Source organism: Pristiophorus japonicus, chromosome 1, assembly GCF_044704955.1.
Source record: "Pristiophorus japonicus isolate sPriJap1 chromosome 1, sPriJap1.hap1, whole genome shotgun sequence".
Lineage (NCBI taxonomy): Eukaryota > Metazoa > Chordata > Chondrichthyes > Pristiophoridae > Pristiophorus > Pristiophorus japonicus.
Window position 1 is genome coordinate 28,214,820 of NC_091977.1, and position 288,358 is coordinate 28,503,177.

Here is a 288,358-nt window from a genome sequence, read left to right on the forward strand (position 1 = left end):
TTGTGCAGGTTTTCATGTTAGCCGCTGCTGGCAGGACTGCACTGACAGGTTTGACCTGTCGCTATTCTGGCAAGGTGGTTAGGTATTATGGAAAGGGACAAATCCACTTGTGCTTAAAAATTCTTATCTTCTTACACTGTGTCAGAGTAATCTCCTGGAGGGGCCCAGTAACTGAAGAATTAATAGGCGCTGTCATTTTAACAGCCACAAATAGAATGATGGCAGTCACTGAGCATCACGTTTAGTCTGAGGCTGCCCCTCTCTGTAATTACCTCTGTGCTGGGCCTAAACCTGTTTGTGCAATGGCCCTGCAGGTAATCCGGTCAGGCAATTTGAGCCCTGTGTCAACCTGCCTGTTGCTAAGAGCTGTTAAAACCCTTTCTATCGCCTCCTGCCTGCCAGCTAGTCTTGTTCGTCCTCTGCAATCATTGCTGCAACTGATGGACCGGTGAAGGTTATTTGGCTCTTTTTGCAAAATGACTGTTCGTCTGCTGGTTCTGATCGCTTCACCATCGGCGGCTGTGCCTTCAGCTGCCTGGGCCCCAAGCTCTGGAATTCCCTCCCCAAACCTCTCTGCCTCTCTACCTCTCTCTCCTCCTTTAAATGCTCCTCAAAATCTTCCTCTGTGACCAAGCTTTTGGACGCCTGCCCTAATATCTCCTTATGTGGCTTAATGTCAAAATTTGTTTGGTAATGTTGCTGTGAAGCATTTTGTGACGTTTTACTACGTTAAAGGCGCTATATAAATGCAAGTTGTTGGTGTTGCATGTTTTTAACAGCTGGACTGACGCTACGTGAATTGATAAATTCACCGATATTTGTGATATCTAAATATCTGTTTACTTATGTTTTGGTAACTATATTTGGTAGCATAGAAGTACAATTTGTCAATGACCACATTTTACACCTTTATAAAAACAAGGCGATGTATTGTTTTATATGCAAAACAACGCAAGAAGCAGCTGTGAGGAGAGGCCAAAGAGATGACGGTTTCTGAGAGCTCGCGTCTCGGAACAGGACTGAGAAATGCTGATGCTGAGCCATAAAGCGAACGCAGGGAAGAATCTGAAAAATAAAAATTGCAATCTGATATCGCAACCCTCCAACGCGACACTACACCACACAATGTGGTAAAATCTGGTCACAGCAACCCACTGCCCTTCTGGTCAACTGGCCGCTGAATGTTCACAAGAAATGGCTGAAGATGGGGCGAGGACCCAGCAGCCGCAGATATCCATCCATCGGCAACAACTTCCGGGACGGCCTTGGAGGGGACTGCCCACCTCATCGATGCAAGCGGGCACAGGGCCAGGGGCGGGGACTGCCCAGGTCGGGAGTTCCTGCCCTTTAGGCCCTCAGTCAGGACTACTCGGGGTCCAGAATCGGGTGGAGGGGAGAACAGCTTATTTCATGAGGAGAAATTTCTTCCCTCAGAGGGTTGTTAATCTGTGGAATTCGTTGCCTCCGAGAGCTGTGGAAGCTGGGACACTGAATAAATTCAAGACAGAAATTGACGGTTTCTTAAACGATAAGGGGATAAGGGGTTATGGGGAGCAGGCGGGGAACTGGAGCCGAGTCCATGATCAGATCAGCCATGATCTTATTGAATGGCGGAGCAGGCCCGAGGGGCCGTATGGCCTACTCCTGCTCCTATTTCTTATGCTTTCACCTGCTTTCAGCGATCCACACCGCGCAACTTTGTGGCGGTGAGGAGACCACTGGCGGGGGAGCTGCGCGTTGCATGTGTGGCCCAAACCGTCACAGGCTTGCTCTTGGATGCCCTTCCCGTTAGCTAAGCTCAAACGCCGCGCTGTTAGTGCCTGCTGCGAACTTCATTCGTGGCTTAGCAGCGGCGCTATCAGTCAGCGCTGCGCACTCTAGCTCGGTGACATCATGTGTCATGTATGTATGCTTGAGGTTGCTAGCCACCAGGTGGCACCACTGTCGGAGGTCATTGGGCTGTACGCACGTGTGTGCAGCCCAGGTATAAAAGGCAAGTCATCTTGTAATGTAATCACTTTGGGCCCTAATAAAGCAGAGCCAGGTTTGTACCTGGGTTAGTTTACAGTATTCAGTCTATCGAGTTATTACAGACCGAACATCAGGAGTGTGCAACGCCACATTAGCGCCGCGATCCCGAACTTCACTCCTTTTACCTGCCGTAGTGCCTGGCGCCTTCACCGACAGGGCGAGCAGGCGTTCCATGGAAGGTCCCGGGGCGATATTATAAAGCAGGAGCAGGTGGGTGTTCAGTGTAAAATTCTTCAACATTGCTGTGATCCTGTGGGGTCCGACACACTGCCGCGGATGTTTCTAATGCTCCCTTTGACCTTTTCTCATTTTTCGGGTGGTCCAGCTGACCTCCCCTTTAGGTGCTAGGATACCCTTCCTAGTGCCAGGCCTTCATTATCCCTGCAGCAGTACCGCCCCCGTAGCACGCTAAGAGTTACGTGGAACGCTTCCCTTAGCACGCTACTTCCCTCTTGGGGCACTAATAGTGAATATCCCGGTTAGAGACGGTAAACATTGCCCGGCGCTAAAATTAGTGTTACCACCTCAAACTGGGCTATAACGAATTTTTAGCCCTTGGACTCTAAGAAATTAAGGGATATGGAGATCGGACTGGGAAGTGGAGTTGAGGTAGAAATTCAGCCATGATCTTATTGAATGGCGGAGCAGGCTCGAGGGGCCATGTGGCCTACTCCTGGTTCCTATTTCTGGTGTTCTTATGTTAGAGCAGGAGTAAGCAGAAGCACCTGATGGTGGCGATGGAGGACCAGGAACCTGCTGGCTGGAGCATCAGCTTGCGTCCTACTCCAGTTACAGAAACCTGAGATTCAGAGCTCACAGGGCTGCCCTATAATAGATGGTAGCTACCGAACACAAATATTATCCGCAACCATTTGGGGCCTGTATAAAACACTCTGCACCATCTAATGGCATCTGCAGATTCCACATCATCACCACAGGTGGTCCTTCGAACGAGGATGACTTGCTCCCACATGATTTCACAGATGTTTCAATGAAGGACCCGATGTTCCAGTCCTGAACTCCAACTGAGGGGGTGGAAGATGCCTGTGCGTGGATTTTTTTAACGGGTGGTGACCGTTGCACATCAGCCACTACATGGGCTTGACAGAGCTAGGCCTTGCAGATCAGCCATGATCTTATTGAATGGCGGAGCAGGCTCGAGGGGCTAGATGGCCTACTCCTGTTCCTAATTCTTACAAACTTATGTTTATCCAGTGACAAGGGTTAACCAGAATGACTGGAGACCAGCTCTGCTGCACAGACCTAGAGCGCGCACATATATTGCAGTGTGGGCTGGCCCGTGCTGCCCCTGGGCCCTCGGCTCCTCTGGGCTCCGTACCCACAATCTCTTCAGTGTGCGCATCGTAGAGATGTAGTGAGGTGGAAGACCACGTACGTTCAAAGCTTAGAAGAAACAAAAGGGTAAAGTTGAAAGGTGCCTTGATCACAGCAGAATCAATAAAATTAGAGGACTTCCATATGCTGGAAGATTTAATCTCTATTTACTATTCTTTTGTACAAAAAGTATACCTGCTGCTGCCTGTCAATGTAGAATACATGCTACAGAGTACATGACACTTGTCGTATTGTAGGAATTAGTAATGACTTTCACACCTCCCACATTGGGTGTTACAGCGGGGTTCATAGACCTGAATCCACCTTAGCAGAAACACACTTATACATCTCTCTCACCTCAGTGACAGATTCCTCCAGGTCTGCAGCCGGCGGGAGGGGAGTACCGCTGACGGCATAAGTGACCTCCCGCCCGTCGAGTTGGCAGGGGGAAGGACCATTGCGTGGAGGCAGGGCTGATCCCCAGACAGTAAGTAAGACCACCTGCAAAAAAAGGTTTGTGAACATCTTTTAATTTTTTTTTCCCAGCGATTTATCTGTATGCGGTACATGAAGGTGTTGCAGTGTTCCAGTTTTTATTTTTAGGTCTCCCCCCCCCCACCTCCCCACCCTCCCTGGGCCCGACTCAATTCTCGGCGGCACTTTGGCGAGGATTGCATTTGCCGCCGAGATTGAGAGCTCCCGCCCGCCGCCGGCCAGATTGAAGGCAGAAGCCGTTATTCTGCTGCCGGGCGGTACTGCCACCACTTTTACAGGAATCTTCCCGGCAAAGTACCGCCCGGTCTCTCGGCGGCCATCGGCGGTCCTTTGGCCACCCACCTGTCCCACCCACCCTTTCCCTCAACGACTATCTGTCCCACCTATGACAGGGACTGTGACTCTCGAATTGGACTGTTCAGCCACCTAAGGACTCATTTTAAGAGTGGAGGCAAGTCTTCCTCAATTCCGAGGGACTGCCTATGATGATGATGATTTGGGCGGCACTTGGGCTGGTCTTAGCTATGAACAACTTCGGGTCCCATAGAGATTTACGGCACAGAAGGAGGCTATTTGGCCAATATTGCCAACCAGAATAGGTTGAAAGCCTCTGCTTCACGTGAGCTTAACTATATTGGAAGATTAGGGTAGATTTTCTAATTCTATTTCAAGTATGAAGCAGTATAACAAATTGGAAAATCTAGGCCCCTCTGTATACTGGGTTCCTTTGTATACTAGGTTCCTGTGTATACTGGGCTCCTGTGTATACTGGGTTCCTGTGTATACCAGGTTTCTGTGTATACTTGGATCCTGTGTATACAGGTTCCTGTATATACTGGGTCCCTGTGTATATGGGGTCCTTGTGTATACCAGGTCCCTGTGTATACTGGGTCCCTGTGTATACCAGGTTCCTGTGAATACCGGGTTCTTGTGTATACTGGATTGTTGTGTATACTGGGTGCCTATTTATACTAGGTGCCTGTGTATACTAGGTGCCTGTGTATACTGGGTCCCTGTGTATACTAGGTGCCTGTGTATACTGGGTCCATGTATACTGGGTCCCTGTGTATACAGTGCCCCTGTGTCTACTAGGTCCCTGTATATACTGGGTCTCTGTGTATACTGGGTTCCTGTATATACAGGGTCCCTGTGTACACTAGGTGCCTGTGTATACTGGGTCCCTGTGTACACTGGGTGCTTGTGTATACTAGGTCCCTGTCTATACTGGGTCCCTGTGTATACTGGGTTCCTGTGTATATAGGGTCCCTGTGTATACTAGGTGCCTGTGTATACTGGGTCCCTGTGTATACTGGGTGCTTGTGTATATTAGGTCCCTGTCTATACTGGGTCCCTGTATACATTACTGCACATGTCTGTTTGTCTAATAAAATGACACAGCCTGGCAATAATATTCCTGTGAACAATTTTATTACATGAACGAGTAAAGATTTTGGCACATCGACACAGTAGGGACCCTTGTATGGCATAAAGGAAAGAGGTAATTATGGAGTAAACGACTTGTGCCATTACTTTTGTCACATCATATGTTCCTGGGACTTTTGCTTTGCTCTACCATTACCCTCACTGAATGCAGGGAGAAATTCATTATTGTAACCCCACCCCTCATTAAAAACAATGGCGATCGCAAGTTTCCTGGATCAACAGCGCTAAAAATTTGTGGTGCTGGTAGGCTGTGATTTATTGTTCTTAATAGGTTCCGATTCATGATCATTCTCGTGGAACAGAAGCAAATAATTACATCAATTTAATTTAAATAACAATTTTCTATCAGTTGCATTGTAATTTGCATTGAACAGCAATAACATACTGTTTAAAATGAGGTCAGAAAGAATCACTTTATCTCTCATACATATTTTGACTTTACGTGGAGTACCATAAATTGCTTTTTTATTCAATTCAAATTTTTCCAATTTGCCTGTCCTTGGCTGCAGTAGCAAGGAATCGGTGCAGGAAAGTTTGCAAACAGACACTTCTTGCCAATAGGCAAATTAGGTCAAGGTTAGGAGGCGAGCTTTGGCTAATACTTCTCAAAGTGAACTCCCTTGGTCGTTGTGATTTTCATTACTGCTCCGTTCAAGCTGTCATCTTCAACCAGTTGTACAAATCCCTCAGCTATGACTGATGGTCTGTAATACAGAATATGAAAATCAATGGTACGAAGAATAACTTAAAAAAAACTATTCAGTTAGAGAAATGGTGGTGAACCTGTGGAATTCTCTACCACAGAAAGTTGTTGAGGCCAATTCACTAAATATATTCAAAAAGGAGTTAGATGAAGTCCTTACTACTAGGGGAATCAAGGGGTATGGTGAGAAAGCAGGAATGGGGTACTGAAGTTGCATGTTCAGCCATGAACTCATTGAATGGCGGTGCAGGCTAGAAGGGCCGAATGGCCTACTCCTGCACCTATTTTCTATGTTTCTATGTTTCTATAATAAAGCCTTTGACAAGGTAGGTTGCCATAATTCTAAACAGCGATGGGACTAATATATACCGAGTGTTGACAAGGTGAATAGAGATACCATTGATTAGATCTTGATTTAACGGGAATGGTATCATAGTGGTTATGTTCCTGGCTAGTAATCCAGATTTCTCGGCTACTGATCTGGTGACGTGAGTTCAAATCCCACCATGGCAGCTGGGGAATTTAAATTCAGTTACCAAAAAATCTGGAATAAAAAGCTAGTATCAATAACGATGACCATGAAATTATGGTGACCATATTGTTGTTAAAAACCCATCTGGGTCACTAATGTCCTTGAGGGAAGGAAATCTGCCGCCCTTACCCGGTCTGGCCTATATGTGACTCCAGACCCACAGCAATGTGGTTGCCTCTGAACTGCTCCTCTGAAATGGCTGAGCAAGCCCCTCGGTTGTATTCAAGAAGTCAGCTCACCATCACCTTCTCGAGGCCATCATCATCATCGGCAGTCCCTCGGGATCGAGGATGACTTGCTTCCACTCTTAGCATGAGTTCTTAGGTGGCTTAACAGTCCAATACAAGAACCACAGTCTCTGTCACAGGTGGGACAGACAATGGTTGAGGGAAAGGGTGGGTGGGCGGGGAGCCTGGTTTGCCGCACGTTCCTTCCGCTGCCTGCGCTTGATTTCTGCATGCTCTCGGCGATGATACTCGAGATGCTCAGCGCCCACCCGAATGCACTGCCTCCACTTAGGACGTTCTATGGCCAGGGACTCCCAGGTGTCAATGGGGATGTCGCACTTTATCAGGGAGGCTTTGAGGGTGTCCTTGTAACGTTTCCTCTGCCCATCTTTGGCTTGTTTGCCGTAGACGAGTTCCGAGTAGAGTGCTTGCTTTGGGAGTCTCGTGTCTGACATGCCAACAATGTGGCCTGCCCAGCGGAGCTGATCAAATGTGGTCAGTGCTTCAATGCTGAGAATGTTGGCCTGGACGAGGACGCTAATGTTGGTGCGTCTGTCCTCCCAGAGGATTTGCAGGATCTTGCGGAGACATCGCTGGTGGTATTTCTTCAGCGACTTGGGGTGTCTACTGTACATGGTCCACGTCTCTGAGCCATACATGAGGGCGGGTATTACTAGACCATGTCTCTGTAGACCATGAGCTTGGGCAATTGGGATGGGCAATAAATGCTGGCCTTGCCGGCGACGCCCACATCCCAGGAACGAAGAAGAAAAATATCTAATGTGCCAGATCTTTGTTTTAACCTTAGTTTTATTAACACTCCCAGTGTCACAGATCAAAGACCCTGTGAAGGTGTGATTGGACTGCCAGCGTCCGCAGGAGGTAACTTGACCTAGCTGTTCTCATGGACCATGCCAATCTTTAGACTTATGACACTCAATTGGCTGAAAATAAAACACCAGTAAGGACTCGTTATCGACCACTCAGAGGCTCCACTTCCAGAATGACAGAGGACATGAGAGAGAAAAGATAGACATTTCTGAGGCAGCAAAGAAAAATAAAAACAAGGACCGAGAAAATGGGGGAGCAGAGAGAAAACTGAGCAAAAAGTGTTTAAAATGTACCATTTTTACTTGCATTTATAGCTGTTTACTTCAGCTCTATATGGCAACAATTACAGCTAAAAGCTATCCCTGACAGCTTTATTGCTGTTTATCAATGTGTAAGCTGAAAAGTTAAAGAGAAATTGGCTGGCTGGGGCCATGGTGGATTCCTCAGATTTGTTGGATCTGTTGAGTCAAAAACTAAGACTAACAACCATGAAATAGGTTAACAGAAGACACTTGGGCCCGTGTGATCTCCTGGACTGGTTCCGATTGCCCGAGGGGGTCGGAGAGGAATTTTCCAGAGGATTTTTTACTCATATTGGCCCTGGGAATCTTCTCTAGTTTTTTTTTGTCTCTCAAGAGATGACATGGCTGAGGAGGGTGGGTAGAACGTATCTGGTCAGGATGATCCGGGCATCAAGAGTGTGCGGCAATCTTGATGGACCAGCTGATCTTTTCCTGCTCCTCATTTTTATACGTAAGACAAAGGGCTAGAAAGTTAGTTGAAGGGCTCCTTAGGCGCTAATATCGCCCAGGCGCTAAATTTGCCAGCGGAAGATTTTTAAGCGCCGGGCCCAGAAAAATTCAGTTTCAGCATCCTGAGAGTGGAGCGGAGCACTCAGGGAAACGTTCCACACTTCTCTCGGGGCGCTAGGCTGGGTGAGCAACTGAATATCCCGTGCTGAAGAGCCGGCTTCGTAGCGCCCTAAGAGAGGCTTCCCTGCAACAAAAAAAACACGCGCCCAAAATTCACAAAAAACATTCCCTATACATTACTCACCCCAAATAAAGTTAAATCGCAACACAAAAAATCTCCAAAAATCAATCACACTTACCTGATGTAGTCATGCCTTTCCTTTGTGCTCCGCGACAGCTCTGCACGCCAGGCTTTCTCTGGCGGGGTCACTAGGGGGCGCTAAGGGTGGCAAGGGCGCTACCAGGGGCGTTGCGCACTGGCGGGTCGCTCCCGGGCGGTACTCCTCAGTGCTGCCGGTAACTGCACACTGAAGCTGCCGAGCAGCAATACAGTCGACGCTTGCTGGCGCTAACCCTGTATCTCCCCTCGCGGGGGCGGGGGGCGGGTGGGGGCACCACCCAACCGAATTTTTCGCCCAAAGTCCTTGAAATGACACAGTTCAGATATAGGGCCGAGATAGAGGGGATAGAAAGGACCTATTTCTCTTAGCAGAGGGGTCAACAACCAGGGGCATAAATTCAAAGTAAGTGGTGGAAGGTTTAAAGGGGATTTGAGGGGAAATTTATTCACGCAGAGGGTTGTGGGGGTCTGGAACTCACTGCCTGAAAGGGTGGTCGAGGCAGAAACCCTCACCACATTTAAAAAGTACTTGGATGTGCAACTGCAGTGCCGTAACCTACAGGGTCACGGACCTCGAGCTGGAAAGTGGGATTAGGCCGCAAAGCCTCTTGTTGGCTGGTGTGGGTGTAAACTTCTATGATTCTGTGATTCTATGATTAGTGTATGAATGTGTCAGGGCAGTCATCTGAAATTCCATAGGTACAGTAGTGTAGTGGTTGTGTTACTGGACTGGTAATACCTCTAGAGCTGGCAGATTCTCTTTCTTGAAGGACATTTGTGAAGCAGTTTGATTCTTGCAGCAACCCAGCAGCTTCCATAGTCAATATTGTGGTGCCAGCCCACAAATGACCAGATTTATTGGATCCATAAAGTGGTAGTGTAGTGGTTATGTGACTAGACTAGTAATCCAGTAGAACGCGAGTTTAATTCCAAGCACGAAAATTTGAGAATTTGTTTAAAAAAAATCTAATAATAAAAAGCTGGTATCAACAAAAGTGACAGTGAATCTATTGGGTTGTGTTAAAAACCCAACTGGTTCACTAAGGTGGCTCAGTGGGCAGCACACTCACCTCTGAGTCAGAAGGTTGTGGGTTCAAGTCCCACTCCAGGGATTTAAGCATATAAATCTAGGCTGACACTCCAGTGCAGTTGGAGGTGCTGTCTTTTGGATGAGACGTAAAATCAAGGCCCCGTCTGCTCTCTCAGGTAGATGTAAAAGATCCCATGGCACTATTTCGAAGAAGAGCAGCGGAGTTATCCCCGGTGCCCTGGCCAATATAACAAATAGTTACTCCGAATATTTATCCCTCAATCAACATAACAAAAAAGTAGATCATCTGGTCATTATCGCATTGCTGTTTGTGGGAGTTTTCTACGTACAAGTTGGCTGTCGCGTTTCCCACATTACAACAGTGACTACACTCCAAATCATCATCATAGGCAGTCCCTCGAAATCAAGGAAGACTTGCTTCCACTCTAAAAGTGAGTTCTCAGGTGACTGAACAGTCTAATACGGGAATTACCGTCTCTGTCACAGGTGGGACAGACAGTGGTTGAAGTAAAAAGTACTTAATTGGCTGTAAAGAGCTTTGAGACGTCCGGTAGTCATGAAAGATGCTATACAAATGCAAGTCTTTATTTCTTTAATGTGCTTTAGGGAAGGAGACCCGCCGTCCTTACCCGGTCTGGCCTACACGTGACTCCAGTCCCAAACCAACGTGGTTGACTCTTAATTGCATTCTGAAATAGCTTGGCTTGCTATCAAGTAATTAGTAGTATTAGGCAGTCTCTTGTATCGCGGATGACTTGCTTCCACACCAAAAAGGGATGAGTTCACAGGTGTTTCAATGAGGGACCTGACATTCTAGGTCTCGAACTACATATTGAAGGGTGGAAGATGCCTGTGCATGGATTTTTTTAATGTGGGGTGGCCGTTGCACACCAGCCACCCCACAGGCTTGACAAAGCTAGGTCTTGATCCAGTGGCAAAGGTTAACCAAGACTGGAGACCAGCTCTGCTGCACGGACCTAGTGCGCACACATTCTCCTACTCCATAGATCGCAGTGTGGACTGGCTCGTGCTGCCTCTGCGTCCTCACCTCTCCTGGGCCCCGAACCCTCGCCTCTCCTGGGCCCCGATCACGATGCTCCTGGGCCCCGATCTCTCACCACTCCTCCGCCCCGGTCAAAAATGGAGTAGTCAGTAACAGGACATCAATTAGTCTCCTCTTATGCTCGCAGCCTGGATGTTCACAGAGCCGCAGCAGATTCACTGCCTCGTTTTATTTCTTCCTCTGAGCCCCTCAACTTAATCTGCTAGCGTAATGTTGGCTAGTGGTGATTGATTGCCCCAGGAACCAACAGGAAGAGAGCTCAGAGGCCGGTGGGCCCAGGGATCAGCGTGTTCTGCAACCAATCACGGTGCTTGAGGATTGGATCCTGAATTGGCCTGTCAGGTATTAGAAAGGGAGGATTTGCCGATGGGAAACTCAAACTAAACATCACGTCAAGATCTGACGGAGTCACTCGATTCCTCAGGGTCTGAATATCATCGGCCTTTGAATGTAGATGGAGAAATCAAGTTATACTCAGTTGTACAAGGGCAAATCATGGATGGGCAATAAATGCCGGCCTTGCCACCATTGGCTACGTCTCAAGAATTAATATCTCCCCCCGCCCTCCCCCTCATCTGCGATCTAACAGAGGTATTAACCTGTCTGTGCATTAATATGCGAAGGCTCGAATTATAAACTGACAAAAAATAATACTAAAATGGTTACATGGCAACAGGCATTCTAAAGTGGGTTATTCCGTGACTGAACCTGGCATTTGATACAATCAGCGTCCTTCCTAAAATACAAGAAACCACACACCGAAAAGGCAAGGCAGTCATCCAGATTAAGTGCAGTCGGTTCCTATTAAGTACATGGTGTGCCATCACAACTGGATATGGTAGCCTAGTGTTTGTGGTATTGGATGAGCAACCGAGAGGTTGTGAGTTCTGTCATGTACCTGAATTGGTTACTGGTTGTACTTTTACAAGGTGTAGAGGGCACTGCAGCGGGAGACTTGTAGGTTACCTGTACAGGTGTGCCAGGCCTAGTATAAAAGGCAGGCCACCAGGTGTGATCCTCACTCTGGAGTTACATTAAATGGACTAAGGTCACTACAGTTCAAATACAACACATTGTCTCGTGGAGTCATTATCAGAGCATCTGAAGACATAACAAATTCAAATTCCCACCATGGCAAGTTAGGAAGCTGGTTTCAATAGGTTTGATCATTTGTTGGCTCATTCTATGAAATGATTGCAAAATTTGACAGATTCTTGTAAAAACCGAGGAACTAGCTGTAACCTTCTGCCCCACATTATGCGGTTGATTCTTATAAGCCTCAAGGCAACTAGGAATGGCAAATTGCAAGTGTTACTCATACCACAAGAATGAATAAGCGCGTTATATAATTGACCATATTTTTAGTTTGATATTTTTTTTATCAACAAACAGGATGTTCAATTTAATATTGCAGAACATTGTGAAGTGCTGCAGTTCAAAGAACATTAGAAATTGGAGCAAGAGTAGGCTATACAGCCCTTCAAGCCTGCTAGGATGAGTGACTTCATCCAAATATTAACCTTTTCCCTCTTTTATGAATTCCAACTGTTTTCCAAGACCTGAGCCCATAACCCATAACCAGGACTAAATTAATTGGCATTTGTGTATTTGGAAAAGTATTTGGGCTGATAGATGACAGTCAGCACAGATTTGTCTGACTGCAGCTTCCCTGGAGCTGGCAGAGCAGCACTGACCGCTATTTTAACTCTCTTCCCCCACCACTGTTTAAGTTTAAGTTTAAACTTCAGTCCCGCCCTTACAGAGAGTAGTGGTGAATGGCAGTTTTTCAGACTGGAGGAAGGTGTAGTGTGGTGTTCCCCAGGGGCCGGTATTAGGACCACTGCTCTTCTTGATATATATTAATGATCTGGACTTGAGTGTGCAGGGCATCATTTCTAAGTTTGCAGATGACAAGGAACTCAAGAAATGCAGTAAACAATAAGAAGGATAGTAACAGAATTTGGGAGGGCACAGGCAGGCTGGTGAAATGGACAGACACATGACAGATGAAATTTAACACAGAGGAATGTGAAGTAATATATTTTGGTCTGAAGAATGAGGAGAATTCAATGGTACAATTTTAAAGGGGATGCAGGAGAGCTGGGGGTGTATGTACACATGCAGCGAAGGTTCACCAGACTGATTCCCGGGATGGCAGGACTGACACATGAGGAGAGACTGGATCGACTAGGCCTGTATTCGCTGGCGTTTAGAAGGATGAGAGGGGATCTCATAGAAACATATAAAATTCTGACGGGACTGGACAGGTTAGATGCAGGAAGAATGTTCTCGATGTTGGGGAAGTCCAGAACCAGGGGACACAGTCTTAGGATAAGAGGTAGGCCATTTAGGACTGAGATGAGGAGGAACTTCTTCAGTCAGAGAGTTGTTAACCTGTGAAATTCCCTACCGCAGAGAGTTGTTGATGCCAGTTCATTGGCTATATTCAAGAGGGAGTTAGATATGGCCCTTACGGCTAAGGGGATCAAGGGGTATGGAGAGAAGGCAGGAAAGGGGTACTGAGGTGAATGATCAGCCATGATCTTATTGAATGGCGGTGCAGGCTCGAAGGGCCGAATGGCCGACTCCTGCACCTATTTTCTATGTTTCTATGTTTGAAGGTGGTAGGACAAGTTGAGAAATCTGTTAAAAAAGAAAACAGGATCCTGGGCTTTATAGTTAGAGGTATAGGGTACACAAACAAGGAAGTTATGCTAAACCTTTATAAATCACTGGTTAGGACCCAGCTGAAATATTGTGGCCATTTCAGGACACCAGACTTTAGGAAGGAGGTCTTGGCCTTAGAGAGGGTGCAGAAGAGATTGACTAGAATGGTACGAGGGCTGAGAAACTTCAGTTATGTGGAACGACTGGAGTAGTTGGGATTGTTCCCCTTAGGGGTTTCCAGCGGCAGAATGGTGGGTAACCAGAGGCCACAGATTTAAGGTCATTGGCAAAATAAACCAGAGGCGACTTAAGGAAACATTGTTTTGCGCAGTGAGTTGCTGTGATCTGGGACACGTTGCATGAAAGGGTGGTGGACGCAGATTCAATAGTAACAATCAAAAGAGTATTGGATAAATATTTGAATGGGAAAAAATGTACAGGGTTATGGGGAAAGAGCAGGAAAGCGGGTCTAATTGGATAGCTCTACCAAAGAGCTGGCACAGGCACGGTGGGCCGAATGGCCTCTTTCTGTGCTGCATCACTCTATGGGCCCAAATTTGGCCCTCCAGTTAAAACGCCGCACTTACCTGAGGTATGCCAACTTTCTGCTCTCAAAACGGCGGCGATAATGTAGCTCTGTATTCTCCCTGCTCCGTGGACCATCCTAGGCCTTGGTGTGGCAAGCACAGTGGGGGGGCGGAGCTAGGGCCGCGCTGCTGAAACAGAGCTAGCAGGGGAGGGCGGAGCTAGGGCCCAGCGTCTGTAACAGTGCCGGCAGCGTTGCGCATGCGTGTTGGAGCGTTCATGCATGCACAGTAGCTCCTCCCATGATTGTGATGATGCGTGCCTGCAGCGTGTGACCCAACGCGTCCCGCCCCTAGCTCAGGCCGAGTGGCCTGCCGCTACCTTCCCGCGCTGAGGGCTACAAGAAACAGGTTGGTGCGGGGAGACTTCTGATCGGGGGGGGGTGGAAGAGTTTTGATCGGGGGGGGGGGAAGGAGGAGAGTTTTGATCCGGGGTCGGGGGGAAAGAAGAGAGTTTTGATGGGAGGGGGTGGGAGGGTGTGATAACTGTGTAGCCAGTAATGTTAATGAGCTACTCAAGGCTTTCCTTAACCCTGTTGATGAAAATACTTTCCTACGAGCAGGAGGTTCTTCCAATCTTTATTTGGATATATTGAAAAAATTATGTAAATATGTTTTGTCTCTTTACACTGTTATTTTTGTAGTTTAAGCTTCCATGAATGCTTCTGTTGTATAGTAAATTAACTTTGCGAAGTTTGTCAGTCCTGTATAGCAGTTTGATCCTATTCATATTCTTTAGTCAAGTCATTAAGTACCTACCTGCGCTGATTTCTTAACTCTCCGCAAGGGTTTTCTGTGCAGCCACAAGTGGCCACATACACTGGCCTAAGTTAGTTCGGAGTAACTATTAGCTATGCAAACTGGCTTAAATGGCCAAAACAGGCATAGGTGACTGGTAACGCCCCCTTTTGAAGAAAAACTGAACTAAAAAATATCCTAACTAACTCACTTACACTGGCTCAAATTAAATGTGCAGAATGAGGATTTTTAAGATACTCCAGAAAAATCAAGTTGCTCCAAAAAAAACGGAACAACTCCTGGGCAAATTTGGGCCCATACGATTCTACGTTTGTAATTGCACAGCTTTACGCACACAGACTTCTGTTTTGCCAAAGTGATCTAGCAACGCGGTCGGTCCGAATGAAGTACTGAACTGGTGAAATTCTTCATCTTCATCTTGACCCCCTTTGGTACAGAACTGTAACTCAAGCCAGATCAAAGACACAATCTGGAGTATGGAGTGTGGGGGTACTTGACAAGCAAACGTGCACCTCATCATGGGCTCCCAGACCCAGGAGCTGCGAAATGCTGGAGATAAAGCATCAGTTTTTAACCCCACTGCTCTTTGATCCCAGTGACTTAGAGAAATTATGAAGATATATTATAATAAGAACATAAGAAATAGGAGCAGGAGTAGGCCATACGGCCCCTCGAGCCTGCTCCGCCATTTAATATGATGATGGCTGATCCGATTATGGACTCAGTTCCACGTCCCTGCCCGCTCCCCATAACCCGTTATCCCCTTATCGTTTAAAAAACTGTCTATTTCTGTCTTCAATTTATTCAATGTCCCAGCTTCCACAGCTCTCTGAGGGAGCGACTTCCACAGATTTACAATGCTCTGAGAGAAGAAATTTCTTCTCATTTCAGTTTTAAATGGGCGGCCCCTTATCCGAAGATTATGCCCCCTAGTTCTAGTCTCCCCTATCAGTGGAAACATCCTCTCTGCATCCACCTTGTCAAGCCCCCTCATAATCTTCTGAGAGGTGATAATAGAGCACCACAGTAACAGGATTATATTATAACTTACTCCAGCACTCCAAAGGCATACATCAAATTCTTGACTGTGTCCTTGAACTGATAGAATTTTCCAAGATTTTCTTCATGGTTTACAGTGTCAAGAATTGCTGTATTGACAAAGCTCGGGCACAATGCGTTTATTCGTATCCCATAATTTCCAAGTCTAGAAGCTTCCTGGAGGAAAGAGAGGTTGTTGTTAGCTTTTTGTCAGAAATTTCTCCTCGCCTCCACTCCTCCAATGTCTCAATCGGTTAATGCAGCGAGTGTCTGATTAATCAGATCAGGAAGATTGCTGTTTCGGGGAGTGGGCCGAGCTGAAGAGCTCTTGCAGAGAGCCGGCACGGGCTCAAAGGGCAAAATGGCCTCCAACTGTGCTGTAACCACTCTATGATCCTATGGGCTAGAATTTCCCCTGGGATCGCTGCCGCCGGATTCTTAGCGGTATTCCGGCGGTTGCGTATTTTGAATTGCCGGAAATACCGCTGCTGTGCGCTCCCGCGGTTTTCCGTGGTTGAGTCTCGGTGGTGGCGATGTGTTACGGTCGTGGGCCGGAGCGGGAGGAGGCGAAGGGTCTAAAAGTCGACAATCTTGCTTGCCTTACTGAAGGCAAGCAGCACCCCTGAAAAACGCGCGATTTTTCTTCTCTGCGCATGCGCGGGCATTCTCCCGCGATTTCGGGGTCAAAGGTGACCCTGCGCATGCGCAGTGAACACAGAGTGCTGGACATTTTGAAAGTGCAGAGGTGGGTCAATCTGAGAGAGAGAGGAGCTGTTGAATAAGATCTGTGTATAGAGGGGAGTGCATGGTTGTAACTCATCTTTATTAGAGGCAGATTTTAAAAATGGAATAAAATTTAGTCAGCAAATTAGCCTGCAAATGTGGGAGAAATATTTTGAAGCAATAGAATTTTACTGATTGAGACATTAATGTGAGTGAATGGCAACAGTTGGGAACCCTGCAAAAGCAAGGGAGGGTTTCTGTAAGATTTCAGGGTAAGAATAAGTGTTTGAAAGCACTGCAAAATAAAGAAGAGGCAGGAAACAATTTGAAGGAGCCAGAAATGTAAACCTCAGTTGCAATATTTTCTGTGAGGCCTCGAGATTGCTGGGCTGACTGATCAAAAGCTCCTGTTTCTTCTTGTCCTCCTTCAATATATATTGGGAGTGAAAGATAAACTAAAAATGCAGCCGTTTCCCCACGGAGAAAACCAAAACAAAATGGAGGTGTAACGCTGGGCCCAAGTAAGGTAAATACCTAAAAAATGGGCGGTTTCGATCCTGAGCGATAACGGGTGGTCGCGGGTGGTTACAAACAACATTTGCACTGCAGGGGAATTTTGATCGATTTTTGGGTGGGAAACATGGGCGGGTGATGTGCAGCAACGCCGGCGGTAATGGTAGGCCCAAATTATCGCCAGTGCTAATCAGGAGGCGAAACGGGCAATACTGGGTGGCATTTTACATTTTTCTCCAAAACGGCGGTAACTGGGCGGTAAATGGGCGATGTGAGAGGACATTCTAGCCCAATAATTCTATGTTTCGATCCCTGTTAGCAAATCTCAAGGGTGGTGTGGTAGGGGTGTTACAATTGTCATCAACAACCTTGGGTTAAGGAGATGGGGGTGTGGGGGGGGAGGGGGTGCGCGGTGCCAGGATTCTCACTCCTGATCACTATCCAGTGATTCTTCCTGGACAGGCTTTGGAGAGGGTGCAGAGGAGATTTACTACACTGGTACCAGGGATGCTGGAGTTCAGTTATGTGCAGAGACTAGAGAAGCTGGAGTTGCTCTCCTTACAGCAGGGAAAGCTAAGGGGAGATTTAATCGAAGTGTTCAAAATTATGAGGGGTTTTGATCGAGCTAATGAGGAGAAACTGTTTCCACTGGCAGGAGGGTCAGTAACCAGAGGGCACAGGTTTAAGATCATTGGCAAAAGATCAAGGCGACAGATGAGGAGAATTCTTTTACATCACGCGTTGTTGTGATCTAGAATGCTGTCTGAAAGGGCGATGGAAGCAGCTTCAATCGTAACCTTCACAAGGGAATGGGAGAAATACTTGAAAAGCCAAACATTGCAGGATTATGGGAAAAGAGCAGGGGAGTCGGACTAATTGGATAACTCTTTCTGCTCAGTACCATTCGAGGCCAAATGGCCTCCTTCTGTGCTGTATCATTCCATAATTCTGTGACTGGGTCAGTACTTATATATCGGCTGGATCTGTGCTGGGAGATGCTCGGGCTCCACCTCTGTGACTTCACCAGAAGTGCAGGGAAACCCTGTTTCCTTCACGCGTAAATTTTAATTCCGCCTCACTTCCGTCAGCGTGACGACAGTGCAGCGCGAGCAACTTCAAGGAAATTAGCGGCCACACTTTCGAAGTCCAGAAAGCCCGGTGGGGGTCTGCACAGCAGTGCTTCTGAGGTTTCACTAACTCTGATGATGGCGCACGGTCTCCAATGATGGTTATCGCTGCAGGTCTCAGTGCAGTTCCAGTTAAGACATCATCATCATCGTAGGCAGTCCCTTGGAATCGAGGAAGACTTGCTTCCCCTCGAGTCCTTAGGTGGCTGAACAGTCCAATATGAGAACCACAGTCCCCGTCACAGGTGGGACAGATAGTCGTTGAGTATAAGGGAGGGTGGGACTGGTTTGCCGCACGCTCTTTCCGCTGCCTGTGCTTGATTTCTGCATGCTCTAGGCGATGAGACTCGAGGTGCTCAGCGCCTTCCCGGATGCACTTCCTCCACTGAGGGCAGTCTTTGGCCAGGGACTCGGTGGGGATGTTGCACTTTATCAGGGAGGCTTTGAGGGTGTCCTTGTAACGTTTCCTCTGCCCATTTGCCGTGAAGGAGTTTCGAGCAGAGCGCTTGCTTTGGGAGTCTCATGTCTGGCATGCGGATGCAGCCTGCACCAATGTTCCCGCTAAGCTCCGTGGCCGCCCAGTCATCAGCGCAGGCCGCTCACTAGCGTTTACATTGTAAATACTGCACATGCGCAGAAATTGGGATTGGGGAGGCAGGTAGCGCAGGAAGCAGTGCAGCTTACAGGGGACATTAGCCAGCACTGAACGATATTTCTGTAATGAGCTTATGAAAGAATTCTGCCCATTTGCATTGCTTATAGGCAGCAAAAGCAGCAGAGAGAAAGGTCGTGACGTGACCCCTGGAGGATTCTGCCCCTCCCTGCCCAGTCAAACTGTTTCTATTGAAATTGCTTTTGGCTCACAGCTTTACGTCATTGATCCAGTCTGTTTCAGTCGAAGATCTAACGTGAGTTAATAAATCCAACACTTCATCGCGTCCCGTATTCTGCAATCATTCATTGGATATTAACAAGCAGATCTCCCGATGGGTACGTGCGCTCGCTCATGTGACTTTGAGCGGTACCGAACACAAAGGTCCCAGGTTTAACCTTTGACCTGTGCTAAGGCAGCTGACCTCAGCAGCAGGAGTGCTGTAATCGGCCTCGGGTGCTCGTGATCGCTATTGGCCAGCTTCAGCTGGAAAATGCCCGCACGCACTTGCACGTTAGGTGCCGACAATATTGGTCTCAGCTGTAATGCTCCCCCTGCAGTCAAATGACCTCCCGACACCCACTGTCTGGGCTCCCACTTGGCTTGTTGAAGGAGGGACCATGAGGTTATCCATAGAACTGCGCACCAACCCAGGTCAGTACCATTACAGGCAGAAAAGAAATAAAGGAATATTTATACGCGCATGATTTAATTTTTTAAATATGTTGCTGGCTTTAGGGGTCATTTGAAGAACAGCACCTCATCTTTCGATTGGGCACTTTACAGCCTTCTGGACTCAACAGCGAGCTCAACAATTTCAGACTGTAACCTCTGCCCACATTCTTTTGCACAGCAGCGGCTGATGATTCTGCCATTCCCGTTTGCACCTCCTCCAGGCCCATCTTTTGTTTCTTTACTTGTTCCATTACCACCTCCTGCTGCCTTGTACTATCATACTTTTTGTCTCTTTAATCTCTCCTGCCTTCCACCCTATCACAGACCTTCCCTTTTGTCCTTTCCTCTCCTTGCTTAAAGCCCATTGGGCTGGATTTTCGGTCTTCTGCACCCACCCCACCCCCCCCGCCCCCGTTAATGCCCCGGAGGGCGGTAAGCACTTCCGGGCGGGCGACCAGCCTCCAGCGCCCTGCCGGGCCAATCAGTGGCGATTTCGAGGGGGCGCGGAGCATTACTGCCCGGAAGAGGCGAGCCGGTGTGCAATGCCCCTGGTTGCAACACCAGCTCGATATTTGGTTGGCGTCTGCTCCGTAGAGTGCCCTGGTGGGGCTGCCTGTGGAAGCAGGCGTTCCGAGCTGTAGCGGCTGCAGTGAGGTATGTAATGTCGACCTGAGCTAAATGTGATTGTTTGTTATTTAGTTATTTTTGAGAGTTATTTTGTGGTGGCGTCAGTGAGGCATTGCGAACGGTTATGTTGTTTTTCCAGATTTTTTTTTTTCTCGGGGCGCTCCGAGACCGGCTGTTTACCTCGGGATTTTCATTTGCTCAGCCGGCCGAGCGCCCTCAGAGAGGTGTGGAACGCCTCCCTCTGCGCTCCAGGGCCCAGCTGCTGAATTTTGCGGCTGGAGACGCAAACCATTTGCCGCCGCAAAATTTACCGCTTCACCCGGGTTAACGCCGCAACAGAGACGCGACCGAATTTCCACCCCATTATACCTCTAACTTTCCCCAGGTCTGACGGAAGGTCACCGACCAGAAACGTTAAATCTGTTTCTCTCTCCACAGATGCTGCCTGACCCGCTGAGTATTTCCGGCATGCTCTGTTTTTATTTATGATTTTCAACATCCGCAGTATTTTGCTTTTGGGTTGATTATAGTTAATATGCTGAGCAATGAAGTATATAAAATGGGGTATAGTTTGTCCATTAGTTGCCATTTTGTTTCAATATTATGGTTGGTTGCTAAATTCTGTACAGTGGTAGTGAATGGGAGGTGCTCAGTATATTCGGCTTTACCTAGATCATGTATGAGTTTATAGATTAAATTCACTAATCCTATGCTTCCAGTCGGGTGCCAGACTTTAAAGGTGGGCAGTCTGTAGTCAGGGCTACACAAAAACAGGTTGTCCCTTCGCGCACGTTGCCTTACATGAAGGTGACTCTGTATGCATGACACTCAAAGTCTCTTTTGTATTCTTTATACCACGGACAATCTTTCCCTTGTCTATCAATCCTTGGATGACAGAAACAAGATAATGAGATCTAGATCTTCAATGCAGGGTTTTTTTTTGAGTGATTGACCTCAAGGGAAAGGTTTGTTTGAGAAAGGAATTACCACTGTAATGGGATTTTGGGGGACATTGCAGCCAAATCCATCATCTTTTATTGGTATCTGGCAGGTGGATTGTTGCTGGTAACTTTTGCCCTACTCATTACTTTTTCCAAGGATGCTACCAGAATTGAGGGATTATAACTGTCAGGAAAGAGTGAATAGGCTTCAGTTCTGAAGGCTGAGGGGCGACTTAATAGAGGCTTTAGAGGGTAGACATAGAGAAGACGTTTCCTCTTGCGGGGAAGTCCAAAACTAGGGATCATGAATAATAAATCAAATAGGGAATTCAGGAGAAACTTCTTGACCCAGGCAATGGTTAGAATGTGGAACAGGGAGTAGTTGAGGCGAATAGCATAGATGCATTTAAGAGGAAGCTAGATATATACATAAGTGAGAAAGGAATTTGATATGCTGAGAGGGTTAAATGAAGTAGGGTGGAAGGAGGCTCGTGTCGAGCATAAACACCGGCACAGACCAGTTGGGCCGAATGGCCTGTTTCTGCGCTGTACATTCCAAGTAATTCCATGTATTTATCGCTGTTGAGGTAAATGTTGCTCCACAAGCTACTGTAGAATATGATGAGCTGCCCTGACAGTATCAGATGATCAACTGCTATTGTTTACAATACTTACAGCAAGAGATCTGGTGAAACCAAGTACCCCATGCTTTGAAGCTGTGTATACTGGAGCATGTGCTGCTGGTAAGAAACCTGAATAAATTAAACAAATCACAGGGTAAGTTAACAGGAATTTACCATCTACAGTACCTTCAGTTCCGTATAACCTGTCACAGTACTAGCAACTGCAGTTACCGTGTATATTAATTCATGATTCAATAATGGTAACGGAGAAAAGAACAGGACTGAGGATTGTTAAATCACCAGGGCCTGATGGTTTCCACATTGCCGAATTAAAAGAATGTGAGGAAATTGCAGAAGCGTAAACTATAATCTCTCCAAGAGCTCTCGTAATTCGAGAATTGTGCCATTAGATTGGAAATTTTCTATCGTCACTCCAGTTAAGAAGGGTAGGAGAAAGAAACCAGGTAACTACAGGCCTGTCAGGTTGACGTCCGGAAGGCATTCGATACGGTTCCACACAAGAGATTATTAGCAAAACACGAGAGTGCGTGGAATTGGAGGTAATCTTTTAACTTGGTTTGGAACTTGGTTCAGAAGTAGGAGTCAAAGGGCTGGAATTTTGGTTCTGCTCATTTCGGGGCGGTAATGGCGGCGGGGCGGTAAAGTTTGCGCCCGGTAACAGTTTGCGCCTCAGTCAGCAAAATTCATCAGCTGGGCCCTGAGTGTGGGGTTACACACCTCTCTTAGGGCACTAGGCCGGCTGAGCAAGCGAAAATCCCGAGGTAAACAGCCTGCCTCGGAGCGCTCTAAGAGAGGCCTGAGCGGGAAAACTCCCCCACACCAGAAACATTCCCAATAAATAACTGACGCCACCACAACATAAAGGGCAAAAAAATTCAAATAAAAAACTATCGCACTTACCTTGAGGTGGACAGTACTTATCCCACTGCAGCCGCTACAGCTCGGACCACCAGCTTTCACAGGCGGTCCCAGCATGCTGCTCGACGGAGTGTTACGGATCGGGCAGCAGCCAACAATCGCGACCAGGGGCCTTGCACACCGGCTCTCCTCTTCCGGGCGGTAATGCTCCGTGCCCTGCCGAAACCGGCACCAAAAGTCCTGGCGGGGCACTGAAAGCTGGCCACCCGCCTGGAAGTGCTTACCGCCGCCATTGCCACCCCTCTGGGGCTAACAGGAGGGAGCAGAAGACCGAAAATCCAGCCCTATAGCGTGGGAATAAAGGATAGGAAATCTGATTGGTGGATGTGACAAGTGGTGTTCCTGGGGATTTATTCTGGGGCCTGTGTTTTTTTCACCCTATTATTAAAGACTTGGATGAAAGAGTAGAGAGTTTCATATCGAAGTTTGCAGATGACACAAAGTTAGGGGGGGAAAGTAAGATGGGAGCAGAATCGTCTAATTTATTCGAATATTAGCGCTGGGTCAATTTTCTCCCAGTCACTAACAGATCTATGCTTGCATTCCTTTGAGTATAGAAAGTTAAGGGGTATTCTTATTGAGGTGTTTAAACTGATTAAAGGAGGGTAGATAGAGAGAAATTCTTTCCTCTGGATCCACAATCTTGAAATTAGAGCTAGGTTGTTCAGGGGTGATGTCAGGAAGCACCTCTTCACACAAAGGGTCGTGGAAATCTGGAGCTCTCTCCCCCCAAAAGCTGCTGAGGTTGGGGGTTCAATTGAAAATGTCAAAACTGAGAATGATAGACAAGCGTATTAAGGGTTATGGAGCCAAGGTGGGTAGATGGAGTTAAGATACAGATCAGCCATGATCTAATTCAATGGCAGAACGGGCTCGAGGGACTGAATTGTTTGAAGGAGCTGAAATAGGGTAATGTTTGAGTGGGAGTCTTCTTCAAAGCAGATTACACTCACAGCATTGACAGACCTGCTGTGTATTTCCAGAATGTTCCTTTAAAAAAAAATGATTATTAGATATCCAGCATTCAAGCTAAAGTTAATTTTCATGTTATGATTCTTGATTGGAATTGAGATTTCAGGAAGTTTTGCTTGAACTGTATACAACACTAGTTAGACCACAGCTGGAGTACTGTGTGCAGTTCTGGTCACCGCATTACAGGAAAGATGTGATTGCACTAGAGAGGGTACAGAGGAGATTTACAAGGATGTTGCCTGGACTGGAGAATGTTAGCTACGGGAGAATATTAGATAGGTTGGGGTTGTTTTCTTTGCAATAGAGGAGGCTGAGGGAAGACCTAATTGAGGTGTACAAAATTATGAGGGACCTGGATAGAGTGAATAGGAAGGACCTGCTTACATTAGCCGAGGAGTCAACAACCAAGGCGCATGGATTTAAAATAGTTGGTGGAAGGATTAGAGGGGAGATGAGGAAAACAAATTTAACCCAGAGGGTAGAGTGGGTCTGGAACTCACTGCCTGAAAGCATGATAGAGGCAGAAATCCTCATCACATTTAAAAAGTACTTGGATTTGCACTTAAAGAGCCCTGCACTACAGGGCTATGGACCTAGTGCTGGAAGGTGGGATTAGGCTGAGTACACCTTTTCGACCGGATCAGACATGATGGGCCGAATGACCTCCTTCGAGTGGTAATTTTTCTATAACTCTATGATTTGCGGCACACAATAAGTGGCTATTCGGCCCATTGTGTCTGTGCTGTCTCTTTGCTAGAGCAACACAATACTAACCCCATTGCCCTGTTCTCTTTCCATGGCCCTGCATCTTCCTCGTAGAACCACTGGCGTTTACAGCATAGAAGGAGGCCATTCAGCCAATCAATTAGTCTGAATATGACAAATGACCGAGGATGGCTGAATCAGGATGAAATGACCATGCAAGTTAAGCGAAGCTCCCATGACTACTTTGTACATGTTTAATTATTGAACAAGATGTGTCACTTCCATGAACTTGCCGGCTTGTACATAAGAACATAACATAAGAACATAAGAAATAGGAGTAGGCCATACTGCCCCTCGAGCCTGCTCTGCCATTTAATACAATCATGGATGATCCAATCATGGACTCAGGTCCAGTTCCCCGCCTGCTCCCCATAAACCCTTATTCCCTTATCGGTTAAGAAACTGTCTATTTCTGTCTTAAATTTATTCAATAATCCAGCTTCCACAGCTCTCTGAGGCAGCGAATTCCACAGATTTACAACCCTTTGAGAGAAGAAATTCCTCCTCCTCGCAGTTTTAAATGGGCGACCCCTTATTCTAAGATTATGCCCCCTAGTTCTAGTCTCCCCTATCAATGGAAACATCCTCTCTGCATCCACCTTACCAAGCCCCCTCATAATCTTATATGTTTCGATAAGATCACCTCTCAGTCTTCTGAATTCCAATGAATCGAAGCCCAACCTACTCAACCTTTCCTCATAAATAAATCCCCTCATCTCCGGAATCAACCTAGTGAAGCTTCTCTGAATTGCCTCCAAAGCAAGTATATCCTTTCTTGAATATGTAAACCAATACTGTTGCAGTATTCCAGGTGTGGCCTCAGCAATACCCTGTATAACTGTAGCAAGACTTCCCTGCTTTTATACTCCATCCCCTTTGCAAAAAAGGCCAAGATTCCATTGGCCTTCCCCACCACTCCTGAGCATGTATCCCTCCATAGCCTCACCCCTCCCTATCTCTGTAACCTCCTCCAGCCCTACAACTTTCCGAGATATCTCCAGTCCTCCAATTCTGGCCTCTTGCTCAACCCCAATTTTAATCGCTCCACCATTGGCAGCTGAACTTCAGCTGTCAAGGCCCCACCCTTTTGAATTCTCTTCTTAAACCTCTCCACCTCTCTTTTCTCCTTTAAGAAGCTCCTTAAAACCTACCTCTTTGACCAAGGTTTTGGTCATCTGCCATAATATAATGATCCTTTGAAATGCCTTGAGATGTTTTACTATGTTAAAGGCGATATATAAATGCAATTTGTTGTTGTTGCTGTTGTATCCCACAAAATTAATGAACACTGCCTGCGAACACCTCATACTGCAGCTATTTTGCCATCGGCTATTTCTAGCTGGATAAATAAATCCTAAAGGGAATGTATGAACAGAGAGACCTGGGGGGGTATGTGGCACAAATCATTGAAGGTGGCAGGGCAGGTTGAGAAAGCAGTTAAAGAAAGCATACAGGATCCTGGGCTTTACAAATAGAGGCAGGGGGCTAGAAATTTGGTTCTCGGTGACACTTGTATTTTTTTTGCCAAAATTACCGTTATCGCAACGCTATGGCTATAAGGCCGTAAATTTGTGCAGCGGTAAAAATCGGCATTGCACGAGGATTTGCGGCACACACCACGATCCTCACCAACTGTAGTCAGAGGCTGATACCGCTGCAAGTTGGGCCTAGGGAGGGCGAAAAAAAACACCAAAAAATAAATAGGAAAAAAGGAAAAAAAAACTTCACAAAACATTTACAAGACACTTATCTAGCGAATCGCTGCAAAAGAATTAAAAAATAAAGACTTTAACTTCCATTTTTGGCAGGTCTTCATACTTACCGCTGATCCAAGGGCTGCAACGCAGCTTTTTCCTCGACAATTTTTTTTCGTCCTAAATACTGGTTCGCTCAGAGCCAAATTTTTGTCGAAAGCGATATTTCGAGTCTTGCACAGCGGCGCTCCTCTCTCCAGCGGTATTTGAAAAGCGCCACCGCAAAACGTCTCCGAGTTTCCCGCCGACCAAAAAAGGTGAAATAGCATCAAAAACCCGGTCACAAAATCACCAAATTTCTAGCCCAAAGAGCACAAAAGCAAGGAAGTTACGATGAACCTTTACAAAACACTGGTTCGGCTTTATCTGGAGTATTGTGTCCAATTCTAGGCACTGCACCTTAGGAAGGATGTGAAGGCCTTCGAGAGGGTGCAGAAAAGATTTACGAGAATGATTCCAGGGATGAGGGACTTCAGTTAGGTGGATAGACTGGGGAAGCTGGGGTTGTTCTCCTTAGAGCAGAGAAGGTTGAGAGATTTGATAGACGCGTTCAAAATCATGGGGGATCTGGACAGAGTAGATGGAGAGAAACTGTTTCCATTGGCGGAAGGGCCAAGGACACGGGTTTAAGGTGATTGGCAAAAGATACAAAGGCGATGCGAGGGAAAACTTTTTTACGCAGTGCGTGGTTAGGATCTGGAATGCACTGCCTGAAAGGGTGGTGGAGGCAGACTCAATCGTGGCTTTCAAGAGGGAATTGGATAAGTACCTGAAGGAAAAATGTTTGTCGGGTTACGGGGAAAATGCAGGGGTGTGGGATTAGCTGAAGTACACTTGCAGAGAGCCAGCATGGGCTTGACAGGCCGAATGGCTTCCTTCTGTGCTGTAACCATTCTATGATTCGAAAGAATCAAGCTTGACGATAAGATCTCTCAAAATGAGTAAGCCACATTAAATGAAACACTTCTCTCACAGCCTGTAATCTTGTTCTAATTCAAATGTGCAATTAGGGCAGGCACTTGCTTGAATTAGTATTATCTGTTCATTACTGTTACGATGCTGAGAGGTGCTGTTTCAATATTTACTCTGTGTACTCGTGTGCATGATGAGAAATATATTTCCTTCAAGATGCTCTCCAAATTGAGTTATCTCTCTCACGATCTTGGTATTCACTCTACTTCTCCAGCCTTGCGATACTTAAAATTGCAACATCGCCATCCGACTCCCACCTCCGCTCCAATATCCCACTCATTAAAAACGGGAGACACCCCCTCAGCAGGGTAGGTGGAGAATTGACGTTAGGAGGGACAGCTGGCTGGAAGAACGGGGAATAACAGATGGCAAACGACCTGGGTGAAATCAGAAAGAACAAAAACAACTTGCATTTATATAGCGCCTTTGACGTAGTAAAATGGGATAACACCTTCTGTAAGGCTTCACTCCGCTTCTCCTTGCTGCTCTGCTGCCTCCTCCACCTCTGCAGGATGCTGCTGTCCAACATCTGGCTCCTTCCTAAAGTGCGGAGCCCAGAATTGGACGCAATACTCCAGTAAAGGCCAAACCAGTGCTTTGTAAAGGTTCATCATAACTTCGCTGCTTCTATGCCTCTACTTATGAATCCCGTGAGATAACAAGAGTATTATCAAACAAAATTTGACGCTCAGCCACCTTAGGCAATATTAGAGCAGGGAACCAAAACCTTGGTCAAAGAGGTAGGTTTTAAGGAGGGTCTTAAAGGAGGAGAGGTGGAGAGGTGAAGGTTTAGGGAGGAAATGCTAGAGCCTATGGCCTAGGTAACAGATAGAAAATGTATTTATAGATGACAGGTGAGAATGTCGGCAGATAGTAGTTGACTCTTGTGTTATACAGTGGCATTTTGAGGTCTATTATACATGGGTTGACTTATGGTCACCGGAATGTGGGAAGGGAGGACCTTGAGACAATCACTATCACTAGGGGGGTAGTGCTGGACAGGCTAATGGGACTCAAAGTAGACAAGTCCCCTGGTCCTGATGAAATGCATCCCAGGGTAATAAAAGAGATGGCGGAAGTTATAGCAGAGGCATTCGTTATAATCTAGCAAAATTCTCTGGACTCTGGGGAGATACCAGCGGATTGGAAAGCAGCTAATGTAACGCCTCTGTTTAAAAAAGGGGGCAGACAAAAGGCAGGTAACTATAGGCTGGTTAGTTTAACATCTGTAGCGGGGAAAATGCTTGAAACTATCATTAAGGAAGAAATAGCGGGACATCTAGATAGGAATAGTGCAATCAAGCAGACGCAGCATGGATTCATGAAGGGGAAATCGTGTTTAACTAATTTACTGGAATTCTTTGAGGATATAACGAGCATGGTGGATAGAGGATGTGGTGTATTTAGATTTCCAAAAGGCATTCGATAAGGTGCCACACAAAAGGTTACTGCAGAAGATAGAGATACGCGGAGTCAGAGGAAATGTATTAGCATGGATTGAGAATTGGCTGGCGAACAGAAAGCAGAGAGTCGGGATAAATGGGTTCTTTTCAGGTTGGAAATTGGTGGTTAGTGGTGTGTCACAGGGATCGGTGCTGGGACCACAACTGTTTACAATATACATAGATGACCTGGAAGAGGGGACAGAATGTAGTGTAACAAAATCTGCAGATGACACAAAGATTAGTGGGAAAGCGGGTTGTGTAGAGGACACAGAGAGGCTGCAAAGAGATTTAGATAGATTAAGCGAATGGGCTAAGGTTTGGCCGATGGAATACAATGTCGGAAAGTGTGAGGTCATCCACCTTGGGAAAAAAAGCAGTAAAAGGGAATATTATTTGAATGGGGAGAAATTACAACATGCTGAGGTGCAGAGGGACCTGGGTATCCTTGTGCATGAAACTCGTTTTGGAGTTTATCTGCAAAACATAAAACATTAATCCGTGCCACCCGACCTGGATGACACACCAGACATTTACAAGGCCCTTTTTTTTTTCTTTTTTGTGTTTTTTTGTGTGTTTTTCTTTTTTTTTGTTTTTTTTTTGGGCACTAAAATCAAATTTTTTCCCCAGTGCTCCCAAAAAAAGGGAAGGGGGACACTAAAAGCACCGGCAATTAAAACAAATTAAACTTTAAAACGTAAAATCAAATTAAAATTTGGTTGCCGGGCGTGATGATGCACTCCAGTCCCTCCGGTGCCCACCTCTCGCGGAAGGCCGCGAGCGTACCGGTGGACACCGCGTGCTCCATCTCCAAGGACACCCTGGACCGGATGTAAGAGCGGAAGAGAGGCAGGCAGTCAGGTTGAATGATCCCCTCGACCGCCCGCTGCCTGGACCGGCTGATAGCACCCTTGGCCGTGGCCAGGAGCAGTCCTACGAGGAGGCCCTTGGACCTACCCGCTCCCCTCCGCACAGGGTGCCCAAAGATCAGAAGAGTGGGACTGAAGTGCAGCCAGAATTTCAGGAGCAGCCCCTTTAGATAATGAAACAGGGGCTGCAACCTCGTGCACTCAATAAAAACATGGAACACGGACTCCTCCAGACCGCAGAAAATGCAGGCGGCCTGGGAGTCCGTGAACCGGCTTAAAAATTTGTTGCATGGCACTGCTCTGTGCACCACCCTCCAGGCCAAGTCCCCGATGAATAGTGGGAGGACTCCCGCATAGAGTGCCCTCCATCGGGGACCCCCGCCTCCTCCGAACGGCAAGATGATACGCCATGGCGTGTCCGGACGGCCGGCGAGGATGGCAAAGTTGAGAGTGTGCAGGAGCAGCCCGTACAGGAAACCCCTCCGCGCGGAACTGAAAGGCACGGAGGGGATTTCCCCGAGGCGGCTCAAGTTGTGAGGCGCTGGCCCCCGAGGGAGGTTCCGGGGTTTGGCGCCGATGAGGAATTCCGTCCGGACGGGGGTCAGTTCGGACGGGATCTCCCCATGTGCTTGAGCCTCCTTGATGCACCTAACAGAGTCAGGGCCCAAAGCTGTTTTTAGCGACTCGATGGCTTCGGCCGCGTGGCGGACGATGGCTGAATTTAGGCGCCGCGCCAGCGTGCCTGGCGCCATCCAGCCCGCTCCTCCGCCATCGAGCAGGTCCCTGACCCTGGTCACCTCACCAGCCACAGCCCTCTCTTCCGACCGCCACATAAAACCTCGGTCGTGGAGGTACGGATTCCCGAGCAGCGGCTCCTGCAGGACAGCCGCCACTCCAGCCGGCGGAGAGCTACGCTTGGTGGAGACTTTGTTCCAGACCCTGATGAGTTCCTTGTAAAAGACAGGCAGCTCCCGGAGGGCGGTCCTGACACCCGCCAAGTTCACAAACAGGAGCTGCGTGTCGTAATTGAGGTCGCGCTGCTGGCGGAAGAAATACGTCGCCAGAGCACACCACCTAGGAGGGGGCTCGACGTAAAGGTATCTCTGCAGGGTCTGAAGACGGAAAGTCGCGAGCTGGGCGCTGACGCACACCAACGACTGACCGCCCTCCTCAAGCGGGAGACTCAAGACCGCAGCAGAGACCCAGTGCTTCCTGTTGTTCCAGAAGAAGTCCACCAGCTTCTTCTGTATCTTGGCGACAAACGCAGGGGGAGGGGTCAAAGTGACCAGCCGGTACCACAACATTGCGGCCACCAGCTGGTTTATGACTAGCGCTCGACCCCTGTAGGACAGCACTCGGAGCAGTCCTGTCCAGCGCCCTAGGCGAGTGGCGACCTTGGCCTCCAGCTCTTGCCAGTTCGCCAGCCAGGCTTCCTCGTCGGGGCTAGATAGAGGAGATGGGTCGTGCTCCAGGCAAAAGGCCTGAGCTCCTCCGGCAGGGAGTCCACCCGCCACTGACCCACCAGGAGTCCGGAACATTTCTCCCAGTTGATCCTGGCGGAGGACGCGGCCGAGTAAATCTCCTGGCACTCACGCATCCTCCGCAGGTCAGCGGGATCCTCTACCGCGAGGAGCACGTCATCGGCGTAAGCCGAGAGGACGACCTCCACGCCCGGCCCTTGCAGAGCCAATCCCGTCAACCTCGTCCGCAGGAGGCGCAGGAAAGGCTCCACGCAGACGGCATATAACTGGCCGGACATGGGGCATCCCTGGCGCACCCCTCTCCTAAAGCGAAGGGGCGCCGTCAAGGACCCGTTAACCTTAATCAGACACTCCGCGGCGGCGTACAAAAGTCGGATCCGGGCGACGAAATGCGTCCCGAACCCGAAAGCGTGCAGAGTTCCGAGCAGATAGTCGTGATCCACCCTGTCGAACGCCTTCTCTTGGTCGAGGGATAGGAAGGCGACCGACAGACCAGCCTCCTGGGAACAATGGATGAGGTCCCGGACCAGATGGATGTTATCGTGGATTGTCCGGCCCGGGACCGTGTAGGACTGGTCGGGGTGGATCATGTGGTCCAGCACGGCACCAAGGCGAGCAGACATCGCCCTGGCGAAGATTTTGTAGTCCGTGCTGAGGAGGGAGACTGGGCGCTAGTTCTTAAGGAGGCGGAGATCGCCCTTCTTAGGCAGCAGGACGATGACTGCCCTGCGCCAAGAGAGGGGCATCTCCCCGGTCGCCAGACTTTCCCCCAGGACCCGCGCGTAGTCGCTCCCCAGGACGTCCCAGAACGCCCTGTGGAACTCCACGGTCAGCCCGTCCAGCCCCGGGGATTTTCCCCTCGAGAGCCGGTTGAGGGCACCGGTCAGCTCCGCCAGGCTTAGCGGAGCTTCCAGATTTTCGGCGCCCTCCGGGCTGACCTTCGGCAGGTCCTCCCACAAAACTCTACGCGCTTCTCGCTGGACGGATCCGGAGAGAACAGAACCCCGTAATATTCACGGACCCTGTTGTTGACGCCCTCCGGATCCGAGACGAGAGAGCCGTCGTCGGCCAGCAGCATCAAGAGCTGCTTATGGACACTCTGCCTTTTTTCCAGCGAGTAGAAGAAGGGGGAGCCGCGGTCCAGATCCCGCAGGAACCGGATCCGCGACCTCACGAACGCGCCTCGGGACCCGACGAGCTGCAGGTCCTTCAGCGCGGCCTTCTTCGCTTCGTACACCGTCCGCAGGGCCGGGTCCTCGACGACTTGACCGAGACGGGATTCCAGGTCGAGCACCTCTTTTTCTAGGCGCCCGACCCTGGCCGCCCACCTCTTGCTCGACCCCCTCGCGTACGCTTGACAGAAGACGCGGACGTGAGCCTTGCCCACGTCCCACCATAGCCTCAAGGAGGGGAAGCCCCCCTGCTTCCTTCTCCAGTCGGCCCAGAATCGACGGAACGAGTCCTGGAACCGCTCATCCTCCAGCAGCCGGTTGTTAAAGTGCCAGTACGCGGACCCCGTCCTCGCGCGGAGCGAAGCGAGCTCCGCCCACACCAGGTGGTGGTCCGAACACGGCACCGGCTGCATGGAGGCCGCCGGGACGCAGGAAACGTACGCCCGAGACACGTAAAGGCGGTCGACTCTGGACCATCCTACTCCAGGCCTCACCCAAGTAAAGGCGCTGGAGTCGGGGTGGAGATTTCGCCAGACGTCCTCCAAGTCGAAGGACCCGACCAGGTCCCTCAACTTCTCCATCGCCGTCATGCTCTGCGGGGCACCGGAGCAGTCCTTCACCTCGAGGGTGCAGTTAAAATCCCCCCCGAGGACAATGCAGTCGCCGACGTCGACGGAGCCAAGAAGAGCGGACACTTCTTCGAAGAAGCGCACTTGCTGCGGGCCGGGCTGAGGGGCGTACACATTCACGAGATGGAGCAGCACATCCCCCAGGCGAACCGTTACGTGCAGCAAGCGGCCTGGCACTGGCTACTCGACCCCCAAGATCTCCGGCTGAAAATGCGGGCCCAGCAGGATGGCCACCCCACTAGAAGTGGCGGTGAGGTGGCTCATGCGGACCTCTCCTTGCCATTCCAGGAGCCATGTGGCTTCGTCTCCCGGAACGGTGTGGGTTTCTTGCAGGAAGCACACCGCATATTTCCCCTCCAGCAGGAGCGAAAAATTGTCAAATCTATGATGTGCCCCTCTGCCGCCGTTGATGTTGAGGCTGGCTATGGTTATCTTCATGACTAAAGCATAGTGCAACCTCTACCTTAACCTATTGCGGGGGAGGGAGCGGAGTCTTTTGTTGACCTCCACTCCTTCAGCAGCCCAGCGAGGAACTTTTTGAGCCGGCGCAGCTCAAGGCCTTGCGCTCTTGATAAGGGCCCGCCCGCGGCCATGGTTTTAGCGGCGACGCGGACGGAAGCGATGAGCAGCCCCAGCTCGGACCATCTTTCCCGGGCCAGATGGGCTCGGTTGCGGCGACCCTGGCTCTCGACCAAAAAGTCCCGGAGTTCCTCTATGGGAATGAGGGGGGACTCAGCGGCGGGCACGAGGAGATCCACCGCCTCACTGGCGATGGGCTCGAGATCTTCACCCGCGTCCCCCACCGAGTCCCCGTCCTCCTCCGGCAGAGGAGTCCCCACTGGGCTCTTTTAAAAGTGGTGTTGGGTCAGGAAGCGACAGCGGAAGGGGTTCCTCCTCCGCCCCAGGAACCGGGGAACAAGGAGAGACCCGGCCATAGAAAATCCCCAGGCCCTCCAAGCGCTCCAGCTCCAAAGTAGGGGGCGAGGGTGGGTGTTCCTCCCCCTCCCCGCCGCCACCCCCCGGCCCAGCGTGTACAGATTCATTAAAAGTGCTAATACTTTGTGTTTCTGCTGAGTCGAGCAAATCCCGGGGGAAGTTGGATATTGGCTGGGCGGGCTCAGGTTCGGCCTTTTCGGCCCCGCCCGCCTCAGTCCCCGGGACGCTCGACCCGGCGGCTACGCATTCTTCCGCTGGCCCCACGCCCCCCACGACAGGCAGATCTTTCACGCCATCCCCGGGAGGCAGCGGCTGGGCAGCCTCGACTGCCTCACCCTCCCCGGGGACAGATTCCTCGTGCCTACGGCGCAGTTTGGGGGCGCCGGTGGGGGACACGGGACACGCGGCGGGCACCGACTTCTCCGCGGACGGATGTTGTTCCCCCCCGCCTCATTGGAGCAGCGCCTCCTTTTTTTCCTGGGGGGGCACGGAGACAGGGAGACACCCGTGTCTGCCGGGGCTTCCCGGTCCACTCCCCCCTTTTCCTTATCTTGCCCGCGCCTGAACCCCTCTGCGGTATTAGTCAAGGGCTCGGGCACGGGCTCAGGGCACCCCGCGCTGACGGGGTTGGGCCGAGCGCGGTGAACAGCTTGTCTGGCGCACTAAGGGGACCCGCCTCTAGGTGTTTCGCCTTCTTCTGCGCCTTCTTTCCGGCCGGACGCTCTACCTCCCCCCCGCCGGAGGCCGTGAAAACAAAGGCCCCCGACGATGCCCACGCACCCACAGCTCCCGACACGCGGACGCTACTAGGGGGAGGGGTGGCGGCGGCGCCAGCCTTGGCCGCCCTCGGTGGTTTAGCGGCTTTGGAGGCGGGGCAGTTCTTGCGAACGTGCCCCACCTCCCTGCAGGCATGGCACCGCACGCTGTCCGACGTCCAGAAGACGCGGTAGGCAGTCCCCTCGTGTACCACATTAAAATTGCCCTCTGTCGTCTCTTCCCGCGCCAGCCGGACAAAGAGCTGGCGGCGGAAGGAGAACACATGGCGCAGGCTGTTCTCCCTGAGGCCAAGCGGTATGGGGTTGATCCCCGACCTTACCTCCCCCAGTTGGTGTAGGTGAGGGAGGAGGAGCTCAGTGGGAACAAAGGGCGGGACGTTTGATAGAATGACCCTCTGCGCGGTGGCCTCGAGAGGGTCCACCGGCAGTAACGCCCCGCCCACCGTGAGCCCCTTTTCAATGGCCAGGGACACCGCCCGCTCCGACCCCAGGAAAAACACGGCCTTCCCAGACATCTTGGAGGCTGCGACAATGGCCGAGGGGCCGACTACCCCAGCCATCGCCCGCACGCACTCTTCAATGCTCATTGTGGGGTGAGTGTAGTTCTTGACCCCGTGTTTCTTAGTTATAAGTCTGAATGGTGGCAGGGCAGCAGGTGGCGCAGGAGGTGCCGTGGATGTGGATGCCGCCTGCGCATAAGTCCTAGCTGGCCCTGCCATCGGCGTAGATGGGGTCGCCATCACGGGGTCCCTTTAAGGGCTACACCCACCCCAAAGTCACAGGCCTTAATGGTCTTTAAATGGCCTCGTTTAATAGACTGAGCAGAGGAGCTCTTAACGAGGCACACCTTTTCCCTCGTTGACAATTGGGGAGGGGCCTTGCTCCCTCTGCTCAGTTGTCTTAATTGTTTTATATTTTTCCAATCAATTTGGGAGGAAAGGGCTCTCAGAGAGAGAGGGGAGAAACAGAGAGTAACAGAGAAAGAGAGAAGAGGGGAGGTGGGAAGGGGGGAAACTGCGAGGGCAGGTCTCCCCTCGCAGCTGTGGGTGGGTGCAATCCCCAGATGGCAAACAAAAATTGTCTTTGGGGTGGTCTTCGGGTGAGGGGAGAAGATGTCTTCACCTGGTGCAGCTGGAGCCACACAGGCACACACTCCCAACGATGTTAATTAGGGTGGATTAATTGTTTCTTCAGCCTGGTAGCTCCAGCTATCCCAGGCTAGGCAATGGGGGAGGGGCGCTTCAAAGGTGTGTGGGGCCTCGTTGTAAGCAAGGCCCCCACACACACTTCCACACACACACACCCCCCGCGATGTTCCGGCCCCCGACTGGTCTTCTTTCCTCCCCCCACCGATACAGCAAAATCTTTTAGGGACTGCACCAATACACCCACCTGTAGAATGGTAGAGTCTCCCTCCTTCCACACTGGATGTTGTTGTTGGTCTTTCCCCCTCTCTCCAACTCTTTGTAGAAATGGTGAAGTTGTTAAAGTTTTCTGCTTTTTCCTCCTCTCCCTCTGGGTGAAAGTTGGTGGTGAAGCCCCTTCCTTCCTTCCTTCTCTTCCTGGGCTGATTCACAGGACCAGCCAGGAGCAAAAGCAGCAGCTCCTTCTCTCACTGCTCACAGCTCCAACTGTTTAGGCCACGCCTCCACTGCTCCACAATTGGCCCAGGTGCAGCAGGTAATCAGGAAGGCGAATGGAATGTTGGCCTTCATTGCGAGAGGGATGGAGTACAAAAGCAGGGAGGTCCTGCTGCAACTATACAGGGTATTGGTGAGGCCGCACCTGGAGTACTGCGTGCAGTTTTGGTCACCTTACTTAAGGAAGGATATACTAGCTGTGGAGGGGGTACAGAGGCAATTCACTAGGCTGATTCCGGAGATGAGGGGGTTACCTTATGATGATAGATTGAGTAGACTGGGTCTTTACTCATTGGAGTTCAGAAGGATGAGGGGTGATCTTATAGAAACATTTAAAATCATGAAAGGGATAGACAAGATAGAGGCAGAGAGGTTGTTTCCACTGGTCGGGGAGACTAGAACTAGGGGACTAAAATACGGGGGAGCCAATTTAAAACCGAGTTGAGAAGGAATTTCTTCTCCCAGAGGGTTGTGAATCTGTGGAATTCTCGGCCCAAGGAAGCAGTTGAGGCTAGCTCATTGAATGTATTCAAGTCACAGATTGATAGATTTTTAACCAATTAGGGAATTAAGGGTTACGGGGAGAGGGCGGTTAAGTGGAGCTGAGTCCACGGCCAGATCAGCCATGATCTTATTGAATGGCGGAGCAGGCTCGAGGGGCTAGATGGCCTACTCCTGTTCCTAATTCTTATGTTCTTATGTTCTTATGTTCTTATATGTGAGTATATACAGTAAGTGATCCTATAATTCCATCATTTTTACCAATAGCTCTAAAGTGAAATTGGTACGCAGAACCCAGTGACTCCAGGGACTGTTTCTGATGTTATTTTGCTTTCTAAAATGTTTATCAATTTTTCAGTTCAATTTTGTATTTCAGCCCCCCTTGAGACAAAAGGCAACATTCCATTAGCCTATTTGATTACTCCTCCACAGCTCCAAACTCTCACCATTAAGAAATGCAAAAGCATTTTGACAGGGTACTTGTGGGACCTTCGGCAAAAGTCGTGAGTGATGCATGGTCTGTGCCTGGAGATCCGCAGGGTACATGCAAGCCCTCCTTCTGCAGGAATACTCCACCCATCTGCCTGCAGAAGACCCCCTTCCCAATTCCACTCAGCCACAGGGAGCCCAAGACCAACCAGTGATGAAAGAAGCTTTATCATTGTTCTATCTCTCTCATCACTGGACAAACTCCTGAACCCTTGCTTCCTGCCTGACCCAATTGGGACCCTGACTCTATCAATGAATGTTTTTGACTGTTATTCGTTGGGCATCGCTCCTATCCCTCATTGCCCTTGAGAGGATGGTGATGAGCTGCCTTCTTGAACAGGGCAGTTAAGAGTCAATCACATTGCTGTGGGATTGAAGTCAGACCAGGGAAGGACAGCAGGACAGTAGATTTCCTTCCCTAAATGGCATTAGTGAATCAGTTGGGTTTTTAATAACAATCCAGCAGTTTTTTTTATTCCAGATTTATTTAATTAAGTGAATTTAAATTCCCCAGCTGCCGTGGTGGGATTTGAACATGTCTTTGGATCATTAGTCTTGGCTTCGAGATAACTAGTCCAGTAACAAACCACTATGCTACCATACCCTCTGACAGAGCTATCCAATGTACAGAGGTATTTGCAAATACTGTGCAAATTGTACTGTAGCATGCACTCTGAATTGTGACTCAGAATGTATGCAATTCCTTTATTTTTGTCTGTTTCTTCAATTTCTTTATAAAAAAGAATCGTGCTATCAGTACCAACTCCACAGACAATGGAGCAGTCCATGCCCGCATGCAGCAAGATCTGGACAGCATTCAGACTTAGGCTGATAAGTAGCAAGTTACATTTGCGTCACATAAGTGCCAGGCGACCATTGCCAACAAGCGAGAGCCTAACCACCTCCCCCTGATATTCAACAGCATTACCATCGCCGAATCCCCCAAAATCAACATCCTGGGGAGGGGGGGCGTTCACCATTGACCAGAATCTTAACTGGACCAACAACTTAAACACTGTAGCAACAAGAGCAGGTCAGAGGCTGGGTATTCTGTGGTGAGTGTCTCGCCTCCTGACTCCCCAAAGCTTTTCCACCATCTACAAGGCACAAGTCAGGAGTGTGATGGAATACTCTCCACTTGCCTGGATGAGTGCAGCTCCAACAACATTCAAGAAGCTCGACACCAACCGGGACAAAGCAACCCGCTTGATCGATACTCCATCCACCACCTTCAACATGCACACTTGGAAATATATCGCCGTTCCTTCATCGTCACTGGGTCAAAATCATGGAACTCCCTCCCTAACAGCACTGTGGGAGTACCTTCGCCACACGGACTGCAGCGGTTCAAGAAGGCGGCTCACCACCACCTTCTCATGGGCAATTAGGGATGGGCAATAAATGCTGGCCTTGCCAGCGACGCCCACATCCCAGGAACAAATTTTTTTAAAAGCTGATTAAAAATCAGTACCGGTTTACCTCTTTCACAAAAGAAAGAATAAAGAACTTGCATTTATATAGCGCCTGTCATGACCTCAGGAGGTGCCAAAGCGCTTTGCAGCCAATGAAGTACTTTTGAAAGTGCCGTTACTGTTGTAATGCAGGGAATTGCATTAAGTAGTATGCAAGAAATACAGAGTAAGCAGTTCTTTGCTCAGTTACTTAGCTTACGGCCTCCTATCACCGTGCTCAAACAGTGCAGCCTGACTGCGTGACTCCGGTAGTCCTTCTAATAAAAACGTCAAAGTTGCTTGGGTCTTGTTAATAAACATCAGGATTTATGAAATATTTATATTCCGAGTAGCCGCACTGTGTGCCAAGATTGGATTGTTATCTATCGCGTGAGCTGGCCAGTTTTGCTCGCACCTCCATCTTTTCCCATTCCAGCAGCCTAAACAATAGTCTTGCAATAAAAAAAACACATGGAAAAATTCCCATTTTATTATTATTGGACAAGACGCGAGCTGCACAAAGACCCCTGGGACCTGTTGCCCTCCCACCTGCCTGCGACGCACACTACAGGATGTGGAAAAGCTGACTACTCCAAAAATACAGAACACGCAACTGGAAAATATCCTGACTGAACAGCCATTGCTTCAACGTGACTGAATAAGTTGGATTCCTTCATATTACATCATATTTCAGGATTTTTTACGTGTTTTTTTTCCCACAATTCATAAGAAGATAAGAAATAGGAGCAGGAATAGGTCATTCGGCCCATCGAGCCTGCTCCGCCATTCAATAAGATCATGGCTGATCTGATTCAGTTTGCTGAGCCAATGGCCTCTCATGCAAAAGAAGCAGCGTGAGTGCAACAGGAGGCGAACTTGTCCCGATTTAGGCTGCCGCTGCACTCAGTATTTCCTCAGATTAGAACGAGAGAGAGGCTGGTGCCTGTGGACCTACAAAGTGCCAGGCGAAGCTCAATTACAACGCACTCGCGGCTTCCTTTTTAATCGGCGCTCCTCACCGTCTCCGGCCGATGCGTTCTATCCGGTTTCAATAACACGAGGGCGATCCGCGCTGCACGTGACAGGGAATGCCACCGTAAGTAACTTGGAGTTATGGACGGGGCTCTCCACGGAGCTGCTGCCACTCCGCCGCCGTAACTTCACCGGGGCCGGGGTGGAAATTTACGCCGCACTCCGGGGGAATGCTCGGCCGTTTGGTTCCTGCCCCGCTCTCCGCTTTAATAACCAGAAACAAAATTGTTTGTTCCACTGGCCGAAGGCGTCGCCATTACACAACTTCACAGCTTTGCATTCCTCCAAATCTGGCCTCTTGTGTCACTTCCATCGCCTCTCCACTGGCGGCCGTCCCTTCAGCCGCCTGGGCCCGAAGTTCTGGAATTCCCTCCCTATATCTCTCCTCCTCTCCACCTCTCTCAACTCCTAAGATGCTCCTTAAAACCTCCCTCTTTGATCAAGCTTTTCGACACCTGCCCTAATATCTCTTTACGTGGCTCGGTGTCAATTTTTCTCTGATTACGCTTCTGTGAAGTGCTTTGGGATGATAAAGGGCCTATATGAATGCAAGTTGTTAATGTTAAAGCAATGAAATAGTAAGGCTTCAAAAATTTAATTGAGTTATCATAAAGAAAAGAAAAGAAAGACTGAATTTATATAGCATCGATCACTGGATGTCTCAAAGCACTTCACAGACAATTAAGGAGTGTATTTACTGTTGTAATGTAGGAAACGGCACAAACAATTTGCACACAACAAGCTCCCACAAATAGCAATATGATAATGACCAGGTAAACTGTATTATGTTTATTGAGGGATAAATATTGCTCAGGACATCGGGGCTAACTCTCCTGCTCTTCTTCAAAATAGTGCCATGGGATCTTTTACATCCACTTGAGAGAGTAAACGGGGCCTCGGTGTAATGTCACATCTGAAAGACGGCACCATCAACAGTGCAGCACTCCCTCAGCACTGCACTGGAGTGTCAGCCGAGAGTTTTTGTGCTTAAGTCTCTGGAATGGGTCTTGAACCCACAACCTTCTGACTCAAAGGCAAGAGTGCTACCCACTGAGCCACAGCTGACACTGCAACATAGCCGACAGGGACCACACAATCGTCTGGATTTTGCGGTCGGCAGTGTACATGGGGATTATGCAGCCAGCATCCGAACGGAATACGAACTGACCTGATGGGGTCCCTCCTTTGAGAACTCACTGGGAGATGCTGCGTAGTAGAGGGCAGCGCAGTGGCCCACGGATCCCAGGGGCCGCAGCGTGTGCAGAAACGTACCTGGGATTATGTGGGCCGGTGCGCCAATCTACAAACAGAAGAGGTTTCTCATTATTTATGACATCGAAGTTTATGCACATTAAATCCTGGAAGGCTCTCGTAATGAAGGTTGCTTTTTTTTAAGCTTATGAGCCACATGGATGCAAAAAACTCCCCCTCAATATAGCAACTGCTTCCTCCAAACTTTTCCTAGGCAATAAATACTTTCATGGACAAAATCTTAAAATGCTTCCTTTTCCGGCCTCGTATAGTTTTAGAATTACTTGGATTTGTCAGAGGGTATCCCCATACATAGAAACATAGAAAATAGTGCAGGAGCAGGCCATTCGGCCCTTCGAGCCTGCACCACCATTCAATATGATCATGGTTGATCATGCAACTTCAGTATCCCATTCCTGCTTTCTCTCCATACCTGCTGATCCCTTGAGCCGTAAGGGCCACATCTAACTCCTTTTTGAATATATCTAACGAACTGGCCTCAACAACTTTCTGTGGTAGAGAATTCCACAGGTTCACAATTCTCTGGATGAAAAAGTTTCTCCTCATCTCGGTCCTAGATGTCTTACCCCTTATCCTGAGACTGTGACCCCTGGTTCTGGACTTCCCCAACATCGGGAACATTCTTCCTGCATCTAACCTGACCAATCCCATCAGAATTCTGAGATCCCCTCTCATTCTTCTGTAAGCCTAGTCGATCTAGTCTTTCTTCATTTGTCAGTTCTGCCATCCCGGGAATCAGTCTGGTAAACCTTTGCTGCACTCCCTCAATAGCAAGAATGTCCTTCCTCAGATTAGGAGACCAAAACTGAACACAATACTCAAGGTGTGGTCTCACCAAGGCCCTGTACAACTGCAGCAAGACCTCCTTGCTCCTATACTCAAATTCCCTCGCTATGAAGGCCAGCATGCCATTTGGTTTCTTTACTGCCTGCTGTACCTGCATGCCTACCTTCAATGACTGATGTACCATGACACCCAGGTCTCGTTGCACCTCCCCTTTTACTAATCGGTCACCATTCAGATAATAATCTGCCTTCCTGTTTTTGGCACCAAAGTGGATAACCTCACACTTATCCACATTATACTGCATCTGCTATACATTTGCCTACTCACCTAACCTTTCCAAGTCCTCCTGCAGCCTCCTAGCACCCTCCTCGCAGCAAGCACTGCCACCCAGCTTAGTGTTGTCTGCAAACTTGGAGATATTACACTCAATTCCTTCGTCTAAATCATTAATGTATATTGTAAATAGCTGGGGTCCCAGCACTAAACCTTGCGGCAACCCCACTAGTCACTGCCTGCCATTCTGAAAAGGACCCGTTTATTCCCACTCTTTGCTTCCTGTCTGCCAACCAGTTCTCTATCCACGTCAATACATTACCCCCAATACCATGTGCTTTAATTTTGCACACTAATCTCTTGAGTGGGACCTTGTCAAAAGCCTTTTGAAAGTCCAAATACACCACATCCACTGGTTCTCCCTTATCCACTCTACTAGTTACATCCTCAAAAAACTCTAGAAGATTTGTCAAGCATGATTCCCCTTTCATAAATTCATGCTGACTTGGACCGATCCTGTCACTGCTTTCCAAATGCACTGCTATTACATCTTTAATAATTGAGATGAGGAGAAACTTCTTCACTCAGAGAGTTGTTAACCTGTGGAATTCCCTACTGCAGAGACTTGTTGATGCCAGTTGATTGGATATATTCAAGAGGGAGTTAGATATGGCCCTTACGGCTAAAGGGATCAAGAGGTCTGGAGAGAAAGCGGGAAAGGGGTACTGAGGTGAATGATCAGCCATGATCTTATTGAATGGTGGTGCAGGCTCGAAGGGCCGAATGGCTTACTCCTCCACCTATTTTCTATGTTACTATGTTTCTATGTGCAATTGTTGTAGTTCATCCATGTGATATTTAAATGTCTGCCATTGCCTAACCACTGTCAACCCTTTAAGTATCATTCTCCAGTCTATCCTACTCAATTCACGTCTCATACCGTCAAAGTTTCCTTTCTTTAAGTTCAGGACCCTAATCTCTGACTTAACTGTGCCACTCTCCATCTTAATGAAGAATTCTACCATATTATGGTCACTCTTCCCCAAGGGGCCCAGCATGACCAGATTGCTAATTAATCCTCTCTCATTACACAAGACCCAGTTTAGGATGGCCTGCTCTCTAGTTTTTCTTTGACATGCCTGCATGCCAACTTTCAATGACTGATGTACAGGTCCTGCACTTGTTTGCACCTGCTGTAAAATTTTCAGATGTAATTGCTGGGCAATCAGCAAACTCTGCACCAGCAATTGGGATTTCCAAGGCTATATGGATCATCTGTTGAATTGAAAATTGACATATAGGCCAGACCGGGTAAAGGCAGCAGATTTCCTTCCCTATTGGACATTAGTGAACCAGATGGGTTTTTACAACAATTTGGTAGTTTCAGGGTCACCATTACTGATATTGGTTTATTTATTCCAGATTTATTTAATTAACAATTTAAATTCCCCAGTTGCCGTGGTGGGATTTGAACTCATGTCTCTGGATCATTAGTTTAGGCCTTTGGATTACTAGTCCAGTAACATGACCACTATGCTATCGCACCCTCAATATATATATTTATTATATATATTCTTAGAAAAAGTTGGAGAATCACATGTGTCTGCCATTTGCTTGGGGAATCAGTGATGAAGGGCTATTGATTTAATATTAAAATCATCGCTCTGAGAACGAGGAGAGAAGTTGACAAGAAATATACTTACAGAGAGTTGTTGCGAGTGTGGAGCACTGCATGAACCCTCCCCCTTCCCGCCACTACTCTTCAGCTCTGTTTGCACGGAGCGGGCTGGCTTAATCATCATCATCATAGGCAGTCCATCGGAATCAAGGAAGACTTGCTTCCACTCTAAAAATGAGTCCTTGGGTGGCTCCAATACGAGAACCACAGTCCCTGTCACAGGTGGGACAGATAGTCGTTGACGATAAGGGAGGGTGGGACAGGTTTGCCATATGCTCCTTCCGCTGCCTGTGCTTGATTTCTGCATGCTCTCAGCAATGAGACTCGAGGTGCTCAGCGCCCTCTCGGATGCACTTCCTCCACTTTAGGGCAGTCTTTGGCCAGGATCTCCCAGGTGTCAGTGGGGATGTTGCACTTTATCAGGGATGCTTTGAAGGTGTCCTTGCAACGTTTCCTCGGCTCACCTTTGGCTCGTTTGCCGTGAAGGAGTTCCGAGTAGAGCGCTTGCTTTGGGAGTCTCGTGTCTGACATGCGAACAATGTGTCCTGCCCAGCGGAGTTGATCAAGTGTGGTCAGCGCTTCAATGCTGGGGATGTTGGCCTGGTTGAGGACGCTAACGTTGGTGCGTCTGTCCTCCCAGGTGATTTGCAGGATCTTGCGGAGACATCATTGGTAGTATTTCTCCAGCAACTTGAGGTGAGTACTGTACATGGTCCATGTCTCTGAGCCATACAGGAGGGCAGGTTTTCCTACAGCCATGTAGACCATGAGCTTGGTGGCAGATTTGAGGGCCTGGTCTTCGAACATTCTTTTCCTCAGATGGCCGAAGGCTGCACTGGCACACTGGAGGTGGTGTTGAATCTCGTCATCAATGTCTGCTCTTGTTGATAAGAGACTCCCAAGGTATGGGAAATGGTCTACGTTGTCCAGGGCCGCGCCACGGATCCTGATGACTGGAGGGCAGTGCTGTGCGGCGGGGACAGGCTGGTGGATGTTTAGTGTAAGGCCCATGCTTTCGTATGCCTCAGTGAATATGTTGACTATAACTTGGAGTTCAGCCTCTGTATGTGCGCAGACACAGGCGTCGTCCGCGTACTGTAGCTCGATGTCAGAGGTTAGAGTAGTCTTGGACCTGGCCTGGAGATTTTCGAATGTTGAGCAGCTTCCCATTGGTTCTGTAGTTTAGTTCCACTCCAGAGTGATGTGTGTTGACTTTGAGATGTAGCATTGCAGCGAGGAAGATTGAGAAGAGGGTTGGGGCGATGACCTGCTTGACACCGGTCCAGGTGTGGATTGGGTCTGTAATGGATCCATTGGTAAGGATCACGGCCTGTATGTAGTCATGGAGCTAGGTTAAAATTTGGTCTTAGAAGACTAAATGGACGAGGAATTTACCAGCCAGGCTAGCAGCAAATCGATTTCTTGGGGTACATGTTATTACAGCATTCTCTGAAATAATATAGCGCTGTGCACTATGGCTGGGAGTTTAAAAATACAAATGAAACAGCATAAAAATTGAATTAGAAAAACAATACCAGTAAGGCTAACAATAGGGCGTGCAACCACTTTTAATGGAAAACGTAAAACATGTATTTGGTTGTTTTTGCCTCTATTGTGGAGGGAAAATAGTGCATTATGTCAACTTCAGCATACTGTGCACAGTTTATATTCCAGTGTGCTGCTTAACTTCATTTAGTGTTTGGCAAAATTAGGGTACAGAAAAAAAGAAGGGAAGTTTATATAATGCATTTTCAATTATCGAGGCGCTTGGGCTAAAAATATAAATAGGAGTCACGGATCACAACAGCTGTGCAAATGTGTAGGAAAATAATCAACCCACCCTGCGGAGATCATTCTCCAGAGCTCTGATATCAATCTATTTTTGAATATATGAAAAGTCAGAGGAACATAACATTTTGGAATACAGTATACGAGTAATTTGAGACGTGACGTGGTGAGGAACCGGTGACTTGCACATCCCTAATTTTCTTTGCCCCATCGTTGTTGGCTGTGCCTTCAGCTGCCGAGGCCTTAAGATCTGAAATTCCCTCCTCTAACCCTCTCTGCCTCTCTCCCTCTCTCTCCTCCTTTAAGACACTCCTTAACATCTACCTGGTCAAGCTATTGGTCAATTATCCTAATATCTCCTAATGCGGCCTTATCAAATTTTGCCTGATAGTGCTTCTGTGTAGCACCTTGGGACGTTTTATTATGTTAAAGGTGCTCCATAAATGCAAATTGTTGTTGGCTTTGGACCTATGGTCCCCAAAACTCTCCACCATTGGGGGTTTTCCTTGTCTCAGGTCTGGGTCTTTTGTAGACAAATTGATAGAGATTGATTGCCAAGATTAGTCAACAATTCCATTATCGTATCCTGCGACTGTCAGGATGATAGAAGATGAACTAGATGGACCTTGGTCGTTTTTCACCGAGCAACTTATATGATTCCCACGTCAGAGTCTGATGCTACATACATGCGTCACTCAGATTGGTCAATTGGATGAAATGGGTTTTTCTTTGAATTTGAGATCTATAAGAGGGTGATTAGCATAACTCTCAGGGAATTCTCCAAGACTCTCTTTGTCTTCATTAGATGTAGTTTTTCTTGCTGATTAAAATATGATTATTTATGTTTTTTCTAGCCGCCTTCTGTAGTAATCTTTATGAGCAGATGTGATGGTCTACAGAGCAGTAGTGATGCCTGCCCTCCTATATGCTTCAGAGAATATGGACTATGTACAGTAGGCACCTCAAAGCACCGGAGAAGTACCACTAATGCTGCCTCCACAAAATTCATTGGCAGGATAGATGCACCAATGTCAGCATTCCCTCTCAGGCCAACATCCCCAGTATTGAGGACATTGACCACGCTCGACCAACTCCGGTGGGTGGGCCATACTGTCCGCATGCCCGATGCTAGACTCCTGAAACAGGCGTTCTATTCCGAGCTACGTCATGGCAGGCGAGTCCCAGGAGGGCAGAGAAAATGCTTCAAGGACAGCCTCAAAGCCTCCTTGAAAAAATGCAACATCCCCACCAACTCTTGGGAATCCCTGACCCAAGACCATTCAAAGTGTAGGAGGAACATCCGAGAAGGTACCGAACACTTCGAGACTCCACACCAGGAGCACGCGGAAGCCAAGCACAAAATGAGGAAGGAACACACGACAACCCACGCACCCCACCCACCCGTCCCTCCAACCAATGTCTGTCCCACCTGTGACAGAGACTATAGAGCCCGCATTGGTCTCATCAGTCACCTTCAAACTTATTTTAGTGTGGAAGCAAGTCATCCTTGACTCCGGGAGACTGCCTAAGAAGGAGATACTGTTAGCATCAACTGGGGTCATGTTGGAGGAAAAGCTGGAATATATGTTGACTGCAGATGCATACCCATCAGTCCCTGCTCACATAGTGGCTCCTAAAATAACATTTCGACTGTGGCTCGCTCTCACGTTACAAGGTATAATAATTTGGCTTCTTCCAGGAAGAACACAGAAAGAATATCTCATGGTAGAGGACTGGTTCAATTATGAAACAGTCAGTCCAGTGATTGACTGCAGTGAAAAAGGTAGGTTGGCATTGCTTCCTGCTGTCACCCAGCTCGAGAAATTTAATTACCCACGCTTCAAATGTCCAGCTCATTTGGAAGGCACAGGCCCAGAGATCGCTCCGAAGCGTTGACATGAATGTGTCATGCCCTATCTGGTTCTGTGCAGTGGTTAGAGCAGAGACTGAGAAATAAATAGACCTGCCCTATCTTAGTATCCATGTCTCATTAACTTGACATCTTCCAGGACACTTGCTGACTGTTCAGTTGACCCCAGAAATAGGAACCTTCCTGCTGCATGTGTCACTCAGATTGGTCAATTGGATGGAAAGGGGTTTTTCTTTGAATTTGAAATCTATATGAGGGTGATTAGCACAACTCTTAGGGAATTTTCCCAGGCTCTCTTCGTCTTCATTAGCTGTAGTTTATCTTGTTGATTAGAAGAAGATTATTTATGTTTTATTTTAGCCTTCTTCTCTAGTAATCTTTATGAACGATGTAGAAGGAGAGAAAAAAGAAAGAATTTGCATTTATATAGTACCTTTCACGACCTCAGGACACCATAAAACACTTTACAGCCAATGAAGTACCTTTGAAGTGTAGCCACTGTTGTAATGTAGGGGTACTTACTGCTTTAACCAAGCTTTTGGTCATCTGCTGAAATTTCTTCTTCTATGGCTCGGTATCAAATTTATCTGGTTTGCCTTTATCACTGCTGTGAAGTGCCTTGGGACGTTAAAGGCGCTATATAAATAAAAGTTGTTGTTGTTGTACCTTACGAAGTGCAAAATATATTCAGGTCAGAGAGTAAGAGGTTAAACTGTTCGGTTATACTAGCCAGTTACAGGCAGAAATTAGTGTCTTACTTAATTGCTGTCTGAGATCAAGGAAGTTGAGAGTTAAGACAACTATCTCAGATACAGCCACTTGAGCAAAAAGTGGGTTCAGGTGGAACAGAGGATTCAAGTGGAACAGATAACCTCGCCACCAAAGGGACTCATTGTCTTTACATTCCAGAATGCCTTTGACGTGTTAAAATGTCCGAAGGCACTTCATAGAAGCATTATCAAACAAGATTTGATTGACACTGACTGACATTAGTTATTACTCAAACTGCTGGCTGACTGCCTACAAATAATTCTACCCATTAATTGTTTATATACTCAAAGTTCAAATATAAATAGTGATACTTGTAGTCAATAAATGGTTGTTAGTGCATTGACTTGTTATCTGACATCTTCTTTGACAATTAGGCTGGAAAGGATTAATTAATTCACTTAGTAGCTTGTGGGGATCTAATTAAGGGTTAGTGAGGTAAATCCAAATTCAATCCGAACTGAGTGATGCAATGATGAGACAATTTTAGCTATCTTTCACTCCTAAGCTGGGTGATACACTCCATATGTTCCTTTAGTGAGGAGATAAGTGAGGGAGTTAAGGATGTGCCTGGTTGCTTGGCCCTTTTTCTTCATTCTCAGGAGGTGGCCGACTATGGTGAATCCCGCATTTATTGTCCATCCCGAGTTGTCCATTTAATAATTATAGAATGGTTACAGCACAGAAGGAGGCTATTCAGCCCGTCAAGCTCTTGCCGGCTTTCTGCAAGAGCACTTCAGCTAGTCCCACTCCCCCGCCCTTTCCCCGTAGCCCTGCAAATTTCTTTTCATTCAGGTACTTATCCATCATCATCATAGGCAGTCCCTCAAAATCGAGGAAGACTTGCTTCCATTCCAAAAGTGAGTTCTCAGGTGACTGAACAGTCCAATACGGGAATTACAGTCTCTGTCGCAGGTGGGACAGACAGTTTTTGGAGGAAAATGTGGGTGGGGAGTCTGGTTTGCCGCACGCTCCTTCCGCTGCCTGCGCTTGTTTTCTGCATGCTCTCGGCGACGAGACTCAAGGTGCTCAGCGCCCTCCCGGATGCTCTTCCTCCATTAGACTGGTCTTTGGCCAGGGACTCCCAGGTGTCAGTGGGGATGTTGCACTTTATCAAGAAGGCTTTGAGGGTGTCCTTGAAACGTTTCCTCTGCCCACCTGGGTATCACCTCCCATGTAGGAGTTCCAAGCAAGGCGCTTGCTTTGGGCATCTTGTGTCGGGCATGCGAACAATGTGGCCTGCCCAGCGGAGCTGGTCGAGTGTCGATGCTGGGGATGTTGGTCTGGTCGAGGACGCTAACGTTGGTGCGTCTACCCTCCCAGTACTTATCCAATTCCCCTTTGAAAGCCACGATTGAATTCGCCTCCACCACTCACTCAGGCAGTGCATTCCAGATCCTAAACATTCGCTGTGTAAAAATAAGACAACTGCGTGGCTTGCTCGGCCCTTAATGATGTGGAACTGGAGTTGCGTATAGGACAGGATGATAGATTTCCTTCCCTGTAAATCATTAGTGAACAATTTTGGTTTTGGAACTACAATCCGACAACATCATGGCCACTTTTACTGCCAGTTTTTTAAATTTCCATATATTTTTTAACTGAATTCAACTTCTCAAGCTGCCATGGTGGGGGGAATTTGAATTTGCAATCTTTGGATTATTCGTCCAGTAACACAACCACTACACCAAAATATTTATCAAGATACCGAAACCCAGTGTTCTGACAGTGTACTGACGCAGGTTTATAATGGACAAGTTTTGGTCAGATGCCAGAGGGGAATGTCTTTACATAGAGTGTGATCGACAGCTGGAATGGGAGTCAGGAATGAGTCTGGAACATTTGAATTAATGTAAGAAAAAGCTGGCTGCTGTAATGGAAAGACAATATTCCAGAAGGATGAGATCAAATGGAAAGAGAGATCCCTCATCATCTGAACCAACCTTTCAAGTTTTTATTTGCTTTTGCGATATACAGGACATACAGTGAAATCTGCACAAACAGACACTCCATAAAAACAAGCACTGAAAGACTTGTATTTATATTACCACTCACATCCTCTGGACGTTCCAAAGCGCTTTACAGCCAATGAAGTACTTTGTGAAGTGTAGTCACTGTTGTAATGTAGGAAACGCAGCAACCAATTTGCGCATAGCAAGCTCCCACAAACTGCAATGTGATAATGACCAGATAACCTATTATATTGATTGAGGGATAAATATTGGCCGGAACACCAGAGACAACTCCCCTGCTCTTCAAAATAGTGCCATAGTATCTTTTACATCAACTCAGCACTGCACTGGTTGTCAGCCTAGATTCTTTTGTGCTCAAGTCTTTGATTTTTTCTGCCAAAGTGCATAACCTCACATTTTCCAACATTATACACCGTCTGTCAAATTTTTGCCCACTCACTTAACCTGTCTATGTTCTTTTGCAGATTTTTTGTGTCCTCCTCACACATTGCTTTTCCTCCCATCTTTGTATCGTCAGCAAACTTGGCTACATTACGCTCGATCCCTTCTTCCAAGTCATTAATATAGATTGTAAAAAGTTGGGATCCCAGCACTGATCCCTGTGGCACCCCACTAGTTACCCGAGTATTAACCATTTATTCTGACTCTCTGTTTTCTGTTAGTTAGCCAATCCTCTATCCATGCTAAGATGTTACCCCCAATCCCGTGAACTTTTATCTCGTGTAGTAACCTTTTATGTGGCACCTTGTCAAATGCCTTCTGGAAGTCCAAATACACCACATCCACTGGTTCCCCTTTATCCACCCTGTTCGTTACATCCTCAAAGAATTCCAGTAAATTTGTCAAACATGACTTCCCCTTCATAAATCCATGCTGACTCTGCCTGACTGAATTATGTTTATCCAAATGTCCCGCTACTGCTTCTTTAATAATGGACTCCAACATTTTCCCAACCACAGATGTTCGGCTAACTGGTCTATAGTTTCCTGCTTTTTGTCAATCTCCTTTTTTAAATAGGGGTGTCACATTTGCGGTTTTCCAAGCTGCTGGGACCTCCCCAGAATCCAGAGAATGTTGGTAAATTACAACCAATGCATCCACTATCCCTGCCACAACTTCTCTTAAGACCCTAGGATGCAAACCATCAGGTCCAGGAGATTTATCCATCTTTAGTCCCGTTATCTTACTGAGTACCACCTCCTTAGTGATTGTGATTGTGTTAAGTTCCTCTCCTCCTATAGCCCCCTGACTAACCACTGTTGGGATATTGTTAGTGTCCTCTACCATAAAGACTGCTACAAAAGCGTTATATAAATACAAGTTGTTGTTGCTATTGATTTGAAGTGTTCCCGGCTTCACCCCAGGGGGATAGAGCTCTTTCTCTGCAATTATGTGTGGTGTATGTAGCACACAAATCACTGACTCCACACGGTCTGGTGTAAGTCTAACTGCTGTGACCTTCGTCCTTTATTGTTCAGCTCCAGAGTGCCTCCCAGGTGTGGTGGTTACCCTTATATAGTCCTTGTTACAGGCACTACCAGGGTTTCCCACCGCAGCGCCCTCTGTGGTGTGGCATAGTACTTACATTACATTTAAGGTACTGGGACGATACACACATCATTACATAACATTATGGATGCTGGGTAAAGAACTCACCATGCTACTGAATTTATTTACAGTACATGCAGCGACCATTTTGAAAACAAGGACCCCTGCAAGAAAAGGAGGGCTGGGGCAAGGCTCCAAGGTGTCCGTAATTTACAGCTTTCAATGCATAAAATGTAACCTTCTCTGAAATAAAGTGTTACGCTAACACTGCTGTAAAAATCGCACAGATCCAATAACTTCAGTTTGTATTGTGTAATATTATTGTGGGAACCTGCATACTATCTGTTTAAAACTCATTCCCCCTTTTTGATAGAAATTAGTTTTTTTAGTTTTCTGCATTATAAAGAGTGGCCCTGCTCAATAAAAAAAAATCCCACAACAACGATATGTTTGGAAGGGAAGCAGAAAGGGAGATTAGGAAGTAGAAAAGATTGGGACGGCTAAGAGGAAGACCGGGGCCAACCTAAAGGGGCGTCGCAGTTGTGTGGGGCGGACTGGTTGGGCTGGGTGCTCTTTACCAGTCCGCCATTGTTCATTATCCATAGGTTTATATGTAACCTTCAGGGCTGCTGATCGAGGGCCTTGTGTGGCTCTTTGTCGGCCGGCGCGGACATGATGGGCCGAAATGACCTCCTTCTGTGCTGTAAATTTTCCTATGTTTCTAAAGGAAAAAGCCAGGGCTTTTCCAAGCACATAAGAAGGAAAAAGATTGTTTCAAAAAGGGGACAACTTATACCTGAGACTGTTGCAATGCCTGAGAGGCCCAATAGGTTAAAAGTAAGAGTACATTAGTATGCTGGAGATAAATATCAAAAATATAGACAGGAGAGCTCTTGGTTGGCCGGCGCGGACATAATGGGCTGAAATGGCCTCTTCATGTGCTGTAAATTTCTTTGATTCTATGAAAAGGAAAAGGGAGAACTCCCATTTTTATAGCACTTTTCATGACCTTTCAGAACTCCCAAAGCACTTTGTACCAAACAAATATTTTCGAAGTTCAGTCAGTGTTGCTTTGTAGCGGCCAATTGATGCACAGCAAGATCCCACAAACAGCAGTCTTTGGTGCTATTGGTTGCGGGAATAATGCTTTTGAGGACAACGGGAAAACTCATTGCTCCTCTGAGGAAAAAGTGCCATGGGATATTTTACATCCACCTGAACAGGCAGATGTAAAAGATGTAAATGGTTTACATAGAATTTACAGCACATACACATGCTGGTGTTTATGTTCCACATGAGCCTTCTCCGATTCTATTTACTTCATCTCAGCCAACATAAATTTCCATTCCTTTCTCCCTCATGTGATTATCTAGCTTCCCCTGGTCCCCTGAGGTGCATCTACACTATTTGCCTCAGCCACTCCCTATGGTATCTGATCATCATCATCATAGGCAATCCCTTGAAATCGAGGAAGACTTGCTTCCACTCTAAAAGTGAGTTCTCAGGTGATGTTACAGTCGAATACAGTCTCTGTATCAGGTGGGGCAGACAGTGGTCGAAGGAAAGGGTGGATGGGGAGTCAGTTTTGCCGCACGCTCCTTACGCTGTCTGTGCTTGATTTCTGCATGCTCTCGGCGACGAGACTCGAGTTGCTCAGCGCCCTCCTGGATGCTCTTCCTCCACTTAGACTGGTCTTTGGCCAGGGACTCCCAGGTGTCAGTGGGGATGTTGCATTTTATCAAGGAGGCTTTGAGGGTGTCCTTGAAACGTTTCCTCTGCCCACCTGGGGCTCGCCTGCCGTGTAGGAGTTCCGAGTAGAGCACTTGCTTTGGGAGTTTCGTGTCTGGCATGCGGACGATGTGGCCCGCCCAACGGAGCTGGTCGAGTGTGGTCAGTGCTTCGATGCTGGGGATGTTGGCCTGAGCGAGAACACTGACGTCGGTGCGTCTATCCTCCCAGTGGATTTGCAGGATCTTGCAAAGGCAGCATTGGTGGTACTTCTCCAGCTCTTTGAGATGTCTGCTGTATATAGTCCACGACTCTGAGCCGTATAGAAGGGCGGGTATCACTACTGCCTTGTAGACCATAAGCTTTGTGCCAGATTTGAGGTCCTGGTCTTCAAACACTCTCTTCCTCAGGCAACTGAAGCTGTGCTAGCTCATCGGAAGCGGTGTTGAACCTCGTTGTCGATGTCTGCCCTTGCTGATAGTAGGCTCCCGAGGTATGGAAAATGGTTCACGTTGTCCAAGGCCGTGCCGTGGATTTTGATGACTCAGGGCAGTGCTGTGTGGTGGGGACAGGTTGGTGAGGACCTTTGTCTTGCGGATGTTTAGTGTAAGGCCCATGCTTTCATACGCCTCGATGAAGGTGTTGACGATAGCTTGGAGTTTGTCCACCGAGTGTGCGCAGATGCAAACGTCGTCCACACACTGTATTTCGATGACAGAGGATGGGACGACCTTGGATCTAGCCTGGATGTGGCTAAGGTTGAACAATTTTCCATTGGTTCTATAGTTTAGTTCCACTCCAGCGAGGAGCTTGTTGAGAGTGAGATGGAGCACTGAAGCAAGGAAAATCGAGAGAGCATTGGTGCAATGACGCAGCCCTGCTTGACCCCAGTCCAGACGTGGAATGGGTCTGTGATGGAGCCATTGGTCAGGATCACGGCTTGCATGTCATCGTGGAACAGGCGGAGGATGGTGACAAACTTTTGGGGGCAACCGAAATGGAGGGGGCTGCTCCATAGTCCCTCACGGTTGACAGTGTCAAAGTCCTTTGTGAGGTCAAAGAAGGCCATGTACAAGGGTTGGTGCTGTTCCCTGCATTTCTCTTGTAGTTGGCACACGGTGCAGATCATGTCTGTTGTACCCCTTAGTGGACGGAATCCGCATTGTGACTCGGGAGGAGCTTTTCAGCCACAGGGAGAAGATGATTGAGGAGGATTCTAGCGATGACTTTCCCAGTGGCCGACAACAGGGAGATTCCTCTGTAGTTGTCGCAATCGGATTTGTCCCCTTTTTTTGAAGATGGTCACGATTACAGCATCTCTGAGATCTTCTGGCTTGCTCTCCTCCTTCCAGATAAGAGAAATGTGGTCATGCATTTGTGCCAATAGTGCCTCTCCGTCATACTTTAGTGCCTCAGCGGGGATTCTATCCGCCCCTGATGCCTTGTTGTTCCTGAGCTGACAGATGGCCTTTTCTACCTCGTGCAGAGCTGAGGTATTGCTGAGATGGTGGCGGATAGCATGCTGCGGGATGGAGTCGAGGACACTCGTGTCGAAGGCAGAGTCTTGGTTAAGGAGATCTCCGAAGTGCTCTTTCCAGCGGGCCCTGACTACCTCAATGTCCTTAATGAGTGCCTCTCTGTTCTTGGCCAGCAGTGGAGTGGAGCCTTGGGTGCTTGGGCCGTAGGTGGTCTTGACTGCACTGAAGAATCTCCACACGTCGTGGTTGTTGGCCCACTGTTGGATCTCGAGCTTTCTGAACTCATCTTCTAGTGTTTAGGTCAAGGTTGTTTTGTTGGACCTCGGCCTTCAGCCGTCTGTAGAGCTGCTTTGCTGCTCCCGATTTGGGTTGCTGCTTTAAGTTCAGAAATGGCTTGTGCTTGCAGCTTATTAACTCTTGGATCCCCTGGTCCTTCTCGTCAAACCAGTCTTGGTGTTTCCTGGTTGAGTGACTGAGCATCTCTTCGCAGGCGCTAGTTATGGAGGTCTTGAGGGCAGATGAGGCGCCGTGGGCACTCTGCGTCTCGGGGTCATCGTAGGTTGGCAGTGAGGCACTGGCTGTACAGGGCTTTCTTAACTGGGTCTGTGAGTACCCCGGCGTTGATTTTCCTGCGGCATTGTTTCTGCTGCCGTCGCTGCTTTGGGGCTATATGGTTCTGCTGGCTATATGGGCTATTTGGGGCGCACTGGTTCTGGGATAGTGTGAGCTGTAGAGTCATGAGACATTCGTTTATCCCGCAGGGGGAGTCTCCGAGACGACTCATCAGTTCATTCTTGATGGCGAAGCCAACTCCATGGAGGTGCCATTCTTCTGGTTTGTCTTTCCAGAAGAAAGTGTACCCTCTACCTTGTTCCTTGAGCTGGCCTTCCCCTGCCCGCCGGGTCTCACTTAAGGCGGCGATGTCGACGTTGAAGTTTTCTGACACACTGCTCCTCGGACAGGTCCAGGTATGAACGTTGCCGATGGTAAAGCCATGGGGTGGGTAAGGCCTCCTGCCCCGACATCTAGGGGCATCTCCTCCTTCGGGCGCCGACATGGCCATCAGCCCTTCTCTCTTCACGAAGCCTTGCTCGAGAATGTAGAATGCGATGCTGGCAAACAAGTAATGCCCTCATTAAAGTTACAGAAATAAGTTTCTCACAAGCTCAACTGCTATGCCTATCTGCCGTTGCAAACTCGAAGGCTCATCACCGTGTTGTGTGTAAACGTTGCACTGACGGTGACCTCTGGCGACATCATACGGAAACACAGCGTCAGTTTCCACATGTACGCTGATGACACCCAGCTCTACCTCACCACCACTTCTCTCGACCCCTCCACAGTCTCTAAATTGTCAGACTGTTTGTCTGACATCCAATTCTGGATGAGCAGAAATTTTCTCCAATTGTACATTGGAAAGCCCGAAGCCATTGTTTTCAGTCCCCACCACATCCTTGTTTGAAGGGGACCTTCTATCGGTTAATGGCCCTGTCCATGTTGTATCCCAGGCCCACCCCTAAAATGAGAATAAAAGGAAGACCTAAAGAGCCCTTAGCGCAGACGGTGAAGTAAGGACCCCGGAGGGTGGATTTGATGTGGACTTTGGTCTAACACTCTTGGGTAGATCAAGAAGAGAAAGAGAGAGAGAGATATGTGAGACAAGGAGAGTTGTTCACACACGCCAGCCGTCTATCCAATCAGGGCCGGTATCAGCTACTTGTCACGGTTGTATGTTTTCGCTGTATAACTCGTTTGTTATATTCTTAAGCTTAAGCTCTGATTAAATGCGTTATACCCACCCTAATGGTTTGCACTCGATCATGTTTATTTGAAAGACCAGTGTAGGGGAGGACGAAAACCCCCTCATTTTACCCAGCAGGAAAAGAGCTGTGGGATCTGTCTGTGCTGCAATGTGAATTGAAACCGAGACGATTTGACCTTGGCAGAGCAGTGATTGGACGGGGGAGGACACCGGAGGGCCAATGGTGGGACAGAGTCAGCCCGAAGCATGGGGCTTTCAAACCAATGGGAGAGCACTTGCTCGAAAACTGTGGGACTGACTCATCGCCATTATTGGGCTATTGTCTTCCCCATGTTTACACTATGGAGGGAAATTATGCAGACCTTCAGAAAACTAGGGAACCCAAAACAACCCAAGGGCCTACACAATGGCTACAGGAGGCCAACCCAATCAACACCTACTCAAACCTTGAGTAGGTTAACATCAGTGGAAAAAACCCGCAATAATCTAAAACTGCTGCATTTTTCAAAATCACAAAACCCACCAATGGGAAGGATCGATTTCAGCAGGAGAGGCAGACTGGATAATCTGGCTATAAAAAGGGGTTTCTGACGCAGTGTGTGTGGTTCACTGCTCTCGTGATCCAACAACCAGCAAGCCTCTCGACACTGAAGGAAAACCAGTGTCCGAAGACACCGAAGATAAAAGAAACAAACCACTAGACTGCAAAAGGCACAGTAGTGAGTATAACCTCTGGTACACAGAACTCCCAACTCAGTTAGGCCAGGAAAGGTGGGAGGTTGGGCATTGTACTGCTAAACTTGTGTAAAAATTTTCGTTGTGTCCGTTTAATGGGATTTAGGGGGATTGTTTTGTTGGTGTATTGCTGTTTGTTGAGATACACCTTGTCAAATAAATTGGAAGCCTAAGTTCCTCTTGGAATCACCTTGTCTCAGTTCTATTGTATTACATCTCCTGATCGTGAGTGTTATGTCAGAACAGTGTAAGGGAAGCTAGGTGCACCTCAAAAACACACAACTGTGTGTCACAGGCTAGGGAAGAAGGGGTTAGGAGTGTTTGACACTCACAGGTGCCTCACAGGCTAGGCATAAGCTGTGGGGACGCACGAGTCTCAAAACCCCCTTCATAAGCTGTGGACACAGTCTCTCCAGGGGTGCTCTTGCAGCACTCAGGGTACCTCACAGGCCAGGCATAAACTGTGAGGGCAGAAGCTCAGAGAGAGACACCCAAGGCACAACACCCCACAGAACCCCTTACAGAACATGGTGACCACGGCAGGACATAAGCAAACAGGAGATGTTAATATAACAGATGAGGTGATAAGAGAGGAAACTAAAATGGAGGAGAGAATTTCCTCATACAAGGTGAACCTCACCAAACCTTGGGCGCAAGCCCTCACATGGGCAGAGCGCCCAGTGGATGCTGCTGCCCACTGGACAGCAGGGAAGGACCACAACCGCAGGGTGGAAAAGGCCATCTGGCTTATCTGCTTCACCCGCCAAGTCCGAAAGCTCGACCAGCGGGTGAAGGACTTGGAACAGAGTCTTCAGAAATCAGAGGAGCTCTCTGCTATCCGGGCTGCGGTTGGGGACAACCTGCTGGCCGAATTAGCTGAGGAGCAGCAAGGGAAGAGGCAGTTGGAGAAGACCTTCCAAAATAGCCGGGACTATCTTCAGTGTCAGGTCACTGAGGCCAAGGCTAGTGAAGGGTCCTTCCGTGAACAGAACTCTCGGTACACCCAGAAAATTAGGGAACTAGAGAATAAATTAAAAGACGTACAGGCAGCCTATAAAGTGGCCAGTAGCAGTGAGTTTGCAGATCATGGTCTCTGCCAGGAGAGGATTAAAACTCTCACCCACGCTCTATCCCAGGCAAAGGGGATGGTCGCCCTGATAGGACCTGGAGGGTCCACAGGGGACAAAGGAGAGTATTGGGGGGTAGAGGAGAATACAAAGGCAAGAGACGCCCGACCACCTCCTGAGGCACCGGTGATTTGTCCGGTGGGGTACCAGGAGGAGCGGGGCGCGCAGGTAGTAGCATACCCAGGGCTGGGGGCAGGACCAATGTGTCCCGTTTGGCAGCAGGGATGTGAGGTTCCCGCCGAGGGTCAATTAAGGGCTGGATCAGGCGACCAGGCACTGTCTGCTGCACTGGGTATGGTGGGACAGCCGGAGGTAGAGGGACCAGCGCAGAAAGATCCTGAACCAGGGCGGATGTGCCCGGTCAGGCAGCGCAAGTACGGTCCTCCAGAGGGAGGTGGCCAAGGTCAGGGAGCGCTGGAGAGCGACTTTATTATTCCCCAGGAGTTCAATCACTCAGGGCCATGGTGGCCAATTTGACCAAACTCACTCGCAGCGGGGACCCGTCTATCCACTTCATGGAGGTGATGCAGGCAGGGGAAATTAATGGGTGTGACGAGGAAGAGACAGCCAAGCTGCTGCTCTTCTCTCTGGACAGCAAATTGTACCAGGCCCTACCGGCAGAATGCCGGAGGGGGCAGCGCACATTTACTGAGGTCCAGAGGGTCGTCCTTGAGGCTATGGGCTTCGATGACGGCAGTCCTTTTGAACGGGTCAAAAGGACAAGGCAGCTCACAGGGGAAACTCTGCAGGCGTTTGCGGACAGGCTGTGGGTGGTATACCACGCAGCCTGTGGGGAGCTCCTCAACCGGGCAAATCTTTCCGCGGTACAGACTGGCCGCTGGCTGAGGATGCTGGTGGCAAACTGCTTGCCCTGGCTCAAGGCCAGGGCAGAACTGTGGTTCGATTCCCGGGACCCCAACCTCATCGAGGAAGCAGTGGTCAGGCAACTGGCACTGGTCCAACGGAATGGAGGAGGGAACGAGGAGAAAACCTCCAAAGGTCGGGTAAATGAAGTAAAACCCAACTCGATTCCCAAAAGGGAATGGAACCAGGAGGGTGGCCGCTCGTCTGAAAAGGAGGGAGTGTGCTACGGGTGCGGGAAAGCTGGGCATTTTAAAAGGGATTGCAGGAGCCCAGTAAAGAGATATGGGGGGAGAAGTTCTTTAGGAGCCGCCCAGAGTGGGGGAAGTGGAGCGAGCTCCTCACCATCCCTTGACCAGATAGTAGCTGCAGTGAGGACAGCACTGGAGGGGACTGGGAATGTAGCCACGGCAACAGGCAGGGAAGCACCAGCAACCCTGCCAGTACAGAGGCCGTGACTAGCCCAGACCCAGCCTGCATACCTGTGCCCACTAGAATACGACCCCTGGGGACGACCCTGGGTCAAGATGGAGGTTGAGGGTGTATTGGGTACCTACCTTTTGGACACTGGTGCTTCCAGCACGATAGTCCATTCGGAGGACCCCGCAACCTCACCTCTATCAAACGGGGTGCCGTATCAACTAGTTGGGTTCACAGGAAATGAGAAGGCTGGGTTTTTCTCAGTCCCGCTCGCAGTTCGTTTAGGAGAACTCCAAACACAATGGAAGTGCGTCCTGATGAACTGGGAGCAGGTGGGAAAAGGGATTTTGGGTGCTGATTTCATCATCGCTCGCCAGATCCTAGTAGACTTGAGGAATCACTGTCTATGGGGCACAGTGGGGACGGGAGCAGAGGGAGAAGTCATGGTTATTGATAAGAAACAGGGAAAAGGGACTCTGTGTACAATGAAGTCAAAAGGGGGTTACGACCTGGAGGTTCTGGTCGGTAACACCCCGGCCGAGTACCGGGCCTATGTGCAAGCAAATCTTGCAGCATTTGCCACCCATAAACACGATTGTGGGAGAGTCACAGGAGTGAAGGTTAGAATAAATGGGGATCCCATGTCCCGCCTGCAAAAGCAGTATGGCTTTCCCCGAGAGGCAGAAACAGACTTGGAGACAGCTTTAAGCTCGCTTGTCGAGCAGGGTGTTTTGAAACCCATAGCCACCCTTGTCAACTCCCTGCTTTGGCCGGTTAGGAAACTGGACAATTCTTGGAGGGCTACGGTGGATTACAGGGTGCTCAATAAAAACATCCCAGCTTGTGCCCCCACAGTAGCGGCAGTTGCGGATCTGATAGGGGAAATCTCTGCATCCGCAACCACGCTCACAGTGTTGGACATATCCAACGGGTTCTGGTCTATCCCTGTACGGAGGGAAGACCAGTACAAGTTTGCCTTCACCTTCCGGGAACAGCAGTATACATGGAGCTTCCATAATAGTCCAGGCATCTTTCACCAATGCATGGCGAACTGCTTAAAAGGCTTCAGCCAACCACACCAGCTGGTCCAGTATGTGGACGACCTGTTGTTGTTCACAGACAGCAGTGAGGAACACGGTCCACTGTTGGCCGAACTGCTGGTCTTACTGAAGGAAGGGGGTTTTAAAGTTAACCCCAAAAAAGCCCAGATAGGTCTAGGAGAAGTAAAATTCCTGGGCATGACGATAAGGGCAGGAGAAAGGGCCATTGATGAGGCTAGAAGAAAGGCAATGCAGGAACTCCCTGTCCCTAGGAATGTGTCGGGGGTGAGATCTTTCTTGGAAATCACTGGCTACTGTAGGGACTTCATTGAGGACTATGCAGCTACTGCCACCCCTCTGCTCAGACTCCTACATAAGGGGGTCGAGTGGGAATGGGACGAGGGCTGTGAGGCAGCATCTGTCCATCTGAAGAGAGATCTGCAGGTAACACCAGCCCGAGGGGCAATTGATGGGGGAGAGGAATTCTTCCTGGAGGTGGCAGCCAGTGGCGACAGCTTAAGTGCAGTGTTGCTCCAGGAGCGAAATGTTCAGCTGAGACCAGTGGTGTACTCCTCCAGGGTCCTCACGGAGGTAGAAAAGGGATACTCCAATTGTGAGGGGCACTTGCTTGCTACTCACTGGGTAGTAAAGAGAGCTCAGATCTTTACTGGAGTATCCCCCATTACACTCCTCACCCATCGTACCCCGACGCAGATGCTGTTGGACGGGAGGATTAAGGACGGGACAGTGAGCAGTGCTAGGATCACTCGCTGGACCCTCCTCCTCTCCCAAATGGCATTAAAGGTCAAGGGCTTCTGCGAGCCCAGGCTCGCAGCAAACTTAATCTATCCAGGGCAGCCGCATAGATGCTCTGTGGAGGGGGTATGGGACATCAACTTTGGATTTCGGGCAGGGATACACCCCACAGGCCGCGAGATCTACGTTGATGGCTCCAGTTCAGTGTCCGCGGGTACAAGACTCACAGGCTGCTGAGTTTGGGATCCCAAGGCAGGGATTGTCTTGGCTCTTAAACTCCCATGCAGCCTGAGCGCCCAGCAGGCGGAACTCTCGGCGGTGATGTATGTGGTCACACACCCCGAGGAATTCCCTACCCCATACACGATTGGCTCGGACAGCATGTTCACTTGCAATTCGTGTACAGAGTATCTGGTGATTTGGTCACGCCGGGGGTACACCTCTGCGGATGGGAAGCCCCTTGTGACCAAACCCCTGCTAGAAAAGATCGTGGCTGCAATGGGAGAAACCGGGGATGTATATATCCATAAGGTAAAGGCCCACTCCAAAACTGAGCCACGGGGGGAAGGTAACCAGCAGGCAGACCTGCTGGCAAGGGAAGGTGCTCGCACAGGTCGCCTATAGGACATACAAGGCAGGCAGGATAGCAGTAGCAAGAAGCAAGCCAGTGACACAAGGGAGCGTAGGGGCGGCTGCGGCCCCGGATCTTAAAGTAATCCAGATGCAGGATCCGATCCTGAAGGCTGCCTTGGCTGCTATCAAAAAGGGGGGAAAAGGCTGAGGGCCCAGACAGTGCTGCAGATATTGCTGTGCGGGAAAGCATGTAGTTTAAAGGGGACAAATGGGTAGTGCCGCCACAACACTGGAGGGAATTCCTTCAGCTGGCCCATGAGGGTCCAGGTGCGGGACACCCTGGGCCGGAATCTACCTGGCAACAGGTAGAAAAGGCAGGGTGGTGGCCAGGCCTCCGGGAAGATGTCCGCGACTTCTGTGCGGGCTGTCTGGTTTGTGCTGCAAACAACCCAGACCCTCAGAAAAGGGAGGTGTCCATGGGACATGTCTGGCGGGTAGAGGGACCATGGCAGTCGATCTAGATCGACTACATCGGACCCCTAGCGGCCGCCCAGGGAGGTTATAAATACTGCCTCGTCCTGGTGGATGTGTTTTCCAAGTGGGTGGAAGCCTTCCCTTGCCGAACAGCTACCGCGGTGGGGACTGCAAAAATCCTGGTGAGGGAGGTGTTCTCTCGGTGGGATCTACCTCAAATCGTGGAGTCCGACCGGGGAAGCCACTTCACCGGCCAGGTGATGCAGGCCACCCCAAAGGTGCTGGGGATAAGAGCCAAATGGCATGTCGCCGACAACCCTCAGTCCTCAGGTCCCATAGAACGCCTGAACCGGACCCTAAAGGAAAGGCTGTGTAAGGAGAAGGGAGACTCACCGAACAAGTGGTTGGCGGTCTTACCGGGCCAGTCAGTCAAAGAGCGCAGGGCTGATGACTGGCCGGATCAGGAGAACCCCAGTGCATGTGTTGGCGCCGGTTCTCACCGAAGGGCAGCTTCGAGAGGTGAACCGGGACCGCTTTGTAAGGAATCTGTTTGAACAGCTTCAACAGATTCACTGGCAGGTGGCCAACAACATGGGTAAACAGCACCGTGCCAATCGGCTGCTGCTGGAACCCCGCAGTCACCATGATTGGGAGGTGGGCGACCAGGTGATGGTGAGAAGCTTCGCCTGGGTCGGGGTATTTAAACCACTGTATATGGGACCATACAGCATAGTCGACAAGGCTAGCCCTATGGTCTATGCGGTTCGATTGCCTCGCCGGGTGAAGTGGTATCACATTAATCAGTGTAAATTGTTTGACACCAAAAAGAGGTAAAAAGCAGAGGGGACGAGCAAGGGAAGGGAATCAGGCACTGGGGGAAGAACAGGCCCCGGTGGATTTAGAGGCTCCGGAGGAGGCAGCGGGCCCCGAAGCTCTACAGCCGGAGATGGTTCACTGCTCCAGTAAGACTATCCCATCACTGGGTAGAAGTTCCCAGCCCACTAACAGAAGTAGGGAGAAAGGTTCTACCATTAGCAAGGTCCGAAGGGAAGTTGAACCTCCCATGGTGGATCAGCTGGGGCTAGCCCAAGAGGTGGAGGAGATAGCATTGCAGCCCATAACGTGGGACTCTACACCGACAGTAAGGAGGAGTGACAGAGTGTCACAGCCCAGGGCGCCGTGGTATCCTGTTTACTTAGCTCCCCGCCCCAGACCGAGAAGGCGAAAGACAACAGGAAGGGTGCTCTGTTGCACTAGCAAGGGTCTCCCACCGATTATCCGGGGCTCGGGAGGGCCTTGGAGGGTAGCACAAGACTCATTAAGGGGGACTATATGAGCCCCTCAGCGGAGGGCATCCTGGTCCCCAGGGTACGGTCAGCCGAGTGGTCAATGACGCCTGTACAGTGACAGGATGTAGCCTGGCCACCCGAGGATGGGTAGCGGTGTATATATTTTCCTTTCCTGTTTTGTTACTTTGTGTTGTGAGTATATGTGTTTAAGTAAGGCAGTGACGGTTGGGTACAGCATTTTTGTGTTTGGAACATGTGACTTGGGCCGAGCCTGGAGAGATCTCTCAAGGCAAGGCCATGTTCTTCTTGCCTTTCAGATGTCAACACCTCCCTACTGGACATTAGTGATGCTGGTATCGCTAAGGATCTGCACCGGGCACCGAGGGGACACCGAGGACTCCCTGGTTTTCGGATGCTCCGGGGGCAGAGCGCCGACAGTGACCACAGGAGAAGGGACTCCGGCGGCAGATGGCCGGGTCACCTACTCCCACGAGGGGAGATGGCTTGGGTGGTTGGGATCTAACTCCACCAAGTACTCCAACCATAAGGACTTTACCTACGGAGAGGCCTCCATCCCCTGCCCGGAGATCGCTGTGGCCACTTCCAGAGTGAGAGTGACAGAAGGCAGGAAGGTATGCCTAACTTGCCAAGGGGACATACCTATGGGACGGTGGTGGTGGCTCAGAAAGCTCAAGAGGGACATGGGAGACCGACACTCGGACTGGGAACGTCTGGATAATGATACCTACCGAACCATCATGGGGTCATCTGGCGGGGTCACGGTGTGCTGGGAGAAATGGTGGGCGTACGACCAAGGAATTTATTTGTGTATGTGGGGATCCACTCACATGTGTTCAGAGGGGGTCTCCATTGCTTTCTATAGGTGGTGGCAGGATGTCGGGGATTGGGTGGTATGGGATCGCAGCGGGGAGATGTGTGTGACCCCCAATCCCCAGGTACCAGTAAACGCCACTGAACTAGTAGTTCGGGAAAGAAAACCCCCACCTACGGCCAAGCCCGACAACAACCAGGGGGCCAGGGAATGGTTGAGTGTTGGTCCCTACTGAGAAACTACTTTATCAGCGGGTACTTTATGCGGTGGCATCAGTGGTGCTAAATCTGACAGAAGTCTGCCTACCTATGTGATGTCCCCGGAAAACCGAGCTGTTACACCAGGCTCTGCTGCGGGAGATGTTCCGGAAGTTCTACGAACTGGACTTCGGGGGTGTCAGAGTGACAGACTTGTATAAACAGTGGGATAGGGCCGAACCGGGCAGGCAGAGGCGTGGCACTTTAAATGACATTTTCACGGGGTTTAACACCGGGGCGTCCGCCATAAACATTTTGGATAACATGCAGCTGCCCTCCAGATAAATGGGTTAAAGAATCAGCTGCGCAAAATCCTGGGGGACGAGAATACCGTAGTGGGATCCGCGCTCCATGAAGAGGTGGCAAAGACAGTTCACTCAAACATAGAAACATAGAAACATAGAAAATAGGTGCAGGAGCAGGCCATTCAGCCCTTCTAGCCTGCACCGCCATTCAATGAGTTCATGGCTGAACATGAAACTTCAGTACCCACTTCCTGCTTTCTCGGTATACCCCTTGATCCCCCGAGTAGTAAGGACTTCATCTAACTCCCTTTTGAATATATTTAGTGAATTGGCCTCAACTACTTTCTGTGGTAGAGAATTCCACAGGTTCACCACTCTCTGGGTGAAGAAGTTTCTCCTCATCTCGGTCCTAAATGGCTTACCCCTTATCCTTAGACTGTGACCCCTGGTTCTGGACTTCCCCAACATTGGGAACATTCTTCCTGCATCTAACCTGTCTAAACCCGTCAGAATTTTAAACGTTTCTATGAGGTCCCTTCTCATTCTTCTGAACTCCAGTGAATACAAGCCCAGTTGATCCAGTCTTTCTTGATAGGCCAGTCCCACCATCCCGGTAATCAGTCTGGTGAATCTTCGCTGCACTCCCTCAATAGCAAGAATGTCCTTCCTCAAGTTAGGAGACCAAAACTGTACACAATACTCCAGGTGTGGCCTCACCAAGGCATTGTACAACTGTAGCAACACCTCCTTGCCCCTGCACTCAAATCCCCTCGCTATGAAGGCCAACATGCCATTTGCTTTCTTAACCGTCTGCTGTACCTGCATGCCAACCTTCAATGACTGATGTACCATGACACCCAGGTCTCATTGCACCTCCCCTTTTCCTAATCTGTCACCATTCAGATAATAGTCTGTCTCTCTGTTTTTACCACCAAAGTGGATAACCTCACATTTATCCACATTATACTTCATCTGCCATGCATTTGCCCACTCACCTAACCTATCCAAGTCACTCTGCAGCCTCATAGCATCCTCCTCGCAGCTCACACTGCCACCCAACTTAGTGTCATCCGCAAATTTGGAGATACTACATTTAATCCCCTCATCTAAATCATTAATGTACAATGTAAACAGCTGGGGCCCCAGCACAGAACCTTGCGGTACCCCACTAGTCACTGCCTGCCATTCTGGAAAGTACCCATTTACTCCTACTCTTTGCTTCCTGTCTGACAACCAGTTCTCAATCCATGTCAGCACACCACTCCCAATCTCAGGTGCTTTAACTTTGCACATTAATCTCTTGTGTGGGACCTTGTCGAAAGCCTTCTGAAAGTCCAAATATACCACATCAACTGGTTCTCCCTTGTCCACTTTACTGGAAACATCCTCAAAAAATTCCAGAAGATTTGTCAAGCATGATTTCCCTTTCACAAATCCATGCTGACTTGGACCCATCATGTCACCATTTTCCAAATGCGCTGCTATGACATCTTAATAATTGATTCCATCATTTTACCCACTACTGAGGTCAGGCTGACCGGTCTATAATTCCCTGTTTTCTCTCACCCTCCTTTTTTAAAAAGTGGGGTTACATTGGCTACCCTCCACTCGATAGGAACTGATCCAGAGTCAATGGAATGTTGGAAAATGACTGTCAATGCATCCGCTATTTCCAAGGCCACCTCCTTAAGTACTCTGGGATGCAGTCCATCAGGCCCTGGGGATTTATCGGCCTTCAATCCCATCAATTTCCCCAACACAATTTCCCGACGAATAAAGATTTCCCTCAGTTCCTCCTCCTTACTAGACCCTCTGACCCTTTTTATATCCGGAAGGTTGTTTGTGTTCTCCTTAGTGAATACTGAACCAAAGTACTTGTTCAATTGGTCTGCCATTTCTTTGTTCCCCGTTATGACTTCCCCTGATTCTGACTGCAGGGGACCTACGTTTGTCTTTACTAACTTTTTTCTCTTTACATATCTATAGAAACTTTTGCAATCCGCCTTAATGTTCCCTGCGAGCTTCTTCTCGTACTCCATTTTCCTTGCCCTAATCAAACACTTTGTCCTCCTCTGCTGAGTTCTAAATTTCTCCCAGTCCCTGGGTTCGCTGCTATTTCTGGCCAATTTGTATGCCACTTCCTTGGCTTTAATACTATCCCTGATTTCCCTAGATAGCCACGGTTGAGCCACCTTCCCTTTTTTATTTTTACGCCAGACAGGAATGTACAATTGTTGTAATTCATCCATGCGGTCTCTAAATGTCTGCCATTGTCCATCCACAGTCAACCCCTTCAGTATCATTCGCCAATCTATCCGAGCCAATTCACGCCTCATACCTTCAAAGTTAAGTTCTGGACCATGGTCTCTGAATTAACTGTTTCATTCTCCATCCTAATGCAGAATTCCACCATATTATGGTCACTCTTCTCCAAGGGGCCTCGCACAATGAGATTGCTATTTAATCCTCTCTCATTACACAACACCCAGTCTAAGATGGCTTCCCCCCTAGTTGGTTCCTCGACATGTTGGTATAGAAAACCATCCCTTATGCACTCCAGGAAATCCTCCTCCACCGTATTGCTTCCAGTTTGGCTAGCCCAATCTATGTGCATATTAAAGTCACCCATTATAACTGCTGCACCTTTATTGCATGCACCCCTAATTTCCTGTTTGATGCCCTCCCCAACATCACTACTACTGGAAGTGGCATACAAATTGGCCAGAAATAGCAGTGAACCCGGGGACTGGGAGAAATTTAGAACTCAGCAGAGGAGGACAAAGGGTTTGATTAGGGCAGGGAAAATGGAGTACGAGAAGAAGCTTGCAGGGAACATTAAGGCGGATTGCAAAAGTTTCTATAGGTATGTAAAGAGAAAAAGGTTAGTAAAGACAAACGTAGGTCCCCTGCAGTCAGAATCAGGGGAAGTCATAACTGGGCACAAAGAAATGGCAGACCAATTAAACAAGTACTTTGGTTCGGTATTCACTAAGGATATAAAACGGGTCAGAGGGTCTAGTAAGGAGGAGGAACTGAGGGAAATCTTTATTCGTCGGGAAATTGTGTTGGGGAAATTGATGGGATTGAAGGCCGATAAATCCTCAGGGCCTGATGGACTGCATCCCAGAGTACTTAAGGAGGTGGCCTTGGAAATAGTGGATGCATTGACAGTCATTTTCCAACATTCCATTGACTCTGGATCAGTTCCTATCGAGTGGAGGGTAGCCAATGTAACCCCACTTTTTAAAAAAGGAGGGAGAGAGAAAACAGGGAATTATAGACCGGTCAGCCTGACCTCAGTAGTGGGTAAAATGATGGAATCAATTATTAAGGATGTCATAGCAGTGCATTTGGAAAATGGTGACATGATAGGTCCAAGTCAGCATGGATTTGTGAAAGGGAAATCATGCTTGACAAACCTTCTGAAATTTTTTGAGGATGTTTCCAGTAAAGTGGACAAGGGAGAACCAATTGATGTGGTATATTTGGACTTTCAGAAGGCTTTCGACAAGGTCCCACACAAGAGATTAATGTGCAAAGTTAAAGCACATGGGATTGGGGGTAGTGTGCTGACGTGGATTGAGAACTGGTTGTCAGACTGGAAGCAAACAGTAGGAGTAAATGGGTACTTTTCAGAATGGCAGGCAGTGACTAGTGGGGTACCGCAAGGTTCTGTGCTGGGGCTCCAGCTGTTTACATTGTACATTAATGATTTAGACGAGGGGATTAAATGTAGTATCTCCAAATTTGCGGATGACACTAAGTTGGGTGGCAGTGTGAGCTGCGAGGAGGATGCTATGAGGCTGCAGAGTGACTTGGATAGGTTAGGTGAGTGGGCAAATGCATGGCAGATGAAGTATAATGTGGATAAATGTGAGGTTATCCACTTTGGTGGTAAAAACAGAGAGACAGATAATAGTGACAGATTAGGAAAAGGGGAGGTGCAACGAGACCTGGGTGTCATGGTACATCAGTCATTGAAGGTTGGCATGCAGTACAGCAGGCGGTTAAGAAAGCAAATGGCATGTTGGCCTTCATAGCGAGGGGATTTGAGCACAGGGGCAGGGAGGTGTTGCTACAGTTGTACAGGGCCTTGGTGAGGCCACACCTGGAGTATTGTGTACAGTTTTGGTCTCCTAACTTGAGGAAGGACATTCTTGCTATTGAGGGAGTGCAGCGAAGATTCACCAGACTGATTCCCGGGATGGCGGGACTGACCTATCAAGAAAGACTGGATCAACTGGGCTTGTATTCACTGGAGTTCAGAAGAATGAGAGGGGACCTCATAGAAACGTTTAAAATTCTGACGGGTTTAGACAGGTTAGATGCAGGAAGAATGTTCCCAATGTTGCGGAAGTCCAGAACGGGGGGTCACAGTCTAAGGATAAGGGGTAAGCCATTTAGGACCAAGATGAGGAGAAACTTCTTCACCCAGAGAGTCGTGAACCTGTGGAATTCTCTACCACAGAAAGTAGTTGAGGCCAATTCACTAAATATATTCAAAAGGGAGTTGGATGAAGTCCTTACTACTCGGGGGATCAAGGGGTATGGCGAGAAAGCAGGAAGTGGGTACTGAATTGCATGTTCAGCCATGAACTCATTGAATGACGGTGCAGGCTAGAAGGGCTGAATGGCCTACTCCTGCACCTATTTTCTATGTTTCTGTGTTTCTATGTTTGGAGGTCTGTACACAACTCCCACTAATGTTTTTTGCCCTTTGGTGTTCTGTAGCTCTACCCATATAGATTCCACATCATCCAAGCTAATGTCTTTCCTAACTATTGCATTAATCTCCTCTTTAACCAGCAATGCTACCCCACCTCCTTTTCCTTTTATTCTATCCTTCCTTAATGTTGAATAGTCCTGGATGTTGAGTTCCCAGCCCTGATCATCCTGGAGCCATGTCTCCATAATCCTAATCACATCATATTTGTTAACATCTATTTGCACAGTTAATTCATCCACCTTATTGCGGATACTCCTTGCATTAAGACACAAAGCCTTCATGCTTGTTTTTTTAACACCCTTTGTCCTTTTAGAATTTTGCTGTACAGTGGCCCTTTTTGTTCTTTGCCTTGGGTTTCTCTGCCCTTTACTTTTCCTCATCTCCTTTCTGTCTTTTGCTTTTGCCTCCTTTTTGTCTCCCTCTGTCTCCCTGCATTGGTTCCCATCCCCCTGCCATATTAGTTTAACTCCTCCCCAACAGCACTAGCAAACACTCCCCCTAGGACATTGGTTTCGGTCCTGTCCAGGTGCAGACCGTCCGGTTTGTACTGGTCCCACCTCCCCCAGAACCGGTTCCAATGCCCCAGGAATTTGAATCCCTCCCTGCTGCACCACTGCTCAAGTCACGTATTCATCTGCGCTATCCTGCGATTCCTACTCTGACTAGCACGTGGCACTGATAGCAATCCCGAGATTACTACTTTTGAGGTCCTACTTTTTAATTTATCTCCTAGCTCCTTAAATTCGTTTTGAAGGACCTCATCCCTTTTTTTACCTGTGTTGTTGGTACCAATGTGCACCACGACAACTGGCTGTTCTCCCTCCCTTTTCAGAATGTCTTGCACCCGCTCCAAGACATCCTTGACCCTTGCACCAGGGAGGCAACATACCATCCTGGAGTCTCGGTTGCGGCCGCAGAAACGCCTATCTATTCCCCTGACCATTGAATCTCCTATCACTATCGCGCTCCCACTCTTTTTCCTGCCCTCCTGTGCAGCAGAGCCAGCCACGGTGCCATGAACTTGGCTGCTGCTGCCCTCTCCTGATGAGTCATCCCCCCCAACATTACTCAAAACGGTGTATCTGTTTTGCAGGGGGATGACCACAGGGGACCCCTGCACTACCTTCCTTGCACTACTCTTCCTGCTGGTCTTCCATTCCCTATCTGGCTGTGGACCCTTCTCCTGCGGTAAGACCAACTCGCTACACGTGCTACTCACGTCATTCACAGCATCGTGGATGCTCCAGAGTGAATCCACCCTCAGCTCCAATTCCGCAACGCGAACCGTCAGGAGCTCGAGGCGGATACACTTCCCGCACACGTAGTCGTCAGGGACACCGGAAGTGTCCCTGAGTTCCCACATGGTTCAGGACGAGCATAATACCCGACCGAGCTCTCCTACCATGATTTAACCCTTAGATACACTTAAATACACTTAAATTGGCAAACCAATGTTAAAAGTTACTGACTAATATAAAAAAGAAAAAGAAAAACTACTCACCAATCACCAGCCAATTACTTACCCCCTAGGCTGTGACGTCACCTTTCTGTTTCTTTCGACTTCTTTTTTGCCTTCTACCTGTAGCTGCACCGGCTGGGCCTTTTATAGGCCTCTGCTGATCCCCGGACTCACGCCTCAGCGACCACGAACTCCCGCTGCCTCTCACGGCCTTTTATAGGCCTCTGCTGATTCCCGGACTCACGCCTCAGTGACCACGAACTCCCGCTGCCTCTCGCGGCCTCTCAATTGGAGGCACAGGCCAGGGCTGTAAACGCCTTGATTCGGGAGGATAGAAACGCCTCCAATCAAGCCGCCCAAAATGAGGTGTGCGTGCTCTATGGGACCTGGTTGCTGGGAGAGGGACGGAGTAACCTCGAGGATCTGAGACAGGGACAGGTCCCCTCCTGGATCAGCAACGAGCACTTAGCAGCACTGCACCCTTAAGATAATGTTTTGAGTCCTTGCCAACTTCGTGTAGCGTCAGAAGCCTACCCGGTACTGGTGGACTGTGGAAAGTCAAACCATACCATCATGGGTGTGGTGGTCAGGATGCCCGTGATGGGGGCATCCCCACGACCAGCACCCCTGTACTGAGTGGAGAATGTGGGAGTCATTCGTGGAGGGGTGCATGTTCGATTCCAAGAGGTCCCACCTTATGTCACAATGTGGGAGCACACTGTGACAGGTACAGACCTCTCGGGTTGTCGGAGCCGGGGAGCACAGGTAATCCTGTGCCCCCAGCACTTGAATGCTTTTGCAAGGCCACAATGCGGGTTCAGCACTGTTGGGGCAGAGCCTATCAATTGCACAATGGAGGTAATGGCCCCTAACCACACGCCTCCACAGGTAGCATATGTTGGCAGTGGGACATATTGTGTCACCACAAGTGCCCAACGGTATGAACACGGACCGGGAAGGTGGTGTCTAATACGTACAGCAGCTTTTGCTTTAAACCCAGGGCAGAGATTTAAGTGACACACACCAGAATCACACCCATCCCTGAACCTTCCACCATTCACCTCGGTACAAAACAACCTCAGTCACCTACAACAATATGTCGCCCATTTTGGCTATCCCATTGCCCCACTATCTGAGAAACATACAGCCCTCCTCCAGGCAGTGGATTTGTCTCAAAAACATTTTTACACCATGGAGCAGAAAACTGAAATTCTAGCAGGGGAGATTGCCCAGATTAAACCCCCAGCATGGTGGGATTTGGGGATACAGGGTGGGATCGCTTGCCTTAGTAATCGGCCAACTCCTGATTGTAGCATATCTGCTAGTTACACGCTGTAAGCTCAGGAGAAAAAGAAAAAGAAAACAGTTCCTCAGCCAGGAGAGCCGTTGCTAAACACTCAAGGTGTGTAAACAAAGCTTGACCGCAACACTCAGGCGGTTTTGTTATTCCCAGGGATGACTGCGTTTTCATACATGGCCCCTGGGGAGTTTGCAGGGCAGGTTTCTTTGTTTTACGGTTAAGACTGAAATGAGACTCAATGTACAATTACTGCTGTCACCTTAAGTACATATATGTATATTGCGGTCGTATATTGTAACCTGTTGGATTCTGTGTTTTGTACCGCGTTAAAAGGAATTACAATATATATCGACGGGATCAGTTTAGAGTTAAACTGGGGAAAGTTGGGCAACTTGAGAGACCTAGGGTTTTCTCACCACCCTGAACTTTGACACACTCGAGTGATGTCTGACTGTGTCAGAGGGGGGATTATGTAGGGGAGGACGAAAACCCCCTCATTTTTCCCAGAAGGAAAAGAGCTGTGGGATCTGACAGTGCTGCAATATGAATTGAAACCAAGACGATTTGACCTTGGCAGAGCAGTGATTGGACGGGGGAGGACACCGGAGGGCCAATGGTGGGACAGAGTCAGCCCGAAGCATGGGGCTTTCAAGCCAATGGGAGAGCACTTGCTCGAAAACTGTGGAACTGACTCATCGCAATTATCGGGCTATTGTCTTCCCCATGTTTACACTATGGAGGGAAATTATGCAGACCTTCAGAAAACTAGGGAACCCAAAACAAACCAAGGGCCTACACAATGGCTACAGGAGGCCAACGCAATCAACACCTACTCAAACCTTGAGTAGGTTAGGAAAACTGAGTTGGAGGGAAATTATGCAGACCTTCAGAAAACTAGGGAACCCAAAATAACCCAAGGGCCTACACAATGACTACAGGAGGCCAACGCAATCAACACCTACTCAAATCTTTGAGTAGGTTAACATCAGTGGAAAAAACCCGCAATAATCTAAAACTGCTGCATTTTTCAAAATCACAAAGCCCACCAATGGGAAGGATCGATTTCAGCAGGAGAGGCGGACTGGATAATCTGGCTATAAAAAGGGGTTTCTGACCCAGTGTGTGTGGTTCCCTGCTCTCGTGATCCAACAACCAGCAAGCCTCTCGACACTGAAGGAAAACCAGTGTCCGAAGACACCGAAGATAGAAGAAACAAACCACCAGACTGCAAAAGGCACAGTAGTGAGTATAACCTCTGGTACCCAGAGCTCCCAACTCAGTTAGGCCAGGAAAGGTGGGAGGTTGGGCATTGTACTGCTAAACTTGTGTAAAAATTTTCGTTGTGTCCGTTTAGTGGGATTTAGGGGGATTGTTTTGTTGGGGATTGTTTGTTGAGATACACCTTGTCAAATAAATTGGAAGCCTAAGTTCCTCTTGGAATCACCTTGTCTCAGTTCTATTGTATTACATCTCCTGATCGTGAGTCTTACATCAGAACAGTGTAAGGGAAGCTAGGAGCGCCTTGAAAATGCTCAACTCTGTATCACAGGCTAGGGAAGAAGGGGTTAGGAGTGTTTGACACTCACAGGTGCCTCACAGGCTAGGCATAAGCTGTGGGGACGCACGAGTCTCAAAACCCCCTTCATAAGCTGTGGACACAGTCTCTCCAGGGGTGCTCTTGCAGCACTCAGGGTACCTCACAGGCCAGGCATAAGCTGTGAGGGCAGGAGCCCAGAGAGAGACACCCAAGGCACAACAACACTCCCCAAGAACCCCTTACACCAGAGATGAGTTAATTTCAACACAAGCCCACAGAGGGACCTGAGCCTTTGACCTTGTGAATCAGAGGTGAGGGTGCAACCACTTAGCCAAGTAAAAAAAAGTTAGTAGGATTAAAAGTAGAAAAGTTACCAGGCCTAAATGCATCCCTTAATACTAACACGGCTTGACACTCGTGTGACTGTCCAGAAGTGCTCCACAATGCATCAATTATTCTTGGAGTGTTGTCTCTGTTGTTATGTCAGCAGAGATTGCGATTGTTTGCGCACTAGGTCCGTGCAGCAGAGTTGGTCTCCATTCGTCTTGGTTAATCCTTACCACTGGACCAAGACCTAGCTCTGTCAAGCCCGTGTGGTGGCTGGTGTGCAACATTAAAAAATCCACACACAGACATCTTCCACCCTTCGGGACCTGAAATATTAGGTCCTTCATTGAAACACCTGTGAACTCATTCCTTCTTGGCGTGGAAGCTGGTCATCCTTGATACGAGGGACTGCATATGATGATGATGAGGCAAAAATGCATTACGACTTACTCCTATGTGACAGATGTTGTACATACTTAAGCTACTGTTGGAATAAATGGTGGTTTCAAACTGAATTCGAGCACAGAGTGAACTATAATTCATACTCGATAAAAGATCATAGAATCTTACAGGACAGATGGAGGCTATTCGACCCATTGTGCATTGCCGGCTCTTTGAAAGAGCTATCCAATTAGTCCCACTCTCTCTGCTCTTTCCCCATAACCCTGAAGTGTTTCTCCTCTTCAAGTATTTATCCAATTCTCTTTTGACAGTTACTATTGAATCTGCTTTCACCACCCTTTCAGGCCGTGCGTTCCAGATCACAACAACTCACTGTGTAAAAAGAAATTCTCCTCATCTCACCTCTGGCTCTTCTGCCATTTATCTTAACTCTGTGTCTTCTGGTTAATGACTCTTTGGCCATTGGAAACAGTTTCTTCTTATTTACTCCACCAAAACCCTTCATGATTTCGAACACCTCCATCAAATCTTCCGTTAACCTTCTCTGCTCTAAGGAGAATAATCCCAGCTTCTCTCGTCTCTCTGTGCAACTGATAGTGTTTCAACTTCTCTTGATAGAAAATGTTAATTATATGAAAAGAAATCTGTGGAAATGTAACATTTATCAGTTCTTACCTGACATGGAAGCTATGTTCACAATACTGCCACCCTTCCCGCCATGGTCACACCTCATGTGGTCCAAAGCCAGATAACTTGCTTGTATCAATGCCACCTACATAAGAGCCCAAAAATGATTACAAAAAATATCAAGTGTAAAATTAATCAAGCAAGTTAGACACAACTATATGTTCTGCACCTATCACCCCTGTGCTTGCTGGCCTACATTGGCTCCCGCTCCACAATGCCTCAATTTCAAAATTCTCATCCTTTTCTTCAAATCCCTCCATGGCTTCGCCCCTCCCTATCTCTGTAACCTACTCCAGCCCCACAACCTTTCAAGATCTCTGCGCTCCTCCAATTCTGCCCTCTTGCGCATCTCCGATTTTAATCGCTCAATGATTGGTGGCCGTGCCTTCTGTTGCCTAGGCTCTAAGTTCTGGAATTCCCCCCGTAAACCTCTCCATGTCTCTACCTTTGTTAAGACACTCCTTAAAACCTACTTCTTTAACCAAGCTTTTAGTCATCTGTCTTGATATCTCCTTATGTGGCTCGGTGTCAAGTTTTGTTTGCTCACGCTCCTGTGAAGCGTCTTGGGATGTTTTACTACATTAAAGGTGCTAAATAAATGCCAGTTGTTGTTAGTAAAAGCTGCCCGGGCCCTTCCCTCTTCAGCGTTTACCCTAAACACTTTTACCTAATTCACTTCCGTCAAAATTCTCCTCAAAACGTACCTCTTGAATTGTGCCTTCCACTGACCCTAATCCCTGTCCCGCCATTCCTAAATGTTCCCTAAAGTACCTGGGAGATTATATTACATTAATGGCACTATATAAGGGCAAGTTTCTCGTACAGAAACCCGTAGCTGAAGAATTCCAGTCATTAGAGGGAATTTTGAATTGCACCAAAAATTCTGACAGTTGCGGTTTAGCAAAGGTGGGTGGGCCAAATGGCCTCCTTCTGTGCCGTAAATTTTGATGATTCTATGAAAGTATCTGAATCTGTATATCATCAGAGATACAGAACAGAAGAATATCCATTTTCAAATACTTTATTTAATCTAGTATAACATAATAAAAGCAACATTGACTTGTCTGTACTCCCAGATACTATGCTGGCTCACTAACACCCTCAATTACTGAAGCTTGTCCTTTTCTGCAATTGTTTACTCTGCTGAACAATATAACTTTCAAAACAAGTTAGAGAACATTTTTGATTACTTGGAAAATGAATAAAACTGGTTTAGTATCTTTATAAGAAGAAAATATTGATTCAGTTATATCAACACATCAGCTCATTGTCAAAACGTTTCAAAGCACTTCTCCAATTACTTTTGGTGTGCAATGACTTATTGCCAAATAAGCAAAATACCACAGGCATTCTGTGCCAGTAACATCTTGCAGACAGCAATGAACACAGGGACATAGGAACAGGAGTAGGTCATTCAGCCCCTCAAGCCTGTTCCACCATTCAATTAGACCATGGCTGATCTGTATCTAAATTCTATTTACCCTTACCTAACAAAAATCTATCAGTTTTGACATTTTCAATTGACTCCTAGCCTCAACAGCTTTTTTGGGGAGGAGAGTTCCAGATTTGCACTACCCATTGTGTGAAGAAGTGCTTCCTGACATCACCCCTTGAATGGCCTAGCTCTCATTTTAAGGTTATGCCTCCTTGCTCTGGAATCCCCCCATCAGAGGAATAGTTTCTCTCTCTCTACCCCATCAACTCCTTTAATCACTTTAAACATCTCAATTAAATCTCCGATACTGAAAGCAATACAAGCCTAGTCTTGTCCTCATAACTGAACCGTTTTTGTCCCCGATATCATTCTGGTGAATCTGTGCTGCCAACTCCCCCCACCGCCTCTCCCCTCCCCTCACTTCCAAGACCAATATATCCTTCCTGAGGTGCAGTGCCTAGAACTGAACGCAGTACTCTAAATGGGATCTGACTAGCGAAACAAAAACACAGGGAAGCATATGGAAGAACATGAAGAAGCTTTTGACATAGGCCTCCTCAGCTGAGGGAGAGCAATATGGAGGCAAAAAGCCAGCAAGGGTGAAGATATAAGGGGCAGCAGAAGGAAGAATGATTTGAAAAACAGGGTTATGTCCATATATTTTTTGAAAGAAACATCCTTGAATTATATGGATAGATTTGGTAAGGAAACAGCGTTTCATTGTACGATGCTTACCAGATTGACAGAAATGGTCTTTTCCCAGGAATTTTCATTGTTTATTCCAGCATTATTGCACAGTACATCTAGTCTTCCAAACTGCTGCAACGTTTTACTAAAAACATCTGGTGAAACAACGAATGATTTTTGATTTGGTTGATCAGAATTAAAGTCTGCATTTTCCATGCAGCGTTGTAGATTGGAGGGACACTTATCATATTTGGGTCAATGGAAGTTTTCAGGAAGTTATGAATTCACACGGCTTTTGCTTGCTTCGTGTGGCATTTTTAGCACGGCTTCGAATGAAGTTCCCCATTTTATGTAAGGAGAGAACGGCAGGCTACCATTCCAAGTGCGGTCTCTCCCTTTGGTTCAGAAGCAAATTATTATTTAAATGGGGAGCGATTACAAAATGCTGGGGGTCCTTTTACCTGAAACACAAAAAGTTAGTAAGCAGGTATAGCAAGTAATCAGGAAGGCAAATGGAATGTTGGCCTTTATTGCAAGGGGAATGGAGTATAAAAGCAGAGAAGTCCTGCTACAACTGTACAGGATATTGGAGAGACCCCATCTGGAGCACTACGTACAGTTTTGGTCTCATAGAAACATAGGGCTAGACTTTCCACTTTGTGGCTAAGGCCGGAAAAAATGGGCCTTGTTCCAGCGATGCTGATCGTCGACTCAAGGCCCATTTTCTTTTTGCGATTTTCCACTCGGCCTTAGCCCAGCGATGTCAAATGGGCGATGTCATTTCTCGCGATCTCCTGAGTGCCCAAAGAAAACGGAAGTGAATGAAAAAAAAAAAGCTTGCCTAGCAACGCATTACTGCGCATGTGCAGGTTGATTTTTTTTTCAGGTTGATGCTCCTTCCCGCGTTTTGAGAGGTCAAGGGTCTTCACACATGCTCAGAAGCTCTGTGTGGGTCTGGGAGAGAGCGAGAGAAAGAGAAAGATAGAGAGAGGAGAAAGGAAGCAGGTTATCTAATGCTATTGAAAATACAGATAAATTTAAAGAATGGAGGGAAGAGAAGGGCCAAACCCTTCAGCGAAGAGACAAATGAGGCCCTGGTGAATTGTGTAAGCGCGAAGTGGGAGGATCTGACATGGGGTGGACATGGGAAACCTCCAGCCCGAGCATATCGAAGGATTTGGGCAGAGATTGCCGACGTGGTCACGTCGGCATCAAATGAAGCCCGGACACCGGACCAGTGCCGGAAAAGATGGAACGGTCTACTGGCGGCTGCAAGAGTGAGTTGAAATTTAAATTAGAAATCATCCATATTTATTATTTAATGTTGTGTGGAAAATCTAATTAGAATCTGCAATGTTATATCGTAATCTTTAAGCACGACTAAGTAACTAAATTAGGATTAAATTATGATTACATTTATGCACCGCAACATAAATTTTAATGTTACAGTATGAAATATCTTCCTATGCAATGTATTGCAAACTTGAAATGTAACTTATAAATCTGTCAGTCCTAAATGTTTATTGCCAAATCCATCTGCTTATGCCGTGCAATGTTACCTTATCTGTTACAGAAGAAGATTTCCATCAACCAGCGGGAGCAACGCAGGACGGGCAGGGGCTGTGCCATGCTGCAGTTGCTCAATGCATACGAGGAGCTTGCAGTGGCCTTGGTGGGGCCAGAAAGCCGTTCGGTCACAACCCGTGGTTACAAAAATGCGGGTAATCCTATGCAATAATATTTTAATTTGATATTTAATTGACTTATACTATGAGATGTACTATTGATCTTCAAATGAGGTCATGTTAGGCCTGGTGACTGCTTGTGCATATGGGCTTATGGTAATGTTTTGAGTTCTCAATTGAGATGAATTGATTTGCATTGTTAAACGTTGTTTATAACTTCCATTTGTCTTTCAAAGATCAACAAGTACTGATGGAGTCAACGGACACATCCACTGACCAGTCGGGACACTCCCAGGAGGAAGAGCCAGAGGAGGAGCCAGTGCAGACTCCTGCTGCAGCTGTGCAAGAGCAGGAGGAGGAGGAGGAGGAGGAGGAGGAGGGAGAGGAGGAGGAGGAGGAGGAGGAAGAACAGGAGATTTATTTTTGTGGGGAACAACCTGCAGCTATTTCTTTTGAGACAGATGAGGCACCGGGACCAAGCGGTGTGCAGGTGGTGATGCTAAGGTGCGTGACATTGTACACACCGACCCCACGGCGGTCCGGTCAGCATGCTATGCACTCGCCTGCCACGGAGGACCAGACGGAGAGCTTACTTTCCCTGTGCAGGGAAATGGTCGCGATCGGTCGCGACCTTATCCAGGGGTTCGCGGGTTTCTCAGACAATTGGAGCCAGTTCTCCACAACCTGGAGCGAGTTCTGCTCGCGCTTCTCCAGCTGGTCTTCTGAGCAGTCACAGACTGCTCGGGAGACGTTGGAGACGATCAGGGAGCAGACAGCCGCAACAAATGCCCTATGGCACGCGTTGCTGGCTGGACACAGCGCTGCACCCCAAGGTGTCGTGTCCGCTCACAGCGAGACCCCAAGCACACAAGCGAGTACGGAGGGCACAGTTCCTCTTGACTCGGAAGTAGAGCCTGAGGCTTCTGCTTCCGCTCCGTTACCTCCACCACGGCAGGAAGTCTTGCCGTCCCACTCTGCACGACATCTTGGTGTCGGTCTGCGGAGACCAAAACGGGCGGGTGGGGTGCGAACACGGGGTGGGACAGGATCTGGAAGGAACATGGCCGCAGGTAGGGAGAGGGCAGTACTTCTCAATAGTTCACTTGTTTTAAAATATTCACTTGTTATTATCACTTTATCACTTTATTATTCTCTTGTTATTGTTACTGTTATTGTTATTGTTACTAAATTGTATTCAATAGTTAAATGTTCACTTGTTATCATTACTTAACTGTTCACTTTCCATTCTTTCTGAAATAGTCATTTGTTATCATGACTGAAAATGGTCACTTGTTATCATGACTGAAATGTTCACTTGTTATCCTAACTAAAATGGTCACTTGTTATCCTGACTAAAATGGTCACATGTTATCCTGACTGAAATGTTCACTTGTTATCCTAACTAAAATGGTCACTTGTTATCCTGACTAAAATGGTCACATGTTATCATGACTTAAATGGTCACTTGTTATCCTGACTAAAATGGTCACTTGTTATTATTACTTAAATGGCCACTTGTTCTTTAAAATGTTCAATTTCTTCTTCTTCTAATGTTTTGGGGATTTTGAGGGAAGGGTGGGTTGGTGCGAGGGGTGGGGGGTTGGAGGGAGGGTGTTGTTCATTAGTTCTTTAAAAAATTCATATTTCTTAATTAAAAAAAGTTTTTTCTACAACTTTTGTACCTTTTCTCTTACATACATAAGTTTTACAACGTACAGTTTTTCATGCATATTCGTTTGTTTGTTCTGTTGCCCCACGGAAATGAAACTCTTGTTTAAACGTAACTGTAATTGAACTTTAGAATATCAACAATAATAGTTCATGCGGAGCGTTCATTAATGAGCTGCTGACGCAAAAGCTTAGCGTCCGTGTAACTGCCACTGACTCCTGGTCTTCGGGAAGGCTGTGGTGGTACCGGTGCTAGATCGCCATGTTGATTAAGCTCCCCTATGTCCTCAATAAACTCTCGGTCTGTGTCACCCTGGTCATTGGGAAGCTTTCCATCCTGTGAGCATAAAGGGCCTCAGTCACCTGTGTCGAATGCAGCAGTGTGTCGCGTGCTGAGAGATATGGCTGATGTCGCCAGCTAAAGCCTGAAAAGATCCCGATGCATAAAAGGCAAGGGCAGCAGTAACCTTCACCTCAATGGACAGTGTGGTTCTGATGGTGCTGGAAGGCTGCAGATTATCCTTGAGGAGTTGACATATCTCATCCATGACCTCCTTCCGGAATCGCAGCCTCCTCAGACAAGCATTTTCAGACAAGTTCAGTGAGGATTGCTTCTCCAAGTACCTTCGTTGCCTATACGGTCTCTCCTCTGTCTTCGTCTCCATCTACACGTTACTGTGCCACCTCTTCGATTGATCCTTTCAGTAACCAGTGTGTGATCAGTTGTAATTAAAGGCAGAGACAGCATAGGCCCCATAATCACTATCAATATCAATAATTACTTTCACTGATTTTAATAATCTCTGCACTCTATACTCTCTAATCACTGTAAAAGTGCCCTTTCTGTAGTCTCTAAGCTGTATACCAGTCAGTTTGATAGGCACCAACAATATCATTAAATAACTTCACTATGTAAAAGCTATTTACTAAATAATTCCAATATATGAGATCTATTTAGCATAAATAAGTTGATAATACCTATTTATATTCCCTGTCCCAAATTTCTGAGTACAATTTGCTTCAATTTTACTCTCTAAATAACTCAGAGTTAATTCTCCACCCTTCCTCAGAAGCTAAAAATGGCATCCATAGTTTCCATTTCCCTCTCTAAGGCCCTGAAAAAGCAATTATTTTTGAGCACTCTTTTGGGCCTTGCATCGGCCCAACGAAGTGCATGCTAGATGCTGAAACTTGGGATGGGCCTTGTGTGGGCAATCATTTGGGCGATCATCTTGGCGATCAAAGTGGAAACTTGAGGGCTTATTTTTCCGGCGATGTTTTAGACCTAGTTTTCACTATTTGCTCAAAATGGGCGATAGAGGTCCGTTTTGGGTGATAGATGGGCCTTAGATGAACGATGTGAAGTGGAAAGTCTAGCCCTATATAGAAACATAGAAAATAGGTGCAGGATTAGGCCATTTGGCCCTTCGAGCCTGCACCTCCATTCAATAAGATCATGGCTGATCATTCACCTCAGTACCCTTTTCCTGCTTTCTCTCCATACCCCTTGATCCCTTTAGCCGTAAGGGCCATATCTAACTCCGTTTTGAATATATCCAATGAACTGGCATCAACAACTCTCTGCGGCAGGGAATTCCACAGGTTAACAACTCTCTGAGTGAAGACGTTTCTCCTCATCTCAGTGCTAAATGCCTTACCCCTTATCCTTAGACTGTGTCCCCTGGTTCTGGACTTCCCCAACATCGAGAACATTTTTCCTGCATCTAACCTGTCCAGTCCCGTCAGAATTTTATATGTTTCTATGAGATCCCCTCTCATTCTTCTAAACTCCAGTGAATACAGGCCCAGTCGATCCAGTCTCTCCTCATATGTCAGTCCTGCCATCCCGGGAGTCAGTCTGGTGAACCTTCGCTGCACTCCCTCAATAGCAAGAACGTCCTTCCTCAGATTAGGAGACCAAAACTGAACACAATATTCCAGGTGAGGCCTCACCAAGGCCCTGTACAACTGCAGTAAGACCTCCCTGCTCCTATACTCAAATCCCCTAGCTATGAAGGCCAACATGCCATTTGCCTTCTTCACCACCTGCTGTACCTGCATGCCAACTTTCAATAACTGATGTACCATGACACCCAGGTCTCGTTGCACCTCCCCTTTTCCTAATCTGCCGCCATTCAGATAATATTCTGCCTTTGTGTTTTTGCCCATAAAGTGGATAACTTCACATTTATCCACATTATACTGTATCTGCCATGCATTTGCCCCACAGATGCTCTACAGCGCTTCTGAGAGACTCGGCATTTTCTATTCAGGCTCCTTTCTTGCTTGTGTATTATTAATATTCTGCAGGCTCCATTGCATGACTGCTTGACCATCAGGATAACACAGTGAGGGCCAGAGCGCTCTCGTCTCCCTGTCGCCGCCCGCCCCCCCCGGTAGTCCGGGCACGCTGCCAGCATTTGCATGTGATGAGCGGGGAAGAGGTGAGCAGAAGTGGTCACAATGCGGATGTGGGGGCAGGTATCGAAGGGCGGTGTGAGGAAGCAGCTGTCGGTATCACTGCCCGATTTTCCCCAATGTTTCCATTACTATCCTGTCCAATTCGGGGCTGGATAGAGGACAATCCAGGTCTTATACTTTAGTTTTTACAGATGTTACACCTCTACAAAATAACTCACCTTGCTCTTGCTGTGATGTAGCCAGATGAGTCTGCCTGGGCCTAATTGTTAATATAAACATTGTTCAAATCTGAAAGTTCAGGTATTTTCTCCACATTACATACTCAAAAGTGAAATGAAACATTCTAGTAAGGGAGCAAATAAAGCTCATACTATATTATTACACTTCTCATCATCATCAAAGGTGGTCCTTTGAACGAGGATTACTTGCTTCCACATGGGTTCAATGACCTCCAATTGAGGGGATGGAAGATGCTGTGCGTGGATATTTTTAACGTGTGGTGACGGTTGCACATCAGCCACCACACGGGTTTGACAGAGCTAGGTCTTTATCCAGTGGCAAGGGTTAACCAGGATGACTGGAGGCCTGCTCTGCTGGTTTAGCGTTAAAGCGGATTTCCTATTTTGCATAGTTTCATCAGTACTTTGTAGGTGTCAGCTGTGGCTCAGTAGGTAGCACCCTCGCTTCTGAGTCAGAAGGTTGTAAGTTTAAATCCCACTCCAGGGACTTGAGCACCTAAATCTAAGCTGACACTCCAATGCAGTGCTGAGGGAATGCTGCATTGTCGGAACTGCTGTCTTTCAGATTTACAAGAATGTTGCTTGGACTGGAGAATTTTGACTATGAGGAAAGATTGGAGATGCTGGGTCTGTTTTCTTTGGAACAGAGGAGGCTGGGGAAGACCTGATTCAGATGTATAAAATTATGAAGGGCCTGGATATAGTGGATAGGAAAGATCTGTTTCCCTTGGCAGAGGGGTCAACAACCAGAGGGCATAGATTGCATATAATTAGGGGAAGGTTTAGAGGAGATTTTAGGGGAAATGTCTTCACCCAGAGGATAGTGGGGGTCTGGAGCTCATTGCCTGAAAGGATGCGAGAGGCAGAAACCCTCACCACATTTAAAAGATTCTTGGATGTGCACTTAAAGTGCCGTAACCTACAGGGTTACGGACCAATAGTTGGAAAGTGGGATTAGGCTGGATAGCTCTTGGTCGGCCGGTGCGGACACTATGGACTGAAATGGCCTCCTTCCATGCTGTAAATTTCTATGATCCTATGAGATGTTAAAGCGAGGGCCCGTCAGATCTGTCAGGTGGATGTAAAAAATCTCATGGCACTGGAAGAGCAGGGGAGTTATCCCCGGTGTCCTGGCCAATATTTCTCCCTCAATCAACATATCAAAAACAGATTATCTGGTCATTATCAGACTGCTGTTTGTGGGAGCTTGCTGTGTGCAAATTGTCTGCCGCGTTTCCTGCATTACAACAGTGATTGCACTCCAAAAGTACTTCATTGGCTGTAAAGCGCTTTGAGATGTCCAGTGGTCGTGAAAGACGCTATATAAATATAAGTCTTTCTTTCTTGTAAAAATTTGCAAAAGGGATTTTACGTTTTAGAAATGAAAAACAGAAGGCCTTGTATTTATATAGCGCCTTTCACAACCTGAGTACATCCCAAAGCGTTTTACAGCCAATGAAGTATTTTTGAAGTGTAGTCACTGTTATAATGTAGGAAATGCAGAAGGCAATTTGCGCACAGCAAGCTTCACCAACAACAATGTGATAATAACCGGTTAGCTGTTTTTTTTGTGATGTTGATTGAGGGATAAATATTGACCAGGACTCCCAAGATGACGTGCCTGCTCTTCTTCGAAATAGTGCTGTGGGATCTTTTACACCCTCCTTCGAGAACAGACAGGGGCCTCTGTTTTACGTCGCATCTGTAAAATGTCAACTCTGACAGTACTGCTCTGGAGTGGCAGCCTAGATTTTTGTATGAGGGTGGGATGTGATCCCACAACCTTCTCGCTCAGAGACGAGAGTGCCACCCACTGAGCCTCACCTGTTGGGAGCGCCAATCATGGATTTGTGAGTCCTTTCCCCTATGATTTTCCATCTGTTACAAATGAATGATGTGCAGAAAATGATGGGGAGTGCGTCTGCCAAATGCCGACCAGTTGTGCGTGGACTGTAAACACATTCGACTAGATGTACTTAAAATGCAACGGGTGTGCGAGCCGGTACCTGTGTAAGGCTCTGCATATCTCATTTTAAATCTTGTTAAGAAAAAATTGCACTGATTCACAGCCATTCTGGAAGACAGGCCGGTCTTTGAATCCAATTATTTTGGAGATATTGCGAGGATGTTTAACGTGAACCCTGTTATTCCGCTAGAGTTGCTTATATTTTAATTAACGTTCACTATATCAGGCTCAGCATTGTAGTGCACAGGACGAGGAATCAGTGTCAGATCGAGCTGGAAGAGGAGATGTGGAACTAGAAGGCAGGAGCTCAGAGCTGCAGAAACTGCAGAGATCTGGTGAAACATTGTATACTAACTTTGAGAGGGCAGGTTGAGAGAGCAGTTAAAAAAGTTTACGGATCGTGGGCTTCATAAATAGAAGTATAGAGTACAAAAGTGTGGATATTGTGATGAACACTGGTTCGGCCTCAACTGGAGTACTGTGTCCAATTCTGGGCACCGCACTTTAGGAAGGATGTGAAGGCCTTAGAGAGGGTGCAGAAAAGATTTACCAGAATGATTCCAGGGATGAGGGACTTCAATTACGTGGATAGACTGGAGAAGCTGAGGTTGTTCTCCTTGGAGCAGAGAAGATTGAGAGGAGATTTGATAGAGGTGTTCAACATCATGAGGGGTCTGGACAGAGTAGATCGAGAGAAACTGTTCCCATTGGTGGCAGGGCCGAGAACCAGAGGGCACAGATTTAAGATGATTGGCAAAAGAACCAAAGACGATATGGGAAAACATTTTTTTACGTAGTGAGTGGTTAAGACCTGGAATGCACTGCCTGAAAGGGTGGTGGAGGCAGTTTCAATCGCGGCTTTCAAAGGGAATTGGATACGTACCTGAAGGAAAAAATTTTGTAGGGCTATGGGGAAAGAGCACGGGAGTGGGACTGGCTGAAGCGCTCTTGCAGAGAGCTGGCACGGGTTCAACGAGCCGAATGGCCTTCTTCCAAGCTGCAGCCATTTTAACTCCAGCACAAGTTCATCAATCAAATTAAACCCGGGCTGTACATTTTGCCCGTTCATACTACGACCCATCCCCACGTTATCAGATTGAAGCCATTGCTCCTCAAAATAACCTGTTAAATAACCTGTTGCCCCATTCTGTGTCAGGCCCTGGATACCTTGGATGGGAATCGGACCGTCTCCGCTTTGCTCCCAATCCACCGCTATGCTCGTTGCAACATATTCTAATTATTTTCGCAGCCGATTGTGTGAATTTGACTACTGCAAGGATTGGGGAGCACAATGGTATGACTACGGTCCAATGTCTGCTGTTTTTATTAAATATATTCAATTCCTTCTGCAGCCTATTCTGTTAAGCATTGGAGTCTTCCATCTTCAAATGAAGCCAACATACTTATAATCCTGCCAAAACCCTCCCTAGTGACCCAGTGGCCCGAAGTTTTAAAAGCGCGAAGGCTCTCGCCTTTAAGTGAACGGAAGAGCCGTGGTGATGCGGCGCCGTGATGATGTCATCATCACGCCCCCAACTTCCGCCCCTCAGTTGCTGTCATCGGCTCGATTTTGCGCCTCAGGTGTAGTCACCGCTCCCTTTATCACCAACTTCCGGATCAAAACAAAAGAAAACAAAGAGCCCAATTTTGCGAAAGGGTCGATCTGAACCGCAGCTGCGGTAAAAAGCACCGTTTCGGGCGGGAGGCAATTTGTACCTCTTGCTGTCCTTACCCGATCTGGGCTATACCACTCCAACACCAACAAGATTGATTCTTAACCTTCCTCGGAAGTGGCCTAGAAAGCCCCTCAGTTGTATTGAATAGAGCAATTAGGGATCAGCGATAAATACCGAACTTGCCAGCGACACGCTATGAATAAAAGTGTTTTTATTAATGATAACATTGATTCTGTGTATGTATAAATGTTAAAAGTGTAGATTATACGGAAAGGTTGAGTGTTGAAACAAAATGGAAGCCCACAAGCTTCCAGCGTGGCCTGTTTGTGTATTGTCTTAATTGGAAAGCCATTAACTTGATCTAATCAAGAGATGGCTGGGCCAGTCCAGACAGCCACATGTGTGAGGAGAGCCAATAAGGAACTGCCCTGAAACCAAGACCCAATCCTGGGGCTTTCTGAGAAACAATGGACTTAAGGAATATAAAAACACAAGGCAGAGATTGCTCTGTCTCTCCTTCTCTCCTGGGCACATGGCAAGACCTCCCGCTCAAAGATCGGCCGAAACAGCAGGCCGTGTGTTCAGCCAGCCAGCCTGAGGAAAGTGACGTATACCTTTTCATAAATCATTATTGTAACATTGTACCTGTTGTAACTGTCAATCCATAGGGTAATTGACGACTGCTGTTAGATGTGCATGTGTGTGTGTGTTTTTAATAAACTGTTCCGAATTGTTTTAAATGAATCATCTCACTGTCAATTTAATGCCCGAGATTTAGAAATCTTACAACACCCACATCTTGAAAATGAATTTTTTTTAAATTAGCACTCTTTCAACAGACAGAATCGAAGTTTGGAATTTCCTTTAACGCAATCATTTCATCAGCACTTTTTTTTTAGATGATTATTTTTTATTTATGGTATAAACAAATTGCTTTATGAAGACTTATTCATGGCTTTGACTTCACTGCTTATGCGTTGCCAGGCCAACCAATGATGAGCCATAACTTGCATCCTATGGATCTTTATAATGTACAGTGTGAGCTGTGGCTCAGTGGGTAGCACTCTCTAGGTGGGAGGGGCTAGGAGTGAGCAGGTTCTGCTGATTACTGCAGGAGTTGGAGTGAGTTTGTAAAATGTTGTTGGTGGTTTTTTTTTCAAATTTTAGGGCCTTTTTGGCCCATAAACATCAGCCAAATGGCTGCTGAGGGGCCTGGAGTGCCGGGCCTCTCAGAAGACAATGCTCCCAGTGTGAATTTAATCAGCTGAGAGAATGTCTTGAGAAGGGAGAATAAAAGGCCCAAAGATTTGGGCCAGGGCCTCAGGAGGTTTCGAAAAGAAAACATAGTGGTGGTTCACTACCAGGATAAGAAGATACAAGCTTGGGGTATTATCTAGGCAGTACATGAGGACTGCGGTGAGGGAAGTTGCTTTGCTTGCCGACCAAAGCCGAATGTTGGATTCGAAGTGATGTTCAGTGGCCGAGAGGAGGTGGAAAAACTTTTATTGAGCCTGAAGGTTGGTGATTAAGTACTTGGATGTATCTTTGCTGTATTCCGAAGAGATTGTGGTTTCAATCTTAAATCTGCCAGTTTATGTTGAGGACGATGTGTTGATAAAAAAATTGGAGTTGTGGGACTCAGTAATAAAGAGGAGATACTATCCTGGAACTTGGGTAGCCGATGGAACTCGTTATGTAAAAGCGCGGTTCCCAGAGAGGGTGAAGTCATTGCCCAACAGCATGAAATTTGTGACAATTGAAGGAGTGCAGTACTTCTGGGTACTGCAGAATAACCAGGTGAAGGTTTGCTATTACTGTCTTGGACACAACCATCTAGTAAGAAGCTGTCCAGACCTGTACTGTTATAACTGTGGCAAGTTTGGACACATCGCTCGGAGCTGCAAGGCAGAGAGCTGTGCGGTTTGTCACAAAGGCCCCACCCGCTGTGAGTATGAGGCAGAAAGAATGGGAATGAGGAGATGGGAGAAGGAACAGGAGGTGTGAATGGAGTGGCCCGAGGAGCGGAGCAAGAGGCGGACACAGCCGCCGAACGGAATGAGGAAAGAGCGCAAGAAGAGGCAGAAAATTGAGGAGGAGAAAACAGGATGGAGATAATGGAAGACGCACCAAGTATGGTGGAAAAGGACAAAGTTAGTGGAGGACATCACGGGTCAGGGACAGAGTCGAGCCATAATATGGCTCGCCTTCAGGTGTCCGTGGGGATAGGATAGGTGGGTGCGGGGTAAGTGTAAGTACTCCAAAGAGAGACGGGGAGTTGTACACCTTGGGGAGCAGGAGGGGGCAAGACCAGGAGAGGGTGCAAGAGGCAGGAGCCTTAAAGGGGCAGCAGGACAGAAGTGGGGAGACAAAGATGCCAAAAGGGAGCAAGATGGGTGGAGATGCGCCATTGTCCCAGAGAGAGAAGTAACGGGGAGCAAGTGTCGGCGGTGGAGGTGAGGCTGAAGGGAGTGGCACTGTTGGAGAAAACATGATAGCAGGAGGACTCTCAAAGGGAGATTCTGTATCTGACAGGGAACAGGGATGGAAGATTACAGAAGAGCTAGAGAGTGAGAGTCAGAGGAAGGAGACAAGGAATTGGGGGGGGGGGGGGCGGTGGGTGGGGGTGCATCATGTGGAAAGGGAAAGATTAGTGAGGAGCAGAAGGAGGGAGAAGGGACAGGTCCACGGCCTAAATTTAATGTAAGGAAGAGGCTGAAACTGCAGGGGAAGTTCAAACGGGAGGTGAAAAAGAGCTGGAGGCTGCAGGAAAAAGCAACAGCTGTCCAAAAGATTGGGAAGGAGCATGGGAGGAGGGAAGAGCCAGAGATTTAATGATGCTGGGGGGATTATCAGGCACACTTCTTTTATTAGGAGCAATGATTACATTGGTGAACGGACTGAGGGGGAGGGGGGGGGGAGAAGAAATTGCAGCAGTTGTTGCAGTGTTTTAAAGACACTGACCTGTTGCATCTGCAAGAAACTTTTTGGGATGCGGATATCCTAGAAAGAGTTTGGAAGGGAGAAGTGTTTGTAAGTTGCACAAATAATAACTGTAGAGGGGTGGCTGTTTTAGTGAATTCATCCATAAAAGAGAATGATGCATTGGTGGACAAGGACACTGAGGGGAGATTTTTACAGCTAAAGGTACAAATGGATGAATTGAATTGTGATCTCTTTAATATCAATGCGCCGAATTGCAAGCAGCGTGAGTCTTTTCGGTGTTTATTCACAGAAGTGGCAGAGGCAGCAAACTTGTATAGTGGGGGAGTTTAATCTATTTTTATCTCGGATGGACATTTCAGCCCAGATGACCTTTAAGGATGATAACTCCAGAGAGATGATTGTAAAAATGATGACATTTAAATTTGAAAGACTTATGGGATCGGAACCCCATAAAAAGGGAGTTCTCCAGAAGAGATTTATTATTAAAAAAAAGTATTTTTTTAGTGACCACTCAGCTATGGTTCTTAAAATTAGGAACAGCAGAGTTAAGATCGGTCTAGGGGTGTGGATTTTAAACAATCAGTGCCTGAAAGAAATTGCTTTTAAAGAAGGGATTTTAAATACAATAAAGAATGCTCATGTAAGGGTCGAAAATCCAGTGCTAAAAAAATGGTCCCGGTAACAAGGAAACAGAGCATGGGATCATCCCATACACCCTTTTAATCGAACTTTGGCCAAGGCAAGCCTCAGGAAGAAAGGTAGGCTGGGAAGGATGTCTGTGGCCAGACACTATGTGAATTTGGGGGCCTCAGGCAGGCTGAGAAGCCAGCCAATCCCGGGAGAGTGCATCCTGGGCCGGCCAATCAGTGAATCGCGCCGGGCCAGAAGCAGGGAAATCGTCGACCAATGGGGAATACCCGGCCCATTTTGTAAAGAACAGCTTACCTGGATCTAATCAAGGAGATGGGCCTGTTACCAGCCCATTACCCATGTACATAAAGACAATAGGAAAGCCTCACACCTCAGTACATCCCGACCCTGACACAATAGCCAGCCAGATGATTAGGCACCGAGGTGCATAAGAAACAATGCTTTTCATTTAACACCTCATCCCCACCTCGACTCAAACAATGAGACATTGATTCAGTTTGGGCGCAAAAGGGGCCGGAACTGAACCAGATATAAAGGCAAGAGCACGAAGAACACACAGGCGGAGAAGGAGACGCACACAAGAAGGACACACACTCGGAAGGAGATACACTCAGACAGAGACAGAGACAGAGACCTGACGACACCTCGAAGGAAGAGAGAGGGACTCAGCCTCGCAGCAGATAAAACCTCCGAGGACGACTGGAGAAGCCCGATTTAAGGTGGGACCCACTATACCTGTCAAAAGGGAAACTGTGAGTATCACCCTGGAGTCTTTTCCCAACTCTCAGCTTAGGCTAGTTAGGTGTAAAGGAGGGGGTGGGTGATAGTGTGTGAAAGGATTTTAAACTTGTGTAAAACTTTCGATGTGTCCGTTCCTCCCATAGACCTTTTCTTAGTAGGAGGTTCAACAAGCCAGTGCGTCGACCTTGTATTTCACTTGGTCCACACTTTGGGGCTCGTACCAAATATACATGTGTGTATTAGCCTTTGTGTTGTTTTAGCAATGTAACCTTGTTTAAACGCTCACCTGGGTTTTAATAAAGTAGGACTTAACTGAATTTTCCAGGAACATTTCTTGTCCTTTGCATCTCTGAGTGTTTTATTGTGGGAAGCTCACTATCCACCTAAATTCTGAGGTCAGAACCAGATAGTGGTACAGGATGCCCCAAAAATGTCAAAGTTGTGATTTGATATATGCGGCCGCAGACATATTGGTGGTATCAAACATATCACTAAGCTGTAATTGGATATATGCAGCCGCAGACCTATTGGTGGTATCAAACATAATCACCAAGCTGTAATTGGGTATAAGCAGCCTCAGTCATATTGGAGGTATCAAACATATCACTAAGCTGTAATTGGGTATAAGCAGGAAAAAAAAAAGGTCCACTGGTGATCGCAACTCAAATCACCACAGTCTGAAGGTTGTGCCCGGACACCAGCAACAGTAGAAGGAAAAACCCCTACAACTAATGGCACCCCAGATGGGACCTCAGTGGGAAAATGAGCTGACCACCTCAGAGAAGGTGATCCTGGAACATTCCAAAATGGAGGAAAGAATGAAAGATTATGTGTTTTCTAAAGTTAATTTTTCTAAGGCTTGGGTTCAGAGCCTGACAAGGGCGCCGTGTCCGACAGACGCAGAGGCCCAGTGGACTGCGGGCCCAACCTATAGAAAGAATATAGAGAAGGCGATCTGGCTAACCTGCTTGACAAGGGTGGGTTAAAGAGCTAGACCTCCAGGTAGGGAGGTTACAGGATGAACTCAAAGAAGCAGCCAGTGGGTACTAAGGTCACAGAAGAGTTAATAGAGGAAAGGAACAGAAGGACACAGTTAGAGGAAACGTTCCGCAACCATCTACAGTACCTGCAGAGTCAGGTTACAGTGTCACGGGCTGTGGAGCAGAAACATAGGGAACAAAGTATAATCTATGCAAAGCAAGTACAGGAATTGCAGGGCCAGCGAGAGGATTTGCATGTTGCCTATAAAGTCAACACGGAAATCAGCCGTGAGAAGGCAGATCATGCGCCCTGCCAGAAACGGATCCAATCCCTCCTCCAGGCTCTGTCCCAGGTAAAGGGGACAGTGTGCCTGCTGGGGCCCAGGGGGCTACCAATGAATGGGGAGTGGAGGAGGATCCAACGGCAGAAGCCAGTCGACCGCCTCCCGAGGCGCCGGTAGTGTGTCTGGCCGGCTTCAGGGAGGAACAGAGGGTGCAGCCCAAGAAGCCCACAGGGCATGGGACCGCCAGGGAGAGTCGGTCCAGCCAAAAGGGCATGGGACCGGCCAGGGAGAGTCGGTCCAGCCAAAAGGGCATGGGACCGGCCAGGGAGAGTCGGTCCAGCCAAAAGGGCATGGGACCGGCCAGGGAGAGTCGGTCCAGCCAAAAGGGCATGGGACCGGCCAGGGAGAGTCGGTCCAGCCAAAAGGGCATGGGACCGGCCAGGGAGAGTTGGTCCAGCCAAAAGGGCATGGGACCGGCCAGGGAGAGTCGGTCCAGCCAAAAGGGCATGGGATCGGCCAGGGAGAGTCAGTCCAGCCAAAAGGGCATGGGACCGGCCAGGGAGAGTCGGTCCAGCCAAAAGGGCATGGGACCGGCCAGGGAGAGTCGGTCCAGCCAAAAGGGCATGGGACCGGCCAGGGAGAGTCGGTCCAGCCAAAAGGGCATGGGACCGGCCAGGGAGAGTCGGTCCAGCCAAAAGGGCATGGGGCCGGCCAGGTGGAGCCGACCCAGCCAAAGGGGTATGGGACACCCGTAGAAAGGGTCGAGTCTGTCAGTTTGATTACGGCTGAAGAACAAGGGGAGCCAGTAGTAACATCAGCAGCGGGACCGATGTACCCGGTTGTGCAGAGAAAGTACGGCCCCCCACAGGGTGCGCAACTCCAGGGACCACTTGACAGCCAGTTTATCATCCCGCATGGGGGATTAAAACTGAGCAAAGCCTGGCCCCATCTATGAGGAGAGGTATCATAAGCTTAGCATAAAAATAAAGGAAATAGAAAGGATCTGAAGAATTGGATTATAAGATCTTGGTGAGGATTATGGCAAATCGTACGAAGGAGGTGATGCGGCAGATAGTTTCGCCCTCTCAGTCCTATGGAATCATAGGCCGGGACATCGCTGACTCTGTGGTCACAATCCGAGATGCGATAGAACTCATGGAAGAGAGTGGGAGGGAAGCTTATGTGCTAAAGATGGACCAAGAGAAAGCCTTTGATAGAGTCTCTCATGAGTTTTTACTGATGGTTTTGGAAGTATTTGGTTTGGGGGAAAATTTAATTGAGTGGATAAGCATTTTTTATTCAAACACATTTAGCTGTGTTAAATGTAATGGTTTTTATCCAAGTATTTTACAATACAGAGAACAGTGAGACAGGGTTTTCCCCTGTCCCCATTGTTGTACAAATTGGTAGCAGAACCATTAGGTTACATGAAGCGAAAACAGTGGATAGTCAAGAGGCTATAAGGGGGGAGGAACTTAACACAATCACAATCACTAAGGAGGCTCAGTAAGATAATGGGACTAAAGGCAGATAAATCCCCTGGATCTGATGGTTTGCATCCTAGGGTCTGAAGAGAAGTAACGGCAGGGATTGTGGATGCATTGGTTGTAATTTACCAAAATTCCCTGGATTCCGGGGAGGTCCCAGCAGATTGGAAAACTGCAAATGTAATGTCTCTATTCAAAAAAGGAGGCAGACAAAAAGCAGGAAACTATAGACCAGTTAGCCTAACATCTGTGGTTGGGAAAATGTTGGAGTCCATTATTAAAAAACCAGTGACAAGACATTTGGAAAAGCAAAATTTGGTCAGGCAGAGTCAGCATGGATTTATGAAGGGGAAGTCATGTTTGACAAATTTGCTGGAATTCTTTGAGGGTGTAATGAACAGGGTGGATAAAGGGGAACCAGTGGATGTGGTGTATTTGGACTTCCAGAAGGCATTTGACAAGTTGCCACACAAAAGGTTACTGCACAAGATAAAAGTTCACAGGGTTGGGGGTAATATATTAGCATGGATAGAGGATTGGCTGACAAACAGAAAACAGTGAGTCAGGATAAATGGTTCATTCTCTGGTTGGTAATCAGTAACGAGTTGGGCGCTGCAGGGATCAGTGCTGGGACCCCAACTATTTACAATTTATAATAACGACTTGGAAGAGGGGACTGAGTGTAACGTAGTCAAGTTTGCTGATGATACAAAGATGGGAGGAAGGGCAATGTGTGAGGAGGACATAAAGAGGCTGAAGGAGGACACAGACAGGCTAAGTGAGTGGGCAAGAATTTGGCAGATGGAGTTTCATGTTGGAAAATGTGAGGTCATGCACTTTGGCAGAAAAAAAATCAAAGAGAAAGTTATTATTAAAATGGAGAAAGATTGCAAAGTGCTGCAGTACAGCAGGACCTGGGGGTACTTGTGCATGGAACACAGGGGGATGGTATGCAGGTACAGCAAGTGATCAGGAAGGCCAATGGAATTTTAGCCTTTATTGCAAAGGGGATGGAATATAAAAGCAGGGAAGTCTTGCTGCATTTATACAGTGCATTGGTGAGGCCACACCTGGAATACTGCGAGCAGTTTTGGTTTCCATATTTATGAAAGGATATACTTGCTATGGAGGCAGTTCAGAGAAGGTTCACTAGGTTGATCCCGGGGATGAGGTGGTTGACTTATGAGGAAAGGTTGAGTAGGTTGGGCCTCTACTTATTGGAATTCAGAAGAATGAGAGGTGAACTAATAGAAACATATAAGATTATGAGGGGGCTTGACAAGGTGGATGCAGAGAGGATGTGTCCACTAATGGGGGAGACTAGAACTAGAGGGCATGATTTTAGAATAAGGGGCCGCCCATTTAGAACTGAGATGAGGAGAACTTTCTTCTCTCAGAGGGTTGTGAAGCTGTGGAAACTGAGACATTAAATAAATTTAAGACAGAAATAGACAGGTTCTTAAACGATAAGGGATAAGGGGTTATGGGGAGCGGGCAGGGAAGTGGAGCTGAGTCCATGATCAGATCAGCCATGAACTTATTGAATGGTGGAGCAGGCTCGAGGGGCCTTATGGTCTACTCCTGTTCCTATTTCTTATATTCTTATGAATGAGGTGTAGTCGGGATTGCGGTTCCCAGTTCCGGGCAGGTGTCGGTAATACACCAATATACAGATGACACGACCTTAACGTTGAGAGATGGGGAGTCAGTGAGGAAAGCTATGGGAGTAGTGGAGGAGTATTGTAGAGCTTTATGAACCAGAGTAAGGAAGGAGTCGGGGGAAATGGTTGGAGGAAAGCCCTTTTAAGGTGGTGGAGATTTTAGAAGCTCTGGGGGTGCATATGGGGTGCAAGAAGGAATGGGATGAAGTGGATCGACTAAATTGGGAACCGAAGTTATGAAAGTTAAAAAGATTTTGAGAAGATGGGAAAGAAGGGGATTGAAACTGCAAGGAAGAGCGACAGTAGTGGCAGCTCTCCTGCTATCTAAACTATGATACTTATTAATGGTGGAGGATATTCCTGAGTGGGTGGAAAAGTCTATCCGAGAGGCTTTTGTAAAGTTTTTCACAGGAGGGAAACCAGCCTTTGTTGCTTACAATACCATCATTGGACAACAAAATCAAGGAGGACTCAATTTCCCAGATATTGATTTGAAGAAAAAATCCTTTAGGATTAAATGGGTGAAGAGATTTCTTCAGAAGTCAAATACAAGTTTTTGGAAGAGTTGTTTTCAGCATTTTTTTTAATGTAGTGAGATAGGAGGACAAGGAATATTTTATATGGAATACAACAATATGTTTTTGAAATTAATTATAACCTCTCCCTCGGTTTTATAAGAGGGTTGTCGACACTTGGGCCCAATTTTTAAAAAGTGTGCAGTTTATGCCCAAAGTTGCTGAGTAATTTTTAGAATAGCCCTTATTTTTGAACATGTGAATCAACATTGAAGGAGAGGTATTATTTAATCAAGCTTTTATAAAAGCTGGTATTATATATATGAAAGATGTATTATATGAGGTAATTCCAGGTTGGTTGCCGGAAGCGGTAGTGAGGGATATGGGACTCGAATTTGATGCAGGCCTCCACCCGTCCAATTGCCGCTCAAAGGATGGCCGCCGAGGTACCTGACGGTACTTTGGGCGGGGTTTTCATCAAAAAGGTCCCTCGAAGGTTGGTGGACAGCAAATTTGGGACTTATGTCGCCAATCTGGGCGGCAGCCGGTGGGAGCTCTCATTCTCGGCGGCAAAGGCGCTTGCCGCCCAAGTGGCACTGAGGATGGAGTCGGGCCCATGGAGGGTTGAAGACCTGCAAAGAAAAAGCATTAAAAAAAAACATTGGAACTTTTCAGGGGACCCCATACAGGTAAGTCCCTGGAAAGAAAAACATTAGAAAATGTTTTCTCACCTTTTTTTTTTCAGCACTTCATACTTTACCGTCGAGGACAGACCAGCTTCCTCGCAGCGGTCCACCCCCATTCTGGCGCCGACTCCCGCCTGCATGAATACGGCATCTCGGCGGGCGGGAGTCACACTTACGCCGCACGGCCGCCCGCGTTCCTGGCGGTTCTCCCCTCCCGCCCACTCCAGGCCTAATGCAAAGTGGCACTGGGCGGAACCCGAAGTGGGCGGTGAGTCCATCAAATTCAGGCCCAATGTTTGGGAGGAGGATCAGGAGGTCGAGGAATAGGCAATTAAGATCATGTCTGAGAAGATTGTGAGGGCAAAGCCACAGGATTGGATGGAAGATCTAAATACGCAAACTTCCAAAGGCGGTATAATGCGTCTCGCGTTTTCCAAGCTTTCTGCTGGAGAAAGGGGAGGAGTTGGTCCAATTCGACATCTGTAATACTCGAGATTTCTGTGGAGTACTCAGAGAATGGAGATTTAAGACACCTGCTGGTCAGACGTTTTGGCAGAATATATACCCACAACTGGATTTCAACAGGATTTGGAAGGGAGTGTGGGCGAATTTTAAATGTCCAGAGTGGATTGAACTGGATTTCAAATTGGCTCATAACCAGATTTTTACAATGATAGTCTTATGTAAGATTGGGTGAGTCGAGGTGGCAATGTGCTCAGTGTGTGGGACGCAGGATGAGACTCTGTCCCAGTTGCTGGTGTTATGTCCGTAGTTAAAGGATTTTAAGTACTATGTTCGACAGTTGTGTTAACATAAGAACATAAGAAATAGGAGCAGGAGTAGGCCATACAGCCCCTCCAGGCTGCTCCGCCATTCAATAAGATCATGGTTGATCTGATCATGGACTCAGCTTCATTTCCCCGCCCGCTCCCCATAACCCCTTATCCCCTTATCATTTAAGAAACTGTCTATTTCTGTCTTAAATTTATTCAATGTCCCGGCTTCCACAGCTCTCTGATGCAGTGAATTCCACAGATTTACAACCTTCTGAGAGAAGAAATTTCTCCTCATCTCTGTTTTAAATGGGCAGCCCCTTATTCTAAGATCATGCCCTCTGGTTCTAGTCTCCCCCATCAGTGGACACACCCTCTCTGCATCCACTTTGTCAAGCCCCCTCATAATCTTATATGTTTCGATAAGATCACCTCTCATTCCTCTGAATTCCAATGAGTAGAGGCCCAACCTACTCAACCTTTCCTCATAATTCAACCCACTCATCCCCAGAATCAACCCAGTGAACCTTCGCTGAACTGCCTCCAAAGCAAGTATATCCTTTCGTAAATATGGAAACCTAAAGTGCAGGCAGTTAAGCTTTCTTGCTGGGTGAGGACCGAAGTGCAAGAATGGGAATATCGTGGGACTCAATTTTGAGATGGAGATTGCAAGAGAGTCTGCCCAAGTCTAGTGGAGCGGTAATTAATTTAATGTTCAGTTTGGCTAGATTTGTGATTGTGCAAAGAAGGAATGGCCTATTTTTTAAGGGGAGGAGAATAAACCTAAAAGAGTATTTTAAATATCAACTATAAGGCTCTGTGGATGTTTAATTCAGAAAATAATTTAAAGATAGTATTTTATAATCAATTTGTAAAGTACAATAGATTATTAAATGTTACAAGAGACAAATTAAACTTCAGGTTTTAATGTTAATATGTGTTGGAGGAACAGCTATGCAGAGGAGCAGAATGGATTTGTGTGGTACAATGGAATGATTTCGATGTTGTAAATGTTCTTAATGTTCAATAAATATTAATTATTTTTTTAAAAGTGGGTAGCACACTTGCCTCTGAGTCAGAAGGTTGTGGGTTCAAGTCCCACTCCAGGAACTTTGAGTACATAAATCTCGGCTGACACTTCAGTACAGTGCTGAGGGAGGTGCCGTCTTTCGGATGAGAAGTTAAACTGAGGCCCCGTCTGCCCTCTCAGGTAGATGTAAAAGATCCCACGGCACTATTTCGAAGAAGAGAGGGGGAGTTATCTCCGGTGTCCCGGCCAATATTTATCCCTCAATCAACATAACAAAAACACATTATCACATTGCTGTTTCTGGGAGCTTGCTGTGCGCAAAGTGTCTGCCACGTTTCCCACATTACAACCGTGACTACACTCCAAAAAGTACTTCATTGGATATAAAGTGCTTTGAGATGTCCGGTGGTCGTGAAAGATGCTATATAAATCCAAGTCTTTCTTTTATCTTTCTTTAATTTCTATCTTGTTTCTAATTTATAATTTCTAACAGCAGCCATGGTAAAGTCTACAATATCTCATGATCTGTGAGTACCTTAATGTCTTATGAAAGAGGTGTTAAGCCTCTGTGAGTCAATTCTCTGAAAGGTGAGTAATCTCCTGCATTCTTTGAAAGGGCCCCGTAGTGTTTGTTGAGTGACAGCTGACACCCTTCTGAAAGTGTAACAGCCTCCGCTGAAATATGGCAGGATCCGTTTTATATCTGAACTCTTCACCCTGGAGTGAACTGAAACTGAGCAAATGACTCGGTCACTATTAAACTAAGGCTCAGCAAGTTGTGTATCTCACAAAAGAAAGACTTGAAGTAAATAGCGCCTTTCACAACCTCAGGGCGTCTCAAAGCGCTTTACAGCCCATTATGCACTTTTGAAGTGTAGTCACTGTTGTAATGTAGGAAACGCAGCAGCCAATTTGTACAGAGCAAGCTCCCACAAACAGCAATGAGACAATGAATCTTTGAAATAGTGCCCTTGGATCTTTTGAAAACAGCACCTCTGACAGTGCAGCATTCCCTCAGTACTTCACTGAAGCGTCAGACCAGGTTTTGGGCCCTGGAGTGGGACTTGAACCCACAACCTTCTGACTGAGAAGCAATTCTGATTCCCTGCGGAAACTGACCTCAATCTTTTTAAACTAATATAAGCAGCATGAAGAACGCACTTTGGAAACTGAAAGCTGGTGAGAATATTGACATTATTGGTCCTGCAAAAAAGATGATTCAAGCAGCATCTGAAGCTTTTTAAATCTAGGACGATTTAAAAAGCTTCATAAAGATTAAAGGTATTGGCAGGGGGTGAATCTCCACAGGTAACTTTGGCAGAACGGCCGCAGAAACCCGCAAAAACAGCGTAAATGATTCTTCCGGTCTTCTGCCAGAGTTACGGTGACCCCTCAAAGGAATTTCACCCCGAACATTTTGACAGTTGATGGAGATAGCAACAATGTCAGCTGTGGCTCAGTGGGTAGCACATCAACTTCTGAGTCAGAAGGTTGTGGGCTCAAGTCCTACTCCACAAAAACCTAGGCTGACACTCCAGTGCAGTGCTGAGGGAGTGCTGCACTGTCAGAGGTGCCGTTTTTCGGATGAGACATTAAACCAAGGCCCTGCTTACCCTCTTAAGTGAGCGTAAAAAATTCCATGGCACTATTTCAAAGAAGAACAGGGGAGTTATCCCAGGTGTCCTGCCCAATATTTATCCCTTAATCAACATAACAAAAAAAAGATTATCTGGTCATTATCACGTTGCTGTTTGTGGGAGCTTGATGTGTGTAAATTGGCTGCTGCGTTTCCCACATTACAACAGTGACTACACTTCAAAATTTACTTCATTGGCTGTAAAGCATTTTGGGATGTCCTGAGGCTGTGAAAGGTGCTATATAAATGCAAGTCTTCCTTTTTGTCTTTGATAATTTAGATCAGAAGAGATGATATTCCATACACATACAAAGTACGTTCTGAGAGTTTATACTGGAGTGACGTTAAACCCAAAGCCTAGTGATGTCAATGGAATTAATGGAAAATCATATTGACAATGTTTTCTCATTGTTTTTCACTCAAGAGAAATACCTTTAGAATTGTCTTGTGCCTTTGGTGCTTGTGAATAATGAGTCCATTAGGATTTTGAAAAAATATGGAAACAAAGTGATACCAATTACATTATAGCCAGTGGTGCAGTCGGGATAACTGAGTGGTGGATAGTCTACTGAATGAGCCTAAAGGGATTATTGTCCAGTTCCTAGAGATTATTCAATTTAAAACAGGATTTATATATCTTTTTACAGAGAAGTTGGTTTCTGAGCAAACCTTGAAAAAGAAAAACTTTTATCGTCAAAACTAGAAAAAGACAAATAAAAGTTGGTATTTTCAAATGCAAATACAAACATTAAAAAATAAGAGAAAACAAGCACCGATTATAAATTCATGTCTTGTACAGGGTTGAGACAGTGTTATGTTTTGGGGCAATTTCAACTCTTATTATTTTAATTCTTTTTCAGCTTTTGTACTTCAGCTCACCTTCTGAAGACCCAACTCTCTGAGGATGAAATTTAACGCATGGCCGTCCAGTCCATGCCTGACAAACAGGCGCCCACCCCTCGAGCAGCGCGAGTCCGGCGTGCGTGGAGAGGCCTATAAGAGGCCCAACGTCGGAGGAGGAGCGGCAGTTCGAGCAGCGTGAGTCCAGGGTGCTTGGAGAGGCCTATAAAGGCCCAACGACGGAGGAGGAGCGATAGTTCAAGCAGCGCGAGTACGGGGTGCGTGGAGAGGCCTATAAAGGCCCAACGTCGGAGGAGGAGCGGCAGTTCGAGCAGCGCGAGTCCGGGGTGTGTGGAGAGGCCTATAAAGGCCCAACGTCGGAGGAGGAGCAGCAGTTCAAGCAGCGCGAGTCCGGGGTGCATGGAGAGGCCTATAAAGGCCCAACTTGTACAACTCCAGCTGGGAGAAAAAGCAAAAAAGAAGTAGAAAGGAATCAAAAGGTGACGTCACAGCTAAAGGGGTAAGTGATTGGCTGGTGATTGGTGAGTAGCTTTTCTTTTTCTTTTTTATATCAGTAAGTAACCTGTTAACATTGTTGTCGCCAAATTAAGTGTATCTAAGGGTTAAGTCATGGGAGGAGAGCTCGGTCACGTGATATGCTCCTCCTGTACCATGTGGGAACACAGGGACACTTCCGGTGTGTGGGAAGTGCGTCCGCCTCCAGCTCCTGACGGACCGCATTGCGGATTTGGAGCTGAGGGTGGCTTCACTTTGGAGCATCCACGATGCTGAGAATGACGTGAGTAGCACGTGTAGTGAGTTGGTCTTACCGCAGGTGAAGGGTCCACAGCCAGATAGGGAATGGAAGACCAACAGGAAGAGCAGTGCAAGGAAGGTAGTGCAGGGGTCCCCTGCGGTCATCCCCCTGCAAAACAGATACACTGCTTTGAGTACTGTTGAGGGGGATGACTCATCAGGGGAGGGCAGCACAGCCAAGTTCATGGCACCGTAGCTGGCTCTGTTGCACAGGAGGGCAGGAAAAAGAGTGGGAGAGCGATAGTGATAGGGGATTCAATTGTAAGGGGAATAGATAGGCGTTTCTGCGGCCGCAACCGAGACTCCAGGATGGTATGTTGCCTCCCTGGTGCAAGGGTCAAGGATGTCTCAGAGCGGGTGCAGGATATTCTGAAAAGGGAGGGAGAACAGCCAGTTGTCATGGTGCACATTGATACCAACGACATAGGTAAAAAAAGGGATGAGGTCCTACGAGACGAATTTAAGGAGCCATGAGCTAAATTAAAAAGTAGGACCTCAAAAGTAGTAATCTCAGGATTGCTACCAGTGCCACGTGCTAGTCAGAGTTGCAATCACAGGATAGAGCAGATGAATACGTGGCTTGAGCAGTGGTGCAGCAGGAAGGGATTCAAATTCCTGGGGCATTAGAACTGGTTCTGGGGGAGGTGGGACCAGTACAAACCGGACGGTCTGCACCTGGGCAGGACCGGAACCAGTGTCCGAGGGGGAGTGTTTGTTAGTGCTGTTGGGGAGGAGTTAAACTAATATGGCAGGGGGATGGGAACCAATGCATGGAGACAGAGGGAAACAAAATAGAGACAGAAGCAAAAGACAGAAAGGGGATGAGTAAAAGTGGAGGGCAGAGAAACCCAAGGCAAAAAACAAAAAAGGCCAATGTACAGCAAAAGTTTAAAGGGTCAAAGAGTAATAAAAAGGCAAGCCTGAAAGCTCTGTGCCTCAATGCGAGGAGTATTCGGAGCCCAGGAGGGGGCTCTGAGCTAGTTAGAGTGGGTGAGAGCGCAGATGAACAGGACCCCAAGAAAGAATGCAAAAGGCAGGAGGCAACAGAGCAGAATAGCACTGGGGTAAGTGTAAACCACAAGGTGATAGGAAGGGACAATATGTATGAATACAAATGGGCTGCAGGAGGGGTCAAAACTAAAAATCATGGTTTAAAAACTAGGATTAAAACACTCTACCTAAACGCACGCAGCATTCGAAATAAAGTAAATGAGTTGACGGCACAAATTATTACAAATTGGTATGATTTGGTGGCCATTACAGAAACGTGGTTGCAGGGTGGCCAAGACTGGGAATTAAACATACAGGGGTATCTGACAATTCGGAAGGATAGACAAGAAGGGAAAGGAGGTGGGGTAGCTCTGTTAATAAAGGATGATATCAGGACAGTTGTGAGAGATGATATTGGCTCGAATGAACAAGATGTTGAATCATTGTGGGTGGAGATTAGAGATAGTAAGGGGAAAAAGTCACTGGTGGGTGTAGTTTATAGGCCCCCAAATAATAACTTCACGGTGGTGCGGACAATAATCAAGGGAATAATAGAGGCATGTGAAAAAGGAACGGCAGTAATCATGGGGGATTTTAACCTACATATCGATTGGTCAAATCAAATCGCATGGGGTAGCCTGGAGGAGGAATTCACAGAATGCATACGGGATTGTTTATTAGAACAGTATGTTACAGAACCTACAAGGGAGCAAGCTATCTTAGATCTGGTCCTGTGTAATGAGACAGGAATAATAAACGATCCCCTAGTAAAAGGTCCTCTCGGAATGAGTGATCACAGTATGGTTGAGTTTGTAATACAGATTGAGGATGAGGAAGTAGTGTCTCAAACGAGCGTACTATGCTTAAACAAAGGGGACTACAGTGGGATGAGGGCAGAGTTGGCTAAAGTAGACTGGGAACACAGACTAAACGATGGCACAATTGAGGAACAGTGGAGGACTTTTAAGGCGCTCTTTCATAGTGCTCAACAAAAATATATTCCAGTGAAAAAGAAGGGCGGTAAGAGAAAAGATAACCAGCCGTGGATAACCAAGGAAATAAAGGAGAGTAGCAAATTAAAAACCAATGCGTATAGGGTGGCCAAGGTTAGCGGGAAACGAGAAGATTGGGAACATTTTAAACGGCAGCAAAGAATGACTAAGAAAGCAATAAAGAAAGGAAAGATAGACTACGAAAGTAAACTTGCGCAAAACATAAAAACAGATAGTAAAAGCTTTTACAGATATATAAAATGGAAAAGAGTGACTAAAGTAAATGTTGGTCCCTTAGAAGATGAGAAGGGGGATTTAATAATGGGAAATGTGGAAATGGCTGAGACCTTAAACAATTATTTTGCTTCGGTCTTCGCAGTGGAAGAAACAAAAACCATGCCAAAAATTGCTGGTCACGGGAATGTGGGAAGGGAGGACCTTGAGACAATCACTATCACGAGGGGGGTAGTGCTGGACAGGCTAATGGGACTCAAGGTAGACAAGTTCCCTGGTCCTGATGAAATGCATCCCAGGGTATTAAAAGTGATGGTGGAAGTTATAGCAGATGCATTCGTTATAATCGACCAAAATTCTCTGGACTCTGGGGAGGTACCAGCAGATTGGAAAACAGCTAATATAACGCCTCTGTTTAAAAAAGGGGGCAGACAAAAGGCAGGTAACTATAAGCCGGTTAGTTTAACATCTGTAATGGGGAAAATGCTTGAAGCTATCATTAAGGAAGAAATAGCGGGACATCTAGATAGGAATAGTGCAATCAAGCAGACACAACATGGATTCATGAAGGGGAAATCATGTTTAACTAATTTACTGGAATTCTTTGAGGATATAACGAGCATGGTGGATAGAGGTGTACCGATGGATGTGGTGTATTTAGATTTCCAAAAGGCATTCGATATAGGTGCCACACAAAAGGTTACTGCAGAAGGTAAAGGTACGCAGAGTCAGAGGAAATGTATTAGCATGGATAGAGAATTGGCTAGCCAACAGAAAGCAGAGAGTCGGAATAAATGGGTCCTTTTCGGGTTGGAAATCGGTGGTTAGTGGTGTGCCACAGGGATCGGTGCTGGGACCACAACTGTTTACAATATACATAGATGACCTGGAAGAGGGGACAGAGTGTAGTGTAACGAAATTTGCAGATGACACAAAGATTAGTAGGAAAGCGGGTTGTGTAGAGGACACAGAGAGGCTGCAAAGAGATTTAGATAGGTTAAACGAATGGGCTAAGGTTTGGCAGATGGAATACAATGTCATAAAATGTGAGGTCATCCACCTTGGAAAAAAAACAGTAAAAGGGAATATTATTTGAATGGGGAGAAATTACAAAATGCTGCGGTGCAGAGGGACCTGGGGGTCCTTGTGCATGAATCCCAAAAAGTTAGTTTGCAGGTGCAGCAGGTAATCAGGAAGGCGAATGGAATGTTGGCCTTCATTGCGAGAAGGATGGAGTACAAAAGCAGGGAGGTCCTGCTGCAACTGTACAGGGCATTGGTAAGGCCGCACCTGGAGTACTGCGTGCAGTTTTGGTCACCTTACTTAAGGAAGAATATACTAGCCTTGGAGGGGGTACAGAGACGATTCACTTGGCTGATTCTGGAGATGAGGGGGTTACGTTATGATGATAGATTGAGTAGACTGGGTCTTTACTCATTGGCGTTCAGAAGGATGAGGGGTGATCTTATAGAAACATTTAAAATCATGAAAGGGATAGACAAGATCGGGGCAGAGAGGTTGTTTCCACTGGTCGGGGAGACTAGAACTAGGGGGCACAGCCTCAAAATACGGGGGAGCCAATTTAAAACCGAGTTGAGAAGGAATTTCTTCTCCCAGAGGGTTGTGAATCTGTGAAATTCTCTGCCCAAGGAAGCAGTTGAGGCTAGCTCATTAAATGTATTCAAATCACAGATAGATAGATTTTTAACCAATAAGGGAATTAAGGGTTACGGGGAGTGGGCGGGTAAGTGGAGCTGAGTCCACGGCCAGATCAGCCATGATCTTTTTGAATGGCGGAGCAGGCTTGAGGGGCTAGATGGCCTACTCCTGTTCCTAATTCTTATGTTCTTATGTTCTTATGTGATGCCTGATGCCATATTCAGGCGTACTTTGCTTTACCATTCGAATTGGGGCCCTGCGCCGGTTGTAGGACTCTGACCACTGGAGGCCACATAAGAAAGGGATACAAATCTTGTTCAAAGTTTGTAGAGCTAGAAGGAGCAAGAATTCCACTCCTTCAAACATTGCAGGAGCTGCTGGCGGCTTGGCCTCACCTTCTTGGGGGAGCCCACCTTGCCCCCTCCCTCCCCCCCACCCCCGGACCTACCTTGCCCCCCCTCTCCCCCCACCCCCAGGACCTACCTTTAGGCCAGTTCGAATCTAGTCTTGTGCATTATGCATTTGGTATAGACGCAATCACTTTATAATTTAATTTACTAAACATGTGAACCACATTTGAACTTCAAAGTGAATTGAATTAGGCAGATTCAAAGTAATTCATGACTATTCAAATGCTCCTGTTCCCATAAGAATATAATATAGACTGTGATCATTGAAGCAGTGCTCTCCTTTTTTTTGTCTGTTCGAACCATTGTAAACAGACTTTGACTGACTGCGAGGCCCTCCTGATTTCAAAAGCAGAAGATAAATGGGGATGTGTGAGCTGCAGACTAATGATATGGGTACAAAGATAGTAGAACAGATGTTTGATGATTCACTATTTGCAAAGACTATTTAATTAGAGCTGTAAAATTATGTTAAGAAGCACAGATGTTTGATTTACTATCTGTAGCCAAGTTATAATCTGTGGTGCATTATGCAAGATATGCTTGTAAAACCTGAACCAGTGCAGAGAAAATTAATAGCTCAATAAAACAAGTCTCTACTGTTGTCCGATAGTTCATCTGTGATGTTATTCCGGGTATATATCAATGATATCTGGAATAGGGGACTATCATCCCATAGCATTGGAATTTCCTAGTGGTCTCATGCCTAGGCATCTGAACATAGGAACAGGAGGAGGCCATTTAATCCCTCAAGCCTGCTCCACCATTCATTCAGATCATGGCTGATCTGTACCTCAACTCCATATCCCATAGTAATCAAAAAATCTATCGACCTCAGTCTTGAAAGCAACAACTGTCCCAGCAACCTTTTGGGGGAGAGAGTTGAAGATTTCTACGACTCTTTGTGTGAGAAAAAGTCTCCTGATTTCCCTCATAAATGCCCTGGCTCTAATTTTAAGGTGATGTCACTCTTGTTCTTGATTCCCCCACCTGAGAAAGTAGTTTCTCTGTATCTACCCCATCAAATCCTTAAAAAATTTTAAGAACATAAGAAAAAGGAGCTGGAGTAGGCCATTTGGCCCTTTGAGCCTACTCCGTCATTCAACAAGATCATGGCTGATCTTCTATCTCAACTCTACCTTCCCGCACTATCCCCATGTTCCTTTATTCCCTTCGGTTTCCAAAATTTTACCGACCTCTGTCTTGAATATATTCAATGACTGAGCATCCACAGCCCTATCGGGTAGAGAATTCTAAAGATTTACAGCCCTTTGAGTGAAGAAATTTCTCCTCATCTCAGTCCTAAATGGCCGACCCCTTATTTTGAGATTGTGACCCCGTGTTCTAGATTCCCCAGCCATCTTCTCAGCATTAACCCTGTCAAGCCCCTGAAGAACTGTATATGTTTGCATTAAAACACCGCTCATTCTTCTAAACTCTAGGGAATATAGGCCTAGTCTATTCAATCTCTCCTCATAGGGCAATCACCTCATCCCAGAAACCAGTCTCAGGAAACTTTGTGGCACTCTCTCTAAGGTAAGTATGTCTTTCCTTAGGTAAAGAGACCAGAACTGTACACAGTATTCCAGATGTGGCCTTACCAATGCCCTGTATAATTGCATTAAGATTTCTTTATTCTTATACTCTAATCCCTTTGTAACAAAAGCTAACATACCATTTGCTTTCCTAATTGTTTTCTGTGTCTGCATGTTAACTTTCTGTGATTCATGTACAAGCACACCCAGGTCTCTCTAAATGCAAACATTTCCCAGTCTCTCGTCATTCAAAATATATTCTGCTTTTTTGTTTTTACATAAGAGCATACGAAATAGGAGCAGGAGTAGGCCATACGGCCCCTTTGAGCCTGCTCTGCCATTCAATAAGATAATACCTGATCCGATCCTGGACTCAGCTCCATTTTCCTGCCCATTCCCCGTGACCCTTCACTCTCCTATCAATCAACAATCTGTCCATCTGACTCAGCCTCCACAGCTCTCTGGAGTAGAGAATTCCAAAGATTCACGGCCCTCTGAGAGAAGAAATTCCTCCTCAGCTCCATTTCAAATAGGTGACCACTTGTTCTGAAACTATGCCCCTGAGTTCTCGATTCTTCCATGAGGGGAAACATCTTCTCTGCATTAACCCTGCCAAGCCCCCTCAGAATCTTAGCGGCTGGATTTTCGGGTCCACCACACTCCGTTTTTCACCCTGCAGTGGCGGCAATGGCGGCGGTGAGGTGTTCTGGCCGGGCGGGCAGCCTCCAGCGCCCCGCAGCGATCCTCGGGTCCGGTTTAGCGGCTGCGTGGAGCACCACCGCCTGGAAGAGCTGTGCCCGGTGTGCGACACCGGCACAAGTTGGAACTTGAGTTCGACCCGTCTGCCCCGAAGCGCGCCCTGCACAGACCGCCTGGGAAATCAGGTGGTCCCAACAATCCTGACAGCGGAGAGCTAAGTAATAGACTCCTGAGGTAACTGTGATTGTTTTTTCTTTTAATTTTTTTTGTGATTTATATTGCAGTGTTTTGGGCATGTTTTTGTGGTCTTTTTATTTGGGATTTTTTCTCTCTCAGACGCACCCGGCCCGGTTCTTTAGCTCGGGAGTTTCTCATCCTAACACCCTAAGAGAGGGGTACAACATCTCCCTTAGTGCTGCGCCCCCTGACTCAGGGCCCAGCTGCTCAAACTTACTTACTGAGGCGCAAACTCTTCCCGGGCGCTAACTTTCTGTAAGGTGGGGGGCGGGGGGGGGCTTGTGTCTGTCTCTATGAGGGGGTCAGGTTCCCTTCTGACCAACTTGAGCGGTTTCGAATCGCTCCCCCTCCCTTGGGTTCTGTACTCTGGATTTATTTGGGAGGGTGTGACAAAAGTGCAGAGGACACTGGTTTGATGCAAAGAACTTCGGTTTTATTACAGTCAAAGTAATACGGGCTTATTACTCTAGTAAGAAAATACACGGCCAAACTTACAATCAATCTAATAAAGAACAAGACAAGGAAAGGTACAAGATCAAACTTATAACCACTTTTATAAAGTAACATACACTACACATTCAAATGGGGTTGCAGTAAAATTATACCTCCCACCTCCCAATACCTAATTCTAGCTAGGTTAGACTCCAGGGCAGGCAGGGACTTATGCTTACCAGTCCTTTTGATAGTTAATGGTAGATGGTGATGTTCTTCCTTCCTTCAGGAGTTCAAGACTTCGAGGCTGGAGGAGTTAGTTTTACAACTGTCGCATTGGTTTCTCTCCTTGTCTTAATGAGGTAATGGCGACCACCTCTATCCCCCATGCTCTCTTCTCTCCCCTCTCTCTCTCTCCTCTCTCTCTTGAAAACAATGGCCAGTTATACGATTTCAGTGTTCTAATCTTGCCGCCCAATCTGTTCACAATCCTTTGTATAATTTTGGCGGGCTTGGTTCTTCTTTGTAATATTTTCTCGGGCTCGTTAAAGTTGATATGTCTTGGGTGGGTTGATCTTCGAAAAACTGTTTCCTGATAGAAATATTAGTTTGGTAATTGCAATGTCCTTTTGTGCTTAGTCTTTCGCATACGAGCTGGATTGGGCCTCTTTGTGATGTATATGCTGAAAATGGTTGGTCCAGACCCATGTTGATTGGGAGCTATCTCTGGGTGATACTGTGATGGTAATGTTTCTTGTGGAGGAAGATTTCCAAATACTCATTCTTCCAGAAAGTTTAACTCAGTCCTGACACCCAGACAGTTCTAATAATCAAGTGGGCTTCCTTTATTCCCTAGGTCCGCCCACAGGCTGGAATTTGTCTTGTAAAGGTTCATAACTCTATTAAAGTTCATAGTTTCTTCCATAAGCACTTTAGAGTTCCAAACTTTTCGGTCGATAGTCCCAAATTAAATTTCCTTTCGAATGAGCCCAAACACAGGGGGGGTTCTGGTGAATTTTGCTCTCTGCATTTCCCGCCCTGTTGCCATTATCGCCCCAAAAACATCAAAGACGAAAATTCAGCCCTATATGTTTCAATAAAATCACCTCGCATTCTTCTCCAATGAGTACAGGCCCAACCTGCTCTACTTTCTTCATAAGACAACCCCTTCCTACCAAAGAGAAAGCACCTTATTCCTCTGGTGTCATTATCTTGTTCATACACTGGTTTTTGCAAAAACATGATTCAGCCGAACCAAATATCAGCTTGAATCCAAGTGCACCTCAATGATTGTAACATTTCAAGAACGGCACTATGGATCACTTTAATTAAACTAAATCGTATAGCTGTTTCTCATTTCACTCTTTGTTATGGTTTCAAAATTCTCATCCTTATTTTTAAACCCCTCTCTATCTCAGTAATATCCTTCAGTCCCGCAAACCCCTCACAACTCCCTGAGATGTCTGCGCTCCTCTAATTCTGCCCTCCTGAGCATCACTGATTATAATCGCGCAACTATTGGTGGCCGTGCCTTCTGTTGCCTTGGCCCCAAGCTCTGGAACTCTCTCCCTAAACCTCTCCGCCTCTCTACCTCTCTTTCCTCCTTCAAGACGCTCCTTAAAACCTATCTCTTTGACCAAGCTTTTGGTCACCTGCGCTAATTTCTACTTATGCAGCTCGGTATCAAATTTTTTATCTCAAAATACTCCTGTGAAGCGCCTTAAAGGTACAGTAAAGGTACCATATAAATATAAGTTGTTGTTGTTGTTTTACGACAGAACTAATGAAATTGTTTTTTTTATCCCTTCTACGAGAGAATCGTACATCTTAACATTTTCCATTTTGTTCAGAGGCATTTTGAATAAAGAGTTTATTTTCTTTGTCAAAATAATTGTTCCTGCGAATTGAGTAACAGAAGGGAAACCATTACAGCAACTGTGATTGTCCTCTGCTTCTTTCATTCCTTTCACTGTGTCAGCCCTGACTCAGTGGGTAGCACACTTGCCTTCTAAGGTTGGCGGTTCAAGCCCCACTCCAGCGACTTGAACACAAAAACTAGGTGTACACTCCCAGTGCAGTACTGACAGAGTGCTGCACCATCGGTTTAGACGCTAAACCGAGGCCCTGTCTGCCCTCTCAGGTGATCCTGTGGCACTATGAAAAAGAGCATGGGAATTCTACCTGGTATCCTGGCTAATATTTATCCCTCAACCAACAGCGCTAAAAAAACAGATTATCTGGTCAGTTATCTCATTGCTCTTTATGGGAGCTTGTTGTGCGCAGGTTGGCTGCCACGTTTGCTACATTACAATAGTGACTGCATTCCATTGGCTGTGAAGCGCTTTGGGACATCCTGAGGTCATGAAAGGCCCGATAGAAAATGCAATTTGTTTTCTTTCTTTTACCACATGGTACCACATGGAGATTTAAGCAGGGAATTCCAGAGCTTAGGGCTGAGCTCCTGGGAATAATTGTTTGCTCAAAGAAAATAAACTCTTTATCACAAAATAAATGTTCCTGCAAATTGAATAATGGAAGGGAAACCACAGCACAGCAACTGTGATTGTCCTCTGCTCCTTTCAATCCTTTCACCGTGTCAGCCCTGACTCAGTGAGTAGCACACTCGCTCAGACGGATGGGGATTCTAGAATCATAGAAATTTATGGCACGGAAGGAGGCTATTTCGGCACATCGTGCCCGCACCAGCCGGCCAAGAGTATTCAGCCTAATCCCAATTTCCAGCCTTGTAGGTTACCCAGGCCAGCTCCAAGACCACCCCAACCTCTGTCGTTGAGCTACAGTACGCAGACGACGCCTGCGTCTGCGCACATTCTGAGGCTGAACTCCAGGATATAGTCGACATATTTACTGAGGCATACGAAAGCATGGGTCTTACGCTAAACATCCGTAAGATAAATGTCCTCCACCAGCCTGTCCTCGCCGCACAGCACTGCCCCCCAGTCATCCATATCCACGGCCCTCGACAACGTGGACCATTTCCCATACCTCGGGAGCCTCTTATCAACAAAAGCAGATATTGATGAGGAGATTCAACACCGCCTCCACTGCGCCAGTGCAGCCTTGGGCCTTCTGAGGAAAAGTGTTTTCGAAGACCAGGCCCTCAAGTCTACCACCAAGCTCATGGTCTACAGGGCTGTAGTAATACCCGACCTTCTGTATGGCTCAGAGGCATGGGCCATGTACAGTAGACACCTCAAGTCGCTGGAGATATATCACCAACGATGTCTCCGCAAGATCCTACAAATCCCCTGGGAAGACAGGCGCACCAACATCAGCGTCCTCATTCAGGCTAACATCCCCAGCATTGAAGCACTGACCACACTCGATCAGCTCCGCTGGGCAGGCCACATAGTCTGCATGCCAGACACGAGCCTCCCAAAACAAGTGCTCTACTTGGAGCTCCTTCATGGCAAATGAGCCAAAGGTGGGTAGCGGAAATGTTACAAGGACACCCTCAAAGCCTCCCTGATAAAGTGTGACATCCCCACTGACACCTGGGAGTCCCTGGCCAAAGATCGCCCTAAGTGGAGGAAGTGCATCCGGGAGGGCGTTGAGCACCTCACGTCTCAACACCAAGAGAATGTAGAAATCAAGCGCAGGCAGCGGAAAGAGAGTGCGGCAAACCAGTCCCACCCATCCCTTCCCTCAACAACTATCTATCCCACCTGTGACAGAGTCTGTGGCTTTCGTATTGAACTGTTCAGCCAAAGAACTCACTTCAGGAGTGGAAGCAAGTCTTTCTCGATTCCGAGGGACTGCCTATGATGATGATGGTGTAGGTTACGGCACTTTAAGTGCACATACAAGTATCTTTTAAATGTGGTGAGTGTTTCTGCCTCTACCACCCTTTCAGGCAGTGAAATCCAGACCCCCACAACCCTCTGGGTGAAGAAATTTCCCCTCGTATCTCCTCTAAACCTTCCCCCAATTACTTTAAATCTATGCCTCCTGGTTGTTGGCCCCTCTGCCTAGGGAAACAGGTCCTTCCTATCCACTCTATCCAGGCCCCTCATAATTTTATACACCCCAATCAAGTCTCCCCTCAGCCTCCTCTGTTCCAAAAAAAACAGAATGTTTCTGAATACAAATTCAAAACTCCTTCAGTAATCGTGCCAATTGAACCTCAGGAACTTGAAATTACATGGTGGGTTAAAACGTAGGAATATTTAGCACATTTCATAAAAGTAAATAGTAATTCATGCTGAATGTTGATAATCCCTGTGTCCTGTTTTAAGACCTGCCTTCATTTAAGTACATTTATATATAAATGTTAATATTTAAGAAAAGAGGCCTAAACTGTGGCCTCACGATAGCTTGGTTTTCCCAATGAGATGGCATGGCTGGTGAAGCTCCTTTTGAAAACCAGCAAGCAGCCTCTATGTGCATCATTGGTAAAAGAGGAGAGAGAGCTGTACCGCTGGAGGGGAGTCTATTGACGCCTCATCTCCCTCATTACCACTGAAACTTTATGTGGATTTGCATGGTCGGTGCCACCACCTTCTCGAAGGCGGTTAGGGACAGGCAATAAATGCTGGACTTGCCAGCCACGCCCACATCCCGAGAACCAATTTTTAAAAAAATCCTCTCTTCACTATCTTAGCAAAGGAGTTAACTTGTTTTAATTTGGATTTATTTAATGCCCCTGATAAAATAATAGGACATTTCAGATGGTTGCGGTTGTGGTGAGGTTATGCCGGTCACGAAAGCATTTCCTTTAAGCTAACGCTGTTTCAGCTGAAGATGACTCACTTTGGTGACTCAGTCCAACAATGTACCAAAAGAAGTCACAACAGTTAGAGGGCATGAAAACATCAGCAAGTCCAAATTACAACCACATTGGGTTTTGGCAAGTAGCCCACATTCAGGATCATTACTATCTAAAATTCATAGAGCAATGTTAATCTTTTATGTGTTTTGCCTATTGCATTTGGACTATTTAATGGACAGTCACATTTGATTGCACATCACAGGGGGACCTATCAGATTCATTCTGTTTTGACCCAAACCAGTGATGGCAAGTCCCTATTTATTATTGTTTCCTGCTCAAGTTATAGTATTCCCACTTGATTCCTGAGATGAAGGGGTTGTCATATGAAAGAAGGTTGAGCAGGTTGGGCCTATACTCATTGGAGTTTAAAAGACTTTGAGGTGATCTTAATGAAATGTATAAGATTCTGAGGGTGCTTGACAGGGTAGATGCAGAGAGGATGTTTCCCCTCGTTGGGGAATCTAGAACTAGGAAGCATAGTTTCAGAATAAGGGGTCGTCCATTTAAAAGGAAATGAGGAGGAATTTTATCTCTCAGAGGGTCGTGAATCTTTGGAATTCTCTGCCTCAGAGGGCTGTGGAGGCTGGGTCATTGAATGTATTTAAAATGGAGATAGACAGATTTTTGAAAGATAAGGGAGTCAAAGGTTATGGGGAACGGGCGGAGAAGTGGAGTTGAGGCCAGGATCAGATCAGTCATGATCTTATTGAATGGTGCAGCAGGTTCGAGGGGCCAAATGGCCTACTCCTGCTGCTATTTCTTTTGTTCTTATGTTCTATTCAATGATACGGAAAGAAAAAATGCTGGCAATACTCAGTTGGTCAGATAGCATCTATGGAAAGAACAGATAACTCTACAGCCCTTCATCGGAACTGAGATGCATAAGCTTCCATCTGCAATTAATCTTCTAATCTCTTCATTGTGTTGTTAAGCTCTTCACATGCCCCTTGTTTCCCTCAGCAGGCCGGGCAGCATCTGTGGAGAGAGAAACACGGATAATGTTTCAGATTGATGACCTATTGTCGGTTGTGACACAAGGCCATCAACCTGAAACATTAACTCTGTTTCTCTCTCCACAGATGCTGCCTGACCCGCTGAGCGTTTCCAGCATTTTCTGATTTTATTTCAGATTACCAGCATCCGCAGTATTTTGCTTCTGTTCTTTGAGGGACAATGCTCTTCTCCAACGTCCTTAATTTCTTTTGTGCCTCCCCACCAGCACCCTGCCTCCCCCCTCATTGTCTGACGTAATGATCACCTCAGCCATCCAACAATCTCTCAATTTTATTTTTTAACAGGTTACAGGTCATTCCACCGATACTTTTTCTCTCGTGTTTTTTCCCGTCCTCCCTCCATTCTGATCCTGTTACTGTGCTTGATCATCCAGAGTTGGATGGTGAAAATTGCACACCTCTTTGGCGGAAAGTATTTAAATTTGTTGATTTTATGCATAGCGGTTGATTAATGAAGACAGGTTGAGTAGGTTGGACCTACACTCATTGGAGTTCAGAAGAATGAGAGGTGATCTTATCAAAACTTGTAAGATAATGAGGGGGCTCGACAAGGTGGAAGTAGAGAGGATATTTCCACTCATAGGGGAAACTAAAACTAGGGGACATAGTCTTAGAATAAGGAGCCGCCCATTTAAAACTGAGATGAGGAAAAATGTCTTCTCTCAGAGGGTTGTAAATCTGTGGAATTCTCTACCCCAGGGAGCTGTGGAGGCTGGGTCATTGAATATATTTAAGGTGGAGATAGACAGATTTTTGAGTGATAAGGGAGTAAAGGGTTATGGGGAGTGGGCGGGGAAGTGGAGCTGATTCCATGATCAGATCAGCCATGATCTTATTGAATGGCGGAGCAGTTTCGAGGGCCAAATGGCCTACTCCTGCTCCTATTTCTTATGTTCTTATGTTATAATATTTCTTGGCTGCTGAATGCACTGTGGCCTTATTCCAGTTTGTTTTAATCGCAAAAAAAAACTTCTGAGATGGATTCAGGAAGAAATTCATTGCACTTTTACTGCGATCAACCTCAAGAGCAGGAGCCAACACCCTCAAACGATCCTGTTTCTTTATCGCTGCTCGGTGTGAGAAACAGTTTCTTGACATTAGTCCTAAATTTGTCATTGACCAGTTGGAATCCGTCTCCTTGTCCAACATTCACAGCCTATTTTGACCTACTTACGAATTACAGTCATGTATAGCTCCGTCGGGTAACCTCTCAGTTGCCTGCTTTTAATACTGAAAGGCACAGGGTTCTCCAGTTTTTTCTCTCATTCTAAAGTTCGGAACTGCCGCCAGAGCTTGAATGTCTCTCCTGTGTCTTAGTGGCCAGAACGGGACCAAGTACTCCAGGTTTGGTCTGACCAGAGCAGATTACACTTTGAGCATGACTTCCTCTGCCTTGTGCTACGTCACTTTTCCTACACCATCATCATCATTATAGGCAGTCCCTCGGAATTGAGGAAGACTTGCTTCCACTCCTGAAGTGAGTTCTTTGGTGGCTGAACAGTCCAATACGAGAACCACAGACTCTGTCACAGGTGGGACAGATAGTCGTTGAGGGAAGGGGAGGGTGGGACTGGTTTGCCGCATGCTCTTTCCGCTGTCGGCGCTTAATTTCTACATGCACTCAGTGTTGAGACTTGAAGTGCTCAGCGCCCTCTCGGATGCACTTCCTCCACTTAGGGCGGTCTTGGGCCAGGGACTCCCAGATGTCAGTGGGTATGTCGCACTTTATCAGGGAGGCTTTGAGGGTGTCCTTGTAGCGTTTCCGCTGTCCACCTTTGGCTCGTTTACCGTGAAGGAGCTCCGAGTAGAGCACTTGCTTTGGGAGTCTCGTGTCTGGCATGCGGACTATGTGGCCTGCCCAGCGGAGTTGATCGAGTGTGGTCAGTGCTTCACTGCTGGGGATGTTAGCCTGAATGAGGACGCTGATGTTGGTGCGCCTGTCCTCCCAGGGGATTTGTAGGATTTTGCGGAGACATCATTGGTGATATTTCTCCAGTAACTTGAGGTGTCTACTGTACATGGTCCATGTCTCTGAGCTATACAGGAGAGCAGGTATTACTACAGCCCTGTAGACCATGAGTTTGGTAGCAGCTTTGAGGGCCTGGTCTTCAAACACTCTTTTCCTCAGGCGGCCGAAGGCTGCACTGGTGCACTGGAGGTGGTGTTGGATCTCGTCGTCGATGCCTGCTCTTGTTGATAGGTGGCTCCTGAGTTATGGGAAGTGGTCCACGGCGTACAGCGCCGCTCCGTGGATCTTGATGACTGGGGGACAGTGCTGTGTGGTGAGGACAGGCTGGTGGAGGATCTTTGTCTTATGGATGGTTAGCGTGAGGCCCATGCTTTCGTACGCCTCAGTAAATACGTCGACTATGTCCTGGAGTGCAGCCTCTGTATATGCGCAGACGCAGTTGTCGTTCGTGTACTGTAGCTCGACGACAGAGGTTGGGATGGTCTTTGATCTGGCCTGGAGACAGCGCAGGTTGAACAGGTTCCCACTGGTTCTGTAGTTTAGTTCCACTCCAGCGGGGAGCTTGTTGACTGTGAGGTGGAGCATGGCGGCGAGAAAGATTGAGAAAGTTGGGGCGTTGACGCAGCCCTGTTTGACCCCGGTCCGGATGTGGATTGGATCTGTAGTGGATCCGTTGGTAAGGATCATGGCCTGCATGTCATCGTGGAGCAGGCGGAGGATGATGACGAACTTTTGGGGGCATCTGAAACAGAGGAGGACACTCCATAGACCTTCGCGGTTGACAGTGTCAAAGGCCTTTGTAAGGTCGAAGAAGGCCATGTATAAGGGTTGGCGCTGTTCCCTGCATTTTTCCTGCAGCTGTTGCGCTGCAAAGATCATGTCCGTTGTGCCCCATAGGGGATGAAATCCGCACTGTGACTCCGGGAGGAGCTCCTCGGCCACGGGAAGAAGACGGTTGAGGAAAACTCAAGCGATGACTTTCCCAGTGGCTGATAGCAGGGAGATTCCTCTGTAGTTGCCGCAGCCAGACTTGTCCCTTTTTTTCCTACATTACAACAGTGACTACAGTTCAATGGTACTTAGGCCTCAGGCTGAAATGGCAGTCGGGTCCCGATGACATCATCAGAACCCAATCTGCATCTTTAAAGCAGGACCCGGTGCCGTCCTGCAGGCGTTCCACTCACCTGCTCAAAAGAGCAAAAGAAATAAGAAAGACTTAGATCTATATAGCACCTTTCACAACAATTGGACGTATCAAAGCGCTTTACAGCCAATGAAGTACTTTTGGAGTGTAGTCAATGTTGTAATGTGAGAAACGTGGCAGCCAATTTGTGCACAAGCAAGCTTCCACAAACAGCATGTGATAATGACCAGATAATTTGCTTTTTAATGATGTTGATCGAGGGATAAATATTGGCCAGAAAACCAAAGATAACTTCTTTGTTCTTCGAAATAGTGCCTTGGGATCTTTTACGCCCACTTGAGCGAGCAGACTGGGCCTCAGTTTAACACCTCATCCGAAAGATGGCACCTCCGACAGTGCAACACTCCCTCAGCACTGCACTGGAGTGTCAGCCTAGATTTATGTGCTCAAGTCTCCGGAGTGGGACTTGAACCCACAACCTTGTGACTCAGAGGTGAGTGTACTACCCACTGAGCCACAGCTGACATAGCAGGTGAACATCGGAATGTGGTGGGAAAGCAGGGGGGTAAGAGGGGTTAAGTCTTTGCCCCTTTTTTTTGCCCCATCCCTGCCCGGTTTCCGCCAAGCAGAAGGAATTAAAATTGGGGCGGTAGTGTGGGACTGGAGCCTTTGCTGTAGGGCTTTCAGCGTTTCGGCAATGAACCTGACTGTCTTCACTGTGCAGCGCGCCATTTTTCAGCCATTTTGCTCAGTTGACATATGACACGGTCTTCTCAGCATCGTTTCAAAAGAGATAAAAAAAGAAGACTTCAGGACGTCTCAAAGCGCTTTACAGACAATGAAGTACTTTTGAAGTGCGGTCACTGTTATAATGTAGGAAAACCCATTAGCTAATTTGTGCTCCCAAATGATCAGATCATCGAGACTTGACTATTCCAATGCACTCCTGGTCGGACTCTTGTCTTTCACCCTCCATTAACTTAAACTCATCCAAAACTCTGCTGCTCTTGTGCTAACTCGCACCAAGTCCCACTCAACCATCACCATGGTGCCTGCTCAAACCATCCACATTATCTCCTGGTTAAGCAACGCCTCTATTTTAAAATTTTCATGCTTGTATTCAAATCCCTCCATGGCCTCACCCCTCCCTATCTCTGTAATCTCCTCCAAACTACAACCCCTGCGATGTCTGCGCTCCTCAAATTCTGGCCTCCTGCACATCGCTGATTATCACTGCTCCATCATCAGCAGCCGTTCCTTCAGCTGCCTTGGCCCTAAGCTCTGGCATTCCCTGCCTAAACCTGTCCGTCTCTCTACCTCTCTCTCCTCCTTTAAGACGCTCCTTAAAACCTACCTCTTTGACCAAGCTTTTGGTCACTTGCCCTAATATCCCCTGATAAGTCTCAGTGTCAAAAAAATGTTGTTAACGCTCCCGTGAAGCGCCTTAGCACATTTTACTACATTAACAGTGCTACATAAATGCAAATTGTTTTTGTTGTTGGTTGAGTAATAAATATTGGCCAGGTCACCAGGTAGAACACACCTGTTTTTTTTTAATAGCACCTTGCAATCTTTTACATCCACGAGAGGGCACTCTCTCAGGGCCAGTTTAACATCTCCTCTGAGAGACGACACCTCCGACTGTGCAGCACTCCTTCAGCACAGCACTGGAGTGTCAGCCGAGACTTTGTGCTCAAGTTGCTGGCGTGGGACTTGAACCCATAGCCTTTGGGGTTCAGAAGCTGACACTCAGCATTTAAGTGCCTCCTAATTGCAGTCCACAGCTGCTTCACTGGCTGGCCTGCTGTGTGAGAGCTGAAGGCCACATTTTAGACGCCGACTGAGAACAGGAAAAATATGTGTGCATTCTGTTAACAGTCAGAGGCCAAAGGTTTCCCTCAATTACCGCCTTTAGTACTGTAATAAGTACTTTTCTATTGCAGTACAGGAAACGTTAATGGTTTGCGGCTTAAGCAGAAAAGCTCAGCGTGTCATGCAGTGCAACAAAAGGTGATTTTTTTGTTTGTTCAGTAACAACTAATCTTATGCAAATTCAACCCGTTTAATTACATGCTGAAATTCGGGAGTGCTGCAAACCGAGGGCACTGGAGAATTGTGTCCAATTCTGGGCACCACACTTTAGGAAGGCTCTCAGGGCCTTGTGGAAAGGGTGCAGATGAGATTTACAAGAATGGTTCCACGGATAAGGGACTTCAGTTACGTGGATAGACTGGAGAAGCTGGGGTTGTTCTCCTTAGGGCAGAGAAGGTTAAGAGGAGATTTAATAGAACCATTCAAAATTATGTCAGGTTTTGATAGAGTATATGAGAAGAAACTGTTTCCACTAGCAGGGGGGGTCAGTAATCAGATGACACAGATCCTAGAATCATAGTCCGCCTCCACCACCCTCTCAGGCAGTGCACGCCAGACCCTAACCACTCACCGCATAAAAACGTTTTTCCTCATGTTGCCGTTGGTTCTTTTGCCAATCACCTTAAATCTGTGACCTCCGGTTCTCGACTCTTCCGCCAATGGGAACAGTTTCTCTCTATCTACTCTGTCCCTCATAATTTTGAACACCTCAATCAAATCTCTTTTCAACCTTCTCTGCTCCAAGGAGAACAATCCCAGCTTCTCCAGTCTATCCACGCAACTGAAGTCCCTCATCCCTGGAATCATTCTGGTAAATCTTTCCTGCACCCTCTTGAAGGCCTTCACATCCTTCCTAAAGTGCGGTGCCCAGAATTGGACACAATACTCCAGTTGAGGCCGAACCAGTGTTTTATAAATGTTCATCATAACTTTATTATAATTTAAGATAATTGGCAATAGAACCAGGTGGGAGATGAGGACAATTTATTTTTTAAGGTAGATCATAACATTCCAGTTGTTATGAGCTGGAATACACTGGCTGAAAGGGTGAAGGAAGCAGATTCAATAGTAGCTTTCAAAAGGGAATTGAATAAATACTTGAGGAAATTTGCAGGGCTATGGGGAAAGAACAGGGGAGTGGGATTAATTGGATAGCTCTTTCAAAGAGCTGGCACAGGCACGATGGGCCAAATGGCCTCCTTCTGTGCTGTATAGTTCTAGCTCCACACCCAACTCTCAAACCTGTGTTCCTCTCAATCACAACGCTGTGCTGGCACTTTGCAAATGTTGGCGGCTCCAATCTTCATGTAGCTTTAACTGTTTTTTAGCATTTGATTGACTAGTTGTTAATGCATTCAAATTATGTATAAATGTTGGAAGAGGAGTTTATTTTCAGAGGGTTCAGTGAACCTTGTACCTTTAAGTGTATCAATTGCAAAATATCTTTTACTGACCTTTCAACTGGGACAGTGATGTGACATCACAGGCGATGAATGCTGATTGGCCAGGCCCATATCTCTGATCAAACTCGGTTTTAGTAGCCGCACCTTGTGCATGATTGATATCACACATAACCACCTGAAAGATGAAGACCAAACCTTTACACAATACGTTGAAGGAAGATGATGCAGAATGAACTGCAAAAGACAATTTTTTCCCAAAACATATAGCACCTTTAGTGTAGAAGCTTCTTGAACACTTACTGATTTTTGGTTGAAGAATCCGCAACTCTTAAAACAAATCCTTATCAGAGCACAGAATGAGTTCGAGGATCATTCATGTCAACACAACAAGGAAAGAGCATTTATATTGCACCCGTCACATCCTCAGGATGTCCCAAAGTGCTTCACAGTCAATTGCATAGTTTTGATGTGTCATCACTGTGGCAATGTGGGAAAACCATTATGAAGCTGCCGAGGCAGACCCGCTCATGCCCGACCTTTGTGTATGCAGGTGAGTGGACTCAAATAAGGAATTCAAGTTTGTAAAACACTTGCCAATTTTATGAAAATTTGTAGGGGCTGCATCATTTATGCTTCATGTAGTGTTTGAAAAATAAGTGTTTAGAAAAGCATGGTTCAATATTTGCACTGACATCACCTGCATTGTCAAGGCATGCTGCTAATCGACTTGTGAGGAGGACATCAAAAATCTGCAAAGGGATATAGACAGGCTAAGTCAGTGGGCGAAAATTTGGCAGATGGAGTATAATGTGGGAAAATGTGAGGTTATCCGCTTTGGCAGAAATAATAGAAAAGCAAATTATTATTTAAATGGAGAAAAATTGGAAAGTGCTGTAGTACAGAGGGACCTGGGGGTCCTTGTGTATGAAACAGAAAAAGTTAGTATGCAGGTACAGCAAGTGATCAGGAAGGCAAATGGAATGTTGGCTTTTATTGCAAGGGGGATAGAGTATAAAAGCTGAGAAGTCCTGCGACAACTGTACAGGGTATTGGTGAGGCCACACTTGGAGTACTGCGTACAGTTTTGGTCTCCATATTTAAGGAAGGATATATTTGCATTGGAGGCTGTTCAGAGAAGGTTCACTAGGTTGATTTCAGAGGTGAGGGGGTTGACTTATGAAGATAGATTGAGTAGGTTGGGCCTATACACATTGGAGTTCAGATGAATGAGAGGTGATCTTATTGAAACTTACAAACTAATGAGGGGGCTCGACAATGTGGATGCAGAGAGGATATTTTCACTCATAGGGGGAACTAAAACTAGGGGACATAGGGCCCAACATTGGCCATGACTTGCATTAATTTTTTGGGACAAAGTTGTTTTATCTGGCGTAAGTTAAAAAAATGCCATTTTCCCCCAAAGATTTGCTCCAGAGTAAATCAGTTAGGTACGATTTTAGGTCAGTTTTTTTCTCAAAAGGAGGCGTTCCCAGACACTTAACGCCAATTTTGGACATTTATGCCACTTTGGCCAGCTAAAACTTAATCCAAATCAACTTAGGTCAGCATATGTGGCCAGCTCTGAAAAACCTTGCGGGCAGTGCAGAAAAAGCAGCGCACATTCGGCAGACATTAGGGGAGGGTAGGGAACTGGAGAGGACCTCAACAACCAAGCACCAAACATTGCAAGGAAAAGCTCAAACAATTAAATTACTAATGAAAATGAAGTAAAACCTATCGGAGAAATTCGAGCTGCTCTCCGCAATGTCACGGGGGGCGGGGGGGGGAGGGGGCGGTGGGGGGTAGTAGCCAGAGAGAGAGAGAGATGCTGGTATACAAAACACTCTTTCTCTCCCCCCCACCAAAACACTCTTTCTCCCTCCCGCAAAATTCTCCTCCAATCCCCCTCATACACTCTTTCTCTTCTCCATCCGCCTCCCCCCAAAAACTATCCTCCGCCCTGCAAAACTCTCCTCCACCCCCCCAATACACTCTTTCTCTCCCCCTCCCCAATATACTCTTTCTCTCCCCCTCCCCAATACACTCTTTCTCTCCTCCCCCGCACCCCCCCAAAAATCTCCTCCTCCCCCCCAAAAAAAATCTCCTCCTCTGCCCACCTCCCCCGCAATCAAAAGTCTCAAGCACAGCCACTAAATAAAAAATAGAACCGAAGTCCTCCCTCGCCCGGGAACTCAGCGGGCAAGCTGGTTGGCCGGTGCGGGAGGCCACTCAGCCGGGGATAGGGTGTGGCGAGATCGGGTATCCCTTCAGCCGGGGATAGGGGCTGCGAGCATCGGGTCCTGCTCACACCCCACAGGATGCATTGGGAGGGCAGGAGCATGCGCGCAGTTCTCACTGAGCATGCGCGCAGGTGCTGGCAATGCTTCTGAGATAGCCTGTTACTCCGCCCCCCTCCCTTCAATCTCCACGCTATGCCACGACTCCGGGGACTCCGAAGAGCGGCCAGGATGGGGTCCCTTTTTTTTGGCGCCCTTTCCAGCACGCAAAGCCGACGTGCTTCAGGTCAGTGCGCCGAAAAAATGGCTTGGGCAATGTTGGGCCCTAAGTCTTAGTATAAAACTGAGATGAGGAGAAATTTCTTCTCTCAGAGGATTATAAATCTATGGAATTCTCAACCCCAGACACTGTCGAGGCTGGATCATTGAATATATTTAAGGCGGAGATAGACAGATTTTCGAGCGATAAGGGAGTAAAGGGATATGGGGAGTGGGCAGTGAAGTGGAGCTGAGTCCATGATCAGATCAGCCATGATCTTATTGAATGGCGGAGCAGGCTCGAGGGGCCAAATGGTCTACTCCTGCTCCTATTACTTATGTTCTTATGACTTATGCATTTTATGGAGTGGATTTTATATGGGTCTGTGCAGCATCAGCATGACTGTCACTAAACCAAGACATAGGGCTTATGTTAGATGGAAATTTATGAAAGACTGCGATTGCACATACTATTTATAGCTGTATTTTCCTTGCAATTTCTTATTTGATTTGTTCCATTTGTGGATCATATCCCATTTTTCAGCAGAGTAGCTTTGCAGAACTTTTAAGAATATCGCCTCTTACATAGGATTACATAGGATATATGGCACAGACACAGGCCATTCGGCCCAAACAGTCCATGCCGGCATATATGCTCCACTCGAGCTTCCTCCCGTCGTTCCTCTTCTAACTCTATCCACAGAACTCTCTATTCCCTTCTCCCTGATATGCTTGTCTAGCCTTCTCTTAAATGCATCTATACTACAATGGATAGTCAAGGGGCTATGGGGGGGGAGGAACTTAACACAATCACAATCACTAAGGAGGTGGTACACAGTAAGACTAAAGGCAGATAAATCCCCTGGGCCTGATGGCTTGCATCCTAGGGTCTTAAGAGAAGTAGTGGCAGGGATAGTGGATGCATTGGTTGTAATTTACCAAAATTCCCTGGATTCTGGGGAGATCCCAGCAGATTGGAAAACTGCAAATGTAATGCCCCTATTTAAAAAAGGAGGCAGACAAAAAGCAGGAAAATATAGACTAGTTAGCCTAACATCTGTGGTTGGGAAAATGTTGGAGTCCATTATTAAAGAAGCAGTAGCAGGACATTTGAAAAAGCATAATTCGGTCAGGCAGAGTCAGCATGGATTTATGAAGGGAAAGTCATGTTTGATAAATTTGCTGGAATTTTTTGAGGATGTAACAAAGAGGGTGGATAAAGGGGAACCAGTGGATATGGTGTTTTTGGACTTCCAGAAGGCATTTGACAAGGTGCCACATAAAAGGTTACTACACAAGATAAAAGTTCACGGAGTTAGGGGTAATATATTAGCATGGATAGAGGATTGGCTATCGAACAGAAAACAGAGAGTCGGGATAAATGGTTCATTCTCGGGTTGGCAATCAGTAAGTAGTGGGGTGCCGCAGGGATCAGTGCTGGGACCCCAACTATTTACAATCTATATTAACGACTTGGAAGAAAGGACCGAGTGTAACATAGCCAAGTTTGCTGACGATACAAAAATTGGAGAAAAAGCAATGTGTGAGGAGGACACAAAACATCTGCAAAAGGACATAGACAGGCTAAGTGAGTGGGCAAAAATTTGGCAGATGGAGTATTATGTTGGAAAGTGTGAGGTCATGCACTTTGACAGGAAAATCAAAGAGCAAGTTATTATTTAAATGGAGAACGATTGCAAAGTGCTGCCGTACAGTGGGACCTGGGGTATTTGTGCATGAAACACAAAAGTTTAGTATGCAGATACAGCAAGTGATCAGGAAGGTCAATGGAATCTTGGTCTTTATTGCAAAGGGGATGGAGTATAAAAGCAGGGAAGTCTTGCTACAGTTATACAGGGTATTGGTGAGGCCACACCTGGAATACTGTGTGCAGTTTTGGTTTCCATATTTACGAAAGGATATACTTGCTTTGGAGGCAGTTCAGAGAAGGTTCACTAAGTTGATTCCAGAGATGAGGGGGTTGACTTATGAGGAAAGGTTGAGTAGGTTGGCCTCTACTCATTGGAATTCAGAAGAATGAGAGGCGATCTTATCGAAACGTATTAAAATTATGAGGGGGCTTGACAAGGTGGATGCAGAGAGAATGTTTCCACTGATGGGAGAGACTATAACTAGAGGGCATAATCTTAGAATAAGGGGTCGCCCATTTAAAACTGAGATGTGGAGAAATTTCTTTTCTCAGAGGGTTGTAAATCTTTGGAATTCGCTGCCTCAGAGAGCTGTGGAAGCTGGGACATTGAATAAACTTAAGACAGAGGTAGACAGTTTCTTAACCGATAAGGGAATAAGGGGTTATGGGAAACGGGCAGGAAAGTGAACCCGAGTCCATGATTGGATCAGCCAAGATCATATCAAATGGCGGAGCAGGCTTGAGGGGCCATATGACATACTCTGCTCCTATTTCTTATGTTCTTATGTTCTTATTTGCTTCAACCACTCCGTGCGGTAGCGAGTTCCACATTCTCACTGCTCTCTGGGTTAAGAAGTTTCTTCTGAAATCCGTATTGGATTTGTTGGTGACTATCTTACATTGATAGTTGTGCTCTTCCCCACAAGTGGAAACATTCTCTCAGTATCCACTCTATCGAAACCCTTCATAATTTTAAAGACCTCTATTCAGTCACTCCTCAGCCTTCCTTTTTCAAGGATAAAGAAATCCAGCCTGTTCATCCTTTCCTGAGTTGTACACCCTCACATGTCTGGTATCATCCTTGTATTCTTCTGTGAACCCTCTCCAGTGCCTTAATATCTCTTTATAATACGACGACCAGAACTGTACGCAGTTCTCTAAATGTTCTAACCAAGGTTCGTTACAGGCTTAGTATAACTTTCCTACTTATCAATTCTATACCTCTAGAAATATAAACATAGAAAATAGGTGTGGGAGTAGGCCATCCGGCCCTTCGAGCCTGCACCACCATTCAATAAGATCATGGCTGATCATTCCTTCAGTACCCCGTTCCTGCTTTCTCTCCATACCCCTTGATCCCTTTAGCCACAAGGGCCATATCTAACTCCCTCTTGAATAAATCCAATGAACTGGCATCAACAACTCTCTGCGGTAGGGAATTCCATAGGTTAACAACTCTCTGAGTGAAGAAGTTCCTCCTCATCTCAGTCCTAAATGGCTTACCCCTTATCCAAAGGCTGTGTCCCCTGGTTCTGGACTTCCCCAACATCGGGAACATTCTTCCTGCATCTAACCTGTCCAATCCCGTCAGAATTTTATGTTTCTATGAGATCCCCTCTCATCATCCTTCTAAACTCCAGTGAATACAGGCCCACGTGCTTAGTTTGCTTTTTTTTATGGCCTTGCTAACTTGAGTCACACCTTTTAGTGATTTGTGTATTTGTACTCCGAGATCCCTTTGTTCCTCTACCCCAACCAGACTTGCACCCTCTCAGTAATAATTAACTTCCCTATTCTTCCTATCAAAATGTAATACAGGAAACTCTCATTTATCCGGATCACTCGGGGATTCGGCAATTCCGGGTAAACAAATTTTCCATTTGGGCGAGTTTACACTTTAAAGTTAAAACTTTAATGAAACATAGAAACATAGAAAATAGGTGCAGGAGTAGGCCATCCGGCCCTTCGAGCCTGCACCACCATTCAATAAGATCATGGCTGATCATTCCTTCAGTACCCCGTTCCTGCTTTCTCTCCATACCCCTTGATCCCTTTAGCCACAAGGGCCATATCTAACTCCCTCTTGAATAAATCCAATGAACTGGCATCAACAACTCTCTGTGGTAGGGAATTCCACAGGTTAACAACTCTCTGAGTGAAGAAGTTCCTCCTCATCTCAGTCCTAAATGGCTTACCCCTTATCCAAAGACTGTGTCCCCTGGTTCTGGACTTCCCCAACATCGGGGACATTCTTCCTGCATCTAACCTGTCCAGTCCCGTCAGAATCTTATAAGTTTCTATGAGATCCCCTCTCATCCTTCTAAACTCCAGTGTATAAAGGCCCAATTGATCCAGTCTCTCCTCATATGTCAGTCCCGCCATCCCGGGAATCAGTCTGGTGAACCTTCGCTGCACTCCCTCAATAACAAGAACTTCCTTCCTCAGATTAGGAGACCAAAACTGAACACAATATTCCAGGTGAGGCCTCACCAAGGCCCTGTACAACTGCAATAAGACCTCCCTGCTCCAACATATCATTTGCCTTCTTCACCGCCGGCTGTACCTGCATGCCAACTTTCAATGACTGATGAACCATGAAACCCAGGTCTCGTTGCACCTCCCGTTTTCCTAATCTGCCGCCATTCAGATAATATTCTGCCTTCGTGTTTTTGCCCCCAAAGTGGATAACCTCACATTTATCCACATTATACTGCATCTGCCATGCATTTTCCCATTCACCTAACCTGTCCAAGTCATATGAATAAAAACAATCAGCTACAGACAGGAACAAGGCAGTTAAGTACACAAAAGATGGACATTACCAACATGCATCTACTTGCGCCGGACTGTAATCGCGGAGGGATGAATGCTGCACTGGGAGTGGCTGCAGGTGGCCTCGAGGAGGAGATTGTCTAGCTCTGGGGTTCCGGAGCGCGCTCTCTGGGCTGTGTTCCGGCCTGGAACCCAGTGCCTGCCCCCGTTCCCAACGTCAGCGGCGGCCGCGAGAGACAGCGGCTGCAGCAGCGCGCACACACACACACACCAGCAAAGCAAGGGCAGAGGAGCAATTTTGCAACAGAAGGCTCTACACCAGATGGGTGATTTGCTCTTCCAGGCTACCGTTCAGGTGGCAAAGCAGAAAATTAATCCTATTCATTGGTGAAAATGAACTCCATGCTAATCAGAACAGCCGGTGAGAAGTGGCGACATACTCCACTCCAATTGACATATTTTACATTTCCTCCAGAAGGTCACCTGCCTGACGCCTCCTTTCAACAAGTTCAAGGTTCTCCAATCTTTCCTCAAAACTCAAATCTCTAACACTAGCCCACATTGCAACAGTGACTACACTTCAAAAGTACTTCACTGGCTGTACAGCGCTTTGATCGTAAAAGGGGCTATATAAATGCAAGTCTTAGCCTCATGGCTCCTCTCTGACCTTACCCACTATCTGAGTGTGGAGTGTTGGCCCAGACACCAGGCTGGTAACTTTAATTTTTCTCGATCGTGTAAAATGGGCACTATCAAGTTAGCTGCCCATTATATGCCATGCACGATTAAAACATTTTTTTTCTGGGCTATGGGCATCGCTGGCAAGGCCGGCATTTATTGCTCATCCCCAGTTGCCCTTAAGTGGCTTGAGAGGCCATTTCAAGGGGCAGTTAAGAGCTCACCACATTGCTATGAGTCTGGAGTCACGTATAGGTCAGACCAAGTATGAACATTAATAAAACAGGTGGATTTTTATGATAACCAATAGTTTCATGGTCATAAAGGCCTTTTATTTAATTAACTGAATTTAAATTCCCCAGCTGCCATGATGGGATTTGAACTCCTGTCTCTAGATCATTAGTCCAGGCCTTAGGATTATTAGTCCAGTAACATTACCACTATACTACCATTCTCTACCTGTTCATTTCATTGAATCTTAGAATCATACAGCACAGAAGGAGGCCATTGTACAGCAAAATTCTAAAAGGACAGAGGGTGTTAAAAAAACAAGCCTGAAGGCTTTGTGTCTTAATGCAAGGAGTATCCGCAATAAGGTGGATGAATTAACTGTGCAAATAGATGTTAACAAATATGATGTGATTGGGATTACGGAGACGTGGCTCCAGGATGAGCAGGGCTGGGAACTCAACATCCAGGGGTATTCAACATTCAGGAAGGATAGAATAAAAGGAAAAGGAGGTGGGGTAGCATTGCTGGTTAAGGAGGAGATTAATGCAATAGTTAGGAAGGACATTAGCTTGGATGATGTGGAATCTATATGGGTAGAGCTGCAGAACACCAAAGGGCAAAAAACGTTAGTGGGAGTTGTGTACAGACCTCCAAACAGTAGTAGTGATGTTGGGGAGGGCATCAAACAGGAAATTAGGGGTGCGTGCAATAAAGGTGCAGCAGTTATAATGGGTGACTTTAATATGCGCATAGATTGGGCTAACCAAACTGTAAGCAATACGGTGGAGGAGGATTTTCTGGAGTGCATAAGGGATGGTTTTTTAGACCAATATGTCGAGGAACCAACTAGGGGGGAGGCCATCTTAGACTGGGTGTTATGTAATGAGAAAGGATTAATTAGCAATCTCGTTGTGCGAGGCCCCTTGGGGAAGAGTGACCATAATATGGTGGAATTCTGCATTAGGATGGAGAATGAAACAGTTAATTCAGAGACCATGGTCCAGAACTTAAAGAAGGCTAACTTTGAAGGTATGAGGCGTGAATTGGCTGAGATGGATTGGCGAATGATACTTAAGGGGTTGACTGTGGATGGGCAATGGCAGACATTTAGAGACCGCATGGATGAACTACAACAATTGTACATTCCTGTCTGGCATAGAAATAAAAAAGGGAAGGTGGCTCAACCGTGGCTATCAAGGGAAATCAGGGATAGTATTAAAGCCAAGGAAGTGGCATACAAATTGGCCAGAAATAGCAGCGAACCTGGGGACTGGGAGAAATTTAGAACTCAGCAGAGGAGGACAAAGGGTTTGATTAGGGCAGGGAAAATGGAGTATGAGAAGAAGCTTGCAGGGAACATTAAGACGGATTGCAAAAGTTTCTATAGATATGTAAAGAGAAAAAGGTTAGTAAAGACAAATGTAGGTCCGCTGCAGTCAGAATCAGGGGAAGTCATAACGGGGAACAAAGAAATGGCGGACCAATTGAACAAGTACTTTGGTTCGGTATTCACGAAGGAGGACACGAACAACCTTCCGGTTATAAAAGGGGTCGGGGGGTCTAGTAAGGAGGAGGAACTGAGGGAAATCCTTATTAGCCGGGAAATTGTGTTGGGGAAATTGATGGGATTGAAGGCCGATAAATCCCCAGGGCCTGATGGACTGCATCCCAGAGTACTTAAGGAGGTGGCCTTGGAAATAGTGGATGCGTTGACAGTCATTTTCCAACATTCCATTGACTCTGGATCAGTTCCTATGGAGTGGAGGGTAGCCAATGTAACCCCACTTTTTAAAAAAGGAGGGAGAGAGAAAACAGGGAATTATAGACCGGTCAGCCTGACATCGGTAGTGGGTAAAATGATGGAATCAATTATTAAGGATGTCATAGCAGTGCATTTGGAAAGAGGTGACATGATAGGTCCAAGTCAGCATGGATTTTTGAAAGGGAAATCATGCTTGACAAATCTTCTGGAATTTTTTGAGGATGTTTCCAGTAGAGTGGATAAGGGAGAACCAGTTGGTGTGGTATATTTGGACTTTCAGAAGGCGTTCGACAAGGTCCCACACAAGAGATTGATGTGCAAAGTTAGAGCACATGGGATTGGGGGTAGTGTACTGACATGGATTGAGAACTGGTTGTCAGACAGGAAGCAAAGAGTAGGAGTAAATGGGTACTTTTCAGAATGGCAGGCAGTGACTAGTGGGGTACCGCAAGGTTCTGTGCTGGGGCCCCAGCTGTTTACACTGTACATTAATGATTTAGATGAGGGGATTAAATGTAGTATCTCCAAATTTGCGGATGACACTAAGTTGGGTGGCAGTGTGAGCTGCGAGGAGGATGCTGTGAGGCTGCAGAGCGACTTGGATAGGTTGGGTGAGTGGGCAAATGCATGGCAGATGAAGTATAATGTGGATAAATGTGAGGTTATCCACTTTGGTGGTAAAAACAGAGAGACAGACTATTATCTGAATGGTGACAGATTAGGAAAAGGGGAGGTGCAAAGAGACCTGGGTGTCATGGTACATCAGTCATTGAAGGTTGGCATGCAGGTGCAGCAGGCGGTTAAGAAAGCAAATGGCATGTTGGTCTTCATAGCAAGGGGATTTGAGTACAGGGGCAGGGAGGTGTTGCTACAGTTGTACAGGGCATTGGTGAGGCCACACCTGGAGTATTGTGTACAGTTTTGGTCTCCTAACCTGAGGAAGGACATTCTTGCTATTGAGGGAGTGCAGCGAAGGTTCACCAGACTGATTCCCGGGATGGCGGGACTGACCTATCAAGAAAGACTGGATCAACTGGGCTTGTATTCACTGGAGTTCAGAAGAATGAGAGGGGACCTCATAGAAACATATAAAATTCTGACGGGGTTAGACAGGTTAGATGCAGGAAGAATGTTCCCAATGTTGGGGAAGTCCAGAACCAGGGGTCACAGTCTAAGGATAAGGGGTAAGCCATTTAGGACCGAGATGCGGAGGAACTTCTTCACCCAGAGAGTGGTGAACCTGTGGAATTCTCTACCACAGAAAGTTGTTGAGGCCAATTCACTAAATATATTCAAAAAGGAGTTAGATGAGGTCCTTACTGCTAGGGGGATCAAGGGGTATGGCGAGAAAGCAGGAATGGGGTACTGAAGTTGAATGTTCAGCCATGAACTCATTGAATGGCGGTGCAGGCTAGAAGGGCCGAATGGCCTACTCCTGCACCTATTTTCTATGTCTATGTTTCTATTCTGCCCATCGTGCCTGTACCAGCTCTTTGAAAGAGGTGTCCAATTCGTCGAACTTTCCCCAATGCCTTGCAAATTTTCCTTTTCAAATATTTATCCAATTCCCATTTGAAAGTTACAACTGAAACTGCTTCCACCATTCTTTCAGGCAGTGCGTTGCAGATCATAACAACTCACTATGTTAAAAAAAAATTCTCCTCATCTCCTACCTGGTTCAATTGTTAATTATCTTAAATCTGTGTCCTCTGCTCACTGACCCTTCTTCCAGTAGAAACAGTTTCTCCCCATCTACTCTATCCAAACTCTACATCATTTTGAATGGTTCTATTGGATCTCTTCTTAACCTTTCTTAACCTTAACCCCTGCTCCAAAGAGTTCTCCTGTCTCTTCACATAACCGAAGTCCCCCATCCCTGGTGCCATTCTAATAAATCTCTTCTGCACCTTCTCCAAGGCCTTGACATCCTTCCTAAAGTGTGGTGCCCAGAATTGGACACAATACTCCAGCTGAGGCCTAACCAGAGATTTATAAATGTCAGTGTCCTCCCTGCTTTCTGCCCATTGGCCAATTTTGTATCCATGCAGCCACTGCCTCTTTAATCCTTCAATTTTCCAATGTCTATTATGTTGCGCTTTTTCAAATGCTTTTTGAAAGTCCATATCATCATCATTATAGGCAGTCCCTCGAAATCGAGGAAGACTTGCTTCCACTCTAAAGGTGAGTTCTCAGGTGGCTGTACAGTCCAATATAGGAATTACAATCTCTGTCACAGGTGGGGCAGACAGTGGTTGAAGGAAAGGGTGGGAGGGGAGTCTGGTTTGCCGCACGCTCCTTCCGTTGCCTGCGCTTGTTCTCTGCATGCTCTCGATGACGAGACTTGAGGTTCTCAGCGCCCTCCCGGATGCTCTTCCTCCACTTAGGGCGGTCTATGGCCAGGGGCTCCCAGGTCTCGGTGGGGATCTTGCACTTAATCAAAGAGGTTTTGAGGATGTCCTTGTAACATTTCCTCTGCCCACCTGGGGATCGCTTGCTGTGTAGGAGTTCCGAGTAGAGGGCTTGTTTTGGGAGTCTTGTGTCAGGCATGCAAACAATGTGGCCCGCCCAATGGAGCTGGTCAAGTGTGGTCAGTGCTTCGATGCTGGGGATGTTGAGGCAGAGGACTCCACAGATTCACAGCCCTCGAGTGAAGAAATTCCTCCTCATCTCAGTCTTATCCTGAGACAATGGCCCCTAGTTCTAGACACACCAGCCAGGGGGAAACAACCTCTCAGCATCTACCCTGTCAATCCCCTTCAGAATCTTCTATGTTTCGATGAGATCACCCCTCATTCTTCTAAACTCCAGAGAGTATAAGCCCATTCTACACAATCTATCATCATAAGACAGAATCAATCCAGTGAGCCTCCGTTGCAACGCCTCCAAGGTAAGTATATCCTTCCTTGGATAAGGAGACCAAAACTGTGCACAGTACTCCAGATGTGGTCTCGCCAAGGCCTTGTACAATTGGAGCAAGACTTCTTCACTCTTATACTCCACCCCCCTTGCAATAAAGGACAGCATGCCATTTGCCTTCCTTATTGCTTGCTGTACCTGCATGCTAGCTTTTTGTGTTTCTTGCACAAAGGTCTACATCCCTTTGCAGACGTTTTGTGTTCTCGTCACTGCTTACTGTCGCACCTAGCTTTGTATCGTTGGCAAACGAGGATACATTGCACAGATTGTAAATAGCTGAGGCCCCAGCACTGACCCTTGCAGCACCTCGCTAGTTACAGCCTGCCAACCTGAAAAAAACCCGTTTATCCCTACTCTGTTTTCTGTCTGTTAACCAACCCTCTATCCATGCTAATACATTACCTCCAATCCCATGAGCCCTTATCTTGAGTAATAATCTTTTATATGGCACCTTATTCGAATGCCTTTTGGAAATCCAAATATATTACATCCACTGGTTCCCCCTTATCTACCCTGCTAGTTACATCCTCAAAAAACTCTAATAAATTTGTCAAACATGATTTCCCTTTCATAAAACCATGTTGACTCTGCCTAATCATGTTATGGACAGAGTACAGTGATTGAAATGTTAGGACACAAAATTCCAAATCAAAGATGCTGTTGATGAAATGGCAGCAGTGGCTTACTATGATGGAATGCTGTCTTTGTAACGTTACTAGATTTTAAATTGAGGCCGCACACTGCGGGAGGATGCATGCCTTGTGCTTATGGGCCACACAGGCTTATACCACTGAGCCTTTGGAGCCACATCAAAAGTTGTTCTTCCCCTGAATGTCCATGTATCTCAGATTGCTGATACGAATTGATGTTCTGATTTAGGTTTTATCCACTGTCGAGGCGTGAAGGTCACCCCTTGGGTATTACAATAAATGAGAACAATCAAGACTGTGTAGCAGGCCCATTCCTTTCTGTCCGACTTTTCTCAGTGGTAGCAAAAGTGGTTGCGTCAAAAGAACCCCTTCCCCCCTCATTCTCATCCCCACCCTCATCCCCAAGACAAACCAGCAAGTAGCGAACATAATTAGCAATAAAATGTAGTTTGCCGGGCTTCAACAGGAGATATTCAAAAAGGAGTTAGATGTAGTCCTTACTATTAGGGGGATCAAGGGGTATGGCGAGAAAGCAGGAATGGGGTACTGAGGTTGCATGTTCAGCCATGAACTCATTGAATGGCAGTACAGGCTCGAAGGGCTGAATGGCCTACTCCTGCATCTATTTTCTATGTTTCTATGTTTCTATGTCCTCAACACATCTCAAAGTGCTTTACAAAAGAAAATGGCACACATTAAGGAATCTGCTACGGTAAGTGTATCCAATGGTATGATTTCATCATCATAGGCAGTCCCTCGAAATCGAGGAAGACTTGCTTGCACTCTAAAAATGAGTTCTTAGGTGACTGAACAGTCCAATACGGGAATTACAGTCTCTGTCATAGGTGGGACAGACAGTCGTTGAAGGAAAGGGTGGTGGGGAGACTGGTTTGCCGCACACTCCTTCCGCTGTCTGCGCTTGCTTACTGCATGTTCTTGGCGACGAGACTCGAGATGCTCAGCTCCCTCCTGGATGCTCTTCTTCCACTTAGGGCGATCTTTGGCCAGGGACTCCCAGGTGTCGGTGCATTTTTATCAAGGAGGGTGTCCTTGAAACGTTTCCTCTGCCCACCTGGGGCTCGCTTGCCGTGTCGGAGTTTCGAGTAGAGCGCTTGCTTTGGGAGTCTTGTGTCAGGCATGTGAACAATGTGGCCTGCCCAACGTAGCTGGTTGAGTGTGGTTAGTGCTTCGATGCTGGGGATGTTGGCCTGATCAAGGACACTAACATTGGTGCGACTGTCCTATCAGGGGATTTGCAGGATTTTCCAGTTAGATGGCTGAATTACATTTTGGGATACAGTTTGTGAGTAATTTGAGACATGAGATGTGGTAAGCGTAGCGATGCTTGGAAGAAACAGGTGACTTTGGGTCTGTGGGTCCCAAAGCTCTCCACCAGCGAGGGTTTCCTCGCTTCATGTCTGGGTCTGTTGTAGACTCTTCTTAGGCGGTCCCTCGTATCAAGGATGACTTACTTCCACACTAAAAAGGGATGAATTCACAGGTGTTTCAATGAAAGACCCAACATTCCAGATCCCGAACTCACATATTGAAGGGTGGAAGATGCCTGTGCGTGGATTTCTTTTAACGTGTGATGGCCATTGCACACCAGCCACCACACGGGCTTGACAGTGGCAAGGATTAACCAAGACGACTGGAGAGCAGCTCTACTGCACGGACCTAGTCTACACACATATCGCAGTGTGGGCTGGCCCTTGCTGCCTCTGGGCTCTTCTGGGCCCCGAACTCACGCCTCTCCTGGGCCCCGATCACGTCGCTCTACAATCTCTCGCCGCTCCTTCGCCCCGACCTCGCCGCTCCTTTGTTGTTTGCCCGCCTCTCCTGCTGCACCTGCCCATGCTCCAACCAGCGACCTGGATTTTGGCGACGTCCAATCCAGTCGCCCTTCATCAATTCATCACCCTCTTGCACCAGCTCGCACTGCTCCCTGAAGTGGCCTTCGAAAATCCACCAGCCACAGGTCGGGGCCATAAAAGGAGCGGAGATGCGGTGGCCCGGGAGCAGCATTGAGGTGTGCTTCCAATGTGGACTAATTGATAAGAGACTGATTGCTAATGACTAGTCAACAACAACAACTCTATTATGTCTCGTGCGACTGCCAGGATGGTAGAAGGTGAACTAGATGGACCCTAGTCTTTTGTTGTCTAGAATTCCTATGTTCCTATGCTATACATGCCGCAAAATGTGCCTGTCAACCTGTTCCATATTTACATAAAATCAAAATATTGCGGGCGCTGGAATCTGAAACAAAATCAGAGAATGCTGGAAATATTCGGGCAGCATCTGCGGAGCGAGAAAACAAAGTCAACATTTCACGAAGGGGCATTGACCTGAAGCTTTAACTCTGTTTCTCTCTCCACAGGTGCTGCCTGACCTGCTGAGTATTTCCAGCATTTTCTGTTTTTATTTTGTTCCACTTTTGCTGTTGATTCAAAAACCTGACACCCTGCAGTTCTGCTGTTGCTTCTCACATTTCGTTCAGGCACGCCTTCAAGCCGTACTTTACCATTCAAAACAAAACAGTTGCTGAACGAGGTAAACGTGTTATTCAGACAATTCCAGGCAAGTCGAGGTCCTGCTCTAGATCTCTCTGATGTAACCTTCTGCACATCAGCTTATTGACGTTCCTAACCAAGCCCATTCTGTGTTAGGTTAAGTAAGGTGATTTAAATTATGGGAAGGTATGTTACTCTGTTTTGCAAGTGACAGATTGGTGAGCCAAGCATCAGCATCGGGAATCGCAATACAGGGACTTGAGCAGAACAATCGAGGCTGCTGCTCCCAATGGCAGTGCTGAGGGAGCGCTGCACTGTCAGAGGTGCCGTCTTTTGGATGAGACGTTAAACCGAGGCCCCGTCTGCCCTCATGGATGGCACTATTTCAAAAAAGAGGTAGGGCAATTCTCCCCGGTGTCCTGGCCAATATTTATCCCTCAACCAACATCAGTGCCTAGTATGCACCTGTGAGGATGCTCACAGGTTTGTAGAGCTGCTGGGCGCCGGAGGAACTGGAGTGCATCATCACCCCTGGCAACCAAATTTTAATTTGATGTTATATGTTTAAAGTTTAATTCATTTTATTGCAGGGTTTTAGTGCCCCCCCCCCTCACTTTCAGCCAGGGGGCACTTGTAAAATTTGTGTTTTTTAGTGCCCTAAAAACATTTTTTAAAATGGGGCACTTGTTTAAAAATGTTTGGAGTGTCGTTCCCCCCCCCCACACCTTTAATCAGGGGGAACTTGATTTAATTGACTTTTGTTTTACAACCAAAATAGTTGTAGAGCTGCTGCCCATCTTGCCGTCCGGAGGAGGCAGGGGTCCCGAATGGAGTGTACTCTACGCGGGAGTCCTCCCTCTATTTATTGGGGACTTGGCCTGGAGGGTGGTGCACGGAGCAGTCCCGTGCAATAAGTTTTTAAGTCGGTTCACGGGCTCCCAGGCCGCCTGTAATTTTTGCGGTCTGGAAGAGTCCGTGTTCCACGTTTTTACTGAGTGAGAGAGTTTGCAGCCCCTCTTCCAATATTTGAAGGGGCTGCTCCTCAAATTCTGGTTGCACTTCAGTCTCACGCTCCTGATCTTTGGGCACCCTGTGCGGAGGGGAGCGGGAGGTCCGAGGGCCTCCTCGTAGGACTACTCCTGGGCACGGCCAAGGGAGCCATCAGCCGGTCCAGGCAGCGGGCAGTCGAGGGGGTCGTTCAGCCTGACTGTCTGTCTCTCTTCCGTGGTTACATCCGAGCCAGGGTGTCCCTGGAGATGGAGCACATGGTGTCCACCGGTACGCTCGCGGCCTTCCACGAGAGGTGGACGCCAGAGGGACTGGAAGGCATCATCACCCCCGGCAACCAAATTTTAATTTGAACCATGTCTAAAGTATAATTTGTTTAAGTTTGTCAGTTTTAGTGCCCCCCCCTCCCCTCTTTAGCCAGGGGGCACTTGTATAATTTTGTGTTTTTTGTGCCCTCAAAAAAAAAACAAGACAAGGGGGCACTTGAAAAGTTTTTGGAGTTTTTGGAGTTTAATCAGGGGGCACTTATTTAATGTTTACACCAAAATAGTTGTAGAGCTGTTGCATTGTGAGTGGCCTAGCCAATCATGTGACATTCACAAGACTCAATAAAACCCCAGTCAGTTGGGTCTAAGTCATTCACGATGAGGCATGCAGTTGTGAGCCTAGTGGATGAATTGGTAGTGTGTAGTAATGTGCATTACTGTCAATCCTGTTTAACCCTTGCCACTGGATAAAGGCCTAGCTCTGTCAAGCTCGTGTAGTGGCTGATGTGCAACATTCACTGCATGTTAAAAAAATGCACGCACAGTCATCTTCCACCCCCTCAATTGGAGTTCGGGACTGGAACATGGGGTCTTTCATTGAAACATCTGTGAACTTATGTGGAAGCAAGTCATCCTCGATTGAGGGACCACTTATGATGAGCGTGTAGTTTGATTGTTAAACCTTTGTTAATAAACCAAGTAAATCTTAATAGCAATGTATTGCTGTGAATTCTTAAGGAACGAAGCCGTGAAGCAAATACATTACAATCAGTAAAACCGACTATCTGGTCATTATCTCATTGCTGTTGGTGGGAGCTTGCTGTGCGTGAATTGGCAGACGCATTTTCAACATTACAAAAGTGTCTGCACTTCAAAAGCACATCATTAGCTGTAAAGCACTCGGGAACGTCCTGAGGTTGTGAAAGATGCTATATAAATGCATGTCTTTCTTTTCTTCGAGCTGTAGCTAATAGCTTCAGACTTAGGTAGAAAAGAGAAAGGAAAGAGAGCAGAAAATTGGCAGATCAGAATTTGGCTATAAACATAGAAACATAGGAATTTAAAGCAGAGAAGGAGGTCATTTCGGCCCATCTTGTCCGCGCCGGCCGACAAAGAGCTGCATGGCCCTCGGTCAGCAGCCCTGAAAGTTACATATAAACCTATGAACAATGAACAATGGCGGACAGGTAAAGAGCATCCGGCCCAACCAGTCCGCCTCATATATCTACGATATCCCATGTATCGCAACATTTTACACTCCAACCCACCCGGAGCCATGCAATCTCCTGGGAGGGGCAAAAAACCAGGTAAAACCCAGGCCAATTGGGGAAAAAAATCTGGGAAAATTCCTCTCCGACCCAGCCAGGCGATCGAAGCTAGTCCAGGAGATCACTCTGGCCGTATTAGATTCCCTGAAGTACTTATCGTCGTATCTGTGCCAGCCAACAAGAGGTTATCAAAGTCTAATCCCACTTACCAGCTCTAGGTCCATAACCCTGTAGATTATGGCATTTTAAGTGCCCATCCAACCACCTTTTAAATGTGGTGAGGGTTTCTGTCTCTACCATTCTTCCAGACCCCCCCAACCCTCTGCGTGAAGAAGCTTCCCCTCAAATCCCCTCTAAACCTTCTTTAAACCGATGCCCCCTTGTAATTGACCCCTCCACCAAGGGAAATAGGCCCTTGCTATCCACTATATCCAGGCCCCCCAAAATGTTATACATCTCAATGAGATCTCCCTTCTGCCTCCTCTGTTCTAAGGAGAACAAACCCAGCCTATCCAATCTGTCCTCATAACTAAGATTCTCCATTCCAGGCAGCATCCTAGTAAATCTCCTCTGCACCCTCTCCAGTGCAATCACGTCCTTCCTTTAATACAGCGACCAGAACTGCACGCAGTATTCCAGCTGTGACCTAACCAAAGTATTATACAATTTAAGCATAACCTTCCTGCTCTTGTATTCTTTGCCTCGGCCAATAAAGGCAAGCATTCCGTATGTCTTCTTAACCACCTTATCCACCTGGCCTGCTACTTTCAGGGATCTGTGGACAAGCACTCCAAGGTCCCTTTGTTCATCGACACTTCATTTAATGTGTATACCCTTTCCTTATTAGCCCTCCCCAAGTGCATTACCTCACACTGCTCGGAATTAAATTCCATTTGCCACTGTACTGCCCGCTTGACCAGTAGATTGATATCCTCCTGCACTCCTCCACGATAGCAGTATCTGCATTGCCCCTTCCTTTGTGAAAACAGATGCAAAGTATTCATTAAGAACCATACCCACACATTCCAACTCCACACACAGAGACTCATGGTCTCTAATAGGCCTTACCCTTTCTTTAGTTATCCTCTTGCTCTTAATATATTTATAGAACACTTTTGGGTTTTTCTTGATTTTACTTGCCAAGAATTTTTCATGCTCTCTCTTAGCATTCCTAATATCCTTTTTAATTTCAACTCTCAACTTTCTATATTCCTCCAGAGATTCTACAATATTTAGCTGTTGGTATATGACATAAGCTTCCCTTTTTTTTCTTTATCCTACCCTATAAGTCCCGAGACATTCAAGGGGCTCTAGAATTGTTATTCCCACCCTTTTTCTTCAAGGGCACATGTTTGGCCTGGGCCCTCCGAATCTCCTTGATGCCTCCCACGGTTCTGACATTGATTTACCTACAAGTAGCTGTTTCCAGTCCACTGTGGCCAAAGCACCTCTCAACTTAGCAAAGTTAGCTTTTCCCCAATTTGGGACTTTTATTCCGGGTCTTTCCTTGTCCTTATACATAACTACCTTGAATCTGACTGAATTATGGCCACTGGCAGCCAAGTGCTCTCCCACTGATACCCCTTCCACCTGCCCAGCTTTATTCCCCAAAACTAAATCCAGAACCGCCCCCTCCCGTGTTGGGCTTGTTACATACTGACTAAAAAAGTTCTCAAATGCACACAGTATTCCAGGAATTCTGCACCCGCTATACCCTTCACACTATTACTGCCCTATGGTTTTTGGACTTCACAGAAATTTGCCTATATATTTGTTCTTCTATCTCCCGCCCACTGTTTGGGGGTCTATAATATACGCCCAGCAATGTAATCGCCCTTTTTTTATTTTTCAGTTTGATCCATATGGCTTCATTTGATGATCCCTCTAACATATCATCCCTCCTCATAGCTGTAATAGTTTCTTTAATCAATACCGTGATCCCCCCCTTTTACCCCCCTCTTTGTCCTGTCTAAAAATCCTGTAACCAGGAATATTGAGCTGCCAAACCTGCCCCTCTTTCAGCCATGTCTCTGTAATGGCTATAGTGTCATATTCTCAAGTGTCTACTCAGCTCATCTGCTTTATTTGCTATACTCCTTGCATTGAAGTATATACCATTTAGCACAGGAAGATCTCCTTGATTACTACTTACTAACCCTTGCTTGCTCTGTCTTACAGATTCAGTTGCTACATTCTTGCTTTCCAATTTCAGCTTTACTTCCTTCCCTATTGAATTTTGTTATGTAAGTAATAACTCTATAGACTGAATACTGTAAACTAACATAGGTACAAATCTGACTCTGCTTTATGAGGGCCCAAAGTGATTACATTACATGATGGCTTGCCTTTTATACCTGGGCCGCACACACGTGTGTATAGCCCAATGACCTCCGACAGTGGCGCCACCTGGTGGCAATAACCCCAAGAATACATACATGACAATATCCCCCTTTAAGATATGAGTAACAGTCTTTTTACAAATTGAAATGGTCTGGGGCTTTCCGCTCCCGAGTTGATCGTCTCAGTTTAACTCCAGCCTTGGGTGAGCGTTCTGAGTCTGTTATGACTGGGGGCTGGGTAGCCGATCTGATGGGAGTGGCAATGACCATGTCAGGGATTGAAAGTCTAGATTCATTGATGACAGCGGAGTCCTCTGATGACTGAGGGTAGGTTGGTTGGTCACTGATTGTGTCTCCCTCAGACTGTTCCGGTTCATCCGTGTGCCACAGCTTTATCTGATCAACATGTTTCCTGCATGTTTGCCCATTCTTGAGCTTGAAGATAAACACTCTGTTACCCTCCTTGGCCATAACAGTACCGGCGATCCACTTGGGACCTTGACCATAATTTAGTACACGCAGAGGATCGTTAACAGAAATGTCGCGTGACACAGCAGTGCGATCATGATAACATTGCTGACTTTGACATCTGTATTCAACGTGATCGTTCAAGTCAGGGTACACAAGTGAGAGCTTGGTCTTGAGACCGCTCTTCATCAATAAGCATGTGGGGTCTTGTCCTGTAACTAAGCAATATGCATGACAAGTGAGTCTGCAGTGAACCTTGAATTACACGTTTCATACTCTGCTTGATGGTTTGAACAGCACACTCTGCTTGACCATTAGATGTGGGTTTGAATGGTGCTGATCTCACATGTTTGATACTATTGAGTTTCATGAACTCTTTAAACTCCAGACTAGTGATTGCCGCTTACAATGATGTCGGGCAGACCATGAATGGCAAACCATGACACGAAGGCTCTCAATGGTAGCTGTGGATGTACTGGATGACATGATTATACACTCTATCCACTTGGAATAAGCATCCACTACAACTAAAAACATCTTTCCCAGGAAGGGATCTGCAAAGTCGATGGGGATCCTGGACCATGGTTTAGATTGACCACGACCACAGACTCAGTGGCGATTCCGCTGGTGCTTTACTTAGTTGCATACAAGTGTTGCACTGATGCACACATGATTCCAGATCAGAGTCATTCCAGGCCACCATACATGAGACCTGGCAATGACTTTCATCATGACAATACCGGGATGAGTACTATGAGGATCATGTATAAATTTCTCTCTGCCTTTCTTAGGCATAACAACATGATTACCCCACAGTAAACAATCTGACTGAATGGATAGTTCGTCTTTGTGACGGTTGTAAGGTTTGGTCTCATCGCCCATTTGCTTGGGTATGGCAGACCAATCACCTATAAGGACACAACGTTTCACAAGTGATAATATCGAATTCTGGCTGGTCCCGGTCTTAACTTATTGAGCCGTGACAGGGGTTTCTTCACTTTCAAAAGCATCCATAACTAACAGTAGGTCTGCAGGTTGTGGCGTCTCCACCTCCAGTGTTGTCAACAGTAGATGGATCAGTGCATCGGCACAATTCTCGGTGCCAGGTCTGTGGCGAATGACATAATCATAGGCAGATAATGTCAGCACCCACCTCTGGATGAGGGACGATGCATTGGTATTGATACCTTTGTTTTCTGTAAACAATGAAATGAGTGGCTTGTGATCTGTTTCCATTTCAAACCGAAGAACAAACAGGTACTGATGCATCTTTTTAACCCCATACACATACGCTAATGCTTCTTTTTTTACCATGCTGTAGGCTCTTTCCACCTTTGACAAACTTTTAGAAGCATACGCAACAGGTTGTTGTTTACCCGACTCATTAGCTTGTTGGAGCACGCAACCAACTCCATATGACGAAGCATCACAGGCCAATACTAGCCACTTACACGGATCATAATGTACCAGCAGCTTGTTAGAGCAAAGCAGATTAGTAGCTTTCTCAATAGCTCTATCTTGAGACGTACCCCAAACCCAGTTGTCGTGTTTTCTTAGCTGCATGTGCAGTGGCTCTAATCTAGGTAGGAAATTACCGAAGTAGTTGAGTAGATCAAGGAATGAACGCAGCTCCGTCACATTCTGAGGCTTGGGTGCATTTTTGATGGCCTTGGTTTTCGAGTCCGTAGGCCTGATGCCGTCAGCAGCAATTTTCTCCCCAGGAATTCGACTTTCGGTGCCATGAAGATGCACTTCGAACGTTTCAGTCTGAGTCCCACTTTGTCCAGACGGTGTAGAACCCCTTCCAGGTTGTTCCGATTTTCGGCGGTGTCAGGACCTGTGACCAGGATGTCAGCTTGGAACACAACGGTTCTAGGGATGGACTTCAGTAGACTCTCCATGTTCCATGAAATATGGCTGTAGCTGAGTAAATTTCGAAAGGACACCTGTTGTAGATAAACAGTCCTTTATGAGTGTTGATGCATGTAAGTTTCTTCGACGTCTCGACCAGCTCCTATGTCATTTAGGCTGACGTCAGATCCAGTTTAGTGATCAACTTCCCCTCGGCTAGTGTTGCAAACAGGTCAACAGTCTTCAGTAATGGGGATTGATCCTGTTTCGAAACTCGGTTGATTGTAACCTTGTAGTCTCCACAAATCCTGACAGTGCGATCATTCTTCAACACAGGAACAATGGGGCTGGCCCATTCATTAAATTCGACCGGTGATATGATCCCTTCATGCTGGAGTCTGTCCAGTTCGATTACGACTTTCTCCCTCATCATGTACGGAACCGCCCGAGCTTCATGATAGACGGGTCTTGCGTCCGAGTCCACGTGGATCTGCACCTTGGCTCCCGTGAAATTGCCGATGCCTGGTTCAAACAGCGAGGGGAACTTGCTCAGCACTTGAGCACATGGAATATCATCTTGCGACGACAAAGCTTTGATATCGTTACAATTCCATTTGATTCTTTCTAGCCAATTCCTGCCGAACAACGTTGGACCATTGCCTGGAACAATCCATAACAGTAAATCATGAACCGCACCTTCATACAACACCTTGACTACTGCACTGCCAATCACCGTTATGAGTTCTTTAATGTACGTACGCAACTTGGCATTGACTGGACTCAGCTTAGGCCTCACAGCCTTAGTATCCCACAGTTTGTCGAATGTCCTCTGGCTCATTATTGATTGACTCGCACCCGTGTCTAATTCCATCGGTACTGGCACACCGTTAAGTTTCACATTAATTATTGTCGGTTGGCTCTTTGTTAGGAACGAATAAAGTCCATGCACTTCCTCCTCTGGTATCTCGGATTGCATATCCGGATCTGTGCTATATTAGTCATCATCCTCCACGTGGTGTGTCGCAGCATGCTTGTTCAGTTGCGGACACATGCGCTGGAGATGTCCCAGTCTCGAACAGTCTTTACAAATGTACTGTTTAAACTTACACTGATGAGGCCGATGATTGCCCCCACAATGCCAACATGATGAAATCAGAATCATTCTCATTGGCAGACTTTGGGCAGCCACAGGTTTCGCATACGCAGTCGAGTAGGCCCTGCCATATGCAGCTCTGCCAAACGACGATACAATCTTGTTTACAGTACTTGCCGAGATCCGATTTTTCGATGATATCTGCTTTATGTTTTTGTCCGTCGCCATGCATACCTGGGCAATCGTGATGGCCTTGCTCAAATCCAACGTCTCCACCGCCAGTCGCTTACGCAGGATCACCTCGTGGTTGATGGCGATTACAAAAAAGTCCCGCAGCATGTCTCCCAACGCTTTTTCGAACTTACGCGGTCCAGCTAGACGTCTTAGGTCGGCAACGAATTCTGACATATCCTGGCTCTCAGAACGAATGTGCGTGTAGAATCGATATCGTGAGATGATGCTGCCTTCTTCTGGTTTGAGATGGTCACATACCAGAGCACACAATTTCTCATAGTCCTTGTCCATTGGACGTGCAGGTGAGCGAAGATTCTTTATGAGTCCATAGATTTTCGGACCGCAAACCGTGAGGAAGACCACCCTGCGCCTAACTGCATCAGTGGATTCCTCTATTTTGTTGGCCACGAAGTACTGGTCCAGGAGAGCTACAAAATCTGCCCAGTCCTCTCCCACCACGAATCTCTCAAGAATTCCAATTGTGCTCATTTTTGCATGCTACGATTCTTAAGTTATCTCGACGCCAAATGTTATGTATATAATAACTTGATAGACTGAATACTGTAAACTAACACAGGTACAAACCTGGCTCTGCTTTATTAGGACCCAAAGTGATTACATTACATGATGACTTGCCTTTTATACCTGGGCCGCACACATGTGCGAACAGCCCAATGACCTCCGACAGTGGCGCCACCTGGTGGCTAGTAACCCCAAGCGTACATACATGACAAATTTGTTCTCAGAGTCCCAACCCCCTGCAAAGCTAATTTAAACTGTCCCCAACAGCACTAGCAAAACTCCCTGTGAGGATATTGGTCCCGGCGCTGTTGAGGTGCAACCCGTCCAGTTTGTACAGGTCCCATCTCAACCAGAATCGGTACCAATGCCTCAGGAATTTAAAGCCCTCCCTCCTGCACCAACTTTCCAGCCTCGCGTTCATCCTCTCTATCCTTCTGTTCTTGTACTCATTAGCACGTGGCATCGGTAGTAACCCGGAGTAACCTTTGAGGACCTACCCTTTAATTTTTCTCCTAGCTCCCAAAATTCTGCCTGCAGGACCTCATCTCTCTTTCTACCTCTGTCATTGGTCCCGATATAGACCACAATCTCTGGCTGTTCACCCTCTCCCCTCAGAATGCTCTTAGTCTGCTCTGTGACATCCTTGACCCTGGCACCAGGGAGGCACCATAGCATCCTGGAGTCATGTCTATGGTTGCAGAAACACCTCTCTATTCCCATAAGTGTTGAATCCCCTACCACTAAAGCCCTTTTATTCTTTGTCCCTCCGCCCCTGTGCAGCTGCGCCACTTGTGGTGCCTTGGTCTTGGCTCTGGCTGCACTCTCCAGAGGCACCATCGCCCTCACCAGTGCTCAGAAGAGAATATCAGTTGAAAAGTGAGATGGACTCAGGGCGGAGGGACTCCTGCACTACCTGCCTAGCGTTCTTCCTCCGTTTGGTGTTCATCCACTGCCCCTCTGCCTGCACGTTTTTAAGTTGCGGGGGTGACCACCTCCTGAAACATGCTATCCCCGTAGCTCTCGGCCTCGCTGATGCACTGTAGTGACTCCAGCCGCTGCCAAGCTCCGAAATGCGGAGCTTGAGTAGTTGAAGCTGGAGACACCTCCTGCACACTGTAATGTATGTACATAAGGTCTTCCCACCAACAGGGGGCACTACCGTCAGAGGTTCTAGGGTCAGAGGTACACTCGTGCTGGGCCCGGTATATAACCTGAACTTCACCTTTGTAGCTTCATTTCTGGAAGCCATTAAAGACTGACCAGATTACACCTAGTCACTGGCTCACAGTACGGAGTTCATTGTATCATTTCTTACACTACAACTGGTGACGAGGTAAATACGAACCCACAAAACAATATGGCAAGCACAGCACGATCGAGTACTGTTGGAATTCTCGAGAGATTCAATGAGGGAGAGGATTGGGGAGATTTCACAGATCGTCTTGACCAGTATCTCATGGCAAACGGCCTAAACAAAGATAAGGATGCAGAGAAGCGCAGGGCAGTTCTTCTCACCGTCTGTGGCCCCACGACCTATGCACTCATCAAGAATTTGCTCTCGCCCACTCTTCCGACAGAACTGTGTGCTCTAGTTCGGGTACACTTTAAAATCTCAGAAGGAATCCAAATATCCAGATATCGCTTCTATACGCACGTTCGTCCCGAAGGCCAGGACGTAGCGGCATTTGTTGCCGACCTGAGACGTCTTGCAGGGCTTTGCAAATTTGGGCCTGCTGCGTGACTTTTTCCAGATCAGGGTCAACCACGAGGCGATCTTAAATACGCTGCTGGCTGCGGAGACGCCGGGCCTCAGCAAGGTCATCACCATCGCCCAGGCTTGCATGTCCACGCAGAAAAGCACGAAGCAGATAGCGAGACAAAACAGGAACTCCACGGCAAGTACTGTGGACAAAATTGTATCGATGGTCAGCAGAGCTGCACATGGCAGGGCCTGCTCAACTGCGTCTGCAAGACCGGGAACCGCTCAAAGTTCCGCCTTCGGGCGCAAATCCGAGCTCAACGTGTTGCCGTTGCGAGGGCAATCACCGACCCCAATCAGTGCCGTTTCAGGCAGTATGTATGCAGAGGGCGTGCGAAGACAGGGCATCTTCAGCGGACGTGTCCACAGCAGAGCAAGCGAGCTGCGACACACCACGTGGATGATGATCAATTCAGCGTGGATCTGGCAGTGCAGCCTGAGGCATTTGAGAGCGCCGAGGAGGAAGTGTATAGCGTACGTGCATTCCTAACTAAGAGCCAACCGATAATGATGGAGGTAAAATTACTAACAAAGAGCCAACCGATAATGATGGAGGTAAAATTACGAACAAAGAGCCAACCGATAATGATGGAGGTAAAATTACTAACAAAGAGCCAACCGATAATGATGGAGGTAAAATTACTAACAAAGAGCCAACCGATAATGATGGAGGTAAAATTACTAACAAAGAGCCAACCGATTATGATGGAGGTAAAATTACTAACAAAGAGCCAACCGATAATGATGGAGGTAAAATTACTAACAATGAGCCAACCGATAATGATGGAGGTAAAATTAAACGGCGTGCCGGTATCCATGGAATTAGACACGGGTGCGAGTCAATTGATAATGAGCCAGAGGACTTTCGAAAAGCTGTTGGAGACCAAGGCAGAGAGACCCAAGCTGAGTCCGACAAATGAGAAGTTACGTACCTACACCAAAGAGCTCACACCAGTGATCGGTAGTGCAGCAGTAAGAGTATCGTATGAGGGAGCGGTTCATGGTCTACCATTATGGATTATCCCAGGCAATGGCCCATCGTTGTTCGGCAGGAGTTGGCTCGAGAAAATAAAATGGAAATGGTACGATATCAAAGCTTTGTCATCAGCGGATGATGATTTGTGTGCTCAAGTGCTGAGCAAATTTCCCTCACTGTTTGAACCGGGAATTGGCAGCTTCAAGGGACCAAGGTGCAGATTCACCTCGGCCCAGACGCAAGGCCCAACCATCACAAAGCCAGGGTGGTCCCGCACATGATGAGAGAAAAGGTCAAGCTTGAATTGGACAGGCTACAACGTGAAGGGGTCATCTCACCAGTCGAATTTAATGAATGGGCCAGCCCCATTGTTCCAGTGTTAAAGAGCGATGGCACGGTCAGAATTTGTGGAGACTACAAGATCAACCGAGTTTCGAAACAAGATCAGTACCCGCTACGAAGCTAATGACCTGTTTGCAACGCTAGCCGGGGGAAAATCATTCACCAAATTGGATCTAACGTCGGCATACATGACACAGGAACTGGCTGAATCATCAAAGAAACTTAGGTGCATTAACACACAACAGGACTGTTTATTTACAACAGGTGCCCTTTTGGCATTCATTCGGCGGCAGCCATATTTCAAAGAAACATGGAAAGCCTATTGAAATCTGTCCCCAAGACCGTGGTATTGCAAGACAACATCCTAGTCACAGGTCATGACACCACCGAGCACTGCACAATCTGCGTCGCCTGGACAAAGTGGGACTCAGGCTGAAACGTTCGAAGTGCGTTTTCATGGCACCAGAGGTCGAATTCCTTGGACGAAAGATTGCTGCAGACGGAATCGGGCCTACAGATGTGAAAACAGAGGCCATCAAAAATGCACCCAGGGCCCAGAATGTGACGGAGCTGTGTTCGTTCCTGAGTCTTCTCAACTACTTCGGTAACTTCTTACCCAAATTGAGCACAGTATTAGAGCCTTTGCACAAGCTGTTCAGAAAAGGAGATGACTGGGTGTGGGGTGAACTTCAAGACAGAGCCTTTGAGAAGGCTAGAAATTTGTTGTGTTCCCACAAGCTACTGGTACTGTATGACCCATGCAAGCATCTAGTTTTGACCTGTGATGCGTCATCCTATGGAGTCGGCTGCGTACACCAGCAAGCCAATGAGTCAGGCAAACTACAACCAGTTCCATACGCATCTCGAAGTCTGTCCAAGGCAGAAAGAGCCTACGGCATGGTGGGGAAAGAGGTTTTAGCATGTGTTTATGGGGTACAAAAAAATGTACCAGTACCTGTTTGGACTTCACTTCGAGCTGGAAATCGATCACAAGCCGCTTATATCGTTGTTCTCGGAACATAAAGGTATCAATACCAACGTGTCATCCTGCATCCAGAGGTGGGCGCTGACATTATCTGCCTATGATTATGTCATTCGCCATAGACCAGGCACTGAAAACTGCTGATACATTGAGCCGGTTACCGTTGCCCACACCAGAGGTGGAAACGCCAATGCCCACAGAGCTACTCATGGTCATGGATGCCTTTGAGAGTGAAGGGTCGACTGTCACTGCTCAACAAGTTAAGACCTGAAGTAGCCAGGATCCGACCCTATCGGTTGTAAAACGGTCTGTTCTTAATGGGGACTGGTCGACCATCCCCAAGGAAATGGGTAATGAAACCAAACCACACAGCCATCGCTAAGATGAGCTTTCCACCCAGTCCGACTGTTTACTGTGGGGTAATCGTGTTGTAATGCCCAAGAAAGGCAGGGTGAGATTTGTACGGGAGTTACATAGTACGCATCCCGGTATTGTCATGATGAAGGCCATCGCCAGGTCCTATGTTTGGTGGCCTGGCATTGACTCGGACTTAGAGTCTTGCGTGCATCAGTGCAGCACTTGCATGCAGTTAAGCAATGCCCCAAAGGAAGCTCCGCTCAGCCTGTGGTCATGGCCATCCAAACCATGATCGAGAATCCACCTCGACTTTGTAGGCCCCTTCCTCGGTAAAATGTTTCTTGTAGTGGTGAATGCATACTCCAAATGGATAGAATGTGTGATCATGTCATCCAGCACTTCCACTGGCACCATTGAGAACCTGAGAGCCATGTTTGCCACACATGGTCTGCCAGACATCGTTGTCATCGACAATGGACCGTGTTTCACAAGCCTGGAGTTTCAAGCGTTCATGAAATGCAATGGCATAAAACACGTGCGGTCAGCCCCATTCAAACCCGCGTCCAATGGTCAAGCGGAGCGGGCAGTTCAAACCATCAAACAGAGCCTGAAACGCGTAACTCACGGTTCCTTGCAGACACGCCTGTTACACATACGGCTCAGTTACAGGACAAGGCCACACACGCTCACCGGGGTCCCGCCTGAGGAATTATTGAGAAGAGAGGCCTCAAAACCAGGCTCTCTCTAGTCCATCCTGACCTTAACGATCATGTCGAAACCGGACGTCAACGCCAGCAGTGGTATTACAACCGCGCCGCAGTGTTATAGAAACATAGAAACATAGAAAATAGATGCAGGAGTAGGCCATTCGGCCCTTCAAGCCTGCACCACCATTCACTAAGATCATTCCCTCAGTACCCTTTTCCTGCTTTCTCTCCATACCCCTGTATCCCTTTAGCCGTAAGGGCCATATCTAACTCCCTCTTGAATATATCCAATGAACTGGCATCAACAACTCTCTGCGGCAGGGAATACCACAGGTTAACAACTCTCTGAGTGAAGAAGTTTCTCCTCAACTCAGTCCTAAATGGCCGACCCCTTATCCGAAGACTGTGTGCCCTGGTTCTGGACCTCCCCAACATCAGGAACATTCTACCGGCATCAAACCTGTCCTGTCCTGTCAGAATCTTATATGTTTCTATGAGATCACCTCTCATCCTTCTAAACTCCAATGTATAAAGGCCCAGTTGATCCAGTCTCTCCTCATATGTCAGTCCAGCCATCCCAGGAATCAGTCTGGTGAACCTTCGCTGCATTCCCTCAATAGCAAGAATGTCCTTCCTCATATTAGGAGACCAAAACTGAACACAATATTCCACGTGAGGCCTCACCAAGGCCCTGTACAACTTCAGTAAGACCTCCCTACTCCTATACTCAAATCCCCTAGCTATGAAGGCCAACATACCATTTGCCTTCTTCACCAGCTGCTGTACCTGTATGCCAACTTTCAATGACTGATGAACCATGACACCCAGGTCTCATTGCACCTCCCCTTTTCCTAATCTGCCGCCATTCAAATAATATTCTGTCTTCACGTTTTTGCCCCCAAAGTGGATAACCTCACATTTATCCACATTATGCTGCATCTGCCATGCACTTGCCAACTCACTTAACCTGTCTAAGTCACCCTGCAGCCTCTTAGCGTCCCCTTCACAGCTCACACGCCACTCAGTTCAGTGTCATCTGCAAACTTGGAGATATTACACTCAATTCCGTCATCTAAATCATTGATGTATATTGTAAAGAGCTGGTATCCCAGCACTGCGCCCTGCGGCACTCCACTAGTCACTGCCTGCCATTCTGAAAAGGACCCATTTATCCTGACTCTCAGTTCTCTATTCACATCAGTGTATTACCCTCAATACCATGTGCTTTGATTTTGTACACCAATCTCTTGTGTGGGACCTTGTCAAAAGCCTTTTGAAACTCCTAATATACCACATCCACTGGTTCTCCCTTGTCCACTCAACCAGTTACATTCTCAAAAAATTCCAGAGGATTTGTCAAGCATGATTTCCCTTTCATAAATCCATGCTGAATTGGTCCAATCCTGTCACTGTTGTCCAAATATACTGCTATTTCATCCTTAATAATTGATTCCAACATTTTCCCCACTACTGATATCAGGCTAACCGGTCTATAATTACTCGCTTTCTCTCTCCCTCCCATTTTAAAAAGTGATGTCACATTAGCTACTCTCCAGTCCATAGGAACTGATCCAGAGTCGATAGACTGTTGGAAAATGATTACCAATGCATCCACTATTTCTAGGGCCACTTCCTTAAGTACTCTGGGATGCAGACTATCAGGCCCCGGGGATTTATCGGCCTTCAATCCCTTCAATTTCCCTAACACAATTTCCCGCTTAATAAGGATATCCTTCAGTTCCTCCTTTTCACGAGACCCTCATTCCCCTCGTACTTCCGGAAGGTTATTTGGGTCTTCCTTCATGAAGACAGAACCAAAGTATTTGTTCAATTGGTCTGCCATTTCTTTGTTCCCCATTATAAATTCACCTGAATCCGACTGCAAGGGACCTACGTTTGTCTTCACTAATTTTTTTATCTTCACATATCTATAGAAGCTTTTGCAGTCAGTTTTTATGCTCCCGGCATGCTTCTTCTCGTACTCTATTTTCACCCTCTTAATTAAACCCTTTGTCGTCCTCTGCTGAATTCTAAATTTCTTCCAGTCCTCAGGTTTGCTGCTTTTTCTGGCCAATTTATATGCCTCTTCCTTGGATTTAACACTATCCTTAATTTCCCTTGTTAGCCACGGTTGAGCCACCTTCCCCATTTTACTTTTACTCCAGACAGGGATGTACAACTGCTGAAGTTCATCCATGTGATCTTTAAATGTTTGCCATTGCCTATCCACCGTCAACCTTTTAAGTATCATTTGCCAGTCTATTCTAGCCAATTCACGCCTCAAACCATCGAAGTTACCTTTCCTTACATTCAAGACCCTAGTTTCTGAATTAACTGTGTCACTCTCCATCTTAATAAAGAATTCTGCCATGTTATGGTTGTCATGTATTCAACTGTCATTGTAACCCATGTATAAACTGACCTAAGTTGTACACCGTGAGAACATTGACCACTCGGTGGTGAACTTGTGGCAGACACTCCTAACCTGGACTTTCAGGTATAAAAGGGGAAGCTCCACCCACCTTCATCACTTCAGTGCTGGCTAATAAAGGTTCCTGGTCACAGAGTGACCTTCTCTCAAGTATGGGCCTCGTGTGCATTTATACTGTATAGTAAGGACATATTATTGGCGATGAGAAACTGGGATTTAAACCACGTGAGCATGGCCACTAGCAGCACAGACGAGAGGTACTGTGTTGGTGATGATTGGGATGATTTTATTGAGAGACTACAGCAAAGTTTCGTCACTAAGGAATGGCTGGGACAGGATTCGGCCGACAAACACAGGGCTCATCTCCTGACGGTTTGTGGATCCAGGGCATACTCCCTGATGAAGGACCTTCTTGAGCCAGAGAAGCCGGTGGACAAGACTTTTGAAGAGCTCAGTAAGTTGATCCGGAAACACTTTAAACCGATGAGCAGGATGCACATGGCGAGACACCTTTTTTACACGTGCTGGCGGCGAGAAGGGCAAAGCATTCCAGACTTCGTGGCAGACCTCCGGCGACTGGCGAGCCTATGTAAGTTTTCAGATACATGCAGAGCGGAGATGCTGCGAGACTTTTTTATTGAGGGCATCGGGCACGCTGGGGTTTTCAGGAAACTGATTGAGACCAAAGACTTGACCATGGAAATGGCAGCTTTGATGGCCCAGACATTTATCTCAGGGGAGGAAGAGACCAGAATGATGTTTGACAAAAATCTTGGTTTAAGTGCAGCAAATGGACAGGGAGTCAACATTGTTAACTGGGACACAGTTCTCCAGGCAGACAGGGGCAATCGGACATGCCCGAGCATGTAGTCGAACCCAAAGGGGGAATTCTGCCTGGGACAGACTTCTGGAGACCTAAGCTACCGGCTGTTACTGATCCTTGGCATTGACATGCTGCAACACACACCCGACCCCATAGGACGACGCGTCGCACATTGAAACAAGTTTCTTACATGGGTCATATAGCGTTAACAGATTTTTGGAGCATAACAAATTTCGTGCTCTATCAAAAGCCCTTTCCTGGCTGTCCCCCCTGACCCTTTCATGACCTTTGCGTAGGAGCACTTGTAGCGGCTCTAACAGTATGCTCAATTTGGGAAGAAAATTACCAAAATAGTTCAGGAGCCCCAGGAATGAATGCAGCTCCGTCGTGTTACAGGGTCTGGGTGCTCTCTGGATCACTTCCGTTTTGAATGCGGTCGGTCTGATCCCGTCTGCTTCGACCCTCATCCCCAGGAATTCTATCTCTGGAGCTAGGAAGATGCACTTCGCCTTTTTCAGTCGCAGACCTACCCAGTCCAGTCTGCGTAGCACCTTCTCCAGGTTGCGGAGGTGTTCTTCAGTATCACAACCCGTGATGAGGATGTCATCTTGAAAAACCACTGTCCTTGGAATCGACTTGAGGAGGCTTTCCATATTTCATTGAAAGATCGCGGCGGCCGAGCGAATCCCAAACGGACATCTGTTGTACAACCCCTTGTGTGCCGTGATGGTGGTCAGCTTCTTCGACTCACTCGCCAGCTCCTGGGTCATGTAAGCTGAGATCAGGTCCAATTTTGAAAAATGTTTGCCACCGTATAGCGTCGCAAAGAGGTCCTCTGCTCTCGGTAGGGGGTACTGGTCTTGGAGTGACACCCGATTGATGGTGGCCTTGTAATCACCACATATCCTGACCGACCCATTCGCCTTGAACACCGGCACAATCGGGCTCGCCCAGTCACTGAATTCGACTGGCGAGATGATGCCTTCCCTCAACAGGCGGTCCAATTCACCTTCTATCATTTCTCACATCACGTACGGCACCGCTCTGGCCTTGTGGTGTACTGGCCTGTCCGGATTTATGTGAATCATTACCGTGGTCCCCATAAAAGTGCCAATGCCGGGTTGAAATAGTGAGTCAAATTTGTCCAGAACCTGTGAGCATGGTATTCGCTCCACAGAAGAAATTGCATTGACATTGCTCCATTTCTAGTTCATGACAGCAAGCCAACTCCTCCCCAGCAGTGCGGGACCATCCCCCGGGACAATCCAGAGTGGCACCTGTTCTCCGAATCTTTGTGGGTCATGACTACCGTGGCGCTGTCTAGCACCGGAATGATCTCCTTTATATATGTCCGTAGCAGTGCGTCAATTGGCACTAAGTTTGGCCTCCTGGCCTTGGACGCCCACAACTTGTCGAACTGCTTGATACTCATCAGGGGCTGGCTGGCCCCCGTGTCTAGCTGCATTGATACTGGGATGCCATTGAGGAGCACTTTCATCATTATGGGTGGCGTCCTAGTGTATGAACTGTATATGTGCTCCACATGAATTCGCTGAACTTCAGCTTCCCCCAGTGTCCATTTGGCATCGCAGGGCTTACATCGGGCCCGTCCTCCTCATACATCAACCTGGCTGCAGGCTTCCTGCACATGCGCCCCAAGTGACCGCTGACGTTGCAGTTTCTGCAGGTATATTGCTGATACCTGCAAGCTCTGGCTGTGTGTTTGCCTCCACACCTCCAACAATGGTCACTCTTCCCCAAGGGGTCTCGCACAACAAGATTGCTAATTAGTCCTTTCTCATTACACATCACCCAGTCTAGGATGGCCAGCTCCCTAGTTGGTTCCTCAACATATTGGTTGAGAAAACCATCCCTAATACACTCCAGGAAATCCTCCTCCACCGCATAGCTACCAGTTTGGTTAGCCCAATCTATATGTAGATTGAAGTCACCCATGATAACTGCTGTACCTTTATTGCATGCATCCATAATTTCTTGTTTCATGCTGTTCCCAACCTTACTGCTACTGTTTGGTGGTCTGTACACAACTCCCACTAGCGATTTCTGTCCTTTGGTATTCCGTAGCTCCACCCATACCGATTCCACATCATCCAAGCTAATGTCCTTTCTTAGTATTGCATTAATTTCCTCTTTAACCAGCAATGCCACCCCGCCTCCTTTTCCTTTCTTTCTATCCTTCCTAAATGTTGACTGATACGTCCTTACTACACAGTATAAATGCACAGGAGGCCCATGCTTGAGAGAAGGTCAGTCTATGACCTGTCCTTTATTCCTTAGCACTCAAGTGATGAAGGTGGGTGGAGCTTCCCCTTTTATACCTGAAGGTCCAGGTTAGGAGTGTCTCCCACCTAGTGGTCAGTGTTCTCACGGTGTACAACTTAGGTCAGTTTATACATGGGTTACAATGCTGCTTGAATACATGACATCACCTCCCCCCTCAAAGTCTTATTGGGATCACAGGTTGAGTCTCTCTGGTGGTTTACGCTCCCTTGTAGAGCGCCTGAGTTGGGGCTCCAGTTGTTGGGTGCTGGCCTGAGTGTCTGCTGTTTGCAGTGGCTCAGGCCTGTCCGGACTGCCCACAGTGACTGGGCTCTCCTCCCTTTGGTTCTGGTGTTCGGTCATCTGTGGTGGAGTGAACTCTATATCGTGTTCTTCCTCTGCTTCTTCTATGGGGTTGCTGAACCTCCTTTTTGTTTGATCCACATGTTTGCGGCAGATTTGTCCATTGGTAAGTTTAACTACCAGAATCCTATTTCCCTCTTTGGCAACCACAGTGCCTGCAAGCCATTTGGGCCCTGCAGCGTAGTTGAGGACAAAAACAGGATCATTTGCATCAATACATCGCGCCCTCGCATTCCTGTCATGGTAGTGATATTGTGACTGGCGCCTGCTCTCGACAATTTCTTTCATGGTGGGGTGTATAAGGGATAATCGGGTTTTGAGCGTCCTTTTCATTAGTAGCTCTGCGGGTGGAACCCCTGTGAGCGAGTGTGGTCGGGATCTATAGGCCAACAGGAGGCGTGATAAGCGGGTTTGGAGGGAACCCCCTTGGAATCTGAGCATCCCCTGTTTGATTATCTGCACTGCTCGTTCTACCTGGCCGTTTGAGGTGCCGTTCTAACATGGTTAATTCCATTGCCTGCCATGAAGTCCTGGAATTCAGTGCTTGTGAAGCACGGGCCATTGTCGCTGACCAAGATGTCCGGTAGACCGTGGGCGGCGAACATTGCCCGTAGACTTTCTATCGTGGCAGAGGATGTGCTTGAATTTAAAATGTCACACTCGATCCATTTGGAGTAGGCGTCTACTACAACCAAAAACATTTTCCCCATGAAAGGACCTGTGTAGTCCACATGGATGCGTGACCAAGGCTTGGCGGACCATGGCCAGGGGCTAAGGGGGGCTTCCCTGGGCGCATGGCCCAGCTGGGCACACGTGTTGCACCTGCGAACACAAAGTTCCAGATTTGCGTCTATCCCTGGCCACCAAATGTGTGACCTGGCAATTGCCTTCATCGTTACAATGCCCGGGTGCCCATTGTGGAGTTCTCTGATAAACACCTCTCTGCCCATCTGGGGCATGACTACGCGGTTTCCCCACAGTAGGCAATCGGCCTGAATCGAGAGTTTATCCTTGCGCCTGTGAAATGGTTTAAATTTCTCACGGCATGCCCTGTACATGGCTGCCCAGTCCCCATTCAGGACACATTTCTTGACTAGAGACAATAGTGGGTCTCTATTTTTCCAGACTTTAATCTGACGGGCTGTCACGGGTGAGCCTTCGCTTCCGAAAGCTTCAACAGCCATGACCATCTCAGCACCATGCTCGGTAGCCCCCTCAGTGGTGGCTAGTGGGAGCCTGCTGAGTGCATCGGCGCAGTTTTCGGTGCCCGGTCTGTGCCAAATTGTGTAGTCATAGCCAGCTAACGTGAGTGCCCACCTCTGTATGCGGGCCGATGCGTTTGCATTTATGACCTTGTTGTCGGCCAAAAGGGACGTTAGGGGTTTGTGATCTGTCTCCAGCTCAAATTTCCTGCCAAACAGGTACTGGTGCATTTTCTTTACCGCATATACACATGCGAGCGCCTCCTTTTCTACCATCCCGTAGCCCCTTTCTGCCTGGGAAAGACTCCTGGAGGCATAAGCTACCGGCTGTAACTGACCCTTGGCATTGACATGCTGCAACACACACCCGACACCATAGGACGACGCATCGCACGTTAACACAAGTTTCTTACATGGGTCATATAGCGTTAACAGATTGTTGGAACATAACAAATTGCGCGCTCTATTAAAAGCCCTTTCCTGGCTGTCCCCCCAGACCCATTCGCGACCTTTGCGTAGGAGCATGTGTCGCGGCTCTAGCAGTGTGCTCAATTTGGGAAGGAAGTTACCAAAGTAGTTCAGGAGCCCCAGGAACGAACGCAGCTCCATCGTGTTATGGGGTCTGGGTGCTCTCTGGATCGCTTCCGTCTTGGATGCAGTAGGGCTGATCCCGTCTGCTGCTACCCTCATCCCCAGGCATTCTACCTCTGGAGCTAGGAAGACGCACTTCGCCTTTTTCAGTCGCAGACCTACCCGGTCCAGTCTGCGTAGCACCTCCTCCAGGTTGTGGAGGTGTTCTTCAGTATCGTAACCCGTAATGAGGATGTCGTCCTGAAAAACCACCGTCACTGGAATCGACTTGAGGAGGCTTTCCATATTTCGTTGGAAGATCGCGGCGGCCGAGCGAATCCCGAACGGACATCTGTTGTACTCAAACAACCCCTTGTGTGTCGTGATGGTGGTCAGCTTCTTCGACTCACTCGCCAGCTCCTGGGTCATGTAAGCTGAGGTCAGATCCAATTTTGAAAAAAGTTTGCCACCGGATAGCGTCGCAAAGAGGTCCTCCACTTTTGGTCGTGGGTACTGGTCTTGGAGTGACACCTGATTGATGGTGGCCTTGTAATCGCCACATATCCTGACCGACCCATCCGCCTTGAGCACCGGCACAATTGGGCTCGCCCAGTCACTGAATTCGACTGGCGAGATGATGCCTTCTCTCAACAGGCGGTCCAATTCGCCTTCTATCTTTTCCCGCATCACGTACGGCACCGCTCTGGCCTTGTGGTGTACTGGTCTGGCGTCCGGGTTTATGTGAATCACTACCTTGGCCCCCATGAAAGTGCCAATGCCGGGTTGAAATAATGAGTCAAATTTGTCCAGGACCTGTGAGCATGATACTCGCTCCATAGAGGAAATTGCATTGACATCGCCTCATTTCCAGTTCATGACAGCAAGCCAACTCCTCTCCAGTAGTGCGGGACCATCCCCTGGGACAATCCAGAGTGGCAACCTGTTCTCCGAATCTTTGTGGGTCATGACTACCGTGGCGCTGCCTAGCACCGGAATGATCTGCTTTGTGTAAGTCCGTAGCTGTGCGTCAATCGGCGATAATTTTGGTCTCCTGGCCTTGGATGCCCACAATTTTTCGAACTGTTTGATACCCATCAGGGACTGGCTGGCACCCGTGTCTAACTCCATTGATACTGGGATGCCATTGAGGAGCACTTTCATCATTATCGGTGGCGTCCTGGTGTATAAACTGTATACGTGCTCCACATGAACTTGCTGAACTTTAGCTTCCAGCGATTTCCCCCAGTGTCCATTTCTGCAATTTCTGCAGGTATTTTGCTCATCTCTGCAAACTCCGGCTGAATGTATGCCTCCACGCATCCAGCATGAGTTGCGGTTTGAAACAAAAGGTCCCTTGCTAGTCGATCGTCCCTGACTGCCCCTGTTATTGTCCTTGAGTGCACCATTAACAGGTGTTGATGGCCCCATTACTGGCCGCATTGTCCCTTGCAATGGCGTGAATCGCTGTTCAGCTTGCCATTGTCTCTGTCGAACTCCCCCTCTGGGTTCGACTACATGTTGAGGCATGCCTGACTGCCCTTGTCTGCCTGGAGAACTGTGTGCTGCTTTAACAATGTTGAATCTCTGTCCCAACCATTCCTTAACACAGTACCTCTCATCTGTTCTGCTAGTGGCCATGCTCGCGTGGTTTAAATCCCAGTTTCTTGTCGCCATTGATACGTCCTTACTACACAGTATAAATGCACAAGAGGCCCATGCTTGAGAGAAGGTCAGTCTGTGACCTGTCCTTTATTCCTCAGCACTCAAGTGATGAAGGTGGGTGGAGCTTCCCCTTTTATACCTGAAGGTCCAGGTTAGGAGTGTCTCCCACCTAGTGGTCAGTGTTCTCACGGTGTACAACTTAGGTCAGTTTATACATGGGTTACAATGCTGGTTGAATACATGATATTGACTACCCCTGGATGTTGAGTTCCCAGCCTTGGTCACCCTGGAGCCACGTCTCCGTGATGCCAATTACATCACACCCATTAACTGTTATCTGCGCAGTTAATTCGTCCACCTTATTCCGAATACTCCTCGCATTGAGGCACAGAACCTTCAGGCTTGTCCTTCTAACACTTTTCCCCTTTAGAATTTTGCTGTAATGTGGCCCTTTTTACTTTTTGCCTTAGGTTTCTCCACTTTTACTTTTCTTCTTTCTATCTTTTGCTTCTGCCTCCATTCTACTTCCCTCTGTCTCCCTGCATAGGTTCCCATCCCCCTGCCATATTAGTTTAACTCCTCCCCAACAGCACTAGCAAACACTCCCCCTAGGACATTGGTTCCAGTCCTGCCCACGTGCAGACCATCCGGTTTGTACTGGTCCCACCTCCCCCAGAACCGGTTCCAATGCCCCAGGAATTTGAACCCCTCCCTTCTGCACCACTCCTCAAGCCACGTATTCATCTGAGCTATCCTGTGATTCCTACTCTGACTAGCACGTGGCACTGGTAGCAGTCCTGAGATTACTACCTTTGAGGTCCTACTTTTTAATTTAGCTCCTAGCTCCCTAAATTCGTCTTGTAGGACCTCATCCCATTTTTTACCTATATCGTTGGTACCTATGTGCACCACGACAACTGGTTGTTCACCCGCCCTTTTCAGAATGTCTTGCACCCGCTCCGAGACATCCTTGATCCTTGCACCAGGGAGGCAACATACCATCCTGGAGTCTCGGTTGTGGCCGCAGAAACGTCTATCTATTCCTCTTACAATTGAATCCCCTATCACTATAGTTCTCCCACTCTTTTTCCTGCCCTCCTATGCAGCAGAGCCACCCACGGTGCCATGAACGTGGCTGCTGCTGCCCTCCCCTGATGAGTCATCCCCCCCAACAGTACCCAAGGCGGTGTATCTGTTTTGCAGGGGGATGACCGCAGGGGACCCCTGCACTACCTTCCTTGCGCTGCTCTTCCTGTTGGTCACCCATTCCCTATCTGGCTGTGTATCCTTTACCTGCGGTAAGACCAACTCACTAAACGTGCTATTCACATCATTCTCAGCATCGTGGATGCTCCAGAGTACATCTACCCGCAGCTTCAGTGCCGCAATGTGATCCGTCAGGAGCTGCAGGCGGATACACTTCCCGCACACGTAGTCGTCAGGGACACTGGTAGCGTCCCTGACTTCCCACATAGTACAGGAGGAGCATAACACGTGTCCGAGCTCTCCTGCCATGACTTACCCCTTAGATAAACATAATTTGGCAACAACAATGTTACTTACTGATAAAAGGAAAAGAAAAACTACTTATCAATCACCAGCCAATCACTTACCACTTTGGCTGTGATGTCACCTTTCGATTTCTTTCTACTTCTTTTTTGCCTTCTCACCCAGCTGCAGCTGCACCGGCTGGCCTCACGAACTGCCGCCGGGCCTTTAAAGGCCTCCCCTACGCTGCCTCACCAACGACTGCTGCTCCCCACTGGCCTCTCCAACCACGAACTGCTGCCGGGCCTTTAAAGGCCTCCCCCACGCTGCCTCACCAACGACTGCTGCTCCCCGCTGGTCACGCGACGTACCTGTAAATGACCCAGTGTATGTACTTAACCATGGTCAAGGGCCCAAATGGCTCCCGGGAAATGTTACGGATAAGGAGGGTAACCGGGTGTATATGGTTAAGCTCAAGAATAGGCAGACGTGCAGAAAACACATTGATCACATCAAGCTAAGACACACTGATGAACCGGAACAGTTGGAAGAAGACACCGTGAGCTTAGACGACCGACCAACTCACGTCGAGCCATCAGAAGAACCCACTGTGGTCAACGCCCAGCCCCAAGTCGTGAGAGACTCGGAAAGTACTGGGATTGTACTGAGACGGTCCACCAGGGAGTGAAGGTCTCAGGACCGTCTGAACTTGTAATATGGACGTGACATGAACTGGCAGGGGCAGGGGGGAATGATGTAATGTATGTACATAAGGTCTGCCCACCAACAGGGGGCACTACAATCGTAGGTCCTAGGGTCATAGGTACACTCGTGCTGAGCCCGATATATAACCTGAACTTCACCTTTGTATCTTCACTTCTGGAAGCCATTAAAGACTGACCAGGTTACACCTGGTCACTGGATCACAGTACAGAGTTCATTGCATCATTTCATACACTATACACACATTGTTGTCTTGGCTGTGTGAAGCGCCCAGGATTTCCCACATGCCGCAGGACATGCACTCCACAGGACTGAGCTGCCCTGCCATCCCTCTAATTAGACTTATCTATTATAAAAGAGAAAAAGAGATACTTATTAATCAACTAGACCATCACTTACTTGCCCAGACGCGGGATGTGAGCGGGCAGAGGTTGAAACGCAGTTTGGAGCCGAATGCAAAATCAGTGGTGCGCAGGGGGGTAACGCATTTGGCAGCGGGAGGCCCAGGGGTCGGCAACAACTCACCAACTCACCAACTTCTGAATGAACAAGTTGGCAGGAGCCAAGAATTAGGGACTCACAAGTGTGCACAGGGTACTACAGTACTTAACTAACTTAACTAACAGAACATAAAGAAAGAAGCCTTAAAATACAACGGTAGTTATCTGGTGAGTGTTTGACAGGAGTGGTGTAAATGGCTAAAAATCACAATTTACCCCATTTCTTTGGGTGTTCCACTGATCTCCCGTCACAATTATGAAGGGAGAGTGGAAAAGCCCTGTGGTATTTCGAGAGCATTTTGTTTGTAATAGACTCTCCACTGATTCCTGTCGCTGACTTTTTCTTTTCCATAAGTATTCCTTGAGGTTCCTAGTTAAAGATTGTCAGATCAGGCTCTCCAGTGGCCTGTATTTAACCCCTAGCTAAATTTTCCAAAGCCTGGGTTTCACCGTGCAAACGCAGGGAACCAACTCATGGATACTTTTCTCCCGCAATCTGACCTAAACACCTATAAGGCTTTTACAAGACTCCAGGGACTTGAGCACATAAATCTAGGTTGACACACCATCATCATCATCATAGGCAGTCCCTCAGAATCGAGGAAGACTTACTTCCACTCTAAAAGTGAGTCCTTAGGTGGCTGTACAGTCCAATATGAGAGCCACAGTCTCTGTCACAAGTGGGACAGATAGTCGTTGAGGGAAAGGGTGGGTGGGGAGTCTGGTTTGCAGCACGCTCTTTCCGCTGTCTGCGCTTGATTTCTGCATGCTCTCGATGATGAGACTCGAGGTGCTCAGCGCCCTCCCGGATGCACTTCCTCCACTTAGGGCGGTCTTTGGCCAGGGACTCTCAGGTGTTGGTGGGGATGTTGCACTTTATCAGGGAGGCTTCGAGGGTGTCCTTGTAACTCCGTTGAAGGAGTTCCGAGTAGAGCAGTTGCTTTGGGAGTCTCGTGTCTGGCATGCGAACTATGTGGCCTGCCCAACGGAGTTGATCAAGTGTGGTCAGTGCTTCAATGCTGGGGATGTTGGCCTGGTCGAGGACGCTAATGTTGGTGCGTCTGTCCTCCCAGGGGATTTGTAGGATCTTGTGTAGATACAGTAGACACCTCAAGTCGCGGGAGAAATACCACCAACGATGACACTCCAGTGCAATGCTGAGGGAGCGCTTCACTGTTAGAGGTACCGTCTTTCAGATGAGACCTTAAACCAAGGCCCCATCTGCACTCTCTAATGGATGTAAAAGATCCCATGACACTATTTAGAAGAAGAACAGGGGAGTTATCCCTGGCGTCCTGGCCAATATTTATCCCTCAATCATTAGCACATTGCTGTTTGTGGGAGCTTGCTGTGTGCAAGTTGGCTGTTGTGTTTCCCACATTACAGCAGTGACTACACTCCAAAAGTATTTCATTAGCTGTAAAGGGCTTTGAGATGTCCGGTGGCTGTGAAATGATTATATAAATGCAAGTCTTTCTTTCCTGTGCATTTAAATTCCGCCCATTTGAATTAGATTTATATGTTTGATCGTTTAACACATTTGTGCAATGTTCTGCTGTCTGCCATTTACTGGGGGCATTGACTATTGATTTAGCATTTCCATAAATAACAGACAAAGGTTCATCCACGAATATTCAAAGACATGAACTTCAAGTCTCTAGAGTCCATTAATACTAAACAACTTCCAGAACAATCTGACATTGACAGAGATGAGATTAATTTGAAATAATATTTCTTGTCTGTATTTATCTTGTGACTTCTTACAATAGTTGAATTTACTTCCCATTTAGACCATTGCAACCGACTGGATAAGGACAGCCTTCTTGATACCAGAGTCCATTCCCCGTTTAAGGGGAATGTAAATAGCCTGTTAACCCTCAAATCCATTCCTCTATCCCTCTCCCTAACATCTGTCTGAGACTGAAGCACACTGTTCACAACCTTGGTGTCATATTTGACCCTGAAATGAGCTTTCGACCACATATCCGCAGTATAACTTCCGCCTATTTCCACCACCGTAACATCGCCCGTCTCCGCCCCTGCCTCAGCTCATCCGTGGCTGAAACCCTCGTCCGTGCCTTTGTTACCTCTGGACTTGAAATTCCAACGCATTCTTGGTCTGCATGTGACTCCAGACCCACAGCACTGTGGTTGACTCTTAACAGCCCTCCGAATTGGCCTAGCGAGCCACTCAGTTGTCCCAAACTGCCACAAAGAGGTAGAACAGCACTGCGGAAGTACCTTCACCATGTGGACTGCCGCGGTCCAAGAAGGTGGGGCTCACCACCACTGAGTAGTCCATTCAACCCTTTGAGTCTGTTCTGTCATTCAGTTGGCTGATCTGCACCTCAACCCCATTTATCTGCCTTTGCTCCATAGTCGCTTGATGCCCTTACCTAACAAAAATCTATCAATCTCAGGCTTGAAAGCAGCAACTGGCTCCCAGCATCCACAACCTTTTGGGGGAAGAGTGTTCCAAATTTCCACCACACTTCCCCTCCCCCTCGCTCTCCCCACCCCAACCTCCTTTCCCCCTACCCCTTCCCCATTCCCTCTCCACTCTACCCTTCCCCACTCCTTCCCACCCCCACAAGACAGAAGAGGAGGACCAGACAGGTGGCGCAGGAGTCCCCTGAGTGCATCTCGCTCTCCAACCAGTATTCTGTTCTGAGTACTGGTGGGGGCGATGGCTCCTCTGGGGAGTGCAGCCAGAGCCTAGTGCACAGGGGGGGGAGGAAGAAGAGTGGTAGGGGATTCGATCGTTAGGAGAGCAGACAGGTGTTTATGTGGCTGTAGACATGATTCCCAGATGGTACGTTGCCTCCCTGGTGCCAGGATCAAGGATGTTACTGAGCGGCTGCAGGACATTCTGAGGGGGGATGGACCTCAAAGGTAGTAATCTCCAGATGACTCCCGGTGATACGAGCTAGTGAGTACAGAAATAGGAGGATAGAGCAGACGAATGTGTGGCTGGAGAGATGGTGCAGGAGGGAGGGCTTTAGAGTCCTGAGGCATTGGGACCGTTTCTGGGGGAGGTGGGACCTGTACAAGCTGGATGGGTTACACCTCAACAGAGCCGGTACCAATATCCTCGAGGGGTGGGGTTTGCTGTTTGGAGGGGTTTAAACCAGATGGATGGGAACCTGAAAGTAGATTCAGAAGGGAGAGAAGCAAAGCTGGAATTGTAAAGCAGAAAATTAGAAAGTGAATTTGGAAGGCAGAGGAAACAAAGGCTAGAAAATAGCCAACAAGGGTGTTTGGCAGTGCTAAATGGTATATACTTCAATGCAAGGAGTCTAAGGAATAAGGCAGATGAGCTGAGAGCACAGATAGACACGTGGGACTATGATATTATAGCTATACTGAGACATGGCTGAAAGAAGGGCAGATATGGCAGCTCAACGTTCCTGGTTACAGGGTTTTCAGACAGGATAGAGAGGGGGATACAAAAAGGGGGGTCGCAGTATTAATTAAAGAAACAATTACAGCTGTAAGGAGGTATGATATGTTAGGAGGATCATCAAATGAGGCCAAGTAGATTGAATTGAAGAACAAAAAATGGGCGATTACACTGCTGGGAGTGTACTATAGACCCCCAAACAGTTAGAGGGATATAGAAGAGCAAATATGTAGGCACATTTCTGACAAGTGACAAAACTGTAGGGTAGTAATAGTCGGGGATTTCAACTACCCTAATATTAACTGGAATAAAATTAGTGTGAAAGGTATAGAGGGGGCAGCATTCCTAAAATGCATTCGGATGTAATGTCTGTAGCTCCACACTGTGGACGCCTGTGTTACTGCAGCTAGTGCTGTTAATAAAGAGCAGGTCACCTGACCAGCAGGTCAGGGGTCACCGGAAACTACAGCCATCTTACAGGCTATGTGATGTGTGTGCTCTCTAAGATATGACATTTAGCGATGAGGGTGGGATGCTAATCGGATAATACAAAGCTGAAATTTTTGTTGGTGAAGGATTCAGCCAGCCGACAGAAAGACTTTGAGAGCTTCTCTGTTTTTGGAAACAGCTACAAATCCGAGGTAAATTACAAACACACTTGGTGAAACTGCTAGAGTCAAAATAGCTGCCTCTATGGGAGTTGTAGGGCATGTGGGGGAATTTCAACACGACCGTGAAAGTTTCAGAGCATATGTGGATCGGATAGAAAAGTTTTTCACTGCAAATAATATCATCAAAATTCTCGGTAATGAAGACAATAACCAGGCAGTTTTGGAATGAAAAAGAGCTATATTCTTAACTAAGGCCAGGCCTGAGTTGTATGAAACACTGATAAATTTGCTTGTGCCTGAAAAGCCAAAGGATACAATGCTGAAACAGATTCTAACTAAGCTAGAACAATATTGCAGCCCCGTTCTGTTAGAAATTGCTGAAAGTTATTGTTTCGGAAAATAAAATCAGAAGGCTGAAGTATATATGAGTGAGTACATTGTAGCATTAAAAAAGCTATCTATTCACTGTAATTTCAGAGACTTTCAGAACCGAGCATTGCGAGGACCACATATCATCACCACTCTTCCTGGTAACTACTTTACCCATTTATGGCGATGGTTCTTCACTCTCACCTTCTGATTTAATTTCACACGTCTCTCTTTTACTCTACCTCTATCATGATTCATGATGTGGGGAGGAGAGACCAATTGCTTTTGCTTCACGCACTCTCAGTGCCAGAGAGCGTAATTATGCGCAAATCAAAAGGAAAGCTTTGGCATTAACTTTTGGGGTCAAGAAGTTCCACAAATACTTGTATGATCATGAGTTTACTCTTGTTACGGACCATAAGCCCCTAACAGCAATCCTCCATCCAAAGTCCCCAGTTCCAACATTAGCTGCAGCCTGAATGCAGAGATGGACTTTGATTTTGTCAGCATATACATATGATATTGAATACAGACGATTAGCTGATCACAGTAATGCTGATGCTATGTCTAGATTGCCTTCCCCATCACAAGTTACACCCGATAGGGAAGAGGTGTTCTATTTTTCATACATCGATGAACTGCCAGTCACAGCTGAAGAGATTGAGAGGGCAACCAAACGTGACCCAGTTATGTCAAAGGTGTATGATTATATTGCAAACGGATGGCCAAACCAGGTAACAGACAAAGATACACATCCATTCTTCATTCGTAGGAATGAATTATCAGTCAATAAAGATTGTATCATGTGGGGTGCAAGAGTGGTTATAACAAATAAATTCAGGTCCAAATTATTAGGAGACCTCCATGACCAGCACCTAGGAATGTACTTGACCAAGAGTTTTGCACGCAGTTACTTATGGTGGCCAGGTCTTGATAAAGATATAGAGTACATCGTCAGTCAGTGTACGACATGTCAATTGGTAAGCAACCAACCATCATCAGTACCATTACAACCATGGAAATGGCCTCCCAGGGTGTGGCAAAGGCTACATATCGATTTCGCTGAGCTAGAAGGACAACAATTGTTCATTGTGATTGATAGTCATTCGAAGTGGGTCGAGGTGTTTCCAATGTGGAAAATAACAACAAGTAAAACATTAGACATTTTGCGAAGATTATTTTCTTCATTTAGCCTCCCAGAAGAACTTGTTTCAGATAATGGACCACAATTTCGATCAGAAGACTTTGCACAGTTCACGAGCAAAATTGGTGTGAAACCGTACCACCCTGCTTCGAATGGTGCAGCAGAGCGCACGTACAAATTGTAAAATGTGCCCTCATTAAACAAATGTTGGGTCCAGATCCAAAGAAATGACAGTTGTCATTGGACCATAAATTAGCTAATTTTCTGATAACGTAATACTCCTCACACAACTACTAGTAGAATACCAGCAGAGTTGTTTCTCAAACGACAGCCACAAACCAGATTTTCGTTGTTAAAACCAAACTTGACACAGTCTGTAAAGAGACAGAAAGAGAATCATGATAGAGGTAGAGTAAAAGAGAGAAATGTGAAATTAAATCAGAAGCTGAGAGTGAAGAACCATCACCATAAATGGGTAAAGTGGTTACCAGATATGTGGTCCTCGCACATATTTGGTCAAGATGTTTGATAATGGAAAGGTTAGGTTTGTTCACGTTGATCATATTTTATCCACAGACATGGAAGTAGTTGAAGGCAGGAGTGATTCCATTATTTCTGACTCATCAGATAGTTTTGATACACTAGGAGCATGTCCTACATCCAATGTACTGGAAACAAATCCAAGAGAAAGTCAGAGTTTAAGTCTGAGTCCGAGTCAGGAAAACAAATAGTCTGAAGTTAGAGGGAGTTCAAATGGAGATCCCTTGGAGGGAAACTTCCCTCCGGATCAGCCTCGAATGAGTTTAAATTCGACACTATGTTTGGAAGGTTCTGTTCGAGAGCGAAAGTATCCTCTTTGAAACAGAAAACAAGTGGTTAAGCTTGATTTGTAAATATGACAAAATAAGTCCATATCCTTTGTTATGTATAACCATGCAAGTTATGTATGATGATTGTTTGTTATAATAACTCTTCATTTAAGGAGAGAGATGTGTAATGTCTGTAGCTCCACTCTGTGGATGCCTGTGTTACTGCATCTAGTGCTGTTAATAAAGAGCAGGTCACCTGACCAGCAAGTCAGGGGTCACCGGAACCTACAGCCATCTTACAGGCTATGTGATGTGTGTGCTCTCGAAGATAAGACACAGGAAAACTTTTTTAGCCAGTATTTAACAAGCCCAACAAGGAGTGGGCAGTTTTGGACTTAGTTTTCTGGAATTAAGTTGGGAGGTAGAAGGGGTATCAGTGGGAGAGCATTTTGGTGCTAGTGATCATAACTCAGTTAGATTTAGGGTAGTTATTGAAAAGGACAAAGATAGACCAGGAATAAAAGTTTTCAATTGGGGGAAAGCCAATTTTACGAAGCTAAAATGTGATTTAGCCAAAATGGACTGGAAACAGCTACTTGATGGTAAATCAGTGTCAGTGTAGTGGGAGGCATTCAAGGAGGAGATCCTGAGGGTACAGAGCAAGTATGTTCCCGTAAAAAGAAAGGGTGGGACTAACAAATCTAGAGACCCTGGATGTCAAGGGGCATACAGGATAAGATAAATAAAAAAAGAGCGGCTTATGAGAGATACCTAGAGCTCAATGCTGCAGAAACCTTAGAGGAGTATAGAAATTTCAAATTAAAAAGGAAATTTGGAAAGCAAACAGAGAACATGAAAACATCTTGGCAATTAAAATCAGGAAAACCCAAAGATGTTTTATAAATACATTAAGAGCAAGAGGATAACTAAAGAAAGAATGGGGCCTATTAGAGACCATAAAAGTAATCTGTGTGTGCAGGCAGAAGATGTGGGTAGGATTCTTAATGAATACTCTGCATCTGTTTTCACAAAAGAGAGGGGCGATGCAGACATTGCAATCAGGGAGGAGGAATGTGAAATATTAGATGAAAAAAACATAGCGAGAGATGAAGTAGTAAGGGGTTTAACAGCTTTGAAAGTGGATTAATCCCCAGGCCCGGATGAAATGTATTCCAGGCTGTTAAGAGAAGCAAAAGAAGAAATAGCAAAGGCTCTGACCATCATTTTCCAATCCTCTCTGGCTACAGGTGTGGTGCTGGAGGACTGGAGGACTGCTAACATTGTACCTTTGTTTAAAAAGGGAGAAAGGAATAGACCGAGTAATTACAGGCCAGTCAGCCTAACCTCACTGGTGAGAAAATTATTGAAAACATTTGAGGGACAGCATGGATTTGTTAAGGGAAGGTCGTGTCTGAGTAACTTGATTGAATTTTTTAAGGAGGTAACAAGGAGGGTGGATGAGGGTAGTGTGCTTGATGTAATATATGTGGATTTTAGCGAGGCTTTTGACAAGGTCCCACATGGCAGACTGGTCACGAAAGTAAAAGGCAAAGTGACAAGTTGGATCCAAAATTGCCTCAGAGGCAGGAAGCAAAGGGTAATGGTCTATGGGTGCTTTTGTGATTGAAAGGCTGCTTCCAGTGGGGTTCCGCAGGGCTCAGTACTGGGTCCATTGCTTTTTGTGGTATATAGTCAATGATTTAGACTTGAATGTAGGGCTATGATTAAGAAGTTTGCAGATGATACAAAAATTGTCCATGTGGTTGATAATGAAGAAGAAAGCTGTAAACTGCAGGAAGATATCAATGAACTGGTCAGGTGGGCAGAACAGCTGTAAATGGAATTTAATCCGGAGAAGAGTGAGGTAATGCATTTGGGGAAGGCTAACAAGGGAAGGGAATACACATTAAATGGTAGGACACTGAGAATTGTAGACGAACAAAGGGACCTTGGAGTGCATGTCCACAGATCACTGAAGGTAGCATGCCAGGTAGATAAAGTGGTTAAGAAGGCATACAGAATACTTGCCTTTATTAGCCGAGGCAGGGAGGTTAATGCTTGAACTGTATCAAACACTACTTAGGCCACAGCTACAAAACTGCGTGCAGTTCTGGTCACCACATTATAGGAAATATGTGATTGCACTAGACAGGGTACAAAGGAGATCTATGAGGATGTTGCCTGGGCTGGAGAATTTTAGCTATGAGGAAAGATTGGATAGACTGGGTTTGTTTTCTTTGGAACAGAGGAGGCTGAGGGAAGATCTTATTGAGGTGTATAAAATTATGAGGGGCCTAGATAGAGTGCATAGGAAGGACCTGTTTCCCTTAGCAGAGGGGTCAATAACCAGGGGACATAGTTTTAAAGTAATTGGTAGGAGGTATCGAGGGGATTTGAGGGGAAATGTGTTCACCCAGAGGGTGGTGGGGGTCTGGAACTCACTGCCTGAAAGGGTGGTAGAGGCAGAATCCCTCACCACATTTAAAAAGTACTTGGATGTGCACGCGAAGTGCTGTAACCTACAAGGCTATGGACCAAGAGCTGGAAAGTGGGATTAGGCTGGATAGCTCTTTGTTGGCCAGTGTGGACACGATGGGCCGAAATGGCCTCCTTCCATGCTGTAAATTTTGATTATTCTATCCCTCCTCTTCCCCTCCCCAACCTTGCCCCTCCCCCTCCCCTCCCCTTCTTCGCGCCCTCCCCCTTCCCACCCCTCCTCCTTCCCCAGCTCCCTGATCCTTCCCATCCCTCCCCCACCCCCACCACCCATTCTATTTGTGGAACAGTTTTCTGACAGTATTGGCACCTGAAATCTTAATCAACACGGGCAATTCATCACAACATAACCTCCTCGTCTGTCTCACTGTTAGGTTTAAATTTGATCGGGGAACACGAAGAGAAATTATGTCACAATATCATCTATTGGCTTTGAAAATGCTTCTTACCCCAACTGGGCTGAATTTAAGTACATACGTATGTTTACCACATATAATAACAATCTTTCTCCCAGAGAAAATATAAACTGGCATGGCCATTGATACATCAGGTGACATTCCCTCTCCCCTCCAGCCCCCCACCCTCACATAGAAGACAACTACGAGTCACGATGCTCCGCTGAAGGAGCATGATACCATGGGTGTTGATGCTGGCCACTCTCTGTGCTGTTACCAAGTGTCCGCAGACAGGGATTGAGATCCCAGGAGCCTAAGAGTGCGGAACGGACCAGGCGAGTCCGAAATAGACAGAAGCGGGATGTGGGCCAGGGACAGGTGGGTGGATCATGAATAAAAAAATGCCTTCTCCTCCATTTTCAACCACCACTGCCCATGGCCCCTTCCCTACCCTCAGCCACCAACTAGACTTCCACTCAAGTCTGATGCTGTTTAAAAAAAAAGAACTGTTCAACGCAGTCACTGCTCTAACTGAAACGACGGAATCTGTAATATTTGTGTACCACAGTCTGGGTTACTCCCATTTCCAGCTGAAAGCTAAGCTGCAGACAAAAATGCAAATAATATTTACTTAACCCCCTGCGCTCGGCAAACAAGCACTTGTCAGATCCTTCTGGCTTGCACCAAGGAAGCCAACAGAATCACCCACTCCCTCCTCCTCCCTCCCTCCTCCTCCCCACCCCACCCGTTCTGCTGTTTTACCTTTGCTTCTTTCTTTAACAGGGCTTCAGCAAATGCCTTCCCCAGTCCTTGCGACCCGCCCGTTACCAAGCCCACACTGTTCTTCAGAATCATTTTCGGTCCAGACAATTCCCTCGACGCACTGGCTTCCCTCTGCCTGCTCTCCTCTCCCACCTGTCCTCGCACTAACAAGGCAGACCACTTCTCGCTGTTCTTTAAATACTCCGCCAACTGGCACCCAGCCAGGAAACGCCTGCAGAAGCGACGATTTCCTCAAGCTGCATTCACATTCCAAAATCCTTTCATGCTGCTGCTCGACAATTCTTATCTAGCCCCATTCAGCCTCGCCAAATTAACACTTCTCCACGGTCAAGGCTCTAAATTAGTGATCGCTGCACGTCCGCGAGTTGAAGGGGCCTCAGCTTTTCAGTGCCCTCGCTTATAGTTCTGCGCAGCTGGGGAGCTTTATTTTCTGATATTTATCACTTAAAAGCCGCTGTGAATAAACGGTGATGTTGTGCTTTTCTCAAATTGCCCCCGCGTGTGTGCTTGGCCCAAATCAGATTCTCATCTTCCACGAGCGATGAAGTTTTGCTCGCCATTTGAACAGCGTACTATTTAGGCATGCAGCCATTGTTGTGTGCTGTCAAGTTCAATCAAAACTTGTATTTCTATAGTTCTATGGTGATAATAGAAGATTACGTAGCTTAACATGGTTTAAATGCCGTGGTGTTATTGTTTATGCTGGAATAGTGTCAAATCTTGCTAGCAGAAGTGAGCCAGTGGCAGATGTCATTAGGGCACAGTTCATATCTGTTTGCCAATGAAACTATCCTTGGAACAGCGAACTCTCCATAAGGCGGACAAATACTGCACCCAAGTGGTGCAGTGCACCTGAGTCCTTCCAACAGACTGAGGACCAGTTAAATTGGTCGGTAGTTGCGTTTCACAATTGTCGCGAAGAGCATCCTTCTAGGTTGCGCACTAGCGCCATCTAGGGCGGTAGACCAGCATTACACAGAGGAGCACCTGTCGGGAGTGACATCAGTTGAGAATATTTTTCTTCCATCCATTGGACATGCATTTATTCATCCACAGAGATGGTTAGGGCTTCATTATGCATTTACTAATTCTTACAAGTTTTACATTTTAAAAATAAGAAACACCATCATTAGTTGCTAGGTTGTGGATTCAAGTCCCACTCCAAAGACGGACCAAATGCTCTCCTTCTGTGCTGAAACCATTCTATGATTCTATGATTCTATGAATCCTTTATGGGCATTAATCCATTGTGGGCTTGCCTTCGTTCATGTTGGGTAGAGTTTCCATGGAAATTCTCCTGCTTTTCTTATGGTGTCAGCAATGGGTCAGTCTTGCCTGAGTCAGAGGATTGTGGGTTCAAATCTCACTCCAAGGACTTGAACACAGCAATCTAGGCTGACACTCCAGTGCAGTGCTGAGGGAGTGCTACACTGTCGGAGGTGCTGTCTTTCGGATATGATGTTAAACCGAGGCCCCGACTACTCTCTCAGATGGATGTAAAAGATCACATTGCCACTATTTTGAAGAAGAGCAGGGGAGTTATCCCCGGTGTCCTGGCCAATATGTATCCCTCAATCAACATCACTAAAAACAAATTGGCTGCCACATTTCCCACATTACAACAGCGTCTACACTTCAAGAATACTTCATTGGCTGTAAAGTGCTTTGGGACTTCCGGTGGTCATAAAAAATACAAGTCTATCTTACTTTTTATTATAAAAAAGCATCATTAAAAATTGGTAGAAAAACAGAAATGCTAGAAATACTCAGCTAGAAATACATCAGTGGCGAGAGAAGCAGAGTTAATGTTTCAGGTCAATAACCTTTTGTCAGAACAGTTTCTGTTTTTATTTCCAGTATCCGCAGTATTTTGCTTTTTTTTGAAGAATTGGTTTACCTTTAATGTTTTGTGTGGATTTTTTCAGCAATGTTGTTTTCTTCATGTCATGTTATCTTGCAGATTCCAGTTTAATATCAAGACGTGTGAGTTGGCAGCACTGAGTTACAGTGGCGACTATTGCATCTGAAATGGCAGTTACTATTATATATGCAGACTATAGATATACTCTCTGTGTAGTCACTGTATAGTTGCAGAAGATGGAGACTTGTTATCTGAGGTACTATCAATAAGGTTTACACTGTGTATATACTATGCTGGAACCACTAGAGGGTACAACTGGTGGAGACTGGGGTTTCCTGCCCTGGTGGCAGATACTGTCCACCAGAGGGAACTGCAGTGGGAGACCTGAGGGTCACCTGCATAGGTGTGCAGGGCCCAGTATAAAAGGCTGTCCACCATGCTTGTGCCTCACTCTGAAGTTACGAATAAAGGACCAAGGTCACTACAGTTAGAGTACAACACATTACCTCGTGGAGTCATTCATAAGTGCATTATAGGCATAACAGTTAAGTTTTTTATGTTAGCAAAGAGCTGAGAGGGTGCTTCATTAATGCTTTAGGAATAAGCCATTCAGCCTCTCAAATCCATTCTATTAGATCAAGGCTGACCTGCACCTCAACACCATTTACCCGCCTTAGCTACGTATCCCTTGATACTCTTAGCCAACAAAACTATCGATCTCTATCTTGAACGCTCCAATTGTTCCAGCAATCAACATCACTAAAAAACAGCTTACCTGGTCATTATCACATTGTTGTTTGTGGGAGCTTCCACATTACAACAGTGACTATACTTCAAAAAGCACTTCATTGGCTATAAAGTGCTTTGAGATGTCCAGTGGTCGTGAAAGGCGCAATAGAAAAGCAAGTCTTTCTTTCTCATAAAGTTCCCCAAGATATGTTTTCTGACCCAACTAACTTGCTTTTCGAGTTGTCAAGTAATTGTCTCAAAATCCTTCACAACTGAAGCATAACTTTCTCCTCTTTGTATTCCTACTTGAGATAAAGGCCAACATTCCATTAGCCTACTGACTGAAATGGGTTGGTTGCTTAATTAAGGCTTCTGTGTGAAAGATTTGACATTCTAGCAATGACTTTCCCAGTGGCTGACAACAGGAAGATTCCTCTGTAGTTGCCACAGTCACGATTACTGCATCTCTGAGATCTCCCAGCATGCTCCCCCTCATTCCAGATGAGAGATGAGGTCATGCATTCGTGCCAATAGTGCCTCTCCGCCATACTTTAGTGCCTCAGCAGGGATTCCATCTATTCCTGATGCCTTGTTGTTCTTGAGCTGACGGATGGCCTTTTCTACCTTGCGCAGGGCTGTGGTTTTGCTGAGATGGTGGCGGGTAGCATTCTGTGGGATGGAGTTGAGGACACTCGTGTCAAAGGCAGAGTCTCGATTAAGGAGATCTTCGAAGTGCTCCTTCCAGTGTGTCCTGACTGCCTTGGTGTCCTTGATGAGTGTCTCCTGTTCTTGGCCAGCAGTGGGGTGGGGCCTTGGGTGCTTGGGCCGCAGATGGACTTGACTGCGGTGAACAATCCTCGCACTTCATGGCTGTCAGCCAGCTGCTGAATTTCCTGTGCTTTCTCCACCCACCATCCATTCTTCAGCTGACCACCACCTAATCCGTTCCGTCATCAATATCAATATAGCCCCAAAGCGGCGATGGCAGCAGAAGCAATGCCGCAGAAAAATCAACGCAGGAGCACTCAAAGACCCAGCCAAGAGAGCCCTATAGAGCCAGCGTCTCACTGCTAGCCTGGCGTCCCTTGATGACCTCGGCCGTAAGCCGTCTGTAAAGCTCCCGAGTTGGGTTGTTGTTTTACGTTCAGAAATGCCCTGCGCTTGTGATTTATTAGCTCTTGGATCTCCTGGTCATTCTCATCAAACCAGTCCTGGTGTTTCTTGGTTGAGTGGCCAGCGTCTCTTCACAGGCACTGGTTATGGTGGCCTGGAGGGCAGACCAAGAGCTGTGGGCACTCTGCGTCTCGGGGTCATCAAGGGACGCCAGGCTAGCAGTGAGACGCTGGCTCTATAGGGCTCTCTTAGCTGGGTCTTTGAGTGCTCTGACGTTGATTTTTCTGCAGCACTGCTTCTGCTGCCATCGCTGCTTTGGGACTATATTGATGTTGATGACGGAATGGATTAGGTGGTGGTCGGCATCTCTCATGGCGCGGGTGATGCGCACATCCTTGAACGATGACGTAGTCGAGCAGGTGCCAGTGCTTGGAGCGAGGGTGTTGCCACGATGCCTTGAACTTGTTGCTCTGGCGGAACAAGGTGTTGGTGAGGACAAGATCGTGTTCTAAGCATTTTGTCAGGAGCAGAGTACCACTGGAGTTGCTTTTCCCTACCCCCTCTCTGCCGATCACACCTCCCCAGAGGTCTGTGTCCTTCCTGAGGTTGAGGAGCTCCTCCTGGAGTCACAGTACGGATTCCCTCCACTACGGAATACAATGGACATGATCTTTACAGTGTGACAACTACAAGAGAAATGCAGGGAACAGCACCAACCCTTGTACATGGCCTTCTTTGACCTCACAAAGGCCTTTGACACTGTTAATCGCGAGGAATTTTGGAGCGTCCTCCTCCGTATTGGCTGCCCCCAAAAGTTTGTCGCCATCCTCCGCCTATTCCACGACGACATGCAAGCCGAGATCCTGACCAACGGATCCACCACAGAACAAATCAACGTCCGGACCGGGGTCAAGCAGGGCTGCATCATCGCGCCAACCCTCGTCTCGATCTTCCTCGCTGCCATGCTCCACCTCACACTCAACAAGCTCCCCGCTGGAGTGGGACAAAATTACAGAAACATTGGGAACCTGTTCAACCTTCATCGCCTCCAGGCCAGATCCAAGACAGTCACATCCTCTGTCGTCGAACTACAGTATACGGACGACGCTTGCGTCTACATACATTGAGAGGCTGAACTCCAAGTCATTGTCAACATCTTCACCAAGGCGTACGAAAGCATGGGCCTTACAGTAAACATCCATAAGACAAAGGTTGTCCACCAACCTGACCCTGCCACACCGCACTGCCCCCGGGTCATCAAAATCCATGGCGCGGCCTTGGACAACGTGGACCACTTTCCATACCTCGGGAGCCTATTATCAGCAAGGGCAGACATCGATGACGAGGTTCAACACTGCCTCCAGTGCGCCATCGCAGTCTTCGACCGCCTGAGGAAGAGAGTGTTCTAAGATCAGGCCCTCAAATCTGGCACCAAACTTATGGTCTACAGAGCTGTAGTGATACCCACCCTCCTGTATGGCTCAGAGACGTGGACCATTTACAGCAGACACATCAAATCGCTGAATAAATATCACCAACGATGTCTGGGAGGACAGACGCACCAACGTCAGTGTTCTCGATCAGGCCAACATCCCCAGCATCGAAGCACTGACCACCCTTGACCAGCTCCATTGGGCGGGCCACATTGTTCGCATGCCCGACACAAGACTCCCAAAGGAAGCGCTCTACTCGGAACTCCTACACAGCAAGTGAACCCCAGGTGGGCAGAGGAAACGTTTCAAGGACACCCTCAAAGCCTCATTGATTAAGTGCAACATTCCCACCGACACCTGGGAGTCCCTGGCCAAGGACTGCCCTAAGTGGAGGAAGTGCATCCGGGAGGAAGCTGAGCGCCTGTGGAGTCTGGTTTGCCGCACGCTCTTTCCGCTGCCTGCACTTGATTTCTACATGCTCTCGGCGTTTAATTAAGGCTATAGAGGCTCTCTTCTGTGTGAAAGGTTTGACATTCTTGCATCATCAGTAACACCCAGTGCGCTGGCCAATATTTATCCCTCAATCAACATAACAAACAAAACGATGATCTGGTCATTATCACATTGCTGTTTGTGGGAGCTTGCTGTGCGCAAATTGGCTGCTGCGTTTCCCACATTACAACAGTGACTACACTCCAAAAGTACTTCACTGGCTGTAAAGTGCTTTGAGATGTCCAGTGGTCGTGAAAGGCACTATATAAATCCCAAGTCTTTCTTTCTTTCCTTCTCTACCCCAGAGTGCCGTGGATGTATATTCAAGGCCGACATCGCTAGATTTTTGGATATTAAGGGAATCAAGGGATATGGGTATCAGGCGGGAAAGTGGGTTTGAGGTTGAAGATCAGCCATGACCTTGTTGAATGGCGGCGCGTCTCGAAGGGCCCAATGGCCCACTCCTGCTCTTAATTCTTATGTTCTTATGTATTTTGAGTTCTTACTGATGTCAACAGTAGAGAGAGAGAGTCAACATCCGCAGCAGGAATATTGTAAGTTTGGACCCCAGTCTGTGTTATTTATATAACCTTAGCTGTATGCTACACTTGGCTTCAATACTTATGGTTCAGTGAAAGGAAAATTAGCCAGGCTTCCTTGTTATCCAATGACCCGTGATCCGTGGCGGTGTGAGGCAAGGACAAGGTCAGTCTTTGGCTGTGACACGCCCCCGCAGTAAAATAACCTGCCAACACTCACATCCTGGCCTCGTACATCAAAAGATGCTTTCTTGGACGAAGCACCCGAGAGCAGCTAAATGGCCCTGGAACTCTGCCCCAGCAAAGGGGCACTGCCTTCTGGTGAGGAACAGAGACAGTTTGCAAGAAAATAAGGCATAGAAATTGGGAAGCGCTGGAGCGCTACTGCTAACAGTGGCAGGCAAGGATAACGGCTCCCAGCATGTTGGTACTGCCAGCTCATTATCATCAGAGTGGGGGCCCCAGCTGTTTACACTGTACATTTAGATGAGGGGATTAAATGTAGTATCTCCAAATTTGCGGATGACACTAAGTTGGGTGGCAGTGTGAGCTGCGAGGAGGATGCTGTGAGGCTGCAGAGCGACTTGGATAGGTTAGGTGAGTGGGCAAATGCATGGCAGATGAAGTATAATGTGGATAAATGTGAGGTTATCCACTTTGGTGGTAAAAACAGAGAGACAGACTATTATCTGAATGCTGACAGATTAGGAAAAGGGGAGGTGCAAAGAGACCTGGGTGTCATGGTACATCAGTCATTGAAGGTTGGCATGCAGGTGCAGCAGGCGGTTAAGAAAGCAAATGGCATGTTGGCCTTCATAGCAAGGGGATTTGAGTACAGGGGCAGGGAGGTGTTGCTACAGTTGTACAGGGCATTGGTGAGGCCACACCTGGAGTATTGTGTACAGTTTTGGTCTCCTAACCTGAGGAAGGACATTCTTGCTATTGAGGGAGTGCAGCGAAGGTTCACCAGACTGATTCCCGGGATGGCGGGACTGACCTATCAAGAAAGACTGGATCAACTGGGCTTGTATTCACTGGAGTTCAGAAGAATGAGAGGGGACCTCATAGAAACATTTAAAATTCTGACGGGGTTAGACAGGTTAGATGCAGGAAGAATGTTCCCAATGTTGGGGAAGTCCAGAACCAGAGGTCACAGTCTAAGGATAAGGGGTAAGCCATTTAGGACCGAGATGCGGAGGAACTTCTTCACCCAGAGAGTGGTGAACCTGTGGAATTCTCTACCACAGAAAGTTGTTGAGGCCAATTCACTAAATATATTCAAAAAGGAGTTAGATGAGGTCCTTACTACTAGGGGGATCAAGGGGTATGGCGAGAAAGCAGGAATGGGGTACTGAAGTTGAATGTTCAGCCATGAACTCATTGAATGGCGGTGCAGGCTAGAAGGGCCGAATGGCCTACTCCTGCACCTATTTTCTATGTTTCTATGTTTCTATGTTTCTATGATTTGATAGTGCAATGCATTCTTTGCAGCGCTAATCTCAGAAGGAGGCCAAAGGTCGCCTCGGTTTCCCGCTCGCATTGTAGGGGAGCGGGGAAGAAAGGAGTCACCCCAACAGTTGCCGTACCCTCTCCAAAAATATTTGCTGCCACCCAATGTTTGTCGATTTGTTTTTGTTTGTTTGCGAAATTAACGCAGATAAAAAGAGATCTTATCACCGGTCATTTTCAATCGTTGCATTGGAGTTCACCCATTGATTTACTGACCCACAAACGCTGTAAGCCTCCCGGAAAGCTGCCAACAAATGCAACCCAACACCCCGCCGCCGCCGCCTCCCCCCCCCCCACAACCCTCCACACACCCAACACTGATGGGCAAAAAAAAAAATCAAAGTTTAAAAGAAGAACCTTGGCAAAGGAGGCATTTGAAGTTCTGGCGTCCATCCTCATAAGTCCTGCCAGACTCCTCATGGTTGATAGTGCTGCTGAAAGGCAAGGGAATACACATTAAATGGTAGGACACTGAGAGGTATAGAGGAACAAAGGGACCCTGGAGTGCATAACCACAGATCCCTGAAGGTAGCAGGTGGTTAAGAAGGCATATAGAATACTTGCCTTTATTGGCCGAGGCACAGAATACAAGAGCAGGGAGGTTATGCTTGAATTGTATAAAACACGAGTTAGCAGCAGGGTCAACAACCAGGGGGCATATATTTCAAGTAATTGGAGGAGGTTTAGAGGGGATTTGAGGGGAAATTTCTTCACCCAGAGGGTGGTGGGGGTCTGGAACTCACTGCCTGAAAGGGTGGTAGAGGCAGGAACCCTCACCACATTTGGATGTGCACTTAAAGTGCCGTAACCCACAGGGCGAAGGACCAAGAGCGGGAAAGTGGGATTAGGCAGGATAGCTCTTTGTCGGCTGGCGCGGACACGATGGGTCAAAATGGCCTCCTCCCGTGCTGTCAATTTCTATGGTTCTATGACTTTAGCGGCAGCAAGTACTGGCGTGATTTAGCGCAGGCGGCAATGGGAGTGGAGAACTCGCAAATGGATTAGCTGTTGTCAACCCGGTTGACATCACGCTCCACCTCATTAAAATACTCCTCGCCGATATCGGTCAATGGCAGCGCTGACGATCCGCCGAAAATGGCGGCGGCCGCGGGACCCATCACCGGCTGGCCGAGGAACGCCGGCCGCCGTTTCTTCGCCATTTCACGGCGCGAACGGGTAGCGCAAACCACCCGAATTTCTCAGCCTAGATATCTAGCTTGGTCTAAAGGAGAGAAAAGCGGTCTAATTGTGGGCATTGGCCTTGATGGATATTTTCTGATGTTTTCTGCTATTCATCATCATCATCATCATCATCATCATCATCATCATCATCATAGGCGGTCCCTCGAATGAGTATGACTTGCTTCCGTACCAAAACAGTTGAGTTCATGGATGTTTCAATGAAGGACCCGATGTTCCAGTCCTGAACTCCAATTGATGGGGTGGAAGATGCCTGTGTGTGGATTTTTTTACCGTGTGGTGACTGTTGCACATCAGTCACCACACAGGCTTGACAGAGCTAGGCCTTTATCCAGTGGCAAGGGTTAACCAGGACGACTGGAGACCTGCTCTGCTGCACGCACGTAGTGCGCACATATATCACAGTGTGGGCTGGCCCGTGCTGCCCCTGGGCCCACTTCTGGGACCCGCACCCTCATTTGCCGCACTGGGGTATTACAGAGCAACTGAATCACACTGGGGTTACAGAGCAACTGAATCACACTGGGGTTACAGAGCAACTGAATCACACTGGGGTTACAGAGCAACTGAATCACACTGGGATTATAGAGCAACTGAATCACACTGGGGTGTTACAGTATCTTCTGCCTGAGCAAAGAGGGGGAAGCTTTTATTGCTCAGACCGCAGGTCAAATAATACCCAATTGTTCCACTCCAGCTGAACCGCCCTTCACGACATCTTAATAGCATCTGAGCCATTTCCAAGTGTTTGTTTCCACCTATGTGTAATGAGGAGTTGGTAATTGTTGACCTTTTCTCACCACCATCTCGATGATAGCATAAGCCCAAAATGCATTTCCCAACTGAGACTTTGTCCAGAAAAATTTAATTTGGTTCCATGTTAGGTGCTCATCTCCTTTAAGAAAACAGTAGCACGTGAAATTATATTTTCCTTCTCCTCTTTACACATATGACATTTGTTAAGGGATTTGGAACAATTTCCGTGTCCCCAATCTGGAACCAATTTGGAAAATTTCAATCCATGAACTGAGTGAAAAATAACAGTCCAAGCTTCGAAATTAATTCGTGCCACACCTAACCTTCCCCGGCCTCCTCCAATTGCGCTCCTCCAATTCTGACCTCTTGAACATCCCCAATTTTAATCACTCCACGATTGTTGACCATATCTTCAGCTGCCTAGGCCCGAAGCACTGGAATTCCCTCCATAAATCTCTCCGCTTCTCCATCTTTCTTTCCTCCTTTGAGACGCTCCCTAAAACATACCTCTTTGACCACGCTTTTGGCCACTTACCCTAATATGTCCTTCTGTGGTTCAGTGTCAAAAATGCTTTTATTGATATCGCTCCTGTGAAGCACCTTGGGACTTTTTACTACATTAAAGACACTATGTAAATACAAGTAGTTGTTATTGGAATTGTGCTGTCCACCATATTGGTACAAGTCGAAAAAGAGGAATGCAGTGCCCCGCCTGAAAAGGTGTTCGGCACTTTGAATATGCAAATAAAGGGTCTAATGTCCTTTTGATGCCCCCTCTGCATAATTGGACTACTCGGTGTTATGTTGAGGAAAATGTGGCCTACATGGGGTCTACCCAGTTACCGTTAAACAGACGACAGCAGGGCTGGCACCAAAAAGTTAAGTTTGCTGAAAAAAAACTTATCTGAATGAGGAGCCGAAGACTGTTGCCGACCCCGTCCTGATCACTTCCCTCCCTCTCCCCATCGGCTCCCTCCCTCTCCCGATCACTTCCCTCCCTCTCCCGATCACTTCCCTCCCTCTCCCGATCACTTCCCTCCCTCTCCCCATCGGCTCCCTCCCTCTCCCGATCACTTCCCTCCCTCTCCCCATCGGCTCCCTCCCTCTCCCGATCACTTCCCTCCCTCTCCCGATCACTTCCCTCCCTCTCCACATCGGTTCCCTCTCTCTCCCCATCGGCTCCCTCCCTCTCCCCAGCGGCTCCCTCGCTCTCCCGATCACTTCCCTCCCTCTCCCCATCGGCTCCCTCGCTCTCCCGATCACTTCCCTCCCTCTCCCCATCGGCTCCCTTGCTCTCCCCATCACTTCCCTCCCTCTCCCCATTGGTTCCCTCTCTCTCCCCATCGGCTCCCTCCCTCTCCCGATCACTTCCCTCCCTCTCCCGATCACTTCCCTCCCTCTCCCCATCGGCTCCCTCCCTCTCCCAATCACTTCCCTCCCTCTCCCCATCGGCTCCCTCCCTCTCCCCATCACTTCCCTCCCTCTCCCCATCGGTTCCCTCTCTCTCCCCATCGGCTCCCTCCCTCTCCCGATCACTTCCCTCCCTCTCCCCATCGGCTCCCTCCCTCTCCCGATCACTTCCCTCCCTCTCCCCATTGGCTCCCTCCCTCTCCCGATCACTTCCCTCCCTCTCCCCATCACTTCCCTCCCTCTCCACATCGGTTCCCTCTCCCTCCCCATCGGCTCCCTCCTTCGCCCCATCAGCTCCCTCCCTCCTGATTGCTTCCCCTGCTCTCCAATGACGCTGGCAGCGGCATAGAATCAAAATGCCCTTCGGCGGGGATGTCCAGTAGGACTCTGCAGCTCTCCAATTTCATGTAAATGAGGCCCGAGACCCAATATCGACTGTTCCTCTGGCCCATCCGTTACATAAGAACATAAGAACATAAGAACATAAGAATTAGAACAGGAGTAGGCCATCTAGTCCCTCGAGCCTGCTCCGCCATTCAAAAAGATCATGGCTGAGCTGGCCGTGGACTCAGCTCCACTTACCCGCCTGCTCCCCGTAATCCTTAATTCCCTTATTGGTTAAAAATCTATCTATCTGTGATTTGAATACATTCAATGAGCTAGCCTCAACTGCTTCCTTGGGGAGAGAGTTCCACAGATTCACAACCCTCTGGGAGAAGAAATTCCTTCTCAACTCGGTTTTAAATTGGCTCCCCCGTATTTTGAGGCTGTGCCCCCTAGTTCTAGTCTCCCCGACCAGTGGAAACAACCTCTCTGCCTCGATCTTGTCTATCCCTTTCATGATTTTAAATGTTTCTATAAGATCACCCCTCATCCTTCTGAACTCCAATGAGTAAAGACCCAGTCTACTCAATCTATCATCATAACGTAACCCCCTCATCTCCAGAATCAGCCGAGTGAATCATCTCTGTACCCCCTCCAAAGCTAGTATATCCTTCCTTAAGTAAGGTGACCAAAACTGCACGCAGTACTCCAGGTGCGGCCTCACCAATACCCTATACAGTTGCAGCAAGACCTCCCCGCTTTTGTACTCCATCCCTCGCAATGAAGGCTAACATTCCATTCGCCTTCCTGATTTCCTGCTGCACCTGCAAACTAACTTTTTGGGATTCATGCACAAGGACCCCCAGGTCCCTCTGCACCGCAGCATGTTGTAATTTCTCCCCATTCAAATAATATTCCCTTTTACTGTTTTTTTTTCCCAAGTGGATGACCTCACATTTTCCGACATTGTATTCCATCTTCTGCCAAACCTTAGCCCATTCCCTTAACCTATCTAAATCTCTTTGCAGCCTCTCTGTGTCCTCTACATAACCCGCTTTCCCACTAATCTTTGTGTCATCTGCAAATTTTGTTGCACTACACTCTGTCCCCTCTTCCAGGTCATCGATGTATATTGTAAACAGTTGTGGTCCCAGCACCGATCCCTGTGGCACACCACTAACCACCGATTTCCAACCCAAAAAGGACCCATTTATCCCGACTCTCTGCTTTCTGTTAGCTAGCCAATTCTCTATCCATGCTAATACATTTCCACTGACACCGCGTACCTTTATCTTCTGCAGTAACCTTTTGTGTGGCACCTTATCGAATGCCTTTTGGAAATCTAAATATACCACATCCATCGGTACACCTCTATCCACCATGCTCGTTATATCCTCAAAGAATTCCAGTAAATTAGTTAAACATGATTTCCCCTTCATGAATCCATGTTGCGTCTGCTTGATTGCACTGTTCCTATCTAGATGTCCCGCTATTTCTTCCACACTATTCCTATCTAGATGTCCCGCTATTTCTTCGGTGCAGGGACGCTTCTCGCCAGCCAGAATTGGAGGAGCGCAGAGATTGCAGAGGGTTGTAGGACTGAAGGAGATTACAGAGATAGGATGGGGGTGAAGCCATGTAGGTATTTGAAAAGAATGATGAGTATTTTCAAATCAAGGATTGCTTAACTAGGAGCCAATGTAGGTCAGATAGATAGACTGAATACTGTAAACTAACACAGGTACAAACCTGGCTCTGCTTTATTAGGGCACAAAGTGATTACATTACATGATGGCTTGCCTTTTATACCTGGGCCGCACACACGTGCGTACAGCCCAATGACCTCCAACAGTGGCACCCCAAGCATGCATACATATATGACAATATCCCCCTTTAAGGTATTTACAAATTGAGATGGTCCAGGTTTTTCCGCTCCCAAGTTGATCGTCTCAGTTCAACTCCAGCCTTGGGCAAGCGTTCTGAGTCTGTTATGACTGGGGGCTGGGTAGCCGATCTGATGAGAGTGGCAATGACCATGTCAGGGATTGAAAGTCCAGATTCATTGATGACAGCGGAGTCCTCTGATGACTGAGGGTAGGTTGGTTGGTCACTGATTGTGTCTTCCTCAGACTGTTCCGGTTCATCCGTGTGCCGCAGCTTTATCTGATCAACATGTTTCCTGCATGTGTGCCCATTCTTGAGCTTGACAATAAACACTCTGTTACCCTCCTTGGCCGTAACAGTACCAGCGATCCACTTGGGACCTTGACCATAATTTAGTACATGCACAGGATCGTTAACAGAAATGTCGCGTGACACGGCAGTGCGATCATGATACCACTGCTGACTTTGACGTCTCTATTCAATATGATCGTTCAAGTCAGAGTGGACAAGAGAGAGCTTGGTCTTGAGACCTCTCTTCATCAATAGTTCAGCAGGGGGGACCCCAGTAAGTGGGGTCTTGTCCTGTAACTAAACAATATGCATGACAAGCGAGTCTGCAGTGAACCTTGAGTTACACATTTCATAAGCTGCTTGACCATTAGATGTGGGTTTGAATCGTGCTGAGCTCACAGGTTTGATACCATTGAGTTTCATGAACTCTTGAAACTCCAGACTAGAGAAACAAGGTCATTGTCGCTTACAACGATGTTGGGCAGACCATGAGTGGCAAACATGATACGAAAGCTCTCAATGGTAGCTGTGGATGCACTGGATGACATGATGATACACTCTATCCACTTGGAATATGCATCCACCACAACTAAAAACAACTTTCCCAGGAAGGGAATTGCAAAGTCGATGTGGATCCTGGACCATGGTTTAGATGGCCACGACCACAGACTCAGCGGCGATTCCGCTCGTATTTTACTTAGCTGTATGCAAGTGTTGCACTGATGCACACATGATTCCAGATCAGAGTCAAGTCCAGGCCACCATACATGAGACCTGGCAATGGCTTTCATCATGACACTACCGGGATGAGTACTATGAGGATCATGTACAAATTTCTCTCTGCCTTTCTTAGGCATAACAACATGATTACCCCACACTAAATCATCTGACTGAATGGATAGTTCATCTTTGCGACGGTTGTAAGGTTTGGTCTCATCACCCATTTGCTTGGGTATGGCAGACCAATCACCACGTTTAACAACCGATAATATCGGGTCCTGGCTGGTCCAGGTCTTAACTTGTTGAGCGGTGACAGGGGTTCCTTCACTTTCAAAAGCATCCATAACTAACAGTAGGTCTGCAGTTTGTGGCATCTCCGCCTCTGGTGTGGGCAACGGCAGATGGCTCAGTGCATCGGCACAATTCTCGGTGCGAGGTCTGTGGTGAGTGACATAATCATAGGCAGATAATGTCAGCACCCACCTCTGGATGCGGGACGATGCATTGGTATTGATACCTTTGTTTTCTGAAAACAATGAAATGAGTGGCTTGTGATCTGTTTCCAGTTCAAACCGAAGACCAAATAGGTACTGATGCATCTTTTTAACCCCATACACACAGGCTAATGCTTCTTTTTTTAACCATGCTGTAGGCTCTTTCCGCCTTTGACAAGCTTTTAGAAGCATACGCAACAGGTTGTAGTTTACCCAACTCATTATCTTGTTGAAGCACACAACCAACTCCATATGACGAAGCATCACAGGCCAATACTAGACGGTTACACGGATCATAATGTACCAGCAGCTTGTTAGAGCAAAGCAGATTAGTAGCTTTCTCAATAGCTCTATCTTGAGATGTACCCCAAACCCAGTTGTTGCCTTTTCTTAGCTGCATGTGCAGTGGCTCTAATAAAGTGCTCAATCTCGGTAGGAAATTACCGAAGTATTTGAGTAGACCAAGGAACGAACGCAGCTCCATCACATTCTGAGGCTTGGGTGCATTTTTGATGGCCTTGGTTTTCAAGTCCGTAGGCCTGATGCCGTCAGCAGCAATTTTCCTCCCCAGGAATTTGACTTCTGGTGCCATGAAGACGCACTTTGAACGTTTCAGTCTGAGTCCCACTATGTCCAGACGGTGTAGAATCTCTTCCAGGTTGTTCAGATGTTCGGCGGTGTCAGGACCTGTGACCAGGATGTCATCTTGGAACACGACTGTTCTAGGGACGGACTTCAGTAGACTCTCCATGTTCCTTTGAAATATGGCTGTAGCCGAGCGAATTCCGAAAGGACACCTGTTGTAGATAAACAGTCCTTTATGAGTGTTGATGCATGTAAGTTTCTTTGACATCTCGACCAGCTCCTGTGCCATGTAGGCCGACATCAGATCCAGTTTAGTGAACGACTTCATACCACCTAGCGTTGCAAACAGGTCATCAGCCTTCGGAAACGGATATTGATCCTGTTTCGAAACTCGGTTGATCATTACCTTGCAGTCTCCATAAATCCTGACAGTGCCATCCCTCTTCAACACAGGAACAATGGGGCTGGCCCATTCGTTACATTTGACCGGTGATATGACCCCTTCACGCTGGAGTATGTCCAGTTCGATTTCGACCTTCTCCCTCATCATATACAGAACCGCCCGAGCATTATGATGGACGAGTCTTGCATCCGAGTCCATGTGAATCTGCACCTAGGCTCCCGTGAAAATGTCGATGCCTGGTTTAAACAGTGAAGGGAACTTGCTCAGCACTTGAGCACATGGAGTATCATCCTCCGACGACAACGCTTTGATATCGTTCCAATTCCATTTGATTCTTTCTAGCCAATTCCTGCCAAACAGTGTTGGACCATTGCCTGGAACAATCCATAACGGTAAATCATGAGCCGCACCTTAACATGACACCTTGACTACTGCACTGCCAATCACCGTTATGCTGTCTTTAGTGTACGTACAGAACTTGGCATTAACTGGACTCAGCTTAGGCCTCACAGCCTTCGTATCCCACAGCTTGTCGAATGTCCTCTGGCTCATTATTGATTGACTCGCACCCGTGTCCAATTCCATCAGTACCGGCACACCGTTAAGTTTCACATTAATCATTATCGGTTGGCTCTTTGTTCGGAACGAATGCAGTCCATACACTTCCTCCTCTGGTATCTCGGATTGCATATCCGGATCTGCGCTATACTGATCATCATCCTCCACGTGGTGTGTCGCAGCACGCTTGCTCAGTTGCAGGCACATGTGCTGGAGATGCCCCATCTCGAACAGCCTTTACAAATGTACTGTTTAAATTGACACTGATGAGGCCAATGATTGCCCTCACAACGCCAACATGGTGAAATCGGATTCATTCCAGTTGCCGGACTTTGGGCAGCCACAGGTTTCGCATACGCAGTCTTGTCTGCCCTGCCCTATGCACCTCTGCCAAATGACAATACAATCTTGTTTACAGTACTTGCCAAGTTCCGATATTTTGATGATATCTGCTTTAAGTTTTTGTCCGTCGTCATGCGTGCCTGGGCAATCGTGATGGCCTTGCTCAAATCCAGCGTCTCCGCTGCCGGTAGCTTACACAGGATCACCTCGTGGTTGATGCCGATTACAAAGAAGTCCCGCAACATGTCTCCCAACACGTTTTCAAACTTACATGGTCCAGCTGGACATCTTAGGTCAGCAACGAATCCTGATACATCCTGGCCCTCAGAACGAACGTGCGTGTAGAATCGATATCGTGAGATGATGACGCCTTCTTCTGGTTTGAGATGGTCACGTACCAGAGCACACAATTCCTCATAGTCCTTGTCCGTTGGACTTGCAGGCGAGAGAAGATTCTTCATGAGTCCATAGATTTTCAGACCGCAAACCGTGAGGAAGACCGCCCTGCGCCTAACTGTGTCAGTGGATTCCTCCATTTTGTTGGCCAAGAAGTACTGGTCCAGGCAAGCTACAAAATCTGCCCAGTCCTCTCCCTCCACATATCTCTCCAGAATTCCAATTGTGCTCATTTTTTGCATGTGAAAGTTCTTAAGTTATCTCTTCGCCAAATGTTATGTATGTAATAACTCGATAGACTGAATACTGTAAACTAACACAGGTACAAACCTGGCTCTGCTTTATTAGGGCCCAAAGTGATTACATTACATGATGGCTTGCCTTTTATACCTGGGCCATACACACGTGCGTGCAGACCAATCAACTTCGATAGTGGCGCCACCTGGTGGCTAGTAACCTCAAGCATACATACATGATAGGGGTGATGGGTGAACACGACATGGTTAGGACACGGGCAGCAGAGTTTTGGATGACCTCAAGTTTATGGAGGGTAGAATGTGGGAGGCTGGCCAGGAGTGCATTGGAATAGTCAAGTCTAGAGGTAACAAAGGCATGGATGAGGGCGTGTAATGCGAGCGCGCATCCTTCTCGCGTTATTGGATGCTTAGGCACCCATTTTGAGCCTGAAAAGAGTGCCATTGAATTTCTAGGCCCTAGAGTTAATTCTTCTATTGTATAGTATTCTCCCGAATGGGAGAACTTTCAAGACTTTAAAAAAAATATAATTTGTTAAGATGTTTGGAATGCTTACAATTGTATGTTTTGTATGGAATTCTTGTTGAGCCATGTAATTAATTCTGTATTTTTAAGACTGAAGAACAATGTACGATCCCCTTCACTAATTAAGTTGTTCGTGAAACCTCTCCAATTTGATGTTGACAGAGCGATGAAGCAACATTGCTCATCAAAGCAATTTGTCTTAGAGCTACAATTACCCTGCTGCCTAATGGGTAGGTGAAACAGAAAATGTTTCCATATTAGTAGATGGCATTTGAATTTTTCTTTGCTCTTTGTCCTTGAACAAGGTCCAATGCAACATGTCTCATTAGCAAAAGATTCTTCAGAAAACTGAGAAAACTATTTCCCCACTGTAAATCAATTTTTCACCTCCTCAGTGTGTATACAGATTAAGGGCTGGATTTTAGGCTATTGTGTTTTCGAGGCGAAAACGGAGGCGGGGCAGGAAAGTTACCGACCAGAAATAGGTTGCACTTTATCAAGGAATTTTTTGCCATCTGTGCCCTGCGAAGCGAGGCGCTGTATAACGTTCGAGCCGCAAAAATGGGAAACTCGCGAACTACAGTGCCGGGCCGTGTGCACTCCAAGAGAGGCCTTGGGGCGAGGGCAACCTTAAAAAATACCCACAAAACCATTCCCAAAACATTGCACGCACCACCACAACACAAGTCGCTAAAAGAATTAAAAGAAAAAGCACTCGCACTTACCTTTACAGAACGTTACCTTCCTCACCGCTGCCGGCATGGCTGGAACGCTCTGGTTTCCCAGGCAGTCATTGCGAGGCGCAATTCCAGGCGTACGGTCGGGTTTGAGTCAAAACTTGGACAGTGTCGCAACGAGAGGCGTTGCACACCTGGCTCAGCTCTTCCTGGCGGTGCTGCATTCCGGGTCTCGCCCCGGAGCGCCGTGAAATGGTGCGGCGAGGCCCCCTGCGTCCGCTCGGGAACCCGGGGTCCGGCCCTGCTGCTCAGTGCCGCCACAAAACCCGACCCGAAGCTCCCGACCGGACGCAGGAAACCTCGCCGCCCCACCCCACGCCGCTCCAGGGCGAGACCCGGAAAGCAAAGGGTTGGCAAATCCAGACCATCGTATCTATATTTATTACTCAAATGCTGCAAATTGTCCTTCCTTATCATTTTCATTTCAGTGGTCATTTATAATTTTTAGATTTTTTTCTTTCCAGGATTGGTTTGCTTTTTAACTTATCTGATACCAGCTTCCCCAAGTGACAAGGCGCTCGGTTACACATTGCTGAGGGAAATCTCTAAAATTGCATCAGTTTACAGGTGAACACCAATTTGCATTTGTATAGTGTGGTTAATGTAGCAAAATGTCCCAAGGTGCTTCACAGGAGCGTTATCAAACAAAATTTGATACCGAGCCACATAAGGAGATATTAGGACAGATAACCAAAAGCTTAGTCTAAGAGGTAGGTTTTAAGGAGCACCTTAAAGGAGGAGAGCGAGCTAGAGAGGCAGAGCAGAGAGGTTTAGAGAGAGAATTCCAAACCTTATGGCCTCGGCAGCTGAAGGCACGGCCGCCACTGGTGGAGTGATTAAAATCGGGGATGCAATAAAGGCCAGAATTGGAGGAGTGCAGAAATCTCGGAGGGTTGCAGGGCCGGAGGTGGTTACAGAGATAGCGAGAGGTGAGGACATGGAGCGATTTGCAAACAAGAATGAGAATTTTAATACTAAGGCATTGCCGGACCGGGAGCCAATGTAGATCAGCGAACAAAGGGTGACGGGACTTGGTGCGAGTTAGGACATGGGTTGCAGAGTTTTGGATGAGTTAAAGTTCGAGAAACAGATCATTTCTGTCAGCTTATCTCATTCGGTTTTAAAATAGTAGGCTGGTGGGACTGGCACCTTATTTAAGATGAAAAATGGTAAATACATTTAACGACTTTATGACTTTTCTTAAGATTTTCTTTTTTAAAAAGATCAGCAAACTTGGTGAGAGAATCAGAACCAAGCTCGTCGGAGGATCGAGGGGAAACCACGGGAAAGGGAAGTAGTCACAATCAATGGAAAGTCATCCAGATCTCTGCACATTCATTAGCTATTTGCAGCACTACACAGGAGAGGCAGCTGAAATCAACAACAATAAGTAACATTTATATAGCGCATTTAACATCACAAACGTCCCACGGTGCTTAACAAGAACGATATCAATAAAGAAACCATTTTTGACACGAAGCCACAGAAGGAGTTATCGGAGCAGATGGCCAAAAGCTCGATCAAAGAGGTAGGTTTTAAAGAGCATCTTAAAAGAGGAGACTGAGGTTTAGGGAGGGAATTCCAGAGCTTAGGCCCCAGGCACAGCTGCCAATGCTGGAGCGATTAAAATCGGGGATGCTCAAGAGGCGAATGTCAAGCGAAAGTTGCTCGTATATTCCCAGTAGGCCCTATCAAAACTGTAGGTGTAAGAATGCATTTGCATAACTTCTGGTTGTTTCTTTTCAGGTTAACCTTATTCATAAAAAAAAGTTCCTCAAGGCATCAGACAATGAGCGCTCCATGATTCCAAAGGAACCAGTCTTCCTATGGGATCGCCTATTTATAGTGAGACTGCAAATATGTGTATGAAAAGCAAGCCTTACAACTTCACGAAAAACAGCAAGAAAAACATCATCCCTTATTGGCATAACAAGCCCAGCAATGGAGAAGCAGGCCAATGTGCTTGCAAGGATTGGCTAGAAATTATGTCACCTTATATTGGCTCAAGATAACTTCTCCACTGTTCAAACATTGATTGATTGATTGATTGATTCTGATCCAGTAGATTATGACAGTGGAAAAAAGAATCACTTAACAGTCTTTGGAAACCTCATGGATTCAGCTATTGGAGGTAAGGATAACACCAGGGGGATCATTTCTCCATCAATGCCACTGCTTTGCAATGAGGTCTGATTCACCAGTCGGTCGAGGAGTGGCGCTCGTGCAGAATGCTGGCCTTCCTTGTGGGTGCCCCTGAGTAGAGAGGAAGGGCCAGCAGTTTATGTGCTGTGTGAGGTCAAGTATTGTACTACCAGTCTCTTACTGTATCTTTCTACTTGTGGGCATTATTTAGCTTTTAAGATATTAAGTGGACTAGGAAATATCGACTAGCTATTTCACCTTGTCTGGAACAGTAGAGCCAGGGGATATGTCCTGCACTTGAAGGAGGGGGGTAAATTCAAAACTAATTTGCGTAAACAATGGCCTCGAAGTTAACGCCGCCCCCGCCCCCCCTGATGAGAGATAAAGGGTTGGGGGAGGCAGGGGGGTTGGGGGTGGTGGTTGAGGTTAAAATATCAAGTTTGAGCAACCCAAACACACCCGACAACATTCCTGCCTCTTTAAACTTTGAAGTGCCGGATTCAGGCCATGGACGAGGCTGCCGCAAAAGGCAGGTGGGGGCCTAATTACCATGCCAAAGACGCAGCTTGATGACATCATCGGCTACACGACTTAAATTTAACAGAGTGGGGTTGGTGGGGGGGATTCCCGGCAGCTTATCAGTGGATACAACCTGAATCAGAACACCGAGGCACATTAACAGCCACAATCTTCTTTATTCATTCACGGGACGTGGTCATTGCGGGCAAGGCCAACGTTTATTGCCATCCCTGATTGCCCTTGCTAGGCCACTTCAGAAGGGGCAGTTAAGAGTCAACCACATTGCTGTGGGTCTAGAGTCACATATAGGCCAGACCGGATAAGGATGCCAGATTTCCTTCCCTAAAGGACACTAGTGAACCAGATAGTCTTCGACAGTAATCCGGTAGATACATGGTCACCAACAGATACTAGTTTTTTATTCCAGATTTTATTTATTAACTGAATTTAAATCTGCAGCGTGATTACTTGCACTGGTTTTTAGTGTGTCCTTTTGCGCATGCGTACATTGGACTCCGCCCCCTGTCGGGCATGCGCAGTGCGACGTACGAGGGAACCGAAGTGTGGCCGAACTACGAATCACGTGGACTTCAATGCTGCTGGAGCTGCTTCTAGCTTTTGGATTATCTTCAGGACTTTTGCCTACAATATCACTGTGATTATCGATACAAAAATTTTTGCTGCCTTCCGTGGGAGAGAAAACATCGGAGGTGGGAGAGAGAGAGGTTGGGGGAGAGAGAGACTGCGGGGAGGAAGAGAGACTGGGGGAGAGATTTATTTAACTGAGTTAACCCCCTGCCCTAGCCCTGAACTTGCATCTCTCTCCAGTTTCTCTCTGATCTCTCATCTTGACCTCTCCAAGCTCACCTTGTCCAGGAGACCCACTTCCTGCAGCCCTTGACCCTATTCCCACTAAATTGCTGACCATCTAACTTCCTTTTCTGGCTCCCATGTTAGCTGATGACTGGGGAGATTGTACTGCACACTAAACACACTCTGGTAGAAATGCTCAACACCGGGAAACTAAGATCCGTGTCCAATGTACGCAGGGCTAAATGGAAGGCAGTTTTACTCCCCCATGATGAGTCCATGAAAATAGTACGGGACATAGGAGAAAACCCTGCAGAGGGTCTTCTGGTCACGGGTGAACCCCATGAGTGCCATGCCCGAGAGTGGGAAGACTCACCCGGTAATATAAGTGATATCCCACTCGAGGACCCCGATTTAACCCTATATGTCGACTGGTCCCGCAAATAGATCCAAGGGACCCCACATACAGGGTGGGCGGTGGTCAATGGAACACCTGACACCATCGTAAGTGGGGGACTGGATGGAGGACTTTCCACACAAGTGTCAGAACTCATTGCCCTGACAGAAGCCCTCCAATGAGCTGAAGGCAAGCGGTCAAATATCTACACAGACAGCCGCTATGCTTTTTGAGTAGTACATGACTGCTTGGGGGAGGCGGAGGCTTGTCACCTCATGCGGGGAGGCCATCAAACATGAAAAGGCCGAATTAGGCTGCTATTAGACGCAGCTAGTAAACCCGCCGAGGCGGCGGTAACAAAGATTAAAGCCCACCAGAGCGTGGTGGACGATATCCAGAGAGGTAACAAGGCTGCAGATAAGGCGACACAGGAGACAGCAGTCTCATCCGAAGTGAGGGAGGAATCAGTAAGTAGTATGATTACTAAAGAAGATATTGACATTGTAAAATTACATGCAGATGTAAGTGATGAAGAGAAGGCAGAATGGAAAAGACAGGGAGGGGCACTAGATCCAGACTCCGTGTGGAGAATGGACGATAAGGTGGCAGCCCCCACTTGTATAAGAAAGATGCTCATGGAACTGCACCACGGCATTAACCATGCCGGGCGAAATGCCATGATCAGTAGTGTCTCCAGCGATTGGTAGTGGCCAAGCATGAGACGAGACATTGCTAAATATTGCCAGCAATGCATTTCATGTGCCCAACATAATCCGGGAAAATTAGAATGGCCCATCAACCTCGGCCTCGAGGGCCATGGGAGAATATACAAATTGATTTCACGGGATCACTGCCAAACTTTCGAGGAAAGAAATACTGTCTAATAATAATTGATTTGTTTACACGGTGGGTGGAAGCTTTTGCTACCCGAAACTGCACCGCAACCACAATAGCTTGCATCTTAGTCGAGGAGGTGATTCCCCGCTGGGGCATCCCCACTCAAATAGACTCCGATAGGGAACCCACGTCACAGGGCAGGTAGTACAATTACTATGCACCACATTGGGCATTAAACAAAAATTTCATATCCCCTATGTAAGGGGTGGTCCCGGGGGTCAGGTTCACCTCTGACCTACTTAAGCGGTTCGAATCGCTCCCACTCCCTTGGGTTCTAGACTCTGGATTTATTTGGGGGATGTGATAAAATGCAAAAGACCACTGGTTTGGTGCAAAAGAACTTTGATTTTATTAAGGATAAGAAAATACAATGTCACACTTATAATTACACTAATAAAGAACAGTACATCACACATTCAAAGGGGTTGCAGTGAAAATTACACATCCCATCTCCCAAATACCTAATACTGGCTAGGTTAGACTCCAGGGCAGGCAGGACTATGCTTACCAATCCTTTCTGGTCAGTTAGCGGTAGTTCACGGTTTCGGGGTTTGTTGGATTCTATAGGTTCAGCTTGCTGTACCCCGAACGTTGGAGAAGACTTCTTACTGTGCAATCTTCAGTTGGGTTGAGTCCGCTGATGCGGTAGGGCGCGTTTTGGATTTGTGGGGTAAGTACCCGTTTTCTTTCATTTGAAATAGGTTTCAAAGTCCTTTTAGGTAACATTTTCATCTGTTGGTAGTCTGGCCTAGATTGTAGAGTGGAAACTTTCGATTCTTCGGTTTCTTCCTTGTGAAGTTTTGTTTCGAGGTTGGTCGATCGCGGTGGTTTTAGTGGTACCATGTTGGCTGTGGTCGGTTGCTGCCATGATGGTGATGTTCTTCCTTCCTTTTCTATTTCAGGACATCTAGGCTGAAGAAGTTAGTTTACAACTGTCACATTGGTTTCTCTCCCTTCTTGATGGCATAGGTGTAGTATGGCACTAGCACTAGCACAAGCAGTGTCTCTCGAGGCAGTAGCATAAGCAGCAGCAAAAGCATACCCTTTGTTAAAGCAGGGCCCAGTTATACGTTTTGAGCTGTCCTAATCTTCACGCCAAATCAGTCCAGAATTCTTTGTTTAAGTTTGGCAGCCCCGAGAATTCTTTGTCATATCGTGGCGGGCTCATTAAAAGTTAATATGTCTTGGGTGGACTGATCTTCTTAATCTGTTTCTTGATGGAAATATTAGCTTGGTAATCTCAATGTTCTTTGTGCTTGGTTTTTGCTTGCAGGCTGGAGTGGGCCTTTCGTTTTTATGCATAGGCTGAAAATGGCTTTCCAGGTTCAGGTTGATGGCTGGCCATCTCTGAGTTAATTGTTGCAATGTTAATGTCTCTTGTGCAGAAGGGTTTTCGAGTATCCATTTTCCAGGCAATCAACTTTAGTCTCAATGTCCCAGGCAGTTTCAATAATCAAACTGGCTTCTTTGCGGGATAGTTCCTTAGCCCTGTCCACACAGGTTCAATCTGCTTTCTAAAATCTCAAATTCGATTTAAGTTCATAGTTTCTTCCATGTGCACTTTAGGATTTCAAGCTTTCTGCTAGATAGTTCCAAATTAAATTTCCTTTCCAATGAGTCCAAACACTGGGGGGGGGTTTCCCACAAATTTTGCCCTTCGAGACCTACCACCCGCAGAGTTCGGGGATGGTAGAACGGATGAATCGGACGATAAAGACAACCCTGTCAAAAGCCATCCAAGAAACCGGACAGGCTTGGTCTGAGCTGCTGCCTGCTATCCTGATGAGACAAACATCAGGACAACAGGATTAACTCCATATGAACTCATGATTGGTCGGGCAATGCGATTACCTGAAGGTATAATCACAGGAGGATCCAATGTGGGCCCATTGCGGGATCAGATTAGGAGATATACAATGGAGTTAAGTAAGCAACTTAAGGATATGGGTCAGGAAGTAAGAGAATGGCAGGGAGGCCAGGATGAACAAGAAGAGTTAGAATCCCTGGTCGATTGTCCCCAAGTGGGGGAGAAAGTAATGGTTAAGGGGCTATCGGGACGGACCGGATTCGCGCCGCGGTGGTCGGGACCATACGAGATATTGATCAGTGGCGACACTTGTGCATGTGTGGATATGAATGGAGTAGTACAGTGGAAACACTGGTCCCAGCTAAAACGACTCCAACAAAATACCCCATCTAGGGAAAGTTTGATTTTACAGGACGGACTGGAGAATCGCGATACCGATTATACTTTGGCTCTCGCCCCTGTGACAACCGGCGGTGGCCCGAATGATCAGCCAGAATTCAAATCGTGGGGTTGAAGGTGATGAACTACACCCGAACTATGAAGACCCTGATTATCAAACGACCCAATTTGGAAATCATCATCATCATAGGCGGTCCCTCGAAACGAGGATGACTTGCTTCCACGCCCCAAAAAAGGATGAGTTCACAGGTGTTTTGAATGAAGAAAGGTGGAAGATGCCTGTGCGTGGATTTTTTTAACGTGTGGTGGCCGTTGCACACCAGCCACCACACGGGCTTGACAGAGATAGGTCTTGGTCCAGTGGCAAGGATTAACCAAGACAACTGGAGACCTGCTCTGCTGCACGGACCTAGTGCGCACACACATTGCAGTGTGGGCTGGCCCGTGCTGCCCCTGGGCCTGACCTCATGCCTCCCCTGGGCCCCAATCACATCCCTCCACAATCTCTCACAGCTCCTTCACCCCGATCTCGCCGCTCCTGTTGTATGTGCCCACGCTCCAATCACCGACCTGGATTTTGCTGACATCACTGTTCGCTGCCGTTGCCCTCCTGCACCAGCTCGCACTGTACCTGGCAGTGGTAAGCCTCCACGCTGCTCCTGGGCCTCTGCACACCCCTCCTTTTATGGCCCCGACCTGCCGCTGATGGTCTCTCGCAGGTCGGGGCCTCCGTCTACCTGACTGGTATATGCCGAAGAGAGGGTGCAGAGACTCCCCTCGGTCCAAACAGAAGATATCGTGGGTGTAAGGGAACCCACAGTATTAGGCGTAGCGATATGGTACAATAGGGCCTTATGTATTGAATGTGGTCTAAATTATATATGGACAAATTTCCATACTTATCAGGAATGCACACTGCTTCATATCGAGCATATACCAGGGATGCCACAGGTATTACAGTCCTGTAGAAACTTTTAGTCACGTATTAACTATATGTAGTGCTTCATGAGTGAGGGTAACCACCGGGGTATCAGTATGGAAAATGTCAAATCAGAAATCATGAGAGATTGTCGGATTTTTGACCGGGAAGTCATCCCAAATTTAGTCGAAAAGCAGCTTCATGACTTTGCTGTGTGTGTTAGGCCCATGCAAAAGTTTGAGCCTACATACTATGTTTGTGCGCGAAACAATGAGACATGTCTATCTCCAATAATCCGGGTGGAGTGGTCTGACTATTGGCCGACACCGGCCCCACCGATGACTCCAGGCCCACCCCCAGAATGTCCCATACATACCAGAGGACCCCCAAGCGGGGTGGTCCTGAGACCAGAGTGAATCCAATTGTATGAAAATGTACACCATGAGATATTACCTGTAATTGTAAACCTGACAGACACAGGGCTACCAGAAAAATGTGACCTTAAGGTACAGGCATTGTATACCCGAATGCTTAAGATAGTATTGAAAGAATCCCGGGACGCCTCAGGGGCATCCAGATACTGGAGCCCTCTGAAAGCGGGTCAGATCCACAGACAGAAACGGGGTCTGATCAATGATGTCTTAACAGGGGTCAACACGGGAACCTCATTTATAAATGTCCTAGACATATAAGCGATACAGGAACAATCGGAAAGCCTTAAAGACACAATCAGGAAGTTGCTGCAGAGGCAGACAGACTCAGTCAAAGGGGCTACTCGGGAAGGTGAAGGGGCAGCAAAGAGCTTAGTCAAAGGGATTACAGTCCTGGAGGGCCATGCTGCAACCATTAACCATCTGATTGAACGAGAATTCAATGCGGAAAAGGCAGAGGTTCAGCGTGACGGGGAATGGATGATTGGGCAGTTCAGGGAGAACCTGGAGCAACTACACGGGGGTGAAGTCCCATACTGGATTAACAGCACCCACCTGTTCCGCCTAGCACAGCACCCAGGGTCACTGGACTTGTGCACCGTGAAAGGAATGACAAGAGTCTTTCCGGTGACAAGCGGACATACAGATTCACATTCTGCCTTGGTGGGGATGATCCTAATGATTCCGGTAATGGCGAAGGGGGAGTCTGGACCGCACCCCCCCAGTTTGAGGTCGAAAACTTGGGACTAATCCAGGGTGAGAACTACATGTGGTACTACCCAATGGATCAATATACGATCAAACGGAACAAAACCATGAGAGGGGTCTCATTATCAGGGTGCCACAGGGTAGGAAGCCTACCTATATGCCCATATCCAGTAGGCAGGAGAAGCGAGGATGGGTGCGGATTTAATCAAACCATTGGGTGTGTCTTAGAAATAAGACCATCAGAATCCAAACACACCCACTCAGGGGGAATACTTTGTGGTCACCAACCAACCAACATATGACTATGGTATTTATCAATGTAATATCACGAACCCCAACTTCTACTTCATCCCGAGGGTACCGGTTACAATCGGACGAGCGCGAATGACTTATATCCATGCTCGAGAAACCATTATCCTGAACTAATATTTCCATCAGGAAACAGTTTTCGAACATCAACTCACCCAAAACATATCAACTTTTAACGAGCCCGCCAAAATAGTACAAAGAAGAGCTGAGCCCGCCAAATTTATACAAAGGATTTTGAACTGATTTGGCGGCAAGATTAGAACCACTGAAATCATATAACTGGCCCCTATTTTCAACAGAGTGTGTGACACACTTCGCTATACAACCGAGACCAAGCTGTTGTCATCAAGGCAAGGAGAGAAACCAACGCGACAGTTGTAAACTAAATTCTCCACCCTCGAAGTCCTGAAGTCCTGAAGGAAGGAAGAACATCACCATCACGGCAGCAACCGACCACAACCAACGTGGTATCAACGGAAACCCATCGCGATCGACCAAACTCGAACAAAACTCCAATGGGGAAAAACCGAAGAATCGAAAAAGTTTCCACTCTACAATCTAATCCTGACCTACCAACGGGAAAACATTACCTAAAAGACTGTAGAAAACCGGGTACTTACCCCATAGATTCAAAACGCACCAGCGGACTCAACCCAACTGAAGATTGCACAGCTAGAAGTATTCTGCGACGTTCGGGGTACGGCAAGCAGACCCTACCCCATCCAGCGAACCCCGAAACCGCGATCTACCGTTAACTGTCAAAAGGATTGGTAAGTATAGTCCCTGCCTGCCCTGGAGTCCAACCTAGCTAGAATTAGGTGTTGGGAGCTGGGAGGTGTAATTTCACTGTAACCCCCTTTGAATGTGTAGTGTATGGTTCTTTATTAGAGTAATTATAAGTTTGACCTTGTACCTTTCCTTGTATTGTCCCTTATTAGAATGATTGTAAGTTTGGCCTTGCATTTTCTTACGAGAGTAATAAGCTTGTATTTCCTTGACTGTAATAAAAACAAAGTTCTTTTGCATCAAACCAGTGTCCTTTGCACTTTTGTCACCCCCCCCCAAATAAATCCAGAGTCTAGAACCCAAGGGAGTGGGAGCGATTCGAACTGCTCAAGTTGGTCAGAAGGGAACCGGACCCCCCCTCCCCATAGAGACCACCCCCTTACAAAACAGATTTTGTTCTTTAACAGACCTGTGTTGAGCCTTTATTTTGGTTCCACAACAGAAAGACTTACATTTATATGGCGCATTTCATGACCTCCGGACATCTCAAAGCGCTTTACACTTTTGAATTGTAGTCACTGTTGTAATGTAGGAAATGCGGCAGCCAATTTGTGTACAAGCAAGCTCCCACAAACAGCAATGTGATAATGACCAGATAATCTGTTTTTGTTACGTTGATTGAGGGATAAATATTGACCAGGACACCAGGGATAACTCCCCTGCTCTTCTTCGAAATAGCACCAACGTCCTCGTGAGAGAGCAGAAGGGGCCTCGGTTTAATGTCTCATCCGAAAGATGTACAGTGCAGCACTCCCTCAGCACTGCACTGCACTGGAGTGGTCAAGTACCTTGAACCCACAACCTTCTGATTCAGAGGTGAGTGTGCTAACCACTGAGCCACAGCTGACACCAGCTCGGAGGGTTGTAGTGCTGGATGGAGGCAGGGAGGGTCGAGGCCAGTTGTACACAAGGATGAGAATAAGATGAATAACCATTCAATCTGTATTGGTTGAGGGAGGAAGACACTGAGAGAACTACCTGCCAGGGAACAGAAATCACATTAACATTGTTGGTAACATAGAAACATAGAAAATAGGTGCAGGATTAGGCCATTCGGCCTTCCGTGCCTGCACCACCATTCAATAAGATCATGGCTGATCATTCACCTCAGTACCCCTTTCCTGCTTTCTCTCCATATCCCCTTGATCCCTTTAGCCGTAAGGACCATATCTAACTCCCTCTTGAATATATCCAATGAACTGGCATCAACAACTCTCTGTGGTAGGGAATTCCACAGGTTAACAACTCTCTGAGTGAAGAAGTTTCTCCTCATCTCAGTCCTAAATGGCTTACCACTTATCCTAAGACTGTGTCCCCTGGTTTTGGACTTCCCCAACATCGGGAACATTCTTCCTGCATCTAACCTGTCCCGTCCCGTCATAATTTTATATGTTTCTATGAGATCCCGTCTCATCCTTCTAAACTCCAGTGAATACAGGCCCAGTCGATTCAGTCTCTCCTCATATGTCAGTTCTGCCATCCCGGGAATCAGTCTGGTGAACCTTTGCTGGACTCCCTCAAGAATGTCCTTCCTCAGATTAGTAGACCAAAACCGAACACAATATTCTTGGTCAGGCCTCACTAAGGCCCTGTACAACTGCAGTAAGACTTCCCTGCTCCTATACTCAAATCCCCTAGCTATGATACCATTTGCCTTCTTCACCGCCTGCTATACCTGCATGCCAACTTTCAATGACTGATGTAGCATGACACCCAGGTCTCGTTGCACCTCCCCTTTTCCTAATCAACCACCATTCAGATAATATTCTGCCTTCTTGTTTTTGCCACCAAAGTGGATAACCTCATATTTATCCACATTATACTGCATCTGCCATGCGTTTGCCCACTCACCTAACCTGTCTAAGTCACCCTGCAGCCTCTTAGCGTCCCCCTCACAGCTCACACCGCCACCCAGCTGAGTGTCATCTGCAAACTTGGAGATATTACACTCAATTCCTTCATCCAAATCATTCATGTATATTGTAAATACCTGGGGTCCCAGCACTGAGCCCTGCGGCACCACTTTAGTCACTGCCTGCCATTCTGAAAAGGACCAGTTTATCCTGACTTTCTGCTTCCTGTCTGCCAACCAGTTCTCTATCCTACAATATCATGTGCTTTAATTTTGCACACCAATATCTTGTGTGGGACCTTGTCAAAAGCCTTTTGAAACTCCAAATACACCACATCCACTGGTTCTCCCTTGTCCACTCTACCAGTTACATCCTCAAAAAATTCTAGAAGATTTGTCAAACATGATTTCCCCTTGGACCGAGCCTGTCACTGCTTTCCAAATTTCATCTTTAATAATTGATTCCGACATTTTCCTATAATTACACGCTTTCTCTCTCCCTCCTTTCTTAAAAAGTGGTGTTACATTAGCTACCCTCCAGTCCATAGGAACTGATCCAGAGTCGATAGACAGTTGAATAATGATCACCAATGCATCTACTATTTCTAGGGCCACTTCCTTAAGTGGGATGCAGACTATCAGGCCCCAGGGATTTATCGGCCTTCAATCCCATCAATTTCCCTAACACAATTTCCCGCCTAATAAGGATTTCCTTCAGTTCCTCCTTCTCACTAGACCCTCGGACCCCTAATTATTCTGGACGGCTGTTTCGTGTTTTCCTTCGTGAAGACAGAACCAAAGTATTTGTTTAACTGGTCCATGATTTCTTTGCTCCCCATTATAAATTCACCTGAATCTGACTGCAAGGGTCCTACGTTTATCTTCACTAATCTTTTTCTCTTCACATACCGATAGAAGCTTTTGCAGTCAGTTTTTATGTTCCCAACAAGCTTCCTCTCATACTCTATTTTCCCACTCCTAATTAAACTCTTTGTCCTCCTCTGCTGAATTATAAAATTCTCCCAGTCCTCAGGTTTGCTGCTTTTTCTGGCCAATGTATATGCCTCTTCCTTGGATTTAACACTATCCTTAATTTCCCTTGTTAGCCACGGTTAAGCCTCCTTCCCCATTTTATTTTTACTCCAGACAAGGATGTACAATTGTTGAAGATCATCCATGTGATCTTTAAAGGTTTGCCACTGCCTATCCACCGTCAACCCTTTAAGTATCACTCGCCAGTCTATTCTAGCCACTTCACGCCTCATACCATCGAAGTTACCTTTCCTTAAGTTCAGGACCCTAGACTCTGAATTAACTGTGTCACTCTCCATCTTAAGAAAGAATTCTACCATATTATGGTCACTCTTCCCCAAGGGGCCTCACACAACAAGATTGCTAATTACTCCTTTATCATTACACATCACCCAGCCTAGGATGGCCAGCCTTCGAGTTGGTTCCTTGACATATTGGTCTAGAAAACCATCCCTAATACACTACAGGAAATCCTTCTCCATCGCATTGCTACCAGAATGCTTAGCCCAATCAATATCGGAACCAATGTCCGAGGGGAAGTGTTTGCTAGTGCTGTTGGGGAGGAGTTAAACTAATATGGCAGGGTGATGGGAACCTATGCAGGGAGACAGAGGGAAGTAGCATGGGGGCAGAAGCAAAAGATAGAAAGAAGAACATTAAAAGTGGAGGGCAGAGAAACCAAAGGCAAAATGCAAAAACGGCCACATTACACCAAAGTTCTAAAGGGAAAAAGTGTGTTAGAAAGACAAGCCTGAAGGCTCTGTGCCTCAATGTGAGGAGTATTCGGAATAAGGTGGATGAATTAACTGCGCAGATAGCAGTTAATGGGTATGATGTAATTGGCATCACGGAGACATGGCTCCAGGGTGACCAAGGCTGGAAACTCAACATTCAGGGGTATTCAACATTTAGGAAGGATAAAGAGAAAAGAAAAGGAGGCAGGATGGCATTGCTGATTAAAGAGGAAATTAATGCAATAGTAAGAAAGGACATTAGCTTGGATGATGTGGAATCGGTATGGGTGGAGCTACGGAACACCAAGGGGCAGAAAACGCTAGTGGGAGTTGTGTACAGACCACCAAACAGTAGTAGTAAGGTTGGGGACAGCATCAAACAAGAAATGAGGGATGCATGCAATAAAGGGACAGCTGTCATCATGGGTGACTTTAATCGACACATTGATTGGGCTAACCAAACTGGTAGCAATGCGGTCGACAAGGATTTCCTGGAGTGATTTGGGATGGTTTTCTGGACCAATATGTCGAGGAACCAACTAGGGAGCTGGCTATCCTAGACTGGGTGATGTGTAATGAGAAAGAACTAATGAGCAATTTTGTTGTGCGAGGCCCCTTGGGGATGAGTGACAGTAACATGGTAGAATTCTTTATTAAGATGGAGAGTGACACAGTTAATTCAGAAACTAAGGTCCTGAACTTAAGGAAAGGTAACTTCGGTGGTTTGAGGCATGAATTGGCTAGAATAGACTGGCAAATGATACTTAAAGGGTTGACGGTGGATAGGTAATGGCAAACAGTTAAAGATCACATGGATGAACATCAGCCATTATACATCCCAGTCTGGATAAAAATAAAACGGGGAAGGTGGCTCAACCGTGGCTAACAAGGGAAATTAAGGATAGTGTTAAATCCAAGGAAGAGGCATATAAATTGGCCAGAAAAAGCAGCAAACCTGAGGACGAGTAGAAATTTAGAATTCAGCAGAGGAGGACAAAGGGTTTAATTAAGAGGGGGAAATTAGAGTATGAGAAGAAGCTTGCCGGGAACATAAAAACTGACTGCAAAAGCTTCTGTAGATATGTGAAGAGAAAAAGATTAGCGAAGACAAACATAGGTCCCTTGCAGTCAGATTCAGGTGAATTTATAATGGGGAACAAAGAAATGGCAGACCAATTGAACAAATACTTTGGTTCTGTCTTCACGAAGGAAGACACAAATAACCTTCTGGAAGTACTAGGGGTTCGAGGGTCTAGTGAGAAGGAGGAACTGAAGGAGGGAAATCCTTATTAGGAGGGAAATTGTGTTAGGGAAATTGATGGGATTGAAGACCGATAAATCCCCGGGGCCTGATAGTCTGCATCCCAGAGTACTTAAGGAAGTGGCCCTAGAAATAGTGGTTGCATTGGTGATAATTTTCCAACAGTCTATTGATTCTGGATCAGTTCCTATGGACTGGAGGGTAGCTAATGTAACACCACTTTTTAAAAAGGGAGGGAGAGAGAAAGCATGTAATTATAGACCGGTTAGCCTGATGTGGACGTATTGTGTACTGCAAGTGCATAGTTAATCATTAAACAGAACTCGGCACCTTCCGGAGACTTCTGAGAGAGCTGCCTTCATATTAGGAGCTGTGTGTGCTTGTGCTCTGTAAATATATCACATTTGGCGACTGAGATGGGATTTTTCGGATGATTTAAAGCTTAATTTTTGTTAGTGAAGGATTCAGCCAGCCGACAGAGAGACTTTGGAAGTTTCTGTCTTTGGAAAAAAGCTACAAAAATCCGAGGTAAAATACAGCACATGGTGTGAACAGCTGGAGGTTAACATGGCAGGTTAATTGGGACATTTGGGGGAATATAAACACGGCCGGGAACGTTTTAAGGTATATGTGGATCGGCTAGAAATGTATTTCACTGCAAATAACATAATCGAAGTTCCAGACAATGCAGTCCAGAACGGGGTTGTGTTGGAACGTAACAAAATGATCTTCTTATCAGAAGCAGGACTGGCATTAAAAGAAACTCTTGTAAATCTGCTTGTGCCTGATGAGCCAAAGGACACAATGCTTAAAGAGATTTTAATGAAGTTGGAGCAGCACTATAACCCTAAACCGTTAGAAATTGCTGAAAGCTATCGTTTCGGGATTCAGAATCAAAAGGCTGATGAAAGTATCCGTGATTACATTATAGCATTAAAAAAGCTATCGATGCGCTGTAATTTTGGAAACTTTCAAAACTGAGCATTCCGGGATCGTTTTGTTTGTGGGGTGAAAAATGATGCAATCAGAGGAAGTTATTGACGATGGATGACTTGACTATTGAGATTGCTTGTCAGATAGCGAGGTCGATGGGCATGGCCGAACAATATTCCCAAGAATTAAATAATAATTACGGTTGTCAGTCAACCGAGGTAAATCACCTGCAGCTTCAAAGTAAAAGATGGGCATTGCCGAAAGTCTCAGAAACTGGAAATTCTAACAGAGCGTTGAAGTCATGCTATAGGTGCCTGGGACAACACATTGCTCAAAGTTGTCCATACGTGAAGGCACAGTGTTTCTTGTGCAGAAAGACTGGGCATCTGGCGATGGCATGCCGACTGAAGGGTAAACCAGCTTTCAAAGCTTTGAGTTCAGCGTTAAAAGCTATGAGTAGAAATCCCAAGAGGCTACATAGCATGGAAGAACAATAACAGGACGAGGAGATGTTAGAGTTACACATCATCAGGAGCACGAGGTTAACGGACAGAGATTCGGAAAGCATCAAAATCCACATAGATGTTGCGGGATTCAAGATACCAATGGAAATTGATACGTGTGCATCCGTGAGTGTAGTACCGGAGGCACTGTACCGCGACAAATTGCATGATTTCCAACTGGAGAAATCTAAGATAGAGCTGCGAGGTTACTCGGGAGAGAAAATTCCTGTGATAGGTCGTATCACCGTACCGGTGAAATATAAAGATCAATTTCAGAACTTGCCTCTAATAGTAGTGAAAGGAGACAAGTCTGCCTTACTAGGGAAAAAAAAAAAGTTTATATCCTGTGTTATGTATAAACAGGAAAGTTATGTATGATGGTTGTTATGATGGCTTCTTCATTAAGGAGGGAGAAATGTAATGTCTGTAAGCTTGTAATGTTTGTAGCACCACACTGTGGATGTGGACGTATTGTGTACTATAAGTGCAGAGTTAATCATTAAACAGAACTAGGCACCTTCTGGACACTTCCGAGAGAGCTGTCTCCATGTTAGGAGCTGTGTGTGCTTGTGCTCTGTGATTATATCACACTGGGCCTTTATAAATTTGAGTTTAGAAGGATGAGGGGGGATCTCATAGGAACATATAAGATTCTGACGGGACGGGACAGGTTAGATGCGGGTATAATGTTCCCGATGTTGGGGAAGTCCAGAACCAGGGGACACAGTCTTAGGATAAGGGGTAGGCCATTTAGGACTGAGATGAGGAGAAACTACTTCACTCAGAGAGTTGTTAACCTGTGGAATTCCCTGCCGCAGAGAGTTGTTGATGCCAGTTCACTGGATATATTCAAGAGGGAGTTAGATATGGCCCTTACGGCTAAGGGGATCAAGTTGTATGGAGAGAAAACAGGAAAGGGGTACTGAGGGAATGATCAGCCATGATCTTATTGAATGGTGGTGCAGGCTCGAAGGGCCGAATGGCCTATTTCTGCAACTATTTTCTATGTTTCTATGTTTCTATGTAGATTAAAGTCGCCCATGATAACTGCTGTACCTTTATTGCACGAATCCCTAATTTCTAGTTTGATGCTGTCCCCAACCTCACTACTACTGTTTGGTGGTCTGTACACAACTCCCACTAGCGTTTTCTGCTCTTTGGTATTCCGTAGCTCCACCCATACCAATTCCACATCATCCAAGCTAATGTCCTTCCTTACTATTGCGTTAATTTCCTCTTTAAGCAGCAATGCCACCCCACCTCCTTTTCCTTTCTGTCTATCCTTCCTGAATGTTGAATAACCCTGGATGTTGAGTTCCCAGCTTGTTCACCCTGGAGCCATGTCTCCGTGATGCCAATTACATCATATCCGTTAACTGGAGTCTGCACAGTTAATTCATCCATCTTATTACGAATACTCCTTGCAATGAGGCACAGAGCCTTAAGGCTTGTCTTTCTAACACACTTTGCCCCTTTAGAATTTTGCTGTAATGTGGCCCTGTTTGCTTTTTGCCTTGTATTCAGCTAAGTTCAGGGGGAAAGTTCCAGCTCTTTATCTTACGTATCGCTTTCATTTCTGCTTTGTTCACCTGCATATTTTCTGTCAGCCAAGTTTGAACTTTAGCCTGTTTAGTCTAGTTTTAATTCTGCTTAACTGACTGTGCGCACTACTGCTTCATTGCTAAAGCCCTCCAGGCATTTTAAAGTGACGCCACATTTCGTTGCGTTTGTGTCTTTTTTTTGAACGTTAAGCCTTGTTCAACCCACTACACAATGTTCTGGATGGTTGACTGAACGTCATAGCCCTGTGTGTACCAAACGGTTGATGCCATGTACATGTGGCGACCTGCTGCGATGGAACATTGCCATCCACTGCGTGTCTGTGCTCGGATTAAGAGGAATCTGATGTTACTGCTTGCACGTAACTCAGCAAGATTTATCTACAGATAAATAAATCACACCTTCTGCATTGCGGTTGGAAAATATCCTTTTGAGATATGTGGAAGCCTGCGCGGAGATTACGAGCATGGAAAAACAGCAAAGGAAACGGTGCAGTTAAAGAAAAAAAGAACGAACGACTTGGATTTCTATAGCGCCTTTCACGACCACCGGACGTCACAAAGCTCTTTACTGCCAATGAAGTGCTTTTGGAGTGTAGTCACTGTTGTAATGTGGGAAACGAGGCAGCCACCTTGCGCACAGCAAACTCCTACAAACAGCAATGTGATAATGACCAGGTAATCTGTTTTTTGTAATGTTGATTGATGGCTAAATATTGGCCAGGACACCAGGGATAAGTCCACTGCTCTTCATGGAATCATAGAATCTTAAAAATTTACAGCACGGAAGGAAGCCATTTCAGCCCATCGTGTCCGCGCCGGCCGACCAAGATCTATCCAGCCTAATCCCACTTTCCAGCTCTTGGTCCGCAGCTCTGTAGGTTACGGCACATCAAGTGCACATCCAAGTACTTTTTAAATGTGGTAAGGCATTCTACCACCCTTTCGGCAGTGAGGTCCAGACTCCCACCACCCTCTGGGTGAAGAAATGTCTCCTTATATCTCCTCTAAACCTCCCCCCAATTACTTTAAATCAATGCCCCCTGGTTGTTGACCCTTCTGCCAAGGGAAACAGGTCCTTTCTATCCACTTTATCCAGGCCCCTCATAATTTTATACACTTTAATCAGGTCTCCCCTCAGCCTCCTCTGTTCCAAAGAAAACAGACCCGGCATCTCCAATCTTTCCTCATCGTCAAAATTCTCCAGTCTAGGCAACATTCTTGTAAATCTCTTCTGCACCTTTTCCAGTGCAATCATATCTTTCCTGTAATGTGGTGACCAGAACTGCACACAGTACTCCAGCTGTGGCCGAACTAATGTTTTGCACAGTTCAAGCATAACCTCCTTGCTCTTGTATTCCATGTCTCAGCTAATAAAGGCAAGAATTCCATTGGCCTTCTTAACCACCTTATCTACCTGGCCTGCCACCTTCAGGGTTCTGTGAACCTGCACTCCCAGGTCGTTTGTTCCTCTACACTTTTCAGTGTTGTACCATTTAATGTATATTCCCTTGCCTTATTAGACCTAGAAGGGAAAAGCAATTCCACCCCTTCAAAATGAAGTTCGGACCTGAAACATCAGGACCCTCATGGACAACCCCAACAGCGACAGAACGCCGCACCGCCATTGTTGCCTGGGAACTCAAACGCTTCGACGTCGACATCGCCGCCCTAAGCAAGACCCGGCGGGCAGGGGAAGGCCAGCTAAAGGAACAAGGTGGTGGTTACACATTCTTCTGGAAAGACAAAACAGAAGAAGAACGCCGCCTCCATGGGGTTTGCTTCACCATCAAGAATGAGCTGGTCGACTGCCTCAGAGACTCCCGCTGTGGGATTAGCGAACGCCTCATGACTCTCCGGCTCACCCTATCGCGCATCACAGTTATCAGTGCGTACGCCCCAACACTCGATGCAACAGATGAGTCCAAAGAGGAATTCTACTCCAACCTCGAACAATCCCTGCCCCGAGTCCCTACGGACGACAAACTGATCCTCCTCGGTGACTTCAACACCAGAGTCGGTAAGGACATAGACCTCTGGGGAGACATAATCGGCAGAGAGGGGGTAGGGAAAGCCAACTCCAGCGGTACCCTGCTTCTGACAAAATGCCTAGAGCATGACCTTGTCATCACTAACACCTTGTTCCGCCAGATGGACAAGTACAAGGCATCATGGTAACACCCTCGCTCCAAGCACTGGCACCTGCTCAACTACGTCATCGTTCGAGCGAGGAACTGCAAGGATGTGCGCATCACCTGCGCCATGACAGAAGCCGACGACTGCTGGACAGACCACCGCCTAATCCGTTCCATCATCAACATTAATATAGCCCCAAAGCAGCGACGGCAACAGAAGCAATGTCACAGAAAAACCAACGCCGGCCGCTCAAAGACTCAGTTAAGAGAGGCCTCTGCAGCCAACGCCTCACTGCCAAACTGGCGACCCTCGATGACCCTGAGACGCAGAGTGCCCAACAACACTTGGTCTGCCCTCCAGGCCACCATAACCAGTGCCTGCGGAGAGACGCTCGATCACTCAACTAGGAAACATCAGGACTGGTTTGACGAGAATGACCAGGAGTTCCATGGGCTAATAAACCGTGTGCAGGGCATTTCTGAACTTAAAGCCAATTCTGGAGCAGCAAAGCAGCTCTACAGACGGCTGAAGACCGATGTCCAACAAAACCTTAAGAATAGATGGTGGGTGGAGAAAGCACAGAAGATTCAACAGCTGGCCGACAGCCATGACGTGCGAGGATCCTTCACCGCAGTTAAGTCCACCTCTGGCCCAAGCACCCAAGGCCTCACCCCACTGCTGGCCAAGAACAGGGAGACACTCATTACAGACACCGAGGGCAGTCAGGGCCCATTGGAAGGAGCACTTCGAAGATCTCCTTAATTGAGACTCGACCTTTGACACGAGTGTCCTCAACTCCATCCCGCAGCATGCTACCCGCCACCATCTCAGCAAATCCCCAGCCGTGCACAAGGTAGAAAAGGCCATCCATCAGCTCAAAAACATGAAGGCATCAGGAGCAGATGGAATCCCTGCTGAGGCACTAAAATATGGCGGAGAGGCACTATTGGCACGAATGCATGACCTAATCTTTCTTATCTGGAAGGAGGAGAGCATGCCGGGAGATCTCAGAGATGCCGCAATTGTGACCATCTTTAAAAAAGGGGACAAATCCGATTGCGGCAACTACAGAGGAATCTCCCTGCTGCTGGCCACTGAGAAAGTCATCGCTAGAATCCTCCTCAATCAGTTTCTCCCTGTGGCTGAAGAGCTCCTCCCAGAGTCACAATGCAGATTCTGTCCACTACGGGGTACAACGGACATGATCTTCACCGCATGACAACTACAAGAGAAATGCAGGAAACAGCACCAACCTTTGTACATGGCCTTCTTTGACTTCACAAAGGCCTTTGACACTGTCAATCGTGAGGGACTATGGAGCATCCTCCTCCATTTCGGCTGCCCCCAAATGTTTGTCACCATCCTTCACTTGCTTCACAACGACATGCAAGCCATGATCCTGACCAACGGATCAGCCACAGACCCAATCCACATCCGGACCGGGGTCAAGCAGGGCTGTGTCATAGCCCCAATGCTCTTCTTGATCTTCCTTGCTGCCATGCTCCATCTCATGCTCAACAAGCTCCCCGCAGGAAAGGAACTACACCCTAGAACCAATGGGAACCTGTTCAACCTTCGTTACTTCCAGGCTAGATCCAAGGTCATCCTATCCTCTGTCGTCAAGTTACAGTACGCGGATGACGCTTGCGTCTGCGCACATTCAGAGGCTGAACTCCAAGCCATCATCAACATCTTCAGCGAGGCATAGGAAAACATGGGCCTTACACTAAACATCTGTAAGACAAAGGTGCTCCACCAACCTGACCCCGCCACACAGAACTGCCCCCAGTCATCAAAATCCACGGCGCAGCTTTGGACAACGTGGACCATTTTCCATACCTCGTGAGCCTATTGTCAGCAAGGATAGACATCGCCGACGATGTCCAACACCACCTCCAGTGCACCAGCGCAGCCTTCGGTCACCTGAGGAAGAGAGTGTTCAAAGACCAGGAGCTCAAATCTGGCACCAAGCTTATGGTCTACCGTGCTGTAGTGATACTCGCCCTCCTATATGGCTCAGAGACATGGACCATATACAGTGGACACCTCAAAGCGCTGGAGAAATACCACCAACGATGTCTCCGCAAGATCTCCAAATCCACTGGGAGGATAGATGCACCAACGTCAGTGTTCTTGCTCAGGCCAACATCCCCAGCATCGAAGCACTCGACCAGCTCCGTTGGGTGGGCCACATTGTCCGCATACCCGACACGAGACTCCCAAACCAAGCGCTCTATTCAGAACTCCTACACAGCAAATGAGCCCCAGGTGGGCAAAGGAAACATTTCAAGCACACCTCAAAGCCTCCCTGATAAAGTATAACATCTCCACTGACACCTGGGAATCCCAGGCCAAAGACCGCCCTAAGTGGAGGAAGAGCAACTGGGAGGGCGCTGAGCACCTCGGGTCTCGTCGCTGAGAGCATGCAGAAAACAAGCGCAGACAGCGGAAGGAGCGTGCGGCAAACCAGACTCCCCACCCACCCTTTCCTTCAACCACTGTCTGTCCCACTTGTGACAGAGACTGTAATTCCCGTATTGGTCACCTGAGAACTCACTTTTCAAGTGAAAGCAAGTGTTCCTCGATTTCGAGGGACTGCCTATGATGATGATGAGACCTCCCCATATGCATTACCTCACACTTATCCGATTGAATTCCATTTGGCACTGTTCTGCACAACTGACCAGAACATTGATATCCTCCTGCAGTCTGCAGCTTTCTTCTTCATTATCAACCACATAGCCTATTTTAGTGTCATCTGCAAACTTCTTAATCATACCCCCAATATTCAACTCCAAGTCATTGATATATACCACAAAAAGTAAGGGACCCAGCACTGAGCCCTGCGGAACCTCACTGGATGCAGTCTTCTGTTATGTATTGTCCAGTTACATTAAATATTTAAGTACAATGGTGCGCCACAGAGGGCGCTGTGGTGGGAGACCTGAAAGTACCTGCAAGATAGAGTATAAAAGGCTGTGATACAAACAAATACAGTACAACGCACAGTCTGACTTGTCTAAACAGGCCCCTAACGCGAAGTACCCACGTCTAAAACCCCCCTGCTTGGATTCAAAGTTGCACCACTGGATCTGTCCAACAGAATGTGTGTACGCTTATGATCCTTGCAAAACCCTCCCCAGTAAAACCCCTAAGGCTTGGTTGTGACACACGACACCCTTTCACATTATGCGGTGGTCTTAAAGATGCGTAGTCTGGGATAAATGCTCACCAATTACCCCTCTGGCTTACTCGCTGCTTCTCCCGATGAGGTGTATCTTCTGGGTCTTCAAGTCCAGTCTCAAGGTCAGTTTCCCAGTCGAAGTAGCAAGGCTCTCTGGTGTTTCTTCTCTCCATCCCAGACAGAGTGCTCAGTCCTTGTGTGTTGCAAGCAGGCATAGAAGCGGGGAGAGAGAGAGAGATGGCAGCCAAAACTGCCTCTCTTATACTTGCAAAAATGCATCTTCTCGCGCCAAAAGTCCAACTGTACTTCTCCTGAGGCTGTCCAACTGAAAAACAAACTCAAGTCTGTGGCTTGTTCCTTTGTCCACTGGGCTGTACCTTGATGCGTGGCTCTGATGAGTCTGTGGTCAAGTAGCTTTCCTTTGTCTTTCGATGGCCTGAAACCCCGGCCACTTTACTTAATGTCTCACTGATGGGTTCCCATTCCATGACAAAAGGCGCCCATCAACCATGATGTTCCTGCTTTCAGCCATTCTCATTCCCGCCCAGCTGATGTGTATTCAAGTTAAACATATTTGGACCTGCCCCAGGTCAGTGCTGTTGGTTTTCTGCAGTAACAGAAAATGTGTCCAAGCAATGTTCAAAATTTTTGCTGTCGATGTTTTCGCCAAATCTTACACTATCAAATCTCCTCTCAACCTTCTCTGCTCTAAGGAGAACAAGTCAAGCTTCTCCAATCTACCCACATAACTGAAGTCCCTCATCCCTGGAACCAGTCTTGTAAATCTTTTCTGCACCCTCTATAATGCCTTCACATCCTTCCTAAAGTGAAGTGCCCAGAATTGGGCACAATACTCCAGTTGAGACCAAACCGTGTTTTATACAGGTTCATCATAACCTCCTTGCTTTTATACTCTATGCCTCTATTTATGAAGCCCACAATCCCATATACATTTTTAACCACTTTCTCAACCTGCCCTGACACCTTCAATGATTTGTGCACATATACCTTTAGTTTATATTGTCCCTCCTCGTTCTTGCTTCAAAAATGTATCACTTTGCACTTTTCTACGTCAAATTTCATCTGCCACGTGTCCGCCCATTTCACCAGCCTGTCTATGTCCTCTTGAAGCCAATCACGCTCCCCCTCACTGGTCACTATATGTCCAAATTTTGTGTCATCTGTAAAATTTGAAATAGTGCCCTGTACACCCAAGTCCAAGTCAGTAATATATATCAAGAACAGCAGTTGTCCTAGTACCGACCCCTGGGGAACACCACTGAATACCTCCCTTCAGTCTGAAAAACAAACATACACCATTAAAAAAATGAGGCAGACAAAAAGCAGGAAACTATAGACCAGTTAGCCTAACATCTGTGGTTGGGAAAATGTTGGAGTCCAATATTAAAGAAGCAGTAGCAGGACATTTGGAAAAGCAAAATTTGGTCAGGTAGAGTCAGCATGGATTTATGAAGGGGAAGGCATAGAAACATAGAAACATAGAAAGTTACAGCACAGAAGGAGGCCATTCCGACCCAAGGGTCACACGGCCCTTGGTCAACAGCCCTAAAGGTTACATATAAACCTATGAACAATGACGGTAAGGCAAAGAGCACCCAGCCCAACCAATCTTCCTCACCACAACTCCGACACCCCTTATACTAAAACATTCTACACTCCACCCCAACCGGAGCCATGTGATCTCCATGGAGAGGCAAAAACCAGATAAAAACCCAGCCCAATTTAGGGACAAAAAATCTGGGAAAATTTCCAGGCGATCGAAACTAGTCCAGGAGATCACCCTGGCCGTATTCTATTCCCTGCAGTACTTACCATTATATCTGCACGTCCAACAAAAGGTCATCCAGTCTAATCCCAATTACCAGCTCTAGGTCCGTAACCCTGCAGGTTACTGCACTTTAAGAGCCCATCCACCATCTCTTAAAAGTGATAAGGGTTTCTGCATCCACCAGTCTTCCAGGCAACAAGTTCCAGATCCCCACAACCCTCTGCGTAAAGAAGCCCCCCCGTCAAATCCCCTCTAAACCTTCCACCAACCACCTTAAAACTATGCACCCTCGTAATAGACCCATCCACCAAAGGAAATAGTCCCTTCCTATCAACTATGTCCAAGCCCCTCAATATTTTGTACACCTCATTGAGGTCTTCTCTCAGCCTCCTCTGTTCCAATGAGAACAAACCCAGCCTATCCAATCTGTCCTCATAACTAAGATTCTCCATTCCAGGCAGCATCCTATTAAATCTCTGCGCCTTCTCTAATGCAATCACGTCCTTCGTACAATACGGCGACCAGAACTGCACGCAGTACTCCATCTGTGGCCGAACCAGAGTATTATACAATTTAAGCATAACCTCCCTGCTCTTATATTCCATGCCTCAGCCAATAAAGGCAAGCATTCCATATGCCTTCTTAACCACCTTATCCACCTGGCCTGCTACTTTCAGGGATCTGTGGACAAGCACTCCAAGGTCCCTTTGTTCATCTACACTATTAAGTGGCCTACCGGTTAATGTGTATACCCTTTCCTTATTAGCCCTCCCAAAGTGCATCACCTTAAACTTCTCTGAATTAAATTCCATTTGCCACTGCCCTCCCCACCTGACCAGTAGATTGATTTCCTTCTGCAGCCCATGACTTTCCTCTTCATTATCAACCACACAGCCAATTTTAGCATCGTCTGCAAACTTCTTAATCATACTCCCTATATTCAAATCTAAATTGTTGATATATACCACAAAAAGCAAGGCTCCCAGAACTGAGCCCTGCAGAACCCCACTGGAAACATCCTTCCAGTCACAAAACATCCATCAACCATTATCCTTTGCTTTCTTCCTCCAAGCCAATTTTGGATCCAACTTTCCACATTGCCCTGTATTCCATGGGCTTTAACCTTCATGACCAGTCTACCATGTGGGACTTTATCAAAAGCTTTGCTAAAGTCCATATATACTACATCGTACGCACTACCCTCATCGACCCTCTTGGTTACCTCCTAAAAAATTCAATCAGGTTAATCAGACATGATCTTCCCTTAACAAATCCACGATGACTATCCCTAATTAATCCTTGCCTTTCCAAATACAGATTTATCCTGTCTTTCAGGATTTTTTCCAATAATTTTCCCACCACTGAGGTTACGCTGGCAGGCCTATAATTACTTGGCCTGTCCCTTTCTCCCTTCTTAAACAAGGGTACTACATTAGCAGTCCTCCAATCCTCTGGCACTATGCCCAGATCCAAAGAGAACTGGGAAAATGATGGTCAAGACCTCTGCTATTTCCTCTTTTACTTCGCTCAACAGCCTGGGATGCATTTCATTTGGGCCTGGGGACTTATCTACTTTCAAAGCTGCTAAACCCCTTAATACTTCCTCTCTCATTATATTTGTTTCATCCAGAATATCACATTCCTCCTTGATAGCAGTATCTGCATTACCCCTTTCCTTTGTGAAAACAGATGCAAAGTATTCGTTAAGAACCCTCCCAACATCTTCCGCCTCCTCACAAAGATTACCCTCATGGTCACTAATAGGCCCTACCCTTTCTTTAGTCACCCTCTTACTCTTAATATATTTATAGATCATCTTAGGGTTTTCCTTAATTTTACTGGCCAAGAATTTCTCATCCTCTCTCTTAGCATTCCTAATATCCTCTTTAATTTTGCCTCTTAACTTTCTATATTCCTCTAAAGATTCTATAGTATTTAGCCATTAATATATGACATAAGCATAACTTTTTTTCTTAATCCTTCCCTGTAAATCCCTAGACATCCAGGGGGCACTAGAATTATTTTTCCCAACCTTTTTCTTTAAGGGCACATGTTTGGCCTGAGCCTTCCGGATCTCCTCCTTAAATGCCTCCCACTGTTCTGACACTGATTTACCCACAAGTAGCTGTTTCCAGTCCACCATGGCCAATCACTCCTTAACTTAGCAAAATTAGCTTTTCCCCAATTTGGAACTTTTATTCCAGGCCTATTCTTGTCCTTATCCATAACCAACTTGAATCTGACTGAATTTTGGTCATTGGCACCCAAGTGCTCCCCCACTAATACCCCTTCAACCTGCCCAGCTTCATTCCCCAAAACTAAATCCAAGACCGCCCCTCTCGGCTTGCTACATACTGACTAAAAAAGTTCTCTTATATGCATTTCAAGAATTCCGCACCCTCCAGAACCTGCACACTATATTTGTCCTAATCAATATTTGGATAGTTAAAATCACCTACTATTACTACCCTATGTTTTTTAGACTTCACAGCAATTTGCCTACATATTTGCTCCTCTATCTCCCTCCCACTGTTTGGGGGTCTATAATGCACGCCCAGCAGTGTGATCGCCCCTTTTTTATTTTTCATTTCGACCCATATGGCCTCATTTGATGATCCCTCGAACATATCATCCCTCCTCACTGCTGTAATATTTTGTTTAATCAGTACCGCAAGCCCCACCCCCCCCCCTCCACACCGCCCCCCCCCCCCCACCGTTTTTACTCCTCTCTCTTGTCCAAAAATCCTGTAACCAGGAATATTGATCTGCTAAACCTGCCCCTCTATAATGGCTATAATGTCATACTCCCAAGTTTCTACCTGTGCTCTTAGCTCATCCGCCTTATTCGCTATACTCCTTGCATTAAAGTATATACCATTCAGTACAGGAAGACCTCCTTGCTTACTACACACTAAGCCTTGATTCCTCTGTCTTACAGATTCGCTTTCTAGATTCTTGCTATCCAATTTCTGCTTTACTTCCTTCCTTTTTGAATTTGTTCTCAGGTTCCCATCTTCCTGCCAAGCTAATCTCCCCAACAGCACTAGCAAAACTCCCCACGAGGATATTGGTCCCGGCGCTGTTGAGGTGCAACCCGTCCGTTTTGTACAGGTCCCATCTCCCCCAGAAGTGGTCCCAATGCCTCAGGATTTTAAAGCCATCCCTCCTACACCAACTTTCCAGCCACGTGTTCATCCTCTCTATCCTTCTATTCTCGTACTCATTAGCACGTGACACTGGTAGTAACCCGGAGATTACTACCTTTGAGGTCCTACCCTTTAATTTTCTTCCTAGCTCCCTGAATTCTTCCTGTAGGACCTCATCCCTTATTTTACCTATATCGTTGGTCCCGATATGGACCACGACCTCTAGCTGTTTACCCTCCCCCCTCCCAGGATGCCCTGTGTCTGCTCTGTGACATCCTTGACCCTGGCACCAGGGAGGCACAAAACCATTCGGGAGTCACGTCTACGGCCGCAGAAACACCTGTCTGTTTCCCTAACTATAGAATCCCCTATCACTGGAGCTCTTTTATTCTTCGTCCCTCCTCCCTGTGCAGTTGAGCCACATGTGGTGCCTTGGAATTTTCTCTGGCTGCACTCCCCAGAGGCACCGTCATCCTTACCGACACTCAGAAGTGAATATTGGTTTGAAAGTGAGATGGACTCATGGGGGGACTCCTGCGCTACCTGCCTAGCACACTTACTACGTCTGGTGGTCACCCACTTCCCCTCCACCTGCATGCCTTTAAGCTGTGGGGTGACCACCTCCTGAAATGTGCTATCCACATAGTTCTCAGCCTCGTGGATGCACCTTATTGACTCCACCCACTACTCCAGCTACGAAATGTGGAGCTCGAACCGTTGAAGCTGAAGACACCTCTTGTACACATGGTTGCCTAGGCTGCACGAAGCGTCCAGGACTTCCCACATGCCGCAGGATGTGCACTCCACGGGACTGAGCTGCACTCCCATCCCTCTAGTTAGCCTTATCTAGTTTAAAATCTACTTAAAAAGAAATAGAGAAGAGAGAGCCACTCACCAACTCACCTCACCGAACTCAGTGGCCTCCCGAACTCACCGACCTCTGTGGCCTCCCGACGTCACAGCCTCCGAACTCCCAACCTAAAATAAATAGAGAAAAGAGAGCTACTTACCAACTCACCTCACCAACCTCCGAGACCTCCGAACATCCGGTTTCCGAACTTCCGACTCGCTGACCTCAGGGCCTTACCGACTCGCCGACCTCCCGACTCGTCGACCTCCCGACTTGGCGACCTCCCGACTCATGACCTCAGGGCTTTACCGACTCGCCGACCTCCCGACTCGCTCTGATCACTTGCTGTACCTGAATACTATCCTTTTTTGTTTCACGAACAAGTACCCCCAGGTCCAGCTGTACTGCAGCACTTTGCAATCTTTCTCCATTTAAATAGTAACTTGCTCTTTAATTTTTTCAGCCAAAGTGCATGACCTCACACTTTCCAACATTATACTCCATCTGCCAAATTTTTGACAAATTTGCTGGAATTCTTTGAGGATGTAACAAACAGGGCAGATAAAGGGGAACCAGTGGATGTGGTGTATTTGGACTTGCAGAAGGCATTTGACAAGGTGCCACATAAAAGGTTACTGCACAAGATAAAAGTTCACAGGGTTGGGGGTAATATATTAGCATAGATAGAGGATTGGCTAACTAACAGAGAACAGAGAGTCGGGTTAAATGGTTCATTCTTGGGTTGGCAACCAGTAACTCATGGGGTGCCGCAGGGATCAGTGCTGGGATTCCAACTATTTACAATCTATATTAACGACATGGAAGAAGGAACTGAGTATAACGTATCCAAGTTTGCTGCTGCTAAAAGTTGGGAGGAAAAGCAATGTGTGAGGAGGACAGAAAAAATCTGCAAAAGGACATAGACAGGCTAAGTGAGTGGGCAAAAATTTGGCAGATGGAGTATAATGTTGGAAAGTGTGAGGTCATGCACTTTGGCTGAAAAATATTTAAAAAAAACGATGATCTGGTCATTATCACATTGCTGTTTCTGGGAGCTTGGTGTGCGGAAATTGGCTGTCTCATTTCCTACATTACAACAGTGACTACATTTCAAAAGTACTTCATTGGCTGTAAAGCACTTTGAGACATCCAGTGGTCGTGAAAAGTGCTACATAAGTGTTATAACGTTAGTGTCCTCGAGTAGACCAACATCCCCAGCATCGAAGCACTGACCACACTTGACCAGCTCCGTTGGGCGGGCCACATTGTTCGCATGCCTGACACAAGACTCCCAAAGCAAGTGCCATACTCGGAACTCCTACACCTCAAGCGAGCCCCAGGTGGGCAGAGGAAATGTTTCAAGGACACCTTCAAAGCCTCCTTGATGAAGTGCAACATCCCCACCGACACCTGGGAGTCCCTGGCCAAAGACCGCCTTAAGTGGAGGGAGAGCATCCGGGAGGGCGCTGAGCACCTCGAGTCACGTCGCTGAGAGCATGCAGAAATCAAGCGCAGACAGCGGAAGGAGTGTGCGGCAAACCAGACTCTCCTTTTCTTCAACCACTGTCTGTTCCACCTGTGACAGAGACTGTAATTCCCATATTGGACTGTTCAGTCACCTAAGAACTCACTTTTAGAGTGGAAGCAAGTCTTCCTCGATTTTGAGGGACTGCCAATGATGATGATGATATAAATATGACTCTCTTTCACCTAAAATTCTATTTAAAAGACACGTTGATCTTAGTGCATTTTATTACAGCAATTGCAATGCACATTACTCGGAACCTTACCTAGGGGAATGAGTGTAATTCAGGAAATCTGGAGCCTGTTATTTGTGAGGTTCCATCTATCAAAGAGGGAGACTAAAGTCTTTCTTTTACCGTACTGAAATCGTGCGATTGTAAATGACTGGGCTGTGATTTCTCAACATATCACCAAGTGCAAGTGAAGCACCACCTGGCCCACCAGCAGCGAGCGGCCTCACCGGCTCTACCCTTGAATGCAACTGTGTTTTATTTCAGGCTGGTGGCTGTTTGCAGTTCCACATCCTCATTCCTTATAATCTCATAGATCTGGAACACAAACAAATCAAGTAATTTGTTCAGCAAAGACATTCGCAGCCAGAGCCAAAATCAAGCAGCTCTGGCTCCAGAACTGATTGCTAAGTTGGCTTTGATCTAATCGTGTGTACTGTTTTGATTCACAAGGTAGCCCAGCCTTTTGACTGGAGAGATTTCGAGCTCTTGATTTGTTTAATGTCCCGGCCGTACACGCAACATAATTTCGACGATAAATAGGCGACTCACACTTGACAAATTTGCTGGAATTCTTTGAGGATGCAACGAACAGGGTGGATAAAGGGGAACCAGTGGAAGTGGTGTATTTGGACTTCCAGAAGGCATTTGACAAGGTGCCACATAAAAGGTTACTACACAAGATAAAAGTTCACGGGGTTGGGGGTAATATATTAGCATAGAGAGATGATTGGCTAACTAACAGAAAACAGAGAGTCAGGATAAATGCTTCATTCTCGGGTTGGCAATCAGTAACTAGTGGGGTGCCGCAGGGATCAGTGCTGGGACCCCAACTATTTACAATCTATATTAAAGACTTAGAAGAAGGGACTGAGTGTAACGTAGCCAAGTTTACTGACGATACAAAGATGGGAGGAAAAGCAATGTGTAAGTAGGACACAAACAATCTGCAAAAGGACATAGACAGGCTAAGTGAGTGGGTAAAAAATTGGCAGATGGAGTATAATGTTGAAAAGTGTGAGGTCATGCACTTTGGTAGAAAAAAAATCAAAGAGCAAGTTATTATTTAAATGAAGAAAGCTTGCAAAATATTGCAGTACAGCAGGACCTGGGTGCACTTGTGCATGAAACACAAAAGGTTAGTATGCAGGTACAGCAAGTGATCAGGAAGGCCAATGGAATATTGGCCTTTATTGCAAAGGGGATGGAGTATAAAAGCAGGGAAGTCTTGCTACAGTTATACAGGGTATTGGTGAGGCCACACCTGGAATACTGCGTGCAGTTTTGGTTTCCATATTTAAGAAAGGATATACTTGTTTTGGAGGCAGTTCAGAGAAAGTTCACTAGGTTGATTCTGGGGATGAGGGTTGACTTATGAGGAAAGATTGAGTAGGTTGGGCCTCTACTCATTGGAATTCAGAAGAATGAGAGATGATCTTATCGAAACGTATAAGATTATGAGGGGGCTTGACCAAGTGGATGCAGAGAGGATGTTTCCACTGATGGGGGAGACTAGAACTAGAGGGCATAATCTTAGAATAAGGGGCATAATTGAGATGAGGAGAAATTTCTTCACTCAGAGGGTTGTGGATCTGTGGAATTCACTGCCTCAGAGCGCTGTGGAAGCTGGAACATTGAATAAGTTTAAGACAGAAATAGACAGTTTCTTAACCGATAAGGAAATAAAGAGTTATGGGGAGCAGGCAGGGAAGTGAACCTGAGTCCATGATCAGATCAGCCATGATCTTATTAAATGGTGGAGCAGGCTTGAGGGGCCTGCTCTTATTTCTTATGTTCTTATGTTCGCACCTTACCTGATAAAGCTGAGAACCAGGAGAGGCAACTGGACAAGCCCTAACCCCGCTGAGTGCTTTTAATCCACTGTCGCACTTTGCGCTGACAGTTTAGATGTTATCGATTTTGAAGGCATGTAGCTTCTGGCTTCGACACTGGGATGAATAGAAGGAAAGAACTTGCATTTCTACAGCGCCTTTCATGCCCTCAGGGCAACCAGTGCACTTTACAGCCAGTGAAGCCATGTTTTTTAAGTCTAGTCACTGTTGTGATGTCGGAAACGCAGCAGCCAATTTTCGCACAGCAAGCTCCCACAAACCTCAATGGGATAAATGGATAATCTGTTGTACTAATGGTGGTTGAGGAGTAATTATTGGCCAGGACATTGGGGAGAACTGCTCTGCTCTTTTACGAAATAGTGCTGTGGGATCTGTTAGGTCCACCTGGGATGGCTGACGGGGCCCAGGGTTTAATATTTCATCCGAAAGATGGCACCTCCAACAGTGCAGCACTCCCTCAGTACTGCACTGGAGTGTCAGCTAAGATTTTTATGCTCAAGTGTCTGGAGTGGGAACTTGAACCCACAACCTTCAGAACTCAGAGACAGGAGTGCTAACCCACTGAGCCACGCCTGACAAAGAGATAAGAATGTAAGAAATAGGAGCAGGAGTAGGCCATTTGACCCCTCGAGCCTGCTCGCCATTCAATAAGATCATGGCTGATCTGATCATGGACTCAGCTCCACCCCTGCCCATTCCCCATAATCCTTTTCTCCCTTATCGCTCAAAAATATGTCTATCTCCGCCTTAAATATATTCAATGACCCAGCCTCCACAACTCTCCAGGGCAGAGAATTCCACAGATTTACAACCCTCTTAGAGAAGAAGTTCATCCTCATCTGTTTTAAATGGGCGGCCCCTTATTCTGAGACTACGTCCCCTAGTTTTAGTATCCCCTATGTTTGGAAATATCCTCTCTGCATCTACCTTGTCGAGCCCCCTCATTATCTTATATGTTTCGATGTTCACCCCTCATTTTAGGGCCTCCCGCCTTGCTGGCAGCAGCCCTCAGTTAATTCCCGTGTTGAGGGAGTGTTGGAGCAACATATGGCAGGATGGGTGCCCAATCGCAATGCCTGTGGAGTTGGGAGCCGGGTGTTGAGAACAATCCAGCTCCTCCTGGCTCCACGGGAAGGATTTCTTTTTAAAAAACTAAATGTAAAATCAATACTTTTGGTCGGAGTCCGTAGAGGGAACTGAAGAATCCTGTGTAGTAAGAGCCTGCCCCACTCATCGGGAGCGAACTTCTCCAAGCAGTCCTTCAGCAGGAAGTTAGGCCCCTAATTCAATGGGCCAAATGCTGGTTCTAGGTGTCCGCCCGAGATGCCTACAAAATGAGCCTCACAAATTTAGCAGTGAGGCAGATTGAGCTGCCACGCCTTTTGTCCCGTTAAACACCTGAAACAGTGGCGTAATGCATACCAATTTCTAGCCTGAAATTTCTTGAGGTGTTAGCAGTGAGGTGAGGATTTAACAGTGACGATACAGGGAAGATTAACGGTGCACAATGTGTTGTGGGCTTTCTCGAGTTGAGAACATCTCCTAGAATGCAACCTTAATCAATTAGGCCTGGGGTAAGGATTTAGCATCTTTCGTTATGTTGAATTTATAAATGGGATTAAGATATGGGACTAAGGCGATTCAACAGCAAATATCAAAGCATGTAAATTAGATATGGTTGGCTTAATGCAATTTATTCATGTTCTGTGAGGCTATTGATGCTATGCAAGAAGCTTTAGAAGTACACAAGTTAGTGATGAGAATGCTATTTCCTTTAAAAAGGCACCTGTTACCCACTAGATATCCAGCGGTTGTCCATTTGCTCTCACTACCATAAAGCTAGCCTCCCACATTCTACCCTACATAAACTAGAGGTGATCCAAAACTCGGCTGCCCGTGTCCTAACTCGCATCGAGTCCCGCTCACCCATCACCCCTGTGCTCGCTGACCTACATTGGCTTCTGGTTAAGCAACGCTTCGATTTCAGAATTCTCACCTTTTTTTCAAATCCCTCCATGGCCTCACCCGTCCCTATCTCTGAAATGTCCTTCAGCCCCACAACACCTCGAGATGTCTGCGCTCCTCTAATTCAGCCCTCCTGAAATTCCCTGATGATAATCACTCAACCATTGGTGGCTGCGCCTTCTGTTGCCTAGGTCCCAAGCTCTGGAACTCCCTGCCTAAGCCTCTCCGCCTCGCTACTTCTCTTTCCACCTTCAAGACGCTCCTTAAAACATACCTCTTTGACCAAGCTTTAGGTCACCTGCGCTAATTTCTACTTATGTGGCTCGGTGTCAAATTTTTAGTCCCTAATACTCTTGTGAAGCGCCCTGGGATGTTTCATTATGTTAAAGGCGCTATGGGCTAGACTTCCCAGTTTGCTGTCTATCGCCCAAAAAATGGGCGATGTTCCAGCGATGATCGATGTCCCAGCCTTACCAATCGCTGGCTCATCGCCCATTTTTTGCATGGTGATTTTCCATTCGCCGATAGGCCAGCGATGTGAAATGGGCGATGCAAAAGGTCAGCGATGTGACGTGCGCCCAACGAATGGCCAGCGATGTGGAAGGCAAAAGCTTCCCTAGCAACGGCCTTCTGCACATGCGATTTAATTTTTTTCCCCGATTGACAGCATTTTGCGCGTTTTGGGCGGTCAGGGGTCATCCACACCTGCGCAGAAGACCATTTGTGGTGGGGGAGAGAGAGCGAGCGAGAAGGAGGAGAAAGCTCGCATCGGAGTGCGAGACTAAAGTGAGAAAAGCGAATTTAAATCTAATTCAAAACGATAATGTTATGAGAAGAAAATTAGGAGCAAAAGGAGATAGATTTGAAAAACGTAAATTCAGAATATAAAAACTTATAGAAAAGGTAAAGATCATGTCAGCATCGTCATCTGATGTGGAGGAGGCCCACAAAAGGGCCAAGCCCTTCTCAGATGAATCAAACGAGGTCCTCATTCAAGAAGTTTACGCAAGGTGGGCCGAGTTAACCCGGAGTGGCAGTGGGAAACCCCCTCACAGACGTACAGGAAGATATGGGCCGAGATTTCCGACGTCGTCTCGACGGTGTATAACAAGGCGAGAGGATCCGACCAATGCCGCAAGCGTTGGAACAGCCTGGTTGCGTCAGCAAGAGTAAGTACAGATTTTACATTGTATATCATTTTAATTATAATTTTAATATTAAATCTCCTGCATTGTAATATATTTTGTACACAGCGGGACACTTTTGTACATTAGCTCCTGTCATTGCAGACCTCGATGGAGATTGTATTAGAGAGAAATATGTTTGTGTCAATGTTGGGGAAGTCCAGAACCAGAGGTCACAGTCTAAGGATAAGGGGTAAGCCATTTAGGACCGAGATGCGGAGGAACTTCTTCACCCAGAGAGTGGTGAACCTGTGGAATTCTCTACCACAGAAAGTTGTTGAGACCAATTCACTAAATATATTCAAAAAGGAGTTAGATGAGGTCCTTACTACTAGGGGGATCAAGGGGTATGGCGAGAAAGCAGGAATGGGGTACTGAAGTTGAATGTTCAGCCATGAACTCATTGAATGGCGGTGCAGGCTAGAAGGGCCGAATGGCCTACTCCTGCACCTATTTTCTATGTTTCTATGTTTCTATCACCTCGTATTCCCGATATGTGTTATAACTGTTAAAATGTCTTTCCATGATAGTACACATACCATACAGCTTATGCCATGCACTTTGCGAATTTTGCAGAGGAAGATATTGAACAACCGAGCCCAGCAGAGGCACACCAGAAGGGGCACAGCTACCTTACAAGCATTGAGTGATATTGAGGAGCGTGCTGCGGCCCTGGTGGGGAGCCACAGTCGAGCGGCCACCTCCCGTGGATCTGCTGAGTCCTCTGATGTGTCACGTGTGTAATATATCAAGCAGTGTTAAAGTAATGTAACCTCATTTCATGACAATATACAAATGTATGGTCCTGTTAATCAATCTGTGTATCTCAGACTAAACCTGCCTCCACAACTCTGTGTTACTCAACTCCGCATGGATGTACTGCCATATGTACTAACATATGATGCATTGTTACGTAACGTCTCTTGTTCTCATTTATTGCAATAGTGATGCTCCTCTGCAGTGTGTACCCCTCTGCTATAATAAGCTCAATAAGCTCAATTGTGTTTTGCAGGGCCCACAACACCTACAGCACAAATGTGCAGAACAGAATCGCACCCTGCACTGTTACAGGTGGTCCTCACCACAGGTGGCGAGGAGGAAGAGGAAGATACCACGGAGCCTGAGGAGGAGGAGGAGGAGAAGCTGGAATCAGAGGAATATGCCCCGAGCATCCCTCAGCCTGTGGTAGAATCATCTGTGGGAGCTGTGGCCACTACGTCGGCATCTTCGACGGAAGAAGCAGCGGGACCAAGCGGTGTGCAACTGTCGACACCAAGGCGAACATTAGTGCCCTCGCAGACCCCACAGAGATCGCGTTAGCGAGTAGAGCACACGCCTTACCTGGTCGATCGCATAAATGGCTTGGCTCAACTGTGTGAGGAGACCGTCGCGATAAGTCGTGACCATCTCCAGGTGTTTTTGGACTTCATGGAGACCTTCTCCCGGGTGTCACAACAGATGCTCGAAGAAATGCATCAGCAAACCATCGCCACCAATGCCTTGCGGCATGCAGTGTTGGCGGGACACGGCGCTGCACCTGCCGCAGGCCGCAAACGCCAGCACACAAGCGGGCCAGGAGGAAGCAATTCCTTCTGACTCGGAATGCGATCCCCTACCAGGGCAGGCAGTTGCATGCTCGCGACGTCTCGGTGCCACCCGGGGACCAAAGTGGGCGGGGGCGGGGCCTAGAGTACGGGGAGGGAAACGTGGTCGCAGGTGATGTGTCAATGGTTTCTTTCTGTTAATGGTTTATTGTTGGGGTGTTGTTTTGGAAGGTTGGGTGGGAGGGTGTGTGGGAGGGTGGGTTGTTGGGTTGTTTGGGTTGCTCCTGTTGTAGTTGAAATTGAAATTTTGTTTGAGTAAAAATGTTTTATTACATTTTACAATTTACAATTGTTGTGCATTTTCTTATAATAATGTACTAACATATTAACATAAACAATAGCTGACCAGACCGGACAAGGATGTAACGTAGCTCAACGCTAATGCAAACGCAACCGTTGTTTTGCGATAACCATAACTGTAACTCTGACTATCCACAATGAAAATTCAGGCAAAGCGTTCATTAATGAGCTGCTCATGCAACAGTTTTGCAGCCATGTAACTCCCATGGGGTTTTTCCAGTCTTGCAGGTGGGCGTGGGGGCATGGGTTCATCGGCAGGTTTAATGTCGTCCCCGAGGTGCTCATCGGCCTCCTCCTCCTCCTCCTCCTCCTCGCCGTCTACTTCTTTTGCCTCCAATCCTTCTTGAAGTGGACCGACAGCGCCATCTGGCAAATGTTGTCCTCTCCTTATAGCTTGGTTATGTAAAAAAGCAACACACCACAATAAACTCAGTGGCCTGGTCAGGATGCTACTGTAGGCTGCCTCCAGAGTGGTCCAGGCATCTGAAGCGCTGCTTTAGGACTCCAATCGTCTTTTTGACGATATTGCGTGTGGCAACATGGCTTTCAATGTAACACTTCTTGGCCTCAGTAATGGGATTATGCAGTGGAGTCATGAGCCAGCTGGCAAGGCCATATTCTTTATCCCCCAGCATCCAACCATGACCTTGTGGCTGACTGTCAAACAGGTCAGAGACAGCTCTCTCACACAGGATGTGCGCATCATGGATGCTGCCTGGAAAATTAGTATTAACTGCCATGATAATTTGGTTGTCATCAATAACGAGCTGCACATTCAGCGAGTGAAAACCCTTTCGGTTACGAAATACCTCCATTCTGGAAAGGTGATTTCAGGGTGATGTGCGTGCAGTCTATTGCTCCCTGCACCTTGGGGAAGTTTGCTATTCTCGAGAACTCAAAGCCGTCCCAGTTTGTGCCTCCCTGGTCATAGGGAAGTTTATAAAGTCCATCCTGCGAGTGTAAAGGGCTTGAGTCACCTGTCGAATGGAGCAGTGTGTGGCATGCTGAGAGATACCACGATGTCGCCAGCTGAAGCCTGAAAGGAAGCCGATGCGTAGAAGGATAGTGCCGCAGCAACCTTTACCTCAATGGACAGTGCAGTCCTGATGGTGCTGGCAGGCTGCAGATCCTCCTTGATGAGCTGACAAATCTCATCGATGACCTCCTTTGTCCTGAACTTAAGGAAATGTAACTTTGATAGTATGAATAGAATAGGCTGGCGAATGATACTTAAAGGGTTGACGGTGGATAGGCAATGGCAGACATTTAAAGATCACATGGATGAACTTCAACAATTGTACATCCCTGTCTCGACTAAAAGTAAAACAGGGAAGGTGGCTCAACCGTGGCGAACAAGGGAAATTAGGGATCGTGTTGAATCTAAGGAAGAGGCATACAACTTGGCCAGAAAAAACAGCAAACCTGAGGACAATTAGAAATTTAGAATTCAGCAGAGGAGGACAAAGGGTTTAATTGGGAGGGGTAAAATAGCTTGCCGGGAACATAAAAACTGACTGCAAAAGCTTCGATAGATATGTAAAGAGAAAAAGATTAGTGAAGACAAACGTAGGTCCCTTGCAGTCAGAATCAGGTGAATTTATAATGGGGAACAAAGCAGACCAATTGAACAAATACTTTGGTTCTGTCTTCACAAAGGAAGACACAAATAATCTTCCGGAAATACTAGGGGACCGAGGGTCTAGCGAGAATGAGGAACTGAAGGAAATCCTTATTAGTCAGGAAATTGTGTTAGGGAAATTGATGGGATTGAAGGCCAATAAATCCCCAGGGCCTGATAGTCTGCATCCCAGAGTACTTAAGGAAGTGGCCCTAGAAATAGTGGATGCATTGGTGATCATTTTCCAACAGTCTATCGACTCTGGATCAGTTCCTATGGACTGCAAGGCAGCTAATCTAACACCACTTTTTAAAAAAGGAGGGAGAGAGAAAACAGGGAATTATAGTCTGGTTAGCCTGACATCGGTAGTGGGGAAAATGTTGGAATCAATTATTAAAGATGGAAAGCAGTGACAGGATCGGTCCAAGTCAGCATGGATTTATGAAAGGGAAATCATGCTTGACAAATCTTCTAGAATTTTTTGATGATGTAACTAGTAGAGTGGACAAGGGAGAACCAGTGGATGTGGTGTATTTGGACTTTCGAAAGGCTTTTGACAAGGTCCCACACAAGAGATTAGTGTCCAAAATTAAAGCACATGGTTTTGGGGGTAATGTATTGACGTGGATAGAGAACTGGTTGGCAGAAAGGAAGCAAAGAGTAGGAATAAACACGTCCTTTTCAGAATGGCAGGCAGTGACTTTTGGGGTACCGCAAGGTTCAGTGTTGGGACTCCAGCTATTTACAATATACATTAATGATTTAGACAAAGGAATTGAGTGTAATATCTCCAAGTTTGCAGATGACACTAAGCTGGGTGGCAGTGTCGGCTTTGACAGGATGCTAAGAGGCTGCAGGGTGACTTGGACAGGTTAGCTGAGTGGGCAAATGCATGGCAGATGCAGTATAATGTGGATAAATGTGAGGTTATCCACTTTGGTGGCAAAAACAGGAAGGCAGAATATTATCTGAATGGGGACAGATTAGGAGAAGGGGAGGTGCAGCGAGAACTGGGTGTCATAGTACATCAGTCATTGAAAGTTGGCATGCAGGTACAGCAGGCGGTGAAGAAGGCAAATGGCATGTTGGCCTTCATAGCTAGGAGATTTGAGTAAAGGAGCAGGGAGGTCTTACTGCAGTTGTACAGGGCCTTGGTAAGGCCTCACCTGGAATATTTTGTTCAGTTTTGGTCTCCTAATCTGAGGAAGGACGTTCTTGCTATTGAGGGAGTGCAGCGAAGGTTCACCAGACTGATTCCCGGGATGGCAGGACTGACATATGAGAAGAGACTGGATCGACTGCATCTGTATTCACTGGAATTTAGAAGAATAAAATTCTGATGGGACTGGACAGGCTAGATGCAGGAAGAATGTTCCCGATGTTGGGAAAGTCAAGTATCAGGGGTCACAATCGAAGGATAAGGGGTAAGCCATTTAGGACCGAGATGAGAAGAAACTTCTTCACTCAGATAGTTGTTAACCTGTGGAATTCTCTACCGCAGAGAGTTTTTGATGCTAGTTCGTTAGATGTATTCAAGAGGGAGTTAGATATGGCCCTGACAGCTAAAGGGATCAAGGGGTATGGAGAGAAAGCAGGAAAGGGGTACTGAGGGAATGATCAGCCATGATCTTATTGAATGGCGGTGCAGGCTCGAAGGGCCGAATGGCCTACTCCTGTACCTATTTTCTATGTTTCTATGTTTCTATGTTTCGGAAGCGCAACCTCCGAAGACATGTGTTATCGGACAGGTTGAGGTAAAATTGCTTTTCCTTGTAAGTTCTTCAGCTGTAAGGTCTCCTCATACGTCCATGCATTAGTCTGTGACCTCTACGATTGACCCCTTCAGTAAACCTTTCACTTAACTCAAGCTCAGATGCCAGCACTTACAAGTAATGGCAGAGAAGATGCCCCCATTACTTCGTTCACTTTCTACTACTTAACTGACCTTGCTATGAAGATAAATGGAAATATAATTATCATAAAAAATATAAGTTTAAATTTAGCTGGATATATCTTTAACATACACTTATAACTCATAAATTAGTAAGCACCCTTGTTTTTGCAGCCTTCCTCCCTTCCTCCGATATTCAAAATGGCGTCAAAATGGCATCCGTAGTGCCGAGTTCTGTGAGGAAAGCCCGGGAAAAGCAACTATTTCCCGGCAATGTTGTCGGTGAGCGATCAGCCCGGCGATGTGTCGGCGATGTGCCAAAAGTTAGGCTGGGCAATGTGCGGGCGATCACCTCAGTGATCAGCTCGGTGATGTGAGCCGAAAGTGAGGGGGATAATTTTTCGGCGATGTTCCAGCCTGAAAGGCCGTTTTGGGTGATATATGGGCGATGTGAAGTGCAAAGTCGAGCCCCATATGGTAAGTACAAGTTGTTGGTGTTGTAGTCAGTGTCAGCTGTGGTTCAGTTGAGTCAGAAAGTTGTGGGTTCAGGTCCCACTTAAACATGAAATCTAGGCTGACACCGAGGAAATGATGCACTGTCAGAGGTGCTACCTTTCAGATGAGAAGTTGAGGCCCTGTCCGCCTTTTCAGGTTGATGTAAAAAATTTCATGGCACTATTTGAAAGAGCAGCAGTGTTTTCCCCAGTGCCCTGGCCAATATTTATCCCTCAAGAAGCATCTGGTCTTTATCGCAAAGTGAGAGCTCAAACATAAGAACATAAGAACATAAGAATTAGGAACAGGAGTAGGCCATCTAGCCCCTCGAGCCTGCTCCGCCATTCAATAAGATCATGGCAGGTCTGGCCGTGGACTCAGCTCCACTTATCCGCCCGCTCTCCGTAACCCTTAATTCCCTTGTTGGTTAAAAATCTATCTATCTGTGACTTGAATACATTCAATGAGCTAGCCTCAACTGCTGCCTTGGGCAGAGAATTCCACAGATTCACAACCGTCTGGGAGAAGAAATTCCTTCTCAACTCGGTTTTAAATTGGCTCCCCCGTATTTTGAGGCTGTGCCCCCTAGTTCTCGTCTCCCCGACCAGTGGAAACAACCTCTCCACCTCTATCTTGTCTATCCCTTTCATTATTTTAAATGTTTCTATAAGATCACCCCTCATCCTTCTGAACTCCAACGAGTAAAGACCCAGTCTACTCAATCTATCATCATAAGTTAACCCCCTCATCTCCGGAATCAGCCTAGTGAATCGTCTCTGTACCCCCTCCAAAGCCAGTATATCCTTCCTTAAGTAAGGTGACCAAAACTGCACGCAGTACTCCAGGTGCGGCCTCACCAATACCCTATACAGTTGCAGCAGGACCTCCCTGCTTTTGTACTCCATCCCTCTCTCAATGAAGGCCAACATTCCATTCGCCTTCCTGATTACCTGCTGCACCTGGGCCAATTGTGGAGCAGTGGAGGCGTGGCCTAAACAGTTGGAGCTGTGAGCAGTGAGAGAAGGAGCTGCTGCTTTTGCTCCTGGCTGGGCCTGTGAATCAGCCCAGGAAGGGAAGGAAGGAAGGAAGGGGCTTCACCACCAACTTTCACCCAGAGGGAGAGGAGGAAAAAGCAGAAAACTTGAACAACTTCACCATTTCTACAAAGAGTTGGAGAGAGGGGGAAAGACCAACAACAACATCCAGTGTGGAAGGAGGGAGACTCTACCATTCTACAGGTGGGTGTATTGGTGCAGTCCCTAAAAGACTTTGCTGTATCGGTGGGGGGAGGAAAGAAGACCAGTCGGGGGCCGGAACATCGCGGGGGGTGTGTGTGTGTGGAAGTGTGTGTCGGGGCCTTGCTTACAACTAGGCCACACACACCTTTGAAGCACCCCTCCCCCATTGCCTAGCCTGGGATAGCTGGAGCTACCAGGCTGAAGAAACAATTAATCCACCCTAATTAAACATCGTTGGGAGTGTGTGCCTGTGTGGCTCCAGCTGCACCAGGTGAAGACATCTTCTCCCCTCACTCGAAGACCACCCCAAAGACTATTTTTGTTTGCCATCTGGGGATTGCACCCATCCACAGCTGCGAGGGGAGACCTGCCCTCGCAGTTTACCCCCTTCCCACACCCCTCTCTCTTTCTCTGTTACTCTCTGTCTCTCCCCTCTCTCTCTGAGAGCCCTTTTCCTCCCAAATTGATTGGAAAAATATAAAACAATTAAGACAACTGAGCAGAGGGAGCAAGGCCATTCCCCAATTGTCAACTAGGGGAGAGGTGTGCCTCGTTAAGAGCTCCTCTGCTCAGTCTATTAAACGAGGCCATTTAAAGACCATTAAGGCCTGTGACTTTGGGGTGGGTGTAGCCCTTAAAGGGACCCCGTGATTGCGACCCCATCTACGCCGGTGGCAGGGCCAGCTAGGACTTATGCGCAGGCGACATCCACATCCACGGCACCTCCTGCGCCACCTGCTGCCCTGCCACCATTCAGACTTATCACCAGGAAACACGGGGTCAAGAGCTACACTCACCCCACAATGAGCATTGAGGAGTGCGTGCGGGCGATGGCTGGGGTAGTCGGCCCCTCGGCCATTGTCGCAGCCTCCAAGATGTCTGGGAAGGCTGTGTTCTTCCTGGGGTCGGAGCGGGCGGTGTCCCTGGCCATTGAAAAGGGGCTCACGGTGGGCGGGACGTTCCTGCCGGTGGACCCTCTCGAGGCCACCGCGCAGAGGGTCATCATTTCGAACGTCCCGCCCTTTGTTCCCGCTGAGCTCCTCCTCCCTCACCTACACCAACTGGGGGAGGTAAGATCGGGGATCAACCCCATACCGCTTGGCCTCAGGGAGAACAGCCTGCGCCATGTGTTCTCCTTCCGCCGCCAGCTCTTTGTCCGGCTGGCGCGGGAAGAGACGACAGAGGGCAATTTTAATGTGGTGCACGAGGGGACTGCCTACCGCGTCTTTTGGACGTCGGACGGCGTGCGGTGCCATGCCTGCAGGGAGGTGGGGCACGTTCGCAAGAACTGCCCCGCCTCCAAAGCCGCCAAACCACCGAGGGCGGACAAGGCTGGCGCCGCCGCCACCCCTCCCCCTAGTAGCGTCCGCGTGCCGGGAGCTGTGGGTGCGCGGTCATCGTCGGGGGCCTTTGTTTTCACGGCCTCCGGCGGGGGGGAGGGAGAGCGTCCGGCCGGAAAGAAGGCGCGGAAGAAGGCGAAACACCTAGAGGCGGGTCCCCTTAGTGCGCCAGACAAGCTGTTCACCGCGCTCGGCCCAACCCCATCACCGGCGAGCGCGGGGTGCCCTGAGCCCAAGCCCAAGCCCTTGACTAATACCGCAGAGGGGTTCAGGCGTGGGCAAGATAAGAAAAAGGGGGGAGTGGAGCGGGAGGCCTCGGCAGACACGGGTGTCTCCCTGTCTCCGTGCCCCCCCAGGAAAAAAAGGAGGCGCCACTCCAATGAGGAATAACATCCCTCCACGGAGGAGTCGGTGCCCGCTGTGTGTCCCGCGTTCCCCACCGGCGCCCCCAAACTGCGCCATAGGCGCAAGGAATCTGTCCCCGGGGAGGGTGAGGCAGTCGAGGCTGCCCAGCCGCTGCCTCCCGGGGATGGCGTGAAAGATCTGCCTGTCGTGGGGGGCGTGGGGCCAGCGGAAGAATGCGTAGCCGCCGGGTCGAGCGTCCCGGGGACTGAGGCGGGCGGGGCCGAAAAGGCCGAACCTGAGCCCGCCCAGCCAATATCCAACTTTCCCCGGGATTTGCTCGACTCGGCAGAAATACAAAGTATTAACACTTTTAATGAATCTGTACATGCTGGGCCGGGGGGTGGCAGCGGGGACGGGGAGGAACACCCACCCTCGCCCCCTACTTTGGAGCTGGAGCGCTTGGAGGGCCTGGGGATTTTCTATGGCCGGGTCTCTCCTTGTTCCCCGGTTCCTGGGGCGGAGGAGGAACCCCTTCCGCTGTCGCTTCCCGACCCAGCACCAATTCTAAAAGAGCCCAGTGGGGACTCCTCTGCCGACGATCCTGGGGGTGGGATTGGGGCAGAGCCAGGGCCGGATGGAGCGGCCGGGCCGTTTGCCGTACCTCATGCGGTCGATGGGCCGGCTGCTAACGGCGACCTCCCGGAAGAGGACGGGGTCTCGGTGGAGGACGCAGGTGAAGATCTCGAGTCCATCGCCAGTGAGGCGGTGGATCTCCTCGTGCCCGCCGCTGAGTCCCCCCTCATTCCCGTAGAGGATCTCCGGGACTTATTGGTCGAGAGCCAGGGTCGCCGCAACCAAGCCCATCTGGCCCGGGAAAGATGGTCCGAGCCGGGGCTGCTCATCGCTTCCGTCCGCGTCGCCGCTAAAACCATGGCCGCGGGCGGGCCCTTATCAAGGGCGCAAGGCCTTGAGCTGCGGCGGCTCAAAAAGTTCCTCGCTGGGCTGCTGAAGGAGTGGAGGTCAACAAAAGACTCCGCTCCCTCCCCCGCAATAGGTTAAGGTAGAGGTTGCACTATGCTTTTGCCATGAAGATAACCATAGCCAGCCTCAACATCAACGGCGGCAGAGGGGCACGTCGTAGATTTGACAATTTTTCGCTCCTGCGGGAGAGGAAATATGCGGTGTGCTTCCTGCAAGAAACCCACACCATTCCGGGAGACGAAGCCACGTGGCTCCTGGAATGGCAAGGAGAGGTCCGCATGAGCCACCTCACCGCCACTTCTAGTGGGGTGGCCATCTTGCTGGGCCCGCATTTTCAGCCGGAGATCTTGGGGGTCGAGGAGTCCGTGCCAGGCCGCTTGCTGCACGTAACAGTTCACCTGGGGGACGTGCCGCTCCATCTCGTGAACGTGTACGCCCCTCAGCCCGGCCCGCAGCAGGCGCGCTTCTTCGAAGAAGTGTCCGCTCTTCTTGGCTCCGTCGACGTCGGCGACTGCATTGTCCTCGGGGGGGATTTTAACTGCACCCTCGAGGCGAGGGACCGCTCCGGTGCCCCACAGAGCATGACGGCGATCGAGAAGTTGAGGGACCTGGTCGGGTCCTTCGACTTGGTGGACGTCTGCCGAAATCTCCACCCCGACTCCAGCGCCTTTACTTGGGTGAGGCCTGGAGTAGAATGGTCCAGAGTCGACCGCCTTGACGTGTCTCAGGCGTACGTTTCCTGCGTCCCGGCGGCCTCCATGCGGCCGATGCCGTGTTCGGACCACCACCTGGTGTGGGCGGAGCTCGCTTCGCTCCGCGCGAGGACGGGGTCCGGGTACTGGCACTTTAACAACCAGCTGCTGGAGGACGTGCGGTTCCAGGACTCGTTCCGTCGATTCTGGGCCGACTGGAGAAGGAAGCAGGGGGGCTTCCCCTCCTTGAGGCTATGGTGGGACGTGGGCAAGGCTCACGACCACGTCTTCTGTCAAGAGTACACGAGGGGGTCGACCAAGAGGCGGGCGGCCGGAGTCGGGCGCCTAGAAAAAGAGGTGCTCGACCTGGAAGCCCGTCTCGGTCAAGTCGTCCAGGACCCGGCCCTGCGGACGGTGTACGAAGCTAAGAAGGCCGCGCTGAAGGACCTGCAGCTCGTCGGGTCCCGAGGCACGTTCGTGAGGTCACGGATCCGGTTCCTGCGGGATCTGGACCGCGGCTCCCCCTTCTTCTACTCGCTGGAAAAAAGGCAGAGTGTCCGTAAGCAGCTCTTGACGCTGCTGGCCGACGACGGCTCTCTCGTCTCGGATCTGGAGGGCGTCAACAACAGGGCCCATGAATATTACGGGGCTCTGTTCTCCCCGGATCCGTCCAGCGAGGAAGCGCGTAGAGTTTTGTGGGAGGACCTGCCGAAAGTCAGCCCGGAGGGCGGTGAAAATTTGGAAGCTCCGCTTAGCCTGGCGGAGCTGACCGGTGCCCTCGACCGGCTCTCGAGGGGAAAATCCCCGGGGCTGGATGGGCTGACCGTGGAGTTCCACAGGGCGTTCTGGGACGTCCTGGGGAGCGACTACGCGCGGGTCCTGGGGGAAAGTCTGGCGACCGGGGAGATGCCCCTCTCTTGGCGCAGGGCAGTCAACGTCCTGCTGCCTAAGAAGGGCGATCTCCGCCTCCTTAAGAACTGGCGCCCGGTCTCCCTCCTCAGCACGGACTACAAAATCTTCGCCAGGGCGATGTCTGCTCGCCTTGGCGCCGTGCTGGACCACATGATCCACCCCGACCAGTCCTACACGGTCCCGGGCCGGACAATCCACGATAACATCCATCTGGTCCGGGACCTCATCCATCATTCCCAGGAGGCTGGTCTGTCGGTCGACTTCCTATCTCTCGACCAAGAGAAGGCGTTCGACAGGGTGGATCACGACTATCTGCTCGGAACTCTGCGCGCTTTCGGGTTCGGGGCGCATTTCGTCGCCCGGATCCGACTTTTGTACGCCGCCGCGGAGTGTCTGATTAAGGTTAACGGGTCCTTGACGGCGCCCGTTATACGCCGTTTGCGTGGAGCCTTTCCTGCACCTCTTGCGGACGAGGTTGACGGGACTGGCTCTGCAAGGGCCGGGCGTGGAGGACGTCCTCTCGGCTTACGCCGATGACGTGCTCCTCGTGGTAGAGGATCCCGCTGACCTGCGGAGGATGCGTGAGTGCCAGGAGATTTACTCGGCCGCATCCTCCGCCAGAATCAACTGGGAAAAATGTTCCGGACTCCTGGTGGGTCAGTGGCGGGTGGACTCCCTGCCGGAGGAGCTCAGGCCTTTTTCCTGGAGCACGACCCATCTCCTCTATCTGGGAGTCTACCTTAGCTCCGACGAGGAAGCCTGGCCGGCGAACTGGCAGGAGCTGGAGGCCAAGGTCGCCGCTCGCCTAGGGCGCTGGACAGGACTGCTCCGAGTGCTGTCCTACAGGGGTTGAGCGCTAGTCATAAACCAGCTGGTGGCCGCAATGTTGTGGTACCGGCTGGTCATTTTGACCCCTCCCCCTGCGTTTGTCGCCAAGATACAGAAGAAGCTGGCGGACTTCTTCTGGAACAACAGGAAGCACTGGGTCTCTGCCGCGGTCTTGAGTCTCCCGCTTGAGGAAGGCGGTCAGTCGTTGGTGTGCGTCAGCGCCCAGCTCGCGACTTTCTGTCTTCAGACCCTGCAGAGATACCTTTACGTCGAGCCCCCTCCTAGGTGGTGTGCTCTGGCGACGTATTTCTTCCGCCAGCAGCGCGACCTCAATTACGACACGCAGATCCTGTTTGTGAACTTGGGGGGTGTCAGGACCGCCCTCCAGGAGCTGCCTGTCTTTTACAAGGAACTCATCAGGGTCTGGAACAAAGTCTCCACCAAGCGCAGCTCTCCGCCGGCTGGAGTGGCGGCTGTCCTGCAGGAGCCGCTGCTCGGGAATCCGTACCTCCACGACCGAGGTTTTATGTGGCGGTCGGAAGAGAGGGCTGTGGCTGGTGAGGTGACCAGGGTCAGGGACCTGCTCGATGGCGGAGGAGCGGGCTGGATGGCGCCAGGCACGCTGGCGTGGCGCCTAAATTCAGCCAACGTCCGCCACGCGGCCGAAGCCATCGAGTCGCTAAAAACAGCTTTGGGCCCTGACTCTGTGAGGTGCATCGAGGAGGCTCAAGCACGTGGGGAGATCCCGTCCGGACGGAATTCCTCATCGGCGCCAAACCCCGGAACCTCCCTCGGGAACCGGCGCCTCACAACTTGAGTCGCCTCGAGGAAATCCCCTCCGTGCCTTTCAGTTCCGCGCGGAGGGGTTTCCTGTACGGGCTGCTCCTGCACACTCTCAACTTTGCCATCCTCGCCGGCCGTCCGGACACGCCATGGCGTACCATCTTGCCGTCCGGAGGAGGCGGGGGTCCCCGATGGAGGGCACTCTATGCGGGAGTCTTCCCATTATTCATCGGGGATTTGGCCTGGAGGGTGGTGCACGGAGCAGTGCCGTGCAACAAATTTTTAAGCCGGTTCACGGACTCCCAGGCCGCCTGCAATTTCTGCGGTCTGGAAGAGTCCGTGTTCCATGTTTTTATGGAATGCACGAGGTTGCAGCCCCTGTTTTATTATTTAAAGGGGCTGCTCCTGAAATTCTGGCTGCACTTCAGTCCCACTCTCCTGATCTTTGGGCACCCTGTGCGGAGGGGAGCGGGTAGGTCCGAGGGCCTCCTCGTAGGACTGCTCCTGGGCACGGCCAAGGGTGCCATCAGCCGGTCCAGGCAGCGGGCAGTCGAGGGGGTCGTTCAACCTGACTGCCTGCCTCTCTTCCGCGTGTACATCCGCGCCAGGGTGTCCTTGGAGATGGAGCACGCGGTGTCCACCGGTACGCTCGCGGCCTTCCGCGAGAGGTGGGCACCGGAGGGACTGGAGTGCATCGTCACGCCCGGCAACCAAATTTTAATTTGATTTTATGTTTTGAAGTTTAATTTGTTTTAAATGCCGGTGCTTTTAGTGTCCCCCTCCCCTTTTATAGGGGGCACTGGAGGAAAAAATTTGATTTTAGTGCCCAAAAAAAAACAAAAAAAAAAGAAAAACACAAAAAAAAACCACAAAAAAGAAAAAAAAGGGCCTTGTAAATGTCTGGTGTGTCATCCAGGGCGGGTGGCACGGTTTAATGTTTATGTTTTTTCAGGTAAACTCCAAAAGAGTTTCATGCACAAGGACCCCCAGGTCCCTCTGCACTGCAGCATGTTGTAATTTCTCCCCATTCAAATAATATTCCTTTTTACTGTTTTTTTTCCCAAGGTGGATGACCTCACACTTTCCGACATTGTATTCCATCTGCCAAACCTTAGCCCATTCGCTTAACCTATCCAAATCTCTTTGCAGCCTCTCTGTGTCCTCTACACAACCCGCTTTCCCACTAATCTTAGTGTCATCTGCAAAGCTTGCTGTGTGTACTTTGGCGGCTGTGTTTCCTCCATTACAACAGTGACTACACTTTACAAATATCTTCATTGGGACAGCCTGAGGTCATGAAAGGCAAATTCTTTTTTTCTTTTCCTTCGCAACTAGAGCACGAAGGGGTAGAGGGTAAAATAACATTCCCACGAGGCTTGTAACTCCGATAGGAATACCAAAAGTTGCTTTAAATGTTCATTGAAGGATAAAGCCTCTTGGGATGTGGAGGTGGACTTCGAGTGGGTGGCAGGAGGGGCACACTGTGTCACCCGCTGGGAGTCACTGTCAAGGGAGCCAAGCCATTTCAAGGACCAGGGCCTAATTTCAATATCGCCTGCAGGCCGCGAGCTCATGATATGAGTGGGGGGAGGTGGCGGGGCGGGAGGGGGGGGCGGTGGACTGGCCCTAGATTTCATAGGGCCATGAATAAACTGGTTAGGCCACTCAATGTCTGTTACCAATGGTTGGTGGAGCATGTATGGTGCAAGCTTTGCCCACTGGTATCTAAATATTGCGGCGGGTTCCTGAGTATGTTGGACTGACAGGCAGTACATAAATAAGCAATACCTTTAATATATTGCTGTTGTGTGGCACACAGAATGTAGGAGAATATGAAAGAAAGAAAGACTTGCATTTATATAGCACCTTTGATGACCACTGCACGTCTCAAAGCACTTTACAGTCAATTAAGTACTTTTGAAGTGTAGTCACTGTTGTAATGTGGGAAATGTCAATTTTCGTACACAGCAAGCTCCCACAAACAGCAATGTGATAATGAACAGATAATCTGTTTTTGTTATGTTGATCGAGGGATAAATATTGGTCAGGACACCGGGGATAACCCCCCCTGCTCTTTGTAAAGTCCTGTCCCCTCAGTACAGATTTACACGAGGCATGTAGTGAAGTCCTGCACCTTTATTTCACAGCTCTGGAATGCTGCACTTGCCTGAGACCTGTCCTTATGTAGCTGTCTCTTGCAAGTGCACCCCTGGTGGTTACGTATGCTGGTGGTTCGTATACCAGCTGAGCTGCCGTTTCTTTGCACATGCGGGCCAAATGTCCTGTATATTCACAATTTCTGCAAACAGCCTGCTAAAATCGACATCCCCTTGATGAGTGCCCACCCCCACACCTCCAGCACAGACCTGTTCGATTGTTCAAAGTGTTCCCAAAGAATGAGCTGCGTCTGGCTGATCTCTCTTGAGCTTCTCTCAGTTTGCAGTTGATTGCTCGCATTGTGGGTTGATGAGGTGTGAACGGCCATTCCTGTGGCCCTTGATGGCTTCTGCCTGCTGTCGAGAACCTGTTCTCCCGGTTTTGTCTGTGTGCGTGGGGGTAGCAACTTGTTTAGTGCTGTGAACTTCTTGTTCCAATATTTAGTTAGTTGTTGTACCTGCATTGTAAATCAACCTCGTTTCTTCTTCCCCTACCAAGAATGTCTGTGCAACCAGTGCTGCTGCCTCTAAGGTCAGGTTCTTGGTCTCTATGAGCTTTCGGAATATGCCTGTGTAGCCTATTCCTTCAGTGAAAAAGTCTCTCAGCATTTCTCTCCTCAGTTCATCGGAGAACTCACATAAACTAGCCAACCTCCGGAATTCCGCCACGAAGTCGGGTATGCTCTGGCCCACACAGCGTCTGTAGTTGTAGAACCTGTGTCTGGCCATGTGTCGGCTGCTCGCTGGCTTCAGGCGGTCTCTTACCAATATGCTCAATTCTTCAAACAACTTGCTTGCTGGTTTCTCGGGTGCCAACAGATCCTTCATTAAAGCGTATGTTTTCGAGCCACAGCTGGTCAAGAGATGGGCTCTTCTCTTGTCTGCCTTATCGTCACCTAACCAGTCTTTGGTTACAAAGCTTTGCTGGAGCCTTTCTATAAAGTCCTCCCAATTGTCTCCCGCATTGTACTTTTCATCTGATCCGTTGTTCGCCATACTGTGGATTCTGTAATCCCGTAACTCGTCGCCACTGTAAAGTCCTGTCCCCTCAGTACAGATTTACACGAGGCATGTAGTGAAGTCAAGGTCACTCTGGACCTGCACCTTTATTTCACAGCTCTGGAATGCTGCACTTGCCTGAGACCTGTCCTTATATACCTGTCTCTTGCAAGTGGTAAGGTATGCTGGTGGTTACAGGTCATATCTTATTACAGTCATGTATAGCATGTTAGGATACAGTTATATATAATAATGTAAGATACATGACACTCTTGTTCGAAATAGTCCCATGTGATCTTTTACATCCCACCTGAGAGAGCAGACGGGAATTCGGTTAAACGTCTCATCCAAAAGACGACACCTTCGACAGTGCAGTGCTCCCTCAGCACTGCACTGGAGTGTCAGCCAAGATTTTTTGTGCTCAAGTCCCTGGAGTGGGACTTGAACCATCAACTCTCTGACTCAGATGTGAGATTGTTACCCACTGAGTCACAGCTGACACTATATGGTCACTCTTCTACGTGGCTCTGATGTCTTCATATTGTCATTTGTCTCCATTCTCTCTTCTTCTGTCTTTCATTCTATGCTCTTCTGCCTCTTTTCCATTGCCTTTTCTTTTTCCTTCTCTATGTCCTTTCCTGCTTCTCCCTCTGTCATTTTCTTTTCTTCCTGCCTTGTGTGCAATAGTGGGTGCTATAGTGTAGCCAAGTGGGGTCAGGGAATAAACCATCAATGGCTGCAGGTTGCATTTGGGATGGGGAGGTTTGCAGGGACATTGTGGAGGTCAGTGGCTCCCTCCCCACCAATATTAACACCCGCCCACTTTTTTTTGTCATAAAGAGCATATTTACCTAAACTAGCGGCCATGAGATCGACCAGCTTCCCTTTCACCACCTCGCACACATATTGTCCACAATATCGCTTGCCCAAAAAACCGCCCAGAAAAAGTGAAACTAATCGGAAATAATCACAATGCTATGGACGCCATGTTCGACATCACATGTCGCATCCTTACACTGCTGTGCTTCAATCTCGGGGGAATTCGGATGTACTCCGGAGGTTGTTGGAGTTGATGTGAACATCTGCACAAACATCTTTACCATACTGTGGAATTGAATAGGTGTCTTCGTCGGGACATTCATTGTTTGTGACCAATTGGTGGAAAACAGAGAGCTACTGTCCTTTCTCACCCTCTCTTGATGACCAATTACATGCAGCAGACACGAGATCGCCGAAGGTACGCTCCACAGCATTATGTGCCCAATGTAAGACGTGACAGACTGATGAGGAGGACAGGGAGAAGCAGTCTTATCTCGACTTGCCCGACACCACCTGCCTTCAGAAACTGCGCAAAGAGGTTATCACTGAGGTATGCCAGCTGATAAGGGGAGATCTGCAGCCTACCAGCACCATCAGTACTGCACTGTCTGTCAAGGTCAAAGTCACTGTGGCACTGTCGTTCTACGCCTCGGGTTCTTTTCAGGCCACAGCTGACGTCATTTGCGGACTTTCTCAGCATGCCACACATTGCTGCCTTAGACAAGTCACTGAAGCCCTGTACGCACGCAGGAGGGACTTGATCAGCTTCCCTATGACCAGGGAGGCACAGAGTGAGAGGGCTCTCGGGTTCTCCAGAATTGCAAACTTCCCCAAGGTGCAGGGAGCAATAGACTGTATGCACATTGTGATGCGGGCACCTTTTCAGGATGCAGAGGTTTTCAGGAACTGCAAGGGATTCCACTCCCTGAATGTCCAACTGGTTGTCGATCACTAGCAAATTATACTGGCAGTGAATGCTCAATTTCCGGGCAGCATCCATGATGCTCACATCCTGCGAGAGAGCACTGTATCTGACTTGTTTAACAATCAGCCACAAGTTCAGTGCTGGATGCTTGGTGACAAAGGATATGGCCTCGCCACCTGGCTGATGACCCCCCTGCATGACATCCACACCGAAGCCGAGAGGTGAGACAATGAGAGCCACAGAGCCACTTGCAATATCGTGGAGAAAACCATTGGAGTGCTTAAGCACCGCTTTAGATGCCTGGACCACTCAGGAGGCGAGCTCCAATACTACCCTGAGCAGGTAGCTCAATTCATGGTGGTGTGCTCCATGCTGCACAACTTGACTATCAGGAGGTGACAAGACTTGCCTGATGAGTCTGACAGTCCACCTCACCAGAGAGAGGAAGAGGAGGACAAGGAGGCGGACGCTGATATCAGCCCAGACAATCAGGCTGATGCTGAAGCCATGCCCCCGCCCCCCTGTAGACCACATGAAAGGGCCCATGGTGGCATGATAGCTGCAAGAGCCTTATGTCAGGAACTCTTCAATGATCGCTTTGCCCGAAAGATCGTTGGTATTATTTACAAGACTGTCACACTGCTGGGTGTGCAGGTGTACATCAAAGGTGGGCATCACCTTGGTGACAGTTAAAGTTTAAGTTGATTCAAGTTAAGAACATAAGAACATAAGAACATAAGAAATAGGAACAGGAGTAGGCCATACGGCCCCTCGAGCTTGCTCCGCCATTCAATAAGATGATGGCTGATCTGATCATGGACTCAGCTCCACTTCCCTGCCCGCTCCCCATAACTCCTTATCCCATTATCGTTTAAGAAACTGTTCATTTCTGTCTAAAATTTATTCAATGTACCAGCTTCCACAGCTCTCTGAGGCAGCGAATTCCACAAATTTACAACCCTCTGAGCGAAGAAATTTCTCCTCATTTCAATTTTAAATGGGCGGCCCCTTATTCTAAGATCATATCCTCCAGTTCTAGTCTCCCCATCAGTGGAAACATCATCTCTGCATCCACCTTGTCAAGCCCCCTCATAATCTTATATGATTTGATAAGATCACCTCTCATTCTTCTGAATTCCAATGAGTAGAGTCCAACCTACTCAACCTTTCCTCATGTCAACCCCTTCATCTCCGGATTCAAACTTGTGAACCTTCTCTGAACTGCCTCCAAAGCAAGTATATCCTTTCGTAAATATGGAAACCAAAACTGGACGCAGTATTCCAGGCATGGCCTAACCAATACCCTGTATAGCTGTAGCAAGACTTCCCTGTTTTTATACTCTATCCCCTTTACAATAAAGTCCAAGATACCGTTGGCCTTCCTGATCACTTGCTGTACCTGCATACTATCCTTTTGTGTTTCATGCGCACAAGTACCCCAGGTCCCGCTGTATTGCAGCACTTTGCAATCTTTCTCCATTTACATAATAACTTGCTCTTGGATTTTTTTTCTGCCAAAGTGCATGACCTCACACTTTCCAACATTATACTCCATCTGACAAATTTTTGCCCACTCACTTAGCTTGTCAATGTCCTTTTGCATATTTTTTGTGTCCTCTTCACACATTGCTTTTCCTCTATTCTTTGTATCATCAGCAAACTTGGCTACGTTACACTCAGTCCCTTCTTTCAAGTCGTTAATATAGATTGTAAATAGTTGGGGTCCCAGCACTGATCCCTGCGGCACCCCACTAGTTACTGATTGCCAACCAGAGAATGAACCATTTATCCCGACTCTCTGTTTTCTTAGTTAGTTAATCCTCTATCCATGCTAATATATTACCCCCAACCCTGTGAACTTTTATCATGTGCAGTAACCTTTAATGTAGCACCTTGTTAAATGCCTTCTGGAAGTCCAAATATACCACATCCACTGGTTCCCCTTTATCCACCCTCAAATCCTCAAAGAATGCCAGCAAATTTGTCAAACATGACTTCCCCTTCATAAATCCATGCTGACTGTGGTGGTGTGCTCCATGCTGCACAACTTGGCTATCAGGAGGGGACAAGAATTGCCTGAGTCTGACAGTCCACCTCACCAGAGAGAGGAAGAGGAGGTCGAGGAGGCGGACGCTGACATCGGCCCAGACAATCAGGCTGATGCTGAAGCCATGCCCCTACCCTATTGTAGACTGCATGAAAGGACCCGTGCTGGAAAAGAGAGCTGCAAGAGCCTTACATCAGGAGCTCATCAATGAGTGCTTTGCCTGAAAGAACGTTGGTGTTATTTACGAGGCTGACACACTGCTGGGTGTGCAGGTCATACATCAATGGTGGGCATCACCTTGGTGACAGTTAAAGTTGAAATTGATTGAAGTTAAGTGTCATTATACCCTTTGATGTTAAGGAATCACCAGCGTATAAAGGTGCAGCTATCTGAGCCAATGCGCAACAAGGTTTCGTGAAATAAAATCATCTGAAATCATGTCTGAAATCATCAGTATTTCTTTAAAAACCAACCCTCCCCCCCTGCTTCTCCTCCCCACTTCTACCCCTTCCCCTTCCCCTCCTGACTCCAAGCCGCCTGGCCAAGAAGCTCCTCAGGCGATGCTTCATTAGGGGGGGGTGGGCAGGGCGGGAATGACGGCCGTAATGCTGCTTGGACGGATACGGGAGAGGACGGCCCTGAGGTGGGGACGTGCTCTGAGCCAGAAGCAAGATGTTGCTGCTGGCTCTTGTGTGGTTGGCAATGGGGGTGCGGCACCTTGGGGTGCAGTGCCGCGCTCCGGGACCACTGGGAGCCCTCTGCCACCAGTATTCCTGGCTACCAGCTCCAGGGCCTCTTCCATCCCTTCCATGTTATATCTTATTTGTTGGACAAAAACTTGGTGCCAACTATGTTCTTGGTGCTTAGTAGGCTTTTTGCAGCTGGTGAATCTCCCTCGTACCTCCCACCACAGCCAAACAAGCACACACCACAGCCACACATGCCTTCAGTGCCTCTGAGCTCCCTCTCTCTCTGTCTCCTCTTCTGCGCATGTCATGATGACTCTTGACCTCCTGAATCACAGGAATCGAGCTTTTTCCAAGCCGTTGCTAATGACGGCGGCACTTTACGCCAGAAGGTCAGCGAGATTTAATGCTACTGCCCATTTCATATCGTTCGTGGCAACACCCATTTTAAAAAATGGAGACTCGGTGCTTTGAGAATGGGCGAGAAGCCAGCGATCTGAAAACCCTTTTTTACCACCCACGCCGGAAATAACGCCCATTTTTGGGTGATGAGCGCAAAAGTGAAAAATCTAGCCTATGGTCACCATTACAGATACTAGCTTTTAAAAAAATTCCAGATTTATTTAATTAATTGAATTTAAGCTCCCCAGCTGTTGTGGTGGGATTTGAACTCATATCTCCGGATTGTTATTCCGGGCCTTTGGATTACTAGTTCAGTAACATAACCACTGTGCTACCGTACCCCTCGCAACTATTAGCAGCCAGTCCCCATCCCTTCACCCTTTCCATGACCCTTTCCTATTTCTATCACCCCTCACTCCTCTCACTTCCCCTTTGAACTATCTGCTGAATCTCATAGCCTCCTCGTCCTTTGCTCTGTTGTCATTCACTTCATCCTTGACTCCTCCATTCACTTCCCCCACTCCCAGCCAGTTCTCCTCCTCTGTCATCTCTTTCCATTTCCCTCAGTGGCGTTGGGATTCAACTTTTTAAAAAGAAATTACATTAGAGTGAGGAAAGACACTGCCAGTTTGCCTTTCTCTGTAATTTTCTCTCTCTCTCATAAGTGTTAAATATTAGAATCTCCTTCTCAGAAGTATAAGTGATTAGAATTGTTATTTTACCTGTCATCATAAACAGGTAAAGTAATTAGATTGGTTTAAAATACAACTGATTTTTTTTTTAACATTGAACTAAAATTAATATGCAAACCCTTTTTCCTCGTCTCTCATTCTCATCCCAGATTTTCTGTTTTTCTTTAGTCTCCTCAGTTTATATTCTTTTTACATCACAGGACAAAAGGAACAACCGGTGTTAATCAGAACCCTGCCATTTATTCACACTAACTCACACACATATGTACACACAGACAAAAATACATCCTCTTTGGGATTTTTTGAATACTTAATATTATTTTTACTTTAATGAAGCTTTTGGCCAGACTGGATCGCAGATTTCCTTCCCGAAAGGGAATTAGTGAACCAGATGTGTTTTTAAGGCAATCCGGTAGTTTCATGCTCACCATTATTGATACGAACTTTTTCTTCCAGATTTATTTAATTAACTGAAGTAAAATTCCACAGCTGCTGTGGTGGGATTTGACCTCACTTCTCTGGATCATTAGCATAGGCCTCTGGATCATGAGTCCAGTAATATAACCACTGTGCTATTGCAACCCCTTGTCAATGGAACTGTACAGGTGTATCCTGGGAAATGAGGCAGGCTGCACGTGCTCAAACTGCACAATCCATATACAGCTCACAGGATCACAGCTCCAGGCAAAAAAATCAATCCAAGCCCAGGCTTTTCGGAGAACCTTCAAAAAAAATTTATTGGTGGAATTAAAGGGCACAGAAGATAACTCGTGGATGAATTTAATCATGTTATTGTGCAATTTGCAATTTTGTGAATTAACAAAAAAATTGTTTAAAGCCTTATTTTGGACATTTCAATGAATGAGAAAAAAGTAGTGGATGAAAAAAAGTGTTCAGAAAGCACGTTGAATGGTTTCTGGCCAGATTGTGCAGCCTCAGGGTGATATCATCGCCATAGGCAGTCCCTTGTATTGAGGATGACTTGCTTCCACACCAAAAAGGGATGAGTTCACAGGTGTTTCAATGAAGGACCTAATATTCCAGGTCCCAAACGATACATTAAAGGATGCGCATGGAATTCTTAACATGTGGTGGCCATTGCACACTAGCCACCACACGGGCTTGACAGAGCTAGGTCTTAGTCCAGTGGCAAGGGTTAACCAAGACTACTAGAGATCAGCTCTGCTGCATGGACCTACTGCACACACATATCGCAGTGTGGGCTGGTCCGTGCTGGCCCTGGGCCCTCGACTCTTCTGGTCCCCGATCTCTCGCCTCTCCTGTGCCCTGTTCACGTTGCTCCATGATCACTCGCCGCTCCCGCGCACCGACCTCTTGCGGCGGCCCCGACCTGCAAGGACCATCAGCAGGCCGGGGCTTACGGGGAGCGACGTCTGTGAAGAGGGCGACTGGATTGGACGTCACCAAGGTCCAGGTCGCTGATTGGAGTGTGGGCAGGTACAGCAGGAGCGGCGAGGTTGGGCGCTCTCTGGGGAAGGTATTAGAGAGTCACTGCCCAGGGTGATATACTCTCACTATAAAACAGCAGTTTTTGTGTGTCACACGGCGTGAAATCTTTAACATTGAAAATGTATATCATAGCGCCACCTACTGCAGTAACGGGTCATGCAGGTATTTCTGAGTTTTCAATAAACATGTCCCTTATGTACAGAATTGAATATATCATGGAAGCCTCTTCTCAGGCACCTTATTTAATGACTTATGAAAATTCATACACATTACATCTTCGGAATTGCTTTTACCTACCCAATTCTAGATATTTTTATAGGTTTAATGTGCCTCGTACAATATTTTTGTGAATCAGCCGAGCCACTGCAGCATTTTTAAGAATTGTGTGCTGTACGAAACAGTACTGCATGAAACAAAACAAGCAAGAGAATTGAAGCGAGAAACTTTAGCAATGGAATGGACACTCAACACGCTTACACATAACGCCCCCCCCCCCCCAGCACCACCCCACCACACACACACACAGGTGCATGCACATTTAGACACGCACACTTTCATAGAATCATCGAAAAATTACGACATGGAAGGAGGCCATTCAGGCCATCGTGTCCGTGCCGGCCGACAAAGAGCTATCCAGCCTAATCCCACTTTTCCAACATTCTATAGACTGGATCAGTTCCTATGGATTGGAGGGTAGCTAATGTAACCCCACTTTTTAAAAAAGGAGGGAGAGAGAAAATAGGGAATTATAGACCAACCGGTGTGACATCGGTAATGGGGAAAATGTTGGAATCAATTGTTAAAGATGAAATAGCAGCGCATTTGGAAAGCAGCGACAGGATCAGTCCAAGTCAGCATGGATTTATGAAAGGGAAATCATGCTTGACAAATCTTCAAGAATTTTTTGAGGCTGTAACTAGTAGAGTGGACAAGGGAGAACCAGTGGATGTGGTGTATTTGGACTTTCAAAAGGCTATTGACAAGGTCGCACAAAAGAGATTAGTGTGCAAAATTAAAGCACATGGCATTGGGGGTAATGTATTAGAAACATAGAAACATAGAAACAGAGAAAATAGGTGCAGGAGTAGGCCATTCGGCCCTTCTAGCCTGCACCGCCATTCAATGAGTTCATGGCTGAACATGCAACTTCAGTACCCCATTCCTGCTTTCTCACCATACCCCTTGATTCCCCTAGTAGTAAGGACTTCATCTAACTCCTTTTTGAATATATTTAGTGAATTGGCCTCAACAACTTTCTGTGGTAGAGAATTCAACAGGTTCACCACTCTCTGGGTGAAGAAATTCCTCCTCATCTCGGTCCTAAATGGCTTCCCCCTTATCCTTAGACTGTGTCCCCTGGTTCTGGACTTCCCCAACATTGGGAACATTCTTCCTGCATCTAACCTGTCTAACCCCGTCAGAATTTTAAACGTTTCTATGAGGTCCCCTCTCATTCTTCTGAACTCCAGTGAATACAAGCCCAGTTGATCCAGTCTTTCGTGATAGGTCAGTCCCACCATCCTGGGAATTAGTCTGGTGAACCTTCGCTGTATGCCCTCAATAGCAAGAATGTCCTTCCTCAGGTTAGGAGACCAAAACTGTACACAGTTCTCCAGGTGTGGCCTCACCAAGGCCCTGTACAACTGTAGCAACACCTCCCTGCCCCTGTACTCAAATCCCCTCGCTATGAAGGCCAACATGCCATTTGCTTTCTTAACCGCCTGCTGTACCTGCATGCCAACCTTCAATGACTGATGTACCATGACACCCAGGTCTCTTTGCACCTCCCCTTTTCCTAATCTGTCAGCATTCAGATAATAGTCTGTCTCTCTGTTTTTACCACCAAAGTAGATAACCTCACATTTATCCACATTATACTTCATCTGCCATGCATTTGCCCACTCACCTAACCTATCCAAGTCGCTCTGCAGCCTCATAGCATCCTCCTCGCAGCTCACACTGCCACCCAACTTAGTGTCATCCGCAAATTTGGAGATACTACATTTAATCCCCTCGTCTAAATCATTAATGTACAATGTAAACAGCTGGGGCCCCAGCACAGAACCTTGCGGTACCCCACTAGTCACTGCTTGCCATTCTGAAAAGTCCCCATTTACTCCTACTCTTTGCTTCCTGTCTGACAACCAGTTCTCAATCCATGTCAGCACACTACCCCCAATCCCATGTGCTTTAACTTTGCACATTAATCTCTTGTGTGGGACCTTGTCGAAAGCCTTCTGAAAGTCCAAATATACCACATCAACTGGTTCTCCCTTGTCCACTCTGCTGGAAACATCCTCAAAAAATTCCAGAAGATTTGTCAAGCATGATTTCCCTTTCACAAATCCATGCTGACTTGGACCTATCATATCACCTCTTTCCAAATGCACTGCTATGACATCCTTAATAATTGATTCCATCATTTTACCCACTACCGATGTCAGGCTGACCGGTCTATAATTACCTGTTTTCTCTCTCCCTCCTTTTTTAAAAAGTGGGGTTACATTGGCTACCCTCCACTCCATAGGAACTGATCCAGAGTCAATGGAATGTTGGAAAATGACTGTCAATGCATCCGCTATTTCCAAGGCCACCTCCTTAAGTACTCTGGGATGCAGTCCATCAGGCCCTGGGGATTTATCGGCCTTCAATCCCATCAATTTCCCCAACACAATTTCCCGACTAATAAGGATTTCCCTCAGTTCCTCCTCCTTACTAGACCCTCCGACCCCTTTTATATCCGGAAAGTTGTTTGTGTCCTCCTCAGTGAATACGAACCAAAGTACTTGTTCAATTGGTCCGCCATTTCTTTGTTCCCCGTTATGACTTCCCCTAATTCTGACTGCAGGGGACCTACGTTTTTCTTTACTAACCTTTTTCTCTTTACATATCTATAGAAACTTTTGCAATCCGTCTTAATGTTCCCTGAAAGCTTCTTCTCGTACTCCATTTTCCCTGCCCTAATCAAACCCTTTGTCCTCCTCTGCTGAGTTCTAAATTTCTCCCAGTCCCCGGGTTCGCTGCTATTTCTGGCCAATTTGTATGCCACTTCCTTGGCTTTAATACTATCCCTGATTTCCCTTGATAGCCACGGTTGAGCCACCTTCCTTTTTTATTTTTACGCCAGACAGGAATGTACAATTGTTGTAGTTCATCCATGCGGTCTCTAAATGTCTGCCATTGCCCATCCGCAGTCAACCCCTTAAGTATCATTCGCCAATCTATCCTAGCCAATTCACGCCTCATACCTTCAAAGTTACCCTTCTTTAAGTTCTGGACCATGGTCTCTGAATTAACTGTTTCATTCTCCATCCTAATGCAGAATTCCACCATATTATGGTCACTCTTCCCCAAGGGGCCTCGCACAATGAGATTGCTAATTAATCCTCTCTCATTACACAACACCCAGTCTAAGGTGGCCTCCCCCCTAGTTGGTTCCTCGACATATTGGTCTAAAAAACCATCCCTTATGCACTCCAGGAAATCCTCCTCCACCGTATTGCTTCCAGTGGATAGAGAACTGGTTGGCAGACAGGAAGCAAAGAGTAGGAATAAACGGGTCCTTTTCAGAATGGCAGGCAGTGGCTAGTGGGGTACCACAAGGTTCAGTGCTGGGACCTCAGCTATTTATAATATACATTAATGATTTAGACGAAGGTATTGAATGTAATATCTCCAAGTTTATAGATGATACTAAGCTGGGTGGCAATGTGAGTTGTGAGGAGGATGCTAAGAGGCTGCAGGGTGACTTGGACAGGTTATATGATTGGGCAAATGCATGGCAGATGCAGTATAATGTAGATAAATGTGAGGTTATCCAGTTGATGGCAAAAACAGGAAGGCAGAATATTCCCTAAATGGTGACAGATTAGGAAAAGGGGAGGTGCAATGAGACCTGGGTGTTATGGTACATCATTCATTGAAAGTTGGCATATAGGTGCAGCAGGCGGTGAAGAAGACAAATGGCATGTTGACCTTCATAACGAGAGGATTTGAGTATAGGAGCAGGGAGGTCTTACTGCAGTTGTTCAGGGCCTTGGTGAAGTCACACCTTGAATATTATGTACAGTTTTGGTCTCCTAATCTGAGGAAGGACATTCTTGCTATTGAGGGAATGAAGCGAAGGTTCACCAGACTGATTTCCAGGATGGCAGGACTGACATATGAGGTGAAACTGGATCGATTGGGCCTGTATTCACTGGAATTTAGAAGAATGAGAGGGGACCTCATAGAAACATATAAAATTAAGACAGGATTGGACAGGTTAGATGCAGGGATGTTGGGGAAGTCCAGAACCAGGAGTCACAGTCTAAGGAGAAGGGGTAAGCCATTTAGGACGGAGATGAGGAGAAACTTCTTCACTCAGAGAATTGTGAACCTGTGGAATTCTCTACCACAGAAAGTTGTTGAGGCCAGTTTGTGAGATATATTCAAAAGGGAGTTAAATGTGACCGTTACGGCTAAAGGGATCAAGGGGTTAGATATGGCCCTTGTGGCTAAAGGGATCAAGGGGTATGGAGAGAAAGCAGGAATGGGATACTGAAGTTGCATGATCAGCCATGAATGGTGGTGCAGGCTCTAAGGGCTGAATGGCCTACTCCTGCACCTATTTTCTATGTTCTATGTTTCCAGCTCTAGGTCCGTAGCCCTGCAGGTTACAGCTCTTTAAGTGCACATCCAAATACTTTTTAAATGTGGTGAGGGTTTCAGGCAGTGAGTTCCAGACCCCCACCACACTCTGGGTGAAGACATTTCCCCTCAACTCCCCTCTAAACTTTCCACCAATTACTTTAAATCTATGACCCCTGGTTGTTGATCCCTCTGCCAAAGGAAACAGGTCCTTGATATCCACTCTACCCAGTCCCCTCATAATTTTATACACCTCAATCAAGTCTCCCCTCAGCCTCCTCTGTTCCAAAGTAAACAACCCCAGCTTATCCAATCTTTGCTCATAGCTAAACTTCTCCAGTCCCGGCAACATCCTGCTAAATCTCCTCTGCCCCTGGGTTCACATGAACACACACTCACCCATACGTGCATATACACAAACTCACAAACAGACCAGATACTCAGCCAATTTCTATGTAGATAAATTATCCTTTCATAAATACCGATTCACAATCACAGTCAGAAGCTCTATTATGCTGGTTGATTGAGCCCTTCTTGTATAATCCCCTCAGGGTGCTTGCCCTTACAAGCTATTTTTATCATCTTTTTGTACATAGTGAGTAAGGAAATTGTACTGTGGTAAACAGAGAGCAAATAACTGCTCCCAAGCGACTTGACCTTTGGAAATCAAGTTTCTCTTTGATATTTGAAACATACACGCATGAATTGTTTGCTCTTTTTCAACAGGTTTCTTTAGACACTTTACTCTCTCAATGATTTACCAGAAATTGATATTTGTGATTCTCACTCCCTATTATCTAGATGTTATGCTCTTTATGTAATCTGCCCTTGTAGGGTTGCATGACTTGATTGTCAATAAACAGGCTTACTGGCAGCAATCTGTTTCACTGACTTAATGTAGTTTCACACTGCACTCACTTCAGAATGGGGAGATTCAACTTCATCACAGGCAGTCCCTTGGAATCGAGGAAGACTTGCTTCCACTCTAAAAGTGAGGCTGTACAGTCCAATACAGGAATTACAGTCTCTGTCATAGGTCGGGCAGACAGTGGTTGAAGGAAAGGGTGGGTGGGAAGTCTGGTTTGCCGCACACTCCTTCCACTGCCTGCGCTTGTTTTCTGCATGCTCTCGGCGACAAGACGCGAGGTGCTCAGCGCCCTCCCGGATGCTCTTCGCCTATTTTGGGAGGTCTTGGGCCAGGGATTCCCAGTGCTGGTGGGGATGTTGCACTTTATCAAGGAGGCTTTGAGGGTGTCCTTGAAATGTTTCCTCTGCCCACCTGGGGCTCTTAGATTACACTCAGATCGATTGCAATAATTAACGTATTTATTTACAATTCAATATAAATCACACAACACTGGTTAAATTGTTTACAGCGTAATAAAATTCCCGTGGGCGTTTGCCCAATCTCAAATTTGGCGGAAGATCTGCAGTAACTACAGAGAAATGGCCATTTACCTCATTACTCCGGAGGTCTCCCCAAGTCACGACAGAAAGTAAGAAAGACTTGCATTTATAAAGCGTCTTTCACAACCGCTGGATGTCTCAAAGCGCTTTACAGCCAATGAAGTATTTTTGGTGTGTAGTCACTGTTGTAATGTGGGAAATGCAGCAGCCAATTTGTGCACAGCAAGCTCCCACAAACAGTCAATGTGATAATAGCTAGGTAATCTGGATATTTTTTACTGATGTTGATTGAGGTAAAGTGATAAATATGGGCCAGGACACCAAGGATAACTCCCCTGCTCTTCTTCGAAATAGTGCCATGGGATCTTTTGTGTCTACCTGAGAAAGCAGACACAAAAGTTTAATGCCTCATCTGAAAGACGACACCTCCGACAGTGCAGCACTCCCTCAGCACTGCACTGGAGTGTCAGCCTAGATTTATGTGCTCAAGTCCCATGGAGTGACATTTGAACCCACAACCTTCTGACTCAGAGGCGAGAGTGTTGCCCACTGTCCCATGGCTGACACTGTGAGAGCAGGAGAATTTCCGTGGAAACTCTATCCAACGTGAAAGAAGGAAAGCCCATAATGGATTAATGCTCATAAAGGATTCATAGAATCATAGACTCATAGAATGGTTACAGCACAGAAGGAGAGCATTCGGCCCGTCGAGTCTGTGCTGGCTCTCTGCTAGAGCACTTCAGCTCATCCCACTCCCCCGCCCTTTCTCCGTAGCCCTGCAAACCTTTTTCTTTCAGGGACTTATCCAATTCCATTTTGAAGCCGGCCTCCACCACCTTAAATCTGTCGCATCTGGAACTTTTCCACTTCTGACGAAGTGTCACCGACCTGAAAGGTTAACTCTGTTTCTCGCCACAGATGCTGCCTGACCTGCTGAGATTTTCAGCATTTTCCGTTTTTATTTCAGATTCCAGCATCTGCAGTATTTTGCTTTTCACCTTCAATCTGTGTCCTCTGGTTCTCGACCCTTCCTCCAATGGGAACACTTTCCCTCCATCTACTGTGTCTAGACCCCTCACGATTTTCAGCCTTTGTAAGTATTGCTTCTGCCGAAATAGAAAGATGCAGACATTTGAATTTTGAAAGTAAAGTGGGTAATTTTAACCGAACTTGCCGGATGGTAAAACCACAGGATCAGATGGAACGTCGGTTTTACACCCCGCCCAATATCATTCTGGGGATCAGGTGTAAAACCAGCATTGCTTCATCAGTATACCAATGGGAAGATTAGGTTAAAATTGCCCTCAAAGCTTTTTCGACATAGTGCCATGGGATCTTTTACATCCACCTGAGAGAGCAGACAGGATTTCGGTCCCATCAGAAAGACAGCACATCTGACGGCACAGCATTCTCTCGGTACTGCACTGGAGTGTCAGCCTAGATTATGTGCTCAAAATCTCTGGAGTGGTCACTGAACCCACAACTTTGTGACTCAGAGGCGAGAGTGCTACCCACTGAGCCACAGCTGTCACCTAACATCTGTACCGCAGGATTTCAAGGCCTGGTACCTTCCACACAGTCCCAGCAGTGTAAACAATGTGATTTCAGTAGTTTCATCTTCTCATATCACTCAGCCCCTCTGTAGTGAGGCTCCGTGATAACTCAACAACTGGTGAATCCAAAATCTGCAATCAGTATTAAAATGAAACATGTGCAAATTCACTCTCCCTCTGCGATGGATGCAACATCGCCAGCAACGGGCCCAAGATTTCCTGAAGTACACGTTCCTGGGTAAGGCCTCTGAGTGATGTGCATTGCATTTGCTGTAATAAAATGCACTAAGCTAAACGTGTCTTTTAACTAGAAATCGCAGGTGAAAAAAAGACTTAGATTTATACAGTGCCTTTCACGACCACCGGACTTTTCAAAGCGCTTTGCAGCCAATGAAATACTTTTGGAGTGTAGTCACTGTTGTAATGTGGGAAATGTGGCAGCCAATTTGCACACAGCAAGGTCCCACATTGGATATATTCAAGAGGGAGTTAGATGTGGCCCTTACGGCTAAAGGGATCAAGGGGTATGGAGAGAAAGCGGGAAAGGGCTACTGAGGGAATGATCAGCCATGATCTTATTGAATGGTGGTGCAGGTTCGAAGGGCCGAATGGTCCACTCCTGCACCTATTTTCTATGTTTCTATGTTTCTAAGCCACTGGAGCCTGGAAGGTGCATTCGGGTCGTCCCAGCTGGATCATCTCCACGCAGTCGTGCTGAGCGGTCTGTGTCTCGGGTGCCGTGCTGGTCAGCTCATCGCTGCTGGGTCCACCCTCAGGTGAGGGCTCGCTTTGCCTCTGAGTGCAGAGGGCTTCAATCGCTGGAGGAATGAAATCCTCCCACTTCCAATGGATCTTCTCCATCCACCTTCTGCCGAGCAACGTTGGTCCATCACCTGCAACAATCCACAGAGGTAGCTTGTGCACCACGCCATCATGAAGTACTTTTACATTCACCCTACCAACGACTGGGATGATTTCATTGGTGTAGGTGCGCAGCTTTGCCTGAACTGGGGTCAACGCGGGTCGTTTAGCTTGATTGTCCCGTAGCCTCTCAAAGGCTCCTTGATTCATCACTGACTGGCTTGCCCCCGTGTCCACTTCCATGAAGACTGGACTTCCCTCTATCTCGACTTCAATCTTCAGCGGGGAGCAGTCATTGGTGCAGGTAACCATGCTATGCACCTCCCTGTGGGACTGGGCTGCCTCTCAAAGGCTCCTTGATTCATCACTGACTGGCTTGCCCCCGTGTCCACTTCCATGAAGACTGGACTTCCCTCTATCTCGACTTCCATCTTCAGCGGGGAGCAGTCATTGGTGCAGGTAACCATGCTATGCAACTCCCTGTGGGACTGGGCTGCCTCTCTGTCTAATAATTCATAATCCACACTGAGTTCATGGCCATCTGCGGACTGCTCATCGACACAGTGAGTCCTATTTCTCTTACACATTCGCTGGAGGTGGCCCTTTGTGCCGCAGCCTTTGCATACATAGTCTTTAAGTCGGCACTAGTGAGCCCTGTGATTCCCTCCGCAATGCCAGCATGGTGCTACTCAGTTAGCCCCCCTCGGCGGACTCTGAGTTAAGGGACTCGTAGGCCTGTTCTCTCTTCCCTGAGAGGTTTCACGCTCTATCATCCAGCTCCTAAACGGCCCCACTCTGTGCTCAGTACCTGCCGAATTTGAGTCCTGAAGGTGAGACATCTGCCTAGAGCCGCAGGTCGAGGTCATGAAAGACTGGCTCACAAAGATGGCCTTCTGTAGGGTGACTGTGGTATCCGCCGACAATAGCTTGTGAAGAAGGCCCTCATGGCCAATTCCGATGATGAAAATGTTACGCAGAGCTTCATTAAGATGGGTGCCAAACTCGCATGGTGCCGCCAGCCTCCTGAGGTCTGCGGTGTACTTCGCGACTTCCTGGCCTTCGGGCCATCGGTGGGTATAGAACCGGTGTCTGGCTGTGAGGATGCTCTCTTTGGGCTTGAGTTACTCCTGGATCAGGGTTACGAGCTCCTTGTACGACTTGGTCGTTGTCTTCGCTGGTGCCAGCAAGTCCCCGACGAGGCCATAGACTTTGGGCCCACAACTGGTTAGCAGGATAGCGCGGCGCTCATCAGCCAGTGCGGCCGGGTCGTCTCCTGCTAGGTTGTTTGCTGTGAAAAAGTGTTTTAGCCTTTTCACAAAGGCGTCCCGATCATCACCATCGGCGAACTGCTGCAACGTACCAAGGGTAGCCAGTTCCGCGTGAAAATTCGTATTCTCGTCGCCAGTTATTGTGTCCTTAGATGCTCTAACAATGACTCCATGAGGCAGTGTGTTGTACTTCAACCACGGTGATCTTAGTCCTTTATTAATTAACTCCAGAGTGAGGATCACACCTGGTGGCCTGCCTTTTATACCAGGTCAGGCACACCTGTACAGGTAACCTACAAGTCTCCCACTGCTGTGCCCTCTGGTAGTACACCTTGATATGGTGGCAACAGGGGCCATGTAAGATACATGACACTGACGTTGCAGAGGAAACCATAGGGCTCACCAGTGTCGGTTTGCTGAGTATGTATGCAAAGCCTGTAACACGAAACATAGAAACGGAGAAAATAGGTGCAGAAGAAGGCCATTCGGCCTTTCGAGCCTGCACCACCATTCAATAAGATCATGGCTGATCATTCACCTCAGTTCCCCTTTCCTGCTTTCTCTTCATACCCCTTGATCCCTTTAGATGTAAGGGCCATATCTAACTCCCTCTTGAATATATCCAATGAACTGGCATCAACAACTCTCTGCGGTAGAGAATTCCACAGGTTAACAACTCTCTGAGTGAAGAAGTTTCTCCTCATCTCAGTCCTAAATGGCTTACCCCTTATCCTTAGACTGTGTCCCCTAGTTCTGGACTTCCCCAACAGCGGGAACATTCTTCCTGCATCTAACCTGTCCAGTCCCGTTAGAATTTTATATGTTTCAATGAGATCCCCTCTCATCCTTCTAAACTCCAGTGAATACAGGCCCAGTCATTCCAGTTTCTCCTCATATGTCAGTCCTGCAATCCTGGGAATCAGTCTGGTGAACCTTCGCTGCACTTCCTCAATAGCAAGAACGTCTATTTCAAACACTGACTTTCCAGCATTTTGTTTATTTCAGGCTACTGGATTTGTGATTGTATTTTTCTCTCGCAGAATTAAAACGTTTCTGCTGGGAGATCAGCCAGTGGCCCTTGTGGAGTATTAACGTAATGCTCTTCAAACATTGGGGGGGGGGGGGGGAAGGGATGATAAAAGTATTTTAATATGATCACAACTGAGACAGTAATTGTAGTCTCGATACCCTAGGATAGGGAGGGGAAAAGTCTGCAACCAACGTCACTAAAACAGATTATCTGTTCATTGTCACATTGCTGTTTGCGGGAGCTTGCTGTGTGCAATTAGCCACCTAACCTTCAAGAGAGGGGGTGGAGGGGAAACTTGGCATTGATTTTATATTAAAAATAGCCAGGAATTCATGCTGATCCAATTAAAATTATTGAATTAAAATTGCAACTTTGGTATGAATAGGTGCACTGTTCCATAGTAAGAAACATGTTGCAAGTCATTGCTGTGTATGCGGTATTATAGGGTGGCTGCAATGTCTATAAGACGCACCTGCACAACTCAATATGGCGTATGAATATTTGCCTGAATCAAAAATAAGTCAATGTCGTATAAAATGTGGGAAGAACTGGAGTCAGTCATTTAAAAGAGGAAGCTTGACAGGGCAGATGCAGAGAGGATGGCTCCCCTTGTGGGGGAATCTAGAACTAGGGGGCATCGTTCCAGAATAAGGGGTGGCCCATTTAAAACGGAAATGAGGAATTTCTTCTCTGAGGGTCGTGAATCTTTGGAATTCTCAAGAACAATGGAGGTTGGGTCATTGAATATATTTAAGGTGGGGATAGACAGGTTGTTGAGCGATAAGAGTGAGTCAAAGTGTTATGGGGAGCGGGCAAGGAAGTAGAGTTAAAGCCAAGATCAGATCAGCCATGATCTTATTGAATGGCGGAGCAGGCTCGAGGGGCCTAATGGCCTACTCCTGTTCTTATTTCTTATGTTCTTACGTCCTTCCTCAGATTCGGAGACCAAATCTGAACACAATATTCCAGGCCCTGTACAACTGCAGTAAGACATCCCTGCTCCTCTACTCAGATTCCCTCGATATGAAGGCCAACATAGCATTTGCCTTCTTCACCGCCTGCTGTACCTGCATGCCTACTTTCAATGACTGATATACCATGACGCCCAGATCTCGTTGCACCTCCCCTTTTCCTAATCTGCCGCCATTCAGATAATATTCTGCCTTTGTGTTTTTTCCCCCAAAGTGGATAACATCACATTTATCCACATGAGACTGCATCTGCCATGCATTTGCCCACTCACCTAATCTGTCCAAGTCAACCTGCAGCCTCTTAGCGTCCTCCTCACAGCTCACACCGCCACCCAGTTGAGAGTTATCTGCAAATTTGGAGATATTACACTTAATTCCTTCATTTAAATCATTAATGTATATTGTAAAGAACTGGGGTCCCAGCACTGAGCCCTGCAGCACCCCACTAGTCACTGCCTGCCATTCTGAAAAGGACCCGTTTATCCGACTCACTGCTTCCTGTCTGCCAACCAGTTCTCTATCCACGTCAGTGCATTACTCCCAATACCATGTGCTTTGAATTTGCACACCAATCTCTTGTGTGGGTCCTTGTCAAAAGCCTTTTGAAAGTCCAAATACACCACATTCACTGGTTCTCCCTTGTCCACTCTGCTAGTTACATCCTCAAAAAATTCCAGAAGATTCGTCAAGCATGATTTCCCTTTCTTAAATCCATGCTGACTTGGACCGATCCTGTCACTGCTTTCCAAATGCGCTGCTATTTCATCCTTAATGATTGATTTAACATTTTCCCCACTACTGATATCAGGCTAACCGGTCTATAATTATAAGTTCTCTCTCCCTCCTTTTTAAAAAAGTGGTGTTACATTAGCTACCCTCCAGTCCATAGGAACTGATCCCGAGTTGATAGACTGTTGGAAAATGATCACCGATGCATCCACTATTTCTCTGTTCACTTCCTTAAGTAGTCTGGGATGCAGTCTATCAGGCCCTGGGGATTTATCGGTCTTCAATCCCATCAATTTCCCTAACACAATTTCCTGCCTAATAAGGATATCCTTCAGTTCCTCCTTCTCACTAGACCCTCTGTCCCCTAGTACATCCAGAAGGTTATTTGTATCTTCCTTCATGAACACAGAACCAAAGTATTTGTTCAATTGGTCTGCCAGTTCTTTGTTCCCCATTATAAATTCACCTAAATCCTACTGCAAGGGACCTAAGTTTGTCTCAACTGATCTTTTTTCTCTTCACATATCTATAGAAGCTTTTACAGTCAGTTTTTATGTTCCAGGCAAGCTTCATCTCGTACTCTATTTTCTCCCTCTAAATTAAACCCTTAGTCCTCCTCTGCTGAATTCTAAATTTCTCCCAGTCCTCAGGTTTGCTGCTTTTTCTGACCAATTTATATGCCTCTTCCTTGGATTTAACACTATCATTAATTTCCCTTGTTAGCCACGGTTGAGCCACCTTCCCCATTTTACTTTTACTTCAGGCAGGGATGTACAATTGTTGAAGATCATCCATGTGATCCTTAAATGTTTGCCATTGCCTATCCACTGTCAACCCTTTAAGTATCATTTGCCAGTCTATTCTAGCCAATTCACGCCTCATATCGTCGAAGTTACCTTTCCTTACGTTCAGGACCCTAGTTTCTGAATTAACTGTGTCACTCTCCATCTTAATAAAGAATTCTACCATATTATGGTCACTCTTCCCCAAGGGGCCTCGCACAACAAGATTGTTAATTAGTCCCTTCTCATTATACATCACCCAGTCTAGGATGACCAGCTCTCTCGTTGGTTCCTCGACATATTGGTCAAGAAAACCATCCCTAATACACTCCAGGAAATCCTCCTCCTCCGCATTGCTACCAGTTTGGTTAGCCCAGTCAATATGTAGATTAAAGTCGCCCATGATAACTGCTGTACCCTTATTGCACACATCCCTTATTTCTTGTTTGGTGCTGTCCCCAACCTCACTACAACTGTTTGGTGGTCTGTACACAACTACCACTAGTGTTTTCTGTCCTTTGGAATTCCGCAGCTCCACCCATACCGATTCCACATCATCCAAGCTAATGTCCTTTCTTCGTATTGCATTAATTTCCTCTTTTACCAGCAACGCCAATCCACCTCCTTTTCCTTACTGTCTATCCTTCCTAAATGTTGAAGACCCCTGGATGTTGAGTTCCCAGCCTTGGTCACCCTGAAGCCATGTCTCCATGATGCCAATTACATCATATCCATTCACTGCTTTCTGTGCAGTTAATTCGTCCACCTTATTCCAAATACTCCTCGTATTGAGGCACAGAGCCTTCAGGCTTGTCTTTTTAACACACTTTGCCCCTTTAGAATTTTGCTGTAATGTGGCCCTTTTTGTTTTTTGCCTTGGGTTTCTCTGCCCTCCACTTTTACTTTTCTCCTTTCTATCTTTTGCTTCTGCCTCCCTTTTATTTCCCTCCGTCTCCCTGCATAGGTTCCCATCCCCCTGCCACATGAGTTTAACCTCTCCCCAACAGCACTAGCAAACACTCCCCCTAGGACATGGGTCCTGCCCAGGTGCAGACCGTCCGGTTGTACTGGTTCCACCTCCCCCAGAATTGGTTCCAATGTCCCAGGAATTTGAGTCCCTCCCTTCTGCACCACTCCTCAAGCCAGGTATTCATCTGAGCTATCCTACGATTCCTACTCTGACTAACACGTGGCACTGGTAGCAATCCTGAGATTACTACTTTTGAGGTCCTACTTTTTAATTTAGCTCCGAGCTCCCTAAATTCATCTCGTAAGACCTCATCCTGTTTTTTACCTATATCATCAGTACCTATAGGCTCCACGACAACTGGCTGTTCATCCTCCCTTTTCAGAATGTCCTGCACCCGCTCCGAGACATCCTTGACCCTTGCACCAGGGAGGCAACTTACCATCCTGGAGTCTCGGTTGCGGCCACAGAAATACCTATCTATTTCCCTTACAATCGAATCCTGTATCACTATAGCTCTCCCACTCTTTTTCCTGCCCTCCTGTGCAGCAGAGCCACCCACGGTGCCTTGAACCTGACTGCTGCTGCCCTCCCCTGATGAGTCATCCTCTCCAACAGGACCCAAAGCGGTGTATCTGTTTTGCAGGGGGATGACCGCAGGGGACCCCTGCACCAACTTCCTACCACTGCTCTTCCTGTTGGTCACCCATTCCCAATCTGACTGTGTACCCTTTACCTGCGGTAAGACCAACTCGCTAAACATGCTAATCATGACATCCTCAGCATCGCGCATGCTCCTGAGTGAATCCACCCGCAGCTCCAGTGCCGCAATGCGGTCTGTCAGGAGCTGCAGCAGGATACACTTCACGCACATGTAGTCGACAGGGACACTGGAAGCGTCCCTGACTTCCCACATAGTACAGGAGGAGCATAACATGCATCCGAGCTCTCCTGCCATGACTTAACCCCTAGATTAACTTAATTTGGCAACAACAATACTAAATGTTACTTACTGATAAAGAAAATAAAAATAAAAAACTACTTACCAATCACCAGCCAATCACTTACCCCCTTGGCTGTGACGTCACCTTTCGATTTCTTCTTACTTCTTTTTTGCCTTCTCTCCCTACTGCAGCTGCACCAGCTGGCCGTTATAGGCCACTAGCCTCCTCAACATCCCTCTGCTCCCGTGAACTCTCGCTCCCCGGACTCCGAGTGTGGACCTTTATAGGCCGCTAGCCTCCTCGACGTCCCACTGCTCCCGTGAACTCTCGCTCCCCGGACTCCGAGTGTGGGCCTTTATAGGCCGCTAGCCTCCTCAACATCCCTCTGCTCCCATGAACTCTCGCTCCCCGGACTCCGAGTGTGGGCCTTTATAGGCCGCTAGCCTCCTCAACATCCCTCTGCTCCCGTGAATTCTCGCTCCCCGGACTCCGAGTGTGGGCCTTTATAGACCGCTAGCCTCCTCAACATCCCTCTGCTCCCGTGAACTCTCGCTCCCGGACTCCGATTGTAGGCCTTTATAAGCCGCTAGCCCCCTCGACGTCCCTCTGCTCCCGTGAACTCTCGCTCCCGGACTCCGATTGTGGACCTTTATAGGCCGCTAGCCTCCTCAACGTCCCTCTGCTCCCGTGAACTCTCGCTCCCCGGACTCCGATTGTGGGCCTTTATAGGCCGCTAGCCTCCTCAACGTCCCTCTGCTCCCGTGAACTCTCGCTCCCGGACTCCGATTGTGGGCCTTTATAGGCCACTAGCCTCCTCAACGTCCCTCTGCTCCCGTGAACTCTCGCTCCCCGGACTCCGAGTGTGGGCCTTTATAGGCCGCTAGCCTCCTCGACGTCCCACTGCTCCCGTGAACTCGAGATAAACAGCATTCCAGTCTTCATGGAAGTGGACATGGGAGCAAGCCTGTCTGTGAAAAACGCCCCGAGCTGGTTCCAGTGCTGGAAAATTTGCGCACCTACACCAAGGAGCTGATCCCAGTCCTCGGTAGTGCGGAAGTAAGTGTAATCCCTAATGGCGTGCTGCACAAATTACCTCTGTGGATTGTTGCAGGTGATAGTCCAAAGCTACTCGGACTAAGGTGGATAGGGAAGATCCAGTGGAAATGGGAAGACCTCTTCACTCCAGCAATCGATGTCCCCCGTGCTCAGAGACAGAGCAATACCTCACCTTTGCTTGGGCCTGGCACCAGAGAACAGACCAGCGCAGCACCTGAAGCACAGACTGTTCATCACAACTGCGTGGCAATGATCCAACCGGAACGACCTAAAAGTACCTTCCCGGCTTCAGTGGCAGGACTCCTGGGGAGGAAGATCGAATTCACAGGCACTCTTCCAGCTTTTGTGGCAGAATCGCGGGAGACAAGGATCAAGGCAGTCGACCTCGAGGACAGAGGCAAGATGGCATCCCTGCTGCAGCGTGATGCAGCATGGTGAAAAAAAGATGGCCGCGGCCAGACCACGAGGTGCAACGCTGAGGGACCAACATGTGGTGTCTAACAAAGGATTTGATTGGGGTAAATCTTAAAGGAGACCTGCAACCAACTGAACTTAAAGAGACATTGTATGCATGGCAATCAATGTAACGAACCGATTAAGAATGTAAAGAACAAAATGTTGTTGTGAGATGTCGGGAATAGTGTGTCCCCAAAAGTAGCAAGCGAGCGAATTCGGGAGGGTAAAGGCACTGATCCTGATGCTCTGTCCCAGGTGTCCCCACAAGTTATAGGCCAGTGACCTCAGGAGGGTGAAGGCACTGATCCTGATACCCTGCCCCAGGTCTATCCCACGCTGCAGGCACCCGATGGCACTATTCGCCACGGACCTGGAAACGAAAACAGTGCCAATTCACACAAGTGGCCAATGTTGCCCATCACCCGGATGGAGACGGTGCAGCCCCCAGACCCAGTCGCTACCTCGTCCATGTCCGGGAGTGAAAAGTCAGAACCAACGAGTTCCCCAAACGGGACCTGGAACAGCCGGGATCCCAACACTGGGAGAGAGCAGGCAGAAGATTCTGCAGCCCTCAAAGGAAGACAGGGAGGCCACATACCACTAGGCAACGGCAAAAGCCCTGAGTCCTGACAAGGTAAGCGAACCAAGCCCACCCCGCTAGCAGGGGGCGCAGTGCCACCATCAGTCAACTAGGACCCCGTCCGGTTGCTCTGGAACTAGCATCCTTGCATACCTCTACTGCTACCTCAGTACTGACCATGACGGAACTAATTATGCAATCTACCCAATCCTGGCGCATGGCCGTAAAACGTAACGAATGTAAGTCGCTGAACCCAGATGTCATGACACAAACTGTAAAAAAATATATAATTTTTTCCTTTCTTTGTACTTGCACTGTGCCATATGATCTTCTACGTCCGCCTGAGAGGGCAGACAGTTTAATGTTTAACCCCAACGTTTAACGCCTTATCCAAGAGACGGCAGCTCTGACAGTGTTGCACTCCCTCGGGTACTGCGCTGGACTGTCAATTTGGAGAACATGCTAAAGTTGCTGGAGTGGGATGTGAACCCACAATCTCCTGACTCAGAGGCGAGAGAGCGACACATACAAATGCGTAATATTTTCATATGGTCGGCTGTATTAATGGAAGCGCTAACCTATTTCGAATAAACAGTTTAATGCTTCTGTTGAAAAAGCAGGCAAAGAGATCTTATACAATGCATTGAGCACTTGTATCTTCTCATGGTGATAATTCCAAGGGCATGGCTTTTATACCATTACAGTAGTTTTAATCAGGAGTCCACAAAAGCAGGTTAGGTGCTTGCATCATTATCATCATAGGCAGTCCCTCGGAATCAAAGAAGACTTGCTTCCACTCTTAGAATGAGTCCTTAGGTGGCTGAACAGTCCAATACGAGAGCCACAGTCCCTGTCACAGGTGGGACAGACAGTTGTTGAGGGTAAGGGAGGGTGGGACAGGTTTGCCGCACGCTCTTCCTGCTGCCTGCGCTTGTTTTCTGCATGCACTCGGCGATGAGACTCAAGGTGCTCAGCGCCCTCCCGGATGCACTTCCTCCACTCAGGGTAGTCCTTGGCCAGTGACTCCCAGGTGTCAGTGGGGATGCCACACTTTATCAGGGAGGCTTTGAGGGTGTCCTTGTAACGTTTCTTCTGTCCACCCTTGGCTTTTTTGCCATGAAGGAGTTCCAAGTAGAGCGCTTGCTTTGGGAGTCTCGTGTCTGGCATGCGAACAATGTGGCCTGCCCAGCGGAGTTGATCAAGTGTGGTCAGTGCTTCAATGCTGGGGATGTTGGCCTGGTCGAGGACGCCAATGTTGGTGCGTCTGTCCTCCCAGGGGATTTGTAAGATCTTGCGGAGGCATCGTTGATGGTATTTCTCCAGCGACTTGAGGTGTCTACTGTTCATGGTCCATGCCTCTGAGCCATACAGGAGGGCGGGTATTAACACAGCCCTGCAGACCATGCGTTTGGTGGTAGATTTGAGGGCCTGGTCTTCGAACACTCTTTTCCTCAGTCGGCCGAATGCTGCGCTGGCACACTGGAGGCAGTGTTGAATCTCCTCATCAATGTCTGCTTTTGTTGATAAGAGGTTCCCAAGGTATGAGAAATGGTCCATATTGTCCAGGGCCACGCCATGGATCTTGATGACTGGGGGGCAGTGTTGTGCGGTGAGGACAGGCTGGTAGAGGATCTTTAGCGTAAGGCCCATGCTTTCGTATGCCTCAGTAAAAACGTCGACTATATCCTGGAGTTCAGCCTTTGAATGTGCGCAGACGCAGGCATCGTTCGCATACTGTCGCTCGACGACAGAGGTTGGGGTGGTCTTGGACCTGGCCTGGAGGCGGCGAAGGTTAAACAGATTCCCACTGGTTCTGTAGTTTAGTTCCACTCCAGAGGGGAGCTTGTTGACGGTGAGCTGGAGATGGCAGTGAGGAACGTTGAGAAGTGGGTTGGGGCGATGATGCAGTCCTGTTTGACCCCGGTCCGGATGTGGATTCGGTCTGTGATGGATCCGTTGGTAAGGATCACGGCCTGCATGTCGTCGTGGAGCAGGTGAAGGATGTTGACGAACTTTTGGGGGCATCCGAAACGGAGGAGGATGCTCCATAGACCCTCGCAGAAGACAGTGTCAAAGGCATTGGTAAGGTCAAAGAAGGTCATGTATAAGGGCTGGAGCTGCTACCTGCATTTTTCCTGCAGCTGTCGCGCTGCAAAGATCATATCTGTTGTGCCCCTCGGCCACAGGGAGAAGACGGTTGAGGAAGACTCTAGCGATGACTTTCCAAGTGGTTGATAGCAGGGAGATTCCTCTGTAGTGGCGGCGGGTCTTCATTCCCCTAGCGACGGGCCTTCATCCCCCTAGCGACGGGCTTTCAGTGTTCCAGCGGCGGGCCTGCATCCCTTCAGCGGTGGGCCTTCGTCCCCCGCCAGCGGTGGGCCTTCTTCCCTCCAGGTGCCTGCACCACAACATTGAGCATGGCATATCTCTAAATCCTTGAGTAATTTCAGTGTTTGACTTTCAACAAAGGTTAGACTAGGCTTTATAGAGGCAAGGATAGGAATTTGTTGTCACATGCTGAATAGGCAGCACACAAGCAATGGCACACAGGAAGCCAGTAAATATTTACCAGGAAATTAATGAACCAGGACGTTTAGTAACAAGAAAACACAAATATTATGTTTTTTTAAAACTGGAATTGCTATTAATATCGATAGCAAGAGCACATGGTAGTAATGAATGATCACAGTCACGTGGACCACCTTAGCTCACCCATTCAGAAAAACCTAACAGTCCCACATTGCAGCATCCAACGCTTCCTTAAATGATCCCGCCTGTTTTTGCTCAATTACTCTAGCTGGAAGGCCATCTGTGCAGAACAACTTCCTGGCATTAGTTCTAAATTTGTCTTTTATTTAAAAATGTGTTCCTAGGATGTGGGCATGAGCATCACTGGCTAGGCCAGCATTTATTGCCCATCCCTAATTGTCCTTGAGAAGGTGAGGGGTGAGCCACTATCCCAGATTGGTGTGGGTCTGGAGTCACTTATAGGCCCAGACCAGCAGATTTCTTTCCCTAAAGGACATTAGTGAACCAGATCAGTTTTTGCAACAATCAAGCAGTTTTATGGTCACCATTACTGATATTAGCTTTTTATTTATTTATTTAATTGAATATAAATTCCACAGCTGCTGTCATGGGATTTGAACTTGACCCTCGCAATCATTAGTCCAAGCCTCAGGATTACTAGTGCAGTAACATTACTATTAAGCTACCATACCCTTGCACTCGTTTGAAACATTGTTCCCTCAGCCTTCTCTCACAACGTAGCTCTGAGTAATTTTCTGGATCCATCTTCTCTATATTGTTTACTATTTTATCTACCTCTCTGAGTAGCCTCCCTGCCAGACTGAAAAGCCCATCTTTCTACATAGCTTAGTTCTCTGAGGAATCAGCCTCCTGGCTTTTCTCTGCCTTAGTGACCAGAACTGGCCACAGTATTCAATTTGTGGTGTGACCAGACCGCTATCGAATTTGGACATGAATTCCTCCAACTTGCACTTTACTGGTTTGACTCTATAGTTCAGCATTTGGAACATAGGAGCAGGATTTGGCCATTCAGCCCCTCAAGCCTATTCCACCATTCATTTAGATCATGGCTGATCTGCATCTCAACTCCATTTACCCACGTTGGTTACATATCCCTCAATACCCTTACCTAACAAAAATCTATCAATCGCGGTTTTGAACGTTTCAATTGACCCCTAGCCTCAACAGCCTTTTGGGGGAGAAAGTTCCAGATTTCCACTACCTTTTGTCCAGGGACTTGAGCACATAAAATCTATGCTGACAGTCCAGTGCAGTGCTGAGGGAGCGCTGCACTGTCGGAGGTGCAGTCTTTCGGATGGGACGTTAAACCAAGACCCCGACTGCTCTCTCAGGTGGGTGTAAAAGATCCAATGGCACTATTTCGAAGAAGAGCAGGGGAGTTATCCCCAGTGTCCTGGCCAATATTTATCCCTCAATCCAACATAACAAAAACAAAGTATCTAGTCATTATCACATTGCTGACTGTGGGAGCTTGCTGTGCGCAAATTGATGGCCGCATTTCCCACATTACAATACTGACTACACACTAAACGTACTTCATTGGCTATAAAGCTCGGTCCATTGGTCATGAAAGGCGCTACTGAAATATAAGTCTTTCTTTCCTTTTCTTTTCTGACCTCACCCCTGAACGGCCTGGCTCTAATTTTAATGTTATGCCTCTTTGTTCTGAACTCCTCCCACCAGAGGAAATGGTTTCTCTCTATCGACCCTATCAACACTTTAATCATCTTAAATACCTCAATTAGACCAAGCCTTGATCTTCTATACTCGAGGGAATACAAGCCGAGACTATGTCGCCTGTCCTCATAATTTCCTTTGCTTTGTTGATTGCTGCTCAGCAGGCATGTGTCAAGGACTCTGAACACATAGGGGGCACTTCCAGGTAGGGCAGTGGATTAAAGAAGAAATTCTGGAATAATTTAAGAAACAGCTGGCTGCTGTGTTGGTGAGGAAACTTTCTGCAAGAATGAGTTATGATGAGGTGAATGGCCTTCCTCATAGAAACATAGAAACATAGAAAATAGGTGCAGCAGTAGGCCATTCGGCCCTTCGAACCTGTACCACCATTCAATATGATCATGGCTGATCATGCAACTTAGGTACCCCGTTCCTGCTTTCTCTCCATACCTCCGATCCCTTTAGCCGTAAGGGCCACATCTAATGCCCTTTTGAATATATCCAACGAACTGGACTCAACAACTTTCTGTGATAGAGAATTCCACAGGTTCACAATTCTCTGGGCGAAAAAGTTTCTCCTCATCTCGGTCCTAATGGCTTAACCCTGTGCTGTATGGTCATAGAATCATATGGCACAGAAGGAGGTCACTCGGCCCATCGTGCCTGTGCCGGCTCTTTGAAAGAGCTATCCAATTAGTACCACCTCCCCCTGCTCTTTCTCCATAGCTCTGTACATTTTCTCCTTCAAGTATTTATCCAATTCTCTTTTGAAAGTTACTATTGAACCTGTGACAGGGCAGTGTGTTCCAGATCACAACAAATCACTGTGTAAAAACAAATCCTCGCGTCACTTGTCGTTCTTTTGCCAATCACCTTAAATCTCTGGTTCGCGACCCGCCTGCCACTGAAAACAGCTTTTCCTTATTGATTCTATCAAATCCTTTCATGATTTTTGAACAACTCTATCAAATCTCCTCTTAACATTCTCTACTCAAAGGCGAACAACCTCAGCTTCTCCAGTCTCTCCACATAACTGAAGTCCCCATCCCTGGCACCAGTGCAGTAAATCGCCTCTGCACCCTCTCCAAGGACATCCTTCCGAAAGTGTGGTGCCCAGATTTAAACATAATTCTCCAGCAGAGGCCTGAACATTGTTTTATGAAGGTATCTGTGTCTATCTAGATATCTAGAGTATGAGAGTAGGCTGCAGGGAACATAAAAACTGACTGCAAAAGCTTCTATAGATATGTGAAGAGAAAAAGATTAGTGAAGACAAATGTAGGTCTCTTGCAGTCAGAATCAGGTGAACTTATAATGGGGAACAAACAGATGGCAGACCAATTGAAAAAATACTTTGGCTCTGTCTTCACAATGAAGACACAAATAATCTTCCGGAAATACCATGAGACCGAGGGTCTAGCGAGAAGGAGATACTGAAGGAAATCCTTATGAGTCAGGAAATTGTGTTAGGGAAAATGATGGGATTGAAGGCCGATAAATCCTCAGGGCTAGATACTCTGCATCCCAGAGTACTTAAGGAAATGGTCCTAGAAATAGTGGATGCATTGGTCGTCATTTTCCAACATTCTATAGATCAGTTCCTATGGATTGGAGGGTAACTAATGTAACCCCATTTTTTTTAAAAGAAGCGAGAGAAAAAGCGGGTAATTATAGACTGGTTGGCCTGACATCAGTAGTGGGGAAAATGCTGGAATCAATTATTAAAGATCTAATAGCAGCGCATTTGGACACAGTGACAGGATCGGTCCAAGTCAGCATGGATTTATGAAAGGAAAATCATGCTTGACAAATCTTCTAGAATTTTTTAAGGATATAACTAGTAGAGTGGATAAGGGAGAACTAGTGGATGTGGTGTATTTGGACTTTCAAAAGGCTTTTGACAAGGTCCCACACAAGAGATTAGTGTGCAAAATTAAGGCACATGGGATTGGGGGTAATGTACTGACGTGGTTAGAGAACTGGTTGGCAGACAGGAAGCAAAGAGTGGGAATAAACAAGTCCTTTTCAGAATGGCAGGCAGTGACTAGTGGGGTACTGCAAGGTTCAGTGCTGAGACCCCAGCTATTTATAATATATATTAATGATTTAGACGGAGGAATTGAATGTAATATCTCCAAGATTGCAGATGACACTAAGCTGGGTGGCAGTGTGAGCTGTGACGAGGATGCTAAGAGGCTGCAGGGTGACTTGGACAGGTTAGGTGAGTGGGCAAATGCATGGCAGATGCAGTACAATGTGGATTAATGTGAGGTTATCCACTATGGTGGCAAAAACAAGAAGGCAGATTATTATCTGAATGGTGACAGGTTAGTAAAAGGGGAGGTGCAATGAGACCTGGGTGTCATGGTACATCAGTCATTGAAAGTAGACATGCAGGTACAGCAGGCAGTAAAGAAACCAAATGGCATGTTGGACTTTTTGATTTGAGTATAGGAACAGGGAAGTCTTACTGCAGTTGTAAGGGCCTTGGTGACACCACATCTTGAGTATTGTGTGCAGTTTTGGTCTCCTAATCTGAGGAAGGACATTCTTGCTATTGAGGGAGTGCAGCGAAGGTTCATCAAACTGATTCCTGGGATGGCAGGACTGACATAGTCACTGGAATTTAGAAGAATGAGAGGGGATCTCATAGAAGCATATAAAATTCTGACGGGATTAGACAGGTTAGATCCAGTACGAATGTTCCCGATGTTGGGGAAGTCCAGAACAGGGGTCACAAACTAAGGATAAAGGGTAAGCCATCTAGGACCGAGATGAGGAGAAATTTTTTCACCTAGAGAATTGTGAACCTGTGGAATTCTCTACCACAGAAACTTGTAGAGTCCAGTTGTTGGATATATTCAAAAGGGAGTTAGATGTGGCCCTTACGGCTAAAGGGATCAGGGGATATGGAGAGAAGGCAGGAGTGGGTTACTGAAGTTGAATGATCAGCCATGATCATATTGAATGGTGGTGCAGGCTCGAAGGGCCGAATGGCCTGCTCCTGCACCTATTTTCTATGATTCTATCTTGGTCTCACACACAATATATTTAAGTGGTCTTTATCAGCAATGACCCATCCATAATAGCAACTTGTTTGTTACTTGTAAAACATTAAAAAAAACACGTTGAGTAATACAATTGCTCCCATTGTAGGAAGGGCTGCCGATGAGCTAATGAAACTGGGAGCCTGTGAGTGCAGTCATTGTGTGAACTCGTCATAAATTCTCTCTACTTTTAATGGAAGTACCCACTCGTTTATTTTAAATGAGTTAATGCCTCCAGTCTAATAGACGGGAGAATTTGATACAAGCCCAAGCATACAGTAAGATCTTCCTGGATTGGTTAGTTCTTGAATGTTAATATTAGACAACTATATTTAAACCTTCTATCGTACTGCATTATGATGGCTAGAAACAAAATGGCGGGACAGTGAGGTGAAGTGAAATATATATATTTTTTATTCGTTCCTGGGATGTGGGCATCGCTGGCAAGGCCAGCATTTATTGCCCATCCCTAATTGCCCTCGAGAAGGTGGTGGTGAGCCGCCTTCTTGAACCGCTGCAGTCTTTATGATGAAGGTACTCCCACAGTGCTGTTAGGGAGGGAGTTCCAGGATTTTGGCTCAACGACGACGAAGGAACAGCGATATACATCCAAGTCACGATGGTGTGTGACTTGGAGGGGAAGTTCGAGGGGTGGTGTTTGCATGCGCCTGCTCCCCTTGTCCTTCTAGATGGTAGAGGTCGCAGTTTTGGGAGCTGCTGCTGAGGTAGTCTTGGCGAGTTGCTGCAGTGCATCTTGTAGATGATGCACACTGCAGCCACGGTGTGTCGGTGGTGGAGGGAGTGAATGTTGAAGGTAGTGATGGATGGGGTGCCCATCAAATGGCCTGCTTTGTCCTGGATGGTGTCGAGCTTCTTGAGTGTTTCTGGAGCTGCACTCATCCAGGCAAGTGGAGAATATTCCATCACACTCCTGACTTGTGCCTTGTAGATTGTGGAAAGGCTTTGGGAACCGTGCAGTATGCGAGGTTAAAATTAAAGCAGTCGAGTTATGACCAATGTGTCTTGTTATTTATTTTTTTGTGCATGGCCCCTTTAATCGGCTCTATGGCCCATTCAGATTTTCGCGCATGCGCAGTTTCTCCCATGTGAAAGCCGGTGAGAGGCCTGCACGGGACCTTCAGACCTTTGCACGGCCGCACAGCTTAACGGAAGGTTGCTCCGGACCATCTTTCAGCCGCTGGTTTGATATGGAAAATCAAAACTGGGAAATGTTAAAATGGGCTGTCGATTCGCTACCACCAGTTTTACACAATTGTACAAAGTCAACACCTGCCCTTAATTAAAGCGTGGTGGCTATTGTCAAGTACAGTAAACACACCTATTTTCACATAGGGAACGGTAGCATAGTGGTTATGTTACTGTACTAGCAATCCAGAGGCCTGCACTATGTGAAACATGAATTCGAAATCCCCCCCACAGCAGCTGGGAATTTAAACTCAGTTACAAAAAAGGACTTGCATTTATATAGCGCCTTTCACGACCACCGGATGTCTTAAAGCACTTTACAGCCAATGAAGTACTTTTGGAGTGCAGTCACTGTTGCAGTGTGGGAAATGTGGCAGCCAACTTGCACACAGCACGCTCCCACAAACAGCAATGTGATAATGACCAGATAATCTGTTTTGTTTATTGAGGGATAAATTTTGGTCCGGACACTGGGGATAACTCCCCTGTTCTTCTTTAAAATAGTGGTCATGGGATCTGCTGTGGCCACCAGAGCAGATGGAGCCTCGGTTCAATGTCTCATCTGAAAGACGACACCTCCGACAGTGCAGCACTCCCTTAGCACTGCACTGAAGCATCACATGTGTGGATTAGATGTGACCCTTATGGCTAAATGGATCAAGGGGTATGGAGAGAAAGCAGGAATGGGGTACTGAAGTTGCATAATCAGCCATGATCATATTGAATGGTAGTGCAGGCTCAAACGGCCTACTCCTGCACCTATTTTCTATGTTTCTATGAGCCTAGGTTTATGTGCTCAAGTCCCTGGAGTGGGGCCTTAAACCCACAACCTTCTGACTCAGAGGCGGAGTGCTATCCATAGAGCCACAGCTGATTGTCATAAAAACCCAACTGGTGCACTAATGTCCTTTAGGGAAGGAAATCTGCCGTCCTTACCCGGTCTGGCCTATACGTGACTCCAGACCAACAGCAATGTGGTTGACTCTTAACTGCTCTCTGAAATAGTCGAGCCAGCCCCTCAGTCGTACCAAACCACTACAAAGAGGAAGGATTGCAGCGGTTCAAGCAGGCAGCTCACCATCACCTTCTCAAGGGCAGCTAGGGCCGGGCAATAAATGCCGGCCTTGCCAGCGATGCCCACATATGTGAACAAATAAAAAACACACAGCAAGGTCCCACAAACAGTGATGAGCTGAATTTTTGGTTGTGTTGAGGGCGGAATGCTGATCGCCACAAAATGAGTCATTTCAGCCTCATCAATATTTCACAGTCCAGAGATATTAATATCCAAAAATTCCAATGCTTGACAACACTGTTGTCATGAGGAGTTGCTTTAATATCGTTCAATGATCAATACAAATTTACAGCAGTTGAGACAGTACAATGTTATTGCAAAAAAAACACATTGGAGCTTTATTTTTTCAAACAGTAACAACTTGTATTTGTATAGCGTCTTTATCTTGGTAAATATGCTTCAAAGAAGCGTTATAAAACAAAATTGGACACCGAGCCACACAAGGCGAAATTAGGATAGGTGACAAAGAGGTAGGTTTTAAGGAGCGTCTTAAAGGAGGAACGAGAAGTAGAGAGATTTTGGAAGGGAATTCCAGAGCTTCGGGCCCAAGCAGCTGAAGGCACGGCTGCAAATGACGGAACGATCAAAATCGGGAATGCTCAAGTGGGCAGAATTAGAGGAGTGCAGAGATCTCGGAGAGTTTGTGGGGCTGGAGGAGATTACAGAGATAGGGAGTAGAGTTATGGTATTCCATGGCATGGATATATCACTGGGGCTGTGACTTGGTGCAGCCACTCATCGTTCCCTGAACAAGGTTGTGTAAGTGTCATTTAAGTGCATCTTCCAACACAGATCATGGGGGCAGTTTTTAACCTGAGCCGCCCATTGGGCAATAATATTGGTCGGGGCGCCAAGTCCGGCATTCCACCCTATCCCGCAGGTTTCTCATCCTCCGAGCTAAGTTACAGTGATCTCCCCACTGCCCCTCCCTTCAAGCTGCCAATGTAAATGTTGAAACTGGGATATAATGGCTCAAAAGCTTATTTCTTCTTCACGTTTTGCTTTTAAATTAAACAGGAAAATGAATGGCCGCATGATAGCCGAGAAATGACTGTTGGGGATATCAGCGGATGCACAGTTAGGAGGTTTGCACGGTGCGCCGTTTAAAGGGAGGGGTTAACACGGTTTACATTAAAACGAGTTAAGGTCCCTGTTAAAATGGCGGGCAGAGGGAAGGTCATGTGACTACGTTAAGCATTCGGCTACTGTAAATCACCAAGAGTAGTTTCCAGCCGTGTAATTACCACGTGCCCGTTTGCTGTTTTCCACTTTGAAGTAGTTGTCATCACATCGTCATGATTTTAAACCCTCAATTGCACCTTCTGAACTCGGGTCACAGGTCAGCTTCCTGGAGCCGCACTTGCCCTCTGCTCACTTAACTGGGGTCTTAACCATGGCAGGCCTTTTCTGCACGGATCGCCACACGTGCCGGGCCTAAGCACCGTTGGCTGCCCGAGGTCCACCATTTGAGCAGTAGTGCACACACCCGTTTTTCAGTGGGATTTGCGCGACACAAAGTCTCCGTTCCCACTCAGAACTGAGACGAATATCACTTGGTAAACCATGTTTAAAATATATATTTTATATAGAGGACGCGGAAACCCACCATCCTGCTCTGTCGCTGGAGCTACGGTGGGGCGGAAGTCTCAAAATAGCGGTGGGTACCCGCACAGGTTTGGTGCATCATGGCTGCCGGACAAAGGGGGGTGTTGCTGGTAAGTGGAGCAAAATGTGTTGCTGGACAGCTGACAGATTTGTCTGGAAAATGGAGGGCATGTATCCCTTCTTGTATTTATATAGCGCCTTTAATGTAACAAAACGTCCTAAGGCGCTTCACAGAGAGTATTATGCGATAAACATTTGACACCGAGCCGCATAAGTAGAAATTAGCGCAGGTGACCAAAAGCTTGGTCAAAGAGGTGGGTTTTAAGGAGCGTCTTGAAGGAGGAAGGAGAGGTAGAGAGGCAGAGAGGTTTAGGCAGGGAGTTCCGGAGCTTGGGGCCCAGACAACAGAAGGCATGGCCACTAATGGTTGAGCGATTATAATCAGGGATATGATTTCACAGAGGCCATAGATTGAATATTGAGTGTTCCAGACCATTCACCTGGGCTGAGCACTCTGGGACTTCCATATACCGTACACCTTCATCTCGCTGGTGTACGGTGCATTGGGGGCCAAAGAGTACAGGAGCAGGGGTTATCCCAATGGGCGGCACCATCTTGCCAGACACACCTCCATTTAATGTGCCAACCTCACTTCCATTCCCCACATTTCTTTGCCTGCTCCTCTTTGATAACAGATTAGCCTCAATAATCTTCGGTCCCGATGTGAAGAAGGCTTTTAAACTGAGTAACAAACAAAGAAATTGCACCTTTAAAGTTATACAAAAAGTGCACTTTGTGATGATTAATCACAAAATCCTTGATATAGAATGATGTGAAAATTCGAACCTCGATTTTAACTTCCCCTGCCTGGCAAAAAATAGGCGGAAGGGAGGCGGGACCAGTTAGAAGAGAGTGGGACGGAGGTGGGGGGAGGGGTTACTTACCTACTCTTTTCCTTTCCCGATCTGACCGACTGCAATTTTTAAATTTCAGGCGGCAAGGCCACTCGGCGGGGTCCTCTTTAAATATGCAGATTGGATCGGATGGTATCTGCTGTGCCGCCTTTTGCCTGAAGCCTGAGCAGTGATGGTTACCCCCACCAGGCCAGACCTGCCAGGAATGGTTCCCGGGATGAGGGACTTCAGATGGACTGGAGAAGCTGGAGTTGTTCCCCTTGGAGCAGAGAGGGTTGAGAGGAGATTTGATAGAGGAGTTCAGGACAAGGTAGATCGCGAGAAACTGTTCCCATTGGCAGAAGGGTCGCGAACCAGAGGACACAGATTTAAGGCGACATAAGAAAAAAAAACCTTTGTCCGCAGCGAGTGGTTAGGATCTGGAATGCACTGCCTGAAAAGGTGGTGGAGGCAGACTCAATCATGCTTTTCAAAAGTGTCGTGTATGTACATGCTGTTTGCAGCCACCAGATGGCGTCATTGTTGGAGGCCATTGAGCAGCACACACATGGTACTGCTCTGGTATAAAAGGCCAGCCATTTTGAGAGTCAGGCACTTTGGGCCGAAATAAAGCAGAAACAAGGTTAAACCTTGTTTAGTTAAACAGTACTCATTTTGTACCTTTATTGCATACAAAACAAAAAGGGAGTTGGATAAGTACCTGAAGGGAAAAAAAATGCAGGGCTACAGGGAAAGTTCAGGGGAGTGGGACTAGCTGAGAGCCGGCACGGGCTCGACAGGCTGAACGGCCTTCTTCTGTGCTGTAACCATTGTATGATTCTATTAACAGCAGCTAGAACCACAAGAGGCTGGGCCCTTTTTAAGTTTCCTTGTGGGGGAGGAAGCAGGAGTCGGCAAGCACCTCCAGGGAACCTTTGGTTTCCTCGCCCCTCCCTCGACAGACGTTCCTCTCTCGGAGCCCCTCGATTGATCTACCTTGTGGCGGGGCCGGTTTCCCACTGGTCCTTGGCGATGGCCAGCGATTCCCGGGATGAGGGACTTCAGATACGTGGATGGGACTGGAGAAGCTGAGGGTGTTCTCCTTGGAGCAGAGAAGGTTGAGAGGAGGTTTGATAGAAGTGTTCAGGACAGGGTAGACGAGAGAGAAACTGTTCCCATTAGCAGAAGGGTGGAGAACCAGGCAGTCCCTTCTTGCTTATGTAAATCGCAGCATGCGAGCTCGCCGCTCAACCCTGGCCCTCGACACACATACACCGCCCCCCCCCCCCTCCTCCCTCCCCCCATGCAAGGCCTCAAAGATGGTCAATGCTGGAATGCGGTAACATCTCATGTTGTCGTAGACCCACTCTACAATTTGTTGGAGACAGCTTTTCCGAATCATCCTTTATTCGGCAGCTGTTTAAAATTCTTTCAACTTTGCAGATGTTTTCAATCGAAAGCACCCAGCGCGAGTTTGAATCATTCGCATTCTGAGACTCAGCGAAAGCTCCGACCTCTGAATGCGATTCAGCAGTGTGTTCAGCTGGTGAGAGCCGCAGTCTCTTCTTTTCGCCTGCTCCTGCCGCGACACCTCGGCATTACCATCCCCCTCACCCCTTCAGGATTCTGAGGCACAGTCAGCACTGGGACATTTCAACTGAGCTACGGTCTTCCGTGGTTTCGTGTGGCTGGGCCACGTCACGAGATGAAAGTGCCAGTCGTGGCTCAGTGGGTAGCACTCTCGCCTCAGTCGGAAGGTTGTGGGTTCAAGTCCCACTCCCGAGACTTGAGGCTGAAGGCCCACGTGTACTGTCGGAAGTGCCGATAAACCGAGGCTCCGTCTGCCCCTCTCAAGTGGACGTAAAAGATCCGATGGCACCATTTTGAAGAGCAGGTGAGTTCTCCCCGGTGTTCTGGCCAATATTTATCCCTCACTCAACATCACAGAACCCCCCCCCCCTGCCCAGAATATCCGGTGATTATCACACTGCTGTCTGTGGGAGCTTGCTGTGCGCAAATTGGATGCCACATTTCCAAATTACAACAGTGGCTACACTTCAAAAGTACTTCATTGGCTGTAAAGTGCTTTGGGCCATCTTAAGGTTATGAAAAGGGCTATAGAAATACAAGTTTGACTTGTTCTTTTAGCTGGAATAACAGTACAGGATTGCCATGCCCACCATGGTGGAACGTTCCCTCGAGAGACACAAGCATAGAAATTATACGGTGCCGGGGCCTGTTCCATAGTTACTACACTTTTTCCTCCACTTTCAGACTTTGTAACAAAACTGCGATATTAAAGAATTAAACCCTCCTGTGAAGCACCGCGAGATGTTTGATTACATTAAAGGTGCTAGCAAAGTGCAAATTGTTGTTGTTGCAAGCAAAACCGGAGTAATACACATAAGGCAGGGTGCAGGTTCAGGGTTGCAAAGGTGCAGGGTTCAGACTTTATACAGAGCTGATAAGGATTGCTAGGGTCATTGTTGAGGCAGGACACTAGCAGTTGTAATGGGAAGAAGACTTGTATTTTTATAGCACCTTTCATGACCACCGGGCATCTCAAAGCACTTTACAGCCAATGAAATATTTGTGAAGTGCAGTCATTGTTGTAATGAAGGAAACGCGGCAGCCAATTTGCACACAGCAAGCTCCCACAAACAGCAATGTGATAATGACCAGATGATCTGTTTTTTGTCATATTGATTGATGGATAAATATTGGCCAGGACACCGGGGATAACTCCCCTGCTCTTCTTCGAAACAGTGCCATGGGATATTTTAAATCCACCTGAGAGAGCAGACGGGGCCTCGGTTTAATGTCTCATCCAAAAGGCAGCACATCCGACAGTGCAGCACTCCCTCAGCGCTGCACTGCAGTGTCAGCCTAGATTTATGTGCTCAAGTCCCTGGAGTGGGACCTGAACCCACAAATTTCTGACTCAAGAGGCAAGTGTGCTGCCCACTGAGCCACAGCTGACACAAATAGTAAAATAGTAGAGTTGACATTCCAGAAGGATATGATCAAATGGGTCGCAGAACTTTCTTCATCTGAAGCTACCTCATGATCATGTGATTCGGCTAGGAAGGCAGTGGATACACTGTGTCTAACTGTCAGGCAAGGAAGGGGAAAATATTCCCAAATATTCCTGCTCCAATAGTCCCTGCTGGAAATCAGGCATGTGAGGACATTGCACCCGGACGGGACTGCGCTTGTTTATGACGTCCTTAGATGCACGATGTAGGCTCAATTGGGTGAGTCATTGGAGGCCTCCAGCATCATGGGATGATACCACTAGTACACGGGTTAGCGGATGTACAGAACAGGCTGCTCAGGGAGAGAGCGATAAGACAGGTTGTGTCAATAGATGGGTACAGTGGTTGTGAGATTAACCCTGTAATGTAGATAAACCCTATATTACGGTAATGTTGGGACAATGAGGTCAGTAAATGTGGTAACCTGGGTTAGTTCTGGATAAAATGACCATGGAAGGGAGTCAAGGGTTATGGGGAGCGGGCGGAGAAGTGGAGTTGAGGCCAGGATCGGATCAGATCAGCCATGATATTACTGAATGGCGGAGCAGGCTCGAGGGGCCGTATGACCTACTCCTGCTCCTGTCTCTTTATGTTGAAAAGTACTAGATTGTTGTAAACACGCCATTGGTTCACTAGTGCCTTTCAGGGAAGGGAGCCTGGTCTGGCCTACGTGACTCCAGTCCCACACAACATGCTGTTGACTCTTGATGCCCGCACGGTTACTAGGTATGAGCGATAAATACTTGCCAGTGTCACACACATGGGGTAAAATTATATTTTGCTTGCTATGTTATTTTCATTTCCGTGCAGGTTTCATGAGCAGTTACAGGTCTTTTGTTGCCCCTGTTAGCGATGGTGGCGGTAAGCACTACCTGGCGGCCGGCCCAGCTTCCAGCGGCCCTGCCGGGACATTTGGTGCAGGTTTGGAGGGTGTGCAGAGCATTACCGCCCAGAAGTGGTGAGCCGGTATGCACGTCCCTGGTTGCGACACTGGCTCGATATTTGGATCGCGCCCGACCCGTAGCGCCCCCTGGCGGGACCGCCTGTGAAAGCTGACATGCCAAGCTGTAGCGGCCGCAGTGAGGTAAGTGATGTCCACCTGAGGTAAGTGTGATCGTTTTTGTTTATTTTTTGCGGTTTATGTTGTGGTGGCAAGAGTTATTTATTGGGAACGTTTTTGGTGGCTTTTTCCCCAGATTTTTCCCTCCCCCTAGGTCACTCTGAGGCCGGATGTTTAGCTCGGGATTTTCACATGCTCAGCCGGTCTAGCGCCCTAAAAGAGGCGTGCAACGTTACCCTTAGCGCTCCGCCCCACACCCGAGGCCCAGCGGATGAATATTGCGGCAACACAAACCACTTGCAGGCGCAAAATTTACCGCTCCCTCCGGGTTAACGCCGCAATAGAGGCGCGACCGAATTTTACGCCACAAAGTATCTAAAAGTCACGTGTCTCCATCGGTGGAATTTTAACCCCTCCCCCCGCCGGAAAAGCAGGAGCCCAGGGTGGCAACGGTTCAAGCCTTCTTTGTGGGCCTCGTTGGAGCACTCCTGGTGTTTTCCTAAGTTCAAATTACATCAGGGTCTTAATGACATCATAGCGAGTGCCCGATTTCCATTTATTCACAAGCTTCTGCCTGGGTTACCGCCCGAGAAAATAGCGCCGTTAAAATGGCCCGTGGGGCAGGAAACATCGGTAAGTGCACCTCGATGGATTTTAACCCCAGTTCCACCTCGTTTCTGCTCGGGACTTGGGAGTTGAAATTCCCCCCCATTCCTCATAAGTGTGAGAACCTAGTTGATAGTCGGCTGCGACCATAGAATCATACAGCCCAGAAAGAGGTCACTCGGCCCACCGAGCCTCTGCTCGCGATGCAAAAAAAAACTGGGCAAGAGCATATTTAATAATAGACACAGAAAACAGAAGCAATAAAGAAAAGGAAAAAACTATGAACGATTGTTACAGAATTGGAGCCGATACATTAAAGGGATCATTTTGTATGCATATGGGGGAACCATATGTACTGCGTGCACCATGCTTTAAACTGCCTAAAGTACACACACACACACACACACACACGCCAAAACAAAACATGACGTTTTACTGATGGATCCCTGGGAAATTTGAGCCACAATCAGGATAGGTGGTTGGCGGAGGCATTTGTTTGCGAGGCTCAGGGAGGTCCCCTACTACATCTTATGAATAAAACCTTGGCAACTGGGAAAGCATTGAGAGTTGAAGCTCCTTAATGTTAAGTTGAAACTGTAATTAGTCTAACAAAACCCACAATTATTTCACACTGCAGGGTTCCTTTTGATTATAAAACGTAATTAAATTAAATAATTTATAAACAGAAAAGGTTCAAATGTTTTATGCAGGCTGTGACAGAAAGGGGGCCGGGAATGAGCCTGTACAATGTGTGACCGTTTGGCCTTCGTGCCTGGGCACAGAGGGTTTTTTTTTTTTCACTCTACACTCTCTTCCATCATGTTCGGGGGGTGGTTGTGGGGGGGTGGGAGGCAGGAGAATTGGAGAATTGCACCGTCGGTGAGACTGGTGCGACGTGGACACTCGGCCAAGGTGCTTTACTTCAGTTCCGGCTGAATCAGTGATGCTTCGTAGTTCTCAAAGTGGATTCCCTTTGACTTAGTTATCTTCATTACTGCTCCATTCAGCTCCTCCTCCTGAAGTATTTTCATCAGCCCCTGAACGATCAACGCCGGCCTGCAAGTGGCGATAACGACAACAAAAGTTATATAATCGGTTTGCGACACAAATATTTTCACGTGCTCCTCTAGAAGTATCCACTTGTGTGCAGGAGACCGAGGGGGGGGCGGGGGGGGGGGGGGGGTGGGATCTGATCGAGGTGTTTAACAATGTTAAAAGGATTCGATAGGGGAGGCACGCAGAAGCTATTTTCTCTGGTGGGGAGGCATTGCTGGATCTGGTTTTGGGGAATGAGATAGGTCAAGTGCAGTAAGTGTCAGCAGGTGAACATTTAGGGAAATTGTATCATCGTATCATAAGATTTAGATTAGCTATGGAAAAGGACAGGGAGCAATCTAGAGTAAAAATACATCATTGGAGGAAGGCAAAGTTCTGTGGGATGAGAACGGATCTGGCCTGGGTCAAATTGGAATCAAAGACTGGCAGGCCAAACTGTAGTGGAACAATGGGCTGCCTTTAAAGAGGAAATAGTTGGGGTACAGTTGAGATACATTCCCACAAGGGGAAAGGTAGGGCAACTAAAGTCAGAGCTCCCTGGAAGACGAAAGAGATAGAGAGTAAGGTGAAGCACGTGTGACAGATGTCAGGTCGAGAACATATCTGAGAATCAGGCTGAATATGGAAAGTTCAGAGAAGTAAAAAAGAAAATAAGAGGGGCAAAGAGAGAGTAAGAGAATAGAATGGCAGCCAACATAAAAGTTAATCCAAAAGTCTTCTTCAGGCATATAAATAGTAAGTGAGTAATAAGGGGAGGGGTCTGGCTGATTAGAGACCACAAAGGAGAGCTACGTATGGAGGCACAGGCTGGGCTGAGGTATTAAATGTACTTTGCATCTGTTTTCAGCAAGGAAGAAGATGCTGCCATTGACATAGTAAAGGAGGTAGAGGAGTTACTGGATGGGATAAGACTTGATAAAGACTAGGTACTAGAAAGACTGGCTGTGTTAAAGTAGATAATCAGGGACAAAATTAACAGTCACTTGGACAAGTGTGGATTTATTAAGGAACACCATCATGCATTGTTTAATGGCAAATCGTGTTTAATCAACTTGATTGATTTTTTTTGATGAGCTAATAGAGAGGATGGATGAGGGCGATGCGGTTGATGTGGTGTACATGGATTTTCTAAAGGCGTTTGACAAAGTGCCACATAATAGGCTCACCAGCAAAGTTGAAGCCCATGGAATAAAAGGTGTTGTGTATCTGTAAAGCATGCACTCCCATGTTCTGCCACCAGGGAGCGCATCCCCTGAAGTCCCAAGGGGTCCCAGCATCCCTTGGGAGCACGGTATATAAGCCGGCCCCTAAGGCCTGTTCATCACTCTGGAGTATCTTATTAAAGACTGAGGTCACTGTTACTTTAACTCCCTGTGTGCAGTCTCATCTGTGTTAGGAACACAATAACTGGCGACGAGACTATGAATCTAACACAAAGATGCAGCAAACTGTGGGCATCCTGGAGAAGTTCTCGGAGGGTGAAGACTGGGAAGCCTATGTCGAACGACTAGACCAGTACTTTGTAGCCAACGAGCTGGACGGAGAAGGAAGCGCTGCAAAAAGGAGAGCGGTCCTCCTCACAGTCTGCGGGGTACCGACCTACAGCCTCATGAAGAATCTTCTGGCTCCGGTGAAACCCACAGATAAGTCGTATGAAGAGTACACTGGTTCGGGGGCATCTTAACCCGAGCGAGAGTGTGCTGATGGCGAGGTATCGGTTCTACACGTGCCAGCGATCTGAAGGTCAGGAAGTGGCGAGCTACGTCGCCGAGCTAAGGCGACTTGCAGGGCAATGTGAGTTTGATGGTTACCTTGAGCAAATGCTCAGAGAATTTTTTGTACTTGGCATTGGCCACGAGACCATCCTACAAAAAATTTTGACTGTAGAGACACCGACCCTCAGTAAGGCCATTGCGATAGCACAGGCGTTTATGTCCACCATTGATAACACCAAACAAATCTCTCAGCACACAAGTGCTAGCAATGTTCATAAATTAACTGGAACTGTGTTTGCGAGCAGAAATGTACAGGGCAGAAACCACGAGTCTCCAACCGCCAGCAGGCCTCAGG

The 288,358-nt window shown here is 47.3% G+C and overlaps 2 protein-coding genes across 2 annotated transcripts in view; both read right to left on the minus strand.

Moving 5' to 3' along the window:
• Positions 1 to 5,279: 5,279 nt before the first annotated feature.
• On the minus strand, positions 5,280 to 173,739 carry LOC139262948 (15-hydroxyprostaglandin dehydrogenase [NAD(+)]-like). The gene is made up of 7 exons (XM_070878303.1): positions 173,587 to 173,739; positions 121,770 to 121,893; positions 77,694 to 77,800; positions 75,512 to 75,608; positions 21,785 to 21,861; positions 15,865 to 16,028; positions 5,280 to 6,008 (listed from the first exon to the last, which is right to left on the minus strand). The coding sequence occupies exons 1-7, from the start codon at positions 173,677 to 173,679 to the stop codon at positions 5,900 to 5,902; spliced, it is 771 nt and encodes a 256-aa protein (XP_070734404.1). The 5' UTR covers positions 173,680 to 173,739; the 3' UTR covers positions 5,280 to 5,899.
• Positions 173,740 to 285,446: 111,707 nt separating this feature from the next.
• Positions 285,447 to 288,358, minus strand: part of LOC139262953 (15-hydroxyprostaglandin dehydrogenase [NAD(+)]-like) — a 96,794-nt gene continuing 93,882 nt past the window's right edge. Inside the window, exon 7 of the mRNA XM_070878318.1 lies at positions 285,447 to 286,288. Coding sequence (XP_070734419.1) covers positions 286,150 to 286,288 — 139 coding nt within the window. The 3' untranslated portion in view covers positions 285,447 to 286,149. The remainder of the gene's footprint in view (positions 286,289 to 288,358) is intronic.

What these genes read in the sequence shown, in the direction of transcription:
- LOC139262948 (XM_070878303.1), bottom strand. Translation starts at nt 173,679, where the DNA reads ATGATTCTGAAGAACAGTGTGGGCTTGGTAACGGGCGGGTCGCAAGGA. An exon ending in AGACCATTTCTGTCAATCTG is followed by an intron (nt 75,609 to 77,693) that starts GTAAGCATCGTA and finishes GCTCTTATGTAG; the next exon opens with GTGGCATTGATACAAGCAAG. An exon ending in GAACATAGCTTCCATGTCAG is followed by an intron (nt 21,862 to 75,511) that starts GTAAGAACTGAT and finishes TAATTTATTCAG; the next exon opens with GTTTCTTACCAGCAGCACAT.